Here is a 288358-nt window from a genome sequence, read left to right as displayed (position 1 = left end):
GTTCAAGAAGGACAGGGAACTGCTGGAGAGAGTCCAGCACAGAGCCACAAAGGTGATTAAGAGAGTGAAGCATCTCCCTTATGAGAAAGGCTGAAGGAGCTGGGTCTCTTTAGCTTGGAGAAGAGGAGACTGAGGGGTGACCTCATCAATGTTTATAAATATGTAAAGGGTGAGTGTCAGGAAGATGGAGCCAGGCTCTTCTCGGTGACAACCAATGATAAGACAAGGGGCAGTGGGTATAAACTGGAACACAGGAGGTTCCATTTAAATTTGAGAAGAAACTTCTTCACGGTGAGGGTGACAGAACACTGGAACAGGCTGCCCGAGGGGTTATGGAGTCTCCTCTGGAGACATTCAAAACCCACCTGGATGCCTTCCTGTGTAATCTCATCTAGGTGTTCCTGCTCTGGCAGGGGGATTGGACTAGATGAGCTTTTGAGGTCCCTTCCAATCCCTAACATTCTGTGATTCTGTGATTCTGTGAAAGAAAAGCATAGAAATAATTTTTGTTGGAAAGTGTAGGTAGCATCAGGCAATATGCTATTGTGTCTGTCACCATTTGCACAGCATCTTACACAATGGCATTCCAATACTGGTGAGCCCCTTTTAATAACACATAATCAAAATTTATTATTACCACCAATAAACACAATAAACAGACAAGTATTATATTGTGAACTGCGTTACCTAGCGGTTCAATTCCAACCTTTTTAATATTCACATTAGTAATTTAGGTTTATTTTATGTTGCATTTTTTTGTTTGTTTAAAGAAACCGAAATTTTGACTAGTAATTCGTTGGACTGCAGCAAAGTGTAAATTTTCAGCTCGTTTGATCTTTCAGTCTTTTCTGATTTATTTATCTGTCCTGTCAAAACTGAATCCATGAGATTCCAAATAAATAACATCAGTGCTTCAGTCTCTTAGGCATCCTGGTTGGTAGCAGAGCTATTAGAGACTTGTCATATCTGAGGAAAAGAGCTGTGCATTTTATAATGAAATATTTCTCATATTTTCTTCCTTATTTCCAATATATCTAAATAATATGTAGTTACGTGATTCAAAGGGAAGAATAAAATAACAGCAAATCTCATAAAGCTGTTCACAATCAGAATGTTTACATATTTAAATCAGGACCATGACTAGTAAATGACGTAACATTATGTAAATTCTTAGATTATTTACATCTCAGAAAGAAAATATACCTGTTTCCTTGAGGCTTCTTCTCATTAGATTAGATTTACTGTTAAATTATAAATAACCAGTAAACATTTAATGCCCAGAACATGTTCAGTTTACTCAACCAACAGAATAGTGATTTATAGCAATGAGTAAGAATACTTAGCATCTTTAAAACTGGTGGGATTTAAATCATTAAGAATCAAGACACTGCAATGGAAATGATAAATCTATCTAAATAAATTACTTGGGTTTATATTTAGGAAATGAGAGAAAAAGAGGATAAAGTAATCAATATGTGATGATACTTCACAGGATGTACTATTTAAATAAGACTTACAAATTTCAAAAATAAGGGTGAAATGTTTGGAAACTAAACCTTGTAGAAAATTTTGAAAAAAATCAGGCAGAATATGTCAAGAAAATGTAAACTACTGTTTAACGCTAGCTGTCGTATCCACGTTGAATGCAAATTCGTGCTTGCCATCACTTTTTATAAGAAGATCCATCAAAACCCTATTGAGACTACACAGACTTTTTAATTCAGGTAACTTCACTGTAATGCAATGAAAATATTTCTTTGACCTTCCTTAGTTTTCACATTTAAAGTCACACTATCAATACTGTAGGTCCTTAGTTGCAGTATAGAATCTTCTCTTTTTTTCTTCTTTTTCTTTTTTCTAATAACAAATGACCAGCCCTTTTAAAAAGTTGAATAAATTTAGAATTATTTGGAAAGTGAGAGGACACTGTAAGTAGAAAAAAGAATTACTTCATCACTGAATAAGCATATTGTACAAATCTGAGAATTCTTCTGTCTAGCAGACAGTTTTGAAAGGCATAAATTTTTTTCAGTATTCTGAAAAAAAATATTTTTCAGCATGTTCAGTGTTATATACTAAAGAATAAAAAAAATCTCAGCAAGCTCCTTCCCTCTTGTAAAAATCTGAATTGAAAGGAAACTTATCTGTATAGTCCAGACTCCAACCTTTGTTGTTCATGTTTTAGCATCCTCAGTGTTCCAGTCTCACAGTCTCACTAGCATCTCTTCACAGTGGTCTTGTTTGTTAAAGTGGAGCAAGATACACATTAACCTGCCTGCCTTATTAACTGTAATAGTCAGACAACGTGCCATCAATGATGCAGATATTCAGATATTTTCTTTTTGGTGCCAGGTATTAAATATAGGCTAAATGTCTACATCTAGTCACTCAACACTGACTTCTCCACAGCAACAGTTTTTTTATTTATTTCATACAGATACTGGAACATTTCATATAGATAGTGGAAAGTGTGTAAAGAATCTAGAATTCCTTTGTGCCTACAAATGAGAGATATACTTAATATGCTAAGATATTTGAGATATCAGCAATTGCTTCAAAGAAGCAGGGCTTGAAATCCTATGTAAGTGGGATCTCACAATATTTGCTACCAAAGCTGAGCAAAGTATTTTGTTTATAAGCAGGCTGAGTATTTGAAGATAGACAAAAGTCAATGGCTTTTGATAAATCTTAGGGTTAACTAGTATGCAATTTTTTGTGTATTTTTATTTGGTTCTGGTAAGCATCTGCATACTCAGATTTCTTGAGTTTAAAGTAGAGGTGAAAATATTCTTTCCTGATTCTGCTGTATTACACTCACTGATATCACGGACTCTCATCATGTTTGTAAATAAATTAGCTTCTGTCTCTTCCACTTTTGACCACTGTGTGAGACAATGTTCCCTTGGCATTGCAGTTTTCCAGCTCTTGCTGGAAAATGACTGGAAAAATACTTTTACAGAAAAAGTGAAAAAAGGGAGATGACTGGTTCAACTTCACTGCTGCAGATTGGTAAAGGCTTAAAGGGGAATCAGAGGTTTCTCCATAAACTGGAAGAGCCATCCTGAAAATACATCAAAATCAACTAAATGGTTTGCAGTTCATAGTGCACTAGTAACATTCCTATGAAAGGAGGCAGTCTACAGTCATTGCAGCAGAGGTAACTAAAATTTGGTTTTCTTCACTAGAAACTACATATACTGTAGTGGAGCTTTACTATTCCTGAATGCAACATATGAGGCTAAAGAGCTGTTCTAATGTGGATTTCTGAGTATACTTACTTTTCTGTCTGATAGGACAGTTCTTCCCGTTGCCCCATTACCTGCTGCTGCAAAAAAACCCCACCTCCCATTATTTTCTCTATTTGCCAGTGACAGGGAGACAAAGCATTCCCCATAGTCTGTAAGGAGCTAGTGATTGGGGTAGATCAAGGAATGTGTTTCCTTAGCCCAGCGCACAAGACAGCAAAAAAGCAAAAGAGCCCTCACTTCCAGCTGAGTTGAACTTCCCCTCTCCCTGGGGCTACTTGTCCTATGATACATAATTATCAGCATCTTCATGTGAGTCTCCTGATCTATTTTCAGTCATGTTCCCATATGTTTTTTAAAACATGATACGGCCCAGTTCCAGCACCGTTGCGCTCTTTAAAAGCAATTATGTACACAAATTTAAAGATCGAATAAATACAATTTTTCATGAAGAACAAGAACATCACTGTCTAGGTTGAGAAATTTACCTGAAGATGGTTTTTGATCCTAATTGAAAAGCTGAGCCACCAGCAGCCAAAACATACACGGAAATGCTAAAGACATTGGGGTATTGTTATCTTCAGGAACCCAGCAGTGGTTACTCCAGTCATGGGGTTTTTTTCTTTTTTTTTTTTTCTGAAAGCCTGTTTTTGATTTATTTCCGTAATAAAGAGCAAATAGCTGTAGCATCATAATGATTTGAGATTTGTTTCTAGCTAACCAACCTCTGGTGGACTTATAAATTTGTTGTGGAAGCACATCTTAAAGAAAAAATGGAGCCTGTCCACCAGGATATCCAACATGACTCTGTTAGGTGGTAGAAAACATGCTTCTAAACACCTCCATGTGCAAAACTCTAAAATACCTGGCCCTCTCTAGATCTGTAATCTTGCAGCCTTTCCATGATGCCTGCCCTTCTCTATGCTTTTACGGGAAAGTATGTGTATGAATTCTGTGAGTTCCCATCTGGTAACACCCAGGCAGAGGATCCTGGCTGGCTGGAGACACATCTTCAGGAGGCTGAGAGGAAAAGAGGGAACATGGAGGTGAGGGAGGGATTAACTGACCTCCCAAGAAGCAACCAACCTAATGAATAACTATGAAAGACTCTCCCGCCTGGAACACTAATGCTTTGAAATACTGAACAGAAAATCAACACTCTCTCTCTCTCAAAAGCAGTAATAGCTCATTCCCAGGCTTGTGGTCATGGCAGGTCAGAGTTCACACCCATAAATGTATCTGTTTGAAATACACATTTTTTACACCTTAATTCAGCTCGCCCTTAGAATGCGCTGTACTTCTGAAAAAGAACATGGAGGGTTCATGGGCTACTGTGTGCCAGTACAAATGAGAATTGGGTCAAGTTCTGAAGTCTTCCCCAGCCTTAAGCATCTCTGGAAGGAATATCATTTAAACCAGGTCTCTCCTATGCTTTGCACTATTCGGTGATGTATCCATGTCCAGCTTCAAAAGTGTGTTTGTTTTCATCCCTTCCATTCCCAGCGTTTAATTCAGCTAAGAAATCATGAGCTGAGCACACACATGGAGTACCAGTCTTAACCATAATGATTTTGCACTAACTTTCCTGTGAATGGATAGCAAAAGCCTTTCTGAAGAAAGGTATGCATTGAGGGCTCCACCCTCTTTAAACACCAAGGAATTCAGTCATGATATGCAAGCCTGATGGAAGCCATACTTTCTTTGTATCACTCTGTGCAAGCCTACCTTTTTCTCAGCCTCCAATTCTCCCATTTGCCTGAATCAAAAGCTTGCTGTAAAGTGTTTTGTTATTCCTTTCTTAATAATTCCATATAACCTAATTTAGTCTCTTTTAATGTTCTCAGCACATCCATGAGATACTTGGAGTGTTCTTCAATTCATTTGTTGCTTAGTTGTTCTGCAAAGCCACATCTATAAACGACTTAGCGTCTTCCTGTTAAAAATTGAAAACTGCTCTTTGTTGTCCAGTTTTAATTGAATGCATGAATCACATGGCATTGTTTGGTCTCAAGTAAGGTTGTACTGAATGAGCATTCTGAATTCATTCTGAATTCAGTCCGCCTGTCTGAATAAGGAGTTTGCTTCTAATGAATACTCTCTTAGAGAGTATTCCTGGCAGCAAATTATATTCATGTGGATACTCATGTGGAAGGAACAAAAGTGGGCAGCACCACATCCAAAACATTGGGTCACATCAGGAATGTGACCTATCTGCATAAATACTGCTTGCTTCAGGGTTCAATTACCACACTGTTTTATTGCAGTCCAAAAGCTTCTATCATCCACTGCTGTATGACATTAGACAATGACAAGATTCTTGCACCGAAGATGTTACACTCTCTGACCTATGTTTGTCATTCTGTTTTATTGCTTTGAGACCGCAGGAACCCTGAGTCTCTACAGCTGCACTGTTGTAACAGAACAAGGAATCAGGACGAGAAAGTGGGAAACAAAGATCTCTGCCTACATCGAATACCGGAGACACTAGTCTTATTTGCTGAAGAGCTAATCTTCATAGGACTTTGGCTGGAACAACTAGAGAAGAAAAAAATGCTTCGTCAAAGATCATTTTTTGGGTCACTCTGGCTTAGAGGTCCTTTCAAAGAATTATTCCATTTTGGAAGTATATAAATTATTCTGGGATGCAAGTGTCTTTATTTTCAGAATGCCATCTACTTTCAGATATTCTGGTATTATATAATAAATGTCACACTAGCTCGCTAATTTTCCTCTGTAAATGATATTGTCACAAACAGTCCTGAGAAATCTTTGTTCATTAAAACTCGTGGAAACATGCTGTAGCAAAACAGGAAATAGTGTGTTTACTTGATAGACTTTGCCTGCCATGTTTACCTGATAAGAAGCCGAGACAAGATAACCAGAAACAAAGAGAGATATACAGCGGTCAACGCCCACATGAGCAAGACACACCGCAAGTTGCACCATAGCACGAGCCTTCAATGTGAGTGGAGAATTACATCCGAAACCTGCAAGAGGACTATAAAAGCCGAAAGGACTAAGTTTGTGTGTGCGTGCGCCACCAGAGAGACTGAGGTCTCTAGGCCGCACCCAGTGCTGTCTTTGCTTATTGTAGCCTGCTACTATTTGGCAATAAAATTTTAATTGTTTAAGTTAATTGGAGTCGAAATTTATTACAATATTTATTTGCTGATGTCAGAACTTAGCCTTAAGACTTCAAACAAACAATTTTTTTCCTCTCCCTGTAAATAATCTGTAATTGCAGACCATCACTGAAAATATTCCTTGAAGAACTATATTGCGAGTTAGACCACTGGGAATTTGAGAAACGAGGAGGGAGAAGACCTCAGTAACAGTAAAATTCTACAGCAAGTTCTTCACACTTCAACTGCATTTGTTTCCATGGAAGAAATATGGGAGAAATGGATTAAAAGACTAGTGACTTAAAGATCTTTCTTCATACAAAATACTTGCTACAACCAGAAGTGTTGGCGACAATACTGTGTGTTACCTTCCCATGAAAGTATCTAATGTGAAAATCAAAATGCCATGAGTACTGCTATAGTGTAGTTTCTTAGATGCATTTCAGGGTGTTTTTTTCACCATTATTTACTACCTTTCTCAGTTTTGCCTGGGTTGGAAAACTGCATCACAACCAACACTGAAGGTAATTTAACTGCAAGCATAGGCAAAGGCAATCCATATGCAATATTTATTGCAGAGCACAGTTGTAAATATGTTTCATTCTCATCAACACTTTCATCTAAACAGCAGCTAGCTGTCAGCTGTGTTTATTTCAATGCCAATAGTGAGTAACAGATAACTCTTCTGCTCTAGACAAAGCTTTTACTAGAATCTTTCTAACACGCTTCCCATATTCTGATTTGATTTCAGAACTTGAAACCTTTAACTACGGTCTGCTATAATGTCATAAAACCAATAGCATATTGATAACACAAATTTTAAAATAAAGTCCCGAGTTAATAAATTTCTGAGAATTACCATATTCTTTATAAATTAATCAGAACTATCTGAGAAATGTGTCAAAATGCGTGAAAACATTGAAAGGCCCTCCAAGACAAGGCTGATCCTCCTCTCATTAAGATTAAAGATGTAGATTAGTTTTAGCATTTTGGGGGCCTGTATCTTACAATTGACAATTGTATCCTGGCCATGAGAAGGAGTAAGTTACCTTGGCACTCACCAGGAGGGGCTCAGAACTGCTTATTTTGCAAGACAAAAAGTTTTAATAAAGATCCTCAGGCAGAGAGGTGAGTGTGACCTGCGGTGTAGTAACCCGGGATCGAATTACAGAATGCAGCACAAAGCACAATCTCAGTAGCTGCTCGGAATGCTTTAGAAAGTGGAGGAAAACATAAATAGAGGCCAAGCACCTAAAATACCCCACTAACATCAGAAGGTGCTCCATCTTTTTTCTAAATCCAACATCAGGAATGTGACCTGAATCCCAAGCTCTTTCTATTACTGGACCTCTCCCATCCCAAGAAAAAGGAGGAAATTAAATTCCAAAAATGTAGCTTTAACTCTATTCTCCCAAAAGTCTGTATTTCACAGGAAAGTTGCGTTACAATTCTGCATAAGCCATAAGAATCTTGGGTTAAGACTGAAGTGCCAGCCTTTGAAATGCAGTATTACGCAAACAGAGAAAAATGAAAAATAAAAGAATGAGATTTTCAGGATGGCAGTAGGTAAACTGTTGGCCTTAGCTGACAGCTTTGAGGCTTTTGTTGTTCTTGTCTCACTATCCCACTATTATTTAAATATAATTTTTTTTTTTTCATATTGAAGAAAAAAGGGGGTTGATTGTCAGGCTTTTCGTGTTGGTATTTAGAACTCGTAAAATTTGTTTTCCTCCTCATTCTGCCAGATGAGTAAAGAAGAATTAGATGAGTATGGTATATTAGTTGGCAAAATATCAAGAATATCAAATGAAACTACCACTTTTTTCTGAATGTTTTGCCTCAGCATGTAGAGCTGTTTGTTCAGAGGCAGGGATATTAAAAGGTGGACTGTTAGAATGAGCACGGCTGCTAAAATGCTATCATGCTACACAATCAATTTTTTTTGTCAACTCTACTGGTGAAATATATTTTGCTATCAAACCACACAGCCCGAAGTGAGTGAAATTATTAGTCTTATACACTGCAAGCACCATAGGTAACCAAATATTTTTGGTAATAGTATGTCAGAGTAATTAGGGTTAATTATCTGCAACTACAGAGGTCTGCTATTGCCATGACAATCTACTTTCCTGACAACCCGAAACTGATTTAATCTTTCTGTGTTTTGAAAACATGGATAATTTAGCTTTTTTCATACCTAGGCCCAGTGGAGCAAAAGCTTTTATGCTTTTTAATTAAATAAAAGCTGTGAACACCTGGGTGACTTACATCAGAAATCTTACATTTGGACTGCTATGGCTCAAAAAGCTTCCACAGATGGAAAAATTATTATGATTTCTCATTGTAAGAAATTCTGTGGTTTTCCTGTTATTCTGCAGGACTAGTAATTAACTCTGTTCCACTCGGGATGGATAACAGTGGGTTTTGGGCTCTAGGCCAGGCATTCAGTAGAAGCACAAAATTCAGATGTAGCAAATGGCAATGGAAGAGGGTAAAGCAGTCTTGGTCATCACGTCTGGCAAGGCCATATCAATGCTTTAAGCAGAACATGCCAGTTTCAAAACAAGTTGGGGAAATAAAACCAAGAGAGTAAATGTAAAGCTGGGTAGAAAGTGCTATTCCTGTCCTGGCAAAATGCTCGAGATTTCCAAAGTATTCCTGAGAGAGATTAATCAATTTTTTTTTTCATTAGATGTCAGATTACAAAACCATAGTAATCAGGGAGATAAAGAAATCTACCAGGAGGTAGGGGAATTCAAATTAAATGCCAGTTCCACTCTAAAACCATCTGCGTGGCAGGCATCTTGACCACCATATTCTCAGCTATCGTGGGTAGAGAAGACCACAATATGTTTACAATATTTGAAATAATTGTATTCTTGTCTTGTCAAAGAGATAATTATATCCATCTACAAGCACAAGGGATCACACACATAATTGGCTGAAGTGCTAAATTTTGTGAGTCATGTGTCACTAATTCTGCAGTGCTTTTTTGCTGTGATTGGCTGTAAGAAAGTGTAAAAACCAGTAGTGCTATATTTTATATTCTTTTCCCCTAAATTGTTGGTATAGCATATGTGGGGGTTTTATTGGATCAAGATAGAATTTGTGTGGGCAGACCTATTCCAAGGGGCACCCCCTCACCTACTAGTTGTTTCTTTGAAGGAAATGTACCTGCCTTACCTCAGGGGAAACAAAATGCTTGAAGTCATAGCTTGATGATGGTTTAGAAACAGCACAAAAGGTTCACCAGTGTTTCCTTTGGAAACAGCCACAGCTGGACTTACGAGTACTTGAGACACATCAGTGCTGGATGATTACAAGGCAGGAGATATGTCCTTAATGTCCTGTATGGAACGTTTCCACAATCTGATTTACTCTGTCTCCAAAATGATAAATGTGTCGAGCATCAGAACTTTGTTTGAAATTATAACAGCTATGGCAGTTCATTAGAAAAATTGCTATTAAATTAATTTATTAATTAATTAAATTAATGAACAAAGCAGCAATGACATCTTTTTTTCTCCTACACCGTATCGATATTCTGATAGCAGAAGTGATATGACAAATAATCTCAGAGTTATGTATACCTATCCTAGGTAGAATCACTTTAGAAACAAAAATCTATTTCAGCATTTTGTCCATAGTTCCTAGAGGATCTTAAAATCAGACAAACAGACAGTGGTTTTTCATGAATTGGATGTCTAAAAGTAAACTTGTAAAAGAAGACATCTAAGCTGGAGCAGTAGCTTAGGCAGGATCCAGGCACTTAGAGCTTCAATTTAAAAGCATATTCCACGGAAAGAGGCCTAGTCCCAACTGCTGCCTTCCAGCAGAGCAGTCTGGGAGCTGGGCTTCAACATCATCCAGAGAAGGGGGCTGCCCCCAGATGTGCTAACCCTGAGCCCAGGCAGCCCATCCCCAGATGGGCTCTCTGGGCCCTTACATCTCTCTGGCTTGACCAGAAGAAAGATACTTTCTCCTATAACAGGACTTGTTGTTAAACAATAGTTTTCATTTTGAAAATCAGTGGACCTTTTGGCATTTTAATTAATTTCATGCCAGAAGAGACTGAAAACCTTTGTTTTGTTTTGTTTTGGTTTGGTTTGGTTTGGTTTGGTTTGTTTTCACAGAGAGACCCCTGAGTAACTGATAGCTAAGTAAACATAGAAATTACTACAATTGAGAGGAGGATTTTGTAGTCTGTTGGAGAAAATGATTTCGCACAAGATGTAGTAGAATCTGGCTAATTCCCTGCTCCCTATTAATTTGGGGGATCTTGTTTGACATTGGACTCTGGCATTATATCCTTACCTGAAAACAAAACCTGATTTTGGGCTTGTGTCTCCTAAACATCTGCTGGTTTTTTTTTTTTCACTTTTTTATTTATTTTGGCCAGACATTCTATTCTAGCATCTGTGAAAATTTTCACCAAAGGAACTATGTGGTTTCAATGTGTAGATATGTGTCAACAAAGTACTTCATTGTTGAATTCCTTGCTACTTCAAGTATCTCCGAGTGGAAATTTTGTGGGCCCGTGCCCTTCCAAGAACAGGTCTTTGTCTTTTGCCTTGTAGTCATGAGTTCAATCAAGTCTCAAGTCTTGTGTTGCAATTATATCTAATTACAATATGATGTTCCAGATGTCACAGACACCTGCTGATGAACTATGATCCAGTTCAGCAATGTGAAACATAGTTCCTTCCAGCGAACCTAAAATAAATATTTCAGAGGCATTTTACATGATGACTGGACTCCAGCTGCATAGATCTCTATTCATATCCTTAGATCATCTGTCCTGATTCATATAATCCTTTCCAGGAGCTACAAGTGGAAGTAAAATCTGCTATTCTTGATCAAGTGTCTTCAGATTTGCTTCTTACACAATGCACTCTTGAAAGCAGCATGCATCCTTTAATTTAGCTCTTCTGAGTTATGCCTTCAATAATTTTATATCACCATTATATACCAATAAAGAGATTATTCCTCTCCCTCTCCTCGCTCCTTTGATTTAGACATCTTTTTTTGAAAGTACTGCAATCTCCTGCTGGCAGGAGCTTATTTGGCAGTCTCCATTTGCTTGAAATACATGTTGTGATAATTTTGTATTTGAAGGACAAGGAGAAGAATCTTTCTCATTCAAATCCAAGTGACTCTTAAACTTGATAGCTATATTATGAGATAGCATTCAAGTTTTATTTAATAATAAATTAACTTACTGTGCATCTAAAAATAGTGATAACGAAGATGCGGCCCATTATTCTGTCATCTGAAGAAACTGTAATACCTGTTCATAAGCATAACCAAAACTTACTTTTAAGTCCAAATAATAGAAATGGTTGTCAAGTTTCATTGAATGACTATTTCATTAAGCTGAACTTGATTTTAGTCTTATAAAAGGAAAAGCACAAAACACTAGAAGGTCAGACTAAATGCATACAGTCCTTGTCTGCTACTCTGTGTCATTTATCTGCTGTTCGACTTGGGAATGTGGTGCATAGCCTAAAACTATTTTTGACTGTGGGTGGATGGATGGACACCACTCATGACCTTGACTTGCTTTGCCTTAGGCTGTTGATGGACCCTGTTATCAGCGCCCTGCTCTGACTTGGTTATTCAATAGCTCTGGAACTGTGTCCTAGTTGGTGAAGGCACCATCACTCCCTCTGCTGGAGTTGGCCTGGCTCCAAGCTTGTTCTCCCTTGCAGAGCAGCCCCAGCCTTGCTAGCCCCTGAGACTGAGAGCTCTGACTCTGCTGGCCATGTTTGGCGTTAGAGGCAGAAGAGCATACAGCTGGCTGATGGAGGTCTGTCCATTTTTTTTTAAATATGTATTTACTAGCTCTGTGCTACATAGAGAGTTCTATTATTCATTGTAACATGGTGTAACACGTCAGCTTGGTCTTTTAGATCTTTTCTGTTCTGAGACTATGCCAACAAATGATCTCACCTTGTTAGTGGGAGGTTTTTTTAATGTACTCCTTGAAAACACACTGAGCTCCTGCACACCTGGTGTAAATTGGGCAGCTCCCTCAGACTTATTGGGGCTGTGCCAATCTGTGCCACTTAAGAATATGACCCAGTGTAAGGACAAATTCCTTTAATGGCAGCTCCCTCTGTGAAGGAAACTTATCAGAAGATCCACAGCAGATCCTGAAAACCAAACTGGAAGTTTACTAGATGGCCAGGGGACACCTTTGGACTCTGAATCTCCTTGTCCTGTAGTTCTTGTAAGAATCTGTACTCAATGCAGTACAAGTGTAAAACAATACAAACATGAGAATTATGTGTGGTCGAAGTCCCCTTTCCAGCATTATAAAAGATTTCATCAGAGGGAGAGCAACCGAAGCCAACAAAATCAGTGCTGGCATAATGCAGAAGGTTAGATAGACAACAAACAAGCAGACTTTTATTTTGCAAATGCTTCATCTGTTAGACTGACTGATATGGGTCAGGAAAGTGTTTGTAAGCAGGTAAAACTACCACACTTTTCTGAACAGACTGTACATGCTGCAAGTTGAGGCAAACCCCCTCACGGGCTTCTGTCATTTCAATAGCCACAATATGGACAGAGCCCAACTATTCTTCTCATGTTTAACTGTTCTTGGAACTTTCTCTGGGGGATTCCTCTGCTGCAGCTGCAAGTTTCCTTTGTTCCAAAAACATGCTCCAAATGCTCTTATATCATGCTTGGAATAAATAAAGTCTGTCTGCCACTGTGAGTCAGCAGTGACCACCATCCCTCTGCAATTTTGTTGTGAGCAGTTGAGTGGAGGGTGACATGCCACAAGCCCTCTCTATGTGCATAAGGTCCCAGAAGCTGCCATGTTCTTGGTAGTTCAGTTAATTCCCAACAGTACCTGGAGTTTGTTATTGCTGTTTTTCATATGCTATATGCTTATGGGTTGCAAAGCTGCCAAAATACCTTAAGCGGCAATCCTTGTAGATCTAGCCTCATGAGATTTCCTTTTTTCTTCCCTGATCTCATGCAATTCCCCACCCAGTTTTTTCCATACGTGAAGGACCTCGATAACTCGAACAAAACTGACAGTTCTCAGTGTTTATCCAGAATCACAAACCAGCATTTTTCATATTCATCCATTATTATAATATCACCTGTGTTTACAGACTTGACTGAACAAATCAAACCACTATCTGTCACATAGCTATTCCTTTAAAGTTCAAAAGTGTATTTAAGTTCCCTCATGGTACGCTTTCATTGAATGTTTGGTCTTTCCTAGAAGGACCCTCATGGAAAATGCATTCTTTTCATTGTGGTTTGAAATTTGAACTGTCCACCAGAATCTTCAACTGCATAAGCAAAAGCAATGTGACTTTTCATTTTTTCATTCAACCATGCAGTTTGCAGTGTCTAATGTCACTAATTAGCTATGTAAGCGTACATGGAAGTGATGTATGTTGTATACAATACTCCACAGCAGTAACAGTCTAGCGATGGCGTACACAAATGTCTTAAATTATAGCAGAGATGAGGATTTTGTAAGGTGTTCTCAAGCATCTCGAAAAATTGGAACAAGGAAATGGAACGTTTCAAGGGTTTATTGCGATTTGCATAGTGAGCTCTAATGTATCCCTTTACTTCTATGACAAAAGAGTAACATTTCTGACTCCTTTAAGAAAACAAGGAGCTGTAACTTTATCTTGAAATCAGTGCCTGAATTTGCAAGCCTTGCAGAAGTTAATGATGCTTAGGCTTTTGTGTCAAAGTTCCACAGGCATTTTTCTCAGTGATAAAATCCATTCAAGCTGTTCCTCATCCTTGTTTTCAACACCAACTGCTCATTGCCATTCCGTGACTGCCCTCTCAATTGTTTTGGCACAGTTACTTGTGGGCTTTTTTGACTGATCCTTTTTAGTCAACTCATTATTTTCCCTGATGGATTATTTTCAATCTGCAGCTTTTCCCTAATTTTAGTTCCTCTGTTTCATTATGACCCTGCAGTAGTGTGAAGGTAGGTTTGCGGTGGCAGCATAAGGGCAGAAAGAAAAAGAGTGAAGTGGAGCTGAGCAAGAGCCTGGTTTTGCTGCTGAGAACAAGTCTGATGTGATGAAGGTTTAAGGTGCTAAAACTAATCTTTGCTTATTTCTAGTCACTTTGTGGGAAGGGTAGGTGCAATTTTAATATTCATCTGCATAAAAATCACTGCTAAACTTACATTTTAGGCTTGGACACCACTTCTCAACATAAAGAAGGCAGTGAAAAGCAATTCTGCATTGAGTGGACTTTTTTGTAGAAGAACATAACCTTCGGTATGAATGCTTTGGATCTAACTCAGACATGGTCTGCTTCTGACATACAGTAAGTCTAACTCATGCCTGCTGCAGATGGCTCATGGTACTCAATCATATCCAAACCTTCAACTAGTGTTAGAATGTTAGATGACTATGCTGAAACACAGGCAAGGATAAATTAAGAATTGCTGACAAGAACATACTTCTACAGTCAACAGTTCTTAGTCAAACCTGTAGCAAAATTCCTTTTGGCTTTGATATGAAGGAAATAAAATTAGTGTTTTTCATTGCTTGCTGCTGGGTTTTGGTGTTTTTTGGTTTTTGTGGGGGGGGGGTTTATTTGTTTTTGTTTTGTTTGGTTTGGTTTGGTTTTTTTTTTTGGTTTGGTTTGGTTTTTGTTTGTTTGGGGTTTTTTTGGTTTTGGGGGTTTTTTTACATATTTTTCTTTCATTGACTAAACTCTTCCAGCTTTTCCTCATCTGACCTGGCCTTCAGAGTACTGAACTATCTGCCCAGCACAAAAGAATCTTCTTCAGGGCTCCAGAGGACAAGCAACACATTTCAAGTGTACCTTGTGGAGGAATGGGGTGGGTAGGAGTTATTCCTTTAGGATGAGGATATCTATCCAATGCAGCTGCCTAGTAGATGCTGGGTTGTGAATCTTTCCTGATCATAACATAAGCTTCCTACTGAATCAGTAATATTCATTATTCAAGGTCACAGAATCCCATACGTTCCCATAGCAGCATTTTATAACTATTGTGATCACAGGATGAAGTGAGGCAAGGCATCATGGAGCAGCGAAGTCAGGCTGCTCTTTAAGGAGCCAAGAGTCACAGCAAGGTAGGCAGGGGCACAGACCTCAGGGAGCTGCCCCACCATACCCAGAAGTGTCCAGTGACAGTAACCACAGTCAGCCAACAGTACTGATCAAAAAGTCCACAGTGACGAGGCAGGTCCAAGATCAAGCCAGAAAGTCAAATCAGCAGGCTGCAATAAGGGCCAAAATTAGGAAGGTGTTAATCTGGACGCAGGTGTACCAGCAGCATAACTCAGGTGAGTGGCAAGAGCCTGAGCATAGAGGTGGCCCCCGAGTAAAGGAGGGGCAGAACCCCACAAAGGCAGACAGCTCTTTCTCCAAAGCTACTCTTTCACACATGTCTGAAACAGTGGATAACATGGCTGTGCCATATCAGAAAGCTGGCTGTGGTCCAGGGCAGCAAAACTCTTTGGGATGGGGAGATGCACTCACTGACCTGATGTATGTTTTGCTGGGAGCTGTGGCCTTCTTTTATCAGATGAAGTGATGATACCAAGAGAAAAAGTGTACAGGCTTTTGGGTTCATCAGCTTCTTTGTCCACACACTGCATCTCACATCATCTCATCTCACTTCTTCCTACTCATGTGATTGAGAATTGCAAAGTGAAATGTTTCGGAGTCACAAAAGTGAGAGCTAGCAGACTTTGAACTTCAAAGCCCCAACGTTGTTGTTACGTTGCTTATAGAACAATATTTTAGTTCCTTAATGATGAGTGAGATTATTCCAGTATGACATTATTATATTATGAACATAATATCAAGATATTAAGAGATCTCACAGCATTTTGTTTTGAAGTCTTTGTTTTTATCAGGAACCAAGAGATTGTTAATCCTGCAGAAGCTTTAACATGTGAAAATAAAGAAAATCATTCATCTCTCCCTTTCTCAATGAAAGGGTGTAATCAATGGGGAATATGCCAGTTGCCCAGTTGAAAGAGATAACATTCCTGTTTATGATGGCAGGAGAGACATAAAAATGTTCACAGTCTTTGGCATACCTTCCATGTGGGTCTTGGCACCTTGGACGATGCCATTTCACCCAGAAAAATGCTGTCTGTTTCAGTGTGGTAACCATGCACACTAGCCAGGGATAATTTTGGAATAAATCCTTATTTCTTTCTCTTAAAAAAAAAGAAATCCTTTAAAAAGAGAGACAGATATTTGTTTTGGTCAAATTAAAAAATGAAGGAGATGTACTTATTCACAGTGTGAATTCTTTGAGAAACACAGAGTTCTAATTGTTGGAGTGGAAAAATCAACTATTTAAGAAATGTAAAAACCCGCTTTTTATTTCAGGTTTGAAACATAGTGGTTCTCTGAGCCAGGACACACAAATTTTAGCTTTACCTTCTAGGGTTTGGCATCTTATGTATCCTGGCAATTAGTTTAGCCTCTACAGTAAAATTCTGGGGCGAGCTTGATTAAGAGAACATTTATGAATAACATCCTCAGAAAAATTAAGGCCGTAGCCAGAACCAGGCCACAGAGGCAGTGAAGTAGGCATGCTCTATGGCTAAGCTGTTCCATAAAACAGAAGAACAAGGCAGCTCATAACTCTTTACATCAATAGCAGTCATCACTCTTCTTTCACAACTTGCTAAGCCCAATTGGAAATTCCTGAAATTTTCATTTCATTTCTTTCTAAGTACATTTGCCAATTTCAGTGGAAAACACCAGACATGGTGGTATATTTATGAATATGATGCTATTGACATGATAGATGAATCATGGTTTTACTTAGGGAAAGATCAACCTACTTAATCTGCCTAAAAAAAGTAATAATTGGAAATTAAAAGTGCTATTACCGACATAGGGCCACATCCTGCTGTTCTTACTCCCATTGATATGAGTAGAGAAGAAGGCTACCAGTCTTTCAAGTATTTGGATATTTCCAGCTTTGATAGTTGTTTACTGTAAATGTTTTTTTCAGTTACCAGTGCTCTTTTTAATTCTTCATCAGTCTGGCTCCTGAGCTGGTTACTTTGACAGCAGGCAGGTTGAACTGACTTGTACCTTGAGAATTTTGCTTATTGGATGAAAAGTCCCCAGAATTCCCAGTAAGGCACCCCCTACACTCTGCATCAGTCCTCAAATCAGCGCAACTGTGCAGAGCATGGTAAGGGTGATGATGCCCACCAAATCCACATACTTACAAAGTCATGTCACCTTAAATCAGGGGCACTGGTGAATCCATTCCAGAGGGGCAGTAGCAAGGTTGCTATTTCCAGACATTAGATTCCTCCTCCCTTTGGAAGGACCTTTGCTACATCAGAGGTGAGGGAGTCCTTCTCAGGTACATTTGAATAATTGACTTTGGTGACTGTTCTTATGCTGTACCCTGTACAGCTCGTCCTTCTACCCTCTGGGCAGAAGTGCTCTGGCAGAATGCGAAAGAGATCTTGATAATGCCCTCCCAGCAACATAAAATTCATCTAGAATGAAATGCTGGTTGTGCAAAAAATGCCATAGCCTCTTCCACCAGGAGATGAGCTATAGTGTAACACATAAAACACGAACAACACTGCACATTAAAGACGTGGTTCATATGACCTAAATTTTGCAATTTTTATGTTAGGAATATTTTCTAGAGTAATTGTCTAGAGTCTTTCTATGCTCATTGAAGAGAAATCGTCACTCTCAAGAGGTGCTTAGAATACATGTCTGGGCTAAGCAGGCTCTGGAATGTGTCTGTTCCTTGACACAGAGGCATGGTGTTTCAACTAGGCACCTTGCTTTTAAAACCTGATGAAAAGAATCCTACTCTTACTATGAAAGGTGGAAGGCAATCAGAGGTATCAGAAAGTATCCTTATAACAAACTGGATGGACTAGGATTTAGACAGGTAAGAGTTTTTAATCTGTTTTTCCAGTATTCCACAGAAAGGAAGGGCAGTATCTCTGTATGGTATTAAGCAGGAGGTGACAGACATCTGTGAGGATCCTCTACCATCTAACATGCAGAAGGTTCATTTTCATAGCAAAAGAGCAAAAAATATCTCAGGACCATTCATGAGGTTTTACAAACTCACCCATAGCTGAATCTTGTCTGCCAGAACTGCTTCCCTTCTTCAAGCACTCTGTTTTAGACTTCAAAGGATGGTTTTCACAATACTAGTGTCAAGTCCCTAGTTATTTCTCTCGTTGTCCTGTGACCACTTGCAAGAAGAGTGAGAAGTTATGTTGCTCCAGGAGCCACATATATCTCTATATTTGTCAACAAGGCAAAGCTTTCTAGAAGCAGATGGAGTTTCTAGCTTTCTTGTAAACACTTCCAAGATGTGACTCAGTCCGGATCTTGTGACTCTATAGTTCTGCAGTGGCCAACAAAGGAAAGCAAATGAGATGACTTCTCTGTGCCAGATGGAAGAGCTAGCAAAGGTAGGGCAGGCAGTATGGGGGGCGTGCGTCAGAAATAAGGGACATTTGCAAGCTGTCTAGAAGCCAGACTTGCTAAGGGGCCCTATCCACAGCTCCTTACTGTAGTGCCCAAAAACTTCGTACACTGCAAAAGTCATTAGGCAGAGTCTCAGAGAAGGATCAGTCCAGAGTGCCACGAAGTCATGATATATGCTAAGAGGAAAAATGGGTATGTCCTGCCACAAATAATTGTGTTGGTTTTTTGGTTTGTTTTTTTGTATACAATGGTTAACAATACCCCTTCTTACGCTATGACATGGCTTTGAGCATCACACTAGGGTTGTTGCAAACACACAGAAAATGGTTCAAATATGAAAATGGTTCAAAGGTGAAAGCCACGTGTCTATGGCTGAAACTGACACTTTTCCACTTTCATTTGCTGATGAATTTCGGCTCTCACCTAATTAATCATATTGCTAGCTGTGAAGACGTGCTCGCAGAAAGCTGTTCTAGGCAGTGTAGTTGAAAGCATGCCATTCTCTTCATAAGGCACGGATTCTACACAGTCCAGTGTAGTCAGACTGAAAATCATCTGGTTTCATTATTATCTCCTTCTAGTTTATAAGATGTTCATGTAAATGCTTCAACAAATATTCACAAGTATTTTCTCCCATTTAGAAGAGATTTTCTAATTAAGTAAATATTGTCCTAATTAAGTAGCACTTTTTGGTAGCTATTCTTATAATCTCTTTTTTCTTAGGCTCTAAGGCCATAGTTATCGGCAGTCGTATGACTTGCAATATTCCATACCAAGCACTGGGATCTGTGACTTCAGGTCTTCAGTTAAAATTGTGAATGCATTTTTCAAATACTCTTGGGGCATTTACATGTCTGACTCAAAAAAAAAAAGTGTAAACTCTACAGGAGTTTTCTGTGCAGCTTGCAAAACTCATCCTGTGTTTACATACATATGTAAGTGTACACACTTGATTTAGGAGAGTTTTTTTTTAGACATTTCTTTTCTTATAAAGAACTTATAACTTCTTCAGAGCAGAAATTTGAAATCAAAGATATTACGTTCATCAGTCGTTGCCACCTATATAAACCAAGGCTTGTTTGAGTGCAAGTCTGGTGTTATAAACAGACTGGAAAAATTGGTGTCCTTACTGTTAAGACTAGTCACTGAAGTCGTTTCACACACAAGCAATGTTTACTAAGATTTCTTTCTAAAAAGTGCTGATTATGGCTTTTCATCAAAATATGTTGCTCATAAACTGAACATTCAAAACTCAACAAAAATGTGTTACTAGAAAAAAAAAAAAGATTGCCTAGAATTTACCAGATTGCACAGGATATTGTTAATGTTCATTTTATTTTTTATTTTGAAAAAGTTTTAATTGAAAACTGTTTTAAATTTTAAATATCATGAATTTTCAATGTTTCAATGTCTTATGTAATACAAAATTATTTTAAAGAGCATGTATTATACTGTGACAAATAAATTATCTCCCTTGCTTTTTTGATGCAATCCCTGATGGATGGGACTCGCTTTGCTCTCTGAAGAGGACAACGCAGTGTCAGACAATCAGAAAATTGTTTTAGAGAAATTAGGCAAGAATGCTACTTCCAGCATAATCTGGTTTTTGGTTTTATTTGTTCGTTTGTTTGTTTTTAATATAATTATATAAATGAGTACTTAGTTAACTTTCTTCATTAAAAAAAATGGCTTGAAAAACTGAATTCAGAAGGTTTAAATAGAAAAAGCAGTAACATTGATCCCCAAACATAATACTAAAGGAACTTTTGGGAGCTTACTGTTTTTCAGCCAGGCTTGGGATTTAGGAGTTAACCTTTGATATCAGAAACAGTGGCATGGCACCTCCCAAAACATTCCTACGTTCATTTGTTCACAAATCACTCCCTAACATTGTTTGTGGTTTGAAGTTTAATAATAATTATAAAACACTAATGTTACTAAAACTCTACTTTGAAATAAAGGCAGATTATTATCTGTTATCTAAACTTTGCATGTAATGTATAGAATACCTTTTTTTCAGTTAAAGAGACATCCTCAAAGTAAGTTTTGTCACTTGTGTGCTTGGAAGACAAGTCAGTTCCATAGCAATGCTATTTTTGTGGTACTGTACAGGATTTATTTGCCCTTCTTGGATTAAAAACATATAAATACTCAGTAAGTCAAGTCCAGCACAACTCAGGCTGTTGCTGATAGTAAACATAACATAGTAAACACCTTGTTTTTCATATCTGTGTGTTCTCCTCTGAGAGTTATGTACTCTGGCAACCTGATCTTGTGGAAGATGTCCCTCCCCACAGCAGGAGAGTTGGACAAGATGATCTTTAAAGGTTCCTTCCGACCCAAACCATTCCATGATTCTGTGCTTACATGGACACAGCTTTTGATACATCATCTTGAGTTGCATCTTAGCATAGTTGCAATAGTGCATACAAAACTCACCCAAATGGCAGACAATGCTCTAGTATTAACAATCTAGTTCCCCTCACTGCTATCTTCAGAGTAAAATCTTCTTGAGAGTTTTTTTTTTTTTTTAAGTGGAAGAGGATCAAGGACAAAAAAAATGCCATGCAAATTGGCTTAAGATAGCTGACCCAGAGCAAAAAAAAAAAAATCTTTAGCAGTTTTGCAGATCATACATTAGATTAGAATGAGACAGTAGTACTTATGAACATTTTTCTCACTGCCTGTGAAAGACAGCTGGGCATCATTCCGTGTTCTAAAGGATGATACCAGTTGTGCCAGTTCTGGTCAGGGGGCTAAGAAGATGGCTGGGTTGAGTTGTTGCTGTTTTCAAGAACTTGAATTTCCTGCCTATGCCAAGCCTGAGTGGGAAAGAGGGATGGGAAGCTACTTTATGCAAATTATTTAATTTCCATGGCACATGATGTGATGAAACTACAGAATAAGAAAAAAGAATGCTATTGTCCCTTTTTCCCAGTCTCGTATTAGATTTTTTCCCTTTCCTCCCTTTCTGTGAGTGGAAAGATATGGAGAGAGTTCCTTCTCTGGCTACAGCTTTGCTTCCAGCCAGAAGAACTGTTTCACCTTCTACTCCAGGAATAGGTGCTCTGCTTCAGAAAGCAAAAAGAACCAAGAGTGGTCTGAAAAACTGGTACTTTAAGTGGAAGTTTGAGTCAAGAATTTGGATCATGTATGCTGGAAAGCTGCTTCTTTTCCCAATGTTGGCTCCCATGGCCATCTTTCTCATGACAACAGACTGATTAGATATTTCTGTTTAAAACTTGTGACTTTCCTTATTTGTGCATTGCAGTCATAATCCCAGAATCGTTCAGACTGGAAAGGAATCAGGAAGTCACCTAATTCAACCTCTTGCTCAAAGTAAAACCAACACTGAATTCAGGTGAGGCTGCTTAAGACTTTGGGCAGCTGGATCTTGAAAACCTCCAAGGACATATATTCCACAACATCTCTGGGCAGCCGTTCAGGTGATTAGTTAGCCTTACCATTATATTTTTTTCCCTTAGACACAACTTGAACCTCAGCTGGTTCCATTTATGATCATTGTTGCTGAATAACTTCCTTGTAGATATGGGAAGTTATTCGGTCTCCCTCTCACAATGCTGTCTCTTCTCCAGGCTACATAAGCCTTGCTCCCTCAGCCTCTCCTCATGAGTGAAGAGTCTTGGGTCCATGACTATCTTGGTGGCCTCCAACTGTACCTGTTGAAGTTTATAACTGTCTTTCTTGTTTGAGGGAGTAGGGACATGTGGGGACAAATCTGGGTGCAGTATTTAGGGCGTGGCCAAACAGGTGCTGAGTACAGGGAAATAATTACTTCCCTCAATCAACTGACTACGTCCCTGTTGCTATCAGTCAGGACACTGTTAGCCTTCATTGCTGCCAGAGTGCAATACTGATTCCTGTCCAGCCTTCTGTCCAACAGGACCCCAGGACTTCCAGGTCCTTTTCAGCAGAACTTCCACCCATCCAATCAGTCTCCTGGCAGTACAATTACGTGGTGTTAAGGAGCAAATTCTTGAATTTCATAAGGTTCCTGTAAGCCCATCCCTCCAGCTGAATGACAGCTCTGCATGAGAACTATATTGACTGTCCTCAACCAGCTTGATGAGGCTGCATTCCCGCTTCTCCTCTAGGTCACTGATAAATGGTGAAGTGCTGGGACTATAACACCCACTATTTTACGGATAAATGAGAATTTACACACTATACTGGACTTTTAAGGGAACTAGAGACTTTTACATATGCATGCCAGTTTTAAAGCACTTACAGAGAACAAATTAATGTATGGACATCTCCAGAGGGCCTGTGTCCTACACATAAAATTATTACCCCTGCAGGCATTCTTGTTAGAAATCTCGATAGACTGAGTAGCATTTTGAAAAGTTACATGTAATGAGGTCTTGGTACTGCTATCCCTAAATGTTTCCACATCGTAAGTCAAGTGTCCTTCAAGCATTGAGGTTTTTTTCAAATCAAGTTTTCGTATGTGGTAAAGGCTTGGCTCATTTTTATTTTTCCTGAGTTTTGAAACATATCAAAGTTTCTCTATTTAAAAAAAAAAAGAAAAAAAGTAAAAGTGAGAAAATGGTAAGTGTCCCCAAGACTGTGAGTGAGAGATGTATTTTATTGAGAAATTCAGTATAAAAGTGTGAAGGCTAAGAACTCTAATATCCTCTAGGAAAGGCAGTTCTTCCTAAGTGAATTTAATAATGTTAATGTAATCTTAAATATTTGCAAACTTGTTCCAGGAAGTTCTAGAAAGAAAAAAAAAAAATATTTGCACTCATCAACTAGTGGCAAAGGGGAAGAATAGTCAGAGAAAGCACTTTATTCAGGTAAGATTTCTGCCTGGAATTCCTCTGGTGAGACACGCAGAGGCACTGCAACTTGACCGAAGCTTAGAATTGCTTAGGTGATAAAAACATGGAAAGGAAGACTTCTTCAGTCTCTCTCTCTCTTTCTTTTATTACTTTAAATAAAATTCATGGAGATTTTTCATTGTTTTCATCTTCTTTAAACTCAAGAGTGGACAAGTGGCTTGCAGAACCTAGGATATTTAATTTCTCACAGCCTATACTAAGCATTTATTGTCAAGAATCTCTAGGTAGCTCCCTACCAGTATGCAATCTTCTTTTGTGGAGGTGCCTAATTCTCTTCATTCAGCCATGTGGAGGCCTAGGTGTCTAGCAGAAACACCTGAGTTTCCCTTTAGGAGTCAAGGTGCTGTAACTTGGACACTTTGTTTTTTATTGGATCTAGGTCTTCCACACTTGCTTGATTGTAAGAACATCTCTGGTTCAGTTGAGACAGAAGTTTAACAGATGCTATAGCTGAAGTGGCATAAATCAATGCATGGAGGTACATTATCCCTTCCATGGCTCTTAGGCAGACATTTGCCCTAGTGCAGTAAATGAACACTGACATGCAAGTCAGTCTTTGCACTGATATATTGTAAAGTAGTGGTAAACGCATCCAGCATGAGTAGAGCTAAGTTTTGACTCCTCACTAAGCCTCTTTTGCATCAATACTGTAGAAAAAGAGGCAATGAAGACTGACAGAAGGAGTCCTCAGATTTCTCTCTTTCAGTAGGAACTTCTTCATTACCCAAGAATTGTTACTGTAGACCTGCGCTATCCACTAATACATAGCAAGAGTGCTGAGGTGCTTGCTCCTATCTAGGTAGGTGTACTGGATTAACAGTGCTTTCTCCTTTCCCAGTTCACATATAAGGGGTGCTAAAGAGTGCAGGTCTTAATGGCAGGGTTAAAAACAACAGGTGAGGTTATGGGGGAACATTCTCAAAAGAGCAGGGCAGGGTGGGTGTTAGAAGCAGGGTCTTAAGCAAGCTTCACATAAAATCCTGTTTCTCACCTTCCAGAAGCTATGGATATAGTACACGAACAATAGTCAGCACCAAATCCTTGCAGAATGTGTTTACTTGAGAACTCTCCTAAGATCCTAAAAAATGCTGAATTTTTAGTGAAGAACATGTTTCTGATACATGTCTTTCCCCAGACCACTTTACTGGAACATATTTGAAGGGCAAACATCCAAACAGAAGCTACACACTCACTCCAGTCTTGTGTTTCAGAGTTTCACCTGCACCTTTATAGAGTTTCAGTCCTCAGCTCCTTTTCTTTGCAAGGGCCTCAGGCACTGGTGGGAAGTCAGTGTCACCTGGTCTCCACTCACAGCACTCAGACTGATCTCATGGGAACAGAAACTTTTCAGCTCAGGTTTGGTATGAGGGTTTAATATGAGGGTTTAGTATGAGGGGACTTGAGTGACACTTAATAGGCGACATCGTACAGGACATGATTCAGTGGTCTCTTTGGGCTTTTAAGTTTTCTAAATATGTGAAAATCTAACCAGGTTTATCCAGCTCTCCATCCCCAAAATTATATCATTAAATATTTTATCAATAAAAAACAGCGATAGGGTTGTTATTCATATATATATATATCTTGTTTACTTCTTACTAAGTTCCGTTTCAAGCAAATCCTGTAGCAATGAGCAATTATATGTTCTGCTAGAAAGTGCTTAATTTCACCATATTTAGGTGACTCATCTTTTAACTTTCCTGAATGTAACTATTCTCCCTTTTTAGAGCATCTGTATACTTTTCCTCTTGTCCCTTGCTATCTACTTCTTCCCTAAAGTGAAGAAATCCTTTCTTTTTCACTAATGTTCCAAACCTGGAAATCTGATATCTTAGCTGAGGAACAGATTATAGATAAGACCACATGTGATATAAGTGGCTTTATACCAATTTCTGCATTATTTATTCCATGTGTCCTCAGGTTGCCCAGCTCTGTCTAACAACTAAGCAATATCCTTCCTGGCCTTGAGGAGAAAAAATATGCCCCAAGTATTTCACACGTACTTATTTAAAAACAGAGCAAAGCAGATGGAATACTTGAATAGCCCTAACCACTATGCTTCTTAGTCTGAACTTTGGTTTGTATTTCATGGGGTGCGCCCATGACTATAGTGTCTCAGTCAGTCTGTCAGCCTGCAGGCTTATACCAACCCATGAAGCATGTGAACCATTGCTTTTAAAATCTAATTTATGTTTCCTTGTTTGCAGAGAAACTTCTTTTCCCCAGCTTCAAGCAGAGTTTGAAGCTGCTTCCATCCTTACAACATACTGTTTTGCCTCTAGAAGATATAATTACAGAAAAAAATATATTCTAATAGTATTAATCTGGGGGGGATTCTGAGATTTAAAGGCTGATTCTCATTAGAGCAAAGTATCTTCAACAGTGGTAGCTAGGGAGGGGCTAGGCAGGCAAAAAAGAGATTTTATCTGCTTCGAGACTTCTGTAATTTGCTAGGGTGATTCAAAGTGTCCTCAGCATGTGATTGAATCTAGACTACACGTAACACAAGATTGTAAAATTGAAATTTTTCTTTATTTTATCTCCTTTCCGTATATATTTGGTTTGGGGTTATTTTTTTCACCCTCAGCTAACTGCATTATAGGTCATTAAGGGACGGATGGAAGAGGATGGAAGTAGGGCATTAATGTGCTATTTGGAACTACATTCTGCTCCTTTCTTTTCCGTGAACTTCTGGTAAGACCTTGGTTGAGGCCTGTGATCTCAGTTTCTCGGATGTACACAAGTAACTAAATACTTCTGAAAACCAGAGAGACTGGGTATTTTACTTGCATCCTGATCTCTAAGAGTCTTCAGTTCTTCATCTGAAAAACAGAAATAAAATTACTTTCCTACCCTACAGAGTAGAAAATATGGTTTATAGAAAACCCATGAAAGATGGTGAAGAGCTTGAAACCTGCAGTTATGCAGAAATAAGGATGGAAGGACCTCCATGTGCAGCTACATGAGGCATAGATATTATATGTACACGTGAATATATTTTCAGATGGGAAAACCAGAGGAATCCAAACCCTTCATCACTAATCACCCTGGCAGCCACCTCAGAAGACTCAGAGAGACTTAGATGAGCTTTAGACAGGTGACTAACTTTAGTTATGTGAATCTTAGGTGAAAATGAAACCCATTGCATCTGCAGAGTTGACTCATCAGTACTTTATAGTAACTCTATAGTTATGATTCATTTACTACTGGTCTTAAAGGCTTCTGTGACAGGGTTATTTTTAGGCTGATTTTCTAAGGAAATAATGTTTCTGTGAACCTGTGGTCTGTGCATCCATCTTTCCTAATAACTTTGAACTCACTAGTCCATTTCAGGTCAATTTGGTAGTGGGGTAGAAGTGAAGAAAAGTGCCTGTGAATTTTCATGAAAAGGGGTAGCTGAGCAGAAGAAGATTTAGATCAGTGCTTTCACTGAGGAAAAGGCAACTATAACTTAGTTCCTTATTCACCTGAGAAAGCAGCAATCAGTTGAGCAGGCAGCACATGCATTGCCCTAAAACAGCTGGGACAACTTGCCCAGCCAACTGCTAAGGCATACAGCATGCCACCGTGGAGAGAGGAAGGAGGGAAGATTCTGCAGATGTGATAAAGATGGTGGGAATGGGAAATATAGAAACAGGGGATAGGGCATGCATCCATAGGAAACCAGGCATCCAGAGATGTTCTGCTCACTTTCTTTGTTGTTTTCTCTTGTGTTGGTGCTATCAAAATCTCTTTCTGTGAGGTCAAGGGCGAGGAGAGAGAAAAGCATAGCAGGTGCTAACTTAAAGCTTATAAAACAGGGAAGCAGACCCAAGACTGGCGCCTGTGGCAGTGAAGGTCATGGATGGAAAGAAAGCAGCTGTCCTGCAAGCATGTGAGTTAGAGGTCTAGTTGTGTGGGAACAGGAGGGAGGATACGGCTGCAAGCCTTCCATTTAGTTTGTGGGACTTTACAGCTCTACTGTGTATTTGGGGCCCACTGAAAAGCAGCTAATGTTACCTATATGCTCTACTCTTTTACACCAGGGTGAATTAAGGACAGACTTTCAGTCAGACTTTACCATGTTTCCCACATTTTGTGGGTTTCAGCCAGCCCCTTGTAGTTTAGTGGAGGGGAACCTATTTTTTCACTGTGGTTTGAATACTTAAGAAATATACTCTAATGCACCATTGTAATTTCAATTGGTTTGCATGCTAGCCTGATTGTATAAACCTCTTGGTTTTGCCTTCTAAATGCAAGGAAGTCTGCCACATGTAAGATTCATCTCCTCAGTCTCATTTGTACCTACAGGAAGGGTGAGGAAATAAAAAGCTATTATGCAAAGCAATAAGATATCTGCAATGAAATGAGGTGATGCATGTCACATTGTTGGAGGGAAGCAATGGGACCCCTGATCTGAAGCAGATGAAAATATTTAGATTTACTTAGGAGCCCCTTCTGAACCCTTTGTTCACACAGGAGCCTGCAGTGGCAACCTCTGCATTTGGAGGTTTCTAGCTTTGTGGGGTAGTTCAGCCAGGATATTTTTGAATAACCAGGGCCTCAGGACAGCTGTTTATCTAACTCTATGAATAGCACCAGTCAGCTCCTCAGCTGGCGCTTGCTCCTCTCTGGTGTTAGCACACCGCTGCAGCAATGATCAGAGGGCTGGAACAGCTCTGCTATGAGGACAGGCTGAGAGAGTTGGGGTTGTTCAGCCTGGAGAAGAGAAGGCTCTGAAAAGACCTTATTGCGGCCTTTCAAAAGAAAGATGGGGACAGACTTTTTAGCAGGGCCTGTTATGACAGGACAAAGTGTGACGGTTTTAAACTAAAGGAGGGAAGATTCAGGCTAGACAGAAGGAAGACTTTTTTTTCATTGAGGGTGGTGAAACAGTGGCGCAAGTTGCCCAGAAAGGTGGTGGATGCCCCATCCCTGGTGACATTCAAGGCCAGGCTGTACGGGACTCTTAGCAACCTGATCTAGTTGAAGATGTCCCTGCTCATTGCAGGGGGGTTTGACTAGATGAGCTTTGAAGGTTCCTTCTGACCCAAATTATTCTATGATTCTATTAATGCAATTGTGCCTGTGCTTGCATTCGGCATAAGCAGGGCCATTACAGTGTAGATTGCTCACTGTCCTGCTGGTGCAAATACTCTTGGAGGCAGGATGTACCCTTACAATGCTGGGACACCTCAGTGAGTGTGTGTAGCTTTAGCTGCTTCCATGACTTTGTACAGATATACATGCGTTGAGGATTTAACCCAGAAATACCACTTTCCTATCCATTTCCCTTTCCATGGTGACACATAAAATACCACATTTTTTTATTTAACAAGAAACACCTCTCAAGATCGCCTTTCATTACAAAATGAAACAATCATTTTTCCGTTATACTGACATATTTCTCTGTGGGAACTTCAAGGGAAAGAGCTCTGCCAAATATATTCTGCTTTTTCTTCTTTTTTTAACATATGTTGTCTTGAATCAGCGAGAGCTCTCCTATGCCCAAACATGATTAAAAACCATATAAGTTAAGTCTTTTTGAGCTGAGTGCATGTTATAAAAGCTGCTGTGAGTCAACAGCAATTTTACAGTCTTAGTTTTGTGTGGTCCTTGTTTGGAGAGTATTAGGCATAAAGTTGTCATACTGGAGCTCTAATGGGTGCACTCAGTAAGTGTGATTTATGGGACTTCTAACCTTGTGAGAATGAAGTCATGTAGTGTATCAAGGTTACCTTGCAAATGAAGCAATTAAATTTTGTCATCTTTCTTCCAAAGGTGTACTGAGTGAGGATAAGAGAAAGCATGTGGGAATGTAAAATGGGGGGTGAGAGAGAGAGGTGATTAGATTCCATCTGTTGATGAATGCTTACAACACTTTTTCTAAAGTCTTTAATTGAATTTCATTTGCTGAAGCCTAGTACCACATCTGGAGGCAAACAGCACATCTTTTACTTGCCGGTTCTATTTATACGCCTGTGAAGTAGATCATTGTAATGAATACAGATGGGCAATAACTACAAAGTTATTGCATAATTTTTCAAAATTTTATGATTGCCTTTCCTACTTCCTTTTAGAATAATGACTCCACTGTACAGCCTGCAGACCATTCACTATATCTTTCGTACATTTTACCACTTCAGCAGATTTTAATTTATTGGAGACACACTGGAAGTGGTAGGTAAACAATCTAGAGAAAGAATCCGATTTATAAGACAAGGAAGACTTGAACCAATATTACGTTTCTTTGGAGATCACTTGGTGAATGCAAGTGTATACGATTTTTCGTCTTTCTTACTTGGCAGCAAAGGGCAGTGAGTGTGTGTGTGGGGAGGAAGTCAACTGAAAGCCACCCACTGCTAGCTTTACAGAATATAGAACAGGTTTGTAATAGGTTGTCTATCTGGATGGAAAGTGTTTTTGTACAATTTGCAGGTTTAAACCTGCCTCAGGGAAAGATTCAGACCTTCTATGAGAAATCTAATTCTCTTTCACAGGGACGAAGCAGGCTTGCTTTTGCCACCCTGGTCCTAGCTGGGGTAGTCTTGACTTGTGACTGTCATTCTGCTTTCTCTCCCCTCCAGTCCAATCCATTCTACTTCCATTTCTGAAATAATGAAGTGGAACACTTTTTCCTGAGCTGTGATTATGAGTGAACTGACTTCTGAGAGTACGATCCATCTCCCATTTAAGTCAATGGAAGTATCTGAGTTGATAAAATGAGTATTGGATGTGTCCCTAAAAAAATTGGGTTTAAAGCCTGGCCACACCGAAGCTGATGGTGAAAAGAAATTGGAATTTCATCCTGAGGTGTCTATGCATCATCTGCTGTATTGGCAAGGATTGTCACAAAGTCTGCTTCCCCTTGAAGACCAAGCTAAGTGCTATTGAAACGCATGCAGCTTTTCTTAGTCTCACTTATGAAACTGGTTCCAACTCAAGTCTGCAATCCTCAGGACCACCAATAATGAACTGTATGAATGCCAGGTAAACTGGTCTTTGAATCCCCTTTATGAGACCAGCTTATGATTACAAAATTAAGTCTCAAAACCAAAGAACTTCGACCCAAATATTCAGAAATATATTGCATTTTGGGTGCCCAGCTAGAAATCTGTCAGAGACACTTCATTTTCAGAAGGATCCCTGCATCCAAAAATCTTGACTTCTCAAATTGCTTCATGGTATATAATAAAAAATTTGGATACCTCAGTTACTTCTGGTAACTGAAATGTCCTTTCATTTATCAAATGTGTACAACACCCCATACCAATGAATGCTTACACTGTAGAAATATGGCTTGGGGTTGATTTCCCATTCATCTTTCTTTTGCTGATCTTTCTAAATAAAACTACCAGGATTGATAACTGATCATGGTGGCAAAAGTAGTTCTGTAAGTTGTTTTTGCCAGCACAGAGAACACTATATCCTCATCCAGCAATAATGGATTTTTGTAAATTTTGTCTGTTTTTTATTCAAACCTAGGATACAGAAGACCACTTCTCAATGTTTTTTTTTTTTCCATAATTTTGTGGTATTTCATTTATTATCTACTATTAAAATACATTTGACCCTTGTTACCCGCTCTGAATAAAAGGCGTCTGTTGTGTTTTGTTTGCCTTTCCCTGAAGCATAAGGACTCTGACTTTGCTAGATGAATTGTCTCAAGAAACCACAAGTGCATATTTAGTACTGTGCCAGCAACTTCGTAACGCTATTGTGAACAGAGCTAAAATGGTTTTTTATGTGGGGTTTTTTTTGTTTGTTTTTTGATTTTTTTTTTCATTCTGATCAACAGCTTAAAATTGAAAGAAGAACTGAAGCTGGCAGTTTCACAATCTGTCAATGGCCACCCATACTCCAATTGGAATCTTTCAGCCTTCAGCCTAAGCATGTGTAGAGCAGAGGAAGCTAAATCTGTCTAACCTTCATTCCTGCTCCAAACACCAAAACCTATATTATCAGCATTTCAAATCATAAATTTCCCTTTCATATGCAGACAACCGTTTCCTTCATATGAGGTCACAAGCATTTTAGATTCCTGATCTCCTCGAAAGATTTTACTCTCACTTTTCCCTTTTTCTATATTTTTTTAATACTTTGGCATAGTCAGTTCTTTCAGCATATGGAACCACTTCTACCTTCTTATCCCCTGTACATACTTTCCCACTCAACATGATGACATGTGACCACTCAACTCATAAACAGGAGTTAGAGAAACAGAGGTTAAACCACGGGCACCAAAAGTGGTTTTGAGTATGCAAATGTGGAAAAAGTGGGATAATCCACAAGCATGTGGTTTGTTACCATCTGCCTCATGCTCTGAATGTATAAGCACATTCACCCAGAGTTTACAATTGAAGGGATACAATGTTTTTTTTTTCCTGGTAAAACACTGTGCATTTTGGCCTGAAAAGCACGCTTGCTTCCCTTCTCGTGGTGAGATTACAGGTGTTGCACACTGCTATTATGGTTGATCTTTTTCAATAAAGATCCCACACAGGCCAGGGTACTAAACACACAACTCGGTTTGGTCTTGATGGATTGCCTATAATCCTACATCTGTCTTCTTCCTCCTGTAGCCCCATCTAGTGGCTCGCTACATCTGTGCATCTGCCACATGTCCTAGCTAACTAGGTATTTGAAGGAGAAATGTGCGAATAAAGTTATGCATGTGTAGAAATACACGTAAACAAGTGCATATCTTCACCCACATGCATGCAGTATGGGGCAGAGGTATTTAGCATCACTTGGACACTATTTAGGTGACTGGCAGCTGCAGTGCACAGGCGACAAACTTGCCCTGTGGTGGTAGGGAGGGTTAAAGTCCAGGTAACATGGTCTATAAGGTACATGAAAAATGCCATCCCCTTGGTGTAGGTACTGGGCGCAGCTCCAGCCTGCTTGGGAAGTGCTGTCACCAGCTGGGGCTGCCTCAGAGCTGGTTGGCGAGGTTGGCAGGTTGGGGGCTGTCTGCACCGCTGCTCTATGGACTCGCCTCGAAAAGGAGCTGGCTTTTCAGAAAGTTCACATCCAGTAGATGATAAGTGGGTCTGAGGTGCCACAGGGATTATACATCTCTTAAAAGGAGGAAAAGTTTATATGTACCAAAATGGTGTAATGTATACCAACAGGGGAAAAGAGGGATGGCTGAATGTGGAAGTAGCTCCCCAGCTTTTGCACATCCCACAGATGAACACTCAAAGCTGAATGCTTCTTTCTTAACTTTTCTTGGTTTTTTATTCTTTCATTAATTTAGAGTTTCCATTGAGAACAAACTTAAGGTGATTAAATGAAGGAAGAAGACTGGCTAAGATGATGGGAGAATATAAGAACTATGTGGTGTCTAAGGCAGGACTCTAAACCACATAATGAAACACGGAACTTATGAGAAGCTGCTGAAACAGCCCCCTACCAAAGTCCCACTTTTGGGAAGCGATGCTTGGCACCTCCTTCTGAACAGTCAGTCTTCAGCTTCAGACTTCACCTCCTTTGGCTGGTACTCACTAGCCAATACAGGCTGTCCTGGAAGCATCTCACAGCATCAGCCCTTGGTGCCTTATCTTCTGTCACTCAGTGACTATTTCAGCTGAAACACTTAAGCACAATCACTTATTTGGAAGGAGAGATTAACTGGAAGTAGGAGGGGAAAGGCTGTGTCCTGCATCTGAAACAGGTAAAGCCATTTCAGAGTAACGCTGGACCCAAAAATTTGTCAGAAGCACAGAGCCAGTTTAAATGCCTGACATGTTTGTGAAATCTTGCACTCCAGGTGTTAGCGACAGAGTACCTGGGTGGACCAGAATCAGGGTTGTAATTAACCACAGAGGCTACAATTAGTCAAGAGCTGCTCCAGGGTATGGGGGACACACAACACAAGGCCATGTTAGCAGCACACTCTGGGGAATGGATCCTCCTGTCAGCCACTCTTCTGCTGTGTAGGCAACATGCCACATGGTTTCTGGATCTACTGCTCAAATTTTCACATGCTTTCATCATACTTGGTGAGGTAACCAGGTCTTTTCACAATACAAAGGTCTAATGAAGCAGGGAGCTGGTAAGCTGAAATTTGTAGGTTTGGAGATCAGGTTGGCTGCTGACAGACTTCATCCAGGTCACTTCACCCTCTGTGTCATAGTCTCCCACCTGCAGAAAACAGTGCTAATAATATTTAACTACCTCATGGTACTAAATCGCAGCTTAATTAATGGTTTGCAAAGCTCTTTGAAATGCTCAGTTGAAATAGTCAAAGGATAATTAACATCACTTATTTATTTAGTGAGCTTTCCTTGCCAGGCACAATCTTCCTAACATTCCCCTTGCAATAACTGTTTGCACTGCTCTAGGAAAAACAAAGAGGTTCAGCCAGTATGTTTTCTGTGGGGAGACTTTTTGCTGCATGAATCGAATGGTTGAAACTTGAAGAGAACAGCTGCCAAGTCGAGGGGCAGACATGTTCCTGAACGGGGGCAGGAGATGAACAGATGCACAAGTGTTCATGTGCACTCAGAGGCATGTGCATTGTACCAAACAACCTTAGTGACGCAACTACAAGGCTGTTGTTCACTTCTGAGCTTTGCTAGAACAAGCCCCCATTATTCTGTAGGATTGCTGCTTGTGTATATGGGTGAATGTGGGCATCAGCTAGAAAGCAAGGTCTTCAGAGCTGACCTGTTTCTATGAGAGATTTCATACTTCCCTTATATTTATGTCTTCCAAATTTTGCTAAATCTGGAATGATGGCTTCAAGACCAGGACAGGAAAAATCTTAAATTTGAATTACTCTTGCCATAGTGAAGCTTGTACTCCTTCCCAGAAAAAAGTCACAGATTCAGATAGTTGCCACACCATGATGCACTCTTTGTTTATGCGATGGAAGTGGCACAAGTGATGCAAGATGTGCTGCAGCCCTCAACCGCAAATGAGGAAGCATGCAGGAAAAAACACAGCCTACCTGGGAGTCTTTGCAGGCTCCTTTATTCTAGGTGTACCTGCGGTGTTGGAGAGAAGGCTAAGCATTAAAATTGGCTTGAATGATGAACAAATAATTTTCCAGTAAGAAGCTGCTTATTCTTGGATAGGACTGTGCAAACTGTATTTTAGTTCTAAATTTTGAGTTCTCCATGGAGAGGTCATGGTCACTCATTCCAGAAAGGAATGACTGACGTTTTCATAACGCCCTGCCGATGCTCTGTCTTTTTTCACTTCCTCACCCCTGAGGGGAGATTGGGAGAAAACACTGAGTTCCTACAAGCTTTCCCTGGCATTATGAGTGAGAAAAGGGAGGTTCAAAGCAAACAGGGGAATTTGATGCCTAAACTAAGCAGGCTTTGCCTGGTTAGTCTGTACAATAATAAACATTGAAAACTGCTCTTGAGGCATATTGTGAAATCCTGCTTCCTAATGGGGACAGAGGCTTAGACTGAATTGTGACTGCATTTCACTGGTAGTCTGGGCTCAGGAGCTCAGTTCTGCATCGGTCAGGCCTTGAAGAATGGTATATAGGAAAGTAAGCCCAGTGAGCTCTCTGTGCTTGTTTTGATAATTTTGTGTGACTCGTCCAGAGAGATCACGTCACTGAAGAAAAGCACATATTGAAAAGGCTGCTTAGAGGCTTTTAGATAAACTAGAGCTATTTAATTACATTGATGATTTTTGTTTGCTTATGTCAGCATTGCTAACCTGAAAGTTTCATAAAATGGGAGTCAGCACCCTCAAAATAAGGAAATTAGGTTAAAAATCATGGCATTTCTAAAATAAATAAATAAATATAGATTGAGTTTTTACTTTCCTTCCCAATGATCTTCTGATTTTTAAGCTTTTACGTATCTTTTTCAAGATTTCCCCTATAATCACACACGTTGGAAAAGGGATTTTCATGTTTTTTGGTTTTGTTTTGTTTGGTTTTTTCAGTGAAAGCAGAGATTGCAACTTAATCACATGCCTTTGTCAACTGAAGCTGTGAAAGCATCAAATGTAGAAAGAATCAAAACAAAATCATTGAAGATGTCAAAATATAATGTCTGCCTATTGCACCCTGCATTGCAGAACTCATACCCACCATTGATCAAGAACTCCCCAGCTCTGGGTGGGAGCTTGCAAGGGCAGAGCCATTTTGGTGCTGGGACACAGGAATGTGGGGCAGGATGGGAGCTCACCTCTAAACCTCACCTCCCCAACCACTGACCTACTTACAAAACACTGCATCCTACCTTCCCTCACAGCAGGTCATGCCTTAGTCCAGGATCAGCTTTGATCAGATCAAAGAGATGGTTTGCAGAATAAGTTATTAAACTGGGTAAGGCTGGAGCAGATATCAGGTTGCCTCTGAATTCAAGTGCAATTCAGCTGGTAAGGTCAGGCTTGTCCCTTTCTTTGACTTAAGCCTACCACAATACAGAAGTACCCTCTAATGTTAGCCATGAAATAGAAGGCCTGCATGCTCAGGCAAAGCTCTTGATAGCTGCAGGTGTATTTTTCTTGGGAAGCTAAATTGCTAGAGAAACAAAAGTTTTGGTTAGTTTAATTTGGCAAGACAAAAATGCCGTCCTAGGGGAAGACTTTATTTAGAAACTTTATTTTTCCCCGTTAACTCAGATATTTTGGAAAAAAAAAAAAAGTTTAAAGGTTCAAAAGTTCACAAGATACTTTTTTCTATTGTATTACAAAAATAAAAATTTAAAAAAAATCCCAGTTAAGCAGGACACTTCATAGATTAATTTCCTGCTACCTAACTTGTTGAACTTAGAAGTGACATTTCATTAGGTTTTGTGCTATAATTTTAAATCTTTTTCTGTATTTTCATTTGCCTAATGTAAGAGTCTACTGCCCCAGTGCAAAAGGAAATGGGCAATGCTTACTTTTAACAAAAATCCTGGCTTTGCTAGCATGAGGTATACAACATGTAATTCTATCAGCCATTCTTTTTCTTTAGTGGAATGAGGTCTAACGATTTTAATTGCTGACATACCTTTACTCTAATTAAGAAATACTCTTCACCGTTGGAAGCCTGATAATGACATGAATGATTCTTCTCCAGACAAAGCCAAGAATGTTCAGCCAGCCTCAAAGTCAGCTACTAGGTGACAGCTGGCTCTTGAAACCAGGAGACAAAAATAGTATATAGTCTTCATGTGTGCACAATGGGCAATGAGTCTGCAGGATGTTTTTGGTGGGGGAAATGCAGAGGTCACCGTGAAGTGAAATATTAATCTGACTTTTTTTCTACACAGTCTGAGTTTACAGAAGCAAAACAGTTGCTGCATGTATCACCTTTTAATATTATACTAAAAATAAGGTTCCTCTGCCAAACACCATATATCTCATTCTGGGTACTTTGACCTTAGGAATATTGCAACACAGGATTTTATAATCAAGAGAAGGCCCAGAAAAGACAAAAATAGGGTTCACTACAGTCTTAGAAAAAGAAAGAAGATGTAGAGGAGCCATCATCTTCTAAGTATTTGGGACAGAACTCCCAAAAAAGAGAAAGAGAGCCTGGAAGAATGATGCAAGAACATATCACAGGGTAATTAAAAAAGAACTTCCCCATGACTTGGGATTCAGTAAATATTGCGCTATGCACTGCGTGTGCCTGCTAGGATGAGTGAAAATGCCGTATTTGAGCTTGCTGCTTCTGGCCTCCAAGCGGTCAGTTCTGGGGGCAGGTTCACAGCACAGAGAACGGCAAGAAGATTCCTCAGAGCACCCAAAAATAAACAGATGTATAAAAATATAGTAAGTACTTTAAGGGCAGTTATGGGTAATGCAGAGAAAGACTTCTGGCTCATGGCATGAATGGCAGGACAGGTCTCTGCCTCCTTCTCTGATCAAATCAGACAAATGTTAGTAAAAGGGGTAAATGATATTGGGTGCACAGGAAGCTTCTCACTTGTGACTTGGGAAAGCCTGGAGCTCTCTCATGGGGAGCCTTGACCTTCGGAGGGCAGCTGGGAGGTATTACTTTGGATGGTTTCTTAGTTTATATTTCCTCAGAAGATCCTCAAACACTTACAGCAACTACAGCCAGATTAGATGACCAATCAGCCTTTTCAATTCCCACTGTACAGCAGGTGAAACAATAAAAAAAGTATTGAGTAAGGAACATTAATCTGTATTCAGACCTTTTTAATAAATTATAAATAAATATATCTGCTTCATTCCTTTGAATTCTACCCGCTTGTGTTTAGCTATGTGTTTTTAGTGGCAACACAACCTCTGTGAGCTGTAGGCCCAACGAAATCATGAGCTATTTTTAAAAAAATAAAAATAATCCGAGCTGGGATTTAATATAGGGTGTGGTGGAACGGTGAGGGTGAAAAGTTTGGTGGCATATCAATAGAGAGTTGGGACCTCCTGGCGATCCCTCCACTTCCTCTTCAGTGAACACAAGATTTTCACAGAGGTGCATTTTTACTGCCACATTTTTGCAGCTTCTCATTTCAGCTCTAGTTTATGCATTCCCCAGCAAGAAATCAAAAACTATCACATGTTATCTCTTATCCTCTGGACAAACTTTTTCTTTCAGGCACTTTAGCTGAAGTAGACAGAATTCCACAGAATTTTAAATTTAAAATTGAAGTGTTCCATTTAGCATTATGTTTAACTCCTTGTGGGACAAGGGTTGGGAGGACATTTCCAAAGTATTTTCTGGCCTGCCTGAAGCACAAGCTGGAGGAGACATGTACCCTTAGGAAGGCAGGAAGGGGTGAATGGTAGAGGAGATGGAAAAGGAAGTTGTTATAGAAATTAAATAAAGTGAAAACTTCCAGGGTGGGGGGAGGGGTGAGAGCTCAGATAGGGCAGGGAAGAGAGGATAGAGGATCCAGACAAGCTGCATAGCCAATGAGGAGGAGCGAATAAGAATCCTGAACCTAAGCTTAAAGAAAAAAGCCAATCTTAAAGTGTAGATGGTCACCTTCATCTCCTGTTTCCATTGAACTCCATCTGGGTAAGGGGAAGAATGAATGCTGTCATGGTTGTACAGGACAAAATGAGTTTAGCAAACCAGAATAGCCATTTACTGCCTTGCTTGTGGTGATTTATGAACAGGTTTCATGATGAAGACTTGTCTCCTTCAATACTATGTTGGTGTGAAAAAATTTTGCAGAGAACTGTGTTCAGTAAAAATGTAGATTTGGGTACTTTATTTCCTTGCAGTCTATCTTCCATCCCTTCTTCCTTACCCCTTTTCACTTAGAGTTTTTCCCTGAGCCACATTTGTGAGGATGTAGCTTCATATCTATGCATGGCAAAGTACAAATCAGAGGAAGGAAGAGTGATTGAAAGAAGGACAACATTTTATGAGTGAAAAATGTAAAATTAAATGTTCATTTCCATTTCAGTGTTGTTGTGGGGAAGTATATTATTTTTATTTACGAAGCATTCCTAACAAGTTTGGTATTTTTGTGCTGGCTGGTGTTGGTGTCAGTGAAATAGAATGCTGTTGATTAAAACACTTTGGTTATTTTTCGATCATTATAGTTTTATAAAAAAAGTGATAGTGGTTCCAGGCAGCTATTTTTCCTGAATTCCCTGTAGCAGATTCTTTTTCTTTAGGCAGGAAACTCTAACAACTCCAGGTGAATGGGCCAAAGGAAAGTAGTGGTTTTGTACACTTCCCTAACATTCATGTGGCTTGGGCCATTCCAGAGGCTTGGAAGTCTTGCTTGGAGACTCTAAAACTTGCATTTTCAGAGTTCTCAACAGACATTTTGGATAGTTGACAACTGCCTCTTTTCCCTAAAGTCTTTCTTTCTAACTTTTCCATTAACATTTACTTTTTCCAGCCACCACATCTCACAGAAGGGTTGAGGGTTTTCATCCAGTGCTAAAGCTGTCAGTCAACATCGCTGGTTTTCTTTTTCTTTTCTTTAGATTATTTCTACAGTCCATCTTCCCATCTCCATATACAGAATTAAAGTTGGTGACAAACCTCATGTCCTTCAAACACTGTATCTTTCTTCTGTACAGTCTCTCTGATACTAACATCTCCCCTCACAGCAGTCAGGTGTTTTTTTTTTAACTCACCTTCAGCTTTCTTCATGGTTTCTTGCCATCCACATCTTCCTTTTCATACTCCTATGACACTAACATACTTAAATTAAACCTGAGGTGAAGGAGCAGGCAACAAGAACCTGTTGGCACCTTGGGAGGAAAGATCCTGGACTAGTAGGGCAGATCAAAATCAACAGGAATTCTTGGATACTCTTATTTAATACATCTGAATGCTATTCCAGCTCTCCCTCTCCTGATGTAAAAAGTAATACACATTTTCCCAGGTTCTTGCCTCATTCCTGCTGTCTTGCAAGCAACAATTCTTTCCTGCAAAATAGGTTATTTAAAGAAAATGTACTTTGAGAACTTATTTTTTAAGGTTCTAAGCCAATTAAGGATGCCTCCAGGCTTTCTTTAGTTTTTCTTTATTAAGCTGTGATGGCCTGAAGAGAACTGCTCTGAGTTCAATGTAAGATTATGACGAGAAAACAGAATGCTGAAGACTGGGCCTTTAAGTAAATTTTCTATGAACATGGAGTCTCAGGAGAGCTACAAGGTTTGGCTATCATTTTCCCTTCATTTTGGTTAACCTGTTTATTCATCAGGGTACTACACTTCTTGGGTAACTATCATCTCCTCCACTATCTCCTTCAACCATATCCCCAGTGTGCATTCTTAAAAGGTGGTTTTGAGGTCAGAATCTTCTTCTCTCTGTAACAGAAATAAGAACGATTTAGAAGTGTCAGCACATGAAGCACTTCAAAAAATTTGACTGACACACCGAATGATTAGTCTTAGTTCTGTCACGTTACTTCACTCAACCGTAGTTGCGAATGCTAGCTGGCACAGTGTAACCTGTCTGGATTGTGATTAGCACTCATTTGGGCACAACAGTCAAGTCTGTCTGGTAGGTGACCCCACCTCTGTTGAATGTGCTGATCCCTGAAAGGCCACAGAATTGTGTAAAAGTGTGTAAAATCAAAGATTATCTTAAGACCAGCTCACAAAAGTCATATAAATCCAGGGAAGGATTTATCTTCTCTTTGAAAATTATTATAATGCAGATGTGTGGGAATACTTAAGCCACATGTGGCATCTGATGAAAATAAAGATTTATTTTGGCTGAACTGGCTGTATTAGCAGATAGAGATATGGCTTTGAACTATATCTTAGTTCATAATCTGCTGCTGTCTTGGGATTAATTTCAGGATTTGCATTTGTTTTTAATGTGGATAAATTACTTGTGGTTGATTTTTTAAGGTCTTTTTATTCTTCAAATAGGCTAGCTACTGAAAAGAGATGGGAAAATCAGAAAAGACTGATAATGACAGTAATTTTAGATGACATAAACTATAAATTTTAGTTTCCATTTTAAAATTTGCAGAAATTAATACCCATCTTGACAAGAGTTGTAGTTTCATGAATTTATCCTCACCACATTGTGTTTTGACTAAAGAATGTTCTCCTGCTTTGAGGACATGTTTGTGTTTTACCATTGCTGCTTCTTGGAAGTGTCACTGTGACAATGCACAGACACTTTTTCAGTCTGCATCCCGCTGTCTTTTTCTGTGACTATCCTTTCCCAGGGCTTTCCCTTCTTTGGGCTGTTGGACCATCATTTTCCTGGTTTTGTTCAGGAGGCAAAGTGAATGCTTACAGAGGCAGACAGATAGGCGGCAAGACATCTAGTGTTGCTGTTGATTCCTGCTGTTTTATTCTGTTTTGAGCGTGACTTGCTTCCAGCGGTGGAATACAAAACATAGCGGCTGGCAGCGGAGGTTAGCAGGGGGAATTAGCACAACAGAGGAGGGGAGCAGAGCAGAGCTCCTTTGGTGGCAGAATTCAGACCAGACAAGTTTCCGTGATGGAGAGTCAGACTCAAACGCGTTTTATACTCTCATGCAAATAGGCCTGCACTTGCCCAGTTACCTCGGTAGCACCTCTCACTCTGTGATGTAGCTGGTTGCCTCATCTGTAACTTCCCTGCACCTTGTATACAGGGTTGCGAAGCAAGAAAGAGACCCCAAAGGATGTTGGCAGCTGGGCATGCCTACACTGAAAGTACCATTGCTAACAATCTCCAGATGCAACCCAGCAGTGGTGCCCATGTAGTCTCTCTACTCTCCACCATCCACACTCTAAATAACCCAATGCACATCACTGGATTTAAAAAAAAAAAAAAAAAAGCTTTAAAGCTGCAAGAATGTCTTTTGTCTTTGCATATCAGGAACATACATTCTCATAGTAAGCCTGAGGTTTTGTCCCTCAAAACTACTGTCTTCCCATCACATCTGCTATCATGCAAGCAAGACAAGATGAACTACTGGCATAGAAAAAAGAAATCTGTTTGCCTTCCCCCCACTAGAAAGAGGGAATTGTGGGTGAGTGGATGAGTCAAGCAATGAAAGATATTTCTATGTCTTCAATCCGTATATAACAATAAAATCTTTTTTTTTTTCTCCTGTGATTCAAGTCAAAGATTTCAAAGTAGTTTATTATACATCCCACTCTGTTGTGGGATCTCTGCAGATCTGACAAACCAATCAAGTGTATGTCATCATTTGGCATTCTAGGCAAACCACAGCCTATTCTAGGCATGGGTTTGAGTGGGTGGTACTTACCACTAACACTAGTGCCCACAGATGTTATTAAGAGACGAAAACTTCCTGGTGGTTCATTCTTCTTATTAAAATGACCACAATTTATAATATCCCTTAATCGAAGAGACCAGGTTGTTACCATTGTAACTGTAATTTGTCTACCTAGAGCTCACTTGACGTTTTAACTGAACTTGTTTTGTTCTGAATTTTCTGAGCTAGTTTTCTGTAGAGCATGTAATCCCATTGAGCTCACTTCTCTGCTGTAAAAATTTAAATAGAAGGAAACCTTTAAGAATTGCATAGGTTTGTCTGCATTCGTGCTATCACGTCTGATAGTAAAATTTGACCTAAAAAGAAACAGCTTGCTGCTCCAGTCCATCACAGAAACTGGAACGAATTCTTCATCTGCAAGTATATATCATGGAGAGGTGTAGGATCGCTCAGAAGGAAAGGCAACATGTGAAAGACAATACAATCCAGGACAGGAGTTTTTTTGACAATTTTACATACTCCTTCCAGTTCCCCAGCCAAAGATAAATGAATCTGTGGAGCCAACAGCCAGTCGAATATTTCAAGGAGTAAGTGAACTCATAGCCTTCTGAAAAAACAAAGCTATCATCACCTTTTAGACCTTTAGCCACCCCCAAAACAGACTGTTGCCTCTTCTTATACTCTTCTAATTCCTCAGTATTTATGAACCACGTTTCTACTCTGCATTAGTTCCAAATAATTGAGATAAATCAGGTCTCGCCCCAGTTGAGCTCTCACCCTTGTGATTTTACTGGTCCGCATGATCCCAGGCATCCTGTAGCACACTTACAGGTGGGCTGGTCAGGGGAGCAAGACTTCCACATTGGTGTAGAGCTTTTCACCCTTAATCGTTACTTGAGGTCCTGCTTAGCTTGCTCAAATGTTACTGACCATCTAATAACTGGTCTGTCTGAAGTATTTTCTGTCTGGTCTATGTGAAATTAATTGGTGACCTCAAACTAGTTCCATTTGAACAGCTGCAGTTTCCTTCAAACCACTGTCATGGATGGATTCAATTGAAGAAATCAGAGGAATGATCAAACCTCTTCTTCAAAGAAGAGGCAGTTAGAGGTACAAAGACACTGTTTGGGATGTGTGCAGTAAGGTTATAATCTGAGGGTTAGACCCAGCTGTGACAAGATTGTCTGCCCCTTTTCAAGACACATTTGCTGAGGGGCAGAAAGAACAAAAGGATTTATGTGGAGAAGGATCAGAGAAGGAGGAGTATACTCAGGCTATCACTTCAGACAAACATCTTGAAATGGAAAAACTAGATTTGGTCTTGCTAGAGAACTGGCCTGCCTGTCCCATCCCTCCTGACTTGGCATCTTTCATCAATAAAATATTAATAGTACATTAAATCTAAAAAGACATTAGGAAAGAAACCAGACACTTATGAAAAACAAGGCCTTTGGTTATACATAGTACTTAAATAACACTGTAGAGACATACAAGGTGAAGAACTTTGGGGAAGGTCAGGCTTCAGAAGATATGGGAAGCATGGATTATGTTTTGCTGCTTTAGATTCTTGGCTACTCTGTTGCCCATGAGTTACTTCTAGATGGAGAGTACCATAGAGTTGGGAGTGGCAGAGAAGTGTCTGATTTTACTTTACATTTAAATATAAATATGTAAAGTAAGACATTTGCCTTGTCCTTTTCCCACTGAAAAATATCTCACTGGTGAATATTCAATGTGATCAAACAGACAAAATAGTCCCATCTTGGACTGAAAATCACAGTAGTTTGTCATTTTTAAAACCAAGCACAAATCAGCTAGGGGACTTAACAATTTACTTTTTTATTTTCTCTGCTAAAATGCTGCATCCATTTTAATCTCAGCTGGGGACAAGGGCAGCCAACAATAACACATCACTCCTAGTGTGAGACCTTTTTATGTCCTCTTTGGAGATACATCAAATGTTGATGACCAAATTATGACCCTTTCTACCTCCTTTCCTGAAAGCATAGCATTTTTGCCAATAGCCATCAGCCAAGTTTTTAAAAAATGTGAAGCATATGATTAAGCCTAAAGTATTAAAGCACCTTCAATATTATCCAACAGGTTGGTCCTTAAGCGGCTGCTGGTGACCTCAAAGATGTCAAGTACTTGGTGCCCTAAAGATAAGTGGCAGTTAGATATTGGTACAGGTTGAGTACCTCAGTGTCAGGTTCCCTCTCTGAAAACTTCAGCCTGGTGACCTTAACCCTACCTTTGACTTCCCTTACAGAGAGGTAGTGGACTTTTTGGATAAGTACTCCCTGTTTTCAATGGCAGTAAAATTTGTACAGGAGGTGCATAGTCAGATTTCTGTGTTGTTAGAATGACAGAATCATTTCAGTTGGAAAAGACCCTCAGTATCATCGGGTCCAACAATAACGTAACTCTAACACTAAACCATGTCCTTAAGAACCTCATCTATATGGCTTTTAAACACCTCCAGGGATGGTGACTCCACCACTTCCCTGGGCAGCCTGTTCCACTGCTTCACTACTCTCCCCGTGAAGAACTTTTTCCTAATATCCAATGTAGACATCCCCTGGCACAACCTGATGCCATTTTCTCTTGTCCTATCACTTGCTACTTGGGAGAAGAGACCGATACCCTCCATGCTACAAACTCCTTTCAGGTAATTGTTATGGTACAAAGAAAATGTGGAGTGCTCCTGTTTACTTTCCAAAATCATGGTGTACTCATGGGTTATCTGGTGACGCATTCAATATTCCCTGAAGGAAAATGAGACAGAACGTGTCACTGAGGTTCACATAATTTTGACTGAGCCATTGGGATCTGTTTCATTCTCTTCTCATTAATGAGCAAGCAGTAATAATGAATGACCTGACAAAGACATAAAGCTTGAATTTAGAGCTTAAAGAACCGCTGAAACATTTGTTTCAACAGCTTTGCAGTTTATTCAAGGCTTTCGGCTTTCCTGGTTCTGAAGAACTGAGTAGGATGGTTTATGGGAATAAACTTCCTTGTAAGATTAGGATCAATTTCTGCTGTAGTTACTCCCAAAATAATCTTTGAACTTTCTTCTTCCCTCCACTTTCCAAAATAGGCTGGACTAAGGAGCAGGGTGGTTGTGGAAGGATAGAACCTAAACTTCCCTGAAAGAGAAGACATACTGGGTTTGGTTCAACGTTCTTCAATCTCCTATTTCTTCTTCTCCAGTTAGTTACAAGAGCACCCGTCAACAACCAGAAAATGTAACTTGTCTTCTCAAAAAGTAGATTTAAGTGGTTTTATTGAAAACACAACGTGTGATTGCTGAGATAGAAAGTCTTTGAAGAACTTTAGAGAAGTATGATTTAGGTAATGGGGCAAAACTTGGAGTGCAGTAAAGTTAATAGGCTCTTGATCTTTAACTTAAACAAAGTTTCACACTTCTTTTTTTTTTTTTCCTGTCTGCCAACTTGATACATTTTCACTTTACTTCAGACTTTCTCAAAACAAAATACAGAAGAAAACTGTTCCCCACCCCAAGGACCTTTTACAACCATTTGATAGGGGAAAAATTAAAGAAAAAACAAAAGAGAGTTTAGTGCCCGAGTAGTGCAAAAACTATTTTAAAACGAGAGGTTAGTGTAGGCTAGTCATTTACTTTTGGATGCTTCTGAGTCTGAACAAAACCAGTAATGATGCTGGCAGAATTTAATCAGCCAGCATCATGAGGTGAATTTCTAGGACATAAACAAGATAAAATCATATTGCAGAAAATTAATAGCTTATTCATCTTCCTGTAAAAAAAGACTGGAACACATTAGGTGTTCCCTGAATTAGAAAAGATTTCAGAAATACTGTTATTGAAATTCTCCTTTATGGCACTCACCTTCACTCAGAGCTGGTCTTGGCACAAGTATGCCAGACAACATTTTGCTTTAAATCCATGGTGTCTGCCAACCAGGCTCACATCCCTGTGTACAGGCTTGTTTGAAACCAAATGGGGTGATACTTACTTAGAATTTTGGCATTCACCCCAAATTTATCTGGCTTGTTTAAGGCATGGAGATGTGTGCTAGGGAAGGGATCTTCAGCCAGCACTGGGTTAAGCAGAATGAACCTGCCCTTTAGTGAATTTTGTAAATTTTTTAGATAGAAAATATAGCAACTTGATGTAAACAGATGTAATCTGCACTTTTATACATAAACATATTGTTATTTTTTATGGGGTTTCAGTTTTTCAGGATGTGAGCATTTTGAACTGTTTTTCACAAGCATTTCTCAATGTAGGAAGATAAATAGAGACAGCTAAAAATATTATGACAATTTTTCTATTCTTTTCTTTTCTTTCCTTTTTTTTTTTTTTTTAGATTTCCAAATAGAAAACTGTAACTTTTCACTAAAAATGTAAACTGAAAAATTCTAGAATTTGGGCTTACATTTACTTTTCATTAGAAAAACAAAACAAAAATTCACTTTGAAGGACAAGGAATGTTTCATGGAAATTTTTTGAATACTCAAAAAAAAAATCTTCCATCTCTATATAGGAAACCCGCGAAAAATAAAAACTGTGAAATTTGATTTCAATGATATTACATAAACTTCTTCAGGTGTATCTGTATTCAGCAACATAACACACACATAAAGTTGGTTGGTGATAATATGCATCTATGACAGTTTTCGTGTAGAGTTCTTTAATAGCAAAATCTACTTCTGCCAGACCTACTGGTTGGAACAAACATACCTGTTTCTGTCTCTTGTTAGAAGACAAGAATATCATAATTCTGAATCAAAAGATTAAGCAAGAAGCTACTTGTTTGCCATTTCAGTATTAAGTGTCTTCTCTAAATATGAGGAATGCTAGCGACATTTTGGCTACTCATCAATGATATGTGGAATAATTCAAAGGATTTTTAATTCTTGACAAAATAGCTAATGATTTTTTTACCCTCAACAACCCTGTAACAGCCCTTGGGAATCTTGAAACTGAAAAATCTTTGTCTTTACAAGCATGTTTTTATTTCAATGACGCTTATGTGTTAGTCTGTCATTGACATGTTGCTCCAGAGATAGTGCATTATTTCCAGATGAAATGCTGTTCAAGGGCTGTTGTAACACTGTTCTTATGCGCCAAACTGTGAAGATCAGTTTGCTTTAGGGACTGGTCACATGTGCTGAGATACACCACACGTTGGCTGGCACTGGCTTTGATTTGAAAATCGTACAGAGAAACCACTAATAACCTTTAAGCAATGCCTCAACTATTTAGAATACATAATAAGAAATTACAGACAATTCATAAACTACACAAAACCCCACTAGAATGTCGAAATTTATTACAGCTGTGGGACTAGGATTCAACTAGTGGAACTGAAGGGACATGAATTACAATGTTTTAATTAAGTTCGGATAAACTAATGATTCAAAAGCAGCAATCTGTGATGGCTGTGAAGTAAACTTTCTGAAATAAATGTTGGCACAATCACCTTGAAGACAGGCTTCTTCCTTAATATTAACGTACAACAGATTGCACTGTCATAAGAAATCTGAAAATAAAGTGCAGGAATAAATAGACGACATCTTAGCTACGGTCTTAGTCTTGGAGGAAGACTTGCTGCTCACAGAGGAGGTAAATTGGCCAGTAGCATCCATCATGGTGCAGTTGAAAAATTAATGCCTGAGATGCCTTGCTCTGCCAATCAGATGCCCACCACTGGGCCGCCAATCCAGCTTCTTTGTCAAGTACGAAACCACTTTCTTGAAATAGATTTAATTAAAATGATTTGGCAATTCCTATCCCTTTCACGGGTACTACCTGTGAATGTGGTGCGTAGCTATTTGCTTTGCACGGTCAGACACGCTCCTTCAATATATGCAGAGACAGCAGAATGAGGTTGATCTTATGTTACTTCAGTGCAGTGAAAAGGATTAAAAAGAGCATCAGAACTGCACTGAGCTACCTTCTTCTCCAGTTCTACCGTAGAACAACATAATATTAAATCCATTTATGAGCATATCTCAGATTCAAGAAACTCAATAAATAGGCCAGGGCCTTGAAGTAGTGTAGTCTACCGTAGCCAGAGGAGAAACATAATATAGAGCAGTGGATCAGTCCTCTGTTTGGAGCATTTTATGGAAAATGATGGCACATTCCTTTCTGTAGGAGCTCACAAAGACATGAGAAGTGAAAGTCTTTAGGGAAATTTTTGGACAGCTGAGCTATTTGACTCATTAAGTAAAAATTTCTGCAAACACCCTGCCCCCCGCCTTCTGCCCTGGTCCCCTCATCTTTTCTACTCCACTCTCCCATTTTCAAAATGGCATGCTGAACCACCTTCTGAAATGAAAAGTTACCTCTGACTGAAACGCAGCAAAAGTGGTTAAAGATCCCTACAGGATCAGAAGTACTGTAAAGTGTACCAGACTGCTGTTTGCTTAGAAGGTGGTGCAAACACTTGTAAGCTTTTCCTCAGGTGCAAACAGAAGGAAAATAACTATTCACTCAAAATCTGATTAAGGATATAAAGTCATCCAGTCATCCCACGCTAGGCTGACTCAGCCTGCTCTGAAAAATCCATGTATGAGCTTAAGGAAGCCACAGACTTACTAACAGTCTAGTCTAAAAGCTTTATCTAAAGAGAATGTTGTTTGGATATTTCAAAACTGTTTCATCTTTTTTTCCTATTCCCTGTGAAGTATGAATTTCAGAGAAGAAGGAATTTCAGGGTAAGTGCTTGATCTAAAGGCCAGATCTCAAAGACATTTAGTCCCTTAACGTGCATTTCAATACTTTGCTTCCACTGGGCAATTACTATTTTACATACTACGAGTGGCATACCGGTAAAAAAAAAACAGTAGGAGAATTTCAAGTGGCTTTTACATGCACAGTTAGAACCTTATATTGTTGTTTGTTTTAGTATTTTCTTTGCTAAGCCAAACTTCAATAGTCAGCTGCCCTTTCTCCTAATCTGCAGCTGCTTCATTGACTATCCATCATCTTTATTACAGTGTCATTTCTATATGTCATTTTCTTACACTAATTAGAAGCAGACCAAGTGGGAAAGAAATTGCTCCACAGGAATGAGGTCTGTTGCTGTAAATGATATGTTCAATAAGAGTGGAATTCAATACAAGAGACCCTATGCTTGTTTACACACGTTGCACTGATGTCATTTATCTGTAGGGCATATTGCAGCTCTTTGTTGTGGTCATTTATTGCCATAATCCAACCACACTCTGCAGAAAGCCTGTAAGCAGTGAAGCAGTGCTACTGGTTCCACTATTGTCATTAAATTGCACAAAGCAAATCACCCACAATAGTGCCATGATGAACTGAGGCCCAGCGGCTTGAAAACAAAAGCCGGTATATCAGTGCTAGGACTGATGAAGCTTAGTTTCTTATGAGGACATACTCTGCATGCCTCGTATCTTCACACTCCAGTAACCCCAGCCTTCTCAACCACCCTGAAGAACTTTCACAAATGCAACAGCAATTTGTTCCACCTTTCCCAAACCACCCACTCCCATGACATCTTCAGTCCTTTTCATCTCCTGCTTACTGATGGGAGTCTTGCTATCTCAGCAGTAGGTGGGCAATGCTATGAGAGTTTCAGAACATGGCTCCCATGAACACTTGACTGACTGCTACTCTCACTTGTTACATGCAGCAAAGGCAACAAGTAAAGGTTGATCCCTTACTTCATGGCTCTATCAGGGTGTCTTCCTTCCTTCTGCCCCTGAGATATCAATTTTCACAAGTAATAGTAGTGTAATGTCCTGCCAGGTTTACTTGATGGATCCAGCCTTTGCGTTCAAAGGTTATTGGAAAGATACAGATTGCCAAACAAATATCATAAGTAAAGAAGCCGCATTTCCTTAGAAAACCACGCTAGTTTGCACTCTTCAGCTAGGACAGCCTTCACTGTAGTTGTTAATTGCAGAATCACAGAATGTTAGGGATTGGAAGGGACCTCGAAAGATCATCTAGTCCAATCCCCCTGCCAGGGCAGGAACACCTAGATGAGGTTACACAGGAAGGCGTCCAGGCAGGTTTTGAATGTCTCCAGAGAAGGAGATTCCACAACCTCCCTGGGCAGCCTGTTCCAGTGCTCTGGCACCCTCACTGAGAAGAAGTTTCTTCTCAAATTTAAGTGGAACCTCTTATGTTCCAGTTTGAACTCATTATCCCTTGTCCTTTCATTGGTTATCACCGAGAAGAGCCTGGCTCCATCCCTGTGACACTCACCTTTTATATATATTTATAAACATTAATGAGGTCTCCCCTCAGTCTCCTCTTCTCTTGTTCCATCACTTTTGCCTTCAGAGCAAATTTTGGCATCCTATCAAATGGGTATTTTGCAAGGCAGGTGTTATTAATGGAAGTACTTGAAATATGTAGTCGCATTGAGCAACAATACCTGGAATTGGGAGGATTTTAGGAACTCTGTTTATTCACTTTTAAGTCATGATGTGGGTAAAAGCAAGGATCAGCATGACCAGATAGGACGTTGCTTGGGAACCAGAAAGAAAAATCAGTAAGGATAAAGAAGTCAAATAAAAAGAAGTTAAAGCAAACATAAACAAGGAAGACATCCTTGAAAAAAAAAAAATTCTTTAGATTGTGGTTAACCCATTGGGGCCACTACTGACCACGTGTCACTTGGACAGGTTTTAAATATTAATGAGAACATTAATAATAAGTAGGAGCTTGATATATATAACACCCAATTGTACATTTTCTTCATGGTTTGCATGCAACTGTACATTGCACAATAAATACAATGGTAATATTTTCAGCTGGTCCCTCTGGTGTCTAAATCAAAGATATTCTGTATAAACTTCCGGATAGTCTTGGAGCTTTTATATCTTTGTTGACTAGTGTGTGACTTCAAGAGTGTAGCAGCAGCTATGGGAAACTCCCAGTCACATCTGTAAACAAAATTATGTAATTATACATAATTATACATGTCTAATTTATATAGTTATAAATACACATATAAACACAGATAAAATACGTAATCAAACATGTTATTCAATGCTGCTGAAAGGCGTGCTGTGATCTATGAATTAATTACGTGTTTTACCACCCACTACTGGTGCCAAACCTTTGAAGTTTTCTTCTCATATACTAAGGCTTTAATTTTTCAGTAACTTCCCAGTTGTTAAATGCTGATCTTGCATTCAGTTAAGTCCACTGGAAATTTGGATCTTGATGCAGTTCAGCAGTTCAGCCGCTAAAAGCTGGATGCGTTGGCAGTGATGACACTAAGATGTTCTCATTTATTTGCAAGGCTAGGATTTTATAAGTCATTGCCTAGGATAACTGCAGATAAATAGGACGACATTGAAAGGGGAAAAGAATGCAGCAACAAAAAATATACTACTTCTTTGGTTATCTGAAGTAATAACTTTTTCCTTGGATAGGAGTGATAACCTCATCCAAGATCATTCTGGGCACTTTATCCAAAGCTGTAAGACACAACTTTCCATTATCTTCCAGGAGCAAAAACAGGGAAAGAAAGTGCGAATGAAGAGAAACTAGTAACACATCTGCCGAGGGAAGGAGGTTCTTCCTTAAGGCTGAGAAATACCATGCCCTGAAGCCTGGGAGGCATGACATTAAGCTCCTCACAGTGAAGAAAAAGGGAAATTACATATGTGAAACTCAGTAAAGCAAACCAAAAGGAAAGTGAGGGAGGATTTCCCCTCCTCCTGTTCAGGTGACTCTGTGTTTTTTGCTTCAGAATCTGGGCAGGTTTCTAGACACTTCCAAACACATCTTATTCCCAAACATGCCCATCCTAGAGCATCTTTTCTACAATTAGTCTCAATATATACCATTCTGGACTATCTAAAATATATTGACAGAGCTTAACTTTCATAAAGAAGGTAACAAATCCCCAGGATTCCGGAGTCCAAATTTGTATAGCACTGTTTGAGGCTTTTCTTTCTAGTACAATAGTTCTCACTCCAAATTTCATGAATCCATGACACACTTTTCTAAGGACTAGGCCCACTCCACTGGTCTCATTTTCCTAGCAGACACCAGGCTGTTATCTATGGGGGCCATGTCTTTTATTAATGGCATGAATGTCACCTGACCAACAGCACGACAAACTTGCCCTCTTGTCCTCCCCACTTCCACCCCCAAATTCTCATCAAGTGATTTTCCTGAATCAGTGAGAGTGCACATCAGTCCTTGCACTGCAGCTGCAAAGAAACCTGTGAATGGTGTTTGTGGTTTCTGTAACATGGACACCTGCTCCATAAGGTCTGGCCTGTGACCACCAGCTAATTCCCTGCTGGGCACCTGACAGTAACGCGCAGCCATTCGCCTTCCTTTCAGAGTGTGTACATGTGTGTGTGCATGTGAAAAGCCATATTTCTTCTCTTTTATTGGTCTTTCTTTTTTTTTTCACCTGCTGCCAGATAAACAGCATGGGATAAGAGTCTGCTTCATGCCAGACATAATTCTGAATTTATTAACTTGCCATTCTTTTTACTCTTGATAGAACTTGACAGGCAAGCAGACAAGCACCTAAATTAACTTAGCTCCCAACTGGCACCCAGACAGGCCAAGAATAACAGAGAGATAAATTGGAGGGGTTGAGAATGACGATGGAGTCAAAAAGGAGGGGGAGAAGAGCATGAGAGAAGGGAAAAAAGTGAACTTTGGACTGGAGAAGTTTTAAAAAAATAATTATTCAAAGCATAACAACATGACAGAAGCCTGCCAGAAAAACCTCATCTGTGTGAGGAGGGCAGTGCATACGCAGTGGGAAAAACCCAGACGCACATTTGCCTCTGAGACAACCTGGATTTAAATGCAAGGCAACTTTGTAAATGGAAATGAATACAATGACCTCAGCTCAGGTCGCAAGAGAGTAGAAGCCCACCAGGTTATGAAACTACTGCCGAATTAGGCATGTTTGGCAGCACAAGTGTTTGGAAGAGGCCCAAGGATGAGCAAGTTCTGGGGATTTGATTTCATTTCGAAGGAGGGTGGTCTTTTCATTTCAGGGTCAGCAGCAGGACAGTGTAGTGGGTGTAGAGGTGGAAAGGGAAGCACACAATTTAGTTGACTGTCATGACCTCTGGATAATTGGAGATTTAACTTTCCATGTCTCAACACTCCCTAAATCTTCCCACACAAGCCAAGTCACCAAAAAAATGGATGAAGGAAAATCTTCCTAGGTGAAGGAAGGTACATAATAGACGTATTATGGCGTTCTTTGTCATTAACTGTCCTGTCATAACAGACACCAGTTATTAAAGTCTATAATACAGGTGGGGTTTTTTTCGTTGTTCACATCTGAAGCTGCAATGGATAACGTGTCAAACTGGAAGTACTTGCAGTGTGTGGGAGGAAAGTGCAGTGAGTATTGGTTAGACTTGTAAAGAACAGTGGGTTATATTTGGAGGAAAGGGGTGTGTGAACATATACAGATACTCAGAGCTACATGTTTTGTTGCAGATGCATCACATCTCCTTTAGAGCAATCTTTATGACTTCATTCCATGCCCCTTCATGATAAGTCAAGGCAAAAGCAGTGAAGCAAGGCAAAATTGGTTGCACAGCGATAATTACAGGGTGCATACACCTACATCTAAAGCAAAGAGAACGCAAAGCTTGTCATGTGGATCAGAAGCAAAACTCCCCAAGGCTCACAGAGATTTGAAAAACAAGTTCAAGTCTGGCATGAAAAGAGGGCTTCAGAACTGTTCTCCTCGCTATACAAAAAAATGTAACTTGGTAAGGTGGCTGGTGAAAAGCAATAAACTTTAAAAATGCAGATATATGTGAATTAAGAGGTGGAACTTTACTTTTATGAAGAATGAGAGAAAAATGTTCCGGCCAAGCTTGTGAGTTTGCATTTGCAGGAATCGTATAAAGTACTGCCACTTTAAATGTTTTCTCAGGAGAAGTAAATATTTAATGTTATACTTAAATATCCTAAGTAATTATCCATGTTCCTCTAAAAAAGTGCCCCACGGGTTGTCTCAAGACTGTGTCTTTCTGATAGACAGTAGTTCTGCAGAGAGGCACCTCATGCTGACATCCTGTTTCAGGATCTGCCAGTGAGCTGAAAGGTGGAGCATGATTGCTACAGCAACAGCACGTCCAGCTGAAAATGTACGTGCTGCCATGAGTTTAAACAGAGGACACATAGGTAGGCAAAAATACCTGTGGTGATAAACTACGCATGAAAAAATAAGTGGCCTCCTTCCTGCGGATGCTATCAAATCTGCTTTGCTTGTGCCAGAGGTATATCTGGTATTTTAACATGCACAGAAGCAAAGAATATATCAGTTGGATGCATCGTACTTGGCCTTCATTACTTGCCTAAATGTGGAACCAGTCTTAAAAGACTTCCTTATGCTGTGTCAATGTTTCATGTCTCTTGAACTGTAAAAAGTGGTATCAGTGTAAATGTGGAACTTATAATGAATTAGGCATTTTCCTAAAGAAGTATTCCATTTTGCATTAACTGTGTTTTTTGGCTGTTTCATCTTTCTATCTTCTACTTCCTTGTTTCCCTACCAAAGAAATAAAAAAGGAAAATCAATGGCTAGCTCTAAATAACTCTTTGCAAATTGTTTTAGTGTACTGAAGTCCAAGAAAGCCATCAATGTTACATGATACCATAGCTGGAATGGTAGAAGATAATCATATTAGATAATAATTAGATAATCAGATAACCATATTCACTGGAACAGGCTGCCCAGGGAGGTTGTGGAGTCTCCTTCTCTGGAGACATCCAAAACCCTCCTGGATGCCTTCCTGTGTAGCCTCATCTAGGTGTTCCTGCTCCGGCAGGGGGATTGGACTAGATGATCTTTTGAGGTCCCTTCCAATCCCTAATATTCTGTGATTCTGTGATATTCTGTGATATCTTCTGTCTTCCCCTTCCCACAACATTGCTGTGCCTCTGAAACAGGTTGCCAGTTGGTATTACACGGTCATTTCCTATTCTAAGCACAATGCTTGCAATATATCCCGTTCTAATTCCTCAATGTGAGTTTGAAAGAGACAAAAAACTATATTGTCCCTCGAGAGAATTCCTCTCAAATTTTCTACAAATTAAGTTCAAAACATGCTTGGCAGGTGTTTGAGAGTTTAGTCAATGCAATGTAAGAAATGATGCAGTGCAGACAGAATGATTTAATGCTTGTGTTGAAGTACTCACCACTGAATATCCAAGTCTAGATTTGAAGAGCTCTGAATGATCTAAGATACATATAACTCAAGAGGTTTGGGAAATTTTGCTTTAGTCTTTAATAGCAAAATTGCTTACTTATTCATCTGAGTATGGCAGAGACATCAATGAATTATCTGCACTTTAGCAGGTTCATCATCATATATTGAAGATTAGAAACATTAGCTAGTAATTCTTTGCCTATTATATGAAAGACTTTAGTAATTCTGCCTCTCTATTGTCTGAATCTGACTAAATAATTTTATTTAAAGAAGACACATTGCATAACACTAACATGTCCATCTCTCAAAACAAGAGGGCTTTAGGTCTTAACCTCTTGCCTAGACAACAGATAAGAAAACCTCACTGATTCATTGTGGTGTTTCCTAATTTCTTAACTTTTATTTCTGAGAAAGATTTAAAGAAAAGAACAACAAGTTTTAGGGGATAACACTTAGTGGAGCTGATATAACCATCATTGTGTCATCACATGTATGTCCATGACTTTAAAGACAGTCAAGATACTTACAGTGATAATTGACTAGTATTGAGCTTGGCTTGAGTAAGAGCTGGGGTCCAACCAACCAGCTGCCCACAGAGTTTGGCCATTCAGGCAATGTCATCCTAAGGTGTTGTATCAAGGTGAGCCATGCCACATTGAACAGCAGCAAACATCCAGGTCCCTAAAACTGTTTGTTGGGAAACCTAAGATCCTACTAGGTATTCTTATGGGGCAGTAGGAGCCAAAGTGTTCTTGGCACAGTAGGAAAAAGAAGACATTCCCTTTGGGTCTCTTTAAACCTGCCATCTGGATCTATTTATGCTTGGTGTAAAGTTCCTAGGAAATGACTCAGTATGACTGGACGTTGAATGTACCCTCCCAAAGAAGCCAATGTATACAGAAACAAGTGATATTAAGTTTGACTGTTCCTTTTTCCTGTCTCAGCAATTTATATATTAAAATGTTTTGAGCAAAGTTGTGGGTAGAGTTAAATTCTACATTAAATTTGACTCTGCATCCTAGACTGAAGTGTTAGCTTTTCTGCTGCTCATCTTGCTAAAACTTTTACCCCACACTTGACAGCCAGCTCAGTCATGCCTTGAAAACTACACACCCCCAGATAAAGACAGAGCACCACCTATCTCAGTCTCGGCTTCATCTCAAGTACTTGCAGTTTCAAGTTACTGTAGTCTGTTTTTATGGGGATTTTTTTCCTCATCAAGCATATCTATAGGAGAATATCTAGTTCTCTTCTTCAACAATACTTGCCTGCTACTTCTCACACTGTCAAATGCTTACTCAATTGTAGAAAAATAAAGTCTCCATATAGTTTTAACTTAAGTATATGCAAAGATCTTAAAATTAGGAACAACTTGCCTGGCCAAAGCTGCAGAATAAACAAGGGGACTTAACACTTTACTGAAACTATTAAGGAGTAGCTAAAACATTTGCTAGTTTATCTTCTCCTTTTTCTAGGCATGTCCGGCTGAACTTCTGAGCTCAGGGCACAGATTACTAACATAACAAAAAAATGAGTCCCATAGACCTGTGTTAGAAGGACACTAGCAGCATTTCTTAGGCATTTGTGGCTATTTCCATTAATTTACCAGAGTTTTACTGCAGATGTTGATTTTTTCTGTTTCAATAGAGATGTGTAACATGTGCAGCTTGGGACATGAAAAACCTTTCCCATATAACCAGTGAGTTAGAGCTAGAGTTTTGTTCTGGATTAGTCAGGTAGCCTGGGTATCACCTAGATTTGAGTTTTCCATGACTGCTTTTGTTACATCTGGAGCCAAGAGTTTATAGTTGAAGCAGATGAACCCATGCAAGGTTAGACTTTGTAATTCCACTGAGTGACACTTCACTTGCTTTTGGTCTAGACTTCACACAGGCACATTGTATTATTTGTAAAAAAACCCAACCCAAACCAAACAAAACCAATAAAAATTTCTTACTGTTCTGTGACACTGTGGAATAAAGGTGAAAACATGGTGCAGATAAAGCACTGTTTAGGCAGGAAGAATGACGTGTAATCATTGTATGCTTAAAATATGTGAGTTCACTTGCTTGTGAAGATGCAGGAAAGATAGCATAAAATCCAGATTAGTTATAGAAAGAATCTATTACTATATGTATGAATATGATAAAATTTAAACATCTCCTGGAAGAAATAAGGAATACACATAGGCTCAACCATTTCTCACATCTTTTCCCCTCATCTACCTCCCCAAATTTGATTTGTTTTTCATGCTGTAGGGAAAGATATCTGTTTTCTCTTCCATACTTCATTCAGTACTTCCAGTAGAGTGCCTGAGGAGTTGTGGTGCACCACTGTCACTTCTGCTGGCAGTCCCTCCGATGGAAGCAATTTGCTCCTGCATTCCCCACTGCCTCTGGCCCAGGAAGCCTCTGCACCACAAATTGCTGGAGATATGCGAAAGTATTCTGAGGAAATGTCACTGTATTTGTGTTGTTATATTCTTCCTTAGGCATCCAGTTTGACTGCTGGTTGAAACAAAATAGTGGGCCAGTTGGCTGAGCTGCTGTGCCTGCCCTTTTGTTCACCCAGATTTTAAACACCACTAGAAAATCTTGGTTTATTTTGGTATTTCATACAGTAATGAAAAAAAGCCATAGGCCCTCCAGCCACCAAGATATTCAGAAGTATATGCTCATTAAATAGGAAACACATACTTTCTGCTTGTCCTCCAAGACCATTGCCGTGCTCTTTCAGAAGGACTTAAAAAGGGAAAACAGCAGCCATAAGAGCACAGTTGCCTAGCTGAAAAGGGGCTGCAACACAGATAGATGGATTGCAAAACCTCAGGAAAGCCTGGGGCAAGCAGAAGAGCAGAGCACTTAGTCCATGTCTCATGTATGTTTGAAAACATCTACATCACAGAGCCTTTTTTGTGTGAAGAGATGGATGCTAGCCAGTGTTTTTCCATAGATGGATTCACAGGCATATTTGCCATGTGTAAAGGCTGGATGATGAAGCAAAGCTGGATGATGCAGCAATTGCACAACTGCAGGACAGTAGTTTGACTGTGAGAAATAAAGAGGCCTTGAATCTCTTCGTTTCAACATGGGTCTCTGTAATTACTGGGAAACCACCAACTGCATGAAGTTTAACAAGAACAAGTGCCGGATTTTGCACCTGGGACACGGCAACTCTGGCTGTACATACAGACTCGGGAATGAGATGCTGGAGGGCAGCTCTGCAGAGAGAGATCTGGGGGATCTGACCGATGGCAAGTTGAACATGAGCCAACAGTGTGCCCTGGCAGCCAAGAGGGCCAACCGTGTCCTGGGGTGCATCAAGCACAGCATTGCCAGCCAGGCAAGGGAGGTGATTGTCCTGCTCTGCTCTGCAGTGGTGCAGCCTCATCTGGAGCCCTGTGTGCACTTCTGGGCACCACAGGATAAAAAGGATAAAAAGCTACTGGAGAGTGTCCCGAAGAGGGTTATGAAGTTGGTGAAGGATTTAGAGGGGAAGCAGTATGAGGAGCGGCTAAAGTTACTTGGTTAGTTCAGCCTGGAGAAGAGGAGACTGAGGGGAGACCTTATGGGGCTACAGCTTCCTCACAAGGGGAGGAGGAGGGGCAGACGCTGATCTCTTGTCTCTGGTGACCAATGACAGAACTCGAGGGAATGGCAGGAAGATATGTCAGGGGAGATTTAGTTGGACGTTACGAAAAGGTTCTTCACCCAGAGGGTGGTGGAGCACTGGAACAGGCTCCCCAGGGAGATAATCACAGCCCCAGGCCTGACAGTGTTCAGGAAGTGACTGGACAACATCCTCAAACACATGCTGTGAATCTTGTGCTTGTCCTATGCAAGGGCAGGAGTTGGACTCAATGATCCTTGTTGGGTCCCTTCCAACTCAGGACATTCCATGATTGTTTGATTCCATAATTATAATAAAGGCTGTATAAGAAAATCTGGCAGTCTAATTAAACTGGCTTCATACTGTACATTTACTAACGCTTTTGTCTAGAACAGTTTGTACATGTCATTTTAGTGACAGGAATACTTTCCTTATTTCTCATCAATTTTTCCCAGCTGAATTTAATCCTATTGCTCCACAGTATAAAGTAATTTATTTCTCTTCTAGCATCTATATTTTTCAAGCTTCTGTAGAGTCTTACTTTTTTCCCCCGGACCCCCTTCTTCCTCTGTCTTAGTTATTACAAAGCCAGGCTGCAGACAAATGGTTGGTTGAATCCATAAAGCAAGTTATGACAGACATGCATAAAACAAACACATGTATACTCACTCTCAACTGCCCAGAGCATTGACAAGATGCAGTCAAAGCTCAGTAATTACTGCTCCTCACTGCTTCAGACTGACACATAATAACATGCTCTGACCTATCTGGGAGTGTCCCGCTAATCCTATAAATTTTTTAGTCTTTAAATTGCACAAATGCAAGAAACTGACGCATCTCCAGACTGCATTAAAATCTGGAGAAAAAAACCCTTCAAAACTATAATAAAATATGTATTTCGAAGCTTATTTGGTCTGATTAATTCCTTGTGCAACCTCTGTCAGATCCATAAAGTATAGTTGGGATGTATTTGATTCAGTACTTTCTGAACAAGATTTCATAAACCTAGGTTACAGACAGACAGATATAGGCAGATACACACACAGACACACAAGTTTTTGAATGTTCTTCTTTTTTGTCAGGAATGAAAATGATGGGTTGTGCACTTGGGAGATTCCCTGTTTTCTTTGCCTTGTCCTGCTGAAGATTTTCTATGCAGTGGTTGTCAATTCATTTTGAGTCAAGATTTTTTATGATTTTCAGTCACATAAATATGCACAGACTGACCAGAAACATTTTCAAAGATGCCCATCTATCTAACTTCCAAAGCTGGGCACTTCTGAAAGATCCTATGCAAAATTTTCGTGGATCTCTTTTGGGGGTGTTCTCCTTTTTCCCAGCTAGAAAATCGGAATCATAAATTCTTTCTTCAGAGTGTGGAGAGGATGATGCAGAAATTAAATGAGAAAGCTCACTGAGGCTTGAATCAAAAAAAGAACAGTTTCTAATACTGGGTTGAGATGGAGACACCTTGTATCAAGAGTGTTCTCTGTCACATTGAGACCATCACAGAGTTCTTTTATTCTATATTTATTTTTAGTTAATCTCCATACAATTATGCCAATGTGTTCATCTTTTTAACTAAAAAGACTCTCACTTCAGCTGCGAGAATAACTCATATGACAATGAAGGCCACCACCGAAAGATAGCAGTGATGGATGTGATCTGATGCTTTGCTAAGTAAGAGTAAGAATTGCACAGGGAATTGGTTCTGGAGATGTTTGTGGAATCATAGAATCATAGAATGTCCTGAGTTGGCAGGGACCCACAAGGATCATTGAGTTCAACTCCTGTCCTTGCATAGAACAATCCCAAGATTCACTCCATGTGTCTAAGGCATTGTACCATCACTTCTTGAATACTGTCAGGCCTGGGGCTGTGACTGCCTCCCTGAGGAGCCTATTCCAGTGTTCCACCACCCTCTGGGTGAAGAACCTTTTTGTAATATCCAACCTGAATCTCCCCTGGCACATCTTCCTGCCATTCCCTTGGGTCTTACCATTGGTCACAAAAGAGAAGAGATCAGAGATCAGACAGAATGAGAAAGTATTTCTCACCACAGCCATCCTTCTTGTTTGAACTGGAAATCTCTGTATTGAACCATTCCCTGCTTGATCTCTTGTTTATTCCTGAGACCATGCCCCTTTTTCTTTTCTGAGTCCCATGTGCTTAGAGATGGAAAGTTAGCTGTCTCTGTTTAAATACAAAACCAGGTTCACCTCTGACCATTCATCCCCTGTGACAAATGGGTCTTGAATGAATTACGGCATGGTAAAATTGCTAGATTGCTAAATTACCTTGTTTGGGTCTGCCTTGCTGGCTACAGTCCTCAGAACTGCTAATAGTATTAACAGATCAACAGGGAACACATTTTTGAGCTTTCTCAAAGGAAGACCTTCTTATAAATTGTATTCAGCTAAAATGTTTAAAGCAGGCTCTAGATTTCAAGCAAATTCTCATATCGAATACACATAAAGCACGGAAGCAACTGGAATAAAAGCTATTGTTGAATTACTCCTCCCCTGGAAAACTACAAAAGCCTTTACAGAACTGCTGCCTACAAAGAAGCCTTCATATAGATCTCCCTTGCTTGCAAATACATAGACATACCTTTGCTGTTGTGCAACTATCTGTTTGGTTTTCTGTTCACTGCACATCTGCTTCACAGCATCTGGCACACCTCAACAGTGCAAGTAGGACTCACACCAAAATGAACAAAGCAAAAATCAGAGTCAATGCACTCCAAGGACCATTGAAAGTCTAGATGAGAAAGAAATCACTATCGGCTGTAACCACAGACCTGTAGGTATCCTGGAGGAAGTTTCTAAGATAAACAAGGTACTGATCAGTTTTATCAGCAAAAGTGTCATCAAACACCACAGTGTGCAAAACAGCCTTGCTGTGAATTTACCCACAGAGATTGTAGGAACTGTAATTCTTGCTCTGCAGCACTACTGAATGCTCTGTGCATTCTTGTAACCCTCTGAAATGAACATGTGTTTGCCCAAGGCTGTATCTGCCTGAGCCTGCCCAAATGTACGTGTTGGGGTTGCACCCGCATGAATGCCCAAAAAGCCTCTTACTAGAGATGGACTCTTTTCTTTTGAAAAATGCAGATAAAAGACATTTTTCATTTTGTTTTCTCTGAAGATTTTACTATTTTTCAGCAATTATCTCAGAATCTTTCATTTCTTGGAGTACTATTTCAAAAATTTCTATTTAAAAAAAAATATTGTGGCTTTCTGATGACTGCTTTTATTTATTAGACACAAAGTTTTCCCTAAAAGCCTAAACTGAATAGCTTGGGTGGAAAATGTGTGATTTGTTCCACTCACTGGAGGTAAAGTCCTGTGAAAATGTTGACTGTCCATGAGCTCTCTCTGTCACCAGTAAAAAAATACCTTTTGATTGGAATTTTCTTTTTTTTTTTTTTTTCCTCCCTCTATACAGTCTTTCCAATATCCTTAGTAAGATCTGGAAAACAGTTGATGAAAATAGAACTTTTATTAGGCTTTATATCAAGTGGATTTTTTGTTAAAAAAAAAAAAAGAAAAATAAAAGAAAATTTTGAAAAAGATGGATCTTTCTTCCTCTGGAACTAGAAAACTATGACTGCTGGATACGTAAGAAATTGGCTTGCACAGTGTCTGCAATGATCTTTAAAAATCACAAAACCAAACTGGGGCAAAAGTCATGTTGAAAATCTGAGACCTGAACATAGCTGTTGACTAGAAAGAATGAAGTCAAAATTAATGGGAATTCTGCTGTACTGCTACTGACTTCTCGAAAAGCAAGCTTAAAGCTTTCTAGCCAGCAGCACTACATTTTTTTGAATCCAACATATCCTAAATTTCAAGGTCCTTTTTTTGATTCACATCTCCAATGCTAGCGTTCTGCACTTCCCTTTTTCTCCTACATTTGCTGTGACACAGAGTAATTTCTAAATAGAAGCAGCAGGAAAATACCATACCTCAAAATAAATCTTGTTTTGTTAAATATAACAGGTGAAGGGAACATCTGCTCTAGGAAAGTTCCAAAATTCATTCTAATATTATTTTTCAGATGCTCGTATGTTTCTTCTCTGACACTGAAATTTTCAAAACTTATACTCATGCCATAAAGAAATGTATTTCTAGCCCCTCATTTTTAAATTCTTACACAAAAAAAGCATAGAAAAGAGCCTATCCTTTCTCTGTGAAGTTTAAAAATGGTGAAGTAAAAGTCTTTAAGGTATGTTGCTTGCTAAAGTCTTATTTTGTAAATAATGCCAAGTTTGAGTAAATGGTTCCATTATTTTCATGAGAGTTAAAGATAATTATCTGAATGTACTCAGTAAGACATTTCTATTCTTTATCCTTGATGCACTTTCTGAGGATATTAATTAAGAGATTTAAGTACTGAAGATTGGTTGACTTTGTTTTCTCACATAATTTTGTAGTATTGGAGACCACTCTTTCTAGGCAGTCTGATTTTAAAATCTCAATAACACTAATGAGCAAGGTAGCTCTTTAAGTTGTTCAATGAGTTGTTTTTCAGATTCACCTTTCTAACTGAGCTACTAACAACTACAGCTAAGAAACCCACCTTAAGGTGGACACATGGATGCAGACTGAGAGTCTCAGTGTCTGAGCTGCACTTGCTCTTGTGTGCTAGGAGCCACACACAGCTTCTTCCAAAAATTTCACAGCAGTGCTTTATGAAGGTGCAGTGTCCTCACATATTCCTTTCCAGGTCAAACATGATAAAAACAATAATTAACAATCAAAGTTAACATTATATGACTTTCTAGATATTTACAGTCAGTCAAGTAAGTAGCCAGCCACCACTGTTTAGTAAAGTTCCTGCAGTACCTTGCATCCTTGTGAATGCCTTCAGGTCTCACCAAAATATCACTATCACCTTTGTTCAACAGAAGCAATTAGCAAGTCTGCTAATTCTATCTGTGCTATTCAACTCTGGAAATATTCACAGGCAGTTCTGCTTTTGTGTTTTCCTGTCACATTACCTCAACAGTGCTGTCCAAAAGTGGAACTCAATGTGCACGCAGGCGGATGCTCTGTTTTCCAGAGTTGCTAGTATAGAAATGCATAGAAGACAGAAAAATACTCAGGGCCAGACTTTTCTCCAAAGACATAGCTCCATATAGAGGGCTGCATTCTAAGGTTATTTGTATCTGTTCTTTCCTACCAGCTTATCAGTTCTGTAGATTCTTACATTAGTTCTCTGACTCCCAGAAAATGACCTTACCTGCAACAGTACTTTTCTTATATTTCCTTTACAGTCACAAAAGGCATAATATGGGACACCTGAGTCGTTTCTTGCCGGACTCTTCAAAGAAAATCTTCCCTGTCCTGCTTCAGTAAATGCACACACATGCAAACAAACAAACAAATGCCTTGTCACTTCTTATTTTTAACTCTTCATGCATTTTTTCCCCCAAGCAATATTAGAAATAGTGGTTTTCCCATGAAGTTACTTGCTTTTAGTTGCTATTATTCTTCAGTGTGGGTTAACTTATAATATCACCTATTTAACTTCTATTACCTTGTAGCTTTATTGCAAAGATAGAATGGCTTTTTTTCTGGATGATTAAAAATAAATTTTCATTTCAAATGATAGCTTACTGACAGTGCAAAATATCCTTTTGCAAAACACAACTAATAAATTTTGGTTAGAGTCTCTGAAACCTGAGAATCCCTGTGGTTGCTTGGTTGAATGGTGAATGTTAAAGCCTATAGCAGGGATGCTGATGAGCAGTAGAATTGAACTGTGAAAAGTTTGTAAAACAGTAGAATTGCATTTTATGGTGTCTGAAATGTCTGTCGCATAATTGAAACTGGGTAGGTTTCCAAAAGGTTTGGGTAGATTTTCAAAAGATATGGACTTCACACACCTAACTCAAATAGGGGACTAGCAGATTTTAATCTTTACATCCTTTATTCCATGTCATCTTTCTCCACTTACACTTCCAGAAAAAGGAATGGTTAGGGATGAGTCACTGTCACTCTCCAGTAGAGCACTTGCCACATCAAGACTGACTTCCAAGAGCTTCATTTGTAGGCCAAAGGACCTGGTGGCTTTCAGCCTGGTGTCATGCCTGTCCCCACCTCTCACTTCAGAAATACCACTCTGTAATCACTAAATGACAACAGCGTATTCACTACCAAGAAGAAATGCATTTACAGCAGCTTGAAATGGTTTATTAAAGAGGTTGCTTATAAGATCTAACCCTCTTGGGTGTATGTACTACAGCATGAGAAGTTCACATATTCTATAAAGAAAAGAATAAAACAAACCTTAATCTCACTGGTTTTCTCTCTGCCAGATAGAAGATATGGATTTCTTCAAACTTTTAAGTTGCTCTAGTAATATTTTTTTTTACAGTTTTTAGGGAGAGGGAGGTGAGTGAAAAGGAGGTTAAATATCTAATTTAAACAGTTTCCAAAAAGAAATGGAGTCTTTCAGCGATGTTTGAGATGGCAATGGCTTTTCTAATGCTGTACTGGCATAGCAGTAATGGAAAATATGACTCAATGGGGAAAACAAAAAAAAAAAAGAAGAAGGAGGTTTCATCATTAAAGGTGTGGCAAAAGGTTTTGTAAATTAAATCATAAATCAGTCAACTTTTACTTCAATTAGCCCAGCCAAAAATACTCCTATTTAAAAAAGTCACTTCAGAGTTTAAAGAAAGTCATAAATCATTGCCTAATCACAGATGTTAGTACCTTAGAATAAAGTACCCTCCCAGTACTGGCCACCATGCTGGCATGTAAGTGGAGTTAATAGGGAGCTTGCCAAAAGTTTTGAAATGAAAACCATAGGGGTATTACTCTTTCATTCAAAACACACATTAGAGACCTTGACTATAAATTTTAGCATGACCTGTGGCACTGTTTAATCAATTTACTTCATGCTCTCAAGAGAGATAGTGTATGTTAGCCTCTGGTCCCTTTCTGAACATACACAGTAGAACCCATCACCTTCCTGACAAATGCAACTGCTAATTATTGAACAAATTCCCTCCAGTGTTTTAATTAAAGCAATATTTCTCATTTTAATTTGTGGCACTGTATCTGCTTACTCAGGGCTCTTTGTACAGTGTAATGAATGTGTGGAACAACTCAAGATGTTATGGCAGCCAGCAAGCTCTGAGGAATAAAAGTTTGTTTCCTTTCCAATTCACAGTAATGTCATGTATTATGGACAGCAGCCTTGTACATTTGATTCAGGATAAAACTTACATCCCACTTTTCAGAAAAAATCACCCACATCTGAGATGGTCTCTTGGAAGTGGACAATGGATGTATGCAAGATAACATAAACCATTCTTTTTCTGAATCAAACTGTTTCAGAGAGAAGAAAGTCATAGAAACACCGCAGAAAAAATGGCTCTGCTCTGAACTGTACCTTTGATTAGTGACAGAGATGAGAGCATTTGAGCTCTTACTAATGATGAATGTCAGCTCCTAATTCAAAGAAAGAAGCCTGCCACAGTTATGCCTGTTCCGAGTTCTCTAGAGCATCCAACAATTAACTGTTGCTCATTAACACCCAGTATGTAACCTGCTGCTCTGCAAATCTCTGCACAGCTTAACCATGGCCATCTTCATCTACAGCTCAGTATTGCCAGCACCCAGAAGCCCATACCTCTATCAGGACAAAGAAGGAGCAAGAATGGCACAACCCGTGGCTCAGAGTCACATCATGGTGTCTATATTGCTGAGACTTGCCCAAGCATTTCACATAGGATTTCTGTGGACCTTCCTCTGGGGAATAGGTTTTGATTAAGCTGAGAAGGCTGGTTATTTTTCTGCCTTTTCTCAGACTGATGATGAGCAAAGCTCTTTCTCTCCCAAGCCCTTGGGAGCTGAAAGCATGCATGTAATTCCATCACTTTATTCTGCAGTTAGAGGGTGTTCTGGATGGCAACATGAAGCAGTAGTGCAAAGATCCATTATTCTTTATTACTTTCACAGCAGACATGAATAAAGATCTACATCTAACTTATTGAGGGATTTAGCTGATATACATCTGAGCAGTTAGTGAGGTGAATCTGTTTGGGGGAAAGGAAGCTCTTCAAAAAACATGATGTCTTCTAACATGATGTGGTCTTCAACAGAATAAATCTGGTCTCAAAATGTTATAACCATCTGCAACTTTGATTTTCTTCTGAAAGCCGAATATTTCTGACTACCAAAAAAAAAGAAGAAAAAAAAAAAGAAAACCAAACCAAAAAGCATCCTTTCCATTTGCAATTGGGAAAAAAGATTAAGGCCAGCCAAGTGGATTCAGGATTAGTCATTATGATTCACTTCATAAATAGCAGTCCTGGTTATTGTAAATTCCCTATCTAGTTTCCTTTAGGAAGCCTATAGTTAGTTGAAAATGAAAAAAGTCTAAGGCGTCTTTACATTTTAGGCTTGATATTGAGCGATATTTTGTGGCCTCTTACTGGTTGAGGATCCATAACTTACTTTCTGTGGAAAGTCCAACAAGTCCCTTCTGACTTTGACAGCCATTTATCTTCAAAGCCCTCCACTGTTCTGCATTTCCACCAGGCAAAGAACACTGTGGTCAGGACAAGCTCTGTGCCTGTAGAGAAGACTGCAAAGTTATTGTTTGGTTTTGTTTTCATTCCTCTCCTAATGTGTACAGTTTTCAGCATGCAGCCTCTTTGTGTTTCAGCTCTAGGGTTGGGTTTTCTTTTAGTAATTAATGACTTAAATTAATTTTCTCTGTTTTTCTTATACTTTTTATGATACTGTTTCTTGCTTCATAAGGAACTGGATTTCTTTTGCGATATGTTTCTAACACTGGCTTTCTTTCAAAGTATATTTTTAAATATTTATCAGCTTTGACTTTTTGTTCTATATAGTGGTTTGAAAAATGTATTTGGTGCTCATGAAAGGTACCAGACCATGACAGCACTGGAGACAGAAATCTTATCTTTCTTTTACCCTTAGAGTACCCATTTGAATCCTACAGCACAAGGCACTTCTATAAAGTTTTGCATTTTCACAACTACCTGAAATACCTGAAATGTTAGTATCTTCATGAACAGAGTATGTGAAGGCCTTGATTAATTACAAAGAAAGATCCAAAGTCTACGTATGATTTTTAAAGTTTTGCTGATATCCCATCAGGAAAAGCAATGAAGCAGAAAAGAAGAAACAGAGAAACTGAGGCCATACCCAAGTAATTTGCTGGCAGCAAAGGGGGATCCAGTGCCATAGCCACAAAACGCAGCCAAAAGGATCTGTCTTGTCTTCTGTGGTAGGCATAGAGGACAGGACTAAATGTCCTTCACCTAGTAAATAGCTCTTCCCAACTGTATGTGCAGCTTGGAAGAAAGTCCTCATTTTCCTTGCTCCAATGAGTCCTTAAAGCCTTAATTACAGAGCTCTGAGAAAAAGCTGAGAACCATGATCAGTATAACATAGCATGCTTATATTTTGAGACTTTGTATTATTATACTGACAAACATGTGCTCCATGTACCCTGTGTGTCATTTCTCCATAGAAATAGTCTTCCTTTCAGGGGGCTGAGACCACCCAGGTTAAAGGGAAAGTACCTTGGGATATATGGTCACATCAGGTGGGCCCGCTGAACTGGAGTTTCCCTACTACTGCTGAGAATTGAATTCATACTCATAAAAGGGTCTCAAGACGGCAGATCTGGACACCCAAGCTGGAGAGATGCCATTTCCAGGAGTTTCTTAGGATTCTTTTGTATAATTCAAGCTTCTGCTTACATACCACCGGTGAGAGTAAAGAGCAGCTGTTAGATTTTTTCCCCTGTGTGCGAGTAATAAAAACTCCTGGTTTGCTTTGAAGCCCCTTTAATTGACTCTCTAATACTGCCAGTGAATCCCATATAATCCTGCACTCTGCCTGCTTGAAATTCAGCAGCAGATTCAAGCCTTGCAGGGCTTTCCAAGTCTGTGTGGTCACCCCATTCATTACTCATGAAAGACATAGTGAAAGACCTGAATCTCAGGGGACCATCTCATCTTTACTTTACTCTGATTGTTTGTTTATTTTGCCACAACACAAGCAGTAGCCTAGGCGGTCTCAGAGGAGACCACCGCTCTTAAGACCAGGTTTTCTAGAAAGAGCATTCAACTTTTGGGTTGCCATGAGCCTTGGTTTTGAACCAGTTAAGCCAAGATTTTTCTCCCCTTCACCACATGTCCTTTCTTAGCATGAAATCTAGTAGCAGCAAAGTAAAAGTATCTCTGTTTATTTGTTTAATACATAAAACTAACAATAACACTGTACATAAATGAAAAGGAAAGGTACTTCCTGTAAATTTCTGAAAGGTTCTGAAAATAGTCTCAGGATTCAGCCAAAATTAATACTGTTATGTAGCCAGAGTTTCCGTGAAAGCATCTGTACCTGGGTGTCTGTACAAGTAAAATTGTGCAAATAATTACAGCCTCTTTTCTGGCCCAAATCTTATTATATGTCAACAAATGAATTCCCTTTTTTTCTTATTGGAAAGATGGCAATAACTTTTTCTTTTACTTTTCCCCAAATGCTATTCAAAACCAGTTCTGATATAAAGAAAATGTGTTGTTTCATTAAGTTTTTTTTTTTTTTTGCCATGGTGTATTCAGTGCAATAACCAGCTGCCACCGCTTGGTTATTCAAGGCACAGACTCACATGCACTGATGGCTTTAGCATGCCATGGCCATCTGGCAGAGTTTGCTGCCAAGTAGAGAGAGTAGTGGGATAGGACATATGTCCATGGCTCAGACTACTCATTTCACAGTCCAAAACATTAGTGCAAGCTTTCCTTCTTCTGCAATACAATAGATTACTAATGAAGATGATACAAGGCAAGAACTTGTAGCCCATTCTTTTACCTCTGTCACAGAGCAGCAGTGCCCCATGCTGGATGGGCCACCCCTGCGAGAAGTAACACCTCAAATTGCCAGAGCTTACGCCCAGAGGACTTTTCTGTCAGTGTCCAGAGACAGATGAGTTGTTAAAATATTGCAGCATTAAGTGAACTGCTCAAAGTCACAAACAGTGCCTGTGGCACCCAGAATATTGAAAAAAAGGGGTAACACAGCACTTAGCTGGTGATGTGCTACCATAACTAGTGCTTTGTATTGCAAAAAGTCCTGCCAGAAGCTTACTCTGCAGCCACTGTTCCCTGAATCTTTCCTCCATCTTCTGAATTACCATGGTCCCTCACCATCAAATGACTTGTACATCAGATACAGCCTATGACATAGAGCTCTCTGATGTGCTTTCCTGTGCTTTCGTGTGCTTTCCTCTGCTTGGAGATATTCTGTGTGTTCCTGCTTCCAGTCTTCGCCAGAATCCTGTCAATGACCATCCTGGGAGCCTGGCACAGCTTAGCCCGTGTCTGGTGAAAAAGGTGGACTCAGGGAAGGAAGAGGGCAAAAGAAGGAGAAAGTGCAATTTGTGAAGGTAATTCCTTAGAAACAAATAGAGTTGTGTCATATTTTGCTGTGAGGTCTTAGTGGTATCACTGTCACTACTGTTGCTATACACTGCTCTTTCAAAGACTATTTTGATAACTTCTGTTACCAGAAGAGGGTTCTTTTTTTCCACATCATTTGTACTTATTTTTACAAATCTGAGCAAATGAATAAATAAAACAACTCCACAGTGAAATAGAAGCTCTTCCTCCCAACTGCTTTCATAAAAAGTTAAGTAAACAGATGGGCTTCCTGGCATGTCTGAAGTGGATGTGTATATCATATTGCAGGCAATAGCTCTCTATATCATCCAGACAGGATTCACATCTTTGATGTACGGAAGACAGCACTTAAGTCAAGTCTCTAGGTAGCCCTGAAATCACATGCAGTTGGCTCAGAAATAGAGGCTGGGCTAACTGCTTCCTCTCACACTGTACTGGCTGGTTTACATTCAGGAGCCCCTCCTCAGTTTCTGTATACATCGTCCAGGTCAAGCACATCTGGCAACATTCACTCTCCAGGAAAAAGGAGCCCCGACCATGGTGATCAAAGACAATTACTGCTTCTTCCCAGCTGAGAGACCAACATTGCTTCTTGTGCAATGCTCTCATTCTCTTTACCACACAAGAAGAAAAAAAGTTAAATATCATAACAATACCTTTAAAAATCTTTTGTGAAGATCAGACCTCTTGTGATTCACCCATGAGAGAGTATGAGGCAGGCTTTGGAGCCTAGGTGCAGGAAAGCAACATGCCATGGCATGTCATTGCAATTTTTCATCAGACATTGGACAGGAGAACACAGACACTGGTGCAGGCTTCCAACTTGAAAAACTTCTCAGTGCATAAAATAGTTATAAGACAGTTATCTTGCAAAGATCTGAGTATTTGGAGTGAGATACATCGGCCTGAAGCTGAAGGAAGGGGGAGGGGACACTAAACTAGGTTCTATATATAGTGTGCTACTTTAAAAGAATAAAAAATGAGGATTTTTTTTTTTATCCTGTGGCAGGAGGTTTCCGCTTTATTTGTTGGCAACCTATTATTTCTGAGTATGAGATACTCTTCCTTGCTATACTCCTTTAAGATGGAGTTGTCGGGCAACAGAAAAGAGAACTGCCTCTTTTCCCTGTTCTGACTGCTAGACAGGAGAGAAAATGGGAAAATTTGCTCCTTTCTTGAGAGTATCCACACAGATGCATCCTGGGGTAGTGGGACTGCAAGCATCAACTCTGAGCAGGGAAGAAAATCATGGACTTCTAAGAGTAGGGAGCAGACACAGAGCCAGGCCTCCCAGGGGTGGAAAGAAAGCGACTGTTCCTAGGGACCCAGAGAAGTCTGTGCAGAGTTGCTGTATCCCAGGAAGCAGATGCCGCACATCAAAATGATGTTGTGCTATGAGCAAATCTGAGACAAACGGTCACCTTGCACAACTAGTAGGGAGAATTCTTGTCAAATTCCTTTATTTTTGTTCAAGCTAACCTGAAGATCTTATTTCTCTACATTGTAAAAAGATCCCTACTTCAGTTTAGGTTCTCATAAATCTCAGGTCCAGTGTTTTGAAATTCCTTCTGGTGTTTGGGGGGGATTCTTGCTTTAAGGAAAATATACAAGCAAGTCTCCCTCAAATATCTGGCTGATTCAGGGTCCTCTCATAACTAGTTTAATCCTAACTTTAGTCAGGTCTATGTCTAAAAAGATTGTGGCATTTTTTACTCAAAGTGTGGTAAGAAATTGCTATCCTCCAAAAACATGTTGTGGAAAATATATAGAACTGTATATAACTCTATCTTAGTTTTAATTCCTTCTCCTTTTCTCAAAACTGACCTGAACATCCACTTCTCTACTTTAATTGTTCAAACAAAAGTCTCCAGTGTAGGCCGTTCCTGAAGGCTGTAAAAAGTGTTCTGCAAAGACATGATTTGTAAATAAATGCTACCTACAATTGCTGCCTGTTCAGCCATTCAAATATTGAACCAATTTAGAAGGAAATTACTATATCATGAAAATGGTACATACAAGCTGTCATGCAATTTGACCTTCAGAAATACCCTTACCTTAGAGGTATGATTTCAGTCTTGCTTCCTAAGGTTTTGGTTGTAGTTCTAATCTCAGGTTGCAAATGGGATCCTGAAATAGATCAACTTGGAGAGCCAGTGAAAGATAACTATCTGCTGAGGAGAAATTCTTGTGTGGCAGGTAAGCCTGTGAGCACTGGAAAAGACTTCTGGAGTCTTAAAATTTGTTCCCCAAATTCTTGGTAACTGGGAAATATGCTTTGAACAGAGGAACTGCAGCTATTGGGCAAGAGTAATTCACTTAACAGCAATCAGTGGTTGTGCTTCAGAAAATATAGCATACTTCAATAACAAAACTGTGGGGTGGAAAAGAAGAGAAAAAGGCCAATTTCTTATTTAGTTTCCTTCTTTTATCACACACGTGACCTTCTGGGTACTCAGCTTAAAAAATTTTCAAAGCCAGTTCTTCTAGTCTTAATAATTGTTAAACACATAATTAAACTACCTTTTCCTTTACTATCTCTTATTACACCAGACTACCAAGAATTTTGTAGGAATATCAGAGAAAAGATACTGAAACAAACAGATCGCAGCTTTCAATCTCTTTCTATGCCTAATGCTAAAAAGAGAGATATGTCTTTTCGTTAAGTACAGATTTCTTAGTTATGTTCTTGATGTTGTATTTGACTCTAGAAGGAAGAAGAGAAATTGGGTGACATGCCAGATGGACTCAAGTAAGGAAATACCAAGTGAAGAGGTGGACACCCACAGTTATAAGCAGAAAAGAGATCCCCTTTTTTTCTGTTTCTCTGAATTTCAGCACTAGTGTGAGGTCTTGGATTGACAAGCCCAGAGACTTGGGTCTTCTGTTTAGCCACAGAAACATTTTACTGTGGGTTAGCTTTCATTTTTTTTAAAAAAAAACCCAGCCGCAACACTAGAAATACTTAAAAAGAGTGGGAGCAGAGAAGGGGAAAAGAGGGAGTTCTACCAAAAGATAAACTAGACGGTACCAAGCAACGGGAACCAAAGGAGGCAAGAGCAATCCCATACAATATTCCCAGTGGCGGGCTGAGAAACAGGAGCAGCTGGACTGTGTTCATCAAGTCGTCATGCAGACAGGAGATAAAGCCAGGTGGCCAAGCTCATGCTGCTGGGAGGGTGGGCTGGGCCGCGGAACAGTGGGCTTCTCACTCATGTCAGGCGGAGCAGCTTGCCCTGGGGCCACCTGGAGCAAGGCATATACGGGGAACAGGCAGGAGAGGATGAGGTGGCTTAGCAAGAGGTCATGATTTCATCTGGGGTTGTGTGGGAGAGGGAGAGAATGCCAGGTTTCTCCCTGCCCTCCTCGGGTACTGCACTTTCTCAGCCTTTTTGACAGAAAGGAGCAGTTACATGAGAGACAGGCTGATCCTTGGACCAGAGATATAAATTATTAATTGTATCAAGAAAAAGAAACAGTGTCTCCTTGCTGAGCTTTGTAACGGGCTTCATATAAATTTGTGTGAAATATTATGTGGGATTACTGCAGCCAGCCAGGAGTTTGGTGGCAGGAGCCAAGAGGGGGATGGGAGCCCAGCCAACAGGAGAAGCAGGAGATGAAGTGGATCATGTTTGCCAAGGCCAGGAGAAGAGCCAAGCCATAGCTACAGTAGCATAGTCATGAGAAATGGGAATTGCATTCAGCATCAGTTCTTCTTCTTATCATGATCATTATTGCTCTGAATCTAATTGCCCTGCCTTCCTCCCCACCCTTGCTGTAGGCCCCCAGCAGAATGTAGGATAACAACAGAAGGTAGAGAAAATACCATACAGGAGTTCAAACACAATCCTGCTGGAGCCCACAGCTGGTGTTGCATGAAACCAGTTACCCACTCACTAGTGCAGACCAGACTACTGTAGTAGATGCTCTGTTCTTGCCCAGGAGGGATGTAGGAATGGTGGGGGGAGAGGATGAGAAGGCATGGGTGACACGAAGTGTCATTTTCTAAGTATTTAATTCACAACTGAACACTAAGTACAATTTAGGGAGAATTGGGACTTCAGGACAACATTTGTTGGACTCTCCTGCTTTCTCCCGCTCCCACATAGTTGGTGCTCACTTTGTTTCCCATCTTGTTCCCATCTTGGTTCCCATTGATCTCCAAAGCAGATCCTGCCTTTTGAAGTTGGAGTGGGCTACGAAGGTAGCTGGACCACTGGCTCTTGTCCTGTCTCTGCACCTCAAGAGTCCCTGGTTGACTTAAGCAGAAAGGTCTCACCTGGAGCTTCACGTTATGAACACATAAGCTGTGGCAAAATTTGGACCGTATATCTCACCCTTATTTCCTTTGGGGAACAGATTGCAGTCCCAGACCTGAGCATCCTTCCCAGAAAGATGAGTCTGGATCCAGACTTGGCATCCTCAGTATGTAATGGCCTGAATTCAGCCTCTTCCCCCAGAAATAGTTCAGATCTTGAACAACTTTGTGCTTGGGACTCTTTCTAGGATTTCTGATTCTGTGCAAAAAAGCCTGGGCCTTTGTGTAACTAATAACTGGTGACAAAAGACCTGAACACACTTTCTGAATATACGTATCCTCAGAGCTGAGCTACGCGCTGATGGTGCTCTGCAGGCATCAGCCACTCTTGGCGAGTCAAAGAGGAACCTTATCGTTAGCTGTGCCAAACGCAACAGCACTAAGCCTGCCTCAGCCAGACACAGTGGTTTGCCTACCCCCGAGGCCTGTACACCATAGGATGTGCTGCTTTCCCCTGGGACTGAGGCTTTCTCAGCAGGAGTGGGAAGTGGGGTACACTCAAACTGTTGTGGAAAACCTACAGTCTGTTGTCCACTGACAACCTCCAGCCCGGGTAAGAAAAGGATGTGTTTTTTCTCTCTATTTTCCCTCCAGCTGGAATGAAATATGAAATATTCTCATAAACCCAAACTGAGAGATTCTTGTTTTCTCGAAGGACATGGGGTGAAGACTTGAATTTCTTCTCCCAGCCAACACTGAGGGAGTTCCCCTCTTGGAAAGAAGTTGCTTGCCAGCCTCACAAGGAATCAAAGTGCCTGGAAAAGAGCAGCACCGACCAAGAGCTCTTTGCTGTCCAGTGACACCTCTGCAACATCATCCCTTTCTCCCATCATATCACCTAGTCAGTGTGGTTTCTCTCCTGCCCTTGCTCATGGAGAAAGGCATAGCTTTTCTGGTATACTGCACCAACTCTAGTGTTAGCTCTATGCTTTATTTGAGATTGTCACCGTCCAGAGAAGCTTTAGGAAAGATCATACACAGCTTTCATTAAATGTTTCAGGAACTGTTATGTTTCCATGTGCATAGAAATATATATTAAATATTTGGCTTATGTCACACATGTAGCCTCACTGGGGACACAAATTAAACTTCATATGTTTAGAAGAAAACCCCACCATTAAAGTAGTTCCTCTTCAAAAAATATTTGAAAATGAACTGCTTTGAGGTTAATGAAAAAGATTCCCTCTAGAAGTAGACAACCCAAAAGAGTAGAATATACACAGGCAGGATATCTCTCTTGTTTTGTTTTCATTTCCTTTTGCAGACTTTTTGCATTTTAACAAGTTAATTTGGGCACTTCAAGCCAATGTTGGCTGTGCGTCTACATTCGCTAGACTGCCTGGGGCTTTCACCTTGCAGAAGTCGGATCAATACCAAGTTCTCATAGAACCACTGGGCTCTGAGAACGGTGATTTTGGTTTGTTTTGTTCATCACTTTCTGTCCTTCTCATAGGAAAATGTTTCTTAACTTGGTCTGAACTGTAAATTGTTTGCTCTTTCCCTTGAAGCTGAGCCCAGAGTTTTGTTTTCCTAAAGTGTTCAAATGAGCTTCAGGTTTTGTGGTATGGCCAAATACCATGATGTGTATTTCTCTGTTTTAACAAAAGCAAATTTTCTTCCACTGCCTATACCTCTCATGTGTTGAGCAGGCACTCACACAGATGTGTTTCTGTCCACCATCTACCAAATGGTAAACTTTGTTTTCAGCTCCCTGAGTGCCTTCTGAACAGCCATCTAGCCTTCCTCTCTTTCCTTTTCATATTTGACAACCACATACGTAGGGTTTCAGGCAGACATTCCTCAGAAGCCAGTACCTCTAACAACTCAGATCCTTTACTGCACATCATGCTGGAATACAAGTAGCAAAGATCAACTCCCTCTACATAGTAGCTCCTCACCCTTCTGTCTTTCCCCAAGAAGAAAAAGTCTTCCCCTTCACCTGTGAGGGTACCTTTGCATTTGCCTACAAAAGAAAAAAAAAATAATTAAATGATCCTGTAAAGTTGGTTTTGCTGCCTTTCTTCACTCTGCAGAGAATGCCCTGATATATAAACAGACATGTACAAACTGTACACTCTAGTAGACAGGAGTGTCTTTACTCTTGGCAAGCAACACCCTGATACAAGGTGAGATTAAGCAGCAGTCGCAACCATAGCAGAGCTGTGACCTGAGCTGTAGAGAATTGGAGTTGAAAGCTGAGGAATAAGCCAGTTTATTTGGGCTCCTCCATAAAAGAGCTGCTGCTGTGACACATATGCTGTCTAATGGCACTTGAAGGGGTTAACGCACCTGGAAAGTGAGTTTTCAAATGAATTGCTTTTCCTCTTGGCCTCAACATAAGGCAGTGCTCTATTAGACTTGACCTTTCTTAATGTGAATTAGCAGCTCAGTGGAACAGGATCCAGAACGCAGAGTCCCTTCCCTCTTTACATACATGCATCAATGTAACAAAAGCAAAAAGGTGTCAGCAAGGCTAAGAATAACTGAATAGATCTTGTGCCAATTTGGAATAAAATATAAGACCCTCCAGAAGTGGAAGTAACTTGGTTGCTTCTGAACTCTAGGTAAGGCAGGCATTTTAACTCACCCGCCTCCAAACCGCAAAAAAAATGAAACACAGACAAATTCAGGTACTGAATTTAAAATAAAAAATAAATAAAATAAAATGAAACGAGTCAGTTCATCATTTTGGTAGGACAAACATGAGGGAATGCCAAATTATCTCTCTAGAATACAAATTACTTTTCCCCTCCTGAAACAGATTTGCTCTATGAATTTAAAATATAAAAGTAACCCCTCACCCCATTTCCACTGCTGTCCTGAGAGGGTTTCCCAGCCTTTTCCCCTCACTCAAAATGTTTCATCAATCTTGACACTTTGGTCCTACCCTGTCTCATGAGGTAATGGATGGAGTCCAGCTAGACATGAAGATGTGCCATCCAGGAAACCAGACCAAAACTGGTATGTTTAAAAATGTATTTGTAGAGAGCACAGGATGACAGGGAGGGGGAGAAGGAGCATGGGATATTTTTCAGCCAATGCTTTCCTTCACCCGTTCTTCTCACAGATACTTGCTCTTGTCCAGCAGCCCAGAGAAAGTCAGATATAGATAGATTTATATAGATATATGTATATTTCTTTTTTGGTGGGGGAGTGGGAAGGAGGAATGATAACCAGATCCTCATGGCACATCTGTCTTTGGGTCCTCATGGGAGCCACAGCTGTGCAAAGAGGAGAGAGTGAGGGGAAAGGGGGGTGGTGGTGTCCAACTTCAACTTTCTAGAGATGGAGTTATTTTAAGCAATATCTTTGAAACAAAAAAACATGTGTTCTCCATTCTGCAACGTGCCAGGCAAGGCTCAAACACTGGGCTGGGTTGCCCAGGGTCGCAGGCCCCGCCAAAGAAAACAGAGAACTCTGAGGTGGGTCTGAGGCAAAGCTGGTCACCAGAGAGGAGCGGTGACGCGTCCAGGACTGAAGTAACGCTCCCCAGTTGGCAAACAGGGACTGCAGTGTTGACTCCCCACTTCGGTATTTCCCTTCCAGTGTGCTGCGCGCTCAGTGCACGCTGCTACGAGCAAATGTTCCATGATGCGTGGATGAAGGATGGGGGCTTGCATCCTGGGCATAAGCTTTGTGTGCCTTTCAGGCTGGAAATTACTTCATTTTGTTTTTCAGGCTTTGATTCACCCATGCTTGGCTAGATACTTTGCCAGTGAGGGGAGCAGTGACATATCGCACCCCACCATGGTGACACACTGACCTGCTGGCCTACCAGCCTCTGTGTGGCCAAGTCTGGTCACACATTGCTTCCCTGATTAGCATTTCACATCATCACACCTTGGTGCTTCTTCTGCACCTATAAAAACTGAGTTCCACGCACTCTGAAAGGAAGCATTTAACTATGGTTATACACTGAGTGCAGGTCCCGATGTTGACTTCCTCAAAGCCTAAGTATTTTCAGACAGGGTTCAATCACATCCCCAAAACGGAGGTGCTATTGTTAATTCAGTATTAAAAACCGTCTCAGCCCAGAGAGGAATTAAGTTCCATTTTGAAGTAGAAAAAAACCGTCTGCTTTTCTAAGAAAGGATCAAACACCTTCTCCACTCAAAGCTGTCGTATTGTTTTCGAACAGGTGGAAAATAACATCCAGTACCTTATGGAGGAAAACTGGTGCAAGGCAGAAGGATTCTCATATGCCAGTAGTTTTTGAAGTGTGCTCACATATTGCTGGAGGTCTTGGGACTCAGAGATGCATATGAGAGGTAGGGGGAGGTCCAAGGCCATGCTAGAGACTGAAGAAAATGAGGTCAAAATCCTCACCCTTTTTGCTTGCTGACCACATTCTTGGGAAACACACAAGGACATTTTCTTGGGCTGGAGGCACAATAAGACAGGGAGAAAATAGATTATCTCGATGGGGTTTTTTGTATTTTAAGATACAGATCTCCAAGTTTTGCACCTACCATGCACAGGGTACAGCAGCTGAGCTTGGTAGAACTTCTTATGGTAAGGGTGTTTGTATTCATAAAAATTTGCAGACTGAGGAATAAGGCTTCATTCAGGCATCTTTTGTTCAGTAACTGATTATTTTACATATGAATTTGCTGAGTGCTTTACAAATGGGAATCAATGGGGAGCAGAGGGTGCTCAGCATTCCTGAGAATTAGCCCCAGGATGTATAAGAATTGCATTAAGTCTCCTTAGCATTTTACAGATTTGGCTGATTTTCAAGATCTTTAAAGCATGACACTGTACATTTGTCCTATTTTTTCCTTTGGTGTGGGTGTGTGCCCATGGTGGGAGTGCTGATATAGGAATTTACCTCAAAAGCAACCTTTAAATCCAGCCTCTTGTTTTCCCAGGGGTATTTGTTCACATAAAAGGCTTTGTTATGGCAGTAAGCACTAATGTGTTTGAAAATCTGTCACACAGTAATTAATTTATCCTTATTGCACCAAGCTGTTAGATAGGTTAGCATTATCCCCATATTATAGGAAAAGAAGTGAGGAAGAGAGATTAACCCATGAGGGGCCTAAGGAGACTGTAGGAGAGCCAGAAGAGGAACACAAATCTCCTGAATTAGCAGGCTAATGCCTTAAGCACATGGATATCCTTTCTAAGGTTTTATTTGTTGCCATATCCTTTTTCTGCTTGATCACTTAGGACAAAATGACCTGTCCCTAGATAACATTTTATATGCTGGGACTAAAAATACGAATTATCTTCTCCTACTCTTAAATTGTAGCATTGTAAGTGTGCAGCCTGGGAATGTGTGTGAAAAAATATTCTAGGGATCAAGAGGAAAAACAGATAAAGACCAATGTGGGAGAAGGTGGTAGTTATGGAGGGAAAGAACCTTTTGAAGTGTGTACAGGGGATCCAGCTCCAAATACTTCTTACAATTAAAGACTTTTCTTGCTGTTTCCCTTCTTGCCCTTTGGAGAAATAAACATGGGATTGAAGAGCGTTTGTTTTAATCCTCACATGTGATTCATATATGTGCAAAGATTTGCCATGCTTTTTCTTTAACAAGAATTCAGCCACCTAGTTGGAGAGGCACAGGCCAAAAGCTGCAGGAGAACAAATAGATCTTCTCCATTCACCTCATTAGGGTTTTGTCTTTTCCAAAAAATACTGATTTACTATAGTTTTCAAGTGACCGTAGAACTAAAGAAAGCCTAGGGCTGGTGGTTTCTATGTAGTCTTTGTTAAGTATGAGGAATATAAGATTCTTCATACACCCTGCTGTCACCTCAGGCTAGTTTTGCAATAGTTTTGCGGTGCCAATCCCAGACATGTCTTGTCTCCCAGTTTCTGATTGAAGATTCACTCAGCTGGGTCCTTTCTCACAGCCCCTCACTGCAGGTCTGGCACTTCGCTTAGCATCACATCACAACTTCTTTCTGGCTCCAGGACCCTCTTATACCAGCTGGAGCCAACTGGCCTGCCTACTGTGTAGTCTGAGATCTGGGTTTTCAAATAAGAGGTGATTCATCTACTGAGACTGCATCCAAGGGATCTGTACAGAGCAAAACCATGTTGGTGCAGGATGCCTTTAGCTGCAGCAAGTAAAGCCTCCCCTACCCCTCCGTTTCTGCTGTGGTCTCGCTTTGTGGAAAACTGGGTAGTGTTTTGGTGTTTTGTTAAGCATTGCTTACTGCCAGTGCCTGCTGTTGTGAAATCAGGGTTGCACAGAAGAATGTATGCAAGCTGAAGTAACCTTCCTTAGAAAAAAATGTGGTCCCAAACTGCCTTTGGATCTTAAGGGAAAAGGTGTAACATGCCTTAGAGCAAGGATATCAGAACAGACAGCAGCTGTCACATATATGCATGAGCAGGAGGAGGCATTTGGCTGCTTGCAGAATAAGAATGCAACAGCTCTTTGGGAACCCAACCCCTAGAAAAAATTCATTGCCATACACCCCACACTTGCTCCTCTCCTACTAGTGTGGCTCTGGTTGTAAGGGTTTTGCACAGCAGCCACAGAACAACTGGTGGCATTTTGCAATAGTGTAACTTGGGTGGAAATTTCTTATTAGCCATCTGACTGAATCAAAGCCAAGTGTTAGCTGAGGTAAGGTCCTGCATATGAACTCCTTTGGGTAATCTGATGGACTTGCTGTCTTCAGATGGCAAGGATACTGATTTCAGCCTGTGAGTAACCGGCAGGGAGCACATCCAGCATAACGCCTGTGCAATGCGGCCTGCTAATTCACTTCCAAAGTTTATCTTAGCGTCTGACCACCAGATACAACAGTTGCCTTTGCTTAGGGAAAAGCACTAACTGTGGTGCTTAGAGGTTATTGCTGTGCTAGCAGCTGTGATGTCATGGCTGAGGGTAGCTACAACACATTTCCTCTTGAAACCAAAGTGCTAATAAAATTATACGTAGAACTGAAATAAATCCAGTTACAGGGTTCAGCTAAGACTTTTAACAGGGATTTCTACATTCATCATTAAATTCAAGATAGACCTTTCTGTAGCATGCAGAAAGCAAATTTGTACCAAAATGCCTAAATACTTTAGTATCCTTTGATTGTCAGTATGAGGTTTGTTACACACAGAAATGATGGAAAATGCCTCACTCAGGGGCTATTGGATTCCAGTTGAACTCATACAGCTATACGCAACAAGTCACTTGACTGTTGTGTGTGAATGTCCCAAGAAGCAGGAGAGATAAGCAGGCCTTGGGGTCATGCTTGTAGCTAAGCCCTTTAAAGAGGAGCCAAGAATCCACGTATAGTTCCATGGTTATCTGGGAGAAGTCCAGTCAAAGGACCTTCCATCTCATTAAAAACAAAACCCCATGAGCTGCTGTGATCGGCAAGTAATCTGAAGGAAGCATGTAATACTGTCCTTCAGCAGGAACAGTTCATGCATAGTTAGCAGGATTGGAAAAATAGAGCATAATGAGTTTTTTGTGTCTGAGTGGATAATGAATGCTTTTTTAATGTCTACAAGGCTTTCACAGGTGAAATTGGAGCCAGCAAATTGGCGTTATGCCAAACCCAGCTCAGCTCCCCTCTCAAATTGGCTGCAAGGCACAATCATATTCTCTGTTCCTTCTCTCTCCCCTTTATCTCTTAAAAGGATAATTCCTGGAAATTTACATTAACAGGCAGACTTGGGGAGGCAAGTCGGGGAGGGGGGATTTGCTTGCTTACTTTATGGAAAGTGCTTAAATTGAGATCCGCTGTTTCCTCTCAGGAATCATCTAGATCTCATTTACTTGCATAGAGGGAGATGGGAAACAAAATATCCTAATATTCCTTACTCTCTAATCTTTCTAAACAGGCCTAATGCAGAACATCTCCCTCACTCCTCAGCCTCCGTTCTGAGAGACAGAGCTCTGTTTTGCAGAGCTCCCGACTGGCTTCTGGGCAGGTGATACCATGGTCAGAGCCAGGAGTGGAAGTGGCAATGTGGAGAAAGAGGGATATTTCTTTCCCATTTCACAGTTTACAACCAGTTGGTGACATTGTTGGTTCTCCCTGATGAGGTCACACTGTGTTGTCTGTGGCTCTTGCTGAACATGCAGCCCAGGAGCAGTTTCCTCCTGGGATGGGGGCTCAGAAGAGGCTGCAGGCACACAGTCTTGGTGAGAGGACTGTGCGTCCATGCATGGATGCGTCTTGTAAGATATGACACATATGGAGTTCAAGTAGTGTCTCAGGTGTTCCCAGGGACTTGCAGGCCATTTAAAGGACTGACCTGGCAAGTGTATGTCTGGAGAAGGCACTGCTCTGTTCTTTGTTCCTCTGGTAGCGTATGCATGGTGGTGTGAAGGAGGTATTTTCTCTTTGCCAAGGACCAGAGAAGCCTCCTAGAAAACCACCCACTGCCAGTGTTTCACAGCGAATGTTACCCACGTTATCCCTGGCACAGAAACACAGCCAGCTTGGAAATGGACATTATGAAAGAAAAATAATGACTCGGCATTTCAGCCTCAGTGGTACAATGGGTTTATTTTCACCGCGCCATGGAACGAGCAGGAGAGGTAGGGCTGTTGAACTGTACTTCTGGACCTGATCTAGTACCACAGAAAGGCTTTGTGCCATGTGCATGTGCCAGCTTGACAGGAGTGGCTTGGCGCCTTCTGCTGTGTACTGCTTTGCCTGCTGCCGACATCCACATTCACTGTTTTGCTCAGAGTCTCTTCAATACCTCTGCCTTTCCACTGCTTCATCAGAGTAGCCTCTCATGGAATAGGAGATAAGAAAGGGGTGCAATGATCTGGTTTCTTTCTTTTGTACCAGCAGTTCTGACATTTGCAAGCCTCTGTCCCAATATTCAACCTCGATTCATCTTTCTCGGTCTTATCGTAGGGTTTAATGACCTGAAAGCTATGTTTTATGAGATGAGTGGGCTCTTTTGTCTTTTTTTTGTTCTTGGAATGTCACTATAAATGAGACACTGAAGATGGCTGCTTTGAGACTGATTCAATGGCAGGAACATGAGCTGAACTTTTACCTCAGGTCAAAAAGTGAAAATAACTAAGTTACTTTTTTCCTAGCTCCTAGTAGGTTTGTGTTTGTCAGAGAAATTAAACCAGTTGGTAACCTCTGTGTAGGAAAACTTCAGGTTTCAAACACTACAAGAAAGCTTCTCATGCATTGGCAAGGTTGTGTGTATCTCTACACACAAACTATGCCAGGATTTTGACTAACTGTTACTCCAACCGTTAATCCTTTACTTTCCTGTCCTAACAAACAAAAATCAGGCAACCCCCATGTGTGTCCAGATATGGGCGGGATGCTGCCTTTGTGGTCTGAAAGTCAGTCAATTTACTGTCTTGATATGAAAGACGTTTGGCATGGATGAAAACTCTGTTTCTGAATCATGCGTCTGGTTCAGGAAAAAGAAATAATTTTTGAGCCAGATCCCCCAGAAAACCTGAAGAGCAGCTCAGAAGTCATTACCTTCTGAACTGTGTCATAATATTTTTTTTTTTAGCCTCATTTGGTTTTGATCTCTGTGTCTCCCTACTTGCATCATATGTTTTGGAGGTTTTCTTTTATCCCCAGAGTAATCAAGAGATACAGAATAAATAAAGGAGCCAACAAAACAGACAAGCATAAATATCTGCTAACTGTCTCACCATTTCCTGAAATAAAAGGGGAATTTAGAAGTTTAGTCATGGTCAATGGGGCGGAGTCTGGTTGGAGGCCTGTATCTAGTGGAGTGCCTCAAGGGTCAGTTCTGGGACCAATACTATTCAATATATTCATCAATGACTTGGATGAGGGAATTGAGTGTACTATCAGCAAGTTTGCTGATGACACCAAGCTGGGAGGAGTGGCTGACACGCCAGAAGGCTGTGCTGCTATCCAGTGAGATCTGGACAGGCTAGAGAGTTGGGTGGGGAAAAATTTAATGAAATATAACAAGGGAAAATGTAGAGTCTTGCATCTGGGCAGGAACAACCCCAGGTTCCAGTATAGGTTGGGGAATGACCTATTAGAGCGCAGTGTAGGGGAAAGGGACCTGTGGGTCCTGGTGGACAGCAGGATGACCATGAGCCAGCACTGTGCCCTTGTGGCCAAGAAGGCCAATGGCATCCTGGGGTGTATTAGAAGGGGGATGGTTAGTAGTTCGAGAGAGGTTCTCCTCCCCTTCTACTCTACCCTGGTGAGACCTCATCTGGAATATTGTGTCCAGTTCTGGGCCCCTCAGTTCAAGAAGGATAGGGAACTGCTGGAGAGAGTCCAGCGCAGGGCCACAAAGATGATTAAGGGAGTGGAGCATCTCCCTTATGAGGAAAGGCTGAGGGAGCTGGGTCTCTTTAGCTTGGAGGAGTCTGAGGGGTGACCTCATCAATGTTTATAAATATATGAAGGGTGGGTGTCACGAGGATGGAGCCAGGCTCTTCTCGGTGACAACCAACAGTAAGACAAGGGATAATGGGTTCAAGCTGGAACACAAGAGGTTCCACTTAAATTTGAGAAGAAACTTCTTCTCAGTGAGGGTGACGGAACACTGGAACAGGCTGCCCAGGGAGGTTGTGGATTCTCCTTCTCTGGAGACATTCAAGACCTGCCTGGACGCCTTCCTGTGTAACCTCACCTAGGTGTTCCTGCCCTGGCAGGGGGATTGGACTAGATGATCTTTCGAGGTCCCTTCCAGTCCCTAACATTCTGTGATTCTGTGAAATCAGAGATGGAAAAGCCCTAATAAGTAATCTTATCTATCCCACTGCCAAAGCAGGTTCAAGTATGGGACATTATTAGCCAAGCTGCTTTTCAGTTTCCAGTTCAGTCTTTTAAGTGAGTCAATTTTATCAGATAGTGCTAGAGGAGAACAGTTTAACAACGTAAAAGCTGAAGCATTTGTTTGGTTCTCCAGAGCCTTATTTACTAAGTTCAGCTGATGAGATGGCTGTGAATGATGAGCACTGCCCTTTGAAACAAATATCACCCTAAACAGTGATAGTTATTAGTGGTGAGTTTTACAGATAACTGGCTGAGTATGAAAGGTAAAACCACTCACAAAAAATCCCAAGGCAGTGAAGTCAGAGATGGTTTGAGAGGAGAAGTGAATAAGAGACAAACAGAACTTGATGACTGAGCAGAAGCCAAATAAGATGCTGTGAGGATTTGTTTATTTCACACCAGTTGACCTTTAGATTAAGCCAGTCAGTAATTGCATTCATAGAATCTTCACAGCAAGGAAGATTGTACTAGGGAAACAATTCTGGCTCCAAGGTCTAGGGATGTTCAGCTGAGTAAGTTTGTCCACATGGTTCTCATTGGGTTTGTTCCATTCCTGGTGTTTGCCAGCAGGCTTTTGTATTTGACATCATTTTATTTCACATGAATTTAGAGGTGTTGAAAGGTTTTGGCTTTTCTGTCTTAGATACTGGCTTCTTTTTATACCTATGATCTAGGCAGCAGCTCAGCAAGCTTCCCTCAGCTGTTCTACTAGAACATCCTAGTCCTGAGAACAGATCTCATTGTCCATCTCATTCATTCTCAAGATACTAAGTCAAAGCAATTTTATCACAGTCCTTAGATTTTAAGGTCCTAAAATGAACATTCTGAATATTTATTCTTGTCACTTGCAATGTAGTATGTGAGATTATAAATGGGATAGGACAAGTAACAACTTCTACAGGGATAGGAAGGCAGGATTTTTCTACCCTTTTTTCCATTCTCCATCCCAGGCAGCAACAACTATAATATAGTGTAGTAGTGTAATATAAACATTACTGAGAAACTTAATATAAACTCCATTGTTTATTAAAGTAGATCACTACCAACTGTAGCTGATCTTCATTTTATTAGTGATAATAAAGCAACCATCAGATACACCAGTGATGGAGGCCTGGCAAGGTTTTAGTCTACATATCTATAGGAAGAAGAAAGTCTGTTAGGCTGACAGCCTAGTCCAACAGTAAATGTAGAGTGAATGTTAGAGAAGCCTGTGCAAGACCTGGTGCCTTTGCATTTCAGAGGCATCTCAGGGACATACGATTTCTCTGTGTTGGCACTTCAAAGGAGGATGGATAGTCCCTGAAAGAAACCTTGAAGGGTTACCTGATTCCACCAGATAATAATGAGGTAAAATGAATGAGAAATAAGTACTCTTTGAAAGTCAGAGATAATTCATAAACAGAATGTCATAAGCCTACTTAAACCTTCTAAGCATTCATAGGACAGAATGTAGAAAGCTCTGGATGGCTCACACATGGAAGGCAATTTACATAAAAAGGTCCTTTGGTAAAAAAAACCCAAAATCTTTACATGCATGGGAACACCAGAAAGGTTGTTGTATAGTTAGTTACTTATCTGCTTATGTAAAGGCTTTGAAAAGCACATTGTGAAACTGCCATGTTTCTTTCAAGACCTTACTTTCAAAAACTGTGTGATTTGCCATCCTAGCATTTCTTACCAGCTATATATCAGTATAATTCTCCTGACTTCAAGAAAAAAAAAATCCTAAAACTTTTCAATGCGAAGATTGGAGCAGACTGAGTCAGGAGTAGGTCTAGTTCTGATGGACATCCAGATTAGGCTATTATTAAGCATTTAGCTTAGATGACTACTGAAATGAAGAAAAGTGGTCTTGGTTTTAAGGGGCAAAGGGAAAAACAGAACAATATTAATTGACTTTATGATTCCCAAATACTTGTTTTCTTGTTTATGCCAAGCAAAAATCATATCGCATTATTCCTTTGCCATCCATCTCCATTTTCTTCTCACTCCTAGACAGATACTACCTAAATTATTTCTCTTCCTCATTCTCCTATTTAGTTTTGTCTTCTAGCTGGAATTAGATGCCTCCTGAAAATACAGGTTTGCTTAAAATATGTATGTACTTAAATGCACAAATCATTTACATGCACAAACGTGCTATGAATCCAAATATATGGTATTCACTAACTATTGTCATAACACAGGAATAATGTATCTTTGAGGTAACTGGCTGTCACGCACAACTTTCAACTATGCACCCAAGTGAGAAGCTATTGTCACTTATTTGCTTCTGAGCCTGGTGGTGGGGAACAAACACTGTATGGCATAGGTTTTTGTGTGATATACTGCACCCTTGATGATAGCAAATTGCGGAGAATGTCACACACCCAATATGATCCAGTGTATTAAGCTCTGATAAAGGATCTCCTAGGGAGTAAAGCATCTCCAGAGTAGAATTACAGTCTGATACACCACTGAGTGGTTTTTATTATTAAAAATACATGGTAAATTATAGGCCCCATATGCTCCTGATTTCACTGATTTTAAAAATAGAAAGTGAAAGCTCCCAGCTGGGGGCACAGCTGCTGTTAAACACAACTAGAAGTCATAGCCAGGAGTGTCAGTTCTAAATGCAGCAGCCTGCAACTGAAGTGGTGGGAGAGTTTTGTTTCTCCTTAGTCTGCAGCTGGATCTTGGACGGGCAGGGACCTTCCACAGTGCCTGAAGGGTCAACTGTCTCTTCTGTGAGGCAGATGCAGACATGTTTAGCTGTAAGATTCTCAAATATTGACAGTGCTTAGCCAACACTGTACTTCCAGGAACCTGTTGTTATTGTTGCTATCTTTTAAAATCATCCAAGTTTGAGCACTTTAAAAATGCATTCATACAGACAGTCAGGATGGAACTGGGCTACAGGCTTTGTGACACCAGGTGCTGGGGTGAAGAGGAAGGCCAACTATTGAGGACAGTTGAGGGCAATTGATATACGTGATCTACAGAAACAGTGAAGGAAAGAATGTAAGTGAAAATAGGAATGGAAAGTGGCTGCGTTGTGCCTTTTGCACAAGTGCTGGCATCTCCCCCAAGTAATGTCCTGCTGCCTTCTAGACAAAAGGTTCTGTGGGAAGGAGGCTATCTTAGATGGTTTATTGGGAGGGACAGCTGAGGAGATCGAGCATCTCTTCTTCCAGCAGAGGATAGCTTGCGTTGAATCACCATAGCCAATGTGTCAGTAGGAAAACCTGTCCTGTGCTTGTTTGTGCTTTATCTAGGTTGTTTAAATGCACCTATATATAAAGTCGTATAAATATCAGATTCAGTTTCTTTCCAATCTTCTGTACAAAGTGGAAGGCTTTTGTATAAATGGACTTTAAAATGCAAAAGTAAACAGTCCTCTTGCTTCTTCCCTTTTAAAAGAGAGAAAGAATGAAACTGTGGAAAGTGTTTTCAGCCTGTTGGTGAGGCTCTGTGCAGGGTCTGTGTAATGAGAGACTCCAAGGAGAACAGTTTCTACACAGCTGCTGCCTCTTGATCTTTAATGTCTGCAGTGCTCCTGACTTGTACAACAGGGAAAATAAGTAATGCTATCTTGTTTAATCATGCTGTCTCCTACCTTGCTTAGCATTTAGTAACTGGACTGGACCACCTAACTTGAAGACCTGCTTTAAAGGCATCTCTTTGATCGCAGAAACCCTGGGTTGGGGATTTTTTGAAACAAGAGCACCCTCTAATGGAAACGAGACGGAAAGAGCAACCACCGGCAGCTACAGCAGTGAGCATACATTTTCTCTTCTTTGACTATTTATCTTAACCTTTATGCAAGAATCAATTACTCTTCTATCCTCGAGTGAATGGCTGAATATTCTGCCCTTTTTAATGTACTCTCCTGGTCCCATCTGCAAGCTAGCACAGGAGTTCTGGCCGCTGTGGAGACCAGAGCCCACCTTTAGGTTGCTTCTGTTTAGGTTAGCTATTTTTCCTGCTGCAGACTTCGTCAGCAGTAAATTGGTTTCTCCTGAGCTGCTGCTGGTGCTCTAAGGGAGCGACAATTGGCAGAAGGCTTGGGAGGACACAGTAATTACTACTCTGTGGGAGCTTATTCTTGCACAATTATTCTAAGGAGTTCTTTCAACGAACCAGTGTAGGTGCTCAGTGTGAGTTTCAATGAAATTGCTAAGGCTATGTTAGCAAGCCTTGTCTTACATATCAACAGAAGTGTTTCACAGATGGTAAAAAGCAAAACAGAAATGCTATGTCACACAACTAGGAGGTCTCCCAATGATTTTGCTGCCTGCCCCTAGAAGCTAGATATCTCCTCATTCTCATACAGAAAAAGAATGATGTTGTCCCTGCACAGAAATGTTATCAATTCCATGAGTGTTTATGAAGTTTCTTGCCTTGGACTTGCTCTTTCTCATCCTCTGTGCCATCATGCAGTCACAGAGGGCCAAGAACTGTGAGAAATGAGTTTTTCACTGGGGTCCTGATTTGTATGTTCCTATAGTATCAGAGGACTTTTGAAGGGTGCTACTGCATGTACTTGCCATTTAATCGTCAGCCAATTTCATTTTGCCCTGGGCACCCACAGGCCTTCGTGATACAAAGGATGTGCAAGCCCTATGAAACCACATCAAACGGAAGAGGTGTGCTGTGTCCAGGCATGCCGGCTGCACCTACTGAGTGAAACATGCTCAAGCATTTCCTGAGAAAGCTTGGCAAGTCAAATCAGGCCAGTAGTACATCTCAGCTGTGCGCATCTTGTGGTTTTTTTTCTTGTGTTGCTCGTCAATAAAATAACTAACACTGATTGCCTCAGCTTCAAAAATTGCATGTGTAAATGCTATGTTTGTATCATAGTATCCACATGGCTGCTGACGTAGTATTGTAGTTAGGGCTGCAAAACAGTTTTTGCTCCAAGTCCAGTGTTTTCCCTCGCTCCTGAGTTTCTGAAAGGTTCTACTTTCTAGGCTGAAATTTTCCATCACTGAGCTCAGCCAATGGCTTCTGGGAGAAAGTCTGAGAAAAATCCATTCAGCCATTCTGTGAAAGTGGAAAATAAACCAAAACTTCTCTGGAAAATTATTTAGAAATACATTAACTTGCACATCCAGTGAGGAAAACAGGAGCAGAAAACACAGCTGAGCTTTGATTAGGAAGCTGATTAGAAGGACATTTTTAAGGACTTGATTCCTACTTTACTCATACTAGATATACCTTGATGCGTCTGTCCTGATTTCACTCTTCACTTGTACTGAATTAGGTGACAATGAGGTTAGATATTATTTTACCACAGCTTTAGAGTTATCTTTTGGCATGTGCTGTGAATGCAAATATGTTGTTACTTAGAGGAATGTAAGTACTGTCACTGTGTAAGCAACACGTACAATCCTTACCCTTTAGCCTGTGCTGTGAGGAGTAGGAGCTTCCCCATTTCATGAAACCACAGATCTGCCTAACAAACTGTCCTGTTGCAAGTGTCATTCAAAATCTGGAAATCCAGAGAAGACAGAAGAAAAATAAGATAATTCCTCTTGGGTGAATTATATCTAATGCAGAGCTCTCACTCATGATTATGATAAAGTAAATATTATTTGGCATGTACTTCCTGGGTTGACTTTTTGTGCACATGCTTATGTTATCACTAGGTAATGAGGGATGCAAGAAGCAAACAGATATTCCTATAAAACACTACTATTTTATTCACATTTCTACAAATCTCAATAATAAGCATACGTGGTCCACTTCATGTTACCTGTATCTGACTCTGAGAAAAAAATTCATACTCAGATGACCCTAAACATAATGGATGAGTTTCTCACACCTTTGCTTTGGTCATGGTGCCTCTAAAGCTACCTGCAAAACGAGAACAGTGAGTGTCCAGGGTGTAGTCACTTGCTGCAGTGGAGGCCCATGGGTCAGGTCTCCAGTGAAACTTGACAAGGTAATGCTGATGAATTGCATCAGCTGGAAGTCTGGCTTGCTGGTGTATTTGGGAACTGTGGTGACGGAGGTGACTAATGCATTGCAGTGTTGCTCAAGCTTTGGGGCTGAACATCCTGAGGAAACTCTGATCTCAGAGCAAACCTGAAGGAAGTGCCTTGTGTATGTTGTGGGAGAGGAAGGCTAGGAGGATGGATGAGAAGGAAAGGATTTTTAGGGGATTTCTAATGCTCAGGTCTTGGCAAAACCAGATCTTGGGACGAGCTCACATTAATAAACAGAGCTTGTTTTGCTGAGTCTAGAGAAAAAGTTACTTAGTGAGAAATAAATGAAAAAGCTCTTGTGTTAGAAGTTTTAAGATGTGCTACGAGTTGTCATAAAAAAAGGCAGAAGTTCACAATTCCACATCTCTTTTTTCTGCTTTTTATCTTCTAGTCTTTAAACAAATGGGCCTTTTTCAAATAAGGTGGTTAGTATTTACATCTTTGTATGAGAAACTGTTTCATGAAATCACTCTGTGGAGCTATCTCTTACCATGGGGATCCTTGGCCAGAGCCTTTGATATGGCTGAGGTCTCTAATCCTATGGAAAAGTTGAATAGATGAGAGGGCTATGGCATTTCTGGAACTCCTGCTTCATTCCTGCTTCATTCAGCTGCTTCAGAGTGTTCAGCATGGTTAGTCCTATGTGATGGGGAGACAGAGGGGGTAAAGCAAACTGTCTCTACCTGAGGCAGAGAAATTGCTTGAGCCCATGACAGTGAATTAGGCAAACTCATTTTACAGGCCTCCATCATGTGTTTTAAGCACATCATTCAACTTACCTCCCAAGAATTTCAAGCTTGGAAATGTCAGGAAATTCTGTAGGTCAGGAGAGCGATGATGAAGAGAGAAAGGAGGGCAAGTTTCAGCATGACCTAGCACGTTAATTGCTCATAGTAGCCACTATGAGTCATTCAAGGTACAACTGCTCGCCCCCTGACTTGCGTGAGCAAGATGTCACTGATGCTAAAGCGAAGAGTGAGGAAAATAAAGTCTCTTGCATGTATGCCAATGCACACAGGCATCCACGTCTGGAAAGCTTAAACGTGGGAGCCCTCCTGTGGTAGTTCATCAGAAGTATGTTTTTCACCAGGATAAAACAGTCACAGGAGATATGTTGAAGTCCAAGTAGAGAGCAACATAGTCATAAATGAAACCTGTATCTGTGAGTAGTGGGTATGAGTGTGCATATATACACAGCTACTAAATGTCAGTGGGCAAGCCAACCACAAGCTTGTGTTGAGAATCACAAAATTAAATTTGACCAACCACCATGACTATTCAGCAAATTAAGCTTAACCTTGAACACTGAAGCTGTCTGCACCTGAGTCTGACATGCTGACTGCAGGCACAGAGCCACTGCTCCTGTTTATTTGAAAGGTTTGAGGGCAAAGCATACTCTCTGTGCACCCAGAGCTTCTAGGTGAACCAGACAGCAGAGGAACATTGAATGCTACACGTGAAGTTACCTCTACACAGAAGTCTGGCCCAAAGCGGATGAATGACATACAGGATTTCTTTGAAGCCTCTAAGAGAGCCAGATGGCCTGACCAAGCCTGAAGCCATCTCACACTGCTGGTGCTGGATTTGTAAATCAGGCTGAGAAGTTACGAGGGAGCACATAAAGCAAGAGCCACCAGCAGTGGTCATGCTGTCTGTCAGCTCCCTCACATTGAGTGTTGATGCAGACACTTCTAAAAGAGGCTCATCTGGTCATACATGTCAAAAGACTGCAGATATAGTCAAAGCAAAACTCTTTGGTGTTCAGGGATTGCAACCTACCCGTCCACACATTTCACACAACACTCACTGGATCATCACCTGTCAAGCTGCGCTGAGCAATCAGATATGGGGCTCTTCAGTATTTCATTCTCTGCTGAACTCACACTGGTTGTTTTTGTCACAGCTCCTGGTGTTCTGGTTTGACTCTGGGGTTTGCACTGAAGACTTAAAGCTCTGGCCACCCCAGGCAGATCATATTTGTCAGCTGAGGGTGTGCAAAAACAATCTCAGAATAAATACTGTTTTCTCAGTATTTGTGAGCAAAGAGAGGATAGGACTGACCCTTTTGGGAGCATCACACGTTTCAAACCACACAAGCTGGTCATGAATCCACTTTCTAAGGGTGGTGGCTTCACACCTTCATTGCTATGCAGAAACTAAAGTAATGGCTGTATCCTATTAACAACCATGTCTTTTAACTGAAACAGACGTTTTTAAATTATTGATACTTCACTAAGAGGAAGACTTCAAACGCATCTTTCTCAAGTCAGAAAAGATGGAAATTTCAGAATATTTATGTCCAAAGTTACAAAACTGATAAATTTTAATGAACAAACAAAAACACTTTTGAACAAAAGTAACACCTATTGCCACATACTACAAATGTACACACTGGTTAACCAGCACCCACTTTTATGCAAGTTCCAGACCATGTTCTGAAATGCGCTTGGTTAAGCTAGAGCTTAAACAAACTTGAGTTTGCTTATTCAAGGTAGCAGCATCCAAAGGACTGAACCTCAGTGTAATTATTGCGTAAGAGGCTATGTCCAGGAATTTTAATGTGAAGGAACAGTTTTTATCTTAGATGCTCAAAATAATAATTCTGCTGTACAGCACTAAATTATGACAATGAAGTAGACCCTTTTCTGTAATTTTAGGTGCTATATTAAAGGATATAAAATTTAATTCAGCCATAAAGAAATGTTTTGGAAGATATTTTAATCTCTCTGAGTTAATAAATTTACACCTTTGGTAAAACTAATTGTGAAAGTCAGTGAAGGTAAGGTTTTGCCTGGTGTTGTGGATAAACACATGCACAAATCTATATGTACAGATACATAAATAACAACATCTTTAATGCTGTTTTCTTTTAATTATATTTTTATTTTTCTTCCTTTATGTCTTCTTTTATGCAAACATATCTGGAAGAGAAGTTCATGCATGAGATCACATGGAAAAGGCCCAGAGATCACTGATGTTTCACTGTCAGAGGCTTCAGGGAAATTTAACGAACACTTAAGTGTCCACTGCTGAGGAATGAGCCTGACCCATAGTGAACGAATATGGCAAGTCTTGGTATTTTGAGACCGGCAACAGCTGGCAAGTTAACAGTCACCTACTGTGCAAACCCAGGACATTTTTTTCCCAAGCAAAGTTTCACAGGGCTTCCTATTCTGAATTCACACATGCTAATAACGCAATTACACATCTTGTTTGTTGCCACTGCCTAATTATAAAATATAATTTTCCTCTCCTAACAGAGAAGAGGAAGTACAAATATTTTTTATAAATATAATTTTTTATTATACAGATTGATATTAACAAAATTAGGACTGATGATGCTGTTGTGTAAGGACAATTTCCCATTACAAAAAAAGCAGTAAACCAAAGTGGAGAACTGCGATGTGCTATAACATTATGAAAATAAAGGAAATCCTTCGAGGAGACTAATGATTCTGAATGGGTTTGGCACAAATCTGACTACGACTGGTCTTGATTCCCTTGTCCAGGCAAAATTATTTCTGGAAAGTATTTTTCCCATATATGCCACTTTAAAAAATCCTCTAAAACTGTATTTTTTATGTTTTAAGTTTTTATGATTTCAAAAGGAAAATGACATTAAATTAAGAAATGAACATGCCAAGGCCAAGTCTTTAAAAAAGTGTAAGCCAGTTTTTCCTTCCATGCAATAGGTTGTAGTGACTGACATTTGACAAATACTTCTTTTAATTTATACAGTATCACCTTCTTCCCACCTTTCATGGATACTTGTAAAATGAAGCCTTGCCTTATAATTTTATCATGGAATAATTATTCCATTGGTATAACTGTGATCAGACATAACCTTGTTAACTGCAGAATAAAAACAGAAAAAGTTGTTTGGCTTCCAAGAGAAGGAACTCTGTTGCTCATGCAAGTATCTTTAATAATATTTACTTAGAAATGTACGTACTGGCAAAGAAAAACGTAAAATGTTTTCATTTCTGCGTGTTTGTCCCAGCATGAAAGTCCTAATTACTTTGTACAGCTAGCTCCCTGCCAAAAGTGGTGAAGAGGGTGGGGGAGTGGGCACACTGGGGAGACCTATTTTAAGAAATAAGAACTAGTTTTCAAGGGTCTTTTCGTATTGTTGTTTTGCCATGTTTTCGCTCTTTGAGAAATTCCGAAGTAGGATGGTCTTTTTGCCATTCTTTGTGAGTTGGGTATCGAGTGTGTATGTATAGCAAGCACTGCTGCCACAGAAAAGAGGTGTCTTACCCCAGCCAGAGCCTTGTCTTTGCTTCTCTTTCCTTGCTGTTGTGTGCTCCTGAAGACTTCAGAAACCTGAATGTTCTTTCTTTTACAGTCTGAGCTAAATTACCAAGGCTGGGCACATACTGCAAAGCCCCTCAGTGCCACCAAAGTTGCAAGATCGAGGAGCTCCTTGGATCTTTTTGAGTTTCAGTAACGGCCTGTTCCTTTCAACGTGGTTTTGACAGGCTGCATATTGCTTCTCTTTGTACAACCTGTACTTTTAGAAGTAGTAAGGTATTTGTGGGTGTCTGGTGAAGGGATCTCAAAATCCCAGCCAGAATGTAAACAAAATACAGTTCTTCAATAAAATTCAATAAATATTGGCCAATATAAACCTGCAAAAACCAGACTGTGCCATGCAACTTTAAACCTTGTGAACTGCTGAAATCTCTCACCTCGAGTTTTTTTGAAAAACACCAGAAAAAGTACAGTCTAATGTATGTACACAAATTCACAGAGGCTGTTTTAGGATGTTATATAGAGGCCAATTATTGTACTTAATCCACATTATAGGGAGCAACTTTTGAATGTCTGTGCATTTACAGGATGAGATCCCTAAACCCCATTTCTATTGTCAACAGTGTTTTCTCTGGAAAATAAACTGCCTTGGCTGAATTGAAACTGCTCCCAAATTCAGCTTAGTGCTCACTACCTGATAAATGGAAGTAGAAAATTTAGACCAGCTAACATAAACATTAGCATCTGTGTCCATAGAGGGAAAGTACATGTAATAATACTGTATGGACACCACTCAAAGAATGGTGCAGGCCGCTTAACTGCTAGAAGCCACTGTCCTTTACTTATACAGCACTGACAGAGGGCTCATCTGAAAAACCCAGCTAGGCTTTAGGGTAGCACTTGTCTAATGGCACTTGTCTAAGTCCAGACCAAAAGTATATTTTTGCCAGACCCTATGGAGACCTTATAAATGTGATATATCCGAAGTTCCTATTGGAAAGCTTGCACTTCTGATGATATTAATATTTTTTTAAGGAGCAGCTTGTGGTGCATAGCTAAGGTCCCTAGTTGGGGTGGAGGTATGCAGACCCAGAGCAGGAGATGACATTGTCTTTCCTTCTGAGAAAACTTCAACAGCAACTACTGAATACTGATAAGATTACCCATCAGATAGTGCTGAGATCTAACTGAGTAGCTTGGACCCCTGAAAAAAAATGTGGCTGGACCAATGCTCCCAAGTCACTGCAGAAAAAGTTATGAGGGAGCAATCTCTGGGGAAAAGAAAAAAAAAAAAAAAATATATATATATATATATATATATATATATTTATATATATATGGTCTTCAGCTGTCAGAAACAAAAAGTTCTTTCAAGTAGTATTTGAATATCCTTGACAACAACATCCTCACAATATGCACAACTTGTATCACTACTTTCTTGCACTTGTTCTTGCACTTTTGTCTATGTCTCTCCCTCTGTGGTCATGATATCACCATCGTGAAGGTGCAGGGTGTGGGAGTTGCAGCAGAGAGAAGAATGTTGCAATGTAGTGGAGAGGTGGGCGTAAGTTCCTTACTGCATGGAGAGAGCAAGTTGCTTGGAGGGTTTGGCCTCTGGCAGAAAGGACGGCCCAAAACCTGGATATGACCTCCATGGCCACTGGGTTCACTTGGATTATGGTGTATCTTTTCTCCTTTAGCCATTCTGTATACCTTCCTATGAATGCTCTCCATGAATGAGTTTTCTAGAAAAAGCTGCTGTTGTACAATGAGAAGGAATGTCTGTGATATCTGGCCGTTGCATGATGGCCTTCCAATTGTCATGACAGAAACACAAAAAACACAGGACATATTCATAGAAACTATATGGAATAGTTTCTTTCAGCCTGGAAAAGAGATAATGGGGAAGGAGTTGGAGGTGCTACAGGAAAAATACCCATCTATGGTGGCAGAAAAGGAGGTAATTAGAAATATTTTTTGCTATTTCTCATAGTACAAGATATAAGGAACACTCAAGGAAATTAGCATGCCCAAGGACCAAAGAAAACAGAAGGAAATGCTCCCTTATAGGGAGCATAAATTGTGGAACACATTAACACACACCATTGTGGAGGGCAAAAGTATACTTTGGTTAAAAAGGAAACTAGGTAAGTTCATGGAGAACAGACCCCTAAAGAGTAATTTAATCGGCATGCTCCAGCTTTAACCTTCTAAAGAAGAAGCCCTTCAAACCCCTCCTGCTCTAGGCTGCAAGAGTTTGGCAGGGTAAGAGTTATCACCATCCTTACTTTGGTCTAAGACTTTTTTCCAAAGCATTTCCTGTGGGACACTGTCAGACACAGGACAGTGGACTAGCTGGACCTTTGGTTTCAATGTCACAGTTCAGTTTCAAGGCACAGTAGATTGAGTTTGGATAGTGGGGCTAGAGGTATTTGTACAGGAGAGGATAATTTGAGATAACGTAAGGTCTGCACTTTCAGGTCAGGACACCGACTGTGAAGCATTTCCAGCCTCACCACTTGTCTGGTGCTGAGGAGTCTGCTAGAGTGAAATATAGGCAGTGGTGTGGCAGGACAATCAGAGCTGGAGTCCAGGTCCCCAAACATAAAATAGATGGCTAATTCACATTGACTTCAAGATCAAATAATTGACTAAGTACTAGAGACCCATATCTGGGCTCTGATGTTTATTACTTGTATTTCATTAATTAGCCTTAATTTTTGATACAGTAGTATAATAAGGGAAAGAAAAATAAAAGTAATTTTTTCTGTCTATTTTTTTTCATTTTCCGTTTATAACAAAGCAGATGTTTTCTCTATTTCTTTAAGGAAGGATCCGTACATTAAAATGACTCTATACTTCTCTATAGCCAGATTTTTTTCCCTTAACCACAACTTTCTCATTCATTGAATGCAGCAGGGATGACACAACAGTAAGCAAAGGTGAAAAGAATCCGCAGTGGTATCTCTGCTGACTGTTTTCACTGATCTATCTGTGCTTTCATATGGAAATCAAAGACGGGGACAAGCAAGTATACTGGAAATGTTTTAGTTCCCTTGAAGTTTTATCACGCCTGAAAGGTATTTGAGAAGTTTTGACATTTATCCAGCATTTCCAGACACCCTGGAGACTGGTCAGAATTATTCTAGGTAAACTAATGGACATGCCCCTTCCATCAGGTAGACAATATGTACATGGAGCAGGGACCACCCTCACCAAAATCTGCTGTGTTGCACCTCATAATTTTCAAGTCAGAAATGCCTTGGATGCCTATCAATGCCTGCAGAATGGAATAAAGAGGAAGGGACCAGAGGACTGAGTGATCCCATGGGGACCCACTAGATGGACTAGTGGAATAACTGTTGCCTCCAGTTTGAGGTAGTAAATGAGACTGCAGGAGTCATCCACACATTGTCTGCAGTCAACCAAGTTTCTCCACATTGCACACTCTGTTGTGACTCCCTGAGTCTGCTAGGTATTGCCGCTAGTGTTTCAGCTTCTGTGGGAGAGGGAGGTCTGTTCATACTCTGTTGTATGTTCTTCTTTACGTTCAACATATTCCCAGCTGATATTCCATCCAGTGGAAAAAAACCTACTTCATGTGCTAAAGTGTCTGTCAAGAGAAAAGAAACACTTATCAGATGTCAACATTTAGATCTTCCTTCTTTGAAGTCGAAAGACTCCAAGGATTTTTCATGTGAACAATAATAAATTGAATCTGGGAAAGGATGAAATGAGACTAAAACAAGCTAAGGAATATTTCAGAGGCAAATGAAGATACTAATTAGTGTATTTTCAACACATTCCCTTGGTGTGACTGGCTGAAAATATTAAGATTTGCTGTAGATGCTTTCAGTGTTTCCTTCCTGTGCCTTCTTCTAAAAACAGCATACATCAGCTTTCAGGAGTTATAATGATGATTCAAAAGATATAGGCTAGATCTTCAGCTATGGTGAGTCTGAACACTTAGATTGAACCAATGAAGATACAGCCATAGAAACCAGCTGAATATCTGTCCTACCATATAGTGCATCAGGGAAGTCAACTGAACTGACAAAATAAGTTCTAGCAATGTCTCGCTAATCAACATCCCAGCAATGAGAATTTTCAATGACAGAGCTCATCCCTGGTCATTGCAACTGTTGTTCTGTATTTTCCATTTAAGCTGCTCTGTACTGACACAAATGTGAGATGACTTTAGCTCTTTATTTCATGTAGAATCAATTAATTGCTTACACCAACACTGGTCATGAAGTGACCATGGACCAAGAAATGTTTGTCTGACCTTATTTATTTTATGATATGTCAAAAGTATTTCCAAAACTGATCAGTTCGTAAGGATGAGATAGATACATAGTTAGAAAAGTTTGGGCAAACCTGCCAGGCCTAAAAGTATTTTTGGTGAGTAGTCACCTTCATCTATCATAACAGCAGCAGCAAGAGCAGTGACTGAAGAAGAAAATTGTTTAAGCTTCCTGGAAGTAGTAAGAACTGTGAGTGACTCAGTATGTGGTTGTTCTCCTACTGAGGAGTAGAAAGCCACTAAAAAAGATTTAGTTAAGAAAAAGAGCAACTAACTCATCTTTTAGGAGAAAACTGCAGTTTGTAGGAGGTTTCAATTCATGAGGAATTGCAGTTTGCTCCCTTGAGCAGGTGTCTTGGGGTAGGTAACAAAGCCTCAGAAGTTGACGCCAATAGTCTTTGAGGAAGACTGATGGTTGGGTTAGATGGCTTTTAAAAGTCCTTTCCAACCCAAACCATTCTATGATTCTGAGATTACTATTATTGCAGAAGGGGGATTACAGCCAGCTGCCAACATAGTTTTCCTGTCAAGAAATCAGAGAGAGAGAGAGATATTTTAAAATGGTATGCATTGCTCACAAGGGTACATTTATTTATTATTTTTGGTATGTTGTTCTGGTTTTGTTTGCTTTGCCTAGAAGTATTTTTTTTTAGGTAGTTTGTTTCAAAGTAAAAACAGAGGAGTCAGTGGGCTGGTCTGACTGAAATTGAGCTAATTTTCTTCATGAAGTTACAAACTTTTCACCCTGGGATATATTCAAATTTTTTCCAAGTAGCTTTCCAGTGTTTGGGATTTTGTATGAAAAAATGTAAGAATTCACTGATATCTTGGCTGTTGTAAAGGGGATGAAGGACTTTCCAATTGCCCAGCTGCTGGTGCAAGACAGCACTGGAGATGAGCAGATCCAGGACAGCTAACCCAAGCTGGCCAATAGAAGTGTTCCATACCATGAACATCATGCTCCATATATAAGCAGAAAGTTGTTGGGGTTTGCTCTCTTTCCATGATGGCTGCTGGGAAGGCTCCAGCTCCTGTTTCTGTTCCTGCTCCTATTCCTGCTCCTGATGCCTGTTCTAGCCTCTGTGCTATTACTACACTCACTGTGCTCGCAATGTCTGCCCTCTGGCATTCATTGCTGGGAACCTACATTTCAATGGTTACATGTTGCCTTGTATCACTCTTCTTCTATTATTGTTCTATTAAATCTGTTTCCATTTCAACCCACGAGTCTTTCCTACTCTTTTTTTCCTCCCAGGGAAGGAAAGGCAAGAGAAAGCTGCTGTTCGCTGTTTAAGACACAACCCAGGGCTAAATGGTAACAGTCAGTGAGTTTAATCTCATTTTCTAAGATTTTGAATGGAGCTGAGAAACTGTTTGCTAATGATTGCTACAGTGTGCTCTTGATGATACTACATAAGCTTGGTAGAATGGCTATAAATAAATCGCATACCTGTTTATTTTTATTAATGCATAAAATCACTTGCATAAACTTCACCTAACTACAAGTATATTTAAATCACAGAACTACCGATACAGAGAGAGACCTCTGGAGATCATCTAGTCCAATCCATTGCTGAAAGCAGGGCCAGCTGGACCAGGTGGTCCAGGAACACTTTGAGTCATGTTTTGAATATCCCCAAGGATGGAGACTCCATAACCTCTCCAGGTTATCTGTGCCAGTGCCCCATCACTCTCACAGTGAAAAAGTTTTTGTCATACGGTTAAATTGAGGGTTCTTTATATTGCAATTTGTGGCCATTGCCTCTTGCCCATTACTGGACACCCCCAAGAAGAGTCTGGTTTCACCTCCTTTAATCCCCCTACCAGTTATTTATAGAAATTGATAATATCCCCCAAGCCTGCTTTTGTTTAGGCTGAACAACCCAGTTCTCTCAGCCTCTCCTTGTATGACAGATCACAGAGTCACAGAATGTTAGGGATTGGAAGGGACCTCGAGAGATCATCTAGTCCAATCCCCCTGCCAGGGCAGGAACACCTAGGTGAGGTTACACAGGAAGGCGTCCAGGCAGGTTTTGAATGTCTCCAGAGAAGGAGAATCCACAACCTCCCTGGGCAGCCTGTTCCAGTGTTCCGTCAACCTCACTGAGAAGAAGTTTCTTCTCAAATTTAAGTGGAATCTCTTGTGTTCCAGCTTGAACCCATTATCCCTTGTCTTACTGTTGGTTGTCACTGAGAAGAGCCTAGCTCCATCCTCGTGACACCCACCCTTCATATATTTATAAACATTGATGAGGTCACCCCTCAGTCTCCTCTTCTCCAAGCTAAAGAGACCCAGCTCCCTCAGCCTTTCCTCATAAGGGAGATGCTCCACTCCCTTAATCATCTTTGTGGCCCTGCGCTGGACTCTCTCCAGCAGTTCCCTGTCCTTCTTGAACTGAGGGGCCCGGAACTGGACACAATATTCCAGATGAGGTCTCACCAGGGTAGAGTAGAAGGGGAGGAGAACCTCTCTCGAACTACTAACCATCCCCCTTCTAATACACCCCAGGATGCCATTGGCCTTCTTGGCCACAAGGGCACAGTGCTGGCTCATGGTCATCCTGCTGTCCACCAGGACCCACAGGTCCCTTTCCCCTACACTGCGCTCTAATAGGTCATTCCCCAACCTATACTGGAACCTGGGGTTGTTCCTGCCCAGATGCAAGACTCTACATTTTCCCTTGTTATATTTCATTAAATTTTTCCCCGCCCAACTCTCTAGCCTGTCCAGATCTCGCTGGATGGCAGCACAGCCTTCTGGCATGTCAGCCACTCCTCCCAGCTTGGTGTCATCAGCAAACTTGCTGATAGTACACTCAGTTCCCTCATCCAAGTCATTGATGAATATATTGAATAGTATTGGTCCCAGAACTTCACCCTTGAGGCACTCCACTAGATATAAGGCCTCCAACCAGACTCCGCCCCATTGACCACGACTCTCTGGCTTCTCTCCTTCAGCCAGTTTGCAGTCCACCTCACTACCCAATCATCCAGTCCACACTTCCTCAGTTTTGCTGTGAGGATGCTGTGGGAGACGGTGTCAAATGCTTTGCTGAAGTCAAGCAAGACCACATCCACTGCTCTGCCATCGTCAATCCACCTTGTTAGGTCTTCATAAAAGGCTATGAGGCTGGTCAAACACGACTTCCCCTTGGTGAAGCCATGTTGACTGCCCCTAATGACTCTGTTATCCTTGATATGTCTTAGGATGGCACCAAGGATAAGGTGTTCCATCACTTTCCCAGGGATGGAGGTGAGGCTGACCAGTCTATAGTTGCCCAGGTCCTCCTTCTTGCCCTTTTTGAAGACCGGAGTGACATTTGCTTTCCTCCAGTCCTCAGGCACCTCTCCCGTTTCCCAAGACTTGGCAAAGATGATGGAGAGCGGTCCAGCAATGACTTCAGCCAGCTCCCTCAGCACCCGTGGGTGCATCCCATCTGGACCCATGGATTTATGGATGTCCAGATTGCTTAAGTGGTCCCTAACCCAGTCCTCATCAACTAAGGCAAACTCCTCCATTGCCCTGCCTTCCTCTGGGGCCTCAGGGGTACGGTGCTCCTCAGGACAGCCTCCGGCAGAGTAGACAGAGACAAAGAAGGCATTCAGTAATTCTGCCTTCTCTGTATCTTCTGTCACCAGGGCACCTACCCCATTCATCAGTTGGCCTACATTGCCTCTGGTGTTAGTTTTATCTGCCATGTATTTGAAGAAGCTCTTTCTGTTGTCCTTGACCCCTCTCGCCAGGTTTAACTCTAAGGAGGCCTTAGCTTTCCTAGTTGCCTCCCTACATCCTCTGACAACAGCCTTATATTCTTCCCAAGTGGCCAGCCCCTCCTTCCATGATTTGTAAACCCTCCTCTTCCACTTGAGCTTACCCAGCAGTTCCCTGTTTAACCACGCAGGTCTCCTGGCTCCCTTCCTTGACTTCCTACGTGTCGGGATGCACTGATCTTGAGCTTGGTAGAAGCAGTCCCTGAATGTTAACCAACTATCTTGGGCCCCTTTACCTTCAAGCAGCCTTGCCCACGGGATTTCCTCCAGCAATTGTTTGAAAAGGCCAAAGTTGGCCCTGCTGAAGTCCAGGGTTGCAATTCTGCTTGGTATTCTGCTCCCACCACAGGAGATTCTGAACTCCACCATCTCATGGTCACTGCAACCAAGGCAGCCCTCCACCTTTACTGCTTCAACCAGACCCTCCTTATTAGCGAGGACGAGATCCAGCAGCGCACCTCTCCTAGTCGGCTCCTCCACCATTTGCATCAGAAAGTTATCGTCAATGCACTGGAGGAACCTCCTAGACTGAGGCTGGCTGGCTGAGTAGTCCTTCCAGCAAACATCAGGGTAGTTAAAATCCCCCATAACAACCAGAGCCTGTGACTGTGAGGCCACGCTCAGCTGCCCGTAGAAGGCCTCATCAACTTCCTCAGTCTGATCTGGTGGCCTGTAATAGACTCCCATGACAGTATCACCCCTGCCAGCCTGCCCCTTAATTCTCACCCACAGACTCTCAACTTGCTCCTCAACCACACCTGGACAGTACTCTACACATTGTAGTTGCTCTCTCATGTAACGAGCAACTCCACCACCACGCTTGGCTGGCCTGTCTTTCCTGAGAAGGACATAGCCATCCATGACCACATTCCAGTCATGTGAGCAGTCCCACCATGTCTCTGTTAATGCCACCAGATCATAATCTCCTGACCGAACGCAGGTTTCTAACTCCTCCTGCTTATTCCCCATGCTGCACGCATTGGTGTACAGGCACTTCAGGGAGCGAGCCGAGTACACCGATTTCACCCTAGGGGCCTGAGGGCCCTCCCAGTCTTTATGGATTCCAGCACGCTGCCCCACTGATGCAAGCCCAGCTACAACCCCATCCCCCTTTGAATCTAGTTTAAATCTCTCCAAATGAGCCCTGCTAATTCCTGTCCCAGCATCCTTTTACCCCTGTGGGATAAACCTTTCCCACATATCACTGTCCGGACCGGTTTCTTATAAAACCAGCCGTTATCAAAGAACCCAAAGCCCTGCCTGTAGCACCAGTCCCCGAAGCCAATCATTTACGGACTTAATTTTTCTATTCCATCCCACATCATCACCCAAAAATGGAAAGAGGGAAGAGAAGATAACTTGAGCCCCAGACTCTTTCACCATTCGTCCCAAGGCCTTGAAGTCTTTCTTCATTTCCCTCAGACTACGGGATGCCGCTTCCTCCCCATCTGTCTGGAAGATCAGTAGGGGGTAGTAGTCCGTTGGGCGCACCAGGTTGGGGAGCGCCCTGGTGATGTTCCTGATCCAGGCTCCAGGTAGGCTACAAACTTCCTGATGATGAGGGTCAGCTCTGCATATCGGGCCCTCCGTCCCTCTCAGAAGGGAATTGCCTACTGCAATTACCCTTCTTTCTTTCTTATCGGAGGCAGTCTTGAGGCGTGGAGTTGATCGCCTCTTCCTATGTGACCTCGTAGGCGGCCCTTGCACCACGTCCCCACCTACATCTTCTTCAATATCCAGGGCCTCAAACCTATTACAGAAGGGCACCTGGGGAAGCAAAGCAGGTAGGGAGGGGAGTTGCCCGCGACGCCTAACTGGAACTTGTTTCCAACCCTCCTCAGCTGTTTGGCCCCCTACTTCTGCCCGACACCGACAGAGCAGGGGCTTTCTCAGGTCTTCCCTCTCTGCTCGACAGGGCAGGGGGTCCATCACCTTTTGGGGGGTTCCCCCTTGGGGCCTTTCTGCCTGGCACGCCAGGGAGTTACTCCACCAGTCAATCTCCCTTTCACACTCCCTGATGGACCTCAGTGTCTCAATCTCTTCCTTAAGATTTGCAGCCATGACGAGCAGATCTTGCACCTGCTCACACCTCACGCAGACGGAATGCTGCCTCCCTCCCCTGGCAGCAGCAGGCTCTGGCACTCCCTGCAGCCGGACACCTGGACAGCCACGGTTCAAGGCAGTAGCTCTGTCTGAGTCGACACAGTCTTCTTTAGGCAAGCTCTCTTCCTGGAGGAGACCATGGTGGGCAACAGTCAGGGACACTAGCAGTAGGTGAGAGGGTCTAACAAGCGAGGAGTGATAGTCTCTGCACCCTACTGCACGAGCTACCCCACCCGCTGTTGCAGCACAGTGTAGGTGATACTCACCCGCGTCACAAGCTGGTTGCCTCTCCCAGCGCCTGGTGGACAGCAACGTGTCGCTGCCCTCCTTGAAGCTTTTTCAAGGCAAGGGGCAGAGGTGTGATCGCTGTCACTGTGGTAACGCCCACGCCACGTCAGCCGCTCTCGCAAGGGCTGCCGGGGACTGCCGGGTCCCGAAACCGAAACCCACTCCCACGCTTCTCCTTACCTCGAGATCGCTCTGATGGCTCCAGTCTCTTAATAATCTTCGTGTCCCTCTACTGGACTTGCTCCATTACATCCATGTCTCTTATGTGATGGGGAGCCAAGCACTGGGCACAGTACTCCAGATGTGGCCTCACAGTGCTTAGTAGAGGGGACAGATCACCTCCCTCAATGTGCTGGCAACAATCCTCCTAATGCAGCCCAAGATCTTGTTGCCTTCAGTTGCTGCAAGTGCACATCACTGGCTCATGTTCAACTTGTCAAACATGACCTCTAAGTCCTTTTCTGCAGAACTGCTTTCAGTTTGGTCAGCCCACAGCCTGAACTGGTGTCTGGGGTCATTCCTCCTCAAGTGAAGGATTTTGCCATTCTCTATGTTAAACTTCATCAGATTCTTGTCAGTCCATTTCTCCAGCCTGTAAAGGTCCCTCTTGACATTAGCACAATCATTCGGTGCATCAGTCACTCCTTCCAGTTTTTCAACATCTGCAGACTTGCTGAGGGTGTACTCTGCCCCATCATTTGTGCCATTAATGAAGACGTTAAACAGTACTGGACCCACTATCAACCCCCACGGTATACCACTGGTGACTGGCCTCCAGATGGACTTTGTTTCACTGACCAAAACAGTTTGAGCTCAGTAGTTCCTCAGTTTTTAATTCACTTCCCTGTCCACTGACCTAGTCTTTGTTGAAGGAAACTATGCCACCTGCCAGGAGCTATGCCACTGTTGACAGGCCTCAGCCCTAGATTCCTTGTCGAAGAAGATGAGTTGTCAAGCCACTGAGTAAATAAGTGGTTTATTTATCCAACATGCAGAGCAGCTCAAGCTGGTTGCCTCTGAAGAGGGACTCCAAGCAAAGAGATCCCTGAGCAATCACCTTGACAATCTAAATTCCCCACCTCTCATGCAGCAGTTCTGACTAGTAATAATGTTAAGGTCTGGGGTCTTCCCATTCTTCACTGGGTCCCTTCATTTTCTCTAGGCAGGCTGTTTCTTCTCATCTCTAGGGTTGCTGCATCAGCTGATGATTGTAGCAGCCTTATTTGCTTGCTTATCTTCCAGGTCAAACAGTCTCTGGGGCCTTCTTTTACTTAATTAGATAAAACTGCAGCATCTCTGGGTAAAAGTTCCACTGCTTGAAGCCTAAGTCTTCAGCAAATTTAGCTACTAATGCTAAGCAAGTTATGCTAAGCAAGTTCTATATAAGTAGTATACCAAATTGCACAACATCGGTGTTCATGAGGATATTACAGGAGGTAGTGTTCACATCATCTGGCTGAACATCATCTAGGAAAATTCCATAGTATTAAAAGGACTGAGGGTCATTGCAACACCTAAAATATCTCTTGCTCTGTTTCCATTTGAATCTTTTGTACTAAATTGTTTGGCTTGGTTAGTTGCTCTAAAATGTTTTATGGCCTGTGGAATGTGGTTATTTGTGATACAGTCATTCTGTGCATGTAGCTTTCACAGAATTTAGCTGCATGTGGTTCAGGGAGTAGGCCCTACCGGATATATGCTGTCTGTCTCCAGGAGCAGTACTCTTTTGATAACAGTTCTGGATAATATAGAGAGTGTAGTTGACATGCCATTGGTTATGTGTAATGTGTAAATGTCTTTCATAAAAAAGACATATGAATTCTACAAAGTTTTCCAACAAAATGAAACATAAATATTTAGCTAAGAAATTTTCATCCTGTAACAAAGGTTTCAAAAGCTGAAATGAAAATATTGTCGTTCTCATAATGGTCAGACAAGTCACCATGTGCTAGTAGTCACTGTTTCCCCCTGTAATCCAGTCTAGCATTCTCATCTTCTAATTACTCTTCAATTTTTGCAATGGGATATTTATTTGCAATACCATAGAGGTATTACACAGAGTAGCAAAACAAATTCCACAAACAAAAAGACATAATTAATAAGCAGCTATTCCTGCAGCAACAGTGTAATTAGGTATGTATTTTGGCATAAAAATCGTAGTGATTAGGTTCCTGCCTTGGATTTTACTTAACTGGTGTTTGAAGAGGAAGATGGAAGGAGTTGGCTAGAAATGTTCTGTTTATATGGAGCAACTATTCAACAGAAATATAAAAGGGAACAATTGTGTCTGTAAGGAGTGCTTACTTCAAAGACTTTAATCCCAAAGGATCTCATGTTTGTTCTGCTAAGATTTCTAAAGCAATAAATCCTAAAAGTGCAATACTATTTGTAATAAAAATATCATGAGCAGTTCCATTCTTATTTTCTAACTTTCAACAGGAAAAAATACATTGTCTCCCTGTTGCAAACAGAATGCTGCCATACACTGAATTTAAAATCTCTCTGAACAAAAGCACTCTGTAACCATTATTATGCCTATAAAAATATGTGCCACTAAAAAATACACTGACAAAGGTGGAAATTTAAAAACAAAAACAAAAAAAATCACACACACACCAAAAACCAACCAACCAAAAACATGACGAAAATGAGATAATCACACAGTCCATGTCAACCAAATCTAATAGAGGACTAAGAGCCTGAAATCTGCTGAAACAAATGGCTGGGAAGACTGAGGACAGCCTCTCAGGAACCCACTGAAAGAACAGCTGTGAGTTCCTACAAGACCTTAGAGAATCAACATGGTGGCGGACACATCTGCAAAAAAAAGCTTTAAATTTTGCATTCTATCAACACAAGAGAACCCCACTCTGAAACTAAAGGTATAGGAAATAAGATTTCATTAGTTCTGTTGTTCATGAAGGAACCTGGTTTTTGATTGTTTGGGGTTTTTTTTCAGATCAGCAAAAAAAGTAGATTTGTTTGAAGACAGGCAAGGGAAAAGGCTCTACAAAAGGGGGTCCAGAGGAGTCCTGAAGGAATGAAGCAACTGAGACAAATCAGTATATCATGACAGCCTGTATGCAGAGGGAGTGCTCTCTGCATGACTGCTCAATAAACTGGAAAAGATGTTTCGAGGGGAAAAGAATGAGTTTGTGAATGTTCTGGGTTAACTGATATAGGGTTAATTTCCACAGGAAGCTGTGAGGATGACATAGTCAGGACAGATGACCCCAAACTAGCCAAAGAGATATGCAATACCAAATAAAGACATGCCCTGTTTAAAACAGAGGCTGGCCAGGGGGGAATCTCTCTCTCTTGCTACTGGAGAGTTGCGGTGGTCCAGTGTGTTCTTTGTTCTCCAGGACCATGCAGTTTGGTGCTATTGTGTTTCAAGTGCCAGCTGCTGTCTGGGACAGGGGGTGGGCTTTGGCATGACCCACAGTCTGGAGTTCATGATCCCTGCTCAGGGGAAATGCTTCTTGGAAGCAGGCTGCATATTGGTGTTGCCACTTGGTGAGAGATTGTGTTGTGTATTCCTTGCTTCATATACTCTTTCATGATTATCATTGTTATTTTTTTTCTTTCCTTTTGGTTGTGCTGTTAAACTGTTCTTATCCCAACCCATGAATGTTGCCTTTTGTTTCCTGATTCTCCTCCCCATCCCACTGGTAGCAAGAGAGGAGTGAGCAAGTGGCATGTAGTTCTAGTTGCCAGCTGGGGGGTGGCTGGGACTAAACCACAACAGTCTTTTGTTGGTGCCCAGTCTGGGGCAATGAAGACTTGGGATAGCAACAGATCTGACCAGAGCGTGTTAAAATGTGCATTTACTATATTAGTGAAGTAGTTGCTGATCACGATGTTGCTTTGCTTGTCCACATGGCTGTGCTATGGAAATTCTTACATGCACTGTGTGTTGCCTGCAGTGCTGCTTATCACCTCTGGGAGAAGGATTAGGGTTATCATATTGCTGTCCTGTGTATTATTGACTTATTATATGATAACATCTCTGACCACATGGCTAGGCTGGTAGTTGTTTGCGGCACTGTTATAATTTCCTTACCTCAGGCACCATCTCTTGGAATTGATTAGTGATCACACCAATTCTATGGGGAAAACAGGGGGGAGGAGGAGCGTGGAGGAACTTTCCTTTGCTCTTTTGCTTTCCCTTTCTCCTTCAGGCTAGGTCCACCAACGCTTTCTCTTTCAGGTTAGGTGCAACAGTTTCTGAGAATTTTGAACACTCTGTAAATATTCAAGCTAGCATGCTGTTATGCTATGTCTCCTGAATGTGTTTCAGTTCATGTCTAGGGTTACAGAAAGATTTTTGCCTGAGGTTTGCCCTGAGGCTGGATGGTCATGGGTGGCATGGCATGTGGGAGAACATGGGCAGGTATCTAGAGAAATTCTCACCTCCAGTGGTTTGGAGCTTCACTCCTGAACCACTACAGGGCACCGATGAAGTGATAGACTATCTAAATGGAAAATGCTGTGGTTTTCCAAAGAGACACAACTCACTGCTTTGTGCTGGGCACTGGTCAGTATCTTCCAAACACTGCTCAACACCATACGGCACCCTCTGGGGGAAGAAAGGGATAACAAATCAACAGGTACTGTGGCTGCTCCCATCTTCATGCCAAACGCTACAGCTTCTCAAACCCCAGCAACAGGCACTGTGGCTACTCAAATCCAGGTGATGGGCATTGCAGCTGAACCAGAGAAGCATACCATGCCTGTATCAGTTGCTGCTATACAGAAAAAGAAATACAAAAAAACCGCCACCCCACAACAGTTCACTTAGTGAGGAATGATGATGAACTAGGGTGAGGATGAACTAGAACAGGAGGAAGAGGCAGAACCAAAGATAATCACCCAATCCCTATCCCCAAGTGAGCTGCAAGATATACAAAAATTTTTCAGCCATCATCCCAGCAAGCACATTGTTGCCTGACTGCTCTGATGCTGAGATAATGGGGCCAGTGGTTTGGAATTAGACAGCAGGGAAGCCAAGCATCTGGGATCTCTGTCTAGGGAAGGGGGCATTGACAAGGCAATTGGGAAAAAGACGCAAACCTTCAGCCTGTGGAGGCGACTTCTGTCAGGTGTGAAGGAAAGGTACACATTCAAGGAAGATGTTACCTGTCACCCATGCAAGTGGACCACCATGGAGAAAGGTATCCAGTACTTGATGGAATTAGCTGTTCTGGACGTGATTGATAATGACCCAAAAAATGAGGATTTACCCACAAATCTCAATGAAATCCAATGCACACAACCCATGTGGCGGAAGTACCCACGGAGTGCACCGTTGTCCTATGCCAGCTCATTGGCAGTAATGTCCTGGAAAGAAGGAGAGCAACAAATGGTGGATGAATTGGCTGACTGGCTCCAGTTATTCAAGGGAAGTCTGTCTTCCTCCCTGTGGGCCTGCATCTCGACTGTGGAGAAACTACCAGACATGTTAGCTGAGAAACTACCTATGCCTAGAGTTCCAGTGATTCAAGGATAAGTTCTGCTCCCTACCTGTACTGACCAGTATCTCAGCGACATTAGACTAGTATTAGGGTTGAGCATTCCTTGAGTCAAGAGAGAGAATATAAAGGGTGTTCAAAACAGGTCAACCTGAGATTTTTCCTGCATGGCCATGGAGAAAACTTTAGGAGGTGGGATGGGAAACCTACCTCAACCCTAGGGGCACAGGTACATGAGTTGCAAGGAAAGACAACCAAAAGAGGTGATTCTGCCAGGAAAAATACTGCCCCAGTTTCCAGTGGGCAGTTCCCCAGACAGAGCAAAAGGGCTGATCTTACCTCTGATCCTCTTGAAGGGACTTCTGATTTATTTTTGTGAAAAGGAAGCAATTAGTACTATAACTAGGACTAGAGGGGCCCTCCTTCCAACAAGGTGGAGGAGGGGGACAATTCGGTTTATTGGACTGTGTGTATTAGAAGACCTGGAAAGAGAGACCCGCAAGAGTGCAAGGCTCTAGTGGACACCAGTGCACAACGTACTCTAATTCCATCAACTATGAAGGGGCAGAACTTATCTGTACTTCAGTAGTGACTGTGGGATCCCAACAGTTGACTGTATTAGAAGCTGAAGTGAGTCTGACTGGGAAAGACTGGCAAAAGCACCCCATTGTGACTGGCCCAGATGCTCTGTGTATCCTTGGCACAGACTGCCTCAGAAGAAGGTGTTTTAAGGACCCAAAAGGGTACTGGTGGGCTTTTGGCATAGAAGCTGTGGAGACGGAAGACATTAAACAGCCATCTACCTTGCCCAGTCGCTTGGACAACCTTTCTGTTGCAGGATTGCTGAGAGTCAAAGAACAGCAGGTGCCAATTGTACAACAATGGTGCACCAGCAGCAATATCTCACTAACTGAGACTCTTCAATTGTCATCCATAAGTTGATTCATCCACTAGGAGAACCAAGGAGTGACTGGTAAGACTCACTCACCCTTTACCTCTCTCATATAGCCAGTGCAGAAGTCCAATGGACAGTGGACACTAACAGTAGTATATCGTGGTCTAAATGAAGTCATACTACCATTAAGTGCTGCCATGCCGGACATGCTAGAGCTGCAATACAAACTTGAGTCAAAGGAAGACAAGTGGTATGCCACGACTGACATTGCTAATGCCTTTTTCTCCATTCTTTTGGCAGCAGAGTGCAGGCCACTCTTTGCTTTCCTTGGAGGGGAGTCCAGACTGGCAACACGAAGATGAAATATTTCTTCTTCGATGAATCCATGATGCCTCAGGTCATCAAAGAAGGGATGCAGCATATAGATGAGCTCATGATCGAGGGTGGACTTGACTATGGTCACTATTGCACAGGTTATCCATGAATGTGAAACATGCGCTATGATCAAGCAAATCAAGAAGTTAAAGCCTATGTGGTATGGAGGGTGATGGCTGCAAACCGTGGGCACGAACCATGCCAGGTACACCAGCTACAAGTTCCAGATGCAACATGCAACAATGCAGCACTCCAACCTGACACTCTATCTTTCTTGCCCTGGGAGACCATTTGTATATTCTTTCATGTTTGTTATTGGTACTGGGTTTTTCTTCCCTTTTTGCTGTCCTGTTAAACTGTTCTTATCCCAGCCCATGAATGTTGCCTTTTGTTTCCTGATTCTCCCCTCCATCCCACTGGGCATAGGAGAAGGGTGAGTGAGCGGCACGTGGTTCTAGTTGTCAGCTGTGGGGGAAGGGCCTGGGGCTAAACCATGACAGTTAATTGTACTGATTTTTCTAGAAGATGGAAGTTAAAATGAGGTTTGACAGAAAGCCTGTCATAAAGAGAAGCTATTGCTAGCTTTCCACTGATCTGTTTTATACAAAAGGAATTGTTCTGTGCGATGAAAAATATAAAGTGTCACACTGTTTGTAGAACCCAGGAACAGAAAGTAGGAGTAGTTTCTGTTTTCCATATTCTTGGGTAACCTCAACAAAGCTGGCTGAATCTTAAAAGGTAAACGAGCCATTAGTGAAGGACTTTTCTCAATTTAGCCATTCAGAAAATTAATGTGTGTGCCTGATAGATAAAAATGTGCTTTCTTGAGCCTTTTCATCATTTACCAAACTATCATGTCCACATTTCTTTAGTTCCAAAACTCTGACGATAGTTTCAACAAAATCCTCTTGCTGTAGAATTACAGAATTGTTTGAGTTGGAAGGAACCTTTGAAGATCATCTGGTCCAAACACCCTGCCGTGGGCAGGGACATCTTTCACTAGATTGAGTTGCTCAAAGCTTGGTGCAAATCACCCAGGGATGATGCATGACACTCAGTGAGTAAAAGCTTTGGCTTTGTTGAAAGTATAGCATTACCATTGTGGCAGCCCCAGGACACCGATGTTAGTAAAAGTGCTGACCCAACACAGCAGAGGCCTTCTTGGAGGTGAAGCTCAAGGTAAAGTACTACAGGGGTGGGTGACAAAACTTGCATTGATTAACATATCATACATATAAAATATCTTGATTTGCTCCTTAGCAAATTCACTGTTATAATGCAGGTGCTGTTGTCCTAAGATCTGCAGCTGGCTGTCACATAGGTGCCCGTGCAAGGGTGTGTGCAGATGGGGGGAAGCAAATTATCGTGCGTTACTGTCACGAGAAGATAAGATGTGCTTGGGACTCTACATACTGCAGGCAGACAGACCAGTCAGTCCCTGAGCTCTCACTTCTGGATGATTATGATCACTTTTTGTAAAGGCTGTGGGAGAGATTAGCTCTCTGGTGTGCATTTGGGACAATAATCTTATATCTAGTGTAAGAGCATCAGGTTTCTTTGGCAAACTGGGTGCTCCTGGTGAGTGCTAGAAGTCAGAGTTGAGTGTCTGCTCGTGCTGTCTTAGTAGCGTATCTTCATGAAGCTGGATGCATGCCTCTACTCTGATGCCTCTGGAAATGAAAGGCAACTCCAGAACAAAAAGGCCTCTGAGGAAGAGCCACTTAAACATTCAAAGTAAATACAGATACAGGGATCTTTCCTATTCTTTTTTTCTTTTTTTTTTTTTTCTTTTAGTTGACAGCACGACAGCACTGCCTGTTTGTCATGTGAAGAGACTGTAAAAATTTCTGGCTGAACATATGGTTTTCATTGGGGTTTTTTGTGACATCTTGTTATCTCTCTTCTTCTTTTGTTTCATTTCTTCGTCTTTTTCATATTTTTTTCCAAGTGTCATTGCTGAGCCTTTAAATAATGACAGATGTACTTGTTTATGTAGATTCTGACTACTATTTAATATTTAGTATTTTTGTAGAGCCTCAAGGTGTCAGGACTAGGACTCTTCTTCCACTTACAATACCTTTAAGAAATAGAATCTCACCCACTGATTACATCTTAAGGAATTCTAAAAGAAAGAATTTCATGCTCAAATTAGAATTTCCATTACTTTGTTTTTCCAGGAAAAGGCAGCATTTTGCTTAATATTTCATCTGTTTCAGGATGCAGCACCAGGGGTTTATGGGATCGAGGCCCATCTGTCTAGTTAAGGTCCTAGCTTAGTTAAAGCATCTGGGTTGCATTCAGAGGATGCAGGTTAGTACCCTGCGGATCTTAACAGAAACTAAGAGGGTTTAACTCTTGTTTAGGGCTTTGAAGGCCCTTGGTTTAGGTCGATCCTAAGTTTCTAGAGGGTGGCGAGGATTACAGGAGAGAGAGGGAGGAGTAGGATGGTTAAGGAGGCTAGGGTGGCAATGAGGGTGCTTGTTGTTTTATCCTTGTACCACTGTTTTATGTGGTTTACAGTATTTGGTGGTAGTGTAATTGTTGAGTAGTATGTGAGGCGTAGGTAGAAGAATAGTCCAAGCAGCGAGAGTATGGCTATTATTGTGGCTGCTACGGTTATTTCCTGCTTAGTTAGTTCTTGAATAATAAATCATTTGGGCAGAAAACCTGTTAATGGTGGAAGGCCTGCTAGTGAGAGTAGGGCTAGTATTAGGGTTGCGTTTAATATTGGGGTTTTTGTTCATGAAATTATTATTGTTGTCAGTTTAAGAGCCTTGGTTGTGTTGAGGGTGAGAAAAATTGTGGCAGTTATTATGGTATATATTAAAGGATTTAAATTTCCATATATAGGATTAGTATTTGAATAAATTGACTCTGATTGTCAGTGGCCGGGAAACACTGAGGTGATTTTATGGAGACAAGGATAATTGAAACAGAAAAGTGGCTTATGTTACTATGTTCATTTATCAGCATTTTGTTTACCACATCTCCTTGTTCTTTTTTTTCCCTTGCTTGTCTGACAGGATTTGTTCAGTCTTCAGCATGACTCTTTTGTGCTCACCCTGGTATTTGCATTTCAGAAATACTTGTGCCTTGCAAGGGGAAGGTTGTTTTGGGGTACCTTTCTGATGAAACTCCTGCTGAAGCTATGTGGAGAGTAACTGGCACATTTCAGCTTTGGGCGCTATGTCAGGGCTTGTATCTATTAGCATTCACAAGAGATGTGTGAATTTTCACTGATGTAATTGTGTTGTTTTCACTTTCAGAGTATTTTAGAAGTGGTTACTGAAAGGTATGGCACCCATTATTCATGTTGTTCACCACTTGTTATATGGTGGGGTGTATAGGGCAGTGTTATTTAAAAGCAGAGGTATGTCTGTTGCTGAAGTTTTGTTACTTGTCCACTTTCTTTTAATTGATACTGACTCTTGGCCTTTTTATAACAAATAGCAAATAGTGTACATCTTTTGCCGTACACCAACCCAAGTCAAATGCTTATCTCTGCTTCACTTACACCATTTTTCTAATATTCCCAAAAGTACACAGATAAAAACACAGTCTTCTAATTATGAGACTAATGACTTCAAAACTCACTTTTATCCTCAAATATATTTCTTCCCATACTATTCAGTAGCAGAATATTTTATTTTGTACTCTGTATGTCTATAAACTTAACAGGAGAAGCTAGTACAGTAAATGATGCTACTAATTTCCATTTAAAAAGTATATCTTCATTTTATTGTGGCTCCCAAGGCAATCTTAGCAGTCTCTAAGAGCAAGGTTCCATATGTACCTACACAGATATGGAAATCGTTGTGTACTATTGATACTATGGTTCAGTAGCACTTTGTGCTGCTGTAATAGACTGTGTCAAGTAGATGGCAGCAAAGAATCTTTTAAAAGGAGAAATACAGGCTATCAAATCATGGCAGGGTAATAAGATGAAACGAGAGTAAAAAGGAAGGCATTGGTAACTGAGGACATCATAGGACTGCTAGGGCAATCTAAGTTTTCACCTGAGAGAGATAATTCAGTTGATTAAATCTCATGTGTTTGTACAGCTTTGAAAATGGAAAACAGTAAACAAGGCTTTCTCACAGCAGCTAACTTTAGATTCGCAAGAACAATCTTATTAGACTGTATCTAGAGCAGTGATTTTCAATTTCTTCTAGTTGTGGTCCTTAACAATTTTTCATTGCAGGTGCAAAATCCTGTAAACTGAATTCAAACACACTGTGAAAAGGTTTGCAGCTCTTAGGTACACCTTGCAGCACCCTTAGAAGTATCTGTGGATCACGGGATGAGATTATTACTTTACAGTTGAGGAAAAACAGTGAAGTTGCTCTAGCATGCCATTCAGGACTGAACCGATGCCCTGTGTTAGGCTATGGAGAAGCCTTCCTCTTTTCAATAGCTGTAGAAGGACTATGTGAAAACAGGTCTGCTCTGTCTGAAGCTACCCATTGTGGGAAAAAAATAATTTAAAAAAATAACAAATCATTTACTATCCTAATCATTCACTCTAATCATGATCTGCACTTCACAGAAATTTAACATGCACACACACCCAGCAACCCCCATCTCCTTTACTGAAAAGGAACAACTTGCTCATAGATTATCTAAATGCAAATTTTATTTATCTAATGAATAATATTGGGGGGGGAGTGGGGGGAGGGAGAGGAAGGTTATTTTACTTTGTTTTTCTCATTTGTTTTCTCTTTCATTTGGCCTTGCTCAGATCAGACATACAACACCATGATAACTTGTATAAGATATTCTCCTAACTAGTCATGTTTTACAGCACATGTTGAGCTTATATGAACTCTTCCTGAACTGTGCATAGTTAAAGGTGACCTTTGATATTTTCTCAGTGCTCTGTAGTGTGACAGATTTGTCTCCATACAAAGTTAGTATAGTAAGAGGCATCAAGAGAAGCTGAATGGAGATTCAGAGATGAGATTAAGTGGCTGCAGACTGAGGATTGGATGACATCTTGAGTTATTACTTTCCTACTTAGAAAGATATATTTGACAACTACATGTGGGAATTTGGATGAGAATGCAATGAACTCCACCTGAGGAAACTTTCTGAGTGAGGAGAGGAAGAGAAGAACAAATGGAGCTGTTCTTTAGAGGACTGAGCGAACTGGATGAAAAAGAAGAGTGTATATTTCAAAAGAATTGTCTAACACATATAATATTCAGTCTGGAAATAGCTTTGTTGTTTATGCATGGGGTTTTATTTTTACATAGTTTGTATCTTAATGTTGTGTGCGTCATTTCACTGTCAATATTGGTATATTCATTTTCTTCACAAGATAATTAAATACAGTAGCTAATTAGTACCAAGTGAAATACTTTTTTCCCTCTAAACACTTGCGCATTTATGCTGTAGTAATACTAGTAACAACTGGTCTAATAGACTGTTATTTTATTTAGAGAAGAAGAAATCTCAGTCATCATTAAGAGACGTAGTCCGTAATGCTTAAAAAAAATTCTACTGTTCTATTTCACATCAAGTTACGTCATCAGCAGCACTATTTCTCTAATGTTGTTATTGTTACTAATGAAAAATCATTAAATAATAATAATACCTGTTAAAAATGTAATATTCTGGTTGACACTTCAGTTTCAAACTGCACTTTTAAAAATGACAAATTCCCTAAAGCAATTTTCTTCAATGACATTTTCTGAGTCTGCAAAACAAAACCAAAGGAAAATTGGTTCCACAGACTGGTTTTCATTCCCAAGTTGAACAAAGAAAAATTTTAAAACTTAATCAGCAAATTGTAATCCAAATTTCAGTCATCTCTACTAATGAATCTCTGGAGAGTCCTTTATTGTACAGCTAGTTGATATATTCCCTTCTGGCTTTTTTTTCCTCACAGAAAAGCTGCAATAAACTTATCACTTTTTAAATGCCCTAAGATCTGGACTGGAATTTGGTATGGTAAGATATAAAATCCCAGCCAATCTTTTGGAATTTAATAACAGCCACTAAACTTGGTATAAATTGCTTTAAATGTTTGAAAGTTTTATCACCCCTTCCCTTTCTGCTGAGGAAATTGAAATAGCAGGGAGTGCTAGGAGGATGGCAGAGCTGGGTACAGAAAGCAGGCTTCATGACTTCCAGATCTTTGTGTTTCTTGGTCTAGTGATTAGAGTACAGGTACTGAAACTAAATGGACTGTGAGGAAGCTTTTATTGTAACACAATAGCTCAAGAAATTAATAGGAAACATATTTCAATTTAGAGAAGGTGCTTTAGAGTTAAACAGATTCAGGAGTGATGCACACAAAATCTTTCATCTTTGAAAAGATTTGTGTTCATGGTATTGAGCTTTTAAAACTCATGTCATAGTACTAGTAACTCCTACTGGGATCCAAGGCTTCAGTGGCAAAAATAAACTGTGTTCCACACAGTACTATGAAACTATTTGTTAGATAGACAAGGGGGAAAAAAAAGGAACTAAATCAAGCAGACATTAATCTGGCATTTCAAGTAGGTCATACAAAGCAATGCATTTTATTTTTATATGCTACTTCCTTCCCCTCTTCCCACCTCCACTTCGAATATACAAATGAGTGAGTCATAAAAACTCTGTTTCCAGGCAATCTAACTCACAGCAACAAGCAGTACAATTAAAAAAAAAAAAAAGTCTGCTAAAATATTAATCTAGAGAAGCAAGTTGCCTTCCTTACAGAATACAGAAGAACAGAGATCCAAGTTGCCCTACTCCATGATATTAGATTTGACCCTGAGAATGTGATGCAATTTGTGGTAGCTGGACCTGTGTGGCAAGGGTTTGGTAGCAAGGTGGCTACAAGGGTAGCTTCTGAGAGAAGCTGCTAGAAGCTTCTCCCATGTCCAACAGAGCCAGTGCCAGCCTTCTCAAAGACAGACCCACCGATGGCCACAGCTGAGCCAATCAGCAACAGTGGTAGCACCACTGGGATAACATAGTTAAGAAGGGGGGAAAAAATGTGCAACTGCAGCCAGAGGGAAGAGTGAGAACATGTGAGAGACACAACTCTGCAGACACCCAGGTCAGTGAAGAGGGAGGAGTAGAAGGTGCTCCAGGTGACAGAGCAGAGATTCCCCTGCAGCTCATGGTGCAGATCATCAAGAGGCCAGCTGTCCTCCTGCAACCATGGAGGTCCACAGTGGAGCAGATCTCCACCTGCAGCCATGGAGGACCCCACACTAGAACAGGTAGGACCTCGCACTAGAACAGCCTGAAGGAGGCTGTGACTCTGTGGGAAGCCCATGATGGAGCAGGCTCCTGGCAGGACCTGTGGCCCCATGGAGAGAGGAGCCCAGGCTAGAGCAGGTTTGCTGGCAGGACTTTTGACCCTGCGGAAGGGACCCATGCAGCAGCAGTTAATGAAGAACTGTAGCCTGTGGGAAGTACTTACATTGGAGAAGTTAATGGAGAACCGTCTGCCATGGGAGAGACCCCACTATGAAGCAGGGCAAGAGTGAGGAGTCCTTCTCCCTGAGGAAGAAGTAGTGGTAGAAACAATGTGTGATAAACCGACCACAACCCCTATTCCCTGTCCACCTGTGTGGCTTGAGGGAAGGAAGTGGAGAAAACGGGGAGTAAAGTTAAGCCCAGGAAGAAGGAAGGGATGGGGGGAAGGTGTTTTAAGGGGTTTTTTTAGTATTATTTCTCATTATCCTACTCTGATTCTATTGGTAATGACTTAAATTAATTTTCCCGAAGTTGAGTCTATTTTGTCCATGACGGTAACTGGTGAGTGACCTCTCCCTGTCCTTATCTCGACCCATGAGCCTTTTGCAATATTTTCTCTCCCCTGTTCAGCTGAGGAGAGGGAGTGGCAGAGCGGCTTTGGTGGACACCTGGTCTTCAGCCAGGGTCAACCCACCACATTTATGCCTCAACATCATTGCTGACTGTGGTGTATTAACTCAGTTTGTTTCTGTTACCATGAGCTCATAGTAAAAATTGAAACAGCATCTTTATCTGGGCATCTTGCACTCAATGAAGCTTTTTCATGCTTAATTTTTTTTCTTGATGTACAGATTTTTTTTTCTTAATCCATTTAATAATGAGTTTTGGGCAGTTATTTTGAGTTCTGTGTTGAGCTGTTTCCTTTCTCAAACTGTCAAAGCTACCACTAGGCAAGATTTTAAAATCTCCCTTTTAAAAATCATGTCCAAATTTTACCTTTTGTTAATATTTCCACTGAAATCATAAGATAATTTTTACTTAGCTTTCCTTAGAGCCTTGCTGCGACATGGATGTCTGTATATGTATACTGTTTCTCCTGTGGAAATTCCTTGAAATTTTAGAAAGAATGATGTAAACAGGATTTTTCACACTTTTTGCAAAACACTGGAAGCCTGTTTGCTTGAGTGTATGCACAGATTTTATTCTTACAACACAGAGGTATTCTTGCTTATTTATAGCAACCTAAGTTTTCAAAAAGAATTTAGACCTTAGTCCAACAGACCTTTAAATCGACATTAACTTGTACCAAGCTGTACAGTTTTAGCTAGTACACTTGTTTCACAGCTTTTGTTTGTCAGGAAGAGTATATGTCAGTAAAATGTCTGCAAGCCTTCATGTGTATTTTTACATCATGCCCAAAATGCTCTAGCTTTAGTAAATACAGCTAAGAAAATAAATTTTGAGGGGCTATATTCACACATTGAGAGTATTTTTAGAATTTTCTCTGCTTTTTTCCTCTGCTTTAAATTATCTGCAGCTTAAAAAAAAAAGTTTCTTAAAAGCTGGAGCAATTTACTTGAAAATGGTAGGCAGCTGAAGAAGAAAAATGTTTCTGGAAGAATATGATTTCAAAAATTCCTATTCTCTCGTGTTCCTTTTGATCAGTTTTGTAAAAGCAGATTGATTAGTCCTCCTGTCACATTTATGAGGCTGATGTGTTTTAATATATTCATTTTCCTGGGATTGAGGCTTGAATAAAACAAAGCAAAAAGATCATAGTAAATGCGCAACGGCCGAAAAAAGCAACTAGATACTTTGCCTCCCCACTTACCATATAACAAGTTCTTCTTCTGTGCTCAAGAATGATGAAAGTTGTGGCTATAGTCAGACAAGATACATGAGAAGCAACTCATTATGTGAGCATGGTAACCCCAAGGGCATATTTTCATCACAGCACAAAGATAATATTACTTTGCAGCCCCAAACACTGACAGCACATCAACGGAAATGTAAGAAATCCTGCTTTGGAAACAATAGAAAGCCTGAGAAATATATCTCTCCCAGTGAACTGACATCAGCAGAATCCTTACTAAACATATTTAATGCTGCATTGTATGTTTATCTAATATACGCTTGCAAACCACTGTTGTGTATATGTATTTTTGCTTTTCTGTAGTGTGATGTAAAATGGTGTTTTTCTCTAAAGATTATATGCAGCAAGTTTTAGATTCCTTTGTCATATGACTTTCAACTTTGTAGTGATGAACAGAGAAGGCACATATTTTCACTGAAATTTAAAAAATGGCAGGAGTGTTCTTTTTCTTCCTTCATAAATCCCAGGAACATTATGTTAGATTTTCCTTCCTTTCCTCCTTGGACTGCAGCATTTCACAGATGTACTCTGAACCCTCACATCTTTACTGAAGCAATAGTGATGATAAGTGTTTAGCAGAGGTATAATTTCACGCGTGTGAATTCAATCTTGAAAGTAGCATGACCGAAGAAAGACACAATTTCAAACATTTTAACAACCTTTCTTGAAGTTACTCATATTTCTTACATTGTCAACATGACACTAATTCTCTGTTCTTCCATATGAACATTTCAAGTGTAAGATTAAGATGCTATGATAATATTTTAGTATAATAGTTTTAAGTAGATTAAGCTGTATTTTTAATATAAAATCTAGATATGGGTTTGTTTAATTTTTTTTATTTTATTCCTTTCTAATTACCTCAGAAGCTTGATTTCTTTTCTTTTTTCTTACTCTTTCCCTTTAAGAGAATCTTATTAACATTCATAAGAGAAACAATAACAAAATACCACAGAAACCATATGAAATTCTGCTGAAGAAAATGTCATGCTAGGAATACAGTGAATAATGAGGACTTGATATTTCAAAGCCCATGCCAGATGACTGGTAGGGATGAGGATTGTGAAGAGTCCAGGAAAAGACAGACTGCAGTTGCTAAGTAAATTTCCCCTTCAGAATGGAAAGCCATCATCCTGCCTTCCTTGGGACTTCCCGTCCTTTCTGTCTAATAATGAGGAGCATTCAAACAATGCTTTCTAATACTTTGGAGGTCCAAAAAATGTAGTACATTTGCCATGTTCCCTGCTCTTCACCCCAGTGTTAGAAGAAAGGTTTAAATGATAACCTGGTTTTGGTGTGCAAGGCCACTCAGAACCATCTTTTTCTTCTTTTGCTTTGCCTTCAGGCCCAAAGTGCTCTCAGCAACTAAACAGGAAAGCTGAATCAGGCAATGCATTTTCCTTCTGAGGGGCAGGCAGTTGTTTTCTCATACTTCCTTCAAAGGTGGATGATGAATAACCCTCACTTTTGCATCAAACCCCATACCTTCAGGAAAGAGAGCTCTTGACCTTTTACATTGCAGATTTTAAGGGGGACAATTCCTAAGACATATTTTGCAAAGCTAGACCTAGCTGAACAAGAAGGGATGGATAGAGATGAGGCTCTTTGCCCATATCAGATAATGCAAAAGTCCACCAGCCATCCTAAGTGAGGCCACAAATTCTACAGGTCTCTTCAGCCTCTCTCTCCCACCAAAATTAAATCTGTACTGGTATCTTGAAGCTTGTTAAATTCCAGCTTACATACTGATGTTCGAAAATATTCCCCTTGGCCATTAGGCAGAACAAAATTCCTTTGAATGCAGACTTTCAAAACATCAACTATTTTGTTCTCACAACGGAAACCTACTCACTCCCATTGGCAGCTGTTGGATGTTCAGTGCTAAACTGGGAAGAAAGCTAAAATTATTTTAGAAGCATAAATTTAGACCCAAATTCTTTATATTTTTTGAAAATTTTGGAAGGCAGTAGAGAACAGTACTTGAAATCCTCCTGACACCTTGTTATACATCATGATGCTATTAAAAGATTATCTAACAGAGCGCCATATTTCATGCAATAATAGATGCCCATACACTTTAAATGAAGCAGTAGCATCAGTTACAAGTGTTGAACTTCAGTCTCGAAACAGAAACTTTTGCCGCAGTGCTAAACACCTCTACCTCATGCCAGGACAGTTTTACTATGCTGTGATCCTGGATCACTTTCTGCCTCTCTGTTTAAAACACTCAATAGATAGAGGCTTTTCCTCAATCAGCCACCTTCTCCAGTAAGAGCTCTCCAACAGAAGAAGGTAACCTTGTCTGCCCTCTCTCTGTAGCAGCAAGGTGGGGTTGTTTAACAGGATCTGTTGCTTTAGGCATGGGGAAATTTATAGAAGTGCTCAGCTTGGGTCTAAAACCAAGAGGAAATGTACATATCTGACAGGGTCTCAAATGGGGGACCACTCTGAAGAATAGCTTTAAACATGCTTTCTGGAAGAGGTCCCAAAGAGATACATGCTCACTAAGGTGCGACAGGCAAGCATAGAGCATAGACTATGCTCTCACATAGAGGAAAGTGTGTCTGGAATTGGAAATCAAGTTGACGCAAGAGAAGGTTAAACTCTTATTACCACCCCCCCTGGAGGATAGCCAGTCTAAAACATGAGCCATGTGGGTTTGGCTAGAGCCTGCCAAGGGGAAGAATGCTCCCGTCCTGTGGGGAAGAGCAAGGTATCTGAGCGGAGAGTGGGAGCGGGTAAATGAGAGCAGAGAGGCTGAGACAACACAGCTGTGATGAAAACTCCTTCATGTTCTGTCCATCTTGGTCATGGTCCATTGGAGCCAACTGGTCTCCCCTCACAGAGGCCACCCCTGCAGCCCCCATGCTACCACAATCTTGCTACCTACGCTCAATAAAATGTCTTATAGCTTAAATGCTGTAAACTCTTGTGAATATCACCATGCCATATGCTTGCAATTCACTTCATCATTTTACTACTGCAGAGAGTCTATCTTCCAGTGGCTATGAGCTTGGTGGAGCAAAGCCTCTTCTCTTGCTTTGTCCAGTGTCCCACACAGTAAAGCCTTGACCCATCACTGAGGTCTCTGTCTTTTATTGCGGTAAAAAATCAATAATACACTTGTTTTACCAAAGCACACCGGTACATCTTAAGCCTTTGCCTTTCTTACTTCTCACACAAACAGCATTTCCTGGGGTTTTTAGTGATTTATTTTTTTGTCCCCAAGCATCCTCTCGTACATGATGGAATAATTCAGCTCAAGTGCTGCCACTCCTCCCAAAATTTGTATATGCATTCATCTTTGCTATGAAATCTGACCTTTTTCCTAGACTTATTTCAAAAATAAGTAATCCTGCAAAAAGCCTGGATTGCTGAAATTGCTTCTGTTTCCCAGAATTCAGTATATAAGGAATTCTAAACTCAGAAGACCTTCAAACAACAGAAAAACTTCTTAAAACTTAATTTCAAATATACTTTTTCCTTGCATTTTTTTCCACCTCATTAATAGTGAAATCAATGCAAGCTTATTACTTTGTTGGTTTCTTTGCTTTCCATATTTGTCATCAGTAAGTTCTGGAAGTTATTTATCTCTTTGTGTCTTTCTGTATGATGATAGACAAGAACATTTACCATCCTCTCAAGTTTTTCTTCTTTTGCACACGTAAAAAAAATTTCTTTTTATGTAAGAAGGATGGGGTGAGCATTCTCAGTAACCAATTACAAAATCACATGTGCAGTTTGTAGTTCTTTTTTTGTTTTATTTTGCTTTGAATTTTTTACATTTCTAAGTGCTACAACTCAACTCAGATTTACACACTCAGAAAACTCCTGTGGCCATGCCTGCACCATTTGAACAGCAGAGCCTGACGAGCACAACTATCAGTAAATATGTTTCCAGTCCTGCATATGTTCTGCAAGAGTCATGAATCCTGATAGCCCAAAAAGTACTTGGTAAGAAAGTACTTATGTATAGAGGACACCAATGCATTCCTTTCCCCTTGCCATGTGAGAATGGCTGGTTAGTGCCTTGCTACATTGCCCACTAAAAACTGACTTGTGTACCTTACTCAGGGTTCAACCCATTTTGACTCAATGTACCATCCTATCAACTTCTGTTATAGCAGAACATTTTAACACAATGTAATCAAAATGGACGCTTGAGTAACAAAGTCCATCACAAATCTGACCAGCACTACTTGAAGCTGAAGACATGGCAGGATTTTGTAGGCAATGGAATTGCTGAGAGTCCTCATATACATGACTTCCTGAGCTATTTTGGCTCCAGCACTCTTTTATTTCATGTGTGCACATGGTGGCCTGAGTTGGAAATTAATAACACCACCTTGTCTTTCTTGCTTTATGTCTCAAAATGAGTTTTAAAGCCATTGACCAGCATGCTTCAATAAGTAGTTACTCTTTATTCCTAATGGAGTACTGACTACCTCCAGGATTTCTCCCCTCTTCCTTCCCCATCCCACCTACCTAAAATCTGTTTGACTTTGGAAGATAAGATCTTAAGCAGTTTTTGTGCAGCACTAGAAAAATTGTGCTCAAGTGTAAATAAATAAAATATATGCTTATCTGTTGAAGAACAACAACACTTTCTGGAGTTATATTTCATTGTTTAACTAGTTCAAACACAAATAAATTTTTATATACCAAACTCTAGATATTTCATTAATTCATAATACCTACTAGCTAATCATGCTGTAGTAATGAAATACATTAGTATAGGAGAAAGTGAAGTAGCTGATTTGGAATGGAACTACCATTGTATGCTATCAATGATGTTTTCTGTAGGCAAAATAATGATTTGTCAATGTGATACAAAACATTGCTACCAGACTAAGAAAAAAAAATAAAAAAGATCCTGGGTAGTATGTGAGAAAGAAATATTGATAGCTGTAGCTATTATCACATTGAACTTAGAAGGTTGTGCCTGTGATGCAATGTGTAGGATTGAAACGTGTTCACGTAAATATTCTTTCTCTTACAGTGTTGCTGTTGAGTGGTAATTAAAAAGACAAAACAAAATGAACTAGTCATCTCTTTAACATCTTAGCCCAACTGTCCAAATTACCAGCTGGTACTTGAGATTTCTGATCTTCCTCTCAGTTGCGCATTTGATTGGATACGGTTTCTTCCTCTTGTTCTGGTCATCTTATTTGTATTTTTGCCAATTCAAAATCAGAGCACTTTGAAATAGAGTAGCCAAAATAGCTGAGATGTCTATTGAATTCTGAAAAAATGAAAACTGAAAAACATTTGATCTCTTTTTTTTTTTTCCTAACACGTTATTTCTGCTGTCCTGCAGAAATATTTAAAATTAGGAATTTAAGGTTCATTTTTGTTAAACTGTGGCAGTCTTAGTTCAGTTGTATTTACTGTGATCTGCACAAGGACTGGATATTTTACTGCACTGAAAACAATGAATGAAATAAGCTCATCAGAGCAATTTAAGCTGCATTAAATTTGACTTCTTAGGTTCAATTATTTGCTACTAAAGGTTTTTATTTAGTCAAATTCTTCAGGCAACCTAAGGATTTGACTATTGCAAGGTGTAGTGTGTGATTTAAGCTAGCAATTGCCATTGTCACATTAAAGTAAATGAACAGTGCTGCTTCAGGGTGTCCCTTAAAACACATACACCTTTTCACTGATTTAGATTTTTTTTTTTTTGTCAATAACAAGAGGATGGTGATCTACTCGAAGATGTTCCTTTCTCTGTTTCTTCTTACTGAAGAATTAGATTGGGCAACTGCTGGGAATAAACATCTCCTGGGCCAAAAAAACCCATGTAGGTCTTCCTGAGAAAGCTACTTGAGAATCAAAGCCATGAAACTAGATGCTATTAAATGAGAACAAAGCCTTTCATTTTTCAGTCCTTTATTCATCAAGTTTATTGCCATTTTTGACCACAGAAAAGAACAAATAATTTTTTTTCCCTGTAACACAACCCTGCTGTAGCCTTAGCCAACCGGTTGCTTTTATTTGAGCACCTTCTATTAAGTACAGAATCTCTGCAAGGAGGATTGTACTTTTAGGTACACATCAATCATTTAGTGGCTAATGCTCATAGTAGGTTGTTAGAACTAATGTGATACTAGGCTAAGCACTAGAAAGTTTACCATTCCCATGCAGGCAGTTCTTGAGTCTGCTGGCTGGACAGCTGACAATGCAGTGGGAAGCTGTTGGCCTGGGCTATTTAAACAGGATCATCCTCATTCTTGCTGAGTTGCTTTCTGAATTTACAATGTTTTATCTTGACATCTGGTACTTTCCATGTTGATTTTTTTTCTCTTGAGTCATAATCGCTGTCTCAATTTCACTTCAGTCTTTTCTTATCTTGCATGGAATGCTCTTCTATAGCTAAAAAAAAAATAAAACAAAATATAATAAAATTTTTTTTCAAAGCTTGACAAGATCACAGAGCTTGTGCTTCTCAAAAGGCAATTAATGGTCAGGGATATGTGAGCCCCTCTACTGTAGATCATGCATCAGTCATTTGTTCTGGAACTTTATAGATTTTTTGAGCCTGATCATTAATAATTTTTACTGTATAATTGGGTTTTAAACCTGCTTCTAGTGGTTCACTAAGAATTTTTCACATTTTGCATCCTTTTGCAGAAATGCTGAAACTCCCTAATCATGACAAGGCAGTTTATGGCAAGGATCACATCAGGAAGAAATGCCAGTAAGGAAGAGAAAATATTTGAAGGAAGAGCCTGTGCTATCAAACTGGATGAAGACAAAACATCTGCACATGTAAGAAATTAATACTACCAAATGAGACATAGAAATGAGAGCCCAGAAATCAGATCGATAAACATGTTAAATACTTTCTTTTTTGTATACAAAATTGTAGTAGAACTCTGTATTTCTGATATAGATCTGGATTTTTTTGATACTAATTTGTATCTTTGCTAGCAGAAGTACTTCAAATGTGCAAGAGCCCTTGAACAGTATTCCTACTGACTCACTCTCTGGTAGTTCTACCAGACTTGTTTGTCTTAGCAAGCTTTAAGCAAGACACCTGCTCTTTTCTTTTTGCAAGTCACTTTACCTGTCGTTTGTGCTAGTATCTCTTCTTGTTTGTCCCTTGTTTTACAATGACATCACAAATATTAAAAATAACTGAGAAGGGACTTTTAAATGATCTTGCATGGCCTGCTAGGCCCTGCAGATTTGATGCCATTATACTTATTGGACTATAATCGTTCATGCTGTTGCACCTTGCTGTTGGCTTCCTTTATTTGATTCTCTGGGTTTGTCACATATCTAGCCTACCTAGATGCCATTGCACTGAATTTGGTGATGGCTCCATCACAGTCAAAGACTTCCCTGTCTAAATATACCACTTCTGTACACTTGCCTTCATCTTCATCATTGTTGCGCTTCCAAATCTGGAACTACTAAGCACACACAGTAGATCACTACTGGTTAAATCATCTTCTCTTTGCTCTGTGTGGCTTTCTCATAGCTGGGCTTGCTCTTGCTTGCCAGTGCCTGGTGGCCTTACACAGTAAGCACTTTTGTAATGGAATAATGCTTCATCCCCAAAGGTGCGGAGAGAATGATATAATATTCTGTAGTAATTATATGAACAGACTGTGCTTTCTTTAGATTAGTTGCAAAGGTATCAGACACTTTCTCTAGTATTCTCAAGCAATATCTGGTAGTCCATATCATAACCTAGATATCAGTAGAGAATAATGAAGAGAATGATCTCATATCTCACTCATATAAAGAATTGAGTGCATTCAGAAAATCTAGTGCACATTTCTGATTTTCTGCAAAATACCACTAGGTGTCCTCTCACAGTAACTTTATTCCTGTAAGATGTACCCAATTGTATTCAGGGATGTGAACATCCAATAAATTGAAAAAGCATTAGAAATGCACAACCCAGAACTGAGTTTTGGCTTGACTTCTTTAAGGTTTTTGAAGCTCAGTTTCACTTCTGAAACACAGGAAACATTGGAGTGTTGTCAGCTCGTATTTCTGTGCAGCATCAATCTGATTTTCAGATCATACTATTTTGGATAAAACTCAAAAGAATTTTGGGAAATAATAAAAAATATGCTATAGCAGAAAACTACTAATGTGTCTGTCACCTGGAGATTCACAGATTTACAGATCAGCCAGTCAAGAAACAATGAATTCCACCTTTGGACCCGTAGTAAAAAACTGAAATATTACAATACAAATATTGTAAGCTCTGTGGTTTTAAAAGCAGGATTAAGGCTCATATGACAAGGAACCTATTTCTGGCTGGTATCAATCACTTCCTGTGAAGTGGTTTGATAATTTGTGGTGTAAGGCACTTCAGACACACAGAGTATAATTTGACCTGAAAACATGAGTGATTTCATTAATTCTTTGCAGCACTATGACGTTTCACTGCTGGTTATTCAGTATTCATTGCTGACACTGAATCAGCAAAAATTAGCAGCTAATTTCAAATCAAAGAATCATAGAATCATTTGGGTTGGAAAAGACTTCTAAGATTATCAAGTCCTACTGTTAACCTAACACTACCCAGTCCACCAATAAACCATGTCCCTAAGTGCCACATCTAGACATTTTTTAAATACCACCAGAGGTGGTGACACAACCACTTCCCTGGGCAGTCTGTTCCAATGCCTAACAACCCTTCCAATGGAGAAATTTTACCTAATATCCAATCTGAACCTCTCCTGGTGCAACTTGAGGCAATTTCGTCTCATCTTAATGCTTGTTACTTAGGAGAAGTGACCAACACCCATCTTGCTACAACCTCATTTCAGGTATATGTAGCAAGTGATAAGGTCTCCCATCAGCCTCCTTTTCTCCAGGTGAAACAGCCTCAGTTCCCTCAGTCATTCCTCACGAGACTTGTGCTCCAGACCCTTCACCAGCTTCATTGCCCTTCTCTGAACTCTCTCCAGCACCTCAATGTCTTTCTTGTAGACAGGGGCCCAAAAGTGAACACAGTGCTTGATGTGAGGCCTCACCAGTGCCAAGTATGGGTGGACGATCTAAGTGCTGTCTCCTGCACTTGGGTCACAACAACCCCAGGCAGCACTACAGGCTTGGGGAAGAGTGGCTGGAAAGCTGCCTGGAGGAGAAGGACCTGGGGGTGTTGATTAATAGCCAGGTGAACATGAGCCAGCAATGTGCCCAGGTGGCCAAGAAGGCCAACAGCATCCTGGCTTGTATCAGGAATAGTGTGACCAGCAGGACCTTCTCAAATTTCTGATTTCCTCAAAACCTTTTAACCTTTAGATTTCTGTGCACTGCAGCTCTTGTACTAGTAGGATTCTTTTTGAGAACCAACATTTGTCTTTTTTTTTTTTATTTGTACTCAACAACTTGACATTTTCTCTATCTCCTCAGGTATTATGACCACATGATGAAGTTGTAAGTGGGTTAGATTACTATTATTTAGGAAATCAACCTGTTCACAGTGTCTTGGCAGCTTTCCATTGCATAGCTATGATTTTCCTTCATCATGAATACCAGGCCTGAACTAAATTCAATCAGGCTGACAGTTGACAAGATCTGTTAATATAATCTTCTTACTTTTAAACATAAATTGTAAGCTTAATTTTAAGTTTCTTCTCAGAGTCCCTAATCTTCACCTGTACCTTGGAGAAGGCTAATGTATTATTGGGGAAAAAAAAAAAAAAAAAAAAAAAAAGTGAAACTGCAAAATATAGATTCTTTGTATTAAGAAAATAGAAGTAACATTAATTAATCCTATCTCTGCCCAAAGGAAAAAAAAAAGTGCTAAATATATATCCGTAGCAAAATTAATTAAAAAAACTTGTTTGTAATATGTGACAACTAATCTTCTGTTTGGAGTTTGACTCATTTATTCATTTATTGCTTTTTAAATGTCTGTTACTTCATTGATCAGAATTTTAGGATTTGTCTAAAAGATTATTCAAAAAACGCATCTTCCATTATGTTTCAGTGTGCTTCACTCACTTGATGTACCTTATGGAATCATATAATCATTTCATTTTGAAAAGACCTTTGAGGTCATCAAGTGCAACTGCAAAGGTGGGGTGGGCTATAGTGCTGGGTGTGCAAACTTTGAAGATTAGCTGACATATCCTGGCTCAGCATGGGTAGGAAAGAGGGGCCATGCATCTGTATGACTGCTGTCACATCCACAGACCTGGGACATAGCCACAACCCAGAGAGTGTGAGAGGACAAGGTGGCTGAAGTCCCCAGAGCCTTGAAAGAAGACCACACTGGAAGCTCAGTGCAGGCAACTCTGAGACCGTGCTTCCAGCTTCCTACATGGACAGCAGCAAAGCAGAAATTCAGGTGAACAGGTCCCGAGTCAAGATTTATTTACTTCATTTCGCTTCATTTGTGCCATCACCCAGCAACATAGATCACAACTCTGACCTAATAAAAATGGTATTAACAGCACTCTGAAAACTGATGGGATGATAGGTCTGTGTAATGTGTGCGCTCACTGGCAATGTTGTAACCATGGGTCTTATGAAATTTGCAGAAGATACAACCTTTCCAAATCCAGAGTAACAATCATATTGGAAAAAAGATTAGAGGGCAACTGACTTGCTAAGTCAGAAATATCACAACTGTGTACTGGAACCCATAGAGATAACAGGTGTTCATTTAGTATTTAGTTGCTAAATAAGCATTACGTAAAAGAAATGTCAATCTAGTACCTCAGATCAATGAAGCTGGGCAGCCATAAGTAGGAGTGAGTGGCTGGTTAAAAGTATTTTAATAAAGATGTTGTTTTCTGGCATCATCACACAGGCCTTAGAATAAACTTAACGATTAATGGTTTGATTTTTTTTTTTTATTCCCATAGGCCTCCACCCACCATTAGGTCTTTCATGACAGCTTAACTATCTCCGTGTTGCTCTGCAATTGGTTTTATAAATGGTCTTGTAGCAAGTGATCCTGCCAGCTGCGTTTCAGAATCATCATCTGAATAAGCAGTATATTATCAAAATGCAAGTGAAAGAAGAGCATAGGATCATATTTTACCTAAAATCAGCTCCTCTCAGAAGTTCCCATCCTGTGTTGCAGTGATAACAGGGCAACTTCAGACTTGAAGCAACATAAATATAATAGCTCAAGCTGCAAATTTTAAAGCTACAGGTAGAAATTTCTGGGGGGAAAACCAAAGTTAATTCATTTTGTATGCTTTCTGTTATACAGGGTGTTTCGAAACGATGGACTCAGTTTCAAAGCAGTAGTGATTTCAAACTGGGTCCATCTTTTTGAAACGCCCTGTGTATCTTTTCCCCTCTGGATGCTTATTGAAAAATGATTTCTTTGCTCGGAGTACCTCACAAAGATTGAATTGCCCTCATTGGCAATAATTCAGAGGAACACTGACATCTGGGAAGGAGTCAAAGAAAGCTTATCTTTTAATAAAATAAAAACAAAACAACAAAAGCATTGATGCTCAAGAGTGAGATTTGAAGACCTGTAGCATGAGTTTCCCAGTGTATCAAAGTATTTGCAGTCCTCTTCAGAGTAAGCTGCAGATGTTTTGACTCCATACTGTTCTGATGCTGTTCATCCTTGTCGATCTTATCCTAAAAAAACCACTTATTTTCTGTACACTTCCACAAGACTTCAGACAAATTATTATTGCATCTGGATAATGCATGTCAAACAATGCTATCAGAGACCTTGACTTACTCTCTTGGTGTTCTTCGCTCTAGTCAGAAATGCAGGCTGTTTCAAAAAGATGGACCCAGTTTGAAATCTCTGTATCTCTGCAGCCATGAACCAGCTATGAATGAAACTCCTACCTCTTGAAAAGGCGGGACATAGAGTTTCAAATGATTAGTGCTAGATGCCTCTTCCAGTGCACAAACAGCCCCTCACCTCAGTCATTCACAAAGTGGCGACGCTGCAAAACAAAGTGTTTGCATTCTGCAATTCAGCAAAACTAAATCTCTAATTGCCATGCCTCGTGTGTTTCAATGGTGTTTTGGCATTGATCTGCCAATGCCAAAGAACATTCGCCATTGGTACCGACAATTTGAGGAAACAGGGTGTTTATGAGCAAGAGCACAGGGCAACCACACACATCAGAGGAAAACATGAGAAGAAATCTATATCAAACATGACCAGAAAACTGAGTTTGAAATAATTATTTCAGGTATGGCCTTTTAAGCTTTTGGTTAAAAATATTCTCCACAGTCAATTGGGAAAGCTCAATCATGAACCTAATGAGCTCATGCTGAAAGGTGGTACAAGAGGGAATGCACGTGTCCCTGCAGGAGATGGTCTTGCTTGGTGTAACTGTATGACTATGACAGCAGCACCAGTCTCTGTAAATTGTGTTTTTATACTGCAAATGTCTTGCTGGCTGCCTTTCTTCCTTCTCTCCATATTACACCAGTAAAAGGGAATCAGCAGAGCAGTATCAATTAAGATTGGGTGAGGGTCTGGCCTGAAAAGGAAATGGGCAACCTTCCTTAAGCAGTTTTGCATCAAATTGTTTAACGGTAGTTTGATGTAAACATTAACTTTCCTACTTTTATGTCTTCCTTATACTGTTTATAGATGGAAGTTCAGGTGTATGCATTCTCTAGCAAGGTCAAACTCACACCTCATCATTGTGATATGGTCTAAACTCCCAGCCTTGAAACAGCTCTTTCTCTAGCTCAGTCACTGCAATTAGTGGTGGAATTAAGAGGGTTGTTCAAGAAAGAACGATACAGGCTGATCTCATTTCTCCCTGAGGGCTGAGTACCCTGGAGAGTTTACATTTTTTACTCCTTTTAAGCATTTGTGATGTTCTTCTTTATCTAGCTAAAAGGCATTTTTTCGGCCAAGCCTCTGGACCTCCCCCAGCCCTTGACATATTTGAGAGCTGCAGTACTACCTTCATTTCATGAGTTCAAAGGGTAGCCTGCTCAGGTTGGCACTGTTTTAATAATTCTTGTGTCTTCATTTCCTTAATCGAATTATCTTCTCAAGTTTTTTCTAGAGATTTCTGGGAAGCTGTCAAGAACTGTCTCTGACAGGCTACCTGTTTAATGTCCTAATTGGCTCTTAGTTGAGAACTATTCTTCAGGTCTGCCTGCTTTTTCAAAACTTAACAAAGGAATTTCTGTGGGCTCCTTAACTTGAATGTACTTTTGTCTCCCATGCAATGTCTTTCAAAGAGTTTCTGCAAGACCTGATACTTATCAAGCTCTCTATTCAACGTCCTGAAGGATAATGCCATCAATAGTTCTCTCTGATTCTGTGCTTCCCAGAAACTTTCCTTCTAGTTCTTTTTCAGACTTTGAACAAAGCTACCCCAGATTTTGTGTTCTGCTAATTCACATCTTCGTCTGCTTGTTCCCCATTTTGGTGCCAAGTTGTCACCTTCAGCTGACAGTTTTGAGGCATTTTTTTTCAGGTTAGACAGAGGCCTGGCCAGTCTGTCAAGGCAGGTGTTTGTGTTAAAGAATATAACTTCTATGATCTACATTGATCTTAGGCCCCTATGCCCAGGCATCACATTAAGAGCAGTGGAACCTGTACTTTAAGGACACTACCCAGAATGAGGTAAAAATGCAAAGTCTTTGGAGAATCCTAGGCTTTGGAGACTAGTCTTAGGCTTTAACTACTGGTGCCCAGGTGTGCAGACAGAGGCAGGCACCTGTGACCTTTAAGCTTCTCAAGAAAGGAGCTAGAGGCTGGAGAACAGAAACCGTATGTGTGGTATTTGATCCCTTTGTGTGGGGTTCTGTTGACAGCTCTGATACCATTTCAGTCATCAGCTGAAATCTTACCCAACCTGGCTGGGGCTGACTTTTCTTCAGTACTAGTGAACTGAAGACAGTAACTAGATAAACGTAACCTTGCAAAATTAATACTTGTACATACTATAAGTGTAATAAGAAGATATAAAAGCACCACATCTTGTTGATTCTCACGTTGGCTTGAGAAGATCTTTCTAAGGGTGTATCTTTGACAACTGAAGCGACAAAATTCATGTTCATACCAAAGGCAGGTATTTGTGGCTGAGTGGAAATGCTGCACGTCTCTTTTTTTTTTTTCTAATGTTCCTCAGACAATTTGTGTAATTAATTTAATATGCCGATTTTATAACTGTTTCTGTGCACAACATTCTTCCTGATCATTTTCAACACAGATATAATTTCTGCTTTAAGCTGAAGAGAGAAGGAGGTGTAGTAACCTTGGAGGACACCCGAGGGACCACTCGCCCTGCCCCTTCGTCACGGATTTAGGAAGCTTTCGATTCCTCCGTTCCCCGGCCGCCGCCTTTCACCTCCAGGGCGCTTGCAGGGGCTGCAGCCCAGCTCTGCTTCCCGCAGCCCCCGGCTGCCCGCTCACGCCCGGCGCTGCCGCTCTCCCTGGCAGGCGGAGGCGAGGGGAGGACGAGGGCAGGGAAGGGGCTCGGGGAGGTGCTGAGGAGACACCGCCGCTCGTCCCCAGCGCTCCGGGAGCCCGGAGGCGGCCGTGCCGGGAGAAGAGCCCCGCCACCCCGGTAAGAACAACTCCGGGAAGGAGCCTTTTCTCCCCTGCTCTTCTGACTTCCTCCGAGGGGTGCTGCGGCGTGCCTGGGCAGCCTGCGGCACAGCTAACGGGGGAGCAGGGGAGGCAGGCTCCGCGGGGAGGGGGCAGCGAAAAGTGGCTTTGCCTCACTGCTGCTTGGGCGATGCCGGCAGCGGTGGGGACCGGGGAAGAAGGGGCGGCTTGAGGCGGGGCAGACACAGGGCCCAGTTCTGCCGGGGGTGGCCCCTCTCCCCCACCCCCGGTGTGCTTGGCGTGCCTAGCGGCTCCTGCTGCAGAGCCACGCCGCTTGCTATTTAGCCTGAGCTCGGCCCACGGAAGCAGGGCCGGGCAAGGCGGAGGAGAGGAGCCGAGCCTGGGAAGCCTGAGCTGGTCCGCATCTCCAGCCAGGCAGCCTTCTCCCCGTGTAGGCGCGGCCGCAGCCGCTCGGTGCGAGAGGCGGCGGAGGGGAAGGCAGAGCAGAGCCGCTCCTCCTCCTTCCCCCGGCCGGATATATAGTATCAGATCCAGAGAGGGAAGAGAGGTTTGTAATTTTTTTGTTTCTTTTTTTTTTTCTTTTCTTTTCCTTCCCCCTCCCCCTTTTCTTTGCCGGGAGTTGCTTGCCTGCTAGGGAAGGTGGGGGCAGCGTTTTGAAACAAGAATTGGTCGGAAAAGCGGTAATTGAAGGTAACAACTCGCTGGGAGACACTGAGGGGAAGCAAAAAAAAGAAACCCAAAACCCATAAATGTGGGTGAGGAGGAGGAGGCGATGCTGTGGACGGATGATGTTGCTCTGGAAGGGAGGAAGGCGGCATGGGGAGCCGGCCGAGGGCGGCGGAGCCGGGCCGGCTGCAACGCCCGCGGCTGCGGCGGTGGCGGGAGGCTCCGCCGGGGCCGGGCCGGGTCGTGCAGGGCAGACACCGCAGCCGGGGGACAAGCCCCGACCCAGCGCGGCGGGGCAGCGGGGCGCCGTGCGGAGCCGGCCCGGAGCGGACGAACAGGGCTGGGCCGGACCCCCGGCGCTGGGCGGTGCCCCGGGGGGAGCCCAGCCGGTGATTCGGCTTCTCCTTGGGAAAGTTCAAGCCGGAATGCAACCCTGGAAATGAGAAGGGGAGCGTGGTGACCGACTTCTGCTGTGTTTGACAGCAGGGTTTGCTCCGGGTACTCCGGGTAGGAGTAATCTTCAATGCGATGCTATAAAGAAAAAAAAAAGAATAAAATAAAGATCTGATATAATTATATAATTTTAGTGGAGGCTTTCCTTTTTGTTTTCCCTGCTATTAGGCCTATACTTTTTTTTTTTTTTTTTTTTTTTTTTTTTTTTTTTTTTTAATTAGAGTGTAGTATTGGACAGCAATAGAGTTTTAGTCGTACGAGAAGGGCTCCTTATTCTGTATCCTGACTGGGAAATTACCGGATACCCTTGCTGCCCACTCGCCCACATGGCGCCACAAAGATTTAACCCAAATTTTGTTACATGATCCTGTGCAGTTATCCTCGATTTTCTAGAAATTAAAGACACGTGACCTTGTCTTGTCTTATACAGTCCTTTACAGTAATGTTGGTACTCAGAACATTTTGCTTGTATGTGTTTGCATTGGAACCTTTTAAGGGCATAACTAGAGAGGAATAACTAATGGCAGACCATTATCTTGCAGTGGGAAGCAGTGTAAATAAATGGGAGTTGCTTTATTCAGATGTATTTCACTATGAATTCAGTCAAAAGACTAGGTTTACATCTTTTTTTCTTTTTTTTAGACTGAAATTTTGCTTTCTGTGAAGGTCATTGTTAGGTTAGAAAAATGTACTCAGAAATCCCTGTCTGTTCTAATCCTGTTTCTCTTGAATTTGTACTAAAATAGTTGTAAAATTGAAACATTAGGTGATCCCAAAGGTGTAATAAAATGTGTGGCCTTTCGGAAGCTTTTAATACCATAGCTCACATTGCTTTGACATGTTACTTCAGAGTGTAACATTCTGTGTGTGCTGGCATTGTGGGAACCTTCATCTCCACTTGATGAGAAGCTGATGGCAGTTCAAAGATCTGCTACTGTGGTTTGTTTTCATTTACATCTACTGTATAAAAACATCATCATTTCCTGCTTACCTATAATGTTCTTGAATAGGAAAATGCAAGTTCTGCTCATTACTGTATAATGTACTCATCTTCTGTTTAAAGTAAACACATAGTTTAAAAATTACACTGGTAGTTGCTATAGAGAAGTTGTAAAATCACTGTTATAATGTACTGCTTCAATCTCCAGTCCTGTTGTGGTCTCTCCCTCTGATAAACTACCATTTTGTAGAAACAATATTTTAAACCATTTCCTCTGTGTTCTGGGGGGTTTGTCTAAGTGAAAGTCACTGTGAACTTCAATACATAGGTGAGGAGAATAGAAAATTTTGAGGAGGAGAGATGCATTCACTCAAAGGTATCTGCATTAAACGTGAAGCAATAGCAGATCTAGGCCAGTCTTTTACTATATTTAGAGGATGTTCAAGGCTGTATCTGAGATTGTAACGAAGCTGCAAATTCCTCAGTTCTGCCAATTTGGGTTTCAATTCAAGTCTCTATTAAGGCTTGTTAAGATTAGTGGTGGGTAAATGTAGTTCTAAAACATCTTGAACACTATGTAAGAAAAGCCTGAGTAAATAAAACCCACAGCATGTCAGCTGGGCAAAAACCCCAGAAGTATCTAGAGAGAGACTGCCAGAAAAGTAGTAGACAATGGGCTATTAACAGAGGCACAGTTTACAGCTCTGTTACAGAGGCTGCTTTGACTGATAAACTTCTCATACTTCCCCCAAATTCAGTTCAGATTTGAAAGACCTGGATCCTAGTGGGGTGGGAGGTCCGGTGGAGGAGTTTGGGGAGGTGTGCAGGGGTGTTGGCATGGAGAACATCGGTAATGATGGGGCAGTAGGATTGTGGCAGGGAGAAAAGGTAATATGACCAAAGGCACAGAGATTGCCATTTAGTTTGCATGGTACAGTAGAGGAACACGAATGAGCAGCCTGTGTCTTCATAAAGACATCTGCTCCTTCTGATTTCAAGTCCTGTGGCAAAGTGTAGATCCTTGCTACACGAGTGCAATCTGCAGCACTAGACTGTCACTGTAATAAACTTTTTTTTTTTTTCGCCTTACATTCTATGTAGGAAGCTCTTAATTCTTATCAATATGCCAGTTTTATTTTTCCCCAATAACAGGTAATTTTGGTCTATACAAGGGACAGATCATGTGAATGAGGGCATAGGGAAGAAGAAAAAAAACCCCATGTTTTGAAATGGGAAAGGGAAGAGAGACCCATTTTAATGTGGTGATACCACAGATCTGAGTAGTTCATGGAAGCTGAAGGGCCATGGCAAGTAACACAGTGGGGTTGGCGAAACTGTATTGATGAGTGCTTAACTCATCTGGGTAATATTGTTTATTATATTGTTTGGTTTTGTTGTGTTTGTAGGAAAATGTTTGGGGTAATTGCTGCAGGGGATAATGTTAGCATTGCTTTGTAGATGCATTATTATCCCATTATTACTTCTAAAAACTATAGCATTCTTATTCCCTAAGGGTCCTGGGTCCACAAAGGAGGCTTAAGAAATGAAAGTTTGAATGTTGCAATGCTGTCCAATTAAACTAGCGTTATCTAAGTTGTTAGTGATAGGTCATCGAAAGAGTTAGGCATCTCCAGACATAACTAGAAATAAGTAAAATGTGAAGCACGTTTCCTTCCCTGGCGCCACAAGCTCTTACACAATAGCAGTCCGGGAGCTGTTCATCTGTATTAACGTGAAGCTGTGCTGGGTAGAACCAAAACTTGCATCTCTGCAAGGCAAAGGGAGCTGTTCAGCAGTCATTTTAATTTGCCACAAATGTGGCAGCCTGTCTGCCTCACCTCTGGCTACATATTCCTGACCTCTTGCTTGTGCTGGTACTACAACTTGTGGCCAAATGCAAATCCAGTCTTGTTGTTGCTGTTGGCCTGGTTTTCAGTTGGATGAGTTCCTGGGTCTGACTCAATGCATGACTAAAATGCACTGAGGAGTCAGCAGAGATGCACAGTTTGTGGAAGAGCAGGTTGGTCCTAATCACACTTGGTTGGAGTCCCATTTGGACCAGATTAAAATTATGATGAACCTGCAGCCTAATGAGCTTGCTTAGTGCTGTGTTAACACTTCTGTATGGCTTCCAGATTGGCTTTGGTTTGTATCTGGCTGATTTGGAGAGTGAGGAGGGGTACCTGTCTTTCCCCAGTCACCTGTGTAGACATACTCTTCAAGGGCCTGATGAACTGAGTGAAAGAGGAAATTTGAAGGTCAAAAGGTTTTTTAAATTCCTGCATTCTTGAAAGAGATGCTGCTTTACTCTGGCGTGCTATAAAATTACCTCCCTCTGCTCAAGATGTAGGGCTCTTAATTCAGGTTTGGGGTCAACTCTGCCACTGACCTGATTTATCCCCTCACCACCACTGCTTCTAAGTCTGCCTATCCCGTATTGAAGTTGTAGACAGCTTCACCTATAGTCTCTGGTTTTTTGCTCTGGGTTTGCCCATGGCCTGTGCTGACAAAGCCTAGGTTTGTGCTGCGAGTTCTTTATTGCAATGATGATACTGACAACAGTAATTTCTCAGTACGGGATGGTCATAGCCATAGGGAGCACTCATGGGAGAACATTTCTCTAGTTTGCTCTCTCTTGTGAGGTCTCCTGGACTTCTGCGAATTAGTCCCTGTGGACTGCTGTGTAGTGCCACCCTGAGTCACCATGCACTAGTAGAATCTCAGCCTTCTTTATACACAGCCACATCTGGCAAAAGTTTGTTTTCATTTGTTATAACAGCAAAGAGTATACTACAGTGGATGCTTTGTCTTTTATTGTATTTTTTCCGTGCAATTTTTGAATGGTAATCCTATAACTCATGGGTACCATCTGAGGAAGACATTTTATATTTTATTTTTTTGTTTGTTTGTTTGTAGAGGTTTTGGTGGTGTCTTTGTTTGTGTTTTTTTGTTGTTTGTTTGTTTCTTTGTTAATTGTTGTCTAAATAGTGCTTTCAGGCTTCCTTTAGAAAATGTAGTTGTCTTTGGGTAATACACAGTGTTAAAATATTAGCTAATTAGGTCTTTACACAGTGAAATAGTCAATAGTAGAATCTCATGTGTAGGCAAATAAATAATGTTCTATTGGTAATTATTAGAAACTGGAAATCCCCTCTTCTGCAAATCTGTCTGCATTTGTTTTTGTTAAAGCATGAGGCATACTGAAGGTTTAGCAAAATAGCTGTAATTCGACTGTAATTGCGTTCGGTTCTAAGCTTGTATTAGCTGTCTTTTGCAAGAGTTGCTTATATGTCTGTTTCTCTTTGTGTGTACCCATGCTGAGGCAGTTTCTAGAGACTGCAAATTATGTAGGACTGTTCTTCCACCCATGCTTACAGAAAAACATACCTTAAGCCACAAAAATACCCTATTGTGTTTAACTCCAATGTTTTCTCCTTGCTTAAAGTAATTGTGGAACAGCTGTGCCCATAAGAGATGCATATTATAGTTTCTCCTCACACTTCAATCCATTTTTAACCCATTATGCCAGTGTTCATCACCTGTGTCTGCTTTAAGAACCCATAAGTTGCCCTGTGACATTAATAGAACAAATACAAAACTTAATGACTGGTTAATGCATGCATGCAAGAATGGTCACAAATCTGGATGCTTACAAGTTAATTTTTAAGGATGTCTTTCACCCTTGCCTTTTCAGCAGTGTAACTTCTACAATACACCTTAGTAAATCCTGAATGAGGGATTCTTAATTTAGTCACAAAATACATAGATATTAACAGAGCACAGCAATCTTCTAAAAGGCTCTTTGACATTGGGGTACTGTGGAGTTAACGATGGGCTATACAAATGGGTTCGACAGTAGCCAAAGGTGGTACCATTTAATGATTCATTGGTAGTATATGAAATTGCCTGAGTCATCTTTATAGGTGTACGGTGATATCTCAAAAGGCAGTTACAACTGACTTAACTAGTGATGTGCTGTTGCAGCATACAGAAAGCAACAGCCTGAAGCTCGCACTTGTTTTTGTTATTAGTACTGGGTCTTTGCTTCCTAAGCGCAAGTAACAACAACATGGAGAAGGTTGTAGCTGCAGCAATCTGCACCGTTTTGGCCATGTTCTTTGGAAATACACTTTTCAGTTACTGCTCTCATTGATATGAAATATTTTTTTGCCTGCTGTCTCTGTTTCGAGTTTTTATATGAGTAATTGTGCTTGTCTGAGATTTGCTCTACATTGCAGTATCACTCTATGACTAAGGACACAATGTTATTCACCACTTGTGAAAGTTTCTTTGGTTATGCAGGGTCGAAGCATCTGAGCCGCCTCCTTCAGCACCAAGGCCTTCAGAAACAAGAGCTCGTGCTTTCAGCAGAGGTCTAAGGGAAGGCAGGTGTTTGTGTCCGGCTTTAGCACTGAGGCGTTCAGTGATGCTCCCTCTTAGATATCCTTAGATATCCTTACTTATGTCAGGAGTAACATGGTCAGAAGCAACTCCCAGAAGCAAACTGGTCATGATCTGTGGTAAACAACAACAGTGCTAGACTGCTGAAACCAGGAGCTTTGCCTGTTCTGTTCCTGGTTGGGACCAGCTAAGACAGAAGTGTTTTTGTGGCTCCTGTCAGATGACCACCCAGCTGGTTAGCCAGGATCAATGGCTTGTGATGGGCTGGGCTTCTGCAGCGAGGCAGAAGCAGTTTGGAGTTGGGATGAAGAACATGAGCGTGTGAGCTTTGTCAGTCCTATCCTGGCTTTGTGGCAGCCAGGGAGGTCAGCTGCTGCTGGCTTTCTCAAGTGAGGCAAAGAAAGAAGAGGAGGGGAACCACTTTCTCTGCCAGTATCCTGTGGAGCAGCTAGGATGGCAGAGCCAGAGACTGCCGCAAATCTTTTCAAAACCATCTGCTTTTACCAGCTGTCATTGCTTATTCACAAACACACAGTCTTATTGGGCATTAGTATTAAAAGTCTTTCTCTTTAAGTAGAAAAAGAAATAAATTTCTTCTGAAATTCCTCCATTATATGCCCATACCTCAAGTAGGGGACTGTAAAAGTGCTCTGTCATGAGAGAAAGGAGAGGAGAGGAGAAAGAGAGGGAAAAGGACTTGTCTGACCAACATAAAACAATTTCTGATGTTATACACATTCACAGTGCTGTCAGTGGGACTTATTTTTGTTATCGGCTGGTCTGAAGTGGATGACATGATTCTGTTAAAACCTAATTCTAAGGACAATTTTGAGGGTGAAATTTTGTCATAGAAGGAGCCCTTAGCAAAACTTCTATTGCATACACTGACATCAGCTTATTCATTGCTTCTAGCTTTAAGTCAAGAGGAACGTCACAGTACAGGACTGCTTCTGGATTTCCTTTGGCTATTGAACTGAATGTCACTGCTGTGAAGCACCTAAGTCCTTTGTCAGCCCAAAATTTTATGAAGAGATTGAGACTGTTGGTCCCCAGGCAATTAATAAGACGCTCAAACTCTCATGTATTCACATTTCTAAATTGAATGTGACAGACAGAATTACACCCTTAGTTAACCCTTGCTTCATATAACTGCAACCTCAATGCTTTACTTCTGATCCTGCAGACTGCAAATAAATAATTTGCTTGCTTTTCTGATGAAAGATCTGTTTATGCAAACTTGTAGCTCTGGCAGCCATGTAGTCTAACGTTGCATGCAGTAAATTCCACTTTATTCCTGTGACTGCAGCTGGAACATCTCAGCCTAGCTCTTTATGTGCCCTATGATCCTTTCTCTAGTAATGTACATTATTGTTTTGATGTGGGTCTGCTTGTACTTGCCTATGGAGTCCTTCATTTGCAATCTGCAGGAATAAATGAAATCCCAGATCAAGACATTACAGACACTGAACGATGCTGTCTCCTACCGGTGACCTCCTTCAAGCCCCCGTTACTTCTGTCTTTATTAGATACTCCAGAGCAAACTGACTAAGCTAGTACGCTCCTAGCATGGAATAAAATGTCTTTGATCCCTTCTGGACTTTTTTTTTGTGCCTTTATTTGTATCTGAAATAAACTTGGTGACACTGTTGCAGAGGAGAGGGCAAGGAACCCAGAGGTACCAGGGTGTTTATGCCATGCTCTGTCGTATATATCAAAACAACCACCAAACCTTGCACCTAGATGCAGTAGTCAAACCTGTCAACCCTGGAAAACCTTTAGCATTCTGCAGGTAACCAGTAACTTCTGCCATAACACTGTCTAGCTGGAGTTTTAATTTTTCTTCATTCTTATGTTTATGCTCAGTGACTGCTGCCTTGTTCCATGTAACCTCAAAGCAGCCTGTGGGTTTCTGCTATACTTGAATTCAAGGCTTCAGGGCATCCTAAATACTGTATTGATTTGGTGGGAAATGTTGGATCCTGATGTGTTTCTCAGTTAATATTTTTTTCATCTCCCCTGTTTACTAATCACTGTGTTTTCTCTCAGGCATTTTGTTTTGGTTTTTTTCCTAGTTCTGTTGCTACTAAGCTGAGAGAGGTGATAAGGAGACTGTGTCCATAAAGACTGATTTCATGCCCGAGATGTGTCACTTCACCTTCATTTTTGCCTTTCACTAACCCTTCATTGCTGCGTAGCATCAGGCAAACTGCTAGCTGTGTGTTAATCACTGTGGCTCAGAAAACAATTTAACCCATTTCCACCATGTTCTGAAGCTGTCTTGTATTTATGTTTAAAGGAGCGCTTTACAGGCAGCTGGCTCAAATCCTGCACGCTGCTGTTTGCCACAGGGTCCAAGTCAGTCGAATGCAGAGAAGAGATGTTCAGTTGCTGATATTGGAGCGCTCCATACATGGGGCATCAAGTGTTTTGGTCCAGCATTTTTTTTCTGCTGAATATTTGTATTGAGCCATATACAACTGCAATGGAAGCAGTTGTTTATCTGCGGAGGGTAATGCTGAATTCTCTACCAATTGAAAGCCCATTGCTTTGGCTAGCTCAGGGTTTTTCAAGAACTGATTAGGCATTGCTTACTGCTGATGAACTCACTCACAAAGAATTTCCAGCAAGCAAGTCAGGGGTCAGATGAAATTGTATGCTTCCAAGATGATGTGATAACATCCTGTATTTAAAGATGAGGTCTCTGAAATCTACCAACAGAGCTATACTATTGAACCAACTGCATATGCAAAACTAAACTCTGATCTGACAGCAAGGCAATAACAGCATACAGATGCATTAGCTGCTTGTACTACACCACTTGGAGGCAGGGCCTTACTTCTCTGGTTCGTCTCAGAAAACCTTTGCCTGTTTGTGTTACATTTACCACAGCTTTGGTTTCCAAGTAATAAATGGTTGTATGTCAACAGTCACTATTCTGCTGGTGAATCATAAATGGGCTGAAGGTATATTAGTACAAAATATTTTTCTGAAAGGCTGGATTTCCCCCAGACCAGGATGGTGACATTTGTGGGAAGACAGGCTGGTTTGTGACTGTCTGTGCTTTGCTCTTGAAGTTATATATGATTTTAAATTTTCAGTTTTCAATTCTACAGGTTATAGACTGGCACATCTAACTATCAGTAGTTCATCTTAAAAATTGGGTAGTCATACTGAAAAATGAGAAAATAATACTTAGTGCCAAAGTTTCCATTGCTGACCATAAATTGTATTCTTCAAGGTGGGGAAGTTCTTGCATTCTGAAGCAATGCAATCTGCATTTATCAAAAAACAAGTACTCTACTTGTCCCTAACATTTAATTTCCATGGCAACCTACATAATTCTTGTTCTGGGAGATGAAGTAAGGTGATCTGGAGCCCTTCATAGGAATTCGTCTTTGATCTAAGGTTCATGTGTTCAAAATGTTAAAATAGTCACCATACTGTAAAAGTAAAGCTATATTTCATTAAATGACAGGGTGCCTTCAAAGAGAATAGTTCTCTTATTTTCCACATACGCCTACATCTAATGTGACTAATGCAATTGTGACTGTGAGCCCTTAAAGTGCTATACAAACAAAAAAGTAGAATTATAGAAGTAGGTCTCACAGCGTTCCTAGATATACAGCAGGAAATTTGTGTCTTGTCTTGTGGGTAACGAGAGTAAGCAAAATTTATTATGCCTGAGAGTTGGAAGTAATAAAGATAATAGGATTCCTTTTCATGTGGTACAGGCAAGTCCTTATAGGTATTTTTTCAGAGCTTTGTATAGCTATCACGCCATATTGCTGAGTCATTTCTAAACTAAAATAGGAACCTTCTTGCACTCTTTTTTCCTTTTTTTATCTGTTTTTCTGTCTTGGAAATTCTTTTCTGCTATATGCAACCTTGTATCCTGTCCGTTCGAAATACAGTGCCCAAAATAACCTGTCTGGGATACTTTTAATCTAAAGTGCTCATAATTGCCAGCAGCAGCTTCCTTTAAATTAATTACACAAAGGGCCTAAATTTTCATGAAGGTGTCCCATAGGTAGTTGTTTTTAATTCTTTATAGTTTTGTGCAAAAAATCCTGCCAAACCAGAACTTCCCACTTACACCAGTAGAAGTATTGCATGTATATGACACTTGTTTTGAAGGTTCAAGAAGATTAGGCCAGGAAAGTACATTAAGGATAGCTATAATTCTGTGACAAAAAGGTCATATTTCATTGCCTCATCTTTTTAAAATGCCATGTTTTCCATACTTTCTCCTTCTGTCCTTTCACTAGGAACACTAGCCCTCCAGTAAAGCTCATTACTTTGTCCAGTTTGAAAATTTACCATCTTTTCTTCAAAAAGCAAATTCTGAAAGAATCTGACTGAAAAAAAAATATAAAATACGTCAGCTTTCTCTTTTCTTTGTCCTCCTATCCATAAATTGTAAACATACGACTGTAGAAGCCATTTCTTTGTGTTGAGCATTTCTTGATTGTTCAAATCAGCCCTTTAATATATTGCAAATATCTGGCGTAGTGTTAGCAAGGGAACTTATGTTTTGATGTCTTAGAGTAAACATAAAAATTATATTAATATATCTCCAGCAGAATTGCATGGTATGAGAACAAAATATGCTGGGCCAGAAGGTGAAGTGGTCTCAATCATCTTGAGAATGTTTTCTGCCAGAATATGTTGATTTTATTGGTATAGTAAGTCTCTTGCATGTGTACTTTGTGTTTACTCATATGCTTATTGGAGATGTGCATTTTCCCTGTAGTATTGTGGTATTAGTACCTGAAAACAAAAGGAGCACAGCAAAGGACACAAGTGATAAGCTGTGGTGCAAAGGCGTGTGGAAGTTAGGTAAATGTGTTGGATTTCAAGTCACAGATATAGCATATGGCTGGTGTGCCATATGCTGAATGAAGAGGAGCAAGATAGTGCTCTGCATTTGTATTTCCCACTTCACTGTGAACAATGAATATGAGATTAACACAATACAAATGCAATGTATTAACACATAACGTAGTGAGTAGTGTTTAAAAGCCACATATGGTGGAAATGACTTGCCTTCTTTTGTTCTAACTTAGCACTGAAAGTTGGCAACAGCACAGTGGGATTTGTCTGAAGACCCCTGGAAGGAGTCCCCTAGATAAAATTTGGGTCCTTGTGTTTCTTAACTAAGAAGCAAGTTGCGACAAGTCTGCAGCAGACTGTAGGTCCCTGGTAAATTCAGAGGAAAGGATGAGTAGCAGTATTGTTCTGAGCATTCAGAAAGGTAGCCTCACAGGTTTGTCAAGACAGCAGTGAGATTTCTAACATCAGAGAAGGAGACTCTATTGGCTCTCTCTCTTTTCCCCAGAGGAACCACAGCCTAGCAGAATCCAAATGAGAACTAGTAATTTTAGTCCTATTAAGCAAGTATAAGATCATGTTCCAGTATAGGTTGGGGAATGACTCATTAGAGAGCAGTATAGGAGAAAGGGACCTGGGGGTCCTGATGGACAGCAGGATGACCATGAGCCAGCACTGTGCCCTTGTGGCCAAGAAGGCCAATGGCATCCTGGGGTGTATTAGAAGGGGGGTGGTTGGTAGGTCAAGAGAGGTTCTCCTCCCCCTCTTCTCTGCCCTGGTGAGACCACATCTGGAATATCGTGTCCAGTTCTGGGCCCCTCAGTTCAAGAAGGACAGGGAACTGCTGGAGGGAGTCCAGCGCAGGGCAACAAAGATGATGAAGGGAGTGGAGCATCTCCCTTATGAGGAAAGGCTGAGGGAGCTGGGTCTCTTTAGCTTGGAGAAGAGGAGACTGAGGGGTGACCTCATTAATGTTTATAAATATATGAAGGGTGAGCGTCATGAGGATGGAGCCAGGCTCTTCTTGGTGACAACCAATGATAAGACAAGGGGTAATGGATTCAAACTGGAACACAAGAGGTCCATTTAAATTTGAGAAGAAACTTCTTCTCAGTGAGGGTAACAGAACCCTGGAACAGGCTGCCCAGGGAGGTTGTGGAGTCTCCTTCTCTGGAGACATTCAAAACCCACCTGGCCGCCTTCCTGTGTAACCTCATCTAGGTGTTCCTGCTCCGGCAGGGGGATTGGACTAGATGACCTTTTGAGATCCCTTCCAATCCCTAACATTCTGTGATTCTGTGATGTGTTAGAACAGTGAGCTATTCTTTTTCTTCATTCCTCCAGTTATTTTGAAGATGCTGTTAAGGGTATGGCCAAAAGTTTCCTCTTCATGCTATGAGCATTTCTCAGCTTTTTCCTCTTTCTTAATCAGTATTTAGAGGTCAAGTCTTCCAGAGACTTGGGTTCTCTTCTTTCTAATATTGCTGGCTACTCATGAGAAGTACTTTTTGCTGGATGACTGGTCATTAAGATTAAGGGGTAGAGCACTTTCTTATTTTATGAGAGTGAGGATAAATACTGTGTTCTCAGAGCCCAAGCAGTGTGGAATTGAGTGTGTGGGCAAGAGATGACCTGTTTTACAGTGTGGTGCACTGAGCAAGAGGCATGATAACTCCTTATTCCAAATATGGTTTTGTACAAAAGCAAAGATTGCCCAGGAGAACATAATTAAGCACTGCTGCACAGGAAACAAATAATATTTCACTCTTCAGTAAAGAACAATAAGAACAAGCGTTCAGGCAACTATAGGCCAGTCAGGCATACCACAATCCCTGGAAATATTATTAATCGTGTCCTTGGGTAATTTCTTTCCAAATGTGAGGAGGATGAGAAGGTAATGAAGAACAGTTGGCCCAGATGTACCACAGGCATGTTGTGCTTGACCAACCCGAGTGCCTTTTGCAATTAAATGACAGCACACCAGTGGACACAGCATTTCCCAACTTTGACTTCAGTGAGGTTTTTGTTATCCCCTCTCAGTGAGGAAGCTGTGGAAGTATGGGCTGGATATATAGATTGTTAGATTGACTAAAAATTGTCTGGATATCTGGGTTCAAAGGGTAGTTTCAATAGCTCAGTGTCTCATTAGAGACAAATAAGAAGCGACCTGTAAGGCATTGGACCAGTAGTATTGCATCTCTGATAATTACCTAGATGGTGAAACAGAATATGCCCTGAGAAAGTTGTACAGGGTGTTTCAAAAAGATGGGCGCAATTTGAAATCACTATATCTCTGCAACTACGAGCCATCCATGAATGAAACTCTTACCACTTAAAAGGGTGGGGCATAGAGTTTCAAATGATTACTGCTACATGCCTCATTAAACCATTTGTAAATTTTTGTGTAATTGTAATAGTGTTGCCATCATGAAATATACTGCTTTGAAATTGAGTCCATCTTTTTGAAACACCTTGTAGATAACATTCAATTGGTAGGAAAGAGAGTTACACCAAATGGTAGAAGATCAATCCAGCTAGACCTTGAGAAACCTGAGCTTTGGGTCAACAGAAACCTTATGAAGTTCAGTAAGAACAATCGTGAAGTTCTGTGCCTGTGCAGATTAACTCTGTGCAGCAATACAGGCTGGGAAACAACTAGCTGAACAGAATATCCATGGGAAAGCAACGGAATATTATGGTGGTTGTCAAGTTGAAAATGAGCCAATGATGCATTTTCATTGGAAATAAGGCAAATGGCGTAGGGGTCTACATTAAAAGCATGACCAGCAGAACAGGAAGTTGTTATCCTCCTCAGCACTGCTGAGTACTGTGCTTCTCCAGTTGGTTTCTAGGTTCCTCAAATGAAAAGGAAGATGTTAAAAAAATGGAGAGAGGATTCAGCAGAAAACTACTGAGGTAACTGGAGCCATGAAACCCATAAGCCATGAGGAGAGGTTGAGGGAGTTGGGCTGATTTAGTCTGGAAAAAAAAAAAAAAAAAGAGGCCAAGGGGCAATCTCACTAGAGCTCGTAACTGCTCGAAGAGGAGTTGTAATACAGTGACTATGGAGCCGAACTCTTCTCATTGGCAGTAGGTAGTAAAAACAAGGGGCAACTGTCATAAGTTGTAGCTTGAGAAGTTCAGACTGGCCATTAAGAAAAAGTTTTTCACTAGCGACAAGCCCATATTAACATGTCACTCAGAGAGTTGGTGGAATCTCTCCTTGGAGGTTTTCAAGACTCAGCTGGACCAAGATGTGGATGACCTGATCTAGCATTGTTGGCAAGTGAGAGTTGAACTGCTGATCTGCAGCGGTCCCTTCCAACAAGCTTTTCTGTGATTTTAGCTTCAAAGAAGTTAGATTCTACTCAGGACAGCAGGGCTGTGCAATGTGGCCAAAGAATTTTGTAAGGCTGTGAAATTTGTGTGTCAACAATGATGGACATGGATGGTGGACAATGGTTTTTCTCCCTGTCATCAGCTTGAATTGTATTAATGTACAATGCATCCTTAACTCTATATGATATTATGTGGTTTTATATTGCTTAGCCATTTTCAAATTTTCTTCACTTTTGACATACCTTTTGGAAAACAACAGTGTTCACATGACCATAGGAATCTAAGTAATTTTTATTTAAGTTGAATTAAGATTATTCATTAAGAATAACATCTATTTGTAGCCATTTCTTCTCTCTTCATGGTGTGCCAGGAGCTGTAGAAATGTACAGAAATATGTTGTTCAAACTAATTTGTCAAAAATAAACAATGAAAGAGATGTGAGGAAATCAGCTGTCATTATCATAAGATATTTGTTTTCACAGATCAGTGTTGATGATTGTCTGTTTGTTTTCAATTGAGTTGATTCCTTATTTTAAACCTGACTGCAATTATGAGTGCCGCAAGATGTAATTGAAGGAGCGAACTCATGGAAAGATGAAAAAATAATAAACTAAAAGCCAGGATAATTGGGAGTGAGATTTTTATCAGTAATCCAAGGTAGGAGTGAAGACAGACAGAATTATGTCAACCTTTGCATGAGAAATAAATATCTTAAGTCCCGTTGCCAGAAGCCTGTGGGTTGGAATGTCACAGTGCATCCTGGGCACCAGCCCTACCTTGGGGCTGACCAGGAAAAGGTGCGGCAGTCATATGCTGGTCATCCTTTGTCATTTGTCTGACTTCTGGATTAACACCAATGCCAGCTGCATCAGGGCCATGCAAATGTGACTATACCATTTCAGGGCTAATTCCAGTGCCAAACCAGTTTTATTTCTTTCACTTAATGACTGAGCCAAGAAACCCTGCAGACCTGAGACTGCTGGGAGTCAAACCAGTTTAGGGGTATCAGATCTCCTTTAGGTTGCTCGTGATTATGTAAAGAACCAGAGAAAAAATAAAAATATAAAAAAAATATTTAAAAAAATGAAAACAAACCCAACCAACCAGAAAACAAAACCCAAACCCATTTTATGTTCTGAATCTATGAGTCAGTTTGGAAAAGCCTAGATTTAAACTCTTGACTTTAGCTGATTCCAGGAACAACGCCCCAGTAACTAAAACAAACAAAACCTCACTTAACATGTGGTCATGTACCATAAAAAATAATGATATGTAGAAATAATGCTCTGAGTATATGTGGATTTCCTTCCTATGGTTGGTATTGCTATAGCAACACTTCCCTCCAAACCATGACTGTCATTACAAAAGTGGCCATCGATCTTATATGTGGTAAATTATATCTGTATTTATCTAGAAACCGAACATGCTAATGTCAAATAAAATAAATATTTGCTTTTTGTATCCATCCTCCCTTGATTTTTTTCATTTCAACAAAATCGTTTTATTTTTAGGAAACTTCCTTTATCAGTTTTTCAGGAAGTTATTGGTAGATGTGAAGAGTGTTTTTCACTCTCAGGATTTAATACATTTGTTACAGCTTAATTTAAGTATCAGCATTTGCTATAGCAGTTTTACTGGAAAGATTTTTGATAGAAATGTCTCTGCTTTTGCTGTATGAATTTTCACAAGAGGATAATCAAGACCTAGTCTAGACCTCTGAGGAGGCAAATCTGGAAAAAAGGAAATAATTTATATGTGGAATGTCTCGAAAATAGATTTCAAAGAGAATATGTACCTGACAAACATTTCTTGTGTAAACTTAAATCTCATTATTCCTGTAATGGGGGGATGTGTATATTCATATTTGTTTCCAATCCAGCAGCAAAAGCAACAAGGGAGTAAGTGTATACACAAGAGCTGTCTAAATAGAGAGTATGGGAAGCAAATTGCCACCATTAGATTGGTTCTGGTGATCTTCACCATGGCTTCCAGATGTATGATTGAGGCCTCGGCAGTGAGAACTTTACTGAGAAATATCCATTTTCTTGTGAGCTTCAGTATTGCAGAGGCAACACCAATAGTGCAGTGAAACAACCCTCTCAGCAGAATGCCTTACTCAGCTTGCAGTTCCAGGTGTCCCATGCCACAGAGGTGTGAAGGCTCCCCTATGTGCCAGCTTACTGCAATGCCATCCTGATGCATCTCTTCAACCTCTGGGGCCAGTGCTGGCCCAAAAGCAGCTCAGCAGCTTTCCCCTGCAGTGTGAGTCAAGAGCTTTCTGCCAGCTGGGGAACTTCTGGACTATGAGGCATGAGAACCAAGGGCATGGGGGGCAAAATGCAAGAGATCTCCAGTTGTTTTGTATTGATCCACTAGCCCAATGTTGTCAGCCTTTAGTAGGCACTATTAAGTTCAATTAGCAAAATACAGGCTCTTGTGTGCTCTGGGTCCTGGGGCTGTAATAGCTCAGTCACGGTACGGCTTGGTTCTTTATCTGGTCTGGCACTACATCTAGGCAAGAGTTTTTTCAGTATGTCAGAGCTTGGAGCAGCTCAGTCACTTCAGCAGGCAGCAGACAACTGTGTTTGGCTGAGTTTGCTAATTCATCTGTGCTGCCTCTCCTGCTTTGGGTTGACTCTGCACTGTTATCCTTAATATGCCTTTTATCTATCGTCTGCCTGCATGTGAACTGTATTTGGCCAGAGCCAGCGAATCTGAAGCCGGTTGTTAGACTACATGTATAAACCCCCAAGCCCCTAGAAATTAGAATATATAAATCTAATTCTGATTAAATGCCATTATGAAATGAATTTAAAATAAATGAAGTGACAGCAGCTAAAGCAGGAGTGCAATAGCATGTAATCACAATTTGACCCAGAAGCTGAGGGGTCATTGTTATGAAAATAAATGTGTAAATCTGTTTGAGGCTTTACAGTTCTCTTTTGAATTCCTTGGATATGACCTCCTGTTTCTCCAAACCTCTGAGTGACCCAGCCGATAAATCCCACCAGGGTTTGCAGTAACAAATGATAGGCACGTAGCTTCGAAATAAATGGTAATGTTACCTCGAGTTCTTGCTCCTGTTTTCTTGTAATATATGCCTCGTTGTTTTGGGCTGTTTTAAATTCCAATTTGTGCTTACAATTTGGACTGGGTTTTATTTGAAAGATTCAAGGCTCTCAAGCTGGGACACAGGTACAAATTACTGAAGGACCTTTGTCTGTGTAGCATAGGTAGGAAGAATTGTTTCTGGGCCTCTTGTATAGTACCAGAGGAACACTCAGTATGATCCCACCCCTTCTCTCTCTTTTCAATGAGTTACTGAGAAAAGACTTGACTAAACCTCAGGCTGTAACTTAATTGCTCCTCTCCTGAAATTGCTTCTGCGGAAGAGCCCCAGCAACACTCCTATCTCCATGTGCTTGGTGTCCTAGATCATGAGGAAAAAAGAGACTGTTGTTATTCCATAAAAACATGTAGAATAGAAGTAAAATCGCTTGCGTCTCTGGAGGAAAGGAGAGGGAGTGCCACATATGGTTGATGGTTTATCATCGCATTTCACGGATGTTTTTTGGAACCTGAAATTGTTTAAAACAAGGCTGGTTGCTGTGTGAGTAGCAGCAGCACCATGTGGCCATCTGAGAGTAATCAGAACCAGAAACACACCAATGCCTCCAAATCTTGTAGTTAAGCTGGTTACAAGCTAGTTATCACAGGAGTCAGTATGGACATTATTCATATAAAGTGTACAGTCAGCTGCATATTTGGAACACTGTTCATAATGGAAATTTTATGTAAATACCAGCATGGGATTACAAAGTATAATGTGGCAAAATGTGTAGGCAAATTTGTAGGCAAAACTTTTTATGTGCAAAAACATACCCAAAAGTGGGTCCCAAAGGCAGTGAACCACTTATCACACAGGTCTGTGAAGTCTCGTGCATCCCGTGTTAAGAGTCATTCCATTGGTCTTTCTTCCCCAAAATTCCATCTTTGTGGATGGCCTCTCCCCGGCTCCAGGCTACACCTGATGGCGAGAGTTGGTGGAGTTGGAGACACATCATTATGCTGGACTGTGCTGCAAGCCAAGTTTTGCCTCCCAGCAAAGCCTGCCTGAGTGATGTTGGACACTGAATGCTTGTTTTCTTCATGATCTGAAAACTTAACATATGCATCACAGGACCCTGATGTATTGCATCTTTTCTCTATGCTAGTGCAGTGTCTGTCTTTCACATTGGTGTTGGAATAATCTGGATCATGTTATGTAATGTTTTATTATTTTTAGGAGTAATAGATTAGATCTGTAGTGAAATTTCAGCAGAATGAATGACATATGTCTTTTTGTGGTGACTGAAGATTTCTGGTTTACTTTTTTCATGTGATTAAAAAAAGTGTTAAGGAAACTACAGTTGCAGAGAGCTTGATAACCAGGCTACAAAAATCTCTATTGTGCAACAATGGAGCATGTTTTAGGAGAACAAACAAGTATCAATGTTTGTTCTGGTTTCCTACTAGAGAACACAGTATTTCTAGCTTGAATATCATGACTATAGCAACATTCTTCCTAAGTCCTTAGTTCACACTTCAAAGGACAGGGCTGTATATGTAGCTTTTGCTCTGCTCACCACATTTCTTGGTCATGAATTCTGACCTTGTCAAGTGGATTGTTTTCATAACTGCTAAGCAACAGCAAAAGCCCAAACCACAAAACATTAGTAGACCAGCAATCTACATTTCCGCTGCCTCCTACCATGAAATCGAGTCAGTCTGTATGCTGCAAGTGCAGTGAACTGTAGAAACACAATTCGGCAAAGTTTGAAGGCAAAACTTTGTTTGATTCTTTTTATTGGAGTCTACCGTCTTATTAAATCTCATAATTGTGAAGGCAGTCGGCTTTTTTTTATGACTCAGAATAATTCAAAATCTCAGTAAAAAGGGAGTGTACTGTTGTACCTGTTAGTTAAATGGATAGATTCAATACCTCAAAACTGCTTTGCATTTCCTCCAAATACCAGTAGGTAATAGTTCCCATATGCTGCAAACTGGAAGGGAAATGTGTTACAATGCTGGATGCAGTCTTATTAAGTGAATCAAGTCAGTGGTTTCCATTCAGGTATTAAGTTTGTCAAGTGTAGTAGTTTAGGGTTTTTTAAAGTTGTTGAAATTCTTCATTTTCTAGCTTAAAGAGGTGTATCCAATGCTGTGTAAATACAAATGGGCAGTAAACTGTCACTTTTCTTTTTAAATTTGACCACTGTAAATTTTGCTCTCTTTAATGAAGCCTATAAACTAAGCAGATGAGTTGGGAGCACATAACCTTGGATCCCTTCTCCTGTTTCTGACTCATAGACACTTTGAGGTTCAGGGTGATTGTCCTTGGATTCTGTTATCCTCAAGGGGTATCAGTTTTGCCAGGCTTGGCTATTCAGGAAACACATGTCATATCTTCAAAAACTGTGAGAAAGTATAGAATAAGAAAACAATAGGACAAACAAGCAAATCTGTTTGAATTCATGATCTTTACCCTTATCTTGCTGCAGTAATTGGGGCTACAAAAGCAGAATTCATATGTAATCAGGGAGTCCAGGAACTGGCTATTCAACAAAAACACTACTGCAAGGATTGTTCTGGTATTGCTAAGGACAGGAATACCATAATTTGGGCATAGTCTGTATGTAACAGATACTTAGCTATAACTAAAACCAATCTATCTTGTGTTGGATGATGTCTGCTGGTTTTTGAATACTGTGCCACTTTCTCCATGCATAAGCTATCGGTTCATTTCACTTATAAGCAAGGCAAAGTTTGTGGTTTTTTAATTTAGTTGAGGGAAGAAGCCACTGAAATCATGTAACAATTCATTTATTGAAAAAAATTGTTAGGCGATGGGTACAAAACATGCCAGAAAATGTAGCTTATTTTATCTTCTGGGTTATTCCTTGCTGCAAAATACAATCAAAGCTGGCCCAAGAAGATCATGACATGGAACGATTGCACTCTGTATAGTTTTCATTTTGATATTTTTGGTTTATATTGTTTAAGGAAACTTAAGTACCTTGTTTCCTTTTAGGACAATGTCCTTTGCCTTGTTGGTGTTAGCTCAAAGCTTAGACTATAAATAACACTGAATTTTTGGTAGTGTGCAGCCAAATGCTCTTTTGCACCCTAGGCTTTGGTTTCTTATACGTTACAAGTAGAAGGGAATGAGAGGTGCTATTTTTGCCAACTGGTTCACACATGAGCAAGAATCTTAACTTATCAGTCTTCTTGCAACCGCTTGTTTTCCTCAATTTTCATTTTGAACTTGTCTTTTGCATGTTGCCAGAGATAGAAAGGGAAATTGAACAAGTTTTACTCAGGCTCATATGACAATTAATTATCTGTACTCTTCAGATTAAAGATATATAGGTTTAAACACCTTTTAGCAAATTTGGTCTGGTTAGTTAACCTTTCAAACCAGATGAACTTTATGTGGCTTTGAGTGTGTGATTGTAGGCATTGCGCAATTTCATTTTCTCATAAACACTGTTTAGCTGCTACTGATTTAATCTTAATTAAACTTACAGCTTCTAGAATCATGTGTTTCAGCACAGTCATGGTAAACTTTAAAGTTAAGATCTAGCCATTCAATATGTAAACATCTCCTGAGGGATTTGTTTTGTTGGATTTGGTTTTTTTTGAACAGGGAATGTTTATTGTCTCTGTTCCAAGAACTTCCACATCTAATACATAGGGTTTCCAGTTACAAAACAATTTATTTGCATTTTCTCTTTCATTAAAAACATCGAGTGTAGTCATTTTTAGTTGCAAATTTGTATTGGGGTGTAGTGTTGTAATCTTTGTTTTGACTATTTGCCACAGCCCAAGTGAAAAGAAATGTTTTTCTATCTGATAAGTTTCCTCTAGTAGAAAGTAGGCATGGGTTCATCAACATGACAACAAAGGAGTAAAGGGACCAATGCACAACAAACACCCATTTAGAGTATAAATGTTGTTCTTTTCATGCAAACTTGTGCAGATACCTGTGGTCTATATCTGATTGCAAAGTACAAAGATGCTGAAGTTCATTCAGGGTGTGACTTACAGGAGTTAAAGACATGATTATATTTCATTTATTAATATTTTATGATTAAGCATCTTGGGCTTTTGAATATCCTGTGTCTTCTATCTGCACCGGTGATTCATATTCAGGTAGAGTCCCATTGTCTTCACAGGTATACGTAGTTCTAAATCTCTTTGAAGTTATAACCTTTTAGAACTTTATAATTTGTTTCCATTTGAAAGATGTGCTTTGGATACTGTTCTGAACAGGAATATGTTCCAAAATCATGGATTTAATGAGGTCATCCTGACTTATTCCTTGCTATGTTAAGGCACATATTATGTCTTTGTAATTCTCTTACTAGCTCATTCATTCTCCAAGTCTAACAATGATTTTTTAATATATGAGGTCAATGAAATGAAACCAATTTGTAGTCTGTGAAATGTAGTCAAGTGAAGAGAAAGTATATGTCAAAAAGGAATATTATGAAATTTCTCTAATTGTTTTGAAGAAGTTTCCTAACAACAGAGTCTTTTCTGTAATGATTTTTTTTAACTCCTTATGGTCATAGAAAGCTTAAAAAGTTCAGATGTAAGAAAATCAAGTGAATTATTTCATTTAAGATAAATGACTGCAGAAAATAACATTTGAAGCTGTGTATAATGTCACCTGTCTTAAAGACGATTGGCAGTCTGCTCAAAAATAATTCAAAGACATCTATTTGTAGGAGAAAGAAAGCAGTACCAGGCTGGCTAAGAGATGCTGCGATTTTGGTACAGCAGTTGAACCTGTGGGAATTCAGTACTACCCTAACCATAGACCGCCAGAACCTATTTCAACAGACCTAGGGCTTTATCCCCACATGAATTGCCTTTTGTTGTTGTTGTTGTCATTTTTTGTTTTCTTATCTTTTGCTTGTGTGACCTGTTATTAGTGCTAAGCTTAGAAGTTGAAGATGAACTTGGAAACATCCTTGCACTTCATGCCTCAAGGCCTTCACCAGCCTTCCTGAGATAAGCTTGCTGCTACTCACCCTTGGCTTCTGCTGCATTCTTCCAGTTGAAACAGAGTTAACCTCGTAATGAGGATTTTCTGGTTAGGTTCTGTTTTACTCTAGTAGTGGCATGCTGCTATATAAGTTACAGACTATAGCATGCTTGAATTCCTTACACTGCTTGATCTGTTAACTTTGGGAAGTTTGGAAGACTTCTCAAAAAATTACTTTAGAGGAAATATTTATGGATAATTTCTTGTCTTTTAATTGCTGTCAACAATGTGCCTCAATAAAACCACAAAACAAAAGCTGTGTTCACTCCAGGAAGAGCGATGTACTCTGTGCCCTGAAATTCAGAAAACCGCTTCATTAATTACAAAATTATGTGTCTTGGGTGAGTCTCTGGTGGACCATAGAGACTGGTTCCTTGAATTGTGGCAGCACTAATTGCCACTCACTGTCCTTGTTATTATAATTTGCAATTAAGCCTAGTTTCAGATGTGGTTTGCTTTGGGGTTTTTCTTACTTGCCAAGCAGTGCATTGAAGCCAAAACACTGTTATCCCGAACTTTTACATATGCATGCAAAGCATGCTTCAGGGTGCTCCGAGTCAAACAGATGCTTGACAACAGAGAGGAATTCTGCACTGTACTTGTTGAGTTAGTAAACTTTGAGTACCACAGGCAATGTTGTGGAACAGATGCTAAAAGCAACCAGCTTACACTGAGTGCTTCCCTCCAAGGCAAAAGTGAAGGGACTGCAAGAAGATGCCTTCCAGTTGATCAAAGCCCTAAAAATCCTACTGGAGTCTGAGTTGCTCTTCTCCTAGGTCACTGCAGGTCTTTATAGCTGTTTCTGGATACAGCTCTGAGACAAGAGGGGAACTGGAAGGGTTGAGAGCATCGGTTGTGCCTCCTGTTGGCAGCATCTTCTGTCACCAAGTGCTGGAGCCTGAGGCTCAGCCAAAAGTGGTTGGCAGGAAGCACAGTACACTTGGAGGAGCTGCCAGTGCCAAGGAATGATTCTTTCTTTTGAGGTTTGGCTAGAAATGCAATTACTGGAGGGCAGTTCTGCTGATGTAGCCAATACCAAACCGCTATTCCAAGCTGAACAACTGATATAAATTGAAGATGAGAGCACAGTGCTTTGCAAAATCCATGTGCTTAGCTCTCAAAGCTGTTTTTGAGAAGATAAGAAAACAGAGAAAGATTGAAGATGCCATTTACACTAAGCTATATGTCTGTATCTTTCAGAATTAAAACTTCACTAGGCTGTAAAAGACCCACAAAACCTGGTAAAAGTCAATTTGGAAACTGTAAAGAGCAGCACCCTCTACATAATTCCTGAGTTTGAAGCTGAGCACTACCATAGCTAAAACCTAATAATGTTATGGAACATAGTCATATCTTTTGCAGGCTTCCTTTCAGACAACTGAACAGTTTTTTACAGCTGCTTTAAAAATTTATTTCAGAAGTTGGACTCTGAATAGAGATAGAAAAGTTAGGATTTTGTATTTTACTAGTTCTAAGTGGAACTGTGTAGATGGAAAAGTTCCTTAGGAAGTTCAGTTTTGAGTTTGGCTTGAAGAAAGTGCAGTAATTTAGTTTGTCGTGCTGTCTTTCTGATACTTAAGTCTAAACAATTTCTGAAATTATAAACATCAGATGATTCCTTGTCATACATTTCATTTGACCAAGACCCATTTCCCCATGAGTGCCAGGGAAGTATTAGTATTAATGGTTAGTGGAATTAGGGAGAAATGTACCACTTAACCACAGTGCAAGTACGACTGTGTATTCAGGCTGACTTATTACTTTTGTCTATTCTTTAACATCAATCATGAAATTTGTGGCATACTGCTTTGTCTCTCTTTTTAAAAAATCCTGATAAAACTTTAGTTGTCCCTTTATTCTCCCACACATTTGGCTCTCCAGCAGGTCTCAGGGATGGAAATGTACTTGCTAAAACGTCAAAGGTGAATAAGCTAGGAAGAGTATAGGTAAATTTTTTCATTTGGGAATGTTGTCATATTTGTTACACATCTTGTGTTTCCTGAGATCTTTTTATTTATTAAGGGATTTTGTTGTGTACTGATGAACCTATGAGATCATCAACAAGAATGCCCTGTTTTACTGGATTTTGAAGAATTTTCACCATAGAAAGAAGAAAGGAAGAGAAGGAATATTTTACTTTTTTTTGGCCCCAAGCATTATGCAGTAAAAATTGTCTCAGCTTTTGCCCAACATGGTATTTTACCATTCTGGGGAAAAGCTGTAGTTCTTCATGTGTATGCAGCATCCTAGAATGACAGCCTCAACATAAGCAAACTGCATGTGACAATAGGCACACCATGGGAACACCATCTTTTGTCTCGGCAGTAATACATCAAGGTTGTTGTGACCTCTCTCTCAGAGATCCTGAAATTATAACTTGTTTTTTTTAAATCTTGGACTCTGGTTTTATTTTATATTTTTCTCTAAACTGTGCATGTACCAAAATAAGAAAATTAGAATATTTTCATTTGTATTTATTAATAAATTCTGCCACAAAAACTTCAGGAGGTTTATGTTTAGATAGATTATGTAGGAGTTATAACATGAGAGCAATCCTGAATTACAACATCAAACCTAAGGGCAAAGACATGGGAAGTTGAAATAAGTGCCAAGACTTGTCATCTACTCAATTTGCTGAGCTTTTTATGTGTTTCATGTTGCCCCAAGCTAGGATGACATGGAAAAGAGCAGAAGGTACCAGCATCTATAAAATCTTCAGATTGGTATCTGATGTTACTCTCCCTGCCTTCCTAGTGTGGTACATAGCATGAACCCACTTCTTTCCCAAGCAATAAATTGATCCAATTGGCATAAGCAGCGTTTCTGAAACTTTTTGGATTTGTGAAAATCAAAACAAATACATCTCTATATATTCTTTCTACCTCTAGATTTGGGTAGTCATTCATAGACCCCCTTAGTAGTCATCTTTGGCCACAGTCTGGCCCATCTGGATTAGTGGCAGAAAACCAGGAAAGAGATATCATGGAAGAAGAGTGTTTGTTGTCTGCTAATTTGATAGTGCCCAACTGAGAACGTCTTTATTGTAAGGTGTACAAAGAGTGATTTCCAGCAGAGTAGACTGGGCACCTGCTTCTTTCCTGGCTTGTCCTTCAGAGCCACTGGTTTCACAGATCAAAGACTGCTACCTAGAGTTTTATTGTCACTGATGTGCACGTAACAAATCTAGTTGCTGGAGATGGTAAGAAATGAACAGTTTCAGTCACCTGTCATATCTCCTCACCAGCTGGGAGGAAAAATAAGTGATTGCTTTTTTAAACTTGAGAGTTAAGCTTCAGGAAGTTACTTTCCATCATAGCTGGAGTACCTCTGTGAAAGAGGAAACCTAAAAAGCAGCCAGACAGGGGCGGCTGGAGGCATTAGTTGAATGCTGTTTTAAGATGGTTTCATAGCAATACCATAGAAGAGTGGGAGGCTTAGTTAGAAGTTGATAACAATTTGTAAATCTTTCTTAAAAATAACTCTTAATGTGATCTCCTAATTCTGCCTGTCCAGGCACAAGGAGTTTTGTGGTATGCGAGAAATGGAAGGAATCCTGCTGTGATTGGCTTTTCATGTAATGCCATATTTTTCACAAATGAGATGTACAGAAAGCTTTTCCTTTGCTCCCCTCTCCCTCTCAATGTCTTAAAATAAATGGAAGTGTACGTATTGTAGATTGTTCTCTTGTGGCTCTTTTTAAAAAAAATTGAATAGCGGTATTAAACAGATTTTTCATTTCTGTTCATGTTTCCCTGCTAGGAAAAGAAGATTACAAATACATAATATTTACAGGTATGATAGTTTTTTCCAGGTAGGTATTATAAAAGCTCATGCAATACTATGTCACACCGGGTATATGAAATATATACACACAATTATTTACAAAAACTGCCACACGGAAAGCATTTTTCTTGCTATAAGATGTTAAGTAGAGCTAATTGGAATATATTTTATGATTCTGTTCTAGTCCATTCTATATTTCTTTCAAGATACGCATGCTTTCAGTGTCAAAACATCCTTCCAGCTACTGCTTTAAACAGTCAAGCTCTTCTGGTCAAGAACTGTCTTCTTGTTTTATGTTGATTCAGTCTTAAGTGATGGGTTCTAGGCTCATGGCTACGATTTAGCAAGGCTAAAATTTAGCAAGGCTTTTTTAATCAGCTTTCTGCACCAAGAAAATATACTTTGCAGAGCAGGTTAAGAGAATGAAAAACACTGTTCCTCTGGAGAAAAAAGAGGTTTAATTTTATGCCAACCATAATGTCATCTCCTTAGTTTTTAAATTTGTGTGGATTCTTAGCTGGGCTGAGAACTGCAACTTTTCACCCCGGAAGGGATAGTTTCACTCCTGTAAACGTGTCTATAAAGAAATCACAGTCCTAAATCATCTGGTTCATAGTTATCTACATTTGTTAGGTACTGAAGCAACAATGTACACAGAATACCATACTGTTCGAAAGCACGTTTCTTAAATCACCGAAAAAAATTATCGGCACCAAAGTTGGAGTTGTAAGTTGTTTCTCTTTCCTCCAAGAAGAGGATACATGTTAAAGGCCTTCCTTTGGAAAAAGTACATTTATGGTTAACGAACACTGTGTGCTCTTGGCTGTTGTATCTTTCCGTTGTTTTCTTTGTCATTTTTTTTGTAAAATGCTGGTAGATATGTGTTTGTATAAAAGCTCTGCCTGCCAACTATTTTTCTTCTTCCTTTCCCAACTGATCAATCTACTAGTAAGACTTTAATTAAGAATTAAGGTTGCAGGGGGTGTAAAGTGGGAGGGACTATCCATCATCTATCAGAAATCTATAATATATTCTTCCACCAATTTTTTTCTCCTGATGTCAGACCACAGCAATAGAGTGATAAACCCTTCATCTTGTCATCCTCCACCCTCCTATATGCATCACTATTTGTCATGCAAGGCCTTACTGCTCTATCCCTTTATCAACCCCTATAATGACACCTATTATATCAGCCTCAAAATGTTAATCTGCAGATTTGATACTGTCACACTGGTTGCTGGCATCTTTCCATGGCACACTGCCTTCCTTTTGCAAAGTGTACGACATGACGTCATGCTTCAGTACAGAGGCATGGTAGTGTAGATGATGTTAATAGCTGTGCCTTGAGGCAAGAGCTTCAAGGTAGCTCTTGGAACAGCGACCACCAGCCTTATATGATGCAATGGCTTCTTATCTTGCTTTTCCACAAAGGGACAAAGTGATATAGAGGACATAGAGGTCACTGCTAGGAAGCAACTGCTCATCATTGCATCCCAGCAAGGCAAGTCTATAATAAAACCTACTTTACAGAGACATTGATGTGTGGATTCAGTCCATCCATATTGGCACTGCCTGGAGAAAAGTTGCTTTTCCATCTGTCCACTTTTGGTGGGTGCATCAGCATATATCCATGATAAGGCAAAGTTCCTAACATAATTTGGGCCACTTGTGAACCTCTGGAAGTTGTAACAAATACTTTAAGATATGTGCAGACGAAACAAGTTTTATACACTGTATGTGAGCTCTGGAGTAATATCTGTGCCTCACTAGTGTTTTTTCAGGGCAGTACCACAAACATTCTTTTACTCCATGTTTCCACATGTCACGTGAAGGATTCAACCCGGTCTGGTATTTTTCCACCAGCTGCGTTTCAGGCATGATGCAGGTAAAGCAATGCAACTAGGAAACCTGCTTCCGTAATTTTCTTCTTTCTGCAGCCTCCTGTGGTGATGCTTCTCCCGGTACCTTAGCTAGGTTGTGGAGACCTGCATGCCAAGTGAGGAAAACATTGTTGGGAGACCTGTATTCTGAAGGTCTGTAGCCAGCCAACCACTTTGCTCAGCAGGTGTTTCCCAGAGGCTGGATATAGCAGTTGGGAGTGGGTACTTTATATTTCAAACATCTTGTTGTCAATGAAAGATACGCTGAAAATGAGTTTCTCCTGTGGTGTGCTAAGGCACAGGCAGCAGTGTACAAGCAAAATGAGTGTCTATGGATGGATACCTGTAATGCTTTATCTTGCTTCAGTGGACATGATTCGCGTCTTTCTTTTGTCTTATTACTTGAGAAAACTGCTTATGTTTCATAGTCACTTGTTTCAGTTTCCGTCCCTTTATGTTTTTCTTCTATGTGCTCCTTCCATCCTTTTTGCATTTAGCTGGCAAGATTGCCATCACTGCCATTTCTTTGCTGAAGGCCTTGAGACTGCTGCCTTGGCTAATGAAGCCTGACAAACATGGCCAAGACCATTGGGAACTTCTCAGGTGGCTATGCACTGGGCTTTCCCACCTCCCTGCTTTTGAGAGGTGTTGGCACGTGGTCAACAGAGGTCCTTCTGAATGGGAATCTGCTGCACACCATACTGGGAGCATCCTCATGCTGCATGAGTGAGGCTGTCTTTACCCAGGGAGACCACCTAGTTTGTGCAACAATACCCACATAAGTATAGTAATCTAATCAGTTACTCTTGGCATATTGTTAGGGGGTCTGGGTGACTGGTGGGGGTGTAAAAATATTGCCAGCAAAGTTGGGTGCAACTGGTGGCGATTTAGTCACTATACAAATAGATGCTGGAGGATCCTGAAACTGTGTGTGTTTGGTGAATGTTTTCTTTATAGATCAGTCATTTCAGAGATGATCAGCAGTGAGGTATGCTAAGAAGGAAAGATTTTGGATTTCAGATAACTGAGCACAAGGTGTAACAGACAAGGAAGGTTCAGGTGAGTTGTACCATGACAGCTTTCACTTCAGACGAACAAAGCATGCAGCTGGATGTACAGGAGCAGAAAAATTGCATAGCCACCTGTGCAACACGAGATAGAGTGCACTGATGCTGTGTTAATAATATTTAAGGAAAATATCCTTGGAGTCACAACTAGCAGAGCTGTACTTTATACAAATTGTTGCATCTTTAGAGTCTCCACAATCTTAAACTATAATTGAAGGCACATATATATTAATAGTATAAGCCTATTACTTCAAGAAGCTAAAATAGCAGAAGCAACAGTATACAGTTTGTAAATTCTCTGTTGGCTAAAGGAACGTTTCATTAACACAGGAGATACAGAAAGGGAGAATCTCAGCTCTTAATAGCATTTTTCAGAGATTGCAGCTTATTATAGCATGTCTATTAAATGTCCTCCACCTTGTTACACCACGATACACCGGGAAATAACAAAAGCCTGGAGGGAGATACATGAAGAGGCTGCATTCCTATGTGGATGGGCTGGGAGAAGCCAGAACCCAAGCAGTTTTTCTGTTTTGATTTTTCACAGCCACCTGGGGAGGAGGAGGGAACGCATTGCAACTCGGATGCCGATGGCTGTGATGCAGGCTGGAAATGTTTCCATCCCTCCTTCTGGGCCAGCACTCCCAGTACTGGTTCTCATAATGTCTATGTGTGCAGGTGGGGCAGAACAAAAAGGAGTTACTTCTACATGGCCTCTTGTTCTTTTCCTTTGCTAAGGAAGCATTAGACTTGGTGTTTTTCTACAGTTTTTTGAAATATGAAAGAATATGGCTCATCTCTGAGCACTTTATACAGGAAAATCTGCAGTTGTTGGATAAGGACTATTTGCTGCTCTTGCTAAAGAATTCAGAGTAATCATGTTCGGTTCAGTGCTAGCTCTGGAAAATCAGAGAGGAAAAATCACTGGCCTATGAATTTGAGGAAGAAAACTGTTCTGGTTAAAATAAACTGTTCAGGTTGATGACCCACCTCCCCCCAAGTAGTAAACAAAAGTGATAAATGTTAAAGCGAAGCTGTTTCATTTTTATAATTTTGAAATAAAATATTTTGGGTTTGGGGGGCTTTTTTATCCCCTCTTCCCTAAATAATTATATGAAACTGACACCAAAACTGGCGTATTAATAACTCTAAAATCATTGACATCACCATGATCTTCATTTTTTACCAACAAACTTTCAGCCAAAAGTTCTTGCTTGCCTCTAATTCTAACTTCCCTACCATAACAACATATGGTTAGAAGTCAGTGGATACATCAGATCACTCTCAAATGTAAGATGCCTGAGCTCAGTGCCAATGATGATGTTCCAAGGTGCATGTATATTGTGCTCCCTCCAACACACCATGTCTGACACTTAGTTAATATACCATAAGGAGACAATACTGCATGAGCAGCTTGTTTCACACGATGAAAGCGTATTCTGATGAGCACATTAGGGGGCTAAATCAGGTGCACAAAGACTGAAGACTATGGATGTAGTTCCATGTTGCAGACTTTCATCTGCCACATCCATCTGTCACTAGTAGTCCAACAGGGGTCTCTTCCAACACAATGTTTTAGGTTCATTTGCTTAGTAAGATCTTCTACCTCACTAGCCATTGAACTTCTTTTCATCATGTTGGAGTACTTAACCTACAGCACATGATTAAGGTATTTTTGAGAATATCTGTTTATTTTACAGAGGTTGCAGTGACAATTTACATGCTTCTCTGTCTTGGCTTTGCAAGTGAAATTGTGGCTCTCTGAAATCTACTCTATAATCTACTCTGGTTTGCTTCTCAATTTCTGCTTGAGGTGCAGATACAAAGTCTTGTGAAAGCATCACAGGTTGGTCTGTCTTCCTTCTGCAACAGGACAGTGCCATAGCTGCATCATCCAGGTTTTTCAATAGATCAAGCCACTAGACCTGATTCATCCCAGCTGACATTCGACAGGTAGGCCTAGGATATGGAAGAGGCATGGAGCTTGTTTTGATACCTTCATTGGGTAGCATAGTTTCATCTAGTCAAAGGATGGCTTGACTAAAATAGGAATTAAAAATTAAGGGTATTCCTGATCAGGAAGAGAAATTGTCTCCCTGTTACGAAAACCAGTTTCCCTAAATGTAAATTTCTCAAAGTAGTAAGGTGCTGCACACAGCTCTAGGTCTTTTGCAGCCCTCAAAGTTGCACGTATTCATGCTTATGTTCTCTTTCTCAAATCACATCTGTTTTGTTTCCCAGACATGGTATTTTTCACACAAATCCAAAATGACTGTTCTTGCATCGAAATCCATTGTTCCGCTTGTCTTCAGGCAAGCAGAAGGATCAGTTTGCTCCAGGTCTGTTACTTCTGTGGCACTTGCTTGCTGAGGTGCTCTCTGTCCCTTGTGCAAGGACATGGCTATTAGATCAAGATGGAAAAGAAAAAAAAAAGACAGTTAAGAGGTTATGTCTGCTAAGAGTATGTCTGTGCTGAACTGTGAGAAGAGCGGTCATTGAGCTGGTGCTTCTGCCTGCGTCACAGCAGCGCCATGGGACATTATGAGCCTAGATCTTCAAAGGTACATTCAAAAGTGTCATCTGTCAGCTCTGTACGTGGGTTACAGGAGCAAAGTTAATTGAAGAGCAGCACTGCCTGGAGCTGATTTTTTCACTCCAGGTGCTGTAAGCAGCTTGTTCACAGCTAGACCAGGGCACGGCTGCAGCCCTCTGCTGCAAGGTGCAGGTCTGCTCTGCGGTCATTTCAGCAGGATGGAACCTTGGCTGGTGGTTCTGGGGCTACAGATGAAAGGGTTTGGTAAATACAGTTCTACAGAAAGGCAACTGTCTTGTGTTGCTGAGTGTTTCACGTCTTTAGAATACTGACAATATTGGGACAGCCTTCCGGCATTTTTGTTGTTTTGTGGGGAGAATGGGTTGTCTTTTTAGCTTGGTTTGTTGTTTTCTTACACTGGTGTTTTGTTCTGGGTTATTTGTCTGTGGGATTTTTTGTTTTTTAAAAAAAAAATCTGTTTTTTTTGCATGACACAAGAGCATTGTGTGAAGAATGTTGTTAAGGGTGATGGATGTGGAATGATGTGTGCTGGTTGTATTTTGTTGTTTTGAAAACAAATGTGCCCCTCCTCTCTTGTTGCAATCTGATGATTCAGCTGAAGAAGTAAGGTCGGCTTTCATCCCTCTTCTCCATTCCTTTCTTCCTGTAATCTAGAAATATTTTAGAATATTCCTTGCTCACTACCAGAGAGCTTCATGCTTTCCTTCTTAGCTCTGCAGTCACCCAGGGCTCCTGGCTGCTTCCTGATACTTCTGCTCTACACCCCACTGGATTTTGAGCTGGGGCAGATCAAAAAACTTTATAGCTGGGAAAGAAGGAGGAAGGTTACAGGCATACTACTGGAGGAGGCAGGGTTGCTAGCAGCAAAAGAACAAATTAAATGGTCACATTTCTTTTTGCGTGAAAGATTTTAAAACTGGCCAGTGACCCAATGGTTAACATGGCGGTTGCTCACATGCAGTTATACAGGACTTGCCATATCTCAGTGCTGTGAGGGATCTCAGCTGGTTCACTGCAGAGAATTACAGCAATTCAGCTGCTTTCGGTGACATCAGGCTTCTGAAGAAGGCAGCTGATTCTCAGCAGTGAGTGTGTCCGCTGCATGAGAAGAGTCAAAGACGTGCGCTGACAGAAGAACACTTCACAGTGCAGAAAAGAGGGCCTCGATGAAGAGAAGGAAGTAACAACTTCGAATCCACAAAAGCTGTCTTGGGGAACAAAGGTTTTAAGTCACCTCCCAATCAGATGACTGTTGCAAGTGAAAACAGGCAATTCCATGCCTTCTTTCCCAGGCTATTGCAAAACACTGTAGAGGAGTTCGTAATGGTGACAAAGGTCAGGTGGCTTGTCAATATGACATGAACACTCGGTTGTGTTGAAAGGAGAAATCCTTCACCACTGACTGCATCAGAGCCTGGATTTTTCTGTCTTTATGTATTTCACCATCTGCTAATCTCAGAAAGGGACCGGGAGAGAAAGCGTTGCTAATATTTTCAGTTACAGTTGAGTATTGTCCCTGGGCAACTGTAAGATAAGACCATTTTTCTCTTATGAACTTCCTGGTCATTTGCAGCTTTGGTGGCAGGTGATGGATATATCTGTTAGGGCAGCCAGACAAATGAGCAAATTTGGAAAGCTGCCCTGCCTGAACAGGTGTTACTTTGCACAAACAAATTTGGAAAGCCCCTTTGCACAGATAGTATGACCAGATCACCATGTTTAATGGCTTTAACTTTCATGTCAGAGAAATCAACGATTTTGAGGATGGAAAACTTCTTAAAGTACCTTTGCTACTCTAATTTAATAAATGAGAAATATAGTAAGCACCTAATTGTGAAATAAGTAAAAGTGACAGGCCTGTCATAAGATTTTACCTATTTCTATCCCTTTCTAAGCAGAGCAAGAGGATTATTTTAATGAGATAATGAGTATTTTATCTTGTAGTGATATTTGGAATAGAGAAATTCAAGGAAAGATTGAGAATACATGCTCAAAAAAACTTTGCAATGAATTTTGAGTGGCAGAACTTATCCCCTGCATCCCATGGATGTCCGTGTTTGTGTGTAACCTTTGCTGATGTGTATAGAGAGTCCTGGACTCAAAATCTCCCATGCGTATTGCTGTCTGCAACTGTGCTGGATGAACACCTGGCCTGTGGAGGAGTTCCTTTTGTGTCTTAGCAATGAGTATAGAACTTTATAATTCCTTGCATTTCTATGAACTTACATGGTAGATGCTACGTTTGAGAACAGCGGAGTGAGGTCTGAATGATGTACTGAAGGATTAAATATTTATGTTGTATCGGGTTTTTCTAAAAGCTCCCTACTTAACCATTCCCATATAAAACCTTAAATTAATCTGGCCATTAAGAAAAAAGATTCTCTTAATACTGGCAAAAGAGTAAAACCAGTATTTTTAATATATACTTGATGACAGAGAAAAAACCTGGTTTCTCCAGTCCTACCTTCTGTGCACATGTGAAGGCAGTCTGAGGCTTTTCACAGATTCTGCCAGATGTGGTTATCCAGCAAATTCTTATTTCTAAATATAGGCACTTCTGAATTCTGAGAACAAATTTAAGCCTAGGCTTGGACTTGTCAGACCATTGACTCGGGAGTGTTCCTAGGCCTGCCTGCAGCTCAGCTCTGGATGGAGGACACGCCATGTGAGGGAGTTTGGGATCAGCACCTCCAGAGCAGCTTCACTGGCAGTCAATGTCAGGCTTTTCAACTTTCTTGAGTTTCCAGGTGCATGCTGTTGAATCACTCTTATTTTTTCTCTGTCATATATCTCCACACCTTGCAACCTGCTCTCCTTATCCTTCCATGCTTTCTTCACCCTCCCCAGCCTTAATGTAATATCAGTGCTTAATGCTGCATGGCAAAGCAAGCTTCCCTTCCTGATGATGGGCTAAATTAATCTCCTTCCTCATGGAAGAGAAGGGGCAGTCTAAGAACAAGTTCAATGCTACAAGTGGTCTGAAGGAAACGTCACTCTGGTGTCACTGTGTCTTAGTGTAATTTTTAATTTTTTTAGTATCTATGGAATTTTCCTTTGTCACAGCTGAGTTTGATGGAATCTGTTATATGCCAAGTATTTGGGAGTACCATCAGCCTGGCCACATAGGAAAAGCTGCAGATACAATGTTATTTTAGATGACTGGGATTAAATGTGTGTAATGCTGTATGAGTGTGGCATGTTAACCAGGAGGACAGGTGAGGAAACCCTATTTCAGGTTATAGTTATTCAGTGCAGGTTGCAGCTGAACACTGATCTCTGTTGCAACCGTTCCAAACTAAGTGTGGCTTTGAGGAAAGAATGGACAAACCAGTAGGAACCCCATCCAGCTGCACTGGCTATTTCAGTTTCAGAGTTTAAAGAAGTAGGGTACACAAGTCTCAGCCTCTACCACTACAGAACTGTGGTACCTAATACTGGAAAATCATGAGTCATGTTATCATCCTGTTCCCATTTTTGTCCCTTCAAAGAGATCTAAAATGATAAGAAACTGCATGCTTAATGATGTCATTTGAGCTTATTACCTTTGCAGGACAGGCTCTTTAACTGGTCTTTGTACAAATAGAAAATCACTATTTCAGCTGCAGAGAAAAATACTTTTTTTTTTTTTCTGTTGACTCCTCAGAGGTCCGTGACTTTGCTTACCCACTCTTAACTCAGAGCTTCATTTAGTCCCCAGCAACCTCTGTCTGTACTCATAGGCACCCTCTCTTTTCCTCTCCTTTCCTCTCTGCTCTGTAGCCTTCTGCCCTCCCTATTCATGGGTCCCCAAAATACACAACTGGTGGGTCAAACTCTCTGCCCTGTTAACACTTTCTTGTTCTCAGCTTCTTACTCCAGATTTTTTCCTCCTCCAGCTTACTCTGGAATTCCTCCTTAAACCCACATCTCTTGAAACACCAGGCTCTTTTTCTGTCCAAAGACTCCCAGTTTCACACCACATCCCCTCCAGTAGGATATTTTCCTCAGTTTTTGTCCACAAATTTATGTTTCTGCAGTATCATTTCCTACTGCTGCATATTCACAGATCCTCTCGCTGTCTTCTGTCTGGGCTGTAAACAGATAGACATAAGCCTGGATTTACAGCAACTGGAAATGTGTGTAAAGATTTTTCTTAGTAGGGGAAGTTCCATCCTCTTATAGAAGCTGTAAGGGAATCAAAGCCCATTTAGCCTTTTGACCAAAGGTGGCCTTCTTCAATCATATATAGAAAAAAAAGAGAACATACAGAAGGTACAGTTGGCATTTGGGTTATTTATGGGAAGAAATATCACAAATAATAACAAAAAAACACTGCCTAAGTTCAGAGAAGTGTGAGGAGTCACTATGAGGGGTCAATGTGGAGCTGATTCTACAGCCAGTTTTGGAAACTTTTATCTTTTCTGATCTCAAATGTCATCTGTGGATCCCATTTACAGCTGTAGTTTGGGAAAAAAAATGTAAAGGAACACATTTACTCTGACTATCATTTTGTATGAGTCTTTCTGCACTTTTTCCCCTGGCTTCCTTCTGTTGTGTGTGCAGGATGTGGCCTGATTTTATTAATTGCCATCAGAATGTTACTGAAAAATTCCTCGGCATCTTCAACAACTTCAGCAGCTGTTTTCATTTTCTCTATTTTCTCTGAGCAGTTGGGCAGCAACTAAAAAAAATGTTTTGCGTATGTTTTGCAGGAGTTTCTTGATTTACAGTGTTCCTAATATTATCAAAGGGAAGGCACCTAAAACAAAGTACATCCTCGTTCCAGTCTGAATTACTAGGCACTGAACAGATTTTGTAGAAGAATGAAATTCTATGTGGCAGATCTTTTCAGCTCCATTTTCTCCCATTTGGTTTACAACTGTCTCCTGGACTATTTCTGTGCATCTTTGATCAGATCTCTTAATATCCCAGTGTGTCAATCTAAATTAAGCACAACACTACTTCTCTACCTTGCAATGATGCAGTGAGCTGGAAACTGCTTTGTATTGCTTGGATTAGAAAAGAACAAAATATGGGAGAAGTTAGTAAAAATCACAGACTTTTGTGGATTGGGCTTTGTGTAAGGTTGCCAGAAAGTGTGCAATGAATAGAATTAGGGCCTAGTTGCTGTAGGGTCTAGTGTAGCAGAGGCCATTCTTGAAGTAAATGCCCATGTCATGAGTTTGAATTAATTATTACAGTGTATATTGTAACAAATACAGCCAGCTATCTTGCACCTTTAATCGTTCTGAAAGTAGATGGACATGTCTCCTTTTATTCATTAATTATGAAATTCCTCAGAATATGTGGGAAAGACAGGGTGAAAACTTGAAGCTATAGAGCAATAAGAAATATTTTTGATGTAAACTTATTCCAGTGCATACTATTGTACATCTTAACAACAAAGTCTAGCTTTTCAGGCTACCTGGAAATTCATCTTTCATAATTATAGTAATTATTTCTCTCCAATTGCCTTTTGCTGAGAAGCAAAGAGTTCTGAGTTTCAGTCATGCAGGTTTCCCACTTTACGGGGCTTTTAAATTTTGCATCTTTTCTGGTTTGACTTTATGAAGAAAAGCAAAAATGAAAAAAAAAAACCATCCCTCAGGTCAGGCTGATGACCTAGGAAGCACCATTGCATTGAAACTCCTCTGTAGCTGCCCCTGGAAATGCCCTAGGGAAGCAGCAGTTTCTCTATATATTTTAAAAGTGGAATATTACAGAGCTAAGGGAAAGAGCACTCAGGGGAGAAGGAAAGAGATCTGCAGAAAAGTAGAGAGAAGCCCAGAGCAGCAGAAGTGTGAATGGCTTGTAGAAAGACAGAGAAAAACCGAGACAACTAGTAAATATTTCACAAAGTAAAGACAAAATATATTTTTATTTATCTTTTACTGGTCAGTAAAATATTTTCCCTTTAAAAAAGCTTCTCTGGGCTACCTAGAAAATAACTTGCTCACCAGTACCTTTTTGATTTTGTTCTTTTAGAATCATAGAATCATAAAATAGTTTGGGTTGGAAGGGACCTTCAAAGCTCACCTAGTCCAACCCCCTGCCATGAGCAGGGACATCTTCAATTAGATCAGGTTGCTCAGAGCCCTGTCCAGCCTGGCATTGTGTGTTTCCAGGGATGGGGCATTTACCAGCGCTCTGGGCAACCTGTTCCATTGTTTCACCACTATTATTGTAAAAAAATTCTTCCCGATGTCTAGCCTTAACCTCCTCCCATTTAGTTTAAAACCGCTACCACTTATCATAACAGGCTCTGCTAAAAAGTCTGTCCTCATCTTTCTTATAGGCCCCTTTTAAGTACTGAAAGGCTGCAAAAAGGTGTCCCCGGAGCCTTCTCTTCTCCAGGCTGAACAACCCCAGCTCTCTCAGCCTGTCCTCACAGCAGAGCTGTTCCAGCCCTCTGATCATCTTGGTGGCCTCCTCTGGCCCCTCTCCAACAGGTCCACGTCTTTCCTGTGCTGAGGGCTCCAGAACTGGATGCAGGACTCCAAGTGAGGTCTCATTAGAGCAGAGTAGAGGGGCAGAATCACCTCCCTCAACCCGCTGGCCACACTCCTTTTGATCGTTTTGACACTTCTCCACTGGAAAATTCATCTTGAATCCTCTCTCTGTAAGCAGTTAGAGGCCAGTATTGCCTGGCAGTTTTTTTGATAGTATTATCTTTATAGAAAAGATTTCCTTCCTGCCAAATCCCATTTGTTCTTTTTCCATTTCAGTAAAAAATCTTTATTTTTTAACATACATGTTAAGTGAGGAGCAAACATGGTCCTTCATTCCTAGCTCTTGGTGAGAAGCTCAGGCAGAAATGAGGAAAAAAAACCTCCTTGAATGTCCTTCAGCTGAAACTGCCTTTTGCCGGTGGTCTCTGGGATCATTTCCAGCCCAGAAGTCCTGGTTTCTTACTTTTTGTAGTGTTTCCTTCTCAGTTTTTGTAGCCTTTCCTTCTCACTTTTTGGCCCTTTTTGGGCCAGTGTCAGTATTAGTAAAACTGTACAACGTGGTCTCTGCCCATGCTTCTGACACACCTCAGAGTTAAGGGTCAAATAGTTCTAGCTCCTCATATATTCAGTGAGAAGAGAGAGGAGTATCCAACAAGGAGGTCAGAGTCTCTTTCCATCAGTTTTTCTGTCTTTTTTTTTTGTATTTTGCGGGCTGTCCCTATTACTGATGTTGAAGGAGCAAGCAGAGCTGTTGGCACAGGCAGCCAGAAGGAAGAGCACTGGCTGTGCGTGCAAAGGAGCCACTGCTTATCCCAGCTTCCCTCAGAAACCTGCATGGAAATATGACTAGACTACTAAGAGTACAGTTTGGGTTATCGTCCTGATAAAACAGCACTTCAGAAAGATGTAAAAATCTGCTCCCAGGGTGAAAGAAATAGAAGAAGCCACATAATAGGCTGTGGCTTCCAAAGGATAAAGGCAAAGCCTTTTTCTTTCTGAATCAATCTCCCTGCCCAGACACTCGCTGAGTTTAGTCATTTGGTAGCTACTTAGAGGCTTTCCCAGTGCTGGAAAGACAAAAATGTTTCTTTTGGGTTTTCATAAACCTGTCATTAAGCAAGAAGTGTTCCCTTGACAAAAAGGAATGGTTTTCTGGGGAGCAGGTTGAGGCAGAAGACTAAGATGTCTCAGGAAAGACTCTCTGGCCAAAATAGTTATTAGGCTTAATGGCAATCTATTGTCCAAAACCAGGATTTGTTGTACTAAGAAGCTAGGTGTTTGAGGAGTAGTGCACTAAGAAAAAATGTATAGAGAAGTTGCATAACTGCATGAAACTTGGCATTTTTGAAGGTATTTTTATTTGTTTCTGGGAAGTGTTCTTTATGTAGCTTGGAAAATTAGCTGCATTTATGTCCATCTATAATGCTAAGTTGCTTTTGCCTAAACCAGAAGATAATTTGTATTCAGTTTTGTTTTGTTTTCATCATCTTCACAAGTGTTAATGAAGGCTGTTTCTGAGGCCCACACTCGGCGATATTTGCCAGAGGTTAGCATAACATTGACAGCATGCAAAACTAAGTGCCAACACAGCAAAGAAACGAATTTTCAGCTCCCCTTTCTCCTTTTGTGTGTTTGTTTTCTTCTTCCTTGTCATTTTCAAAGGAAAAAATATATGAAATGTGCATATAATCATAGTTATAATTACAGAAACATAGAATGTTTTGTCTTGCACCTCTGGAAGTTTCTTTCTTCTTGCCCATCCTGGAGACGGTCTCAACATTTGCCTTTTACTGTCCATGGGTCTGTTCTCAGTCTCTATGACCTTACCAAAATAGCAGACTGTTTTCTGCTCATGAAATCAACAAGTTCATTCAGCCCTTTTGGATGCATCCCATCCAGCCCCACGGAGCCATGTAGATCTGCTATGCCTGGGTCCTTCCCTTCATCTTCCTCTACCAGGCGTAACTCTTTCCTCCTCCAGACCCTGCTATGAGGCACAGGTACCTGGGAGGTCTGAGGGCAGAGCTTGCAAGTGAAGACCGTAAATAATATTCTCTACACAGAATTAGCAGAAGTTTGGAATCTTTCCTCTACTGAAGTTATGGTTTACTATCCAAATATCTGTGTATCATCATGAGAACTTCAGTAATTAAGCAAGAAATGAAAGAATAAATTGATGTAACCTCAATTTTGCAGATCCCATGCATTAGGGTTTGGCATTTTTTGCAAATAACCTGACTTATTCTCCTCAAACTGGATGTGATTAGCTGTTAACTTCCTTAGATTTTTGAGAGATTGTCATAATACTGGAATGTAATGTGTGAGTTGTCAAAGTGCATAAACAAAGGCAAATGAGAAGAGAGAAGGGGAAATGGGGCAACAAGAAAGGAAGGTAGTTCAAAAAGCCTCTTATGTTAAGTGTACTTTAATATGTCGTAAAAAATATGGAACTTAAAATATTGTATATTAAATGTAGACACTTCTGTGTGAAGCTGGTCTAAAGAAGCTTGCAAAATGGAGGATTTTCATTGACATTTGAGCTGCAGGAAATCTGAAGTGGTTTTAAAAAGTGTGTGAAGCTTTTTTTCTTTCTTTTTTTACTTCCAAGGTGAAGACTTTCAGCTTAATCTCTGCAGTTCTGGCTAATTTTACTTCTGTTATTGTGCTATGCAAGGAGAGTGCAATGCTCAGTGCTCATGTAACTTGTACATTATCTGGCATGAGAGAGGAGACACTGCTCTGAGAGAACGCGCAGTGGATTTTATGAACAACCGAAACCATTTTAACTTCCTACACAGGCACTCCAAACAAGTTAAGGGTTGACAGTGAGTAATAAAATGTAGTTTGGCTTTGTGGCATGGTGGTGAGAGAGAGGGAGGAGGGATGAGAGAAAGGCAAATGCATCCCAGTGATAAATGGGCAGGAGGAGTGCCCAGGCTACTGTGAGCAAATGGTGTAATGGAGTTGAACCCAACACAGTTTCATCTGTTTAGGCAAAGATATTGTGCTGCTTTCCCATGAGGGACAGCCATGATGCTCTGTCTTATCTTATGTCTTCCTATTCTGCTTTTAATGAGTCCTAGGAATGGCAGTTCGGAGATGTCCTCATTGATTCCTACAAGCTGGGGTCACTGGCCAACCACTTCTGTCCTGGTGCATCACATTTATATGCCTCTTGCTCTGCATCCAAAGATGCTCTAGCAGAATGGAGGTCACAGCATATGCCAGGATTTGCATGAGTGTGTGTCTCTTGGGAAATACAGTCCATCAATTGGCCCAGCTGATAGTGATAATGAGACCAAGACCTACGTAAGCTAGAACCATAATTTGGCATAGTGGCAATACAGGTGGATGGAAATCAATGTCAAAATGAGACAACATTTGGCAAAATGACAGATCCCACTTGATTCTGAGTGACCTTGTCTCCAGGAGAAACATTTTTGCTTCAGCATTTTTTCTGGAAATAATCTAAATACTTCAGTAAAATGACTGAAAACATGCTTGTAAAAAATAACAATAATAGAGAGATAAAATTACCCATCAATTCCCAAACTGGCTTTCCCATGTAAATGTAGCATCAGCAAAGTTATTGTATGTTCTGGCAAGGCGGGATATTTGTGTGTTGTGTATAATCAGTTGAGGAAGCTATGTGTGCTCTCAAAGCGAGACCACAGCATGTGTGGTGGTCTAGGTAGAAAAAGGAAAGTAAAACCAGTAGTTTTTTGAAGGTTATTGAGATGAAAAGTGGGTTTTATAGAGAGAGAAGCAGGACATTTGTGCAACAATTTAAAAAATTCAGGTTTAATTCAGCGGTGTCATAAAGATCTCCAGATCAGCATGTGTAGTCCATCCAGCCAAAGGCTGTTACCCTGCAATGAATACTTCTGTGAAAGGAATATTTATTCCTGTAGAAGAGTATTTAATCAGGATGGTCTTTGATCAGGATAGTCAGGATGTAATTTTGAGGGAGAAAAGGCCTCCATAATAGCTTACGCAAATTCTCTTCATTGGCAGTCTATAAAACACCTGCTCTAGGAGTCACAATAACAGGAAAGAAAACAAATAGCTCATTTCAGGTGTCATGCTGCAAAGATATCAAACTGGTATTTGATTATTTGTTTTAGCCTGTGCTCACGTGGCCAAAAACGCCAACAGCATCCTGGCTTGTATCAGGAATAGTGTGGCCAGCAGGACTAGAGAAGTGATTGTGCCACTGTGCTCAGTGCTGGTGAGGCCCCACCTTGAATCCTGTGTTCAGTTTTGGGCCCATCACTACACGAAAGACATTGAGGTGCTGGAGTGAGTTCAGAGGAGGGAGATGAGGCTGGTGAGGGGTCTGAAGCACAAGTCTGATGCGGAGCGGCTGAGGGAACTGGGTTTATTTAGCTTGGAGAAAAGAAGGTTGAAGAGAGACCTTATTGCTCTCTACAACTACCTGAAAAGAGGTTGTAGCATGGAGGGTGCTGATCTCTTCTCCCAAGTAGCAAGCGATACAATGAGAGCAAATGGTCTCAAGTTGTGCCAGGGAAGGTTCAGATTGGATATTAGGAAAAATTTCTTCACAGAAAGGGTTGTCAAGCACTGGAACAGGCTGCCCAGGGAAGTGGTTGAGTCACCATCCCTGGAGGTGTTTAAAAGATGTATAGATGAGGTTCTTAGGGACACGGTTTAGTGCCAGAGTTAGGTGAATGTTTGGACTTGATGATCTTGAGAGTCTCTTCCAACCAAAATGATTCTATGATTCTAAAGTGAGTCATAACATGAGAAATTGAAGTTACAGTAGATACAGAATAGTGAAGTGCAGACAGGGCAGAGCTGGTCCCTTGGTGCACAGCTTTTGCTTGAGTGGACTAGCATTCAACCAGGTGTTGGGAGCCCCACAGGAAACAAGGGCCCTTCCTTGGGCTCTGAGCTGGGAGGTTCTCCACAATGATGCATAGAGCGAGGGTTGAGATCATTGAACTCATTTCTTTTTGAGGTGGTCATGCCTTTCTCCTCCCATCTTCCTTACTACAATAATTTCCCCTGTGAGTCATGGGAGACTTGTTTCAACAGGAGGCTTATGGCTACTTAGTCTGTTTGTTTAGGATTGGGTTTAAGGTGCTTATATGAAAAAGAGCTTGTCATGGTTTTTTGCGTCTTTATTGTGTCAATATTGTCCTTCGTAAGTGGGAGGACAAGCTATACGAGTAAAACATACGTGTTTTCACTTGTAGTTTATCAATCTTTTCAAGAAAAGATATTGGATACAGCTGAGCCACATGTATCCTCTGTGGGGAGAGAAAGTACTTTTTGTTTTTATTCTGAGTTTCTTCTTCTTTCTTGCTGGCCTGACTGGTTTTACTTTAGGATAGGGCATGAGGAAGAACTACAGCCTGAGATCTGTTTGCTCTTATATGTGGAGAAAAATATGAAAGCATTATATTAGGCTACTTCAGTGAAAATGAAGAGACAATGAGCTCTGCAATAGGTGGCTCTTTTTTCTAGGCATTAGGAAAGAAGTGCTAAATTGTCTTAATAGTGTTCTGTGCACAGCAGTTCTGCTCTCACAGGCTGAAACCTGAGTTACAATGAAGTTATTTTGTCATAAAGTGACTCATCTATCCATTCAATGGCTAATTAACAAAAATGCTAAGCCCATTGTGCAAAGAACAGGCTATATCTTCCGGAAAGAGTTGTCAAATAAAGAACTGGTCATATTGCCTCATCTTAGCTATTGTGTCAGCTTGTCTATAGCTGTTGCAATTCTTCTCTTGTGTTTTATAGTATGCCATGACTGTGTGTGTCCAATGCACCTTAGAGCCGTTTTATTTCCTAACAACTAATGGCTTCTCTGCTTCCTGAAAACCTTCTAATACCTCCCTTATAGCAAATAGAAAGGAGGGACCAGCTGATCCCTGCCCTATGCTATAAAGTCTCCTGTGTTTCAAGAGAGTTTGGCTGACTTTCCTGACTAAACTAACTGCATGCAGACAAACTTCTCTAAGACCTGTTTTTTTCAGGTAAGCCATGTTCCTAAATCCTTGCTCTGTAAGTGATGATAGACCTTCTCTTCCACACTGGGCTCGGATTCTCCCTCTTAAGTGATTTCCCCACTCCTCACTTCTCCATTCCCATCTCCTCAGCTGGGGACTCTCACACAGAAATGGTGGATTAAGGCTAATGATAGCTACTGGGGTTTTGTGTTACTCCTCCTAGCTCGGTGGCCATGGAGGATCTGTTCCTATTATTATATAAGCTTCCCAGTTCAGAAGACAGCACTGCAGGTTGGATTGAAGCATGAATAAGGAGAAAGAAAAGAAGGGATTTGAAGGGGAATAGAATTGGCAAAACACCCATGAGGAGCTGGGAAGACTGGCCTGAAATTATTCAGGTGAGACTTAATGCAAATCATGGAGAAAGTTGCTTATAACTGTTCTGATTGATAAATTTTAAAATTGGAGTACTTCCTAAAAAAGGTAGATTAAGTGTTCCTACCAAGAGGCCAGAGTTTTACTGTATGAAAGCCTTAGCAATTATATGGGACAAACGAATTCTTGCTTTTTCCTGCCTCTCATCCCACCACTGTCTCACGACACCCTCAGCGTTGCTGACAAAACTCTTTCTCAAGCCATGTTGTAAACCAATCCAGTGAATTTGTTTAACTCACAACTTGATCACACAAGAATTCTTCCTGCTCAAGTGAAGAGGCAAGAAAAATGTCGCGAGTTTCTAAAGTTAAGAATTTTTGAAAAAAAACTAAAGCTGCTGCCAAAACCTCTGTGTTTAGCCACAATGAAACTCCAGAGATTGATGAAAGAGAGAAGTTGAGGATTAGCAAGGGTTTTCCCCTGTGAAATGCAGTGCATTGATTGTTTCAGTCTTCCTGTCAGAACTGAAGAATGTTGCAATTAAGGCTTATGATTGTACAGATTCCGCAAATTATTGGCCCAGGCTCTGCCTCGGAGTTAAACTTCAGGTGTCGTAAATTTGTGAGGATAAACCTGCTACAAAAAATTGTTCCTGTAATGTAAAGATGATCTAAGAGCTTCGACATCACCCATGGGCATCTCTGTGCTATATAGTGATTAGCGGTGCTAATAGCTTCATGGAGCATTTGACAGTTGGCTAACCTGACATCTCGCAGTCAGCTGGGAAGCCTGGCAGTGCAGAGGTGCCTTTCTTCTACTTTCCCTTGCCAATCATCATTTGTCTTTTAGGTTGTAGATAGTAGCTTTCATTTTCTGTCACTGTTTTGAAGGATGATCTACCTGTTCTATGAAATACTCAATTTAAGTTCTCTCTCTCCTACTAAACACTGTGACTTCCTAACCTGAATTTGAATGCTGAAGTTTTCTAAGTTGTTGAAAATCTAAAAAAATGCCTGACTTTTATTTGTAAGAAATGGATCATCGAGTCTCTTTAGAAATGGCCTCTTTATGTTGTTTGAGTTTTGGGTACACAAGATCACTACGTTGCATTCATTCTTCAGCCCCTCAACTTGAATGTGAAATGTGTGTCTTGACAACAACCTCTTTACCATATGTGGTATTAGAAGATTGCACCTAGATCAAATAATTTGCAAGTTAGTATCATGTAAATGAATTATTTTTTCCAAGCGTGAATCACTTACCATGTCCCTGCTGTATCTATGGTTAAGTTTCCTTCTGTCAAAAGACTCACTATATTCACAGGCCCTTCTGGTTATTTAGGACTGCATCCTTTGCAGGACATCTCTGCCATTTTGTTGTTAAGATCCAGATTTCTTGGCATGCGTTCAGTATAAGATCAAATAGGATCGATATGGTGGCAAAACTATTAAATCTCCCAAAACCTACATTGCCTTCCAGTGTAAATTTAGGCCATCTCATTGTATTGTTTTCTGTGGTTTCAAGCATCCTTCTGATAAAACTGGGATCCTTGGTCATGCCATTTCTTTATCTGCCACCATTTTTTCTCTGGCCATCCCATTGGGAGGGGATCAAGAAAGGGAATTGGCAAAAATTATTAGAGAGACAGGAAAAGTTCTCAGGAATCCAAATATGCTGACTTTTGTGCTGTTTTGCACTACCAGGGGAAAAAAAAAAGTTTCTTCTAAAATAGTTTTTTGTGCTACAGATATTTCAAGAAATAAAATTTTGAGCAGAGTGAAACACCTCCCCTCGTTTTTTTTGCTTTCCTTTCACAAGCAACAGAGTGATACCACTTTTCTGCTATTAAACTGAGAGGAAAAAATGGTTGCTTCTACCTGTAGGCATGTTTGTTCCCTTCTACTCCTTTCCCTAAGAGGTGTAATTGAGCAGAAGCATTACTCTGTGTGCTTATTTTGGTAAAAATCTCTGTATTGCAGGAAGTGTCCTGTCTCAAAGACTGCTTTTTGGCAAGGTCAATGTGTGTTTTGGCTGCTATTAATACAATTTTTTTCTTTCTTGTGGCAAACCTAGTGTAGATACCTGCTACATGTTATGTCCCGCCCAATCAAGCTGTGTGTTTTGGCAGTGAATTTCCAGCCTGGCAATCTGTGTGTAACTCACTTCACCTCTTTTTAATAGGACTCTTATCTGGACTAAAGATTAGTGGTAAAAAATCCAAGATGGGGGATATCCAACAAACATTGTAGGGCTTGGAGTTGAATAATCTGTGTCTGAAGAATCTGGAAAATAATGCAATCAGTGTTACCTTGAAGGGGACATTGCACCTTTTGGCTACTGTTTAGAGAAACAGGAACTGATAACAGCTTATTTATTGAGAGGTAGCCTGCTATGCACAGATGTTATTACTCCGAGTCAGTTGACATGTATTACTATAGCATCTCTAGGCTTTGGTCTGAAGACAGACTCTGAACCCACATGGGACTTCAAATGAATTGCAAAGATCCAGGGCCTGAGAGACCTGACTTAAGACGTGAATATTTTGTGGTTTGCTTGGCACAAATCAATTAAGAGAGGGTGGTTGAGCTTGTTGAATCTCAAAATTTTAAGTACATAATATAGAGAGAGCCAGCTTTGAGTACCTAGTGCAACAGAGCTAAAAGCACTGAAGAACCTTGGTAGCGTTTCAGTTTCAAAACTTGTAACATTTGCTTGATATTTATAATCTCTGACTGTGAGCTTTGTCTCCAAGATCTTGAGGTCGTACCAAATTCAAAAAGAGCATATTTTCTTGGAAAAAAAATAATTTTAAAAAAGCAGTAATTGAGTCTTAGATTATTTTTTCTTAAATGATATGAACAAATCCTTCCTTTTATTGTTATGTTTGATCAAACATCCACGCTTACATAGTCATAACACAACTAAATACCTTTACCTTGGAACATAACAATTTCCTGTCTCTACAACAGAGGAAAGACTTGAAACATGTTTTTAAAAAATAGTAATCAGGATTCACCAACACTCTGTACTTGTACCTGAGCTTGAAATCACTGGTGCACAATAGCACAGCATTTACTGCAGTGTTTTATACTAGCAGAATGGAGCTAATTAAGTGACTCATCTATTTTGAGATATCGCATCACGTATATTTTATTACTAACTTTCTGAAACTTCAGTAGTTTCATCTATGCTAACAGAAGACTGTTGTCAGAGAAAAAGCTGCTGCATTTTGACAGATGGCTAGCTGTAAGGCTCAGCACATTTGTAGATTAGATGCTGCAGGGAAAAATCCGGGACCATACCTGACTTCGTCTGACACCCGTCATATGCCTTTGCGTATTTATTTCTATACTTCTCTGTGCTACATGAAACCATGCTAATATATCAAATTTGTGTGGTCTTGTGCATTTTGAGGGCAGGGACATTAATCAATCCAGAGGCACTAACTACTAGGTTGGCTGTACACCTTGATATCTTGCTGCTGGAGAGGCAAAGATCACGTTATTGGCAGGAAGTTTGCTGGGTGCTGGTCCACAGGTTTGTACTTCATAAGCTTTGTGAAGTCAGCATAAATATGTTGTTTTCAAGTTGTATTCCTGGGTCTTAATCTTATTTAAGATTATTCCAATATTTAAACTGCGGTTTGAATTAAGAGGACTATCTTGGATTCCCTGGAGATAGGAAGAATTATATTTTATAGATCATGGTAGGATGAGATCTAGGGGAACTGAATCCAGCCTTGCAAAATTTGTGGGTATTTTTCTTTACCAAATAATTGAGATTTTAATTTAAGAAATAAAAAGTAATAAAAAACTTTATTCAGTATAGGAGCATGTAAATTTTGAATGCAAAGGTTCTTAAAGATGAGGAAGTAATTTGTGATTCAGGAAAGCATGTGCACTAATTTGAACCTGGCACTGATTACAATGGGATTATTCAGGTATTTTAAACTTAAACTTTTCTTGAATGTTTAGAACCATCTTTCCCTTCCCTTCTTGCATTTCAGTGCATAGAGGATGTATCAGATGACATTAGTTTGGTCTGACTGTCCTTTTCTAATGCTGCACTTATGTTTTATTCAATGCTGGATTTTTTTGAATTTCTATAAATGTACCTTGTCATCTCTCATCAGCTTGGCTTCTAAGTATTGGAGAATGAGAGAAGAAAAAAAGTTCATCCCTACATGTGGGAAAGGAGGAAAAAAATTCTCTGGACTAGTATGTACCAGTCAAGAAGAATTTTCTGTTTACATCTTATCATTTTTTCTTCTGGAGAAGTGTGTTTCAAAGGCTCCCAGTGCTGTAGGGTTCTCTGCTGCCTCATTATTCAGAGCTGCTGATGTGCTGAGCAAAGCTCCTTAATGCAGCTTTCTGTAACTCCAGGGAATTCTCTTTTGTGTCTTCTTCCTGCTCTTTTTCCTTTATCTGAAGAGTAAATGTTTGTGTTTCTTGGAGAACTTTGGGGAGAGAAATCTGCACACTGTGCTGCCTACCTTCCACAGAAACCAATAGAGGAGATTTAAGGAGTGTATTTTCCTTGCACTTTGTGAGAAAATCTGATTTGGAAGAGTATTATTTTGATCTTCTAGTCTGGCTTCTTCCACACATCATCATCATTTCCCTCCTGAATCCACAGTTTGATCTGTGTGCTCCTGAGAGAGGAATCTATCTGCTGTGAATCGACATCCACACAACTGAAAACTCCCACAACTGGCACACACAGAAGGGAGGGGGGACAGTAATGCAGAGGAATGGAAGCTTGCAACAGCAAGGACCATCAGGAGGAAAAGATTCCCCCTGAAGCCTCAGGTGCCCTTGCAGAACCACTTCACCACTATACAGACTGAACAGGAAAGACTCAATGATTTTATTGCCTCACTCTTCACTGGCAAGTGCTGTAGCCACACTGCTCAAGTTGCAGAAGGCAAAGGCAAGGACTGAGACAATGAAGAACCACCCACTGTAGGAGAAGATCAGGTTTGAGACTATCTAAGGAACCTGAAGGTACCCAAGTCTGTGGGACACAATGAGATGCATCCATGGGTCCTGAGGGAACTGGGAGATGAAGTTGCTAAGCCACTATCCATCATATTTGAAAAGTTGTGGCAGTCCAGTGAAGTTTCCACTGAGTAGAAAAGGGGAAACATAAACCCCATTTTTAAAAAGAAAAAAAAGGTAGATCCGGGGAACTACAGGCCAGTCAGTCTCATCTCTGTACCCAGCAAGATCATGGAGCAGATCCTCTTGGAAACTGTGCTGAGGCATATGGAAAATATGATGATTGGTGACTGCCAACATGGCTTCACTAAGGGCAAATCATGTCTGATAGCATTTGACACTATTCCATACAACATCCTTGTTTCTAAATTGGAGAGACATGGATTTGACCGATGGACCACCTGATGGGTAAAGAATTGGGTGGATGGTCACACTCAAGAAGTTCCAGTCAACAGCTCGATATCCAAGTGGAGAACAGCAAAGAGTACCATTCCCCAAGGGTCAGTATTGGGACTGACTCTGTTTAACATCTTTGTTGATGATGGGAATAATGGGATTGAATGCACCCTTAGCAAATTTGACGATGACACCAAGCTGTGTGGTGTGATCAACACGCTGGAGGGAAGAGATGCCATTCAGAAGGACCCGGACAGTCTTGAGAGGTGCGCCGATGTGAATCTCGTGAAGTACAAGGCCAAATACAAGGTCCTGCACATGGGTCAGGGCAATCTCAAGCACAAATACAGGCTGGGCAGAGAACGGACTGTGAGCAGCCCTGAGGAAAAGGACTTGGGGGTGTTGGTTGATGAGAAGATCAACATGAACTGGCATTGTGAATTTGCAGCCCGGAAACCCAGCCGGATCCTGGGCTACATTAAAAGAACTGTGACAGGTCGGAGGCAGTGATTCTCCCCCTCTACTCTGTTCTTGTGAGACCTCACCTGGAGTACTGTGTTCAGCTCTGGGGAATACAACATAAGAAAGGCATGGACCTGTTGGAGTCCAAAGGAAGGCCATGAAGATGAACAGAGGGATGGAACACCTCTCCTATGAAGACAGGCTTAGAGAGTTGGGATTGTTCAGCCTGGTGAAAAGTCTCTAGGGAGACCTTGTAGCAGCCTGCTAGTACCTGAAAGGAACCTACAAGGTAGTTGGAGAGAGGGACTTTTTACAAGGGCATGTAGTGATAGGACAAGGGTTAATGGCTTTAAACTGAGAGTAGATTTAGATTAGATATAAGGAAGAAATTCTTCACCATGAGGGTGGTGAGGCACAGGAACAGGCTGTGCAGAGAAGTTGTGGATGCCTCATCTCTGGAAGTGTTCAAGGCCAGGCTGGATGGGCCTTTGAGCAACCTGGTCTAGTCAAAGGTTTCCCTGCCCATGGCAGGTGGGTTGGAACTAGATGATCTTTAAAGTCCCTTCCAAGCCAAACAAAAAAAAAAAAATTTTTTTTTTGGATTTACATATGTACATGATAGCAATGAAATGGCAATACTGCAACAATTATTTTGATAAAATCAATATATCTTACAGCCTATAAGGTCTTTCTTTCTGTTGTGCTCTTTGGCTTGTCAAAGGGAAGTTACTTCTGATTCTTGTTATAGTACAACCTAAACAATTTCAAAGAGCTAAACACAACTCACAAAAAGAGAAGAAAAAGTGGCTGCTTGGCACTGCATCATTAACTCTAATTCATTAACAACCCCTGTGAATTGCCTTGATTCTAATCATGGGAATAGTAAAATACACATATACTTTGTTTCTCTGGGGTATTTCAGAGATCATTAGTTAATGTGTATAAAACAGGCTATGAGCAAATACACTAATACAATAAAAGAAAGAATTTTTAGCAGTGTAAGGGAGAGACAAACATTGCTATGCTGTGCTTGCTGTGACTGTCTCTGCTATATTACTGATTTGCATATAGAATTTGAAAGAAACTATTTCCACTCTGGTGACTTCTAGGTGACCCAATTGTAATCAGGGACCCGTTCTGACTGGTACTATTACACTTGCATAGTTCCCATCCCAAAGGTCTAGAGATGCAGCAAATCTGTAGTCTCCGCTGGAGTCATATATGTTTCAGAATATTGCCTCTATCTTCATACTTTAAAACAGCATACTTAGACTCGCTTCACATTTGCTTTTTAGTTTTATTTCTATTTTCTCAGTCTGTTTATCCTAATAGAAGAGGGAGAGATGTACTAATTAGAAGAGTTGGAATTCCTTAATGCTATCTGGTGAGCATCAGAAGGTAGCAAAACTACCTCCTGAGAGGAACTAAACTCTTCAGAAATTAAGTAAAGATAATATTTAGTATCAAGAGTGCAATCAGTTGAATTATGAAAGATTTTGTGAAAATGTTTTCAGCTAGTAGAATGAGTTCTGCTTCTTCATAGCTGGATTTCAAGTAAGGGAAGAGCTGATGTGGGTAAAAAAAAAATTTTGAATATATTTACAAGAGCAAATGAGACCATAGTTTCTGTGTTTTGTTGATACCTTCTTATGAACTGCACCTTTAAACTATATCTCAAAATGTTATGGCAGTGGCTGTTAGATGTCAAGAAATGAGAGGTTCTCAGTCTATTTCCTACTGAACTAGCTCCTACTTGACAAAAGCCTACCTTCTCTGCAAGCTTTGATTGGCACCCACGTTAGCAGTCTCCATTGCCAGCTAGCCACAGCATGCCAGTTGGCAAATTCTGTGGGAAATAGAAATTTTCCAAGGCAAATGAGGAGACCGTTGTAAGTTGTTTTCCTTTCAGCTATTGGTCTCAGTCTTAAGGAAACTATTTTTTGGAAGAGTTCGGTTTCCATGTCATCAGTGTTGAAGATCACTAGTATATCACCCAGGAGTAATTTGGCTCAGTGCATTTAGAGATCACAGAACTACTGTAAGTTTTAAGCTGCTGTAATTCTGGGTGTAGCACAGTGAGGAAGTCCCTTGGATTTGCACACTCAGTTCATTGTGAGATGTGGGCCTACTGGTAGAAGCTGAATGAGAAGTTCTCCGTAAACAGACTGACTCAGATACTAATCACAGAGTCCTACAAACTCTCCTCTTTGCTGGTCTTTTGTTTTCTCTTTTATATATATATATAAAAAAAATATGTATATTTCTTTTTTTTAAAGAAGCTACATTTTGCAGTCTCATCTTTCTGCTGGTAGCAGTTATCATCCAAGATATGTTCACCCACAGCCTTCCCATGTTCAGTAGATTTCCTTCAGTTTTCCACTTTGATCAAACACTGGTTTACTCTGTCTGTTGAACATCCTAGCACCTACCTTGCAGCTACTGATTAATACACACCACTTGTTTTCTTATGGCTAGTGAAGCTTCTGGCTTAGCTGAGCTTCTTCTGTATTCACCATTCAAGTTTCCAGAGAAGAAGGCCTTCTCGCTCACGCTGCCTGCATGCTGTGTTTGTTGATCCCAAGGAAAAAAATTTCCAAACTCCTAGGATGACATTTGCTGTCGGAAGGGGCAAAGGCAATACCAGTAGTCTTGCTGTGCACATGTAGCCTTTGAAGCTTTCGTCCCCTAGCCCCAAGCTATCCTACAGCCTTGGGAGGAGCAGGAGGAATCAGCTATGAGTTGTAACTCCATGCTTCTCTCGTCTTACTAGAAGCAATAGATCAAGGATTAAAGAGGTTTGGAGTGCATCCCCACAGGGATAGTCAGGGAAAGTCTACCCAGAACAGTCTACCCTCAAAGCAGGGGAAAAGTCTACCCAGAACACTGAGGTGTAATGGGAGGCAGAAAGGCCTCTGAATCTCTCTGAAGTGCCTTCTATCTCACTGACTTCTGTCTTAAGAACTGGTGTGCTTTATAAAGCACATATAAAACCTAAATTATTTTGCTGTTGCATTTCTTCAGCCTCTCTTCAGAAGTAGGCAAGCCTCATACTGGTGTCTCCATGTCCCCCTCCTAATGCTCTACGCATGGGTCCTTGTAGGAGAAAGTAGCCTCCTAGATTCTCCCTGCTGTAGTTTCTGTGCATTTCCAAAGGGAGAACGAGATGTTTTTCAGTCCATCACATTTGCACAATGAGAGCCATGACATCGCAGCAACCTGCCAAACTGTGCAAGAGCTGCAGTTCTGCTGTAGCTGCCTTAGCACATACCCTTACGCTGCCTGTGCAAGGTCATTACTTTAGTGCTAAGGACTGTGACATCATATATGTCAGTGTATTGCGGTTCTGATTCAGGTAGTGCCAGAACTGTCTTCAGCAAAACAGGCAATGCAGGGAATTACTGGAGAGCTGGTCACTGATTTCTGATTTTCTCTCTTGCTGCAGAATAAGCCAGGTAGCAACATGCAGTAAGCAGTGTAAAATTCCCTGTGAACTTCCTGGAACAAAATATGCTTTGGCTGCTCTTGATCCTGCTCTGTCTGCTGAGAACTTCACTTGACAGGAGAATTTTGCACAACAGAAGCCTGAATGGCTTCTGTCCTATGTCAGTAGCTGGACAGAACAAATGAGACTGCTGCTGTTGTCCGATGGATTGCAAGGTGCCATCAAATGCTACAGGCCTGAACAATAGAGAGAGGTGGGAGAAATGAAAATTTTATTTTATTTTTTTTTCTATTTAGCCTGAGTTTTGATGCAATGATGAGGAAAAAGGCAAAACTATGGTATTTCCATTGATAATGCTGTCTTTTATGTTTCATATAAAAAGAAGACTTGATGGTATCTTAAATCTTTGGGTTTGAAAACATCTGTATTTATATATGCTTTCATATGAAATTGATAGTATAAACTCTCACATCTTTCTGGTCATCCTTTTAAGAAGATTCATCTTGGGGGGAAATATTCCAAGCATTTTTGTGTTTCAGCCCCAACCAAGGCAAGAATAGGGTTCTAGGCTGAGCTTCTTAATAAAACCTGAATGAAAAAATGCTCAGACTGCTGAGCTTAGCTTTCTATTGGAAAGAAAATAATTACAGTTATTTAATTATCCTTAAACCTAAGTCCAAACACAGCAGGTATTTTTTTCCACTCTGTTAGATCTGAGATCTAAAGTGTGAAATTTCTTTTTAGCTTGCTGTCACAGGACTGCTAGACTTCTTAGAATAGTCACCACATTTTTCTGTTAAGCAGCATACACCATTCTACTGTATTATCTGGGGTTATCAAGAGGTTTCACTGACAACATGTGAAGAGCTTCTCAGCTGATAAGTAGTTTCTTCTGTCTTATAGGGAAGGTATTAGCAAATTTAGATGTTCTGGAGGGCTGGAGAAAAAGGAATATTTGTTCTGTTACAGCTTGTAAAAGTTTACAGTAAGAGGTATTCTTTAGCTACTATCATGTAAAAGATAGTTGTGGTCTTGATGACCCCAAAATGGTTGTAACTCAGAGAAAAAAGCAGTTAACAGATTGTTGCATCTACAACCTAAAAATGGTTTTCTATGCATGTATGTGTGTGTACATGCACAAGTATATGCATACACATTACTAAAGAGAAGTCTGCTTCAGTGAAAGCCTGTATGTTTGGGAAATCCAGACAGATTGAATGGGCGACTCTGAGATATTCAGAAACTGTAGAGGGTAAATGTATGTTTGAATACCTGGAGCCTGCCTGCCTTCCTTCCTATTCTTTCTTCCTTCCTTTCCCTCTCTCTCTTTCCCTCTCTCTCTTTCCCTCTCTCTCTTTCCCTCTCTCTCTTTCCCTCTCTCTCTTTCCCTCTCTCTCTTTCTCTCTCTTCTAGTGTTATTCAGTCAATTTCTAACCATTTGGCATTTGTTTTGAAACTTCTCTGCACAGGAGTACAAAGCTATTTATCTTTTCTATTTAGAGCTTCCACTGGAGTTAACTGTAAAAAAGTAGTAACACTAAGAAGATAGCACGGCTTAGATAAGCATTCGTTTATCAAAAACATGGTCATTAAGGGGCCATCACTTTGACCACATTCCTGGTACATTGTACTCAGTTTCTTCACAGAATCACAGAGTGTTAGGGATTGGAAGGGACAGGTTTTGTTATGAATACATATAAATGCAGTTGCATTTTATTTCATTAAGGCTTTTAAACATTGTGCTTCTGTATTTACCTGGCAAGAGAGCTGGATGGAGTCACAGTAGAAGAGGGAGAATCAGTGGTAAAGGAGGAATCCCTCAGGAAGGTAGTCTCTCCATCATTACATGACATAGATTTACTTACTGGATAATGCTCTACTTGGATCAATATTGCTTCAGACTCAAAATCTTGAATGAAGACTGTTCTTCTTTATGTTGTGACAGTGCCTTTGTGAAGAACATGGTTAACATGTATAATCACATAAATATTTGCATTGCCGCTATCAATCACCATTTGTGTGTGTTTGTTTGTTTGTTTGTTACAGAAATGCAGGCAGTTTTTAAATACTTTCCGTTTTAGTTACCCAGTCTATTTTGGAGACATTAAGGGATGGTTTTCCATGAGTGCTGGAATGTGGAAACTGTCAGGGAGGTAGCAGTCCTGCTGCTGCTGCCCTTCACAGCAGCTGTGCTAATTGGACTGTTCCGAAAGTGAGGCTTGAAAAAAACCACCAAAACACTTCAGCCTCCTATTAACCTCAAACTGTATGGAGATATTCTTTAACTGGATCAATCATAGAATCATTTCAGTTGGAAAAAACCTTTAAGATCATCAAGTCCAACCAGTAAACCTAACACTGCCCAGTCCACCACTAAACCCTAAGTGCCATATCTAAAAGTCCTTTAAATAACTTCAGAGGTGGTGACTCAACCACTTCCCTGGGCATCCTGTTCCAATGCTTAATAACTCACTTGGTGAAGAAATTTTTCCTAATATCCAATCTAAATCTCCCCTGGCACAACTTGAGGCCATTTCCCTCTTGTCCTATTGCTTGCTACTTGGGAAAAGAGACCAACACCCTCCATGCTACAACCTCCTTTCAGGTTGTTGTAGACAGCGATAAGGTCTCCCCTCAACCTCCTTTTCTCCAGGCTAAACAATTCTAGTTTCCTCAGCCATTCCTCTTAAGACTTGTGCTCTAGCCTCTCTATGACCTTCATTGCTCTTTGGACACCACCACCTCAATGTCTTTCTCAGAGCGAGGGGCCCAAAACTGAACAGAATTCAAAGTGGAGCTTTGCCAGTGCTGAATACACTTCCCTAGTCCTGCTGGCCACTCTATTCCTGATACAAGCCAGGATGTGTTGGCCTTTTTGGCCACTTGGGCACACTGCTGGCTCATGTTCAGCTGGCTGTAGACCGACACCCCCAGATCCTTTTCTGTGAGGCGTCTTTCCAGCCACTCTTCCCCAAGCCTGTAGCGCTGCCTGGGGTTGTTGTGACCCAAGTGCAGGACCTGGCACTTGGCCTTGTTGAAACTCATATAATTGGCCTCAGCCCATCGATCCAGCCGGTCCAGATCCTTCTGTAGAACCTTCCCATCCTCCAGCCTGAGAGTGAACACTCTCACACAACTTGGTGTCTCCAAATCCAACTTTTCCTACAAGTGCCGTGAATGATAGTGCAACTGTTTTTGACGAGGAGGAAGAACAAGTCATGGAAAAGGAGAGAAAATCTTTGAATACTGTGTTAAGACATGCTGGATACTAATATAGAGTTATCAACTGAGATCTCTCAAAGAAAACAAATGTGCCAGGCCACCCTGATATCGTAGAGAGACTTATAGACCTTTGACTTAATAACCAAGAAACTTGCCTTTTGCAATGGTAAGGTGCAGTGTGATTGGTATGCAATAGGTTTTGGCTTAGGGGTTTGGGAGAGAGCTGTTGGTTGTAGAGATCCCAGTCACAGCTAAAAGAGAAAGAGCAAGGTGGTAATGGCTATGAAGAGTGAACTGGTAGGAAGAGAAGGGGAAGGGTCGCCTGCAGAAATGCTCTGATGTAGGATGTCTGCATTTATTTATGCTGAGGCAGAGCAAAAACTCTTCTGATCCTGATGTATGCACCCAAGCTTTGATTCTGTAACTTGCTCAATGTCTTTGCAATAACTAGATCTAAGTGAGTGCTTTTAAAAAGGGAGAGTAGGTACAGATGCTGACCTGCTAGCCTGCAGAAGCTGCTCCTTTGATGTCTCTGGGAGCTGCTGTTCTTACCATTAATTTAATTAAATAGAGGTGAGGCCGAATACGTCCAGATTTGAGCTACTGAGAAATATTTGTTATTTAAAATCCCATATCATGCATATGGGTATATTCTTATCACAATTGCCCTGTCTTAGCTGTAAAATGCTTATAGGCTTGTTTTCATCAATTGTAGAGAGAACATAGCGAGACTGAGAGAGACTAACAGGTTTCACTAAAAAATCAGGAGGCTCCTCCTGGGTTGTGTTACAACAGTGACCCTTATGCTTCCTTCGTTCTTCTCTAACTCTTAACAGTGATCAGACAGTTTGGACTACTTAGGAGAATCAGATGATCTGTGAAACTGTACAGATAATGCTTAAGCAATGACCAAATCTTGAAATTCAAGCTTTTGCCCTACATCTGAGTCTTGTTCTGTGGGTAGATCTCTAGCCCAGAAGCCACAACTCCCAGTGGTTTCCAAAGGATGGAGAGCTTCTGTCCGCATGTCATGTAACGTTCAGTAGTTCGCAGGATCTGACTGTGCACATTGTTCGTTGTCTCTAGGTCTTAATTATGCTGTCACACTGCACGATCTCTTTAGATTTGACTGTCATAAATTGAAATGGGTTGAAAAACTGGTTTCATTTTTGAAGTCATGAGGGGTTTCTGGGAGCAATGAGAGTTTCTCCTTGCGTGTCGCTACTTAGGTATGCTGTTATGGAATTGAGTCCCTACTGTTAGCAAACAAAAAATGATTTGAAATATATTGGCTGGAGAAAAGTGATTTAACCTTCAGGCTTCTAGCAACAACATTTCTATTTGGTGTAAACTGCTTGGAGCAAAATCTCTTTTGTAAAGAGGATTATCATCAGGAGCTCATTCTGGCTGCAAATGTGTCTGTCTTTGAATCACAAGATTTTATTTCTTTGTGCTGTATTAGCATCTATAGTGCCTATACAAAGGATGGATTATGACCTTCCTTTTAATTCTATAGCTAAGTGAGAGAAGGTTTATCTTTGCCAGTTTGTTACTGTTCTTAGGTTGTTAGTGCTATTAAATAACTATGGAAGTTTAGCAAACCATAAGGATCTTTTAATTTTTCCCTAGATCAGCCATTTTAGTATCCTCTTTGCTTCATTTTCTGCCATCAGTAAAATCTCCCCATCTTTTCCCAAACATAATGTACTATGCAAATCTTGATGTGCCTAAAGACCTTTGAAAATATATTATGTAACTTCAGTGCACTATTGTTAGTACTATCTACTTGCTCGTGTTAGCAGTACCATTGCCAAAAATGTTGTGTAGTGTTGAACTACAGCCCTTTTCCATTCTGAGTCACTGTTATTTATTACTGAAAATGCAGAAAATACTTTAAATATAAAGGCTCCAATCTAAGATAATTCATGTTAATCCCAGCTGAAACATTGGTTATTGCAGTGGAACTACCCTGATTATGAGTTTGGCCCAGTAAATCAAATAAATGGAGCTGAGCGTTGCCGAGAAGGCAAGAGTTAAGTCACTATGATGAAAAGCAAGTCACTACTTCAGCTATTGCTAGCGTGCATGGTGTGAGACTCTGCTCTGTGACTCTAAGACCATGGCATGCTCTATTACTTCCAAATGTCCTGGGGCTAAAAATAATCTGTGAAATCTCTGAAGCAAAGCCTGGTGCTCAACAAAACCTTGACATCCATATAAAGCATCTCAAATGACAGAGCATGCACAACTAATGCGCCTGCATATGCCCAAGATTTTGCAGTGAATTGATGGGTGCTGTTATATCCCATGTTTCTGGTGCCATTACATAAATGAAATACGTAGATGCTTATTGCATTTTCTTTTGTCTTTTTATTTTTTATCCTTTAAGCGTGGAATGGAGCATTTTGTTATTCCAGGAATCAGAAGGATGGAAGTTGCTTTGTTTCAGACTGGACCTTGCTCCATAGGAGGTGGTGTGCAGGTGTTGAACTTTTATCACTATTCCTGCCTCTTCAACCATGTACACACTCTCCTTGGATTATACTCATGTGCTTCAAACCATACAATTGTCGTATCTACATTAGCATTGGAGGAAAACTGCACTTTGTTCAAGTGTCCACCTCTACTGGCCACCAAAGTAAAAAGATCATGTTTTTGCTGCTACAGTCATAGTTGTGGAATTATCTACTTGTTGGTGATTAACCAACAAGAAATTATACACAAATGTTTTCAGGCAAAGAGCACATATTAGAAATAATTGCTTTTATATATTGTAATTACATGCATAGTTTGTGGAGTCTCAGTCACACATTCTGGGGGGGAAAAAAAGAAAATAATGGTAAGAAGATACATTGTTCAGGCATCCCCAGTGTTCAGTCCATTTTGAAACTTCTAAAATAATTAATAGATTGAGGTAGCAAATTGATGAGATTGAGATTGAAATAGTCTGTGATTGCTTCTTCTGACCTCAGCTGTACGAGTTCTCTGAAGTGACAGAGGAATTTTTCTTTCTCTGCATGTCCCAAGTTAATTATGACTCTTCCAGAATCCTGATTAAAGAAAACTGTCTTATGTATGATTGGATATTTGTACCCAAGATTAAAAATTTATATTCAGAAAGTGGCCAAAAATTATTTTGTCTTAAACAACTCTGGCTATGTATAGCTCTGTTCCAATAAGCTATTTGTCATTAATCGTAATTTTAGTTGAAGCTGGTTCATTACATTTAATATGTCTAAAAGGCTTGTCTGAACAGTCTGATCCTCCTTTTTACAGAAATTAAATTCCTGCATAAAGTTGTGAAAACACATCAGATATGAGGAAACTCATCAAAACCAGACTAAACAGGAGATGCCAGAGAGGCCATTTGTGAATCTAAATGTATAGTTACAGGCATAGGGCCCTTAACACTTGCACAAAACTAAATCTCTTTTCCTTTTTTCCTTTTTTTTTTTTTTTCATTTTGTGCTGTTGAGTTGAAAAGGCAAATATCTCAACAGATAAGCTTTTGCAATGGTCGCTGTTCCAGTTGAACAGAGCATGGAAATCTTATTAGTGGTCCAAACTGTAGTGAAATATTAACCTGCTATAGTGTACCCATCCTTCAGTGCTCATTCTGCATTTTGGCATCGCTTGTTAACACCCGGCAGCCATGGAGCTGCTCTGGGTAGCAACAGTAGCAGCAATCAGTGAGGTTCAGGTGTATATTTCCTTTTCCATTGCTATGGCTTTGATAGCAGTCTAACTCTAGGCATTGCACCATTGTAGTCTGAAGGCAGATTTGGGATCATCGAAGCATGTGGAAATTGAGGACAGTGTATTAGTTGTTTTGTTAAATATCAGGTCAATTGTATCTGCTCTCGATGGGGGAAGGCCCTTCTTTACTCTTCTGTTGGGGCTATGAAGGCTTTCTTTTGCACGAGCAAAGCATTAGGTTGGTAGCATTCCCACCCTTCCCTTTGTCCTTTGGCACAAGACTGTGGCTTTGTTTGTAACGCAGCGCTGCAGATCGTCCTTTATAACTGATCCAGAGGAGACTGTCACAGGTGTCAGTAACAGAGCTTTACCCTTAAAGCATCATGTGTACTTGTGTCTGCAGAGATACTCAGTGTGATTCCTGGCTGGCTGTCCAAAATGTGGGTTTTTTTCACAATATGGTTGGAGATGAGTCAGCATCAGTGAGACATGCTGCTGCAAAGATGCTGTGTTCAGTAATTCAGATGGCATCAGTGATTACTTTCCTGCTCTGATTAGTGCCTAAACCATCAGATTTCCATGTAATTACTCACTTGAATTGGGCTTCAAGAAACTCTTGTGTGAACTTTTCTCCACCATTCAGTGGCTTTTTCTCCTACAGTCAGTTTTAGAAGAGACAGAGACCTCAGGCTCTGAAATAATCATTTTCCTTCTTCGCCTCAATAAGGGTCAACTCACTACAACTGCTGACCATAGTTCAGACTTTGAATAGTTTTCTCTTACCATACATTTAATCCCTTGCAGCTTAGTTGACTGGGAAACAGTTAATGTTCAGTATTGACTCTTTATTCCTTGAAATGAAAAGCCAAGTATAAGATTCTGCAGGAAACATTTTTTTCTTCATTTGACTAAGTGTAAAAAGTCAAAAAGGAATGTATTGTTTTTTGTATTTTGAGGTAGACATCCAAAGGGTCAGATCAGCAGGCATTACTTGGATGACACCCTTTGACTGCAGAAATCCTCTTGTTCCTTAAAATCTCCATAACTTCTTCAGTGCTTTCTCTATGAAGGCCATGCAAAATCAATTAAAACAGAGAACAATAAATTCTGTTATCCCACTCTTAAAAATATAAAAGCCAAAGAGGGTTCTGAAAAATAAAGAAGTCAATATTCCCTAAGTTGAAAAGAAAATATCTTGGCAATCCTGAACATAATCTGGAATCTACTTTTGAATTTGGAAGGTATTAAAAGCCTCTTTAAATTTACTCGTGAAGTGGAGATTCAGGGATCGGTCTGAACGCAGCAGATTGAAGCATTGTGGCTTTTGTATCATGATCTCAAAACATCAATTTGTTTGTGCACATTAAAAAAATAAACATATTTTCATTAGCATGACATCAAATGGGTACAAGATTATTGTATTTTCTTATAAAGCTAACTTAGGAAAGGACAAAAAGAAGTATTGCAAGGACACACACATCTGATCCCACAATAAGCAAAACCCATCTCATTCCTCATGGCCTTTCATTGCGGATGGGCCCCTGAGCAACCTGATCCAACACTGAAACTGGCCTTGCGAACTATAAGCTACCTGACTTGGAGTGCTTTATTATAGAAAATAGAAAGAATGTGGCTTTCCTTAACTTTTCTTTTAACCCTATAGGGTTAAGCCAGTAATCAAGAGGAAGAGCAGATTGCCTTTGAAGTTCAGTTTTCTGTGTCTGTGTTTCGTGTTTCCATTGTCATCATATCAGAATGGTTTGAGAGGTGCAATTGTTTTCCTGACTTCTTGGAGTCAAATGTTCAAAATGGTCTCAGACTACGTGGAGGAAAGCTATCGGTTATATATGTGTAGTCCTTGCCAGGAATACCTAATGAAAGCTGGGCTGCATGGCTAATCTTTGGGACATGACAAAGCAGCGTGTCATGTTTTGTTTGGTTTTGGTTTGGTTTTGTTTTTTACTGTTCTAGTAGGCATCGAATATCTGGCCAAAAAAAATGAAGCTCCATTTGGATAGCCTAAACAGAGAATCCAAATAAAACAACATGATAAATTGATGTCCACATTTCAAAATCTTAACAGTTATTTTTGCAGTAGTCTACAACTATAATGCAAAGTACTGATGTTTAGTGGTGCAGGTTGGAAATATGGTGTACTACTGAAGTGTGGGAAGGACAGTAATTCCCGTTAAATACTGTGGGTAACCTCCAAGTCTGCGGTGGAAAGTACTTTATAAATGTACGATTTTTCTAGCAGAATATTAGGTGAGTTTAGGTAGATATGATCTTCTGAATACAAGTTCAAAGCAAGTATCCAGTGACTGGAAGGAGTCTTATATTTAGTCTGTTTCCTTATAATTTGCATGGCCTCTAGTGACTAAGGACTTCTCTTATTAATTTTTCTGCTTTGCAGAGCATGTGTTGTACCAAAATCCTTAAGTTTTTTGTCACCTCCATCTTCATCTGGTTAAACGAATATCTACTTTTGGACTCACACACCTTTTCACACACTTCCAGGTTCTGCAAGTTCCCATCTTCCAATATCACTCAGGTTTTCTAAACCTGAATGAGATGTAACAATTTATTATAAATAAGTAAATTATCTAATAGTTTAACCTGTTTGTTTAACTTCCCAAGTGGCCAGCTCTTTGATAAGAACAGGTTTTTAATAGTCTTAAATGAGCCCGTTACAGTCATTTAAATTGTGATCTAGGTCATATCTGAAAGTAGGCTAATACCCGAATTCACTGAGCCAGAATACCCACAGCTATTAATTTGTAAAATACTGTCCTTCAGAAGTTATCCTGCTTGACCCACTTTCTAAATTGCATGGCACACCTAAGAATTCATTACAGATAAAGAAATTTTGGGGTTTTCATTTGTTTGATGCAAGGCACTGCATTGCAGTCCCAGGCAGCACTGAGAAAGAAAAACAATATTTTGTTGGGCATGAGTCTCTTGTTTATGTGTCTGGGCTATAGCCCATTAGAAATACCCATTCAATGTTTCCATGCATCAGTACAATGACTGTGAAAACTGCCAGACTGGTAGAAATGAAAAGCGAGTTCTGGGTAGATGTATCAGCTGTAGATCCACATAATAACAGCACATGACTGTGGATCGCTTTTCACTGTTGTGAGTGGCATCGCCTTGGGGATCGCAGTCCAGCTAAGCACATTGCTGACTGTGGTCAATTTTCTGGAGTAAGATATCCCACTACACCCTGAGGAGGGTGTGCGCTGTAGTACAAGCTGTATTTCTCTCGTGATTCCATGTGGTGGAAGGAATTTTACCTGCTATCACATGTAGCCAGGGCTCTTATAGTGCTTTAAACTCTTTGTTGCTGTTCATTTGTGTTGGTCCAAGCCAAGGACTCATTATATGTTTCTGTATGAAGGCTTGCAGTTTTTTGCTCTAACTTAGGCTGCTTCACTGTCCCTGAATGGTTTATTAGGTTTCAGAAATGCAAAAGGTTTGGTGACAACAGGGGATCTTGGCAGACTGCAAAAATGCAGCAAACGCTGTATTTATGTTGTGGTGTATTTGCATTTTATTAGTATGCAGTTGACTTATGTTGAGAAACTGAAAATGGCCAACAGTGTCTCTGAAGCTTCTGCAAGATGAGAAGTTTTTCTGGAGTACCTGACAGTATTCTACTATTCTTGTTTCTTTTTGTCTCAAATTTAGTAGGCTTTTTTTCCAAGACATCTATTTGTATTTTACATGAGCCTTTTCCTTGCAATAGAAGTGGTCTGTGCATGATTGGATCTGCAGCATTCCAAGATAGGAGGGTATTTTTCCTTCAGTTAGTCTGAGAGAAGGGCTATTCTAGGAGGATTCATTCCAGCCTTGTTTGTAATTTAAAAAACTTAAGACTTTGGACTGGGATGGCTGGAGACATGTAGGCCTGACACCATTGTATCTAATTAAAATACTTAACTGGGACACTTCATGTGGGAACCTAGTAATGTCAGCCCCCTTGTATAGTCAATGGATCTCCAAAGGTTCAAACAACCTAAACTCTCCAGCGAAAGCATGTGACATCTATGCTCCTTTAAGTGGGATGAATTTTGGCCTTAACAAAGGGGTGGTGACCTACACACAGGACCATGGTATTGCAGTCTTGCAGAGCAATGTCATTGCACCGTATCTTCCATGATGAGGAGCTTTCTTCATGGATTTATTCCAAGCCAAGACAACAGGAAAAGACTGAGCACATTGCTGAGTGATGGCAGACAAGATCTGGAACTGCTTGGCGTGGTGGAATTAAGGTGCAAACCACAGCATTTGTATCTGTAGTGTTTGTGAGCAGATCTGTTTCTACTTTGTCTTGTAGGGATAACTGCTTATCATCATGGTTACCAATTCACAGTGTATGAGATAAATGCTGTTCAACACAGCAGTGAGCATCTACTGGTAGGAGTCTTGGACAGCAAAAGCTTTGTTCTAAACTGTGACTGCTGAGTGCAGCTGTGGTAAAATATGGAGGATAAGGCTGAGCTCGATTTATTTTTAAGCTTCTCAGGTTAATGTTTTTAATCTGGGGGCTTTATTTTTGTAATGAAGGCTTTAAAAAGAAATCATATTTAAAATTGGCATTGACTGACCTAATGTGAGCTGCCATAGCTGACTTGGAAATGTTATCTCAATTCCCAAATAACTGATCCATGTCTTGACTCGAAAGCCTTTAAAGCTTTATTTCTGCATCTTCTCAGGTACATGCTGCAGGAAGTTAAAGGAAAGGCAGAACAAGAAAGCACCATGTCTTCAGTCTCAGCTTATTACAATGGAAAGACCGTACTTATCACAGGAGCTACAGGTTTCATGGGCAAAGTACTGGTGGAAAAGCTTCTGCGCTCCAGCCCTGAGGTGAAAGCAGTTTATATACTTGTCAGGCCAAAGGCTGGACAATCAATGCAAGAGAGAGTGGCCAACATGTTGAAATGCAAGGTAAGTTTCTAAATTTTATTCTAGAGTTTAATCTGAAATCCATTTAGCTGGGTGAAGAAGAGGGCTTCCGTTATACTCAATTCATGAAGAACAAAATATCATCTTCTGCTGTAACTGCTGTATATTTTTGTTGTGTCTAAAACAAACAAAAAATTGTACATGAATGAACCTGAATCTGTCTGATTTTGATAGGTGATGCAGGATATTGCACTGTGGTGATATAATCCTTTTTTCTTCATTTCTGCATTGGTTTTTGTTGAGAATTATTCTTTTCCAAAAACATGTTACCCTAGCAAATTTCCTCTTTGCAAGAGAAGCATTTTGCTTTCCTAAACTAACTCTTTTCCTTTCCTCACTTTCAAAAGTTAATGTTCAAACATTAGTGTTCAAAAATAAAACTGAGTGTGAGACGGTCACACTCATCCTTGCTCTTTTTGGGGCCTTAAACTCATTTCATAAGACAAAGTGTAGTAGCAAGGTATAGTGGGCTGTGTTTTACTGCAGTACAGCTGGGCATCTGCCATCTTCTTATGTCAGCTCCGGTTAGAATAGACTAGGCTAGACTAGAATAGAATAGTTGCAGTTGGAAGGCACTTAAAGCAATCATCTGGTCCAACTGCCTGACAAATTCAGGGCTGACCAAAAGTTAAAGCATGTTATTAAAGGCATTGTCCAAATGCCTCTTAAACACTGCCTGATTTGGGGCATCACCCACCTATCTAGGAAGCCTGTTGTAGTGTTTGACCACACTGTCAGTAAATAAATGCTTCCTAATGTCCAGTGTAAACCTCCCCTGGTGCAGCTTTGAACCATTCCTGCATGTCCTATCACACCAGGGAGAAGAATTTAGCACCTCCTCTCCACATCCCCTCCTCAGGATTCTCTGGAGAGCCATGAGGTTGCCCCTCAGCCTCCTTTTCTCCAAACTAGACAAGCCCAAAGTGTCTGGCTGCTCCTCATGGGACATGGCTTTCAGGCCTTCCACCAGCTTTGTTGTGCTCCTCTGGACGCATTCAGAGATCTTTGCATGCTTTTTAAATTGTAGGGCCCAGACCTGCACATGCTCAAAGTGAGGTCATACCAGCGCTGAATACAGCAGGATAATCACCTCTTTTTATCAGCTGGTTATGCTGTGCATGATGCACCCCAGGGTGCCGTTTGCCCTCTTGGCTGCCAGGGACACTGCTGGCTCATATTGAGCCGCCTGTCAACCAGCACCCCCAGGTGCCTTTCTGCAGGGCTGCTCTCCAGCTGCTCCTCTCCCAGTTTATACTTATGCCTGGCATTACTCCATCCCAGGTGCAGAAGCCAGCATTTCAACTTGTTAAATTTCGTCCCATTAATCATTGTCAAATGCTCCAATCTATCTGGATCCCTCTGCAAGGCCTCTTGCCCCTCAGGAGAGTCAACAGAATCTCCCAGTTTGGTATCATCAGCAACCTTGCTAATGGTCCTTCAACTCCTGCATCCAGATTCTTGACAAATCTATTAAATAGTATTGGCCCTAGAATTGAACTTAAAAGAACACCGCCTTACTTATGAAATTATAAAATACTGTTGTATTTGGAAAATATGTTTTCCAAAGTTGCTTGCAGGAGAACAGAAAAGCTAAGTCAGCTCTGTGAGTTGAAGAACAGACCTATACGATCTCCACCCATGTTACTTGTTTCTGTTGAGCTTTTAGCTTGCTGTTCCAATGAGGAAAATCTGATCTTCAGTGTCGAGAAGGATGTCAAAGCCCTTTGCTGTGTTGAATGTAAAGACTTGTATGGAGGCACTGCTAGACTATTTATATAGAGTGGACTTGGTCTGAGGACCTCTAGGTCCTTGGGAGCTTAGGGCAGTGGTGAGCACATGAACTAGATCAGACTCCACCAGTGCCAGAGTTCAGGCGAATGCTTCCTGTTAGTGGGAATTAGTACATAGCTGATGTGAAATGAGAGGCAGGGACAGAGATGGCCCTAGTAGACAAGGAATTACTTGGAATTAATCCAAGAATGGTCAACACATCTTTAGAGTATTAGTCTAAAACTTTGAAGAAGACTTGACTGGAAAAGTACTCCTATTTCTAGTGGAGTTAAAGGTAAAATAGGGCTATATATAACTTAGGGACAAGTTGATCTGGGGGAAGGCATGCATTTTTTCTTCGTAAAAGTTTTAAGGCATCAAGCTAGAAAAATCTTCAGTATGTCCAACAACAGAGTTTGATTTTTTGGTGTGTTTTCAAAAGAGAGTAGGTTATTCTCCTGTTCAGAAAAAAATTGTAAGTGATATAAAAGGGAACCATCACATTGGCTGCTTTTTGTATGTCTGTCAAGTGTACATTTTTTCATTACTTTTCCTTTCAATTAACATTTTTTAGCTGTTTCTACAGCTTTCATAAGTGAAAACTGTGGGTATGGTTTTCATCATCAAACAACAAAATTTCAAATGCGGTGTGTTTGCATGTTTTTTTTTTTTCTTTAAAAACAAACAACCAACAAAACAAAACAACTATTTATGGATCTATTTATTCCGTGCTTCAGAACATGACAAACTGAGCTACTTTTTGAGGCTTCTATAAGCTTTGTTTGCATTTTCTCTATAAATATTACTTACTTATATCTTCAGTTGGCCAGCACTGTTTGGTGGTGTTAGCTCTAGGTGAGGTTCCCTGGCACCTGTTTTATTGTTGCAGCTGTACCGGATGTACTATGTGTCAACAGTTTTAGACACACCAACAGCAAACAGGACTTGGTCACCTTTCCTTGAACCTTTGACAGCCTGCTTCAATGTGTTTCAAGTGAACAGAAGAAGGAGACTAGTCTCTAAGTTAGGTTTCTGCAGCCTCAAAAAGAAAACAACTCTAGGGGTATTCTCACAACTCACTCAGGTGCCTCAAGGAAGTAGGTGCCTTTTTGATGCTGTTCTTTTAAAAATAAAGCAAAAATATTTCTCTAAGGCAGAAACCCAACTTTTCAAAGGTGCCCGGGGAAGTGGTTCAGTCACCAGCCCTGGAGCTATTTAGAAAATGTGTAGATGTGGTGCTTAGGGGCATGGTTTATTGGTACACTTGGCAGTGTTGCATTAACGGTTGGACTCAATGATCTGAAAGTTCTTTTCCAGCTGAAATGGTTCTATGATTTGCATTTGACAATCCTGATCATAATCACTGATGAAGCATGCATATATTTGAGTAAGCACAAGAAACTTCAGAATAAAATCCCTTATCTTCCTTACATGTACATATATCATTTCTAATCTCTACTGCATAACTATTCTTTTCCCCTACGGACTGTTGGATTTAATGCAATACAGTATTTGTATCTGGTTTGAGAAAATACTTTATTTCTACTTTTGTATTATACCCTATACAATCTTCATTATTGGCAAATCATATATTCACTTTGAAAGTAACTCTTCCTTCTTTTATGTTATTCCTTGACTCAGTATTATCCTCTCGAATTTCTCATTTTCACACCTAGAAGGGCAGTTTCCCAAGAATGAGGGGAATAGAGAAAAACAGGTTGGCAGCTTTTAAATATTCCAAACAAACTGATAAAAATAGTATTTGGGATGAAATAAAATGAAAGCAGAGAAGCAGATGGACAGGAATTAGTTGTACTGCATAATGCTTAGGTTCTTCAAGTCAGGTCCTCTGGAGACTCCTAATTTTTGGTAGTACTTAATATTTTGAAGGAAACTGCCTACCATTTTTGATCTCTCTTCATATATCTCCGTGAAATTTTTGTGGTTTCTGTCATATCTACAAGGGTTTAAACTGAGCTGTCACTTTCGTGAACTGTCTTGTTCACAGTGTGTATGTGTGAATACTCTGGAAGACGACTACTGCTAAACAAAAAAGCAATTTTAAGCCATGAAAGGGTGATGAAGTGTGAGGGAGCAAAATGTCTTTGCACTTTAAAAATTCCAGATAAGAAACATTTTTAAAGTTCTGAATCCAACAGAAAGAGTAAAATGTAAAAAACAATGTGGGCATACATTAGAATTCTTCCACTGCATTCTGGAGCAGCTGTCGTTGAAGTGTAATATAATGCTGCTTTTCCTCAGATCTCGTAAAATGGGTTTTACATGAAGATGACTTATTGCATTAATATAAAACATATAATGAACAGATACACAATTATCTCAGCATCAACTCCAAAACGAATGTGTGCATTGAGGAATGTATGGCTCATGGTGACCTTGCCTATTTATGAAAGGAGATGTTCTATTTTCCAGCAGCTGATCTCTAAGGAAATCAACCTATTACCCTGTGCTTAATGAAATGCCATGTCTGCATTGCACAGAGTGCAGGTCTTACACAAAAAAACCCCACATATTGGTATTTGCTTCACCCTGGATGTGTCCATAAATGTGGATCACAAGGCAAAGCTTGACAGTGCTGTTTACTCATTAGTGGATGGGAGGTGTATACTTATCAGAGGTAAGGAATTTTTTTCAAGTATTTTTCGTTGTGTGGTCTCTCTGTGTGTAGCAATAGGCAGGAATGCTTGGAGGGGTTATCTCAGATTCCCTGGAGAGCAGTTACTGGGCTAATGCTGAGTCACTGGTTGTAGTTTTCGCATTGTGCCTGGGAGAGCGGAGCTTTTTCCATGCCCTGTATGAAGTGAACCAAGGCTGCTTGCTGCTGCCAGGCTGTTTCTCAGATCTGTTTGTTCAGTGCTCCTAATTAGAAAGATCAGTCAAAGTAGGGAGTGAAAAAGATTCTCATTAATGTCTCCGGTAATTCAGAGAGAAAATGGGGAGGCTGTGAGGCTACTGAAAATGGAGAGTAGATATTGCTGTGTATGACCAGAAATTCTGTAAATTCATTTTCATATCCACACAAAGTTAACTCTTATGGTTAACCCTTATAACTAAAGTGGATGGTACAGATAGACTTTCTTCTCTTCCCTGCAAAGCTTTGTCTGAAACTACATATGATGATGGGACTGACCACTGAAAACAACAGAATTCCAATATTATCAGACACATTTGCCTCTTCAGTATTTGTCAAGTGTGCTATGCTCGTCAGCAAATATACAGCAAGACGCTCTGTTAGCCTCATAAATTTCCCTAAATCATGCCAGATTTCTCTTTTTCCACCACTCTTGACTATCCCTTTCTCCACTCCCTTACTCGTGGGTCTTGCTTATCACCACAAGCAGTAAAGGTTCTCCATGCCAAACCAGTGCAGTGACACTTCCTCTGGAACAGCATCCCCTAAATCTCCTGTGCCCACTGTCACAGTGCATGGACCACGGTCTGGATCAGAGTAATGAGGTTTTTTTGATTGATGGAATAGGACCCCACTCATTCATTAAGACGTCTGGAAATGGCTAATTGAAGAGAAATAGAACTGATGTTTTCTGGTTTATTATTTATTTAGATATTCCTCACTTTTGTCAGTAGATTATCAGAAATAATTCTGGTATTTGTGTACCAAAGGAACAAGTCTGTCATTAGAAAAAGAAAATGTTTCTTACTTGACCTCATGATTTGTAAACCATGTGGTAGAGCGGAGCTAAATCTTAAGGGCAGTAACATAATTGACACTAATGCAGGCAACTGTCTCGAAACATTCTGTACCTCTTTCTGAAGTTAACACCATCTGCTGCCTTGTTCCATTTCATTTCTTTCTCTTCTCCAATTTGTGTTTCTGTTTGAAGAATCTGGTAAGGTTTTGCTTTATATATTAGCAGCTAATAGCCTGCTTCCTACAGCACAAGGCAGGGCCAACAAGACAGCTGGTGCTTCTAGCAAGATAATCTTCCACAGTAGATGAGAAAGAAGCCACCATTAGTCCTGAGCGCAAGACTCACTCACATGTCCCTGGTGTCACTTTCTGCTGTTGGAGGTTTGCAGTCCTGCTGTTACTGCTCCTTGGCTCTAGGCTCTGCTGGAACATGGGCATCTGGAACAAGCAACTTGCAATGTCCTTGTCTTTTCTGAGCGCTGCACCAAAGCTGCAGCCTTATATGTCGACAACTCCTCCTCATTTGATAGACATCCAACCCATGACTCAGGATGCAGAATCTCACCAGGCTTTCAGCTAAGCTGGGAGGCCTGGCAACCCTACCTACTCTTTTGTCTGTTCTGCATGCAAAGGCATGCCTACCAGAAGGGTAATGGAGAAACTGAAATGGAGAGCCGAAAAGCACCAAGGCCCATCAATTATCATCACCAGAACTTTGTTTCCTGCACCTCCTTTCTCCTTTGCACTTGCAGGGCTGTCAGCACAGACTGCATTCTGCAGAAGACCTGGAAGTGCAGCTAGGTGGAAATGGCAGGGATTTTTTTTTCTTTTTTAATGCATACTCAGATGTTAGAGGAGAAACCATAGTAAGAGGAATGGGGAAAAAAGGGTGGTAGTTGAAATTGTGTCCTCCATTGCATGTCAGAGAAATTCAGGCTGCAACCTGCTGAGGAAGAAAGAATGTCTTTACGTGACTGAGGCAATTCCCAGAAAAAATGGGCTTATTGCAGAGTTTCATAGTCATAGTGCAGTTTCAGTCACTACTTAGTATACATGGATGCTGCACAGTAATTTAGAATTTCTCCACACACTGAGTAAGTTGATTATCGATGCATTCAGAGTTATGGATTTAGAACAACACTAAATCTCCTTTGCTGTGTGTGTTCATTTACATTTATACATGACTAATGGCAGTATTAGAAATAATAACTATACTTTTCTGTATATAATGTATTTCTTTGCTAAAAGTTTCCAATGTGTCTGGTGAGCCTGATTCATCTTGGTGCCCTTTTGCAGACTGATTCCCTTTGGGATACTTTAATTTAGAAACGTTAAAAATGGAGCACCTCAGATCAACAGTCATTTCGAAAACACTTGCACAGTTGAAAATGCTTTGCTGTGTCTATGTCCCCCTTTTTAGGACCATAAATTGGTTCTGTAATAGTCTATGTACACATAAAAGCAGGCATGAAAAAAATGTGGGAACATATCTATACACCATTCACACAAGATGAGTCCTCATTTTTTTAAGTAAGCTGGAGAGAAAATGTGGGTGACTGGATTATGATACAAATTAGACATCCAGAGACAGAGAGAAGAAGCAGTTAAATAATGAGTTAGTGATATTACTGAATAAAGGACTTATGTTTTGGTTATGAGACGTTACAATGAACATCAAGACCACCAAAAGGAGAGATGTCAGCTAAGTTCAAAGATGGCAGAGAGAGAGAGTGAAATGGGTCAGGAACAGCAGAGTAAGGGAATAAGATTATGACGTAATGGTGACACCAGTGGAAATCTTAGTAATGGAGGATAAACTGTACTGATTCAGAAGATGAAAGGACTAATAAAAGGCTGCAGTAATATGAAAACAGGAAGAGATCCTGAAGAAAAAAGTAGAGGAAAAAAAAGAAGACAGCAGGTCTGCAGAGGCTACCAGAGAAAACATTTGGGGAAAAAAAAAAAAAAAAAAGATTTTGTAAAAAGGGAGAAGGGGAAACCTTCTTTTCTGGTATTGATATATGATAAATTTTATTTGCCTGATGTTCACATTCAGGAGCCATAGTTATGCAAGCACAGATCTTTGTCCAAAAAGTCTTTCAATCTGAATGAAAAGCCTGGTAAAGTCACGAGCAGAAAGGACAGAAGTAGTCTGGGTGATCAAAGAGCCCATCCGAGTGTATCAACACCATGACTTTTGAATTATAAAAAGGATTATGCCTGATTTAAAGTCAAAACCCTTGCTCCTGTCATATAGCCCTGTTCAATTCTTCATTTCTCCTGTATCAAGGTGATCAGACAATGTTTTCCTGCTTATCCCAAATTTTGCTAAATATGTTAATCTTCATTAAGCTTTTAGGAGCATGGGAGAGAAGTTTTTAGGCCGCATTTAAGACAGTCTGCAACAGAAGTCTTTAATCTTTCTCTTAGATGTTACTCGTTTTTTTTTTTCTTTCCCATGGTCATTTATTTAATTGGCAAAGTAATTTGTTGATCAGTATCTATTGAACTACACAGAGGTTATTCTCTACCCCTCAGTCTTAACTGTGTTGCAGAACAGAAGAGGTTAAGTATGAGAACTGCCCATCCTGTTCTCTCTTCTGTGCAGTTCCTTGAAGGCATGCAGCACTAATATTTTATTTTGCAGAACAAGTTCTAAACTCTTTCTTCTTCCTTTGGCCAGTTGAATTGTTCATTTCCCTCTTGCTGTCTGCCTGTGTCATGACATCATGTAGACATCCCCGTGGCCTGAGTAATTCTTTGCTCCCCCCAGCCACCAATATCAGGAGTCTGAAAGAGGTACTGTTCTCCATTTTCAGGGGAAAATAAAGTCTCTTTCTTGTCGTCTAATTAAGATTAGTCTTAGATACTGTCATAGTACAGTAGCTATTCCCAGGAAATTTCATCTCTTATTTTAATCAATAGGGAATATGACAAAACCTCTCTAATGTCCTTTATTATATAAAAAATAATAATTCTATTCACTGCAGTTTCAGCTAGTTTTTTATAAGCTTGAAAATGCAAGTCTCTTCCCTTTCTAACTTGTTTGCACATTCCTATCTCCGCCCCTTTTCACAGGATCACGGAATTGCTGAGGTTGGCAGGGACCTCTGGAGATTGTCTAGTCCAACCTCCTGCTCAGAGCAGGTCAGATAGAGACAGTTTCCCAGGACCATGTCCAGCTGGATTTTGAACCCCAGAGGAGGGAGACTCAACCCTTCCTCATAAGATTTGTGCTCCAGACCCTTCACAAGGGCATTTCCCACTGGGAGAAGCTGGGTTTCTTATTACATGGCTTCACCTTGTACTCCTGCTTGAATCTCTCTGTGAAACGTCACAGTCTAGGCACTTGCAGATGCAGTGCTCTGATGTTATCAAAATGTTTCCTGCTGATGTTGTCCCTTAAAAGCAGAACTCACAGTATCTAGAAGCTCTAGGAAGCATTATGACCTAATTGTGTGATGCGTTGTCTTTTTTTTACAACAAGTGATACTGCTGAAATACAGACGAGCTTTGGGTTCTGCCGTTTGTCTACCGGTCACAAGCTCTGCTAGGTGGTGCAGAATACAAACCTCAGTTTTGTCACTGCCAAGGAGTGTTCACAGCTTAATGCTCCAGCTTTGAGAACTGTCTCTGGTACTTCAGCTCCTGGGGGTATTTGCCGTAGTAAAGTCAACTTGTGTTTCTTTGTTTTTTTTAAATAGACTGCAATTTTCAGTTTACTCCGGTTATACATTATTTGCAATAGTTACACAATAAATCACAATGAAATTAAGATTGTTTAATTGACATAAGATACTAAATTAAAAACAAGGACATAGTGCTAAATGAAACTATAGAAGCAAGGTGAATTATTCTCAAATGAGTAATTTATTGAAGCCAAAAGTGCTTCAGATTTCATTTCAAGAGTGCTTCTTTCATTTTATGAACTAAAATGTTCTGGTGTCAAAACCTGATAAGTAAGTTTCCTCATCTTTCATTCTAAACAGCTGTTAGAGGTGTTGATGTGGCACATCCACTGGGACCAGCAGAACGACAGTGACACTGATGCTTGTCCAGGTGCTCCAGCACTTGCAAGACAAACCTAGCATTGAAGTATGGTGGCCCACCATCACTGCCACCAAGGCCACCTGCTTGGCAGCAGCTGCCATCTCAGCAGAGCGCTGCTTTGCCACTCTGCTGTGCAGGAACTCTATCTCTCTCACCAGTCTCTTATCACAAGCTGCATGTGATCTTTGCTGGGTGCATGCACAGAAAATGTCTTGTGCAAAGGGTCAAGCAAGATCTCTGCCTGGAGGTCAGCTTTCTATACACCTACTTGCTCAGCTGCAAGAGAAAGGGAGTTAATGGTTTCTGTCTTGCGTGTCATTCTATATAAATACCTACCACTTGCAGAATGATATGTAAAAGCTGGCCTTCATTTGTATCTTTATTTCTTGGTTTCATACATCTGTTCCTTGGCCTAGACTGGAATAATTAGATTTCAAAAGGGTTTTTTGGTTGGTTGTTTTTTTCGCTTCAAATCGCTTCATGATGTTAAGTAGATCATGATCTAAACAATGATACTTCCAGAGCAGAACACAGTGCCTCAAATATAAACATTCTGGAAAAATCCCTCTAGCCAATTATATGCTAATGCATGTGTTGCTAATGAAATAAAGGAAAAAAAAAAAGATAAAAAGAAAGGATAAATCTCTCAGTTTCACATTAGATATCTGACAAGAGACTTACACACAAGTCTAAATAAAAATATTCAAGTATTCTGCTAAATTTGTAAGGATATAATAGTTAATTTTATGCATTTCTTTGAGAACTCTGATGGTCAGGGACCTGATTTTATACAAGGAACAGCAGGAGCAAGCTACATATGTAGTAAACACAAAACTGTGCTCTGCAGTCCAATTACTAGATACACATCTGTATACACACAAATGCACATATATGGATAAAGGTACACTCTTTCAAGCTAGCCATTTTTGTTTTATTTAATGATGGATATGCCAAGGGATTTATGTGTTAATGCTGATGTCTGCAGTAAAGAATTCTGCCAGCTGATAAATGACAAAATAAAGAAAGTTCAGCCCTTGAAGCAAATGAGCAAGCAGTACATTTAGAACGATGCAATTTAAAAAAACATCAGAAGTAAGATTTTTCTCTTGTCAGTAACAGCCTAGAGGTTGCAGTCAGGCTGCATTTGCTACCATATGTAAAATGAAATGCATTTTTAGTTCTCCATAAGCAGTGATATTTTGGGACACTTGTAGCCTGTATCTACTTCACAATATTTTTTCTTTAATGTGCAAATATGTCTTACAGAAGAAAGAGGGAATCTAATCATGGAGTTAGCAAACTAAGACTGCAATTGAGTCACAACTTGAAAGGATCTCCACAACATTGTTTGAATTTGCATTCATGCATACGTGCTTTCTGGTTTGCAGCCAATGCCCTGTTCCTGAAATCAGTAGAATTTCTCTTGGTATCTTCATCTAGCTTTGGTTGAGTATTTCATGAAGGGTGGATTTCAAAAATGTGATGGACCCAAATAAGTAATTTATGGTTGTCATTTCAACTATATATCATTGTGTTGGATTTTATTTTTGCTCTGGATAATTTTGGTTCTTACAGAAAAAATGCCCGTATGAGTTTTATTTGACTGCCGATATTTCAACTTCAGAGGATAGTGATTTAAACCTGGCAAGAAGAGCTTGATACAGGAATGCAAATGCAGTTAATCACTCTTCTATATCTGGGATGCCAACACTGTCTAACTCCATCCTAAAAGCCTTGGAGGATAAGCAAACTAGACAGTTTCTGGGTTTGGAAGCTACGAAAACCAAGAAGCAATGGTTTTATTGGTACTGCTGACTCTCATCCACTTCTTTTGCCTCTTCAGATTGCATCTGAACTTGACCTTGTGCATCAAGCTGGAAATAGAAGTTGTATCCTAAATTAGATTTTTGCAAGTGAGTAAAGGGAAGATTTAGATTCTCTAATCCACCAAAATTCACTTTTATGCTAGTCAGACTTCTCTCTATCTACAAAATTGTCTCTTTTTGGATGTTGATCTCCTTGCCAACAGAAAGCTTTCAGCATCACCGCCGCTGCTGTCTGCATATCCCAAGTGGTTAAAGTCAAGGAAGTGAGAGAGTGTGCATTAGAGCTATGGAAGAAACGTAGCACAGGGAAGAGTGGTGGTGAATAGTTCAACATTACATTTTCAAAGAGGACATGAAAAGTACAAAGAACATTAAAGAGAAAAGTTCTACTCCACGGGCTCAAGAGTTTAAATCAGTAGCAGAAAACAGGGCTATTTCCCAGCAGCTTTTGCTGGCACCAAGGCCATGAAACAACATCATTAGAGAAGTCCTGTTGCGCATCTATGTAACCCTCCGATTTCTTCTGTATCCCAGTTTTGCTCAGACGCTCAGGACAGCTGAGCTTTTAGGCAGCTGCGCAGCATGCTTTATGTTCACAATTTTGCCAAGTGACCCGTTCACCAACAAGGCCTTCAGCAAACATGTTTTTAAACAGTGTTTGTCATTTTGCTGGAGCCTGTGACTCGGCTCTTGACGTGTGCGAGTTGGCACGATTCCTTTTTGGGCTGTTGCACTTCAGAACTGCTCTGGACACCGACAGAGCTGCTTGTGTACCAGAGCTCCTACACAGGCTTGGGTTCTTTGCTTTGAATTGGGGCTGAAAAAGGACACCTAACCTCAGGCAACCTCTGTTGGTCTGCAAACCACAGTTAAGAATGGAGGCTTATCCTTTTCTTAAATGAGTCAGTAATGGAGCTGTCAGTGAACACCCAAAGAGCAGAACTTGCTGTTTGGTCATTCAACAATATATAGTTAATCCACATTTCATCCTTCATGTCTGATTTTATTACATTCTATCCTCAGTGATTTTTTCCATTTTTTCTTAAAGAAAGCTCTTCTGTTTTCCAAAATCTAACCCTAGACTTCCTTACCTGTGTTTTTTCTTATCTGGCAGCTGACTATCTGTTTTGATTTCCCAGTCAAAATCCTCAGACCTGATCACTGGATAATACTCTCTACAAAGTTGTTAAAATACTGGGGAGATGGAGGAGAATACTCTGAGCCTTAGGACCTCTAAGAGAGAGCTCCCACTTGTGACACAGTGGTACATCTTGGTATGCACAGTTCAGAGCATTTGATCTTCTAGGTGACCTGCCTGCAAAGAAGAGTCACTGGCTCATGCATTTTCCTTCTCCCAGTCCCTGGCATTGAACTATGACTGGAAGAGTGAAAACAAATTCAAGGTAGCCCTGGATAGCAGAATGCCATGATTGCCAGAAGGCGCTTATAAGGCCATTCGTACAGATACTGACTGCTACATTAGGTACCAGAAAATTGACCCTAAAATTGATCCTCTGGGAGATCAGACAGTTTAAAGGTTGGCTGAAGATCACATTTGAGGGCAGTTTACCCTAGAAAATCCAGTTTATTGTTTTTATTTCATTTACCAAACCCATTAGGACTGCCAAATGTATTAGAGGTAATGCTTAAAAAAAATAAAAAGTCAAGTTCTCAGTCACATCATTGCACATACAAATCAAAATGTCTGAATTGTGCCAAGAAACCCAAGTGTGAAAATCGGGTTTTGGCAATTTTCTGGGGACCAGTATTAGGCCTTTTGTTTTCTTTTAAGGGACCTGAGGGTGGGAGTATTATTAGTGTTAGCCTGTTGTAAATTAATTTTGCTTCTTGAAACAGAATCTGCTGTGGCAAAGCAGCTCTTCCATTCATAGTTAAATGTGAATGACGATGTGATTAGAAACAGCAACTGGCTGATGCAGCTAAACGTTCAGAGTGAGCTGGTCTGATTTTGCGGAGGGAAACTGTTAATTCTGTGAATAGGGATGATTCACTGCCACACTCTGGAACATGGAGGTGGCTGTCCAGAGCCTGTTGTTTGTGACCAGACTTGTGTTTGATCTGGAGCTGGCACAGGGAAAGGGTTACTGGTCTAGATAAGTATTTTTAAAATCAAAGCATGCCTCATGCACTCTGTTGAAAATTATTATTAGACTGATTTTTGATCCTATATTTGTTTAGTTACTATAAGCTTCCACTTTAAAAATCCTAACTGTAAGTTCACTGCTTTCAAGGTGTACCTTTGGGATTGAATGTTTTCCTATGTGGCAGCACCTAGTGTCACACCATGCCAGGTGGCACCCCATGTCAGTTTGACAGGGTTTCATGCATCTCTGTTCCTGCCTGGCTGTCACAGCTTGTACCTGTACTTCTATTGAGATGGAGTTATGTGATTTCCTGTGGTTTTATGGTCCTGTGTGTTTATGTCACCTAACCAAAGAAAGTTAAAATACCTGCAAATCTGCAGCAAGCAAAGTAACAGTGGCTTATAAGCGAGTCTACAATGACCGGGCAGCTACTGGGGTTACTAATGTGGATTGAGCTGGTGGAGGCTGTGATCCTGAGGTACCTGAAGAAGAATCTTGATCTTGAGATTCCAAATATTTTATAAGCCTTGCACTATTCTTTTTTTTTTTTTTTTAAGAAAGTTGGTGCTTCTTTTACTGCTGTGTTAGTCTTGTGCTGTAGTTTGGGTCTGTTTTATCCTAAACTCAAGGAGGCTGCGTCGAAGCAGGTGCCACTGAAGAGTTAACAGAATCTTGTCTTGCATTGATACAGACTGAACTGAGTTTTGCCAAGTGTTTCATATGAAAGAGAAAATTTAGTATGATTAAGCTTTGGGATTAAGTAACTAATTTGCTGATCAGTTCCTAAAATATCCCAGGAGGCATGTGATGAGCAGTGGTAGTGGAAGAGTTCAGGTGTGCCAAAAAATGAATTGGTAGGGTCAAAAACTTGAGCTTGGAGAACTGGTAACCCATTTAGCATTAGGTACAGTAAGGAAAAGTCAGAGCTGGGAAGGCAGCTGATGCCAGTGTTAATCTGCTCCCACAATGTCAGCACACAGAAATACTTAAAAGAGTACAGAATTATAAAAACATAGAATGGGAGAACAGCAGAGCGACAGCTGATGCACAAGAGGAAATAACAAAGGATGAAGGTCCTGGACTCAGACTAAGGCAGGTGCATCACTGCAACACACAACAAGTTATAAATGTGATAAAAAGAAACACGTTTGGTCACTAGAATGGCAGAATTTATCAAAAATCTATAATTATCATACGGTTATCATTTTTCTCCCAGTCTGCTGGAGGTGTGCATTTGAGAAGATAAATTACTGATTCCAGTAACTTGCATTTGTCTGTGTTTGCTTGCACCAAGGTTTAAAGGCAGGGACTGAGCTTGCTGTGGCCAGATGGAACTTCTGGGCACTGCTGCAGTATAAATAGCAATTAATAATAACATAAACAAACAATAACATGTTGTTTAAAAACCAAACAAACCTTTGATACTTGCTAACTATGTGTGTACATTTGGTCTGCATTATCATGTGTTTTCTTCTCACCTCTCTTGTCTACTCTGCTAGTTGTCTCCATTTGTTGCCATTTTGTCTTAAAAGTGGGGTTCAAGAGCTTAGTTTAGCGGCATGGTCTCTTATTTTGATTTGGTCTCTGCAAACCTCTAAACTCTGTTTTCAAGCCTTCTTACTGCTGCTGAGCTCACCAAAACAGAAGCCTCAATCTGGCTCCAAGCTGAGCATTACTAAGCATTATGTTTGTGTAATACTACAAATATTTCATATGTATAATCAAATTTTTATGATGAACAGTCAAAATCTTCCTATTAGGGAAGGAAAAAAATCCTACCAAAATATTTTTTGTCAAAGAAAACATGGGTAAGGACAAGTGAAATGCACTTTTGTATTGAATTAACTGGTTTGCTTTGGTGGAGCTCCCTACACAAGGGCCCTAAAAAGGAGAACAAAACAAGCACACATACACACACACAAAGCCCCAACAAACCAACAACAGTAAACAAACAAAACCCAAGAAAACCCAAATCCAAACTAAAACAACACCACCAAAAAAACCTCACCCTGAAATATTTTGGGATGATCTCTTCTAAAATTCTCTTCTAAAATAGCAATTCACATTTTTTATTCAGAAGGATATATTTATTTTGAAAATTATTTCAGATTTTTATTTTTTAAATTGCAGAACTAGAACTCAAAATTACAGTGAAATTTTCTATTCTGGTGACTTTTTTTTTTTTCATTTCATTGAAAACTTCCCCTTCAGATCAAGCAAGAACTAAGTTATACAGGTTCTCTTTGATACTGAAAGCATCCTGAAAAATCAGGTGTCCAGAGGGCTCTGTACTCGTCTCAAGTTTAAACTAGCATTTTTTTAATGACAGATGCATCAAAACTGGTAACACAGACTGTAAGCATGTAGTTAGATTCCTCACTTGAAAGCTTCATAATCCTGCCTGTAACACATCTCAGTCTGACCTCTTCAAACCTTTTTAAAAGTACTTCACTTACTATTGAAGGTATTTAAGTGTAAACTAGGTTGTAAAAACACGCTATAGAGGTGCAGTAAGATAACAAAAGGTTTTATCATACTGCTTTCTGCAGTGACTACTCCTTAACCAAGTGGTAAGGTCATGTTTCAGAAGACCAGGTGAATACAGCTGTACTAATTCTGGCATTACATGTGCACCCACACCCAAGGAATTAACCACCTGAACTATCCAACCACAAATAATTTGAGTGCTGTCTGAAAAGGGCATTTTAATACAAAATGTGACAAAATTTTCAACAGTGGAGCAGGAAAAAACACTTCTATGTGTAGATTTCTTTTTGAGGAAGATGCTTGCATGAAGGACATAACCTTTTTAAAAATCTGCTCTGTTACTTACTGTGTTGTAACCATGCTTAAAGACACACTGTCTCCCTAATGTTTGACTCCCTGTTGTATGTGGGCAGTTCCCAAGCTGTTGTCCTTGCTATGATTTCCAGGAAGGTGACTTCATTAAAGGTGTGTATGTATGTATGTTTTACAGCAAATTTCTTTGCCAGAGGGGCAAAGAGAATATGAAAACCTATATATTTCATTTATTTGAGAAGCCTCCAGGCTTTCTAGAGATTATAGAGGACACTTATGGCTGGAGAAAGGCAAATGTTGCACCCATCATCAGAAAGATCAACAGAGACAATTCAGGTAGCTGCAGACCAGGCAATTTCCCTCCTATCCTTGGTTTCTTGGAACAGATTTCTCGGAACAGATTTCTTGATACAAGAAGGAGAAGAAGGTGACTGAGAATGGTCAGCATGGATTTACCCATGCTATCCTTGGCTTGAGCATCCTGGTTGTGCTCTGTGATAACATGATTGAATTTGTGGATGAGGGGAAAGCCATGGATATCATTTGCATTAGCACAGCTTTCAGCGTAGTCTCCAACAGTACTCCAACATCCAGATTGGTGTGTTACAGTCAAGACGGGAAAAAAAAACCTGGCCAGACAGACAGACTGCAAGGGTTAAATGGTTCAAACTCTGCTTGGAGTCCAGTTATAAGTAGAATTCTCTAGGGGTTTATCTAGGGACCTGCCCTGTTTAATACCTAAAAAACAACCAAAAAAAATATCTCCAGGTTATACTGCATTCTTTATGCTACACTACTGATAACTGGCAGTGCTTTGATAAATAATATCTGACTTAGGAAGCTGGAGAAGGGAAACAGAGGAATAACCCTATTACGTATCTCTGTGCTCCTGAGGGCTGGTAGTTTTCCTGGTCTTTTTATACATATCTTGGCTTTCACTCTCTTGTCACTGATGGGCAGTGCTCAGTGCAAGGAAGTTTCTGTGTGCAAGAGGTCACTCACTGAACAAACCTTAGTCAGATAAGCACTTCCAAGCACATCAGGCACATCCTGGAGGGGTGCCTTAGGTTGCAGGAATTATTGCGATTGGTAATAGTGAAGACACTAAGCGACTGGCAGCAAAAGGATTTAAAAAGATGCAGTGCTATAAACAATACTAATATGTAGCTTCCAACCAAAGGTGTCAATGGCATAGTGGAGGCCTGGTGTGATTAAGAGTCTGATTCAGTGAAGGTGATATGCACCTGCTTTAATTGAGAGATGTGAAAGATACATATCAGAACTTGATATACTTTCTTCAGGACAACTATTTAAATATCTAGATGAATCATAATTTCAGTCTACTCCTTCTGTTGAATAAATTAATATTATATTCCATATTTTAATGAAAGACAAAACAGTTTTACTGCTTCCAGACCCAGTGTGTCAAAAGCCAACCTAAAATGAAACTTGGCAGTGAGTTCCACTCACAACAAACATGCTTTAAATAAAATACCTGCTTAGAGATGTTCCTGAAGCAAGATTTAATTGACCTCTGTCAAGCTCCACACACAGCCTGTCAGCAGAAAGCAAGCAAAGAAGCTTCTGTCTCATGAGTTCTGATTTGTGGCTTTAACCCAAAGACATTTAAGAGCAGGGTTAATCTTCCCTAGCTTTAGCTTCTAAAAGAGGCATTTACTTAAAGGGTGCAGTTTCATGATTGACCTGAGCCAATCAAAGTCGCTGCTGACTCTGCCAAAAGGGATGGTTTCTCTATGTGCCACATGATCTGATGACTTCCCATATGCTACTGTTAGTCCTTATACATAGCTACAGCAAATCAGGTAAAGCAACTGGTCTGACTGAAAACCCACAGGCAACTGTCACCATTTCCTGCACAAAAACCAGCCCCCAGATCTGGCAGCAATAACCAGAAAAACACACCTTCTGGCTGAAAATGTAACTCCTTCCTGTGGCAGTTCAGCTCGTGATGTGGCCGTCAAACGCTGGTAACAGCAGACAGGAAGGCAGGGGAGAGGCTTGGACTGTCTGTGGCAACGTGTAGTTGGATTTAGGTATTCATAAGGAATGAGGGTACCTTAAGCACATATGTGTTTACTCTTAAGTCTTTAGCTTAATCTGGGCAGCATCTTAGACTGAATGTCTTGCTTTTGAATGCCTAAAGCAAAAAAAGATGTTACAAGTGTGTGAGACATGGAGAAGAATATACCAATGACAGAATACTAAGCCATGACATCTTTTTCTATGCTGAGGGTAGAAGCTCTTACCTAGCCACAGAATTCCACATTGCACAGTCAAAGATAACTAGGATGTGTTTTAGAACTCATTCACATGGCTGCTTATTCAACTATGCTCTTGCCAGCTGGTTTCTCTCTCAAACTTCCTGCCCAAGATGCAGCTCAGCTTTGTAGATAGACTATTCAAGTTACTCAAGTTTCTAAGAACACTGAGATGGAGCTAGTAACTTCCTGTAAAATATTAGTCGTTATCAGTTGACTACTACCCTGTCACACACTCTCCACATGCATGATGTTAGGAGAATGATGCATCTTTTCGAGGCCTAAGTCCTAAACTCACAACATGACTTCTCTGAGATACCCAGAGATTCCTCTGTGAAAACAGGGCTTGTTATTTTATTATTGTTGAGGTAGTAGAAAAGCTAAGGTGGGTTTGGGTTGGTTTAGGTTTTGTTTTTTGCCAAAAAGGGCAGACAACCGTAAATACATATAATACATATACATATACATATAACTATTAAAGAGTGTGAGGAAATACAAAAGTAGCCTGTGGAGATAATTTGTATTATAGATAAGAATTATGAGAGGGATGTGTAACTTGACTAGGCACATCCAGAAAAATAAGCAGAGAAAATACAGACTTGTTCAAAGGACTGAGAGACAAGAGTCTCTTCTTCACCTCCATCCTTTTTGTTTCATTCATCTGCTGCATGTTGTCATCATACAAGTTCTTCAAGGAAGGGATTTTCTCTGCACAGGTCTTATGCTATGTTCATTAAGGGAAGGACAGTCAGGTTATAAATATGTGCCAAAATATTGCTTTAGCGTTTCTTCCAAGCATCAAATAAGTAGTTCTTTAAATGTAATCCATTTGAAGGATTTATACTAAGAAAGGACACATGAGAGATCAATGCATGGAAGTTCAGAGGAGGAAAATACTCCTATATGTGAAGACACATATGTACTAAAAATATATTGTGGCATGTTCTCGGTAGATATTACTCTCATTCTAATTTTTTTAATCCTGTCTATTTGATCCTTTAAAAGCTTGATGTCTGCTGCAAATCCCAAGTGCTGATTTTGCTTGTCTCTCTTTCAGCATGGGCAGAAATACAAACTCTGATCAAAGTCAATGTATCAGTTTTGGTAGTGACATCTGTCACGGAAGTGCACCAAACTAATTCAAACCAAGGATAAGATCAAACAAACTTTATTTCCTGACAACACTAAACCAAACCAAACAGCAGAAACCAATGAAAACACAGACAATCCAAAATCATTCAGCACTCCAACATTTCACACACCCTACAAGTTTGTTGTACCAGTCATGGTATTAATACTACATGATGACACATAAGAATGATGATCCAAAGCACGCACATGCTCACTCACAAAAGGGGAAACTCTCCCGAGGAGACCGAGTAGATTTAATCGCTCATCCAGGGGTGGGGGTGAGGGCTCACTCGAGGATAATCACTCACCACAGGGGGAGGTGAGGGCACTCCATGCTGGGAAGTTTCCTTAAATGGTGTCCCAGTCTAAGCAGGGAGGTTGTTATCACAGTCTCACTGCTCTGAGAAGACCACTCAAAGGGGTCTCCGGCAGAGACCCCATTTATAGCCTGGCCAGATCTGGCTGTGGTCATATGCGAGCATAGTCCAGAAGCTTTTCTGGTTCGAGGTGCCGCATTGACCAGGGACCCTGCCTGTTGACCAAGTGGTCCTGCCTCTCTTGCTCCCCTGCCAAAGGGGTATACATGACTTGGGTCACTGTACCCTGGTGGGTATGCGATGGTTGGCACACGACCAAGGTGTGTACGTGATGGCCGCCACAGTGGGGTGCAAAAGGAGTGAAAATAAGGATGCAAAAGAGCCAGTGGCTGTGGTGTTTGAAAGCCCTCGGCCTTAGTGAGGTGGGTGCACCTGCCACAACATCCAAAGGACATCAGGACTCTGTACAATGTAGGCTGAATAGCAAAGAAATAAGGAATAAGTCAAGTTTACTGCACTTAAGAATTGTTAATGTAGTACCTGTATGATTTTGATGGAATTTTATCAATGGAGAGCCTCTGAGCCTCTAGGGAGTAGCAATTAGATTCTTCTCATTTTTTTTTTTATGTGCACATTACATCGAGTGAGAGGACAGTAGCCATTCTTAGCGGAACAGAGACCTTGAGATTCAATAGGGCATGGACGCAGTAAATCATTTTATCGTTCTTCCAAAATTATGCTTTTCAGCCCTTGCTTTTGAAGCTTGGAAGATTACCATTCTTTCTGCCTTTCCCCTATTACTTCTTCCATTTCTTTCTGACAGGCAGGGTTTCCCGCTTTGGGCCTGTCAGCTCCCACTTTCCACTAGCCCCAGAAATCTCCAGGGAAGGTTTTGATCACAGATCACTCTTATATCAGCAGTTCTAGCTGCACCACTACATTTTCAAGTCAACTCTGACCCAAATCCTGTGTCCAGCTGTACTTCTGTTTTCTATTTAATGATCTGTAGAACCTTATAGCCATCCTATGCTCAGTTCCTTCTTCATGTATCTCCTTCAGCTCCCAGCATTGTCAGATCACCTGTCCCTCCCATATACATCAGCAATTATAGTCAACGGTACATCAATTCTTTACTATTTTAGGACATCATTGCAGATGCAGAAAGGGGAAAAACTAGAGGTGAATTTGCTGAGATTCAGGCCCTTCTGACTGTGTTCCTGTTGAGAATGAGCCATCACCACATTCAGGTGATGGCCAACCATGCTTCTCGATTCCCTTTCCTCACCAGTCCACACTCCCACAGCTAATTTTACCCTCTTTCAGAGGTCACACTTTAAACAGGGTGGTAAAGCTGCATGCTTTCCTGTCAGCAACCTGGAGCTTTCAGTGCAGTGTTTGTGAAAGTTGGAAGAAATGAGCGTAGATCTTGTATCTTGGATTTGGGCTGGAGCGTGCTGTTCATCATACACAGCTGATAGTTTGCACCTTCCTGCTTTTCCACTTGTATACAGAGTCTGGAGAAACAAAATGAAGCAGCTTGCCTGTAGCACTTACAGCTAGACAACCTTCACAGCCACTGTTGATTAATTTAGGGCTAGCCACTCTGATTGTGCCTGCCCAGAGGGTTGCCTGAATTGCTTTCCTGACTCTTTGATTTGCTGGAACAGCTGCTGGCCAAGTATGTTCAGAAGGAGAATGTTTGGTTATATCTTAACTTGACAGTTATCTCAAATGGTGTGCTCTGCACATATGGCTGGACATATGTCAAGCTTGAAATGAGAAGACTGAGCAATCACACTAAACGCGCTGCTGGGCAGTGTTCTGTCCCCTGGTCCATACACACTACACTGTCCACCTTGCTGAGAGACTGTTGTACTGTTTTCTTTGGCTGGGTCCCCATGCCCTGGCAAGTGCTGAATTTTTTAATAGCCTACTTTGCAAAGCAAGAGGCAGCCATTATCTTCCTTGCTATCTTTTGAGCTTTGAGTAAAGCAACACTTTTAGTAGAGGGGGAGAATTGTCTCAATTGTTCACAGCAGTCCCTTGTTAGAAACAAAGTCTTAAAATAGTGTTTTTACAGCAGTATCAAGCATCTTCTATGAGACATATTGCTAACTCATCTAATGTTTACTCTCATGGATACTGATCAAATTTGTACCTGGTAAAAACATGTCCAGGAAGACCTAGCCAGCTCACCTGAAAGGCCTTCTGCCTTTAGGAAGCAAAGTCCTTTATTCCATACCCCTTCGTATGCCTTTTCTCCCCCTTGGCATAATACGCATCCCTTATTCCTGACTGCCTGCCCTTTTTCCAAATGGGATTAACTATTTCCTCTCTTTTCTCCCTCCCTCAGGTAAAGAATTTTCTGTGTGCCTCCCCCCTGGCACCTGGGCAACCATGCTAGAAACTTATTTCTTGCCTTCCCATCCTTCTCTTTTAGTTTCTATTTTAATTGCTATTGTTTGGGTCTGCCTAACCTGTATGAACTAGTTATCTTCCCTGTTTATGTATTTCACTATAGACTATAAGCACCGAAATTGTTGTTTCAGAGTAGAATAAGATTTCAACTAGCACTCTAATCTGAAGAAATCAACCAGTTTAAGTACATTCGTGTCTTCCAACTACAGCTGTAACGTGAACCCCATATTCAACAGTGTCAGAGTTTGGTGTCTCACTTGGACAGAGGATGAACTTATAAGGTCCCTTCTGACCCTGTTTTTCTTTGTCTCTACCTGTGAATGATAAAAAATGCTATTTTTTTTTTTTGAAGAACACATGCACACTGAGGCTGCAGTCTGCCCATGTAAAATACTGTGTCACTTACCTGAATGCTGTAATATTAGCCTGAGAGCCCTTAGCAGTTCTGGGGGGAAAAAAGAGAACAAGAACTTGTAAAATTTATTTCCTCATAGAAATGAAAACAACAAAACAGCAAGTCAAATACACAGCTGAAGTGCACTGCCTGCAGGTATAGTTGCCATGCAGCCCATAGATACTAACCAAAGCAATGCTATGTGTTTCACGTTTTGTCCAGGTGGGAAGACTTGCCAGCAGAACTACATCAGTGTCTTAATATGTTAAGCTAACCCAACGTAGGGGCCTAGAACAACATTTTCGCTTTTGCTTGTGTCTTTCTGGAAGTGGTATAGGTGGTATATATCTCTTTAATGAGAAGTTGTAGACATAAAGGTATACATCAGTTGTTAAATTGCCTGATGGAGATGGTTCTCAGTTTTTACGTCAGGCAGCCAACACGTTTCGAAGGTTATAATTTTATTGGGAGCCTTGAAAGAAGTGCTGCCTTCAGATTGTTATCTTATCGAAGAGGAGTGTATTTAATGCTAATTTGCTGTAAAATATTAACCATAATAAACTACAGTGGGATTCATTGATGGACATGCTCTCATCTCCTGAGGTACACTGCAAATACACTCACATGTCTGGATAGAAAGCATGTCACACTGAGAACTTAAATGCTTGAAATAAATGAACCCTATAATGTTCACTTTACTATCAAACAAGCAAATTCTGCTGCAGGCTTTAAGCAAAACCACATCTTCTTATTTCTCTAGCAATTTCAGTGTTGATTAGTATCAAATGATTATACTGGCTTTATGCTATCCACATTTTTTTTCATAATATTGTAATATCTCCACTTAGTTTAGTTCAGGAGAGAAAGGTGAGCCTTTATGATGTTCTGACATTCCTGTTTGGATGACATGATTGGAAAAGTTTCAGCTTTATCCCAAGTGATCTAAATTGAATCAATCTAGGTGGATTCACACTAGAATAAATTAAAGCCGTGTTAGAATTTATCAGGACCTCCATTTTTAATTATGCTGCCATAATTTGATAAATCAGCCCCCAGACCCACATTAATTACTTAAAATTCATTGTGCAAACAGGAGCAAAACAAGATTTGAGCACTGCCAGTGATAACATTAGGATGCCAGTTAAACTAAAAGGTTTCTAAGCAACATCTCAGCAAACCATAGACCATCCTGTCCATCAGAGATTTTCCCTTCAAGATCAAGTGCCTTTAAGTCCTGGGAGCAATGTCCAAGCCCACATCATCGCTCTGGTCCAGCCCTCCAGCATCTGTGTCTCTTGTGCCTTTCCAGCACCAACACACACCTGCCGCAACGGAAACAGGTCATAAAATAGTGTTTATTACAACCGAAACAAAACAGTAACAAGGATGGTAAGGGAGGAGTATCCTGGAACGATTAAAAAAAAGCAATAACTACCCACAAGTGAGGGTATGAGGGTGTGGGGTACCTTGGCATGCTGTGTTGTGGGAGCTGCTGCTGGCAGGGATCTGTCTGGGTGGCACTGGGGAAGTGCCAGGGGTGGGACTGGTCAACTCCCAGTCTCCTGGGTCCATGAAGGTCAGAAGTGTAAAAGGTGGGAACAGTGCTGCCATGAAGTGGTCCCCATCCAGGTCACAAGCAGCCTTCCTTCAGCACTGCCTCTGGATGCGGGCTCTCTGCTGTCAAAGTTACAGTGACGTGCTAACTCTGTCAGCATCCTGTGAAACAAGGTGCCAACATCGGGTACCAACTTGGCACCTCCAGCCTGCACTCCTTCTCAGCCATCCTCCTGAGAACACCCATCATTTCTTTTTGCGTTTCCTTCAGCAACTAATGGGAGGAGAGGAGAGCACTAGAGAATGCATGAGCTGGGGCAATCATAGTGCAAGGCACTGATGGAGAAGAGCATACTGTAGTCCAGGGAAAGATGAAATATAACTGTTGGAAAAAAAAACTCCACACCCTCCTGTACATCACTGTTTTATGACTGACATGGCTTAGGAGGGAGACTGAGTGTTAATTGGGCAGACAGGGAATAGCTCCTAGAAATCTTCTCTGGTATCCAAAGTGTGTTATTAATAGCGGCCTTAAAAAGAGCCATACTAGCCTTCTGCCACTACAGAGCTTTTGGAAAAGGTAAAAGTGGAGAAAAAAAACCTGCAGTCTGGGCTCATGTGAATGTTCTCAGAAGAAGTGGGGGGTCCAAACCCCTTCTACCTTGGAAGAAGAAGAGAACCACTAGAACTACCCATATTTTTCTTTGCAAAGGCACAAAGAGAGTGAGCAGGAACATGAGTAAGTCCAAAAGTAGGAATACCAGCAGTAATTTATCTTTGAATCTGTATAATTCCATTAGCATTACAAGCAAGGCTTCATTTCTGCATGCATGAAAATATTCAGATACCTCTCTTCCTCTGAAACAACTACTTTTTTTGGTAAGAAACAAAGCCAGGAAGGGACCAGACAAAGGCAGCAAGCCTCCCACCTGGGTCAGTGCCTGCCTGTGGGGCTGGGACCTGTTTTCTTTCCTATATATGTGCTCCAGTGTGTATTGCTCCTTGCCTTCAAAAGGCAATGATGCTGGTGATCAATTTTCTGCAGTGCTCATCATCTCCTAATGCTGTAGTTGTAGAAAATGGTGTCCTAAAGGATCATAAAATCTCACCTTAGTAATGGCACATTTGGTTAAAAACCTACACATGTATTCTTAAGCTCTTCCTTGTTTCATTTTTGTTTTCGGAATGTGTTTGTACTCCTGAAAATGGCAATGTGGGAGCCCATCTGCTTGTTAGAGATAAATAGTAAAATTGTACATTATCTTCAGTAGATATTTATCAACATTGTGCAGACTCGTACATATACAAATCTGGATATCACATTTGAAATTAATTCAAATATATTCATTTAATGTATTCTCCTTTAATCACTGCTACTATTTTAGTGGCTCTCTTTTGGGGAGGCTGTTTGGGAAATAGTGATTATTTTGCACATATTAAGAAACCCTTCCCCCTATATTAGCGTGCATTTCAGTCGGGAAGACCAGATGATGAAAGAAATCAAACTGATGGACCAGGAACAAAGGAAATTGTGGGCTTGACAGTCAACCTGTAACCTCTACCAATAGTAGCTGGAAACGTTTCCTTGGAAACCAGGCTGAAAACCAAATTGTCTCAAATTAAATTTTCAGTTTAACTGAAAAGGCAATTCTATGTGATATTAACTCTCCATGTGTGCCATTGTGTATTTTAAATAGCAGTGAATAACCTGAAGTAGGTGCACGTAAATGGGGGCATGTTTCTGTGAATCTGTACATTGTCTTTGATTCAAAGGTGAACATTTCCCCAGTGACAGTAGGTGAAAGCGTATAATTTAAGTAGAAGTCACAACTTCTACACAGAAATACATGCTGTTAGATCACCCTTTGTGCTGGACTGAATCAGTTGCAGAAGAAATGCATTCATGTGTAATTCGTCAAAATAAAATGTGTGGTTACTTTCCTTGGGAAGTTCCAAGAAGATATTTTATAGAAGGTGCTTGAATCACTATTTAACATAAGAGTGGGGGGCTGAGCAACTCTTGCAAGCATGAGCAAATATTTTTTGATGCTAGAGGCCCAAAGGTATGGCTAAACTGAAGCCTTTCTTATATCTGTAATAAAGTGCAAAGATTAACCTGCTGCTGAAGGGGACATGAAAAACAAGCTCTAGCAATCCTAAGGCATCGGTTCCCTGCTTCTGTTTATAGCAGTGACATACATTTAGCCTAATCCAATTGAATGTTATCCATCCATTTACACAAAATGGGCAACATGAAAAGCTCTTGAAGAGGTGCTTCTGAGATCTGAGATTGTTTCTGTAAATGATTTTTGTGTACCATTACACTTCTTACTTCAGCTCTGATTTGGGATCCATAGTATATCAAATGGGAGTTGACACAGCTGCCTCTGTGTTGAACTGTGCATTGCTGAGAAGGTTCCTTTGATTTTCTGCCTTAGTTGCTATACATATATTTATTTCATTTGCCAGTGTCTGCCTCAGTCACACATCAGTCACTCTTTGGTCCCTCTCAGATGTGTCCTCTGAGGAAAGTTTTCACTGCATTCCTTTTCTTTAGATGAAACCCCTAGACCACCAAGTGTCAGTTTCCACTTTTCCTAACTATCTTAACTCTGCAGGATGCATTAGGATTGCTGCCTCTAGGCAGTTTTCCTCCAGATAAATGTTAGCTTCTGATTAGAATGTGTCAAAAACAGTTTATGGAGGGATGGAAAGGCATGAAGAGCAAAAATTTATTTGTGCCTTCTTTCTTCGTAAGCTTAGAGCTGGAAAGAGTGTTCCTCCAGGCGTGCTTGGAGGCAAGCAGAGGCATTCTCTAGCGTAACTCCACCTTTAATTTTTTCCCCAAGGGCTGGTACTCTCTGGGGCTGGCATTACTCTGCTTCACCCTTCCTTCTCCCTGGGGGCCTGTGGTCTCCTGGAGGTCGGACAGAAAATCAATGTACAGTGACAGAGGAGACCACATGGTTCCTACAAAAAAAATAGATTCATTCACAGGCCTGTCACCCAAGTCCTTTGCTATTCACCCCAATGTATCCTGCCCTTGTTAAGCACAATTTCTTATGCTCCAGTTACAAAGAGATAATATTCCTAAGCTTAACATGTGTGTGCTGTATTTTATTTTTAACATAAGTTTGACTTATAGTCAGTGTCATGATTTTAAAGTTAATTTGATACTCAAACGGCAGCTTTCAGAAAAGAAGCACTTAGTTAAGGATAGAGTATTGCCTCTTAAAGGGCTTTAAAATAGCTAGGTTCTCCTCCTGGTTCTTCCGTTGCTTAGTTATGTGACCTTGGATAAGTCACTTCAAATGTACGTGTCTGTTTCCTTGCCTGAAAATTATATGGCTCTTCTTTATAACTTACTGAACTAAAAGGCTATGTAAAGGTCAGGTGTTAATGGAATATTTAATCAAAAACTATTTGCAATCCAGAAGGTATGTCTGGAGACCTTTAGTTACCCTTCTGCCTCAAATCTAATCTGGAAGGTTCAGGGACATATAATCAGTGTCATTCCCTGGCCACTCATATAACTATGAGACCATCTTCTTCAAATTTGCTTTCCATGAACCATGTGCCTCTGGAAACAGTAAGTTCCTTGGAATGTAGATGCTCTCTAGAAAAGCAATTAGCTTTGTATGCCTGGCTACAGGTTGCTTATGTACTAACAGATGTTCAAATCCCTGGCATCAGGAGAGTCAGCAGAACATGAAACTAGATTGGCCAAAGATATCTATGCTAAAAATAAATAAAACTAAAATAAGGTAAACTCAGTGTCCAGAAAAGGGGAGATTCAGTGAAAATGAAAGCAAGTTCAATGTTGAAGAAGGGAAGACTATGTTACTAAAGAGTAACTAGATTTTGAAATTAATAGTGTATGTTGTTGTTGAGGCAATGAAATGAGTCTTCAAGCTGTACTAAACATTTGTATGCATAAAAAATATATTACAAGTGAAACATATATAGAAAGATAGTATTGTATTTAAACACTTAAACCAGTTCCTTCCTTCTGTAAACCACAATGAAGCCTAACTGGGAAGATGTGATTTCCCAGATGCCTGATGCAGACTACTTACATCTTTCTTTGAAACATCCCTTAAAGCTCTTGTTAGATGGGGACTAAGAACAAACACACCTTAGATCTGCTGCTACACAGTAATTCTTGCGCCCCTGGATAATTTCTCTGCCTACGCCTTGTTTTGTGCTCCTGTCCTCAGACAGGCATTGCATTTAATTTAGTCAGCACTCCTTTTCCCTTATTTTCATGAGTTTTCATTCTAACAGCAAAGCTAGATGGATTTCATCTCCAAAGGCATAGCCAAGCCCATGCACTGGTAAGATGCCAGAGCTTCTCAGCTGCAACACTGGAAAGGTTTAATGCCAAGAAATGCCACTTCTGTTGTGAAAACTTAAATATTTTGTTAAAAGAAATTAGATTTCCTCTAACGCCAGTGGCCCACCTCCAAGGGGCTGGTTCAGCAGGTCGCTTTAGAGACTGAATGAAAATACTCTATAGGTAAAGTGGAAGAGAAGTGCTAATCTGAAAACAGCAATTGGTTTTCTCATCCTTCCCGGTTTGTTTTCTGTTGAAGGCATGGCATGTATTTACTCCCTCACTTCTCCACTGCAATTTGTCTTCTTGCTTGAGTGACATAAGTGAAGGTGACAGCTACCCAGGGTGCACTTGATCCTGGAATCTGGTAAGCATGAACACATAGCGCAGGCTGCAGTCTAGCTTCTTGTCTGTCATCTGCATCCTGCGCTGTGGATAAGGACCCCAAGATAAGGCCCACATTTTACTTTTGTTTCTTGGCAGATGTAACGTATTTGATGTGAGATGATACCTTCATAATAGATCTATTAGCTCTTTCAGTTTAATCTGACTAAACTCTCCCAAACACTTACTTAGATGAGGTAGATGGGATGAGTCTGAGTCAGAAAGATTAAGTGACTTCTGCATGATCACAAAAAGGTCAGAGGCAGAGTAAGGAATTTGTGGGGAATCACCTTTAACTCACACATAAATGCACTCGGTTGAATCAGAGCCCGGGCTGTGGAAGGGGAAGGAGGACTGGCACAACATCATTCAATAGCTCCCAATCCCCACTTCTTGCACAGGTCTTGAGCTTTTGGTACTGTAGCAAGAGAGTGGGGATCAGCAATGAGTGTGGAGCAGGGAGCTGAAGATGATAAATATACCTAAATCCCAGGTCAGTGTGTTAACCTCTGAGCCAGCTGCCCTCCTTTACTAAGTGTGGATATTGTACTGCAGGGAAACCTTCAATATGAACTTCCACATAAAGAAAAATAAGAGCTGTATCCTCAGCTGAAGTACATGATGTCAGTGGAGCTATTCCCCTTTGCCCTGACCAAATGTTGACACAGGCTTTGTGATCAGACTGTCTCCCTTATGCTTGAAGGGGAAGACAATCAAAACACTGTGTTTCCTCTCCTAAATGTTTCTCATGTGACTGACAAACAGAAGTTGGACAGATTTCCTCATTTGTTGCTTGTGATGATACCACCATGGCTTAGAGCATCATTTCTAGGATTTAATTCTGAGAGGGAAGGGTAGACTGGTCAACTTACCCTCTAGAGTCAGTCCTTGAGTAATGGGTATTGCACATAAATGCTTTATGATAATTATGAACAAAGATATCAGTACTTTTGTTGTCTCCCTAGGGACTCATGTCACCTAGCTTGTTGCAGTTGTTTCTTTCCTAATAGAAGAAACTCATTGTAGGCGTAATTCTACCATGGTGTGTGGGAGGGAAATCTTGGGGAACAGATGGTTCTTGGTGAACAGACTCTAGTGACTAAGACTGCCTCTCAGAAAAGAATGAATCTATCAAGCTGATTTGCTGAAGAATAGAAATACGAAAAACAACCACAATATAAACACAAAAATGAACTATGCCTGTTGTATACTTAACAGTAGTATTTCTCCCTGGTAAACAAATTGCTTTTTAATAGCTCTCCCATGGAAAGAATTCTCTGAGCTGTTTCTTTTTAAAATGCAGAGGTATTTATCATTGAGCACAGGAAGGCAAAAAGCAGGCACTTGAAACTCAGAATGAAAATAAAGAATCATGTGCTAGCAGAAATTTTTCCTTTACAGATTTGCGTCTATGTACTTGGAGGTGATGTAGGAAACCATTGAGAATTTCTGATGCAGGTCAACATAAGTCTAATTTTCATATGGTATCTCCAAAGGTCTTAAGAGAAAAACCAGTATGACAACCATACCTGGGATGATCAGTAGGTACCTTTGAGCCATTGGGAATGGTTCAAATGTGGTTGCCTTGCCTAGACTGCCTTCTACAACCAGCAACACAGATCTATTCACTAGGCAAATGCCCTTTTATGTGGATCCTCAGACATGGGAGGAATTGAAGCCGCAGGAGACTGTCCTGTATGTCTGTCCCAGATGTGTCCTGCTGCCAAGTGGTGGGAACTGCAAAGTGCTATAGAAATTGCCTGTCTATAAGGCTAGAAGTGCCCCTCTCTGCAGCTCCCCTGGGGAGGTGGTAGTTTGCATAAAGAAAGATTTCAGAAAACATCATCCTGTAGACACACAAATATATACACTTAAAATGAACAAATTCTCCAGTTTAGCTTATTTCAGTCCACTAGTGTTGATAAAAACGTAATTTGTGTTAAAGGTCATAGTTTAATTATTGATGCTGACACTGACTTTCATGACCAATAAAGAGTGATTTCGGACTACCAGGTTGCTGAGTGGGTGGATTAAAGTCTCTCCCCATGTAAGTGATTTTCCCCTGTGAAAGAAGTACCCAGTACTGTGAGCTATTTTCACAGTCATAAGTAATCTCTTAAAAGCTCCTTGACAGTCATTTAATAGGTTGATGCTTCATTTTCAGGGTGTTTAACCATCCCACCAGCTGGGAATTAGATAAACAGCATCTCAATTTTTCCAGTGCAAGAACTGAAAGCAGTTAAATAAGTAGCCCTTCTTACTTGGCAGTATTTTTTCAGGAATCATTTGATCGCTATGTTGACTGAAATACAATTTTACGTCTATTATGCCTGCAGACCCAGCACAGCTCAGGGGAAGATTATTTTAAAGTCTGTATCTACAGCAAACTTTTAAATTTAGACCTGGCCAGAGTGTAGTGGGAAAATCTCAACCAGACCTATAAACCAGTTGTCCAAGATACCCTGCTGCTGCTACTAAATATGAAGCAGACAAGGCAGAGTTTTATTTGGGTTTAATAGAAGCAGTACTAAGCAGTCTGAGATTTAATTCTATTTACCTTTGGCATTACAGCAAAAATGTCAATTTTTTAAATAAAAGACTATATGTGCTCTGAACCATTCTTAGCTACAAAAACTGATATTTAACTGCAGAGCTAAAGGCTACCCATACAAAATATCCTGCAGTAATGTTTCAGAATGTCCTTGTAAATTCCTGTTCTAAACTGGCAAGGTCTTTTGAGCAACATGCAAGGAAATGCATATCTCCATGGCCACAACCCGAAATGTAGATTAGCATCCCTTCAGAAGTGGGCTTTAGTCTTGGAGATGATCTCCTGACCTTCTTTTTCTGTAATGGCACAGCACTGATCTGCATACCTCATAGGACACAGATGACTCCAGCATTGTCTGTGTCATTGTTCATTAGTTGTTATTTCTCTTCGTTCAGAGATTGATGATCAGACACTATTATATAATTTGAGCCTCATCAGGAGATGCTTTTAGGAATGTGAGAGGGAAGGAAACACAGTGTTTTGGAGAGTCATCTCTTCCAGTGTAAAAGGGAAGAAGATATTCTTGGTGTAGTACATTTTTACTCTCTCTGAATTAAATAAAATTACAATGCTCTGAGCGATGTATTGAGCAAATGATGGGGAGATAATAGCTGTGCTATTATCCCTGGTGAGAAGATGCCAAAACTGAATGCTTTTCATTTGAAAGGGGTGAGCTGCCATTAAATGTTCAATGTAAGGAAAATTGCATGGACTAGGATTTTCCTCCCAATAATTCTTTCCTCAGAGCCCCACTAATCTGGTGAGTTAAACACTTTTGCTGCAAAAATGAGTCTGAAAACAGCATATGTCTGAAGTTAGAGGAATCCATGCATTAGATGCTTGGCCATTAGCCCGCACACTACTGGAGAATCCAAGATGCAAGTTCAGCATTAGGGCATGTTCCACCTCAGAGATCATTTTCCACAGCTGTAGCAGAGCAGAAATTTCATTTTCCTGCTTGCGCACCCCATAAAGCTCCTCAGGGGATCTCATGTGTTACTTGAGATCCCAAACAGCTGGAAAGTATGTTAAATTGCAGTACCAGAAAAAGGTACTGCAAAAGGAAAGCACAGGGGAAGGTGGGGGACCAAGAGAGTATGAGAGTCCCTCCAGCACAGTTATGAGTTCAGTGGGGAAGATCTGTTCATGCTGTCATGGTTCCCTCAGGTTTGACAGGGATGACACTGTGAAGCAATTCCAGAAACTCTTTAAGATCGTAATATGCCAGTGGGATTGCCATTTTCCTATATAAATGTAAGAAACAGAAGTGTCATGAGCTGAGCATAGCAAATCAGAGAACACAAAGATCAGTGCTTTCTCATTCTGTTATAAGTGCTTCAGAGCCTGTGAAGTACAGGTGTCATTTGGTAGGTGGATGGAGACAGAGACCGGTCAGATGGGAGTCTGAGCATCCATCTGGAGGTTGGGTAAAGGCTGCCCCTGTTGTGGTCAATGGCACAATGTGTGGATGGACATCAGTGACAAGTGATGTCCCTCAGAGTCCATACTGGGATCAGTACTGTTTAATATCTTCATCAGTGATATGGATTGTGGGATCGAGTGCACCTTCAGCAACTTTGCGGATGACACCAAGCTGAGTGGTGCAGTTGACACACCTGAGGGATGGGATGCCATCCAAAGGGACCTGGACAAGCTTGAGAAGTGGGCTCATGCAAACCTCATGAGGTTCAACAAGGCCAAGTGAAAGGTCTTTGCATGTGGGTCAGGGCAATCCCTGGTACCAGTACAGTCTAGGGGATGAAGGGATTTAGAGTAGCCATGTGGAGAAGGACTTGGGGGTACTGGTGCATGAAAGATTGGACAGCAGTGCCAGCAGGTCAAGGGAGGTGATTCTGCCCCTCTACTCCACTCTAGTGAGAATCCACCTGGAGTCCTGCATCCAGCTCTGGAGCCTCAGTACAGGAAAGACATGGAGTTGTTGGAGAGGGTCCAGAGGAGGCCACAAAAATGATCAGAGGGCTGGAACACCTCTCCTGTGAGGACGGCCTGAGAAAGTTGGGGTTGTTCAGTCTGGAGAAGAGAAGGCTCCAGGGGGACCTTATTGTGGCCTTTCAAGACTTAAAAGGGGCCTATAAGAAAGACGGGAACAGACTTTTTGGCAGGGCCTGTTACAAAGCACAAGGAGTGATGGTTTTAAACTAAAAGCGGGAAGATTCAGGATAGACATGAGGAAGACATTTTTTATAATGAGGGCGGTGAAACACTGGGACAGGTTGCCCAGAGAGGTGGTAGATGCTCCATCCCTGGACACATTCAAGGCCAGGCTGGACGGGGCTCTGAGCAACGTGATCTAGTTGAAGATGTCCTTGCTCATGGCAGGAGGTTAGACTAGATGAGCTTTGAAGGTCCCTTTCAACCCAAACTATTCTATGATCCTGTGATTAATGTATAGAACCGGTCTTTCAGGCTGGTGAGCCAAAGGTAGTAGCTGTATGTTGCTTTATGAGTCTGATGCTCCCCTTCAGGTTGCAGGCTTGAGGCCAACTGAATTAAGAGACTATGATGTTTCTAAATTAAGCAATATACTACTAAGAGACTAATAAAGTAATTAAGTGATAATTAATCTAAAAGCACATGCAGCTATAAAGCTACTAATTATCATTCTTAAGCCTTATGAATCACACACAACTACTATTGAATAACAGTTCTATCTCCTTTCTCTTCTCACTATTTAGAATTAGGATGCAAATCTATCCCTCCTTTTTTCACTCTCGCACACCAAGTCATTCAGACAAAGACGTGATGAAGGCTCCAGAAAGTTGTCCAGTGGGGGGTCACTCTGGCATCCTTGTGGACTTGGGTTCAAAGATCAACTTCATCACCATCTGTATGCATTCACAGTCCTAGTGACAGAAAATCCTCTTCTTCCTTTTTCTGTACCTGATTTTATACATTATCTCTTGGTTTTCTATTTCTGGATGTGTCTTTTCAGCACCCTTGTACCTGTCTCCATCCAAACTCCTTTCAAATAAGCGGTCTGTCGCCAGTTACTGTTTTCCTGGTTGGTCCCATTTCTGCTTCATATATACCCAAGTTTAGGGTTTTTTTCAGTGCTGTTAATATACTTAGGCCATCTTGACTTTGTATGGTATTACTTATATGGTTGCCTGGAGGCCTTACCTAATTTTGAGGTCAGGTGCTCCATCAGGGCCTCCTGCTCGCACCTTATCACTCTATAGTAGTGTCTACGGAAAGCTGTATGCCATAAAGATGCTAGCTTTACAGGCCATGTAGTCTGGGGCAGATCTTTAAGCACTGGGGTTTTTTGCCCCAGAGAATCTGGAAAATTGATGGGCTGCCTCTACTGAGTATAGTAGTATAGGTGGAGACTTACCGTAGAGATGGATTGTACTTCCCTCAGTTAAATATATAGTTAGGATGTATAGCCTTATGCAAGTAGTCCTTTTGCAGAACATTGGGTATTTCTTAATTGTGAAACCACTATGCGGCATAAGAGGTGTATTTTATTTCAGTACACATAGTTGTTTGTGGTATGTTCTGCTTGTTTCTTCTCCACTCCTTCAGCCGGTTTTCTTCACTGGTAGATTAAAGCCTTAAAGTAATTTATAACCTCAAAGGACTAGGGCCAAGGACACGGGCTCGTTGACAGTAATCCCTGTTCAGACAGATGGGGAGACTTTTGTATACAAATAACTTTTTGTTATCCAACCTAGTTGAAAACGTTGCTCATTCTGGTGACACATGGGCAAGTGATTTGATACACTGGAAGCATAATTAGCACAAGTGCTCATTTTTCTGCTCTGTGTGAACTGAGTAGCTTAAAACTAATTAGTGAAATCTAGATCTAGAAGCCAGGGCAGGGGATGCAGAAAACATGGATGCCATTTCAGCTTACATGAATTCTCCTTTTTGGTCTCCATTGGAAGGAGTATGAGCTGAAAATATACTTGCAGAGAAAACTAACTTTTCTGTTAATAAATGTACAGTATTTGGGGTATTTCGTGAGTGTCAGTGTGAAAGATGTCTCGAGTCACGGATCCTCTGATGAGAAAGTTTTAGTAGTATGGCCTCAACTGGAACAATTAATAGGAGCTCCAGAGATGGTAAGTCAGTCTTGTAACGATTGATTACCCTTTAACAAATCTCTGAGAGATGCCAGAGCAAGATAAAATCCAAGGCTGGATTAGGGACACTTGATATGGCTTTCCTGATCCTCTTTAAGATGCATGTTTTTCCTTCCATACTAAGGTATCTGAGTTTCTCTAAAAAAAATAAAAAAGGATGTGAAGCATCAGCTGGATTGTTTCTTACCAGTGACAGCGTCAGAGCATTCTAGTCAGGTACAACTGCAAATTTTCACATGGTGTAACTGAGCCATCTGTGGCAACACTTTGATCTTTGTACCGGGAAGTGAGCGACATCTGGTCCTGGGAGAAGTGTTACTATCACAAGCTGACGTTAAATGGCCCTCCTAGCAACAGGTATCTTTATTCTGAAACAAGACCACACCTCTTGCTTGATTAGAGCCAAGCTAGTGGAAAAGGGAGTGGAGTACACATGCCAAAAGCTTCGTGCGAGCTTCATGAGCCACATTTGCCTTTTCTTTACAGCAGGATAATTTGATACAATTCAGTGGGACTGCTTATATTTTACTTACATTCATGCCAGGAAGAGGTGAATTTTAAGAATGCTTATTATGGGAAAAACCAATTGATCCAAGAACTGTCAAAAGAGGTCTCAAATACAGAGAGGGGTCCATATTTTGTATTACGTGCAAAGAGGCTGGATTCAGAGAGAAATTCAGAGTCGTGAATCCAGCTGTCGGGCTTGCATGCGGGCTTCTGCAACCGTGTCTGAAGTGTTTCCATGGATTTTTCTGAGAACTGACCATAAGCAGAAGCATTAATTACAACTGGTCTCCAGTAAGAGCAGTACTTGCAGAGCCACACTGCATTGTAAGTAGCTCGACACTGTTTGGACAGATGGTTCTATCTTCTTAAAGAAGTCTTAAATTCTCTAAGCTGAAGGCTCCTTGGATGGAAATCGAGGATTACTTGTAACTCTCTACTTCCTTGCTTGCTTGGAATAGTGACACTACAGAAAATTGGTTTATAATGGTTAAGTCATCCTGTCTTAGATATTTTCTTAGAATCTCAACTATTTTCGTCTTCACTGGGCTCAGTCTTTTTTTTACAAGTGCCTTTACTTCTTGTAGTGTCCCCACTCTTCTTATTAGTCTCATAAATTGCATTACCTGCTGAATATCTCCCAGTAATTTTCCAGTTTATTTACTTACTGTGCATGCTGAATGTAGTCTTACCATGAGAATATGATTATAGTTAAGTAACAGCAAGGACAAGAAAGAGATATTTGACAGGATGAAGTACCTGGGATCAGTGCTTTTCTTTTAAGCACCAATCAAAACATTACATTGTCATGATGAACATAACAAAAATGTATGTGGAATGGCATAGGAAGGCTGAAGTATTTGTATCGGACTTAATTACAGAAGAAACAAACTGAGATTCCACCATCTGTGTTATACAGATGTACAGGGAAATGATCTCTTGAGGTTTAGGATTTTGGGAAGCAGCTCTGCAGACAGCAACTTGAAGGCCACGCAGCTCAAGCTCTTTGGATCAGCTTGCTCAGATAGCTGGTGGTCCCATGGAACCTTTGCAGACAAAGTTGCTACGTCTATGTATGTTTTGGCTGGTGGGAGTAGATACCACCGTACAGTGGACAGTGAGAAATGAGAAATTGTCCTGGCTAAATGAAAAACTTCCATGTTTTAATGATTGTACTGTTTGACAAGGTCCATAAATTGAATATTCTTGGGATGAATTTTAGGCACCAAGACCAGCTGGCGTGAAACGGCTTGCACTCGAGGCATTAAACTTTCTTACTTTCCAAAACCTCCTGGCCACATGAGAGATCTCTGTTGGAAAAAGCCCTTGTTCCAGGTTAACTGCTGACATGTGACAAGGGACTTGTTCATCTTTCTCATAGTTTGTTCAGGCCAAAGTTGTGCTAAGACCCTTCTAACAGTTGACCAATATAGATGATTGAGTTCCAGTGCCCAGGGCATAACCTGGCAGAGTTTAATTTACAAGTATAGATATTTCCACAGAATTCATTGGCCCTCTTGGGTGTTGTCTGTGACATCAAAGGTTTTTTTCCTCTCTTCTACTTTTAATCAAAGTGAACTTTGGTGCCCATATTACCTGTGATTCTCTTCATGATGGGTTTCCCTTCTTTATGCCTCAGGAAGAGGTCAAGGATCTTAAAGAAGTGAGTATGGAAGGGCAGAACATCCACCCTAGGTTGCATAACTGCTGCAGTCGTTTGCTTAGAACAGCTCTTTGAAGGGGCCCAAGTTCAGAATGGAATGGAGTGGAATGGAATGGAGTGGAATGGAATGGAATGGAGTGGAATGGAATGGAGTGGAATGGAATGGAATGGAATGGAATGGAATGGAATGGAATGGAATAGAATAGAATAGAATAGAATAGAGTAGAGTAGAGTAGAATAGAATAGAATAGAATAGAATAGAATAGAATAGAATAGAATAGAATAGAATAGAATAGAGTAGAATAGAATAGAATAGAATAGAATAGAATAGAATAGAATAGAATAGAATAGAATAGAATAGAATAGAATAGAATAGAATAGAATAGAATAGAATATTTCTGTTGGAAGGGACCTACAACAACCATCTGGTTCAACTGCCTGAGCACTTCAGGGCTGACCAAAAATTGAAGCAAATTATTAATGACATTGTCCAAATGCTTCTTGAACACTGACAGGCTCGGGTTATCACCCACCTCTTTATGAAGCTTCTTCCAGTGTTTGACCACCCTTTCAGTAAAGAAATGCTTCCTAATGTCCAGTCTAAACCTTCTCTGGTGCAACTTTGAACCATTCCCATGTGTCCTGTCACTGGATAACAAGAAGAAGAGCTCAGCACCTCCCTCTCCTCTTCCTCTCCTTAGGAAGCTCTAGAGAGCCGTGAGGTCATCCTTCAGTCTTGAGTACCTCAAGACTCTCAGAAGTACTTACAAGAGTTATAGGGCCCAGATGTATCCACAGAGTTGTCCTTCAAACAAAATGTTGAATCATGTACCAGCACTGTGTATGTGTACAGATTATGCACTAGCTGTCTCAGCAGCATCTGTGTGACAAGCAGTGTGCCTGGGTATCCTCTTTGCAGCATGGTAGCAGAAGAAGAACTACCCTCAGTGTCTGGCTGAGATAAGGTTGCCTGAATGTCTTTAGTCATGGGGATCCCTCCGTGACATTTCAGCAGAGCTCTCCTTTCACTAAAAACTGAGATTGTGAGTTGCTGCATACAGAGACACCACCAGGCAGATCCCATGACTTCTGTGGGGCTCAACCAGTTCCAGCCATCAGACGATATGATTGTTCATATAAACAGAGACTGCCATGCAGAGCTGACGCTGACTGTGTTGTGCTGGGTCAGCTTTTTTTACAGCTGGCTGAGGATTCCATTGTGCTGTATTTAGTCTGTGATGGCCACTTCTTTTTCACATCATTCCATCCTACGAAGCTTCACAACTGTGACTGTTCTACAGCCAGGACTGCATCTCACTCATTTGCAGGGCTGCACTGTGTCTTCTTTCCTTCTGTGTGATCTAACGAGCCAGGCATACCTGGTCAGCCAGATGTGTAGCTGCGGGCAGCTGTATCTGGCCCGTCTCTCCCTACTAAGGCTCCATGTGAAAGGGAGTCTTATCTGAAAACATACTTCGCAGCTGCTGCCTACATGTGACCCACACACACACACTTCCCCAAAACCCCACTCCATATCATCTGTATCACTATATACATGAAACTTATCTTTTTAGAGGGGAGGAACCTCAGAGTTCTGCACCTGTGATACATAACTTGTTTTAATGTAATTATAAGTGAGAATGCATTAGAGATCACACTGTCTAGCTGCCAAGTACTCCAATCTACGTATACTCCTAAAAAATCAACCTGGTTTTTTTTTTAGGTACTTTCAAATGGGAAACTCATTTTTGGTCATTTCTTTAAATATCTCCAAGAAGTGGGCTTCTGTGTTTGGCACAACCTTTAGTCCTGGCTGGTTAGCCTTTGGGCACTCAGCAAATACTCCTGAAGTTGTCTGGTGCCCAAGCAAACCTGGCAGTTAAACATCAAATCTGTAATTAAGCAATGGATATGGAAAAGCAGATTCAGATCCTATGTCTGGATCACTGTACTAATTAACATTTCCAAGTACATAAAATGATTGTCTAAGTAATCAGTACGGAATTCTGCATGGCAGAATTGAAGAAGGGGAGATGGACGGGGTCATTGAGAAGTGGTCCTGCTGCCCTTTGTCTACTAACTCCCCTTGCACCTATGCCCACATTGGCGCAAAGCTATGCAGGGGGGATGAGAAGAAAACAGTTCTGGAAAATGCATGGGGAAAAAAAGAAGTTAAATGGTTCCTTGTAAGAAAAGCTCCAAGTCTTACCATCCTCCTTCCCTGCGCTTAAATTTTTCCCCCGTTTAAAATGTCAAGCGTACCATCAAATACTGATATTGATATCTGTCTAAATACCACACAGGGGCACAAGAAATGTCTGTGATGAATGTAAAAAAGCTCCATATTCTGTCTGTGACTTGTCTACCCACCTATATGATGGTACTAGAGACCACAGAAAGCTTTTCCATGTCTGTCAAGTCCCTTCTGCCTCTGTCTACAATGCTGACTCTGAAAGAGATCCTTCTACTGTTCCAGATTAACTGACACGTAACCCGAGTATTGTTGCTAGAAAACAGCAGGCTTTGTCAGCAGCCAATTTTCAAGGAAATTGGCTGTTTGAAACCACATCCTAAGTAGCTGGCTATACATATTAGCCTTAGCTGACCTATATTGAAATTTACTGTCTGTCATCTCTTTGTTTCTGTAGTCTACATCTTTAAATAATCAGCTGTTTTGTTTACTAGATGTTGGTCATGGGTAACTGTATTTCCACTACATTAGCTCTATTCAGGGGAAAGTAATAGCTCTAGATTGAAGCATAAGCCATTTGTTTTCCTATAATGAGGAACGCTCTGCTACATGCTTTCTAACTGATTAGATGAATTATGCTTTATTTGCCTTGAGAAGAACCACAGTTAAAAGCAACTTTCTAAAGAGGAAATGAGGCAGAGAGCACACAAAGGGGAAAAAAGGGTCTATCCCCATTAATGCTGGCTGAGCTGCATTTTCACACATTTCTTGACTGAGCAATCCTGATGCTTATAACTGGAAATGTACCAGGCTGAAAATTAATTGCCGGCTAATTACTTTATGTCAAGAAGCTGCCCAATTATTTCTCAGATTTGCTACAATGGCAATTCTAAAAGTGGCTAGGTACCTTCCCTCCTTCAAGACTGTATTGGAGGATTTTATCAGTGGCAAACACAACTGGGATAAGCCCTTTCATCAGAATAAAACTGCAGAGATCAAGTGGGGTTTTTTTAAGAGTTATTTTGATGACTTTGGTACCTTCAGTAGTTTGGATTTGTGCTGGTTGCTCATGTCCATTTATGATACTGCCATTGAAATCACAGAAGTATGGATATAAGTGCCAGGGGATTAGTCTGTGTATCTATATATAGTCTGTTCCCTAGCATTTATACACCAACGATCTGTTCAGAAGAGCGATTTCAAACACCTCACTTTTTAAATTATTCCACACACCTGATGAACACCTTGTTCTTTAAAGGAATTGTTGTCACAGAGTTTTATCCATTGGCCTATGTCTTGCTTAGAATCAATTATTCATGTTTATATTCTCCTGAATTGCATTAATAAATCCCTCCAATTTCTTTATCTGAAAAGATGGAAGCTTTCTTCCTTTTTTAAAAATTTTTTAATTGAACTCTCTCAACCTTTATCTTCTTGGCAGTTCCTCATATATGAGATGCATTTTGTGGGAATTCGTTTATTTTTCTCCATTTTAATTGTTCTCATACAGTAATGCCTTGAAGTGTGCATACTACAATGTAAGTTATAATACCAACTTTTGCTAATCCTCCTAGAGAAGCCTGATATCCCAGTTCCTATTAAACACACCTGGCCTCACTTTGCACCAGAGAAGACCATTTTGTATTGCTCTTATGAAAAAAAGTCGGCAACATCTGGTTAAAATGGTGTAATTTGAATGCCTTGATTGACTGTTGGTTTTGTACCACAGGAGAGAAAAAAAGTTATCTTTCTAGGCCACACTTAAAAACTTTATTTTTTCTGGGTCAGTCACCAAAGCGTTTGGCCCTGTTCTGGCAGAGGCAGAGCTGTGTGTGCTACTGCTGAAGAGGCAGCTTGTTGCAGAAAGGAGCCACAGCAAGTTACAGACTGTCGATAACGTGATGAAGAGCAGTAGCCCACCTTCACCACGGCTTGCATTGCTGGGGCATGTTTATTCAGCACTTTGGAAGATGAACCCTTCACATCAGGGGAGAGCACAAGAAATAGCATTAGATAATGTCACCAAGTAAACAGGAGAACTGCTTTCTCTCCATTTCTCAGTGAAATGCCATCCTGCATAGTGCCTCTTACATAAGTTGTTTTTTGAGGAGTGAGGACTGATACATCCAAAAAAAGAAGGACTACCCAGACTTCTTCGGAAGGCAGCTATAAGACCAAATACATGCAAGTTTCTTTTTAAAGTAGACCATGGCTTAGGCACTATATTTTTCATTACTTCATCTTTGCTTCACTGAAAATGTCTCCCGAGGAAGAAGCCAAGCCTTTGGCATTTTACATTGTTCAGTGGTTCCTTTATTTTTCAGCTCTGCTGTTCCAACAATGCACAATTTGCCCTTTCTTTGATGTTTTTGTGTCTTTGTGGTATGGAAAAATATCTAATTGAAAGATTGATGGGCAGAAATCTCTCTGAACTACTACACGCTTTAAGGCAAGAACAGAGAAAACAGGGAGTTACAGATGCCCTTTGGGAAGGGAGGTCTAAGCTTAAGTGAGCAGGAATAGGGAAAGAGATGCCCATCAAACACACTCAGATATAATGTTGGGAGATATTCTAGATGTCCTGTTTTCATAATAAGTGCTTGACAACGTAAATTGAAATCACAGGCATGAGAAGATTATTATTATAAATGAGAATTGCCTGATTATAAAATTAGAAAAATTCAGCAAATTTCACAGTGAAATTCTCACCTCTGTTGAGGGACAGCACAGCCTATGCAGAACTTGCATCCTGTTTTGAGGATTAAAATGGGAATAGCAGCTATTAGGTTCATTTATTCTGTTTTGGCCAAGGCAGCAGTGTTGCCCCTGGAATGCATTAGGATGCTCAAAAAGACACTGAAAGAAGGATATGTTGTTACTGATTTCCTTTAGTTTAATTAATATTGGACACGGTTGATCAATTTGAAATCAAACATCTTGCCTTTCTCTTCACTATAATTCTGTGGCAATTCATGTATCACTTTTGAGGTGTTGCTGACTTGGCCAGAGTCTTCATGTGGTTCCAACAGTACAACATCACAGCCCACTTCTATCCATTGAATATATTTTGTATGGATAGATGGCTTCTAAAAAGGAAAGGCAGAACAATCTTTAGGCCTTATGCAGTTATTGGGCTTTTATTATATATGTTGTGGGTGACTTAGTCAAAATTTAGAGATGCAATTATTGTTTACCTGCAGATGAATCAATATCTTTACGTGAAACACTCCTTGAGCTATAGGAAACAGTATAGAATAAGCTGCATTTGTTTTGTCTTGGAATCTTCTTGCACTTTCCTGTAAAGCACTGACAATTCTGAAATTTTCAGATGTGATAAAAGCGGCAGCAGACTTTGATTAAACAGCTGCTCCTGTTATCTGATTTAATGGTGATGATGAACTGAATGTTCTTGTGATCCAGAAGGCTTCCAAAGCAGTATGCTGATTTGTGACCTTGCTTCTAGAAATTGCCTTCATCCTTTAGAGAAATGCAGTGAATCATCAGAGGGAGTGAAAAACTACAGCTGCTGAGTGGCGTGTGGTGCTAGGCAATACCTAGCAGTAGGCACAGAAACTGAAGAGGACATTGCCTGCAGTGGGAATGTCAGGAGGAGATGACATGTAGGCAGAATATAGCTGTCCAAGTTTGAGCAAGGCTGGCACTGCAAAAATACTACTTTTCTTTTTATATGCCATGACTGAAATGGAGAAAGGGCTGATTCATTCTTTCTCTGCCCTTGCATTATTTATGCCAAAGTAAAACAAATATAAATTAACTCTTTTTAGGTGGAGTTTTACACTCTCTCTGCAACAGAACAAACAAATGCAGAATTGTTCCTAAAACTCTTGAAAGATAGCTTTGGTCTTACACGGGTTCTCTGAGAAACCTTTCCATTTTGTGTCTCATCAGGGTTTGCTCATGTGCAATCTCTTGGACAGCCAATCTAGCATCTTTTTGTTAGAAGACAAGCTTTTAACAGACAGTAATGCTGGCAGTACCCAGTTCTGTACATAAGTTATTGGGAATTGAGTTACTACAGTCTAGCTGTCTCTCATCGTCTTTGTCCACAGTTAGCTCTCTCTGTCTAGAAATCCATTCTCTGGGCTATACTAGATTGCTGAAAGATGCATGTAGTTGGATGCAATTGAGAGAAATGAAATAACATTTTCATGTGCTAACTTTTGGTAACTTGCTCAAGTTTCAGATCTATGAAGGATGCGCAGCTGTGTGTTGAAGAAAAGTACATGAAGTCAAGTACAGAGTGTGCAGCATAGTGGGGAAGGCTGATTATTTTCTTATCACTTCTTAATCTCTAAGAACATCAAGGTTTATCCAGATTTGGTTGTCAGATGAACAGAAATATGCTAATCACTTAATCAAACAAGAAACTATTGCTGGTAGTATCAATGTAATCTTTCATATGTGTTTTTCTCTTAATATGTTTGATTTATGTCACACAATTTCCGCTCTTATGTAAGCACTGGGCAAATCAAAGACAGAACAGCCTCTAGGAAAACAAGAGGTCATGATAGTAAACAGATTTACAAACTCAGTGTTACTGGTGAGTAAAATACAGAGTAGAGGAAACATCCAAAAACCACAGAGCTCCTGAGAAGCCAGCTGCCCCATCCTCCTGCCCCAAGGCAGGTTCAGCTACTCCCTGACTTTCCTGGCAACGCTTATTTAGACAGTTCTCAAATGCGTCCGAAGGTGGTGGCCCAGAACATCTACCAGCAATCTGTCCCAGTACTTAGTCATTCCTGTCAGTAGGTTAGTTACCTTTGAGGTGTGGTTATCCTTTGAAATCTAGATTATACCTCTTCAGATCCCACAGCCTCTCTATTACATTTATTCTTTCTACCCTTCTTGTTACCACCTGCCCCCAAAAGGGAGAAGCTTTTTGGACTTAACCATTACTATTATTTCGGTTGATGTTGCTCAGATGTAATAATGCTGGCCAGCAATACAAAACCCTTACATCGAATGCTTCTAAAACTTAAGATGATTTTTTCAAATCCCTCCCCAGCAAACTCACACAGTGTTTTGAAATTCAGGCTTCGTCTTCTTTGCCTGTGAGATTTACCAAATAAAAGGTCTCCAGGTGGAACCTGCAGTAAGTGTCTGCTTTCGTGGCACAAGCAGACCTGCACCCAGACCTGCTGGACTGTTATCAGTACCTCTGAGCTACTCACAGGGTAAAAGTGGGAACTGAGGAAACTGACATTTTTACATGGGCACTTTTCAGGGTTGGTGTGCAGTTGTCTTGCTGTCCAGGGTACCTGTTATCTCAGATCTTAGGCAAAGCAGGGTGCAAGATGCTGGTTTCAGACAAGTCATCAGACAGAACAATATATGGAAATGCAAAGATCTTTTTAGTGGGTAGACGCACAGTCTTTCATTCTGCCGAAGACTGGGCAGAAAACATGTATTGGAAAGAGCCGTGGTTCATAGACATAGAAAAAAATGCTGGAAGACAGCTTGAGTGGTCAACTGGCTACATACTTGTCCAGTCATGCAAAATTGCTAGTGGCAGTCAGCAGCTTACCCAGTATGGGTTATTGAGATTCCCCATCTTTCCATCTCAAAGGCAGTTCCACCACAGGACCCATCTGACAGGAATAGAGTGACAGTAGGCAAGGAGCAGCGTGAGAAAGAAGAGGAGCCAGAATGTGCCCTGCTCCCTTCCTCTCCCCAAGTTCTTTGTAGAAGCATCAAGAAAATTGCCTAAGTCCGATGCTTCACAGGCTTTCCCATTCCATACTCTGCCTGCCTCTTTAGCTTCGATTATGGTCCTGCAAGCATCCCTGGAGGGTGGTTGCAGGAGATGTGTAGATACAGGAATTTCAGTTGCTGTCCCAGGAAATGAGTGGTGCAGGGAAGGTTCATTCATCTCTTCAGGGCAATGCATTACCTGCTATGTTTTTGTTCTGTTTCTCCTGTGAGGTTTTCCCATGGGAGGGAACAAGTGAATTAATAACTATTTTACCATCTCACCTGTGCATCCTCTCTGAAAGAACCAGGCATTCTCTTTCATGCCAATTTCATTGATTGATGTAATCAGACTAGCCAGTAATCAAAGTGATCTCTGTAGCCTAATTCTGTACCTGATCTCTCTCTCTGTGCTTCAAGGTCTTTGACAGGGTCCGAGAAGATTGCCCTAATTTCCACGAGAAGATTAAGCCTATTAATGCTGAACTCACTCAGCCCAAGCTGGCCATCAGTGCTGAAGATGAGGAGGAGCTTCTGACCCGGGTCAATATTGTCTTCCACTGTGCAGCAACAGTACGCTTTGATGAACCCCTGAAGTATGTCCTGCTTTCTGTATTTGCTAAGTGTGATTCAGAATGTGCAACAGCCCATAACACAGCCTTCAGTGCACCACTTCTATAGCTGCCGTAATAATTCTCCATGCGCATTTTCATGCTACATGTGGTTCTGTGCTGAATGTGCAATGTCAATGCTCTGAAAATGTCATGTGCATATGCACGTCAAAAGTGAAGTATCCTGGCAGATTTCCATGGGAACAGAAGGAAGTACTGCAAGCTTGGGTTGTAATATAGTAAGGGAGTTAAGTCTGACCTAAAATTGGGATAGGGAAAAGTGTCGTTTAGGTGAAGAGGGAGATGTTTTGGCAGAACTAGCTGGAGACAGCTTGAAGTGGAACTGTGTTGTGTCTGTCTCTAAAGCTAGTGTTAATGGCCTTTCTTTGTTGCTGAGTAACTGAAGAGGGATGTGAGATGTTGCATAAGAAAATAGCCTATCATAAGATTTAAAATACGAGGGACTCGGTGTAATTAGCTGTTTAAAATAAATGCTCAATTTCTGAAAGAGCTCCCTTGGGAGTGCCTGTCCAGGCAGGCTTTCCATTAAGAAAGAATAGCAAAAATAACAACTAAACCAAAATTAGATGTGTAAGTGCTTCTAAGTAAATCACAAAGGTCAACAGATAGAGTTGGATGATCTGAATTGCCAGATCTTCACAGTTTTTTGAAAAATGCTAAAGCTATGAGAGGAGAAAACACAATTATTAATGTCAGTCTTCATTTGCTCATACATAGGCTAATAGATATCCACTGTGTTCAACATAAATTTCTTTTTGCAAAAACTGATTAGAGAACCTACCAGAAAGGAAGCAGGTCTTGATTTAATGTTGAGCCATGTGTAAAACCTGGCTCAAGGCATAAGTAGCAAAGTACTTCACTGCATTAATAGCCATAAATGTTCTTAAATCAATAAACAAATGGACATGCTATAAAAGTACATCGCAGTGGCGTGTAACATCAAAGGGAAACTGTGTTTTCCATAAGGAAAGTAGCTAAAAAGAAGTTTAAAGAAAAAGTTAAAATGGTCATCTGCTTGCAGGCAGCATAGAAACTATTTAAAGGCTGATTGCATGTGATACGTCAAAATATCTCAAACAGAACAAGGAAAATCCAGTATGATTAAACAACAAGGTATGAGAAGTTCTTAAGATAAAATTATTCCTCTCTGGATAATAAAACATATCATATGGGTAGAAGGCCTGACAAGTTAAATGTGAAAGTACAATATTGCTGCTCGAATAAGAATTTTAAGCAGCAAATTGCTAACAGCACATACACAAAAAAATATTTTTTAAACACAGCAGAAGTTCAAAGCCTACCACAGAATATGCAGAGCGGATAGGTAAGGGAGGTGCAAAAACAGTGCTATCAAGATACTAGAAAAGCAGCAACAGAGAAACTAAATAAATTCTTGGCATCAACACACAGCACAGTTAGGGAATTCTCCAGATGGAACTCTTGAGGGCAGAAATCTGAGAAACTGTGATATATTGAAATATTAGTAGATGCAGCTTTAATATAAATAGAAAAATAGAGCGTAACAAATCATCATAGTTAGATGATATTCCCCTAGAAGGCTAAAGGAACTCTGAACATCTCATCAGAAATCCATGCTAGGCCTGTATTCTGAGTACATTCTATTCATTCCCTGTCAAAAGAGATACAATCGAGTAGAAATGTGCACAGAAGAGTAACTTTCATATGAGGGGAAGTTAAAGCAAAAGTATTCAACATGCTAGAAGGGCAGAAGGAAGTAGAAATCTATAGAAAATTCTTTTCTTTAATAGAAGCATGCTAAAAAAAATTAGCATCTCTGGCTTTAGATATTGTGATCTAAGCATTAATCATACTCTTAGCTTCTGTTTTCATTCATCTGGACTATTTACAATTTCTCTTCACCATTGGTGTAATTAGTTTCTTTAGTGTATACTTGATAGCATCATTAATAACCTTGTACGTGTTGTTGAGAGCTTCTACTCCGAGGGTCAACAGATTGCATATTCCTTAGCTGCTTCCCTTCTGTGCAGGAAAGTGTCTTTCTTCCAGTACGAAGTGTGCAACGAAGTTTATCGTCTGTTCACTGAGATCCACTGCAGATAGTCTCTAGGACAACTTCTAGCTATGCTGGATGCTTCAAGGTCAACCTTGGTACCAGGATTCTTTTCCTCTTATGCTTATCAGTCCTCTTCTCAATTTCCCTAGGAATTTAAGCTATTATCTCTGATTGTGTCTTCTTTCAGTATGAATCTGTTTTTCTGGGCCCAAGGACCTTTTGCTCTTCATGTAAACCATGTATTTGGTTTAGCAGTGGCCCCTTAAGGAGAAAGTTGAATGGGGACCATAGGAACCATAGTGCCTCAGTGATTATGTGTGTTGGAAATACTTGTTCCAAGAAGGGATAGCAAATATGTCAGATGTAGAGATGCTAACTAAATGTTACCTCTGATCCTTCAAACTGAGTAAAAATATTTGGGAGACATTCTGTGGCCAGAACGGCGAATACAGCAGCATCACTCTGAAAGCTGGTTTAGCCCTTGCATTTCATTGAAGCTCCCTACTCTGCTGTGACCTCTTCCCTTACTTGCCTTTTGATTATTTGAGGTTTGGATAATGCTCAGCTTTGATATATTCTTTCCAGTGAAATGTGTTTTGTTTCTTTCCCTTGCCCTCTTTAGACATGCCCTGCAACTAAACGCAATGGGCACGCAGCGGCTCCTGGAGCTGGCTCGGCAGATGCAGAACCTCGAGGCCTTCATCCACATTTCCACCGCCTATGCAAACTGTGTCCGGAAATGCATAGATGAAGTCATCTACCCACCCCCAGCGGAACCCAAGAAGCTCTTCGATTTAGTAGAGTAAGTAGGAACTGCATCGCCTCTTCCGACGTTGGTTTTGCTTCATTCTGCAGAAGCTGTCCAAAGTGTTCACATAACCTCTTCTGTGGGATTTCTGTTCATAGTGGATGTTATTGTTCTATGGCCTTGTCTGCACACATCTGCGCCAGCAAGAACTGCTGGCCATGAGAGTGAGACCGAGGGGAGAAAGAGATTTCATTCTACGTGGTTTTGAGGGGTGCTATCTACAGAATGTCATCCAGTAATTCTATCCTTTCTGGATTTTATCTTGATACTAGCTTTACTGAAGTTTTTATGAAAACAGAAGAAATAGAGACACTGCTTTGGAGGCAGTCCATATGGAGACCTGCTGAAATCATGCTTTATAAACATTTGGTTGAGCTTAACAATGCTTTTCCAAATATAAAAGTATTAGAAAATAACATAAACCACACTTAATAACCCTGTGATTTCAGCTGCCTCTAAATTTTTCCATGCACCATTTTGAAGACGACTGTTTGATTTCATGAGAGTGCAGCATTGATTAAGCTACACACGAGTGTTTGCTATCAGGAATGAAGTTCCGATGCTTCTTTCTGTAAGATTCAGTTCTGTTTCTACCTTAGTAAGAACTAAAATTTTTCATATACCTTATATAAATTTCTTTATCTCTTCAGTTTCCCAACATTATTTCCATTTATTTCAACAGTCCTGGGGTATTATATGGAGTTATACGGGGATGAGTCAGAAACTGGCTGTTTCAGAAATAGTTCAGTGTGAGAATCCAGGACTTCGAGGGAACAACAAAAGGGCTTGTTTAATTGAATTTACCAAAATGGAGAATAATTAGAAAGAATAATAAAATTCTTAGGCCCCTACAGACCTTCCCCTGGGACAAATTTTCCCACAGCTATAACTTTGTTTTCATTTATTTTCTAGTGGTATTCCACTTGTGTGACATAAACAACTGATCTGTGAACCAGTAACACAAAGAGCTGCTGTAAAAATCTCCCTTCTCCTTGATCTAGGGTGTTAGGAGATGAGAGGAATTAATGTTCACTAGCTGAACCATTCAGTTTTTATTTCAAAAAGTCGTTTGTCTAAAGTAATTTCACTAAGCACTACTCCAGAAAATTTAGTACAAATCAATGTTTTCTATTCGAATTTCTCCAGTAGCTCATATTCTTGGATATATTTACTTCCAGCTAGTAGTCATCTATCATTTACCATTTATTTAGCAAGTGGAGCGTGATAAAAACATAAGAAATGCCCTAGTGTGTTAGAGCAATGGACTGCCTGGCCCAATATCTTGCTCTCAACAGTGGAAAAGGGAAATGTCATTTATGGTAACTACACCAGCCTGGATAGTTTTTGCAATCCGTTCCCTTTTTGAATTTCCTGGTACTCTGCCTTTGCAACGCCTGCGACAGCAAGATCCAGAAGCTTGTTAACTGCTGCATAAAGATGCACTTTCTTTCACTCAAACTGTCATGCTGGTAGTTTTGTTGCGTCTCATACCTACAGCATTGCAGTATCTGCAGTAATTCCCTGTTCACTGCCTCTGCAGTTCTGTAATTCTGAGTTGCATTCACCCTGGACCTTCTTTTCTACAGCCTGAAGGGTCCCAGCAATTTTACTGTCTCCTCATATGGCAACAGATCTGTCTTGATGATCTTAGTTGCCCTTCTTCTTCCTCTTCTTACCTCCATTCTCCCCCTGAGATGCAGGGACCAGACAGAACTGCATACAGTACTCAAGGTACGGGCACTATGTAAACAGCTTCAAAATGACAACATTGGTCTTCTTCTCAGTACCTGCTGGTGTCCAATATTTCATTGACTTTTTGACTGCTGCTGCTCATTGACTTGTAGATTTTATAGAGTTGTCAGCTGTGCTTCCAAGAGCTCTTGCTGAGCTACAACTGCCAGGTCTGAGTTCAGCAACATCTAAAACCAGGTTAGACTGTTTTTCCCTAAAAGCATTAACTTACCTTTATTTACAGTGAAGCTAATCTACCACCTTTTGCCCACTGACTCAGATCTACAATTCCTTTGGAGTTCATTGCTATCAATATTTAGATTAGATGTAGATTTAGACTAGATATAAGGAGGACATTTTTTACAATGAGGGTGATGAAACACTGGAACAGGTTGCCCAGAAAGGTGGTAGATGCCCCATCCCTGGAGACTTTCAAGGTGAGGTTGGATGGGGCTCTGAGCAACGTGATCTAGTTGAAGATGTCCTTGTACATCACAGGGGGGTTGCACTAGATGACCTTTGAAGGTCCCTTCCAACCCAAACCATTCTATGATTCTATGAACATTACATTTCACTGCCCCAAAAAGCTTACTATCACTTGCAACTTTGGAAACAATTAGTGTCGATGGCTCAGATAGAAGAGACTCCAGCAAAGGACTGAATGCTAATTCGAAAAATGCCAGGTGCAAAACTACCTCAGGGGTTGCTACTTCAGCTGCTTCATATAAGACACTAAGAATTTATTTATCAAAGTTTATATGTGCAGTGAAGAGTTTGAAAGAAAGGTTGAGTGACAGAGAATGGGCTTTCAGATGTGTTCTTTGATGAGTTTATCTTGATGCTGTGTTTGGTTGTTGTTTCTTAGTCACTTAATTAGAGATGGGTTTTCTTGCTTTTTTACTACATTTTTCAATTTGTTTTTCTGTTTTTCCTCTGCCACATACTCCAGAAGTTCACCACCTTCCAGTACCTTTAGTGAAACTGAAATCACAGCCTGCTCTCAGCCAGGATAGCATCTGTTTCTTTACAGCGATTGCAGGTAGCATTATAATTGCTCACAGCAAAGACAACCACTGCTTTCAAAGGCATTGAAATCAGGTGGGCTTTGTTGAAAATCACTGTCTCCAGGGTCATTGCTTTAGAAAGTATCCTGCAAATCAAAGGCAATATATGAAAGACAGGCAGGGGGCTGCAGAGCATGTGAAGGAGCAGGATGAGGAAAGTCCCTGGGATGATATGACACATGTAGAATGGAATGGAGAAAATTCTGAGAGATGGTAAAGGGTGTGGGATTTCTTGAAGGGAGAGAGAGAGAAAAAACAAAGAAAAGTTGGAAGGAGACAGGAGAGATGCACCTTTTATTATTCACCATGTAAGTGGAAGAAATAATATGTGGATATCTGAGTACCAAAGATTTCAGAGAAAGGAGATTAACAGATATCAGAATATTACCTTCAATCAAAAAGCAGGGGGCGGGGCGGCAGGGGAGCAGACAAGGAAACATAAACCCCTTTCTAAAAAGCAGAAGAAATACAGGCCATGTTTTGCATGAGCCAGCTGTAAAAGCTTCCCTTCACAAACAATCCTTGTCTTAAAGTGTTCTTCTGCAAGTGCATTAAGAGGTATGATGGCACAACTGGATGCAGTAACAGACCCATTTAATGATGCTTTTGGCCATGCACTTGATATATGCTTAAGATTCCTTGCTCAGCTGAAATCCCAAGTAGGACTTCCAGCTGTTTCATTTTATGTTCTTATCTTCCTGTTATAACCCTGCTTTCCAATATTTTGATATTTAACCTGCAAGTAAAGCCTTAGGCTTAATCTGTGTAAACTAAAAGTCACACGTATGAGTGCTGCCAGGCTAATAGAGGAAACGTATCATCTGCCACATCAAGCAAGGTTTGCCTTAATCTAAAGCTGAGGGAAATCGGCTTTGAAGGGTGTGCTGAGGTAAGGAGCACAGGGCACAGTGAAGTGTGGGCTGAAGCAGAACTGTTTTCATTATTGCAGAAAATGCAGATTCGTCATCACTTACAAGAACTCAAGTGTCTTATTAATGCAGAGTGATTAACACAGAAAGTTATGTTTTCCTAAGGTAGAGTAACATCGTGCATATATGTGGTGAAAGAAGAGGTTACTAATTGTTTAATTTGCATCTCTTGTTTCTACAGGGCAATTGCAGCAGTGAGCAAAAGCAGTAGCTTTGTGATTTAGCATTTAAAAATCTTCAAAGTAGGTCGCAGAGGAGTAGGAACAGTTCGCCTCACTGAACTGTCAGCTCGGTGCTCCAGTGATGGTAATGCTGGTAGATCAAATCACCTGGTGGCATGGTACCCTTGAGACAGGCACGATCATGGTCTTGGTGCTCTTTATGACCACTTAAAGTAATGCACAGGCCTGCCTGGAAGGACGAGGACAAATTGCTGTTTCTTATACTTCTACACCTGTCTCTGCTTTGTGAGAAATGCTAACCTGTAAGCACCATCCTCCCCCAGCTTTTTTAAAAAAAAAAAAAAAAAAAAAGAGAGAGAGGATGAGGGAAAAGAGACTTGTAAGTAACTGAATCTGGGTTCCCAAATGAACCTTGTCTTCCCCTAGATGCCACAGAAATAGACATCCCCTTTTGGTAGCCTGGTAATTTATTACTTGACAGACTCAAGCAATGGCAATTTAGCTGAGACCCTGAGGAGGCTGGGTTCAATGGCTGCCTACACAGGCTTCACAGATTAAGTCCATATAGTGTGCTGTGCATAGCCTCTGTGTCGTTCAACTTCATATTTTATGCTTAAACAATTTTCCTGCTATGGTTCTGAAGCATGGGACTAGGATTGCAAAGGAAGGTATTTGTGCCTGCATAAGGCTTTTCTTAATTAAAAAAATTAATTCCTATATACTAAAAAATGTTGGATTCTTTTTAGCTTGTTCCAAAACTGAGAGATTCCCTGAATTCAACCTTCCCCTGAGAACTGTTTGGCAGTTTCAGTGAATCAATGTTTTCTTATACAACAGCTTTCCTGTAATATTTCCGCCTGTGTCTAAAGAGAGCCATTAGGTGTTTGCACATTTAAGTTGATATGATCAAGTAATTCTCCAGGTGAGACATTCTCCACCTTGTTCCTCTCCCCTTGACCTGAAATTCAAGATAAAGACGGGTGAAGTGAGGATCCACAGGAAAGAATATCCTCACAATATTCCTGGGAAGAGCACACCCGTTCAGTCTGAACTATAAGACCATTGACTTAATTACAAATTGGATTATGGGAGGTAATCTTTGATTCCGTGGTGTAACACCAGACTGCTGAAAGCCTGTCGGGGATTGGCAGCAATGTGCAAGGGCTCTGGAAGTACAGCCAGTTCCTGTCCTTTAGACCCAAATGCTGGCATGACCAGTGAAGACTTGATGGTGTGCCAGGGGAAAGCCTTTGAGCCTTGGGCCCTCTGCAGCACCACAGTGGTAAGGGCCATTTTTTTAAAAGGTATAGGCATAACTACTTCTGATGGATTAGACATCGAAATATCTTTAAAAAAACCAAAACAAACAAACAAAAAAAAACCAGACATGAACTTGGTGGGATTGGTTTGTTTGGTTAGTTTTGGTATGAGGTTCTTTTGTGTTTAGCAGGTAGCACTGACAGTTTCCTAATTTTCTATGTGAACAAGCCAGTGGGAAAACTAGTAGGAAGGGGCATCTAACATTGAAAATAGTGCTACTTAAATAATACCTCTGTATCACGTTGTTCTGGGTTTTGAGACTTTTGCAATGCTACTCGACTCAGTAACTGAGTAACTCAGTTACCAAGAATCTCCTGGAGTGTACTAGGGAGTACACAGGGTGTATGTTGGCTAAGAGTGAGTGCTACCTACTGAGAGTGCTGTTGGAAAGCTCCATCAGACTGCAGACCACAGCTATACCTACATTACAGATTGCAGTGAAGCATAAAACACACAAGTGATTCCTTAGAATCATATTGTTTTGGTTAGAAAAGAGTTTTAAGATCATAGAGTCCAACAATGAGATCGCATAGACAGCTGAAGTTGAGCTGGGCATCATAGCATAAAGCTCGCCGCGGTTATTTTGCATTTTGGAAATAAAAGTAACCTTTTTCCCACAGAGCTGTTCTAAATCCAAACTAGTTGCTCCCTGCTCTGTCTTAAATGACTGTGACTTGCTTATCATTTGTTTCAGGTGAGGATTCTTGTCTCACTGGTCTTTCTTGCCTCAGTCTTTTCTCTCTTTGCATGGCAGATAATGACATTCTCCTTGTTTCCTGTAGGTGGTTGGATGAATCTATCATTCAAGACATCACACCCAAGCTGCTCGGGGACTGGCCCAACACTTATACCTACACCAAAGCCTTGTCAGAATACCTGATTCAGCAAGAGAAAGGAAATTTGAACATTGCTATCATCAGGCCATCCATCGTGGGAGCTAGCTGGCATGAGCCTTTCCCAGTAAGCATGAATACATGGCAGTTTCCTACTGAGAGCCCTTTGATACAGCAGTACTGTCAGGAATCTCTTTCTGCTTGTAGCAGTGTCTGCTTGGGAAACAAGCTCTCTAGTTAACAGGAAAGCATGTGCAAGAGGTAGAAGACCTCTACTAGAGTAGAACAGCAAGCCATCCTCAGGAAAGACTCTTGCCTGCAAGTGAAAACAACATATTTAAGCAATAATAAGAAAAGCTGGGATAACAATGTTGTGAAACGCTGGACTTGCAACCGACACCCTTACAGGCAGAGGATTGTGCCCAGGCAGACACGCAGGGGAGTTTCTGGACTAGCTGGGGAAACACAAGGTCTGAGACTTGGTCACAGTCCTGATGCATTCTGGTTCAAGCCTTTCCATGGTCTAGTCAGCCTGTCAATGAGATCCTGATAAGGACCCTAGACTTCACATGGTCCTTGAAAGCATTCGATAATGTCGTGTGCAGTTACGTAGTATCTTTGTCCCATGTTGGTAGTTGTTGTGTTGACTAGATTCACACTTGTGTGGGCCGTTGCAGATACAAATGTCTGTCATGCAGTAATTAAATGCACCTGGACTTTTGGACTGAAATAATTCACTAAGCTAAATATACTTGTGGGAATAATGTGCCCTAACATTGCAGCCAAATTGGAAAGGCAACATAAAGTCACCTCTGGCTTTCATGCAACTTCAAGTGTGCCAAAGATGGCTGAGATAGAGCTGAGACTCTGGGCCAAGCTCCCCATCCTGGAAAGACAGTGTGAACTCTGTTAGGTGTCATAACTTGTTTCAGGTCTGACAACTCTTCACTGCTCTTAACTCCATTTCCCATAAGTGGCAGTTTCCCTGACCTGAAGTAGGATGGGATTCAAAAGTGGAGTGGTTTGTTGGTTGGTTGGTTGTTTTTGTTTTGTTTTTGTGGGGGGTTTTTTGCTTGTTTTTTTAATTCCTTGCCTTAGAAATTAGCTGGAGTAACCAAATCACTCTCAGTGGCATCTGCGTGTTGTACGTTAGAGGGTATATAACACACTGACTTGTTTTCAGCAAGTGTGACAGCACTAAGACACTGTAGTGTTTAAAGCCAGAGTTTATTCCTGTAGTCAAGTTATTACAAGAAATAAGTGGTTTCTAAAGACAAAATTAGATTCTGTTGTTGATGGGCAAGTTGCAGACTGAATAAGGTATCATACAATGCACCCCCTATTTAAAATCAATTAGGTACTTCGTACTGGTTAGCTTCCTGGCATGTGTCCCAGATAGGCTGGCATCCACCTTAACTGGTGTCTCATTACCTCTTTGTCTACACCACAGCATCACAGGCCTTTCACCATTCCAAACCCCGGGTAAGAAACATGTCACTGAAAGAAATAGTAATCATTCCTCTTTTTTCGCAGGGTTGGATTGACAGCTTCAATGGGACAAGTGGAATATTTGTTGCGGTATGTCTATGTCTATTTATGTGTCCCTTAAAGCAGAGTTAGAATTATTAAAATAGCAATTATAAAGTTACTCTACAGCTCCACTTAGAAATTGTGTGCAGAAAATGATCATAGTAATTTTCTGAATCTGGTAGAAAGATGTCAGATGCTTGTGTTACGTTTATATGCCTGCAGACCCCTAAAGACTGTCTATTTATGCTGCACTCAAAAAAGGACATTGAAAGAGTATTGATGTTGCTGGTTCACTAGATGTGAATTGCAGTTTCTATAAACCGAAAAAACTCTAAAATTGTGGACAAATTTGGCCAAATTTTCATAAGAAGGGCAAAAGATTCATCTTGGGAACTAGGATAATTCACAGATGTCAAAGCTTGAATCTTAGAACTTAATTTTGATTACTTACAACTTAACGTTGATTACCATATCATCAACAAAAGGCAACATTATTTTTCCTTTCAATTACTTTCATATGTATTGTTGCTAAGTACACTGCTACAGTTTGTGACCACTCCACAATAACAAAGATTCTGAGTCTCTGTTGCAATTGCTTTCTTACTTAACACTTACTTTCTTACTTAACACTGGTGTAAATAACTGCTGTGCAAAATAGCGAGAAAAAAAAACATACGATAAATAATGAATAACTTGATAAAATATTCCCTATAGTATGAAGCAATCATTACAATTTAACACGTGAAAACAGTAAAGTTGCATACCTTTTCTCCTGGGTTATATTTTCTTTTTCTGAACTAAAATCACTGCCTTAGGTCTATTTGTCAATGCATATTCTATATAGCTACGGGCAGATATTTTTGTTCATGTATGATTTGTCCAACTTGATTATTTTTTAAAACCTATATTGTAATCAGTCCAATGCAGTGTATGAAAGGATTAGTAGTCTACAATCATATGAGAGCAGAATACAATCCAAATATCATTTGGTAAAAAAGCTCATTTATACCTGAAGTAGCGCATAAATAGAAACTGTTACAGTTACTTCTGAAATCCTAGCTAATGCTTTTATCTGAAACCTCAGTTCCGCAGTCTAGAGACATTCAAAAGCCCTCAAAAGCATCATTTGTGTTCACAAAGTGTTATTAGCTCCTATTCATGTCACAGTTTCTTAAAAATCACTATCAGCCCTTTACTCATTGCTGACTGCTCATGAAGGTCGTACTGCTGCTCTGCTCTACTCCCAGTATCTTATGCTGTTTTCTGTGTTCTTTCATGACGTCTTGTCATCACAAAAAAGAAAGGTTTTGCAGTTCCTTAATTTTGCAGATCCACTCCTTACATTTTCATTTGACAGGTTGTAACTTTTGCAATAATATCTGTGAGTTTTGATTTTTTTTATTATTACTTTTGAGCGTTAAAGATGTCTGTCACAAAAATTTTTCTAGAGTTGGTTTGCAAGAAAGATGTTCTACAAAAAAGTTCTATTGCATTGCTCTTTATTCCCCACAAGGGTATTACCTAAGTAACAAATTACCATCACATGTGTATCACATGCTATGAAACACAGGCCAAATTCATATGCTTTCAGCCATATAAAAACATGCCAATCAAATCTTTTGTCATTTAAAATGCATTTTTTCCCCTCCTTTTTATTTTCTTTTAATCTGTCAACAAGTGAAAAACACCTAACAGTTAAGTATTTGGAAATTTTGCCCATATACCTGTCTTTCTTTAATAGTGTCCACTTTAGGAACTTACACTAGATCATGCAGGTATTTTATATGCTTATCCTTTGCCACTCATACCATTAACTATTTTCTATTCTTCAATGCAAGAAATTTCTAGCCTTACTGGATGCAACAGCAAATCTAGTGGTGGTTTCGCTCAGGCCAGGTTTCACACACAGATGCCAGCCTGTATCTTTATCTCAAAATTAACTCTATGGAAAGTAAAGATTTTGAGATTCTGGGGTCACTGTAGTAAATAACTTCCCTTCCCTTGTATGTAAAAGCTTTGACTTGTACTGAAATAGTTTTGAAATAGAGATGGTAATTTTTGGTTCAGGATTGAAGCTCTGAGGTCCTTCAATACAGGAAATAAAGACAGAAAAAAATTTGCGTAATCTGCACTGAGCTCTTTAGTGATGAAATATGATGATATGTAACTATACCAAGACTTAACTAAGAAAAAGGACAAAGAGCAATGAGAGTAGGTGCAAGGTTTAGAGATGAGGTTATTGTCTGTGTCCAATGGCTCTTTGGCCCCATAGGCAGTGATGTTGGCTGGCATCGGCCAGGAGCAGAGACTCCGCAATGTGGAAAAGTGATGAGGGGATTGACAGTGCTGACAGAGAGTATTTGTCTTGTACCACCTGCAGTTGCTGCTGAGCCTAGTTGGACTGGTACTAGTTTTCTGGAAGTGAAAGGTGTTTATTATCAGGAAGCCCAATAGACTTCTTCTGAGGGGGGGAAGAAAAATAAATACGTGGTTTGGATTAATATGCTTGGATATGGTGAACTGGTAAATCCCATTTGGTAGCTGAAAATTAACCCTTCAGCATGTGAGTTACATGTTAGTTTGATTACCTGAATGTTGTGTGATTACAACCAGCTGTCTCAGCCATCTGTATTTCAAAGTGTATTTATTATTAGTCAAGTAACTTTATTAGCCTCAATTAAGGATGGAAAAAGCAAAAGGGAAGTATTTTGGCGTTTGTGTATTTTTTTAAATTCCCCCTCATGCTAAAATACTCAGTTACCACTTCTAACCTAAGTTCATCCTATATGGAGAACAACCTCCATATTCAGATTTGGTTCAGATGATTTTTGAGATCATCTGGGCAGAATCAGAACTCTAAACCTTGCAAGTTGTTGTGGGTTTTTTGTTTGTTTGTTGTTTTGTTTTGTTTTTTCCTCAGTCATCATTGCAATATTTGAGTCTGGTTATTTCGTTCCACAAATAGATATATTTCTTTTAAATATTCATGAAATATGGGAGTTCAAGTTATTCTTGATAGTCTAATTAAGTTTCTTTTGCGTACAGTTGCTCCAGCTACTGTGGGTAGAAGCTTTGTTGACTGAAAAACAAAATGAAATTAATTATGTTTCCGTTGGACTGTAATTGAAGCATTTCGTCTTGCCGTTCCGTATTACATGTAAAGACCTTCTTCCCTGCAAGGCAGTGAAGCTGCAGGGCAGAACTGTGGTTTAATATATATTCTGTGCAGTAGCTGGCCCCAAAGGGCTTCAGCTGGAATGCTGTCCAGAAGCATCAAACTCAGACCGGGAAATTATTTTGGAGGCTTCAGCTACAGTAGCTTCTGTTTCACTAAAGAGAAAAATGTCAGCAACCATAAACAGAAATCAAGCCATACCTGATAAAGAAGTACTAAACCATTTCCAGTGTAAAAAATAACTTAAAACATTTAAACCTGAAGTCTTTATTAAATACACAATATATGAAATGTCTAATTTATCCATGTTTATATGACCATCACATGCTGCTCTAAATACAGGCATGTTTGCAGCAGATCCATCAAAACTTCCCAGTTTTGAAGACCTCAAACAGGCCTTTAGTGTACCTGTGAAAATGTGATAGCTGGTCACACGGTGGTCTCTAGTGGGCATGTGTTCGCAGCAGTGGAAAATTCATAGCTGAGCTTGATTTGCTGCTTTGGTTCTTTTTGCTATTTTTCCCTTGAAAAATCAGGAGTAGGAAGAATAGAAAAAAAAAATCATAGTCATGTTGCAGGTTAAGGTTTTAATGTCTAAGCGTAGCTGTAGTTCAGCTTAGGACAGCCGAGGGGAACTGTATGCCATGGGTTTGAGGAGGATGCTTGGAGACCTGTGGGGAAGTTGAACGTGGCTCCCTGTGTCTGAGTCTCTCTCTATGATCCCTCTGCCAGCTGCATCAAGGATGAGATGCGACTGCTCAGGAGACTTAGCTGATGAAAATTAAATTGGTTATAATTGGTGTTTGGTTACTTGCAAGCTGCGAAATGTAACAAACCATCTGATTATAGGAGAAAGGAGAGAGAGAGACAGAACAAAACAAATAAACAAACAAACAAAAAAACCCCAGAGTTAACCTCACAAACAGGGGATGATTTGTCCCTTAAAATCCACCAAGGACCAACAGACAATGGCATGTGCTTTACAAGTTCATATCAAGTCTTAAATGCTTTTTTAGCACATCTTTCTTCTCCCCAGACTTCCCCTGCAAGACCCCCCTGCAAGGGTTTTTGCACAACTAGGCACTTCCTGTCTGGTTGTTGTAATAAATTCCATCTTTCACACCTGGAGAGGTGTTTCATCATGAAATGGGAGTCTCAGGTTGGAAGAAAAGAAGAAATGCTATAACATTTCGTTTGCCCTAACTTTTAAATATTCATGGATCTGTAGAGCACATTCCTTTGCCCCTTCACCCAGTCCTTTCCTCTGGTTTTACATGTATTTAAATTATAACAGCTTTTTTCCTTCCTTGCTTCACCAGTGCTTTTATCCTTCCAGCTTTCACTGGGTCCTCTGCTTCTACATCAAACTAAAGTTCATTGCATTTTATTTCTTACATGTTGGATAACTCTATTGCAACTTTGACTCTGCCACTGGGGGTTTCTTTTCTTATTGACTCTGTTCTGCCCTCATACCTGACACACTAGGTGAAGTTCCTTCACCCCATTTCACCTCCAAATTTCTATATTACTGAATTGCCCTTTCTGATTCAGTCTGCTGTGTTGTCGCTATGTCTCTCCTGTGGAACTTTCAAGGACTAATAGGTCATCTGGAAAAACCCTTGATAAGTATTCCAGTTAAATATATATATATATTGGGGATCCTGACTCCCTGACAAATGCACTTTCAGCCAGAGCAAAATTAAAATTTCCTGCTCTTGCCTAACTCTTTTCTTTGGCTGTCAGTACTTTGTATTTTCACTCATTCATTTCCTGAGCTTTGTTGGGTGGTGAACTCTTCAAGGCAGGGGCTGTGTCTTGACTGTATCTTTGTGCTTAACAGACACAGATTTGGAAAGGAAGAGGGTGTGAATACTTCCAAAGGAAAAGGAGTAAACTTTTTGAAAAGCCCATTGGTGTCATTTCCAAAGTGGCTACTGCCTCTGAGGGACACTGAGACCTCTGTCTGCCTGTGTCATTTAAGAAAATGTAACTTCAGGTATCATTGGGAATTTTATTTCAGTAAATTCAAATATATTTCTTTCCTAAGGTATTTCTTACAGGTTGAGTTAAATAAGAATCACAGCTTTTCTTATACATGGCACAGATGACAGCATGTTTCAGACTTCCTATGAAAATGCAGAACAGTGGGATCCACATGAGGTCGATCTTTGTTTTCACGGAAACCAAATAATCTTCTGCAGCAGGTGCCAGGCTTGAAAAGTGCTAATGTGACAGTCTGTCCTCAATCCCAGACAATGAAATCTTACCATGGCCTTACATCAGTGACGGTTTTCCTTTGTCCCACAGGCAGGCAAAGGGATTCTGCGGACTGTCATCGCCAACAACGAAGCCGTGGCAGATATGATTCCAGTAGACGTTGCCATCAACCTCACCCTTGCAGCTGGGTGGTACACAGCTGTGCACAGGTGGGAAAGCACTCTTGTTTTGCCAGACCTGGGCATTTACTGCCTACATCAGGACTTTAAAGGGAACCAGAAGCTAACAGAAAATCTGTGCAAGAGCCTTGTTGATTCATTTTCTGGTTCGTGTTTTCTCACCTGGGTTGGCAAGGACTAAGGGTGCAGCAGAAGTAATAAAGGCAGGCTTTAGAGCTAGGAAATCTCTAAGCTACAGGTGAGACCTATTTCTCAGTACAATGTAGGTTCAGCTGACAAGTCTGCCTCTCAGAAGTCACTTTTCTGAAGACCAAGAGCTTTACTGTAGATGTTTTTGGGGCCTCCTTTCTCAGGCAGCTGCACTGAGTCACTTTTCAAGTGGCTTCTAGAGTTTTCTTGGTGAAAATGCTCTGCCTCTTTTCCTTGGAAAATGCTGCACAATAAATGTATTATGGCCTCATATGACAGAGGAGATGATCTAAAAAAAAAAAAAATTGCCTTGTTGAGAAGGGTATGTAGAAGTGACATTAAGGATTTTAGATCTTCTGTGAACCTCTGGCTCTGACCTTAATCATTAGGTAGGAAGCACTAACCACATGGATTATTCTGGAGGTTTATGCAACTCTGAGAAATCAATACCAGGCAAATAAAAGGCACAAATGTTTCACTTTGCAAGGCAGAGTAAGCCATCTGAACTGAGGGTAGAGGAAAGCTGCATAAAGTAACCCAAATATAGGGATCCTAAAAGGATTTTAAAAGGTAGCTCACCAGCTTTTCAGATTTATTTTTCTCATAGTTTCATACCTGTCCATCAGTAACCGTCAAAGCAGCATGGTCAGGGAAAAATAAATATGGCTTCCCTTACACACACACCCCTGAGAGGCTCCAGATGAAGAGGGCTACAGCCTGTCCATACAGCTGGAAAAGGAGATGAACATGTGCTGATGAGCAAGCAGTAGATCAGCATGCAGGTAGACTTCCTGGCCCTGGCCATGGTAGAAGTGCCTTTTTTCTAAACTTTCATTGTCAAACGATACATGGATTTAATCTACTTCCCACACAAATAATTATTAGGCTAAAGGAGAAATTGCAGAACTTGATTTAATGCTTTGTCTAGCTGAGCACAACCCCAAGGTTAGCAGTCTGTATTAAAAAAAAACCAGCAGCATGTATGTGGGGTTTGTTTTGTTTGGGGATTTTTGTTTGTTTGTTTTTTCCAACTCATCAAATTAGAAAGTAGAAAGTCACTATCCTTCAGGGCAGGTGACATTAATGAGTGAAATTAGATTCTAAAACTTAGCAGGAAGTTGCAAGCTTTGCTACATAGCATAGAAGCTCTGCAAAGCTCTACATTTTACCAAGGTCTCTGACTCACATGGCGGGTGGAAAATGGAAAAAAAAATAACAGGAAGAGTCTCTTCACTGGAAACTGGGAAAATGGAGAAATCATTGTAATTCAGAGTTACAGGAGACCATGGATTCATAGCTTGACATGTGTCTATCAGTCCTAAGCATCCCTAGAAGTCTGCTAGGGATTAGTAGTAATGATAATATTCAGTTAAATGGCATGATTTCAAAGCATGAAAAACAAAACAAAATACCTGTACAGTATCCAAATGCAGTTTTCAAGTATGAGATGTCCTATCTCAGGTTTAGGGCTCTGTCTCCTGGTCTCTTCAGTCACAGGAGTTTTTAAAAGAGAGGTTTCTCATAGGCAGCCTCCTCCTGTGGAGAGAGGCTCCGAGCACCACAGGTACCTGAGGAGCACTGAGATGCTGTATCCTCCAGCGAAGCTGTTGTCCCCTGTTCAAGGCCAGGTCTCATCTCTTCTAGCACTTTGGCACATGGCTCCACCCACTAATGTAGAGTAAGAAAAATGCTGCATTTGCACCCTTGGCAAGGCAGGCTTAGATAAAAAAGCTTTTTGGTTAATTTTTGCGTTATATCAAAGGAAGAAATAAAAAACCAGTATGATCTATATTTAATTCAAATACAACTATCAAGCTTTATTTGGTACTAAAATTAGACTTTTGTTGAAATGTGATTTGTAATCACCACCCTAAAAAACGGAGTTTAAAAGTAGCGCAAATCGTATTCACTAAGTACATCATTGTCAAATACACACGGTCTCTGAGGTTGGATTGAGCCAATTATTTACAATGTATTAAGAGAAATTGTTTTTAAAATTCAGAAATGTGTCAGTATGCTTGCTTTTCTTATTGTTTTTATAATTTTTGATAAGTGATGTATGGATGATTTTTCTTAAATTCCATCCATCTTTATTAACTTCATATGCTTTCCAGAATCTCACTGAATCTTATCAATACTTTGTATTTTGTGCTCTATTTTCATATTTATGAAACATGCCCTCTTCTGCATTTTTTATGAGCCGATATTGTTTCTTGGGCTGATAGCTTTCAGGCTCCTCTAATAAAGCTTTGGGTGCTTTTCTACACACCTTAAAATAATATTTCTTTCTCTTTTCCAGGCCAAAAAACATGTTGGTGTATAACTGCACAACAGGTGGAATCAACCCTTTCTTCTGGGGAGAAATGGGTAAGGTCTAATTAAGTCTAGAACATGTCAAACATCAATAGCATTCCACAGCCAGGTTTTGAAAAGGTAATTTCCTATATTTAGGTGGCACTCGACGTCTGCCATTCAAACTGTGTGTGGGAGGCCCAACTGCAGTGAGTGAGGGCGCTGTGAGCAAAAGCTCCCAGTACTGGATATCCAGCTCAGGAAAGCATTTCTTCAGTATTCATTGTGGGCATAATCTCATTACAACCCAGAAAAGTACATTCTTTGCTGCACTGGTGTATTAAAGTGATGGAAAAAGGGACCAGTCCCTTAATTCTACAAGAAGATGCTCTGTGTAGCTATAGCTGGACATTTTCCTTTCTGATTTAGAACCTTTTCTGGGTTTGGGCATTTTCATGCTTTGAAATCACTTGGAGTACCTTGCTAGTGAGTGGAAACTAGTATATTAAGGAAGTAGAGTACGCTTTCTTTGTCTTTCTGTGCAGAAAATTCTAAACAGAAATAATTGGTGTAGACTTGAGAAGGCAAACCTTGAAGTGACAGATGTGCTTGAAGAACAGTTTGCCTTTTGAACATGAAGCCAAGTAGCAAAATTGGATTCAGTTGTGTACTGTGAAATACTACATGCAGTCAGTACATTCATGGACAGATGCATGGGGTCTGATTCCCTTTCTTCCATACATTCATTCACATCTTTGCGCTTTAAATAAAGGAGGCTGGCAAATTACTACAGTGTTATTTCACCTCTCAGCTGCTGCTTTGCATTTGGTTTTGCATCATTTATGTAGCAAACTCTAGTCAACAGAGAATTGCATTTTCAGAATGAGGCTTGTCTCAAAATCCTACTAATGTCCTACCATGAGATTTGATCAAGTGATCTAGCAGGGAAAAGCTTTCAGCAATTGACTGAGCTGAGGGAAAATCACACCAGGTTCCTGACATTTTTGAAATGAGAGATGTGATGTTGTGGTTAGTCACAGATTTTCTGTGGCTTTTTCACAGGAGTAAATGCAAAGCTTTTCACTGGCTACTACTTTAGGCAACAGCCACCATAATGCTACCTGAGGTTTGCCTTTCTAGCCCATTTTCAGTGTAATTTTACTGATGAAAACAGCAATGTATTAATGCATTGTAACTGATTTCACTCTGTTACTTTGCTCATAACTGTGGATTTAGCAATTAAATCATCTGGGTGCAGCAGAAGTTTGCATAAGCAGTTCAGTTGTGTGACGGGACTGAAGTCAAAATTTTCTTGGGTGACACTGGAGCTCTTTCTACTCCATGTTGTATCTACAGTTTTCCTCAGAGGAGCAAGCTGCAGAGGGGTATTAGGTAAAGATTCATGAACAGGAATTAGGATAGAATACCAAAGAGCAAAATTTTGCCCTTGAAAATGTTGCGTGGTTTAAGAAATGAGTTTGGAAAAGGCTCATCACATGAAGATGTTACAGCCGTAGCCATCCAGTTTGAATTCTCAGTTCAGCCTTCTACCAATTTATTTTTGGTAAATACACATAAGTCTAAAATCTTCTTTATATATATGACAGAATTTCTCAACCCATTCATATACTTTCTCTGTATATTATTATTTGGCTTCTAGGCAGCCAGTCTCATGGCATGCACTTCCAACAGGCCTGTCAGAGCCAGGATCTCTTAAATAAGAGCGACCACTGAGTAGTCCAGCCCCTGCGCAGAAGGACTGAACTTCACCCATCAGTTCTCTAGTTTGCAATGGGGCAGCATCTGCTACTCAAGTCGTTACCTTCCTTTTCGAAAGCCCATTTCCAACTATGTTTAGCTCTGCTAACTTTCACCCTGCAGGTTGAAATTCTTGAGGCCAGGTCTCTACCTTCAGTGTTTTTTCAGCTTGGTCAGAATTTTTCTTTTTCCTTGGCATAAAAGGAGCTGTTTGATGTAAACATACAGAGGACACAGGATCAGCAGATGTGGTGGGGAATGGGAGTCATCTGGTATGGAACTGAGCATTTGCTGGAAATCGGACATGGGGTTTGCAGAGAGAAGGACCTGGGCTACTTGGTTAGGGACGCTTACAGCAGGACCAGCTGCAAGAATGACATGCAAACACAACAGAGTAGGGATTTTTTGGAAGGAGAGGAGGACAGAATAGAAAAAGATTGGGAAAATTGAGACAGGAATGGGCTGAGGATGCCCTGGGTAGGGAACAGAAATGACTGAGATGGGGACATTTTGAGTACAAAGGTGATGAGCTTGAAGGGAGGGAGGAGAAAGAGAATCCAGAAGAGAATTATTTGAAAAATGTAGAAGTCTAGTTAAGAGCTTATACTTAAACATCCATTGCAGACCAGTTTATTCTACCAGTTTCCAGATACAGACAAAGCTCTGGTGTTAAAAGGGGCCTTAACTGACTCATGTCTTTTCCAAATAATGCTATGCCTTGGGATTTTTTTCTCATTGTCTTCCATTACTGCTACTATTTTTTCTGCTGTTACCAAAATGTGGTTAGACAACCGAGTATTAATCTGTAGAAGTGTATTCTGCTTTGTTGCAATGTAGGTCTTGCTAGTCTGACATTGTGAAGTACATTGTGCAATTTCTGCTCAAAACTAAACCTCAGAGGGCTTTAAAATGGTGTTCAGCATGTGAAAATTTAACTTCAATTTATCCTTAACATTCTACCTGGGCAAGACTGGTGTCTGATTCTCCCCCTGCTAAATCTGCCTTAGAGTTGTGGAATTCGCTGCTGTGTTTTTGTGCTGTGGTCAGAGGGGAAAGACCACCCACCCACTAAATTGTTTCAGGAGCTCCTAGAAGTGATGTGTTTCTGGCTCGGGATTCTCTGCCTGACCTGTCTGTCTGTCTGATTCTTTCTCTCTCTCCAAAACTCAAACTGTTATAGCATAACAGAGTTGCTACACTTGCGAAGCTGAACACGTTCCACAAATTAGGAGACAGTGCAATCGTGCAGAGTCAGTGCAAGCCAGGGTAAGGGAGATCCATAAGGAAAACACCCATAGCATTAACTGTTCTAAATTACGCAAAATCGGTGTTTTCCCAACTTTCTTCCAGTAAATCTTTCAGGTTGTTCTCACTGCCTTCATATGTGCATTTTAAAATGAAACAGTTTTCATTCCCGACTTTCAGAATTTTTATTGAGTTTTCAGTAGAAATCTCATCTGCTCTTGACATGTGCTTCTCACACCAAGTAATATCATGGCATAATTCTGTGGCTTCTCTACTACAGCTGCATTTCCCACTAGAAGCTTTAAATAACCAAGATGATAAGGGTGTTGCTGATTTGTGTGAATTTGGTGCATGGCCAGTGATTTGAAATGACAAGGGATGCAGTTTCCACTTACTGATTCGTTCTTACTTGCTATCCTGGCCAAAGATACCAAAAATGCAAAGAGAGAAGAAAGGCCGTAATGTCTTTAATGTGTTTCCAAAGGGAAACCTTCCCAACCAGTTTACAGCTGAAAACTAGATCTGCAATATATTAACATCAGGATTTGAATAAATAGAGCTATAAATATATGCTGCAGACAACGTCAAAACTGTTTCAATTCCAATATATCAGTGGTTCCCAGTTAGACTGAAAGGTTTCCATTAGGAAATGAAGTGAGCAAGTGAAACTAAATAAACTTTAAGCAGATGAGAGTTTGTGAATAAACTGTGATTTAAAGTGCCTCTTGAAGAAATTTCCTTAAGGAGAGAAGCACTAGAGTTCATGGGATTGCTTTCCTGATCCATGAGCTACTTGAATGGGCACAGATATACAGCTCTCCCAAACTGGGAGCAGATCTCTCTATGTTTGAGCCAGCTAGGGCTTTGTCAAAGTATAATTGTAGTAAATGGCCGTGCTGCTAGCACAGAGGAAAGGAACTCCTCATGCACTGCTTAGACAGACACAAACTCTTCCAAGAGCTGGCCAGGACAGCAGCTTCTTCCCAGTAGCCCATCTCAAACTATTCATTGCTGCTCCGCTGCCAGGAATAAACACCTTTACAAAACTTCAGTAAAACTGCTCTGGTGAGCCCCCCCTGCCAGGCACAACTACATAGGAAAGTTTAAATAGGAGATTTTTGCTAATGCTTGCCGTTTTGAGAGAGCATGCTGCAAAGGATAAGTTTTCCATACCACAGCCCTTGAGATGACCATGAGATAACCACATCAGTGTAGTGTGGCTACATGAAACAGAAGAGATGGCAGCTCTGGCTGTTCAGAGGCAAGATGAGCTTCAGGAGAACTGGTCTTCACCCATTAAACTTGCAGCATATAGGATGCAAAAATTAACAATGAACTTGCGCTAAAACTAGATTGTACTATTTTAAAAGTCGTTGTTGTCCCAACTTAGCAGGTAAGTGGCTAACTAGTCTCCTGTAGTTGCTGCAGCTTAGAACAAGTACAGCAAAAATCCCTACTTGAAGTGCAGTAATGAGCCCACCGCACAGACATGAGAGGACTGTCTGAATATTATGATTGGAATCTGCTTATCTAAGGATGATCTGGATGTTTCTTCTGACTTGCAAATTCTCATCTGATTGTCCATTTGTAACATAAGCTTAGACAGTAGACTATAACATGAGCACAGATTGATGTCGTAACTCTCAAATTCATGTTTAAAAAAGTAAAAAGAGCCCACATATTCTTCTTTACTGAGCTCACTGGTGCTCAGGAATAGGAGCACCATCTGTTTATAAGTCCCTAGAATTATAGTTTTCTATTCAACTACTGCAATTCTATTAAGCCTCTGCAATATGCAAATGCCCCAGATATGCACATGTAGATGCCACTTCTGTGGCACAGTGCCATTGCAAGAGCTCAGAATCAGGCCCAATGTATTTTTGTGCCTTAACATACAAAAAGAATGAAGATTACCACTCTATCATTAGTTTTCAAGTTAACAATGCAAGACAATTTGGTGATTTAGTGCATCCAGAGCTCCTCTGAAAAAAAAGGCTGAAGTATTTGTTGTTGTGGATCAGATGTGGTTTGAATGGATATAACGAAGTCTTTCTAGAAGCAGCCCCCTATGTGTGTAAGCAACTTGCCCCGACTCAGACTAATAATGACATTAGCCCTTCTGAAAATTTAGTTAGAAATTAGAAGTGTCATTTTTGTCTTATGCTAGTGTATCAAAATTTGCTTTCAGTGATCTGAAGATATGTTAACACTTATCAATTTCTTCAACATGAACTGCAGGTGAAAGCAGACCTGCAGTTCCTTGGTTTGAAGCGTTTGAGGCTACAACTGCCCTCTTTTCCTCCATTACATTTTGGCATTTTATTAAGGAAGTTTATGTCTGCTGCTATTAAGTCTAGAGTCAAACTGTGTTTCAAATAAGCAATAGATGGAGTCATCAGTTTTAATGCCAGAAGGGACCATGAGATGATCTTTTCCAGCCCGCACTGACATAGTTCGCAGAACTGTAGGCTAAATGTGTTAAGCACTGTAACTTGGGCTTTACCGCAGCATGTTGGTATCGTTGTGCCCAACTTAGCTGAAATAAAGTGCCTGATATTAAGTAAAATGTCTATTCCCTTACAGAGCAGTATGTCATGTCCACGTTCAAAAGGAACCCTCTGGAGCAGGCCTTCCGAACACCCAATGCTCACTTGACGTCCAACTACTTGATAAACCAGTACTGGATAACTGTCAGTCACAAGGCACCAGCCATACTCTACGACCTGTACATGAGGCTCACGGGGAGAAAGCCCAGGTAAGAAACCACACACCTTCAGCCTCCCACACACCTGCCACTGTTATGGAGAGCAGACCTCTAACAAGTTCAGCGAACTGGCTACCTCAGCCTGGGATCCCTGGTCTTCTTCCCATCTTCAGGCCTTGTCTTCAGGATATTGCTCATAAAGAAAAGGAAGCACATGGCCATACTTAAGCATAGCCTAGGGTTCCCACCCATTCCAGTACCTGGGGGACAGCACACGTTTTAAACTGAACTTTACAAGCTCCAGAGGTTCCCAAGCCATCAGAAGAAGATTGCAAGTTATGTTGTATAGCAAGATTTCCACCATTGCAACTTTCCGATATGATTGTCTCTATCTGTCCTGAGTAAAGACTTAAGCTTGTGTGAGGACTTGTTACTGGCAAGGTTTAGAACATTTTAATATTTATTCCTCATAAATCAGATGGCATAATTAGCAGCTGCCAGCACTGGATCAGCACCCTGAAATCTAGGACATTTCCGAGTATGAAAAAATTCTGAATTGTATTTATGAGGACAGTTTACCATTACAAGTGGTATTTGAGCCTTGGCAGTGTCATGGCTCAGAGGAACACGGGCACACATGTGCCATATGGAAAGAATCCTGGTGTAAATAACATAACTCAGCCAATGTCCTTCACTCCCTGCCACCACAGAGAAGAATTTATTGTGCAACACAAGAATGGCGTGCCAGCATTGTGTTCCATGTCAGCTGCTCTGTGCTCTTCTGCTTGCTAGAAAGCTGGCTTTAGCTGTTTGCAGGAAGATCCCTGGCTGATGTAATGCTTTGGTTTCTCTCAGACATTCTCCTACAGAGGGAAATTGGTCCATAAAAAGACTTCCAGTTATCCCGGAGGCAAGAATTACCCTAGAAATAGTGGTAAATTGAATATAAGGAAAAATAGGCTGGAACCTCCAAGTTCTGTTGAAACAGGCAACAGTAAGATTTTGGCATTGTGGTTACAATTGACATTTCATAAAGTTGATCAGCATAGGTAGCCAATGGACATTGGTTGCAATACTGTACTTAAATTTCAAACAGAGCTTAGCATGAATTCATGCTGAGAAAGATCTCTTCATCTGAACTTTCAGATCTGTGATCTGAGCAAACACAGTGCAGTGATGAACTTGTGAGTTCAGAGTCCTTTTTCTTATTTTTTATTTTAAAATGTAATTCCCCATTTCTTTTTACACGCTACTTAAGCTCATCCAGGTACCACTGCAATGTGGTAGAAAGCATAGTAGCAGCTCATTCTTTCTTTTTTCCACAGCTACCTAAATATCAGGCCTTTATGCTCCAAGGGCAGTAAACCACATTCAAGTTTTAAAAGTTGAATATGTCGCTGAACCTGCTTTAAAGTTTCCCTTTAATTTTTCCCTCTGCTGTAAACAGAGGACCTAGGCTTAACTGTCTTCCCACCTCTCACTCCCATCTGTTGAAGTACAAGCTATCTTCATGGCAGTTTCTTGAATTCTCTCCATGACCCTATGCCACTTTTGCCAGCAGAAAGGAGAAACTTCTTTGCCAGGACCAAGAATCAGGCTTCAGTTCTCTACTGTATCCATACTCAACTCATCATAAGCTGATGGGTTATTATATGCAATAGGTTATCTGGGAGCTGCTTATGGTTTCACAAGTCTGCCCTTGATTCAGGACCAGTCTACGACCTTCACTAATTTGAACTGCAGGATACTTGGTGGGAACTCAGTTGTAGTTCCTCCTGTGGTTATCACACGAAGCACCCCACCTACCAAAGGGTAGGTTCAAAAGTCATCTCCTTCAGCTTTAGACTTTTATATACTGCCTCTCCTGAGAAGCTTACTTTAAGTGTTAGCTCATTTCAAATGAATTGCCAGGTATCTAGCAAAATGGCCCTAAATGGCTAACTGTTATTGCTGCACATCCATCTATGACTTTGTAAATAATGTGGTTTATATCATTACTAGTCTCTTGGGGCAATCTGTCGCGCCTGGGAATCTGTTCATGCAAGGCTCACTCTGAGAACAAATAAAGAAATCATTGCTCTAAACAGTTTTCTAGAAGACAAGATGCATTTCTAAAGTGTAACTAATAAGACTATCGGTGACAGCTTCGTTTTTTTCCTCTCTGTTCCTCCACAGCAGAGAATGAGATTTTCTATAAGAAGTCTTTGCTATAGTTTCTCAGACACTGGAGAAAAGCATGTTTCTTCTTGGTTGATGTTTTTTCAGTGGACCATTCCTTCATCCGAATTAATAAATATTTTGAATGTGGTCCCAACATTTGAGCTCAGTCATTCAGCACGAAACATAGTTTTCATACATACGTTTTTAGATGATCCATTTCTCTTTTTGACCCTCACTTTTAGCCACTCAGGTATGTTGCTTTGGCTAGATGTACAGTCAGAGCTTATTCTGCCCACATTGACAGGAGGCCATGTGGATAGCCTGTGTTCAAAACATGAGCAGGGACATACAGTTGATTCTCTTATAATTTTTTTCTGATAGATTTCATTAACTTTAAGCACTTTAAAGATACTGCTGGCTTTTGACGAGTCAGTTTGAGGGGCTACTTCAGATCTTTGCAATCTAGCCACATACTGTTTCCCAAGTTCCTAAAAGGTATTAAAATATTTCACAAAGCTTTGCCCCACACTACTTGCCTACACATGCACAATCAGGAAGATTAATCTAAGGTAATTTTAAAGTAGTTTAGATAAACTGCATTCAATCAATGCACACATAATTATTCAGAATGAAGGTTCCCTTAATCTGATGGTGGGCTTTGCTTCTAAAATGAAAGCCACTTTAATTCTGAGTAGGAGTGTCTATGTAAGGTTTTAGTGCTCTTTCAATTCACTTTGGGTAAGCTGTGCAGTTCTCCTCTGAATTGATGTACTCATTGTGTCTTTTTCTGCTGTGCTTAGTGCTTATCATTGTGGCAGTCACATCTGCATGGGGAGAGGCCGGCCTGGCACCATTCTTCCCCAGACTGCCGCCTTTTATTTGTCACAGCAACTGTGTTACCCTCTGGGCAGTCAAAATTTTCTTATGAAAACAGCTCTGTTTTCCACAGAAATCAGCCTTTCTCTTGCCCTCATCCAGTCTGAGAGAACATGGTGTTCTCTCAAAATTCACCAAGTACTGCACATCACACTTTAAAACAACCGCCTCCCAGAGGCCTTTTGTACTCATGACCATTGGGACAACTGTAAAATAATCCTGCAGGGTAGGACAGCATTACCGTTATTGCCTTTTATATAAAAAATGAATAATATATAAAGGCCAAAACAGACGAGAGACCGGAACCTACATCTCCGAAGTCCCTGTTAAGCAGCTGTGCCCCTGCAGCAGTTTTCTTCTTTATTGGGGCACTCACACTCCAGGAAGACATTCAAACAGTTCCCCACCACGGCCCACCCCCCAAAAAAAAAAAAAGCTTATGCACTTGGATGATTTTCAGGGTCATCCACCAGGAGTGCATGCTATCAGACCCTTCCTGTATAAGGAAGGACATAAAAAATGCTCCAAACTGCCAATATATTATGCAAAGAGAGGAATGGCCTTTAAGAAAAATGATTTTTTTTTTTCTAGTTTAGGGGGAGAGAGATTAAAGAAGCCCAAAGACATGAAAAGCATGCCACTGAGCTGAGTGGTGTGCTTGATACTCTAAAAGAAAGGGATGTCATCCAGAAGGACCTTGACAGGCTTGAGAGATGAGCCCACGCAAACCTCATGAAGTTCAACAAGGCCAAGTGTAAGGTCCTGGACATGGGTCAGGGCAATTCCAAACATGTATACAGGATACACAGAGAATGGATTGAGAACAGCCGTGAGGAGAAGAACTTGGGGGTACTGGTGGATTGAAAATTGAGTATGACCTGGCAATGTGTGCCTGCAGCCCAGAAAGCCAACTGTATTCTGGGCTGCATCAAAAGAAGTGTGACCAGGAGGTCAAGGAAGGTGATTCTCCCCCTCTACTATGCTCTGGTATGGCCCCATCTGGACTACTGCATCGAGCTCTAGAGCTCCCAACATAAGAAAGATATGGACCTGTTGGAGTGAGTCCAGAGGAGCGCCAGGAAGATGATCAGAAGGCTGGAACATCTTTTCTGTGAGGACAGGCTGAGCGAGTTGGGGTTGTTTAGCCTGGAGAAGTCTTCAGGAAGACCTTATAGGGTCCTTCCAGCACTTAAATGGGGCCTACAGGAAAGATGGGGAGGGAGTCTTTATCAGGGAATATAGTGATAGAAAAAAGGGTAACAGTTTTAAACTGAAAGAGGGTAGATTTAGGCTAGATATTGGGAATAAATTATTCACCATAAGGGCGGTGAGGCACTGGCACAGGTTGCCCAGAGAAGTTGTGGATGTCCCATCCCTGGAAACATTCAAGGCCAAGTTGGATGATGCTTTAAGCAACCTGGTCTAGTGGAAGTTGTCCCTGCCCATAGGGGGTGGGGTTGGAGCTTTATGATCTTTGAGGTCCCTTCCAACCCAAACAATTCTTTGATTCTATCTGAAAGCTGAAGTTGAGCAACGGACTTCAAAGCTTGTTAATGCTGCAGATGCAGTCACCTCTGTGCTGGAGACAACTCCAAAAATAAGAGCCTTGCTTCAGAAGCCAGCTCAGGCTTGAGACCAGAAGAGTGTTTGTGTGGTAGAAAGATAAGTATCCACCTTGGGAGGCAAGCACTATACCTTTGTGGTTTTGCAATCTCCTGTGTAGACTTCATACCAGTTCAGATGGGCTCTTCCCCTCACACATGATGTAGATATGGTCTCCAACTCTTGTTTATTTCAGGCCAGTAAGTTAGGCATGAGTCCTGCCCTGGGAAATGCATGTTTGTACCCAGCATTCCAGCCAACAATAAAAGATGGGGAGCTATAGGCTCAAGATTCAGCCAGAGCAGTTAGATTTGCTGAGCAAGTGCTCAGCCTGGTGAGCAAAACTGAAGTGCTCATCAGGATATGCAATGCCTGCTCATCTGAATCGGTGAAAACACCTACAGAGCAAACCGACAGCTTTTGCATAAGGTCAAACTTCCTATCCACCTCTGATGATCCTCCTCTGTTTCAGAATGATGAAGATCATCAATCGACTTCACAAGTCAATGATGCTCCTGCAGTATTTCTCCACCCAGTCCTGGGACTGGTCTTCAGATAATATGAATATGTTAATGAGTCACCTTAACACAGAGGACAAAAAGGTAAGCATGTCTTGAATATGGATTGCTAAATGCCAGTTCTGTTCATCTGCAGCAATTGGTTTTAGTGTACTGCTAAGCTTATGAGTGACATCTGCCTAGATGACTGGAACTGACTTTAGCTTGAAATAATTTATTTCCTCCTTGTTTTATTAACTTATCAGGAAGCTTCTGTTTATTACAGGAGAATGTTTTCTCTTGAGGTGTATTGCTCTTTCTTCTGAGACAGGTCAGTCACTGCAGTCTTTTGAGTTAACATGGCCCCTCTCTGCCTTGTGCTGTCAGTTTTCTATTTGGCCTGTAAACAATCTGGATTTGTTTCCACAGACAAAATGAATTGTACAAAGGGAACATAACTTTACATCCTCAGTGACCCAGCTGTACTCAGGCCTTTGAGCTGGAGAAGTTAAACACATCATATGTAACAGTGGCACCACAGTGCCCTGTGGTTGGCTACATAGACTGGAATACTCAGTGGATAGGAAAGCTAAGGACATTCCTTTTTTGATGGACACATGATATTTCTCTTTCGAAAAAGAAAAGGTCAGTTCCAGTTTTCACATCACAGCTCTGGTCCCCAAGAATTTCAGGCATCCCCTTTCATGGTATGATGTGACCATGTTAACTATTGTGCTATACAGGGGCCCCAGAAAGACAGTATCAATGGTAATGCAAAGATATGTGCTTTGGGGAGTTTCATTGTAATTAATTAATCACTAAAAGCTGTGAAGTATTCCCACTATCTTTTCATCCTAATTTTCTAAGTATTTCGCTGTTGGAAAACCAGGAACCTCCTTTACAACATCCCTTTCTCCCTCATCTCTTCTGGCAGTTGGTAGCTTTTTTTGGGAGATCTAGATGGGAATTACTTGAATGATTTTGGCATTTTCATCCACATTGGTTTTAATGGGCACTGCACAGGGAAAACTTAATATATAGAGTCTTACCCTGAACAACATGAAAAAAGTTCCTGTTAGATTTAAGTCTCCAGAGAACAATTACTTTGCAGGATGTAAGGCTCTGCTGTAGTCTTTATAGGTTTGAAATACTACTCCTTAAGAACGGGATTGTAACTGAAAGACTGAAGAGTACTGTGATAAACTTGAATGTACCTTGGGTCAGTATCTCCTTGCAAAGAGATACTTAGGCATTCACATCAAACTAGTCTCACTCACATCATTAAATTCTTGCACAGACTCTGAGTAGTAGAATCAAGAGTTTTCTCCCCTAATCTGCAGAGGGAGTGTATGCAGCAAATTCTAACTTCTAAGGGTAGTGGCACTGCTGTGACTACAGTAGAGAGAACATAAGTGGTAGGATAGGAGCTGGTTCTCAGGCAGATAAACAAGAAATTACACCATCGAGGACTTAGTGCAAGCTAGGCAGAGTTTCAGGCTTACCAAGCTGCTTATGAGACCTCTGTGAGATGCACCACATCCCGTGTTGCCACTGCTGCATTGTGAGCAGCATTCAAGCTATTGATAGACAGTTTATGGGCAGCACACATTTCTGTATGTATCTGACAGACACACCAGGATCTGTGCAGTAGCTAATCCCCTGTATTTGACAGAGTTAGCTAACTCTTCTCTGCTCAGCTATTGCTGGTCTGATACCAAAGCTCTTGAACCAAAGCAAATGGTGTGGATTGGCATAGAGGTGAAAGGAAGATACTTTTCTGAGTATCTTCCCTTGTAAGACCCTGTAAATAAGAAGTGCCATTCACTTCACTCCTTTGTTTAAACAAAAATATTCTCTACAAAAAAACCTCTTCCTCTTTACGAATCTTTTCTTTGCTCTCAGACAACCACCTGAGAGCTTGCTATCAATTTTTCCAATAATAGCATTTGAATTTTTCAGGGGTAATTAACTCTACAATGAGATTTTGTTGATGCCAAACAACAAAGTAACCTATTTCTTGGACTTCTGCCGATCTAGATGATGAGAGAGAATGCAGCACAACACAGAGTAATACTGATGCAGAGGCAGCTGTTGACTTAATGTCCAATTAATTTATTTACACATAACTCTAGTGACACATTAAAAACTGCATGGAGGTTTTCAGATTAATCTATTTACCTGAGTGGAATGCCATTTTTCTTCCAAAATTTTGTGTGTGTGTGTATAGTATGTGTGTGTATAGATACATGTGTTTATGCACAAATGGCCACCTGAAAGACAAGTTCATCTGCCAGTTAGCACTAAATTTCTGCTTGCTTTTCCTGCATTCCCAGCTGGATAAGACACTAATTTACAGCTGTGAAATATAGTCTGTTAGTGCCCATGTGTTCTTGGAAGCTTGATGGCTTTAATAGCTTCAGAGCGGGGGGCCTTGTCAGGAATGGAGGTCAGCAAAGAATTGATGCTTAAAGTGAACTTGTTTCGAACTCTGGTGTTTAACTTCTGCTCTTTGTCTTTAAATCCCAGTTATACAACTTCGATGTTCGTCAGCTGCACTGGTCAGAATACATTGAAAGCTATTGCCTAGGTGCTAAGAAGTACCTGCTAAATGAGGACATGTCTGGCATTCCAGCAGCAAGGCAGCACTTACGAAAGTAAGTCATACCCAGTGACAAGGACAAGAACTCCTGGCTAGTTTGAATGGCTTTTGAGGAAAATTGTTCTATCTACATTGCCATAATTGTTGTTGAATAATATGGAAATAAACATAGTATAATTTATTTCTTAGGGCAGAAGTTTGATAGTATTTCATTTTTCCATCCTGTAAGAAAGAGGACTTTTGATGATACTAATGATTAGGTGTTAGATATTATGCCTTCCCAGCAGATGACCAAGTAATTAAGTTACAATGCAGAAGAGGAATACGTGAATGCAGAAGTTCCTCATCATTCAGAATTACAATAGAAAAATACAAGTCAGATTTAGATTTTGTGAAGCTCCTAGAATTTTTTAGCAATTCAAACACATAGCATAAAAACGTCAGGCATTTGTATGATTTTAGATTTCATTTTAAAGCTGGAGTTTCTAGTTCCTTGGGGGGAATGGACAAAAATTTTCCAAAATCAGTGCAGACCTTATGCATTTAATCTCTTGAAGTAAGAGCCTCATTCTTTCCTTTAAGAAAAAACACTCTTGTGCACTGTAAATTCTAGAAGCGTAAAACAGCCTGCTGCCATATGAAGGAATCCTTTAAAAGTTTTTTGTTCATGGGTCATTTTTAAAGGATCTATAAAAACCTCTATAAAAGGCCACTAATTGCAGTACTGCAAAAGTGAAGACCATTTATAATTATTGAGTAATTTCCCAACATTAAAGACAAGGTTTCAACCAAGAACCTTACTCATCAGCTGCTGCAAAGGTCCTCCAGCCTGTCACCAGTCCTACTAAGTAAAAAATAGCCAATATACCAAATGAAAGCACAAAGTATTGGACCTAGACTATCATTAAGAAAACAACTCTCACTATGACTTCACCATCTATTCTGGTCTGAAATGAGTGCACATGGAACAAGAGACACTTGCAATAAAGGTATTCCACCTATTCCATTAACTATTTACTATCCCATAACTTCAACACAATCATTGGCAAGATGGTAGGGACATCTTAGGCACAGTGTCTTCACCAGAACAGGAAAGGCAAAAAGCCCAAGGACCATTTGTAAATAGGATTTCTTATAAAATTACCTGTAGCAACCAAAGCAAGCTGCTAAGTTTTTTGTGCTTTTTGTCTTCCTCCATAAGATACCTCTTTATCTTTCTCAGGCTGAGGAACATCCGATATGCATTCAACACCACCCTCCTTGTGATCATCTGGCGCATTTTCATTGCAAGGTCACAGATGGCTCGAAACATCTGGTACTTTGTGGTGAGCCTCTGCTACAAGTTCCTTTCCTACTTCAGGGCATCCAGCACCCTCAGGCACTGAAGCCGTCCATCAGCAACCAGCCTCTTCCAGAAGGACCTCCATCTCCTCTAATCAGCAACTATGGGTGTCGGGGTCTGAAAGTAGCAGAAAAATCCATTCCCTCCAACAGCAGCCTGCATTTATTGTGCACTGTTGTATGTTCACATTTTTAATTTTAATTTATGCTTTAATACATGGTGGTCTTTCTTCCATAGGACCAGGCCAATTTTTAAAGCCATAAATGAAGCTTTAGGAACAGGTCAAGCTGGAACCGTTCATCTAGAGTCTGATGTGCAAGAGTAAGGATTAACCAAAGTCATTGTCTTCCCATATACTACCTAGGCTATCTTAATCCTATTTTCTTCCTCAAAAGAGGCAAATTTAAAGCATACAACCTTGGGAGAAAAGGATGCCATCAGAGAAGACCCAGTCCAGGAAATTAGTCTGTAAGAGGTCCTGCTAAAGAGGCTATTGTTTCATTCTCATTCAGTGAAATGGTACCTTATTGAAAAAAAATTATTTCAAATTTTCAGTTTTTCAAAACTTAGAGGAGAAAAGAATCAGTTACACTAGGCCAGTGAACACACTGAACAGTTTTCAGATCTTGTCTTATATTGCTACTGAGGACTGATACTTTCAAGCCATAACTGAAGACATGCATTCAGTTCACGTACCTGTGTTAACTCTACTCATTCATGAGCTGCTTTCTTATGGAGAGATATTTTTTTCTCTCTGTGATTAAGGTTGCAGTCTATTAAAACACCCTGTTCTTGGATTTATCACATTTGCTTGGAAGATTTTTTTGCCTTGAAAATACGCTCTATTTACTCTGAAAATGAGAAGACGACTTCCTAAAAGATTGAAGAATAATTCAGAACCTCTTTATTATTTTTGAGGAATAGGTTTTTTTCCCCCTTGGATTTGTCTGTAGAAAACTTCTCTCCCAGTAGCTCAAAACCAGCCTGATACTGTCTTTCACACTTTCATTACAGCTAAATCACTTTGCAGTTGATCACTTCCACTGGCAAAGAAAGTGTAAAGACATGTATGGAGGAAATTCCACCAGGCCAATTCTGCTGCCTCTCCTGTCAGTAGAAATTTAAAGTCTGAAATTTGGTTTTGTTGAGAATAGGAGAGGTTTCATTGACTTCTGTGTTAAACATACACCATGAAGGTAATGCATTTTGTCCTACGTTGCAGCTTAAAAGGAACCTAAGGATCTCCCTAATGCTCGTGGCTATTGGAGATACTTGTTTCACCTAGTGAAGTATGAATTCCTGTGGGGAGAGAGAAAGAGGGCGCCTTCTTAAGTATGAATTCCTGTGGGAAGAGAGATAGAGAGCGCCTTCTTCAAAGTAGCTGGTGCAACAACAGCCTTAGTGCAACAGCAACAAATTTATCGTGCTATCTGATGTTTCAAAGTCAAACCTAATACTGGAATTTTTTTAATTCAGATAACACTGAAAAAGCACTTTAAGATTATCAGAATTTCAAACAGCTAGTTTTTGAAACAATGCTGCATCCAGTTTCTCTAGTCTTGTGTCATGTTAGCTGTTTGAAAAAGTAGTGCTATGTCACAGTTGCTCTTTTGAGAGCTGAGAATAGCAGAGCATTTACAAAGCCGGCTTTCTTCAAAAATTATCCTTGTTTTTTGGCACTGAAGGCAAGAGCAAGTTAAGATGACAGTATATTTATATCTTAGGCCTCCAAGCTGGTGCAAAAGTCTTTCTAAAGGTGCAAGAAATTAATCTTCCCCCTTATGCCCCAGAGGTCTAGTTTCAGGCAACTGCCAAAGGATGCAGCAGAATGTGACCAGAAACATGATGTCCAAAATGGCAGGGCTCTGGCCTTCCCTAGCAAAGGCCCCTGTGTCTGTCACACATTAGTTCTTATCTATGCGCAGTGAGGTCAAACACCTAGTTTACAAAATGCAAAATTTTTAAGTTCTTGCCTTGAAAACATACTTTCAAAATGAAACCGTGCTGGTTGTTAGCTATGTGTTTTCCAACTCCAGAAAGCTGGCAGTGCACGCTGTGCACTGCACATTAGCAAGGTGTCACTGCCTGGGAAACCAGGAGCTATGGGTTCAGGTGCTGGGTACCAGACATATCACGTGCAAAGCTTCCATATCAGTTTATATGGTGAGGGTTAGCTGCATTGTATTTTGCTAACCTGGCAATGTAGAGACTGTGGCTACTCTGCAGAGTGAGGGAGGTTGCTGTTGGGATTCCTCTAGAAAGTCTTCATTCCCTCAAGTAAATAATCAGGTCATCAGCCAGCTTCCAGTTTTCTCATATGAAAGGCTAAAAAACAAAACTAAATTTCAGATTATTTTGAAATTAACTTCATTTAAAAAGTAAAAAAAAATATTAACTCATATCCTAACATTATTTTTACGTGCCTGCTTGATGTACAAAAAGAAGCCACTTCTAAGAGGATCGTAAGTCTCAGGCCGTGCACATGCTAGACAAAAACTTGAGTCTCACAGAAAAGTCAAATACTGCAGATCCATTACACATAAAACAGCTGACTGATGTAGACCAGACCTACTATGAGTACAGTGTCTCCTGCCTTCCCTTCCCCGAGGCTGGTCATGCCATGCGTTCCTCACATATGCCTGGAGGCATTCACAGTTATTTGCACTGGCTGTATTGTCCCAACAAGGCTGAGATGTATCTTTGCTCACCTGACATTATCCTGACCTGTTTTCTGCACATGCAAAAAGATGTTCTGGGTTTCACTCAGAACAGTGGTGATATCACCTTTTAAAGCTCTTCAGCATCTTGCTGAAGGTAACAGCCACAGCAAAGCTGCTACTCAGCCCTGGAAAACCAGCAGGAGCTGCTTGGGATGTTGCAGAAACTCAGCTGTTGCAGATGGCATCTGCTCTTCTGGAGACCTTTCATAGCCCACACAGCATTGCCAGCAGCTTTGTCCAGAGCTCTGGCCTTGCCTGGAGGGGGATCAAGCTGTTCGTTTTCCTTAACGCAAAGATAACATGCAGTGAAATTTGAATCTTTAATCCATTTTCCCGTGGCTTGATATGCTTTCAAGTGGTTGTCTGAACCACAGAGATATTTCAGAAAAACCTCAATGCAGACACTGACATGTGGCAGTGGCCTTTGGCTGCCAGTCACGACTGTCATCATGAAAAGCTGGACCTGGCATAAGAACTTTTTCTTGCCTCAAGCAGTGACTTATCTTTGATGTTTTATTGTGTGCTCCCCACTGTATTTGTATTTGCTCTGAAGAAACCCAAGCCCTGGGGGAAATATCTAAAAGAAAATAACAAGCGACAGCCGCTTCTTTTCTTCCCTATTCTCTCTCTTGCTCTTTCATCTATAGTCACAAGCTTTTGACAAAAGAAAAGCCAAATATAGTTGTTATTATTAAGTTAAATTGGAGGTCCTGTGGTGACTGTGCGCAAATTAGCGTGAACAACTCACACTCACAACTATAAGGTTGAAGCAGGACTTCGGTTGGTTTTGGGTTTTTTTTTCACCCTACAGGGGTAGCATGGTGAATGCTATGGGGAGAAGAGAGGACTAGGAGTGCACTTGCTGCCTCTGCTCACAGACAGCAGAAGCATTGATAGGCACAGAGCAGCCAGCTCAACCAAGAAAGGGAGGCTCAAAGGACGAGAGAAGTATGAGCTGCCAAACGCAGAGCACTCTGACTCCTAAGGCATGGGAGAAGAGCTCCATCAGCATTTTGTTATCACTTTGGTTTCTTGTAACAAAAAAACTGAACTGAAAGGCTCCTCTGTCCTTTCCCCCAGCTACCAACAAGCAGCATAGAGAACAGTATTGGCAGTCATTCTGCACAGCCACAAAAGAAAATATCTGCCACAAACAATATAAATGAATTATCCTCTATAATTGATTGTACTCTATGAACTTGCAGTGCATCTACCCCATCGCGGTGTCAGGAGCCTGCAGTGCTCTACAGAAATACCATGGACCACTGCTGAACCCAATATACTAACATTTTGTTAATATTATGCATATATACTAGTCTGTAGGCTATAGCTATGAACAGCTGTGCAAAAGCAATGAAACACCGAATATAATTTCACTGTCAAAAAGCAATGGGCATAAGCTTGCAAGTATCTCTTGTATTAAATCGTGATAACAAAAAAAAAAAAATCCCTAAAATTAATCTGAGCTTAAACTGCCTTTTGACTGACAACCAAAGCTGTTTATCTTCAGCACATCTGTTATTAAAAAAAAAAAACCAAAACAACTCATTCCTCCACCCTCTACCCCAATAGCTTCATTGAGAAAACACAATTCTTTCTTGGCAGAGAGAGGGAGTAACAGGCATACTGGTATACTACAGGTTGTTGGCACATTACCCACCTCCTCAAGAGATTTGTTACTTCACATTTTCTAAGAAAACATGGTTATATATGTCTGGGTGTACAGTTACATCTTTCAGCACCAGTCTTCTCATACAACATACAGAGGTGGTAAAAACAGTAGAACTCATATTGAAATGTCAGGCCGTGTTTGTTTGGTATGCATTGTTCCAACGAAAGATGAAGTGATTAAAACCTATCCTAGTTTCCAGTGTAAAGGAAACCTAACCTATAGTACTATTAATCAAATCATCATCATGAATAAGCAACTGGGAAAAGAGGGAGGGGGGCATTCTTTTGTTTGTAAATAAGCTACAGCTTCATGGTCAAAAGCATGCTGTTGCTCTTCCAGCATTGACGTTCTACTGCAGAAAGCAAGAATGAACTTTTACTGCAATTGGACCCGTTATTCTAATGCAGAGTAAACAACATCCTGTACCTTCCCCAGAAGCTAAATGGTAAATAGTCCATTACATGGTGCTAAATATTGGTATGAAGGTGGTACAGACTTACTGAAGACAATTTTTTAAAAAAATAAATAAATAAAAAAGTGTATTTGGGGAATAATTAAAGATGTACTATCCCACTTTTCTCTATTGCTTAAATGTCAACTATGATTTGAGTTGGTTTGTTCAGATTAACATGAAACTGCTTATAAAAGTTTCTTGTTCGTACATAATCTTGGCAGACACCAGTTTATAGTAAAATATGTACTCTCCCACTGTCAAAAGTTTATATGGTTCTATCTGCTATTTCTATTTTCTTGTTAGCTATGAGACAACTTACTGTTATAAATCTTAATTACAAAGTTTCTAATGTTAAGGTGTAATCTTTTGAGCTCTCAAATCAGATAAAATGATAAAGTCACAAATTATGAGAACCTCAGCCATAAAATTGTTAATATGTTTATGTTATTTTAAACATTTAATAAAACAAAATATTTTAAAACTATGGTCGCTTTGCATTGGTTAAGTTGCTAAAGGAGATATAGTTACTTGCTGGCCGTTGCAGTTCAGCATGGGCTGTATCTGCACCACATCTGTACACATCTGCACCACAGCTGCCAGCACAAGGACCTGCTGCACAGGCCAGGAGAGGGAAATCAAGGAAGGGGAATCCCAAATTTTAAAAAGTAATGACGGTGAGACTTTAACCCACATACATAAGACCTGGAAGGGTCCATCTCTGATAAGTGTCTTCCAGGAAGTGATAGGCACAGGTCTTCAGCAGCGAGAAACTTGTAACAACTTGAGCAACATACCATTGGCACCTGAAAATATTACCTCAAATTCTTAGTTTTACAAGGTAAGGACTTAAGTTTATACTTAACACTGTAATGCTCTTTTGGCATAAAGAGCTTTTAAAGTTCACAGAAATATGGTATGCTTTTACCTCAAGACCCTACTATATGGTAAGAAAAGTTTAAGGATGTTATTGCATAGGTGGGGGGGTGAGGAGGAGAGGAGGAATAATCCTGGTTTATATGTGTTTCCAAGAAGTGTATACACTACTACTTCAGGCTGTTGGATAAACTCTTAATCTAGCAATTCTCTGGATTGCCAAGAACATTCTGACTATGACAAATACTTCACTGTACGTCAAATGATTTCTTGAAGGCCATTTGGAAGCAATGGCACAGTAAGATAATGAAATCACCTTGACGAATAGCAGGGCTAACTAGAAAGGTGTTTGTTTGTTTGTTTTCTGTGCAGAAGAGTTCTTAGCTTTTCCTGTTCTGGGGGAAAAAAAAAAAAAAATCCTTCTTGCTGAAATAAAATCTTCACAGTTGGAAACTTCAATAGTCAAAAATCTCCACCTGCCAAAGGAAAGACATTCTCAAGGTCTGAGTTCAGCC

The 288358-nt window shown here is 40.5% G+C and overlaps 1 protein-coding gene across 1 annotated transcript; it reads left to right on the top strand.

Moving 5' to 3' along the window:
* The first annotated feature begins 136421 nt into the window (after positions 1 to 136421).
* FAR2 (fatty acyl-CoA reductase 2) lies at positions 136422 to 287374 on the top strand. The gene is made up of 12 exons (XM_065658393.1): positions 136422 to 136509; positions 202219 to 202453; positions 248646 to 248821; positions 251515 to 251694; positions 257709 to 257886; positions 259293 to 259337; positions 264772 to 264890; positions 267349 to 267416; positions 272928 to 273099; positions 278159 to 278288; positions 280710 to 280837; positions 282005 to 287374. The coding sequence occupies exons 2-12, from the start codon at positions 202223 to 202225 to the stop codon at positions 282165 to 282167; spliced, it is 1590 nt and encodes a 529-aa protein (XP_065514465.1). The 5' UTR covers positions 136422 to 136509; positions 202219 to 202222; the 3' UTR covers positions 282168 to 287374.
* Positions 287375 to 288358: the final 984 nt, after the last annotated feature.

This window comes from Caloenas nicobarica, chromosome 1, assembly GCF_036013445.1.
Source record: "Caloenas nicobarica isolate bCalNic1 chromosome 1, bCalNic1.hap1, whole genome shotgun sequence".
NCBI classification, from domain to species: domain Eukaryota; kingdom Metazoa; phylum Chordata; class Aves; order Columbiformes; family Columbidae; genus Caloenas; species Caloenas nicobarica.
The sequence above is the reverse complement of the archived record's forward strand: the minus strand, read 5'-3'. Positions and strand labels throughout refer to the sequence as shown.

Bases quoted from the DNA above. Each gene is read 5' to 3' on its own strand.
- FAR2 (XM_065658393.1), top strand. From the start codon at position 202,223: ATGCTGCAGGAAGTTAAAGGAAAGGCAGAACAAGAAAGCACCATGTCT. The intron at 251,695-257,708 runs GTAAGTAGGAAC...TGTTTCCTGTAG, and splicing joins AAGCTCTTCGATTTAGTAGA to GTGGTTGGATGAATCTATCA. The intron at 257,887-259,292 runs GTAAGCATGAAT...CTTTTTTCGCAG, and splicing joins GCTGGCATGAGCCTTTCCCA to GGTTGGATTGACAGCTTCAA.